The 288358-nt window shown below is 42.4% G+C and overlaps 9 protein-coding genes across 11 annotated transcripts; 4 read left to right on the forward strand and 5 right to left on the reverse strand.

Moving 5' to 3' along the window:
- Positions 1 to 4377: 4377 nt before the first annotated feature.
- KLF15 (Kruppel like factor 15) lies at positions 4378 to 18476 on the reverse strand. Of its 2 annotated transcripts, none has more exons than XM_029996143.2 (3): positions 18163 to 18476; positions 12622 to 13729; positions 4378 to 6448 (listed from the first exon to the last, which is right to left on the reverse strand). In XM_029996143.2, the coding sequence occupies exons 2-3, from the start codon at positions 13662 to 13664 to the stop codon at positions 6280 to 6282; spliced, it is 1212 nt and encodes a 403-aa protein (XP_029852003.1). In that variant the 5' UTR covers positions 13665 to 13729; positions 18163 to 18476; the 3' UTR covers positions 4378 to 6279. The 2 variants fall into 2 exon arrangements, with proteins under 2 accessions (XP_029852003.1, XP_029852002.1); XM_029996142.2 differs by lacking the exon at positions 18163 to 18476 and adding an exon at positions 14857 to 15315.
- Positions 18477 to 40907: 22431 nt separating this feature from the next.
- CFAP100 (cilia and flagella associated protein 100) lies at positions 40908 to 54913 on the forward strand. 2 transcript variants are annotated; one of them, XM_029996034.2, is made up of 14 exons: positions 40908 to 42372; positions 42738 to 42844; positions 44249 to 44441; positions 45091 to 45158; positions 45819 to 45982; positions 46588 to 46668; positions 47284 to 47465; positions 47544 to 47706; positions 49252 to 49300; positions 49878 to 50029; positions 50850 to 50985; positions 51458 to 51660; positions 53232 to 53322; positions 54298 to 54913. In XM_029996034.2, the coding sequence occupies exons 1-14, from the start codon at positions 42267 to 42269 to the stop codon at positions 54409 to 54411; spliced, it is 1809 nt and encodes a 602-aa protein (XP_029851894.1). In that variant the 5' UTR covers positions 40908 to 42266; the 3' UTR covers positions 54412 to 54913. The 2 variants fall into 2 exon arrangements, with proteins under 2 accessions (XP_029851894.1, XP_040974701.1); XM_041118767.1 differs by lacking the exon at positions 54298 to 54913 and having other exon boundaries at positions 53232 to 53490.
- A 64-nt stretch (positions 54914 to 54977) lies between these two features.
- ZXDC (ZXD family zinc finger C) lies at positions 54978 to 68026 on the reverse strand. Its single transcript, XM_029996033.2, has 10 exons — positions 66857 to 68026; positions 66175 to 66327; positions 65132 to 65210; positions 64888 to 65018; positions 63752 to 63922; positions 62494 to 63179; positions 61687 to 61771; positions 59664 to 59836; positions 58266 to 58367; positions 54978 to 57198 (listed from the first exon to the last, which is right to left on the reverse strand). The coding sequence occupies exons 1-10, from the start codon at positions 67971 to 67973 to the stop codon at positions 57112 to 57114; spliced, it is 2784 nt and encodes a 927-aa protein (XP_029851893.1). The 5' UTR covers positions 67974 to 68026; the 3' UTR covers positions 54978 to 57111.
- Positions 68027 to 72432: 4406 nt separating this feature from the next.
- Positions 72433 to 116304, reverse strand: UROC1 (urocanate hydratase 1). The gene is made up of 20 exons (XM_030043895.2): positions 116023 to 116304; positions 109097 to 109227; positions 106267 to 106360; positions 105119 to 105178; positions 101827 to 101955; positions 101093 to 101154; positions 100031 to 100097; positions 99331 to 99474; positions 95513 to 95601; positions 94970 to 95032; positions 94069 to 94248; positions 92486 to 92583; positions 92174 to 92246; positions 90661 to 90782; positions 85983 to 86053; positions 84923 to 85021; positions 83087 to 83186; positions 80134 to 80215; positions 74782 to 74881; positions 72433 to 72675 (listed from the first exon to the last, which is right to left on the reverse strand). The coding sequence occupies exons 1-20, from the start codon at positions 116146 to 116148 to the stop codon at positions 72535 to 72537; spliced, it is 2031 nt and encodes a 676-aa protein (XP_029899755.1). The 5' UTR covers positions 116149 to 116304; the 3' UTR covers positions 72433 to 72534.
- Positions 116305 to 118579: 2275 nt separating this feature from the next.
- Positions 118580 to 174995, forward strand: LOC115333279 (netrin-4-like). Its single transcript, XM_029996015.1, has 10 exons — positions 118580 to 119884; positions 126779 to 127320; positions 139910 to 140173; positions 156153 to 156279; positions 156800 to 156988; positions 164729 to 164942; positions 165725 to 165861; positions 166867 to 166935; positions 168087 to 168257; positions 170757 to 174995. Exons 1-10 carry the CDS (start codon positions 119818 to 119820, stop codon positions 170891 to 170893), a joined length of 1917 nt encoding a protein of 638 aa, XP_029851875.1. The 5' UTR covers positions 118580 to 119817; the 3' UTR covers positions 170894 to 174995.
- Positions 174996 to 181945: 6950 nt separating this feature from the next.
- On the reverse strand, positions 181946 to 192292 carry CHCHD4 (coiled-coil-helix-coiled-coil-helix domain containing 4). The gene is made up of 3 exons (XM_030043396.2): positions 192104 to 192292; positions 189915 to 190013; positions 181946 to 183102 (listed from the first exon to the last, which is right to left on the reverse strand). The coding sequence occupies exons 1-3, from the start codon at positions 192123 to 192125 to the stop codon at positions 182807 to 182809; spliced, it is 417 nt and encodes a 138-aa protein (XP_029899256.1). The 5' UTR covers positions 192126 to 192292; the 3' UTR covers positions 181946 to 182806.
- A 159-nt stretch (positions 192293 to 192451) lies between these two features.
- On the forward strand, positions 192452 to 207485 carry TMEM43 (transmembrane protein 43). The gene is made up of 12 exons (XM_030043395.2): positions 192452 to 192602; positions 193365 to 193514; positions 194576 to 194710; positions 195436 to 195530; positions 197461 to 197510; positions 199811 to 199880; positions 201710 to 201780; positions 201946 to 202067; positions 202689 to 202763; positions 202845 to 202946; positions 204476 to 204593; positions 205567 to 207485. Exons 1-12 carry the CDS (start codon positions 192591 to 192593, stop codon positions 205767 to 205769), a joined length of 1203 nt encoding a protein of 400 aa, XP_029899255.1. The 5' UTR covers positions 192452 to 192590; the 3' UTR covers positions 205770 to 207485.
- A 1328-nt stretch (positions 207486 to 208813) lies between these two features.
- On the reverse strand, positions 208814 to 221964 carry XPC (XPC complex subunit, DNA damage recognition and repair factor). The gene is given in 17 exon segments (XM_030043394.2): positions 208814 to 210108; positions 210110 to 210154; positions 210814 to 210903; positions 211456 to 211549; positions 211746 to 211915; positions 212421 to 212555; positions 213005 to 213086; positions 213341 to 213501; positions 213978 to 214913; positions 215320 to 215409; positions 216805 to 216925; positions 217137 to 217294; positions 217794 to 217878; positions 218835 to 218958; positions 219782 to 219909; positions 220829 to 221027; positions 221789 to 221964. Coding segments are annotated over 17 exon segments (2883 nt in total). The 5' UTR covers positions 221886 to 221964; the 3' UTR covers positions 208814 to 209940.
- Positions 221965 to 221969: 5 nt separating this feature from the next.
- Positions 221970 to 225178, forward strand: LSM3 (LSM3 homolog, U6 small nuclear RNA and mRNA degradation associated). Its single transcript, XM_030043398.2, has 4 exons — positions 221970 to 222050; positions 223070 to 223180; positions 224356 to 224451; positions 224780 to 225178. Exons 1-4 carry the CDS (start codon positions 222030 to 222032, stop codon positions 224858 to 224860), a joined length of 309 nt encoding a protein of 102 aa, XP_029899258.1. The 5' UTR covers positions 221970 to 222029; the 3' UTR covers positions 224861 to 225178.
- The last annotated feature ends 63180 nt before the right edge of the window (positions 225179 to 288358 follow it).

Raw genomic sequence — 288358 nt, forward strand, 5'->3', positions numbered from 1 at the left:
GGCACAACCCTCTGACTGTCATTCACTAACCCCCCTGCCATAAAGCTGCTGTTGCCCCAGAGCACTGTACCCCAGCTGCTCTGACGCTGGCTGCTAGGTCAGTCCACCCTCCTCCTGCGCAACAAGCAGAGCCCTTTCTGCAAAAAGAGCCTGTCACTCTATTTGTGCTAGAAAAGATAGAACAGTGACTGTTACGCCATAACTTGCTTCAGTTTCTGTTTTCCTTCCTCTGCTCCCTTCCAGAAAACTATAGGCCACATTCACCTCAATTTTCTGTCCCTTTCAGGATGGTTATGAACCCAACGTGAGCAGGGGAAGAGTTACCAGACATGCACCAGTGCGAGCAAGAGGAGAGCTGGCTTTCCCAACAGTTACTTATCACTCATGTATTTCACTCTCATTTTACCTAATGCCTCGGCTTGCTGCACTCGGCAGAGATGCAAACACTGCCCTTTGCTCATGATGGCCAGAGCCTTGTCAGATGTTGCTTTAAACTGCAGGACACTTGAATAGCGAGCTGGGGCTCAGTGAGTTACTGGCCAAGGCATACACACTTGGTAGGGCACGACGGGTGAGCTGATGAAAGCTCTCTGCAACAGACTTCTCCAAGGCCTAAGAGGTTCATCTAGCCTTACCTCTGTAGGAGATCGAGTACTTACATGGGCTTTGAGTCAGCCTAACTACAAAACCATTAGAAAAGTGATACTTGAGTAGGGAACGCAGCAAGAGATGAAGAATGTGCTCCAGCTCCAGCTGGGGGAAGACCTGCACTGAGCTGGCAGAGCAGATCAAGGTTCGGACCTATAAAATGCTGAGCACTGAGGAGCTACAAACCTCACGATATAGGATCATTTGACCAGAAGATTCGTTAAGTAAGTCCCATCCCTCTAGCTGTATGCAGACACACACTAGATGTTAAGGCTAGAAGATTCTTCACAATATCTATTTTTCACACACCACACACCTTCAATGTGCCCCCCCCCCCCAAAAAAAAAGCCAGAAGAAAACTAAAACCTGTGGGGTAAGAGATTAAAAGCCACAAAACCACAGATGTCCCAGAAGAAACAAGCAAGGGAAGCCAAGGACCCGCCAGGATCTGCAGTCCTTGCCTTAGCTGGGAAATATTTTCCCCCAAATAAGCCATGGCGGTCACTGTCCTTGGCTTGTGCTAAAGTCAGTGGGAGCTTAGCACAACTCATTCTTTAGAAGCGGTGTCTCTGAATAACAAGCAAGCAAAGCATGGCAATCGCTGAACTGAGTGAATAACGGGTTTCATAGGTGCTGTCAAAAGGGGAGAAGGAAAATCCCAGCTGGCTCCAAACAGCTTTCTATGTGTGTTGGCAGGTCCTTGGTATTTCTCCCAGATGGGGAGGGCAGGTCCAAGCCAAGAGCCCATGGTACAGCACATCGAGGCTTACATAACCCAAGGGGGCCGGGGTAATCATTAACACTGGATATTGCCACTGCATTTGTGCTGGAGTCACCTGGTTGTTTGGATTAAATGTATAGTGGCCATTTAGACAAGGAGAAGGCTCCCGGCACAAGGATTTAAGTGGACCACCCCCCCCCCCCCCCCCCCGCCAGGGAGGGCGGGAAGCAGGGGACTGTTGCAAACATCACAGGGTCTAAATGCAAGCACTCCTCCAGAGAGCCAGATTTGCCACCTTTCATCACACCACCGTGCTCGATGGGCTGGTTTGCTTTCCATAGGGCTGCAGCGCCCTGAGCTCCCCCCGAAACTGCCAGGGGAAAAAGCCCCCACATAACACATGTCAGGGGAGCAGGACCCTTCTTAGGGAGTTTTACCTTGGTGACTCCCAAGTGCAACACACCAGCAAGCTCTCTTTCCCCTCTCCTTGGCATCCTTTCCAAAAGTAGACGTTATCAGTGCAGACTGACTTTAGCTCATGCCCCGTCTTTACCTTTCTTTGTTTGTCTGATGTCTCACTTATGTGTCCTATTACTCTTTCCCTTCTATAGCCCGCTGTGTGTTATTGACGTGGTCTCTGCCACTCTCTGGGGCAAAGGAGATTTGGGACTTCTTGGTTCTGCTCCCATTTCCCCTTTGCGTTGCTCTGTGGTCTTGGACACATCACTACTGCTCTGTTTAGCTCTGTGTTTAGCCATGAGTCACACAAGTCAGGTCACTTCACTCTTATTCCTCATGCTTAGCCCTTACCTTAAGTACAACATTCCCAGTTGACGGTTCTTCACCTCTCATAACACTATTTCTTCACCACTAGCTCTGATGAAGAGACTATAAACAGCCAGAAATTGCCAGTAAAACCTTTTAGAAACATACAGAGATCTCGCAAGAGTTAGGAACCAGATCACGACCATCATGTGAAGGCTCTAACACTGCACATGTGTCCATTCACACCTCATAAACCCAATTATAGATGTTTTAAGTCAATGAGACTTAGGCATATGTGTAACGATACCATGCTGTGCTTTGCCGTGCAGAGTTGCTGAAGCAGGGACATAATAAACTTATCTACAGTTGTGGCATCAAAGCACTTAAATATATATTTATCTTCAGGTGGATATTGAGTAATCGGGCTTAATGCAAGGCAACATTTTTCTCATTAATCAGCAAGGCCCAGGCAGGCCAGTAATTCTATATAAAACAAACATCAAAATCTCTTTTGGAAATTTCTACTTTTTTGTGACAAACCTCCAAAAATGTCATTAATTTTAATGCAGAATGAACTCTCCTTTCACAGCAAACATGGCCCTACTCTTTTGAGCAAAATATTGCACCTTTTACTTAAGCTTAAATTTCCTTACAGGTATTAGCCAGAAAAACCCACACAATCCACACTCAGAAACCATACTTAAAACAGAAAAGAAAAAAGAAAAGAAAAAGAAAGAGAGTGTTTCATGGAAAATATTCCAGGCTAAACATAGCTTAGATCTTAGATTTCTGCACTGCTGTGCTCCAACAGCAGGTATGTTGCATTACTCCACTTCAGCTTTAAGTATTGCCTTTTGCAGCAAAATAACAACTTCTGCCCTGAGTGTCTTGCAGGGTGAATTGCCCAACGCTACAGCAATATCAGACCTCCAGATGAGATGGGGAGGAGACCGAGACGCTGGTTAAAATCAAGCAGCTGGTTTAATGCATGATGTCGATAGGGTGAGAACAGAAGGGAATCGGAGATCCTCTTGGTGCAGGCTTGCTAATTAAAGCATGTACGCAACTAGCGTTTTTAAAACAGCTGTCCTTAGGACTCTGGTCTTCAGGCTACATCTCAGGAGGTAACAACAACCTGGAATGAACAGAAGTTAAGACTGCCTCATCCCTCAGTCCTCTTGCCAGACTCATAGGGGTTCTCTGGGAAAAATAACCGGGGGTCTGGAGAGCCCTGGCTCATCAGCTGGCGTTTTGTGGTGGCTTTTCTTCAGGGAAAGACTTTAATCCTGAAGTGCCCATTAGTCTCAGAGTGATTCTTGCTGGGAGAAGATCTGGACCCACTGCACCATTGCTCCCATGGAGACTCGGAAGTGATTTTAACACCAGTAACGTTGCTGGTTTCTTCTTCCAGTGGAGGCCAAGCAATCAAAAGCACAGTGCAAGAGATGTCCCAGCTTGCAGATCACAAGAGCATCACGTTCATGCCCCTGTTGTTACGAATGGGAAGCAATGGTTGTTGCAGAACAGGGCATCTCCTCCTCAGGCCTGAGGCATGCTTCGTACCACAGATCCTTCACATCACTCTTTCAGACGTGGGATTTACAGAAGAGCCAACTGAAGCGCCTTGGCACCAAGACCTCCGCCGTGCCGAGCCTTTCTTTCACAATCTAATCTTGTGACTACCAGTCTTAATGCTTGCTCCTTCCATCCAAGGATCACATAAACATAAATTAAGTCCCACAGTATCACTATGATGCATTATTATCCCCACTTTACAAGAAAGGGAACTGCGGCACATGGCAATTGAGTCCTTTGTCCTGGGTCACACAGTGAGTCACTGTCACAGCCTCAGGCAGACTCTGAAGCCCTTCCTCCTTCACACTAACCACTAGAGCTTGAATTTCCTCAAAACCTCCTTGCTCTAATTTATTAACCACCGTTTTACTGCAGCTGCAAACCTGTTCCACAGCGGTCAGAAACCACAGAAGGCATTCGGGTCCCAGTGCGGCTGCCAGGCAAGGCGTGAGGGCTCTGGCGAAGGGAGAACTGAAGTATCTCGCGCCTCCCAAGAACTTTCTGAGATGAGAAAAACTTCTGAAGACAATTTCAGATCTGTTCCATCATCTCCCTGTTACCCAGCACCTGAAAAGTTACATCCAGGTGAATCAAAATTTCAAGCGCTATTGTCCTGATTACAGAGCTGGCTACAAAGGAAATTAATGAATAATAATTTCAAGAAGGGATTTAAAATTTTCATTTTCATTTTATTGTCAAAGTAAATATATTTTTATGAAGAACAAAAGAAAATATACAGAATTGTAACTTATGTACACTGGCTTTATAGGTATTTTTGTTTCCAATTTACACAAATTTTGATACGTTATTAAAAGATATTTTATATAGATATGCATCTATGTACAGTTTTATTTACATACATTCATAGGATGTGATATAAACCAGTCAACAGATGATAGTTCATTTATATTAATTTCTAGAGGACAAAAGGAATGCATTCGCTTTATCTAGACCTGTTGTTCTTGCACAGCGTGGGCTCCTGCTCTGCCTAGCGCTAGAATCGCAGTTTCCCATTTCCCATTTTGCCAACAAAAAGACAAACAGATGCCGTCTGCGAATGGAAAGGAAATGCAACATCCATTATAAAATCGTTCCTAATTACTGAATTCTATTTTCTTCTAAAGCTTCTTACAATTGCCAGAGTTCAAAAGGAAAAACAAAACGAGAAGAAACACAAACAAAATCACTTGCCTGCGACCATCTGATTATTTGTTTAAATTCCCTTCTTAGCCAGCTACCACACAAATTTGTTTCTTTTGGCTACTGTTCTCACCCATTCGCCCACCCCAGCTGCACGGAGCTCTGACACAGCTGTCAGTAAGGAGAGGATCAGCACTGAAGATCACCCTTGGACAGAAGATCTCACAGTGCTGTCCCACCAGGCCACGACGCCTCCCACCCTCCCCTGGGTACAGCTACAACCCACAAGACGCTGCCGGCCGGTGGACGAACGGAGGAGACTCGGCTCCAACCAGCGAGGCGTTGACTCGCAGTGGATGCTCGGGATGCCCGGCGCTCACCAGGACCACCGGGCATCTCCTGGGCTGGCGCTCGGGTTTCTCCCCCAAGATCACACAAGAGGACAGGAGCAGAGACAGGAACAGAGCTCGGCCGTTCTCACAAACGGCTTCCTGCTGCTTTACGTGCCGGACAACAGCTCTTCTGCTACCGACGGTGGATGCTGCAAACCAGAGTCAAAGGAAAGCAGCGTTTCCTTCGACGCGTGGGCACCCTTTCACCCCCACGGCAGCACAGGACAGGAGAAGCATGCACAGAAGTACGCGCTCAGCCGCACCAAAAGGCTCCACTCCAAGCCACTTCATCCAGCCCGAGCTTCCGGGTTTGCTTGGGGTACGCCTTTGCTTAAATATATATTTATATGTATGTATGAATATATATACATAAATATTTATATATAGCCCTAGCCAAGGAAAAGGTAAATGTGAGCCGGAGAAATCAGAGGTGCGGAGGCGCATTCCAGCGCTCTCCATGCCTTGCCTCCCCCTGTCCCTGACTCCCACTGTTCCTCCTCCTATGGCCACCCCTACAAACCCTTGGCTCAGGCGACCCAAAAACAAAGGAGTTGTTTTCATTTCAAAAGGAATTTGCTGTTTCCAAACTGGACAAATAGAGCAGCTTAATAAAAACTCACAATGAATGGCCTGTACATGAGCAAAGCCCTCAGGAATGCCAGGGCTATAATTAACTAGCAGCAAGCAACTCTTACATTTTCCTGTGCAGCAGAAAACAGCTAAAAATAAAACACTGTAATTTCCAAAAGCAGCAGCAGCAAAGGAGGGAAAGATAGAAGGAAAGGAAAATAACATACTTAAAAAAAAAAAAAAAAAAAAAAAAAAAAAAAAGGAAGAAGCATCCCCCTCCCTTGACCCAAAAAGAACTTCATTCTCAAATCATCTTTAAAGGACATGGGATACTCAGACATGGTGGTATCAGGTAACAGCATTGACTGTTCTGTGGAGACAAATAAATTATCACTAGAAATATAGTGAGCAAAGTGCTGTCATCGGCTGTTGTAGGATGGCTGGGCGGGAAGGGGAAAGTGGGACCAATCAGTTCACGGAGCGGACGGAGCGGTTGCTTCGTGGGAACCGATGCACCTTGACATGTTTGGACAAGTGGTCACTTCGAGCAAACTTCTTCTCGCAGACAGGACACTGATAGGGTTTCACCCCTGAGTGGGAGCGCCTGTGCCGGGACAGCTCATCTGACCTGGAGAACCTGCAAGAGAAGGGAAGCCTTTTCAGATAAATGGGTTTTTACGTTGCTAAGTCTCTCACAGTGGAAAAAAACGTCCCCTCAGACAACTGGGAGACTCCACTGGTGGCAAAGCCCAAATGTGCAAACTGAAAGGGACACACAACAGGGCCGGTCTGGTCCCAACCGGCAGTCAGCAGCAGTGATGGAAACACACAGTAATCAACCTCATCCCACGTCAACTCCGGACTCAGAGCAATGCATGGAGGCAACATTTGTACGAGCCTGGCCCTAAACCCAATAACATGGGTACAACTCAACTAAAACAGCTCTTGATCCCTCTGCCAGTCCCCTTCAAAGCCTGTCCCACAACCTCTCTCCTGCAAATCCAAGCACGGACCATTCTCAAGCAGAGATAACAACCAACGTCCCGCAGGTGAGGTCTGCTCCAACCTCCCACTGACACGAGCACAACGGACATCCAGTAACTGCGCCTAGTTTGAGATGGACCCCAGGTAACAGCCAGACATAGCTACCCAGAAACTACTTGGCTTACCAAATCCAGCTGAAAAATTGGCTTTTGTACATGCTCCTGCAGGCTAAATAAAGACTCATTAGCATCTCAGTACCAGAGATGCTCAACATGGTAACAGCTGAAATGCAGGTGGGCCCCAATGGCCATTAGCATAGTTACTTCATGGGTAAATTGAAATCAAGATTAAGCCTTTAATTACCAAAATTGTCTCCCAGAGTGATTTCAATTTTAGATATTTCCCACCTTCCATCTCCACAGAAAAATCCCCAAACAGCCACTGTGAATCCCCCAGGCTTTATTGAACTCAAATCAGCTAATCCTTTGGTCTTAACAGCGGGGCTGGCTCTATTTCCAGCTTGGACCTGACTGGGAGCCACAGGGTTAATTAATAATGTCACACTAAAACAGCCCTGTCCAGATGGGTACAAAAAATTTGCTGCCTGACAAAGGGCAATTAAGTGTTTTATTGCCAGAGCAGTAACAAAGAGCGGCACAGAAAGAGAGCTTGCAAGAAATGGTATCAGCTGTTTATTTACAATAAATAAATGAAGTCATGGGCGCTAGCTGAATAAATCGGGGAAAAAACATGTAGAAAAATGTGCCCTTCTGGAGCAAAATATCACATCACCAACAGAGTGAATACGCTATTTTTATGAAAGGGGGAAAACAGGACCGCTGGGCTCCTATGAAAAAGTCCTTCACGGAAGAAAAATAATTTTCCACATAAAGGTTTTAATTAGCTCTGATCTCCCGCCACCAGTTGAGGAACAGGGTCTAGGCACTGGGAAAGCTGGGAATGGTTTCCTCAGTTCCTGCAGCTCTTCAGTCTGGTGATGCTACCCACTGAGCGTTCTGCAGCCAGCGCAAAGCAGATGCCGGTGCAGATACTCGCCATAGCTAAGATATGGAGTGGACGCGTCTCTCCCAGGGGCGGTTCCTTCACGCGTTCTCTTGCTTTTCTGCCTTGTCCTTGCTTTGGTATCCCCGCGGTGAAAGACTCAAATTCACCATTAAGAGCAATAGGCAGATGCCCTAATGGAGCCATCAATCTGTTCCTCACCTGGGACGCGTCTTCTCCATAAAGGCTACAACAGGGGTTTCTCTTTGGCCCTAGTACCTGCACTTTTGCTTTCTCCAGCAACCCTGCTCCTTCCAAAACCACAGTCTGGACCTGGGAGCAGCAGGGCCAGGGATTTCTCCCGAGTCCTTAGCAGTAAGCTAGTCCCAGTGCCACATCCCTGGAAGGATGCTCTACAGATGAGTGGGACTAAGCATCTTTCTGGAGAGGGCGGGATGTTGCCTGTGCAGACTGCCTCAGTGGGCCTCAACGCTGGACAAGGAATGGACCTGTTGCCAGCGGTGGCAACCACGTCCAGGGAAAAGAGGTAGCAGAGAGGGAAAAGCGCATTTGCAAAGAGCCATGCTCTTACATACAGGCTTGCCACTCAGAGAAGGAGTAAAACGAGATGTGGCCAGGTTGCCTTGTCCCATGACCTTGGCCATTAAGGTCACCATCTGCACCAGAAGTGCAGTAGCACACAGCTAATCCTGCACAAGAGCTCCGCAAGTGCATTTCGATAGGGAGTGCATGGATGGTGGGGGAGAAAGAGGTGCATATCAGGAATGAGCAGCTCTACTCATACCCTGGGAGCTCGGATGAGTTCATCTGATAAAAATACACTCTGCCTCATAACGATGTCCTTAGCTGAAGAGGCAGGAATGTTGCAATACTGTTCCCCAGCAGTCACGGAAAGATCAGCTTACAGGGCCCACAGAAATAAACCTCGAGCTGTCAGTGTGTTTACAAAAAAACAACGCAAAGGCTGGGACAAGGAATCCGGGAGGATCTGGTGGCCTGGCTCTGCAGTGAACCGATATTTGCAGCACGTTCTGGCACTGAGATCACCCCAAGAAAACTGCAAATAATCCCCAGTGGAATGCCAAATTCAAACAAAAACAAGGTACCCCCAAGGAACACCTCACTATCCAAAGTCACTGCCATTTCCAGAAGGATTCCTCCTTCAACAGAAAGGTGGAGGGATCTGGGCAATCCCACAGCAACTAGAAGAGTCTCCTTCATCATTCTGTCTGGTGGGACCCCAAAGGACTTGTAACTGCATCTCCCTTGGAGGCAAATCCTAGAGCTCCCTGATCTGTAGGATGTCCCGTGTCTCCCGGCCAAATGAGGACATCGCTACGTGGCTCACAGGGCAAGGAAGGTCAACAGCTTCAGCCTAGTACTCCATGGTCCCTACCACGGCCACCAGCCATTGAGACTGACCCAGGCTGTACCTCTCCTCCGCAATGGAGGAGAGGCTCTGGATTCATCCTGCCCATCCCCAAACACGGCTACAGTAAACCAGCGCTCCTCCTGCGCACCTGCAAACCCCTTTGCACAGCACCAGCAAAAAAGGCCACCGTGAGACGCCTGCCCTGACCTGTCCCACGCGTGGTCCTCCCCACGCTCACCTGGTCCCATACACGCTCCCGGCCACGCGCATTACGAGCCTTTAAATTCTTCCTACCAAACCGGGCAGAGCTTGCATTGCGCGGCGTCACCCGCAGAGCTGGCTGCGGGGAAGCGCCTCCAGCCCAACGACGCGGCAGGGCACTTAAACGCGATTGCCTAATCCCCCGGGCCTTACAACTGCAGCTTCGTACGCTGCTGCGCCAAGGGAGGGAAAGCAAGAGCTTCTCTTGCTCCATGCCACAACACGGCTGCTGGGGACAGGCCCACGCCGCAGCTCCGCTTTTTGGTCGGGGCTGTCTCAGGAGCAGCGCTAACCAGAGGCTGCCGTGCGCCAAAGGCATAAGCTGGCATGACACGGATCAGCGCGCTGACCGGTACAGCGGGGTATCGAACGCAACGGGTCACCGGCCACTTATGAACACCTCTCTGCAGCCTGCCGAAAACAGCCCTTGCCCCGTGCCAAGGAAGGGTGCAAGCAAGCAGGGTTCAGTCTCCTCTAGGGAGGTGCTCGGGGCTCTCCAGCTGTCCTAGGGCTTAGCAAAAGGGTTTGCTGTGTGCACACCCCTACCTAGGTGCATTTAAAGCATGCAACTTCACCATAGCAGGGCTGCCCAGAAAGCTGGGGAAGCTTTAATGCCCCACAGCTCAGCCACTTTGTGCTAGGCAACACTTTGTTTTGTTTGTGAAATTACTATCTTCAGTGAGGTCAGATCTTAAGCGTCTTCGGTGAAAAAATAAACATGCAAGCTCAAGAACGCAGCAAAAGGAGGGGGAAAACAGACCCCAGCAATGTTTTAGTGCTTAAATTCATTTGAGATCATATAAAACTCGGAGCAAACAGAGAGTCCAGATGCATTTGACTTAAGTCACGTGAGATCACAGCTCTCACTGGAAAAGGTAAACATGCTTTATTGATGAAAGGAGACTGAGTAATTCAGTGCTCAATTGGGTATGGTCATTGATGTGGGAGCAGTGCATAGGGGATGTGCAGGAATCTCAGGCCAGTGCTAAGGATTGCTGTGAGCGCAGGAAGCAGCTCCCCAAGCACTGCCTCTCCTGCTGGCTATAAGCCTCCCCCCCAGAGCAGAGCCCTTCCAAAGTTTGGGGGTGTTGGGGATTGGGGAACCAGCCTGGGCTGTGAAATGCAACAAGACAAACAGCAACAGAGAGTTTGAAAAGCGCTTCCAGAAGCTCTTTGTGGACAAGACACGTGTTCCTCGTAGCTAAGGTGATTAATTTCTCATCCCTGTTGGGTTCCTCATCTTTAAAAAGTTGTGGCTGGCTGAGAGTGAAAGTTCAGGGTGCTCCTGGTTGTGGGACCTGCACTTCTCTTGGCCCACCTTACACCTGCATCCTGCTTTTGATCCACACCGTTCACTGCAACTCTGGGAGAAGGCAGGCACCCCGGTGTAAATTCAATGTCCATCCCTTACCACTCAATATTTTTCCTAAATGTTTCCCTTGGTTTTGCAGCGCGGGAAACACCAGCTCCGTAATAAGCCAGAGCTGGAGAAGGTCACCCACAGGCAACACTTCAGGCTCCTGATCTTGAGCCACAAAAGTCACTGGGAGCGTTGGTATAAATCTCAGCATGGATCAGACAAACCCTCACGTGCCACAAGCATTTGTCACAAAAATGAGTTTTGCTCACATCCCAGCGCAAGGAAAGCCAACATGACACCCACAGCCACGTTCACAGGCAACAGGCACATCTGCTGCCTGTGCGCACGTACTCTGGCAACCAAACAAAAAGGAGCGAGTGCCTCTCCTGCAGGTCAGGAGCAAACCAGCCTGCGGCTTATGGGACCGATCAGCTAAATAACACGGCTTTAATTTCAGTGCATCCTGAGCAGCAAGCCACTGAGCCCAGCTCATGAAAAGTGCCACCAGGACAAAAGGGAAGAAAATCACCACCAGTTTGTAGAGCCACCATAAACTGAAACCAGAAAGAAAATCACCAAAGAAATTAGTTACATTGATCTCCTCAGTCCTTCCGAGAGGCAAGCTTCAAACTGGTCCAGTTGGGGAGCAGAGGATTCAGCCCCATTCTGACCTTTTCCCTCAAGCCAATCCAGCCATCTCTAACTGCTGCATGTCTCACATACTTGCATTTTTACACAACCCTCTCCTGTTACTTTTTACCTCATCTGTTCCCCATGATCACAACCCATTTCCTCATTAGACATTGCTCGCTGAAGCTCTGCAAGATATCCTTTGAAAGAAATACAGTTTAATTTAATACAAGGGAGTGAAGACTTTGGTTTCTCCCATCATAATTTGTGGTGCTGTATATTAACACCTGCCAGCAGGCAGGCTAGTAATACAGCTAATTGGAAAGAGGGAGGAAGGCTTCCGTCAAAGTTTCCTTAAAAGAAGAAGTTGATTTTTTTAAACAAAGTTTTAATTTTTCAACTAGTATTAAAAAAACCAAACAACTAAAAAAAAAAAACCGTGAGAGAGATCCTCTGCAAAATGTTTTGTTCAGTCAAACCTGCAATCTTTCATTCAAGCAATGCTTAACTCCACCTCAGCCTTCTGGTTATGTTGTTACATCTGACAGCCTTTTGCAACTCTGAGTGGCACCCACACATTTTTCTGAATCAACGCAGAGAATAAAACCCAGAGCATGCCGGAGCGTCACTGCCAGCATTTCCAGAAGGAGTGGGATGGAGTGCATTTTCTATGAAACTGCACAGCATACTGCTGCTCTTAACCACACTCGCTTATCACAGCCCTTCAGTGATCATGTTTAGCCCCCTGCAGTTGGAGCCACATGCAGCCACACACAGTGATTCTGCCCTAAACCATCCAGTTCACTCACAGCCCTCAGCTGGTACCAGCCAAGCATCTGCTGCAGCTGGTGTGTTGCAACCAGACCGATGTATTGCCTGCAGTAACAAGCTTAATCTGACCCTCTTGGAATGAAATACAAATAACAACAGACAACTTTTATTTTTTTTTTTTTTAAGACACTTAAACAGCTGGTGCCAGCAGGTGATGCTGTGCTATTTAATTATCAAAGCCCCTGGATTACCTAACAGGAAGAAAAGTCTTAATTCTCAAACCAACCAAACAAGTTTCGGGAACAGAAACAGTTTATAAATCAGAGTGCAAACCTACCTGCTTGGCAAGCTAGGTCAAGTGAGCAAAAAGGGGAAGGGGGATTGGACAGTGCTGCACCCCAATACTAACCTCCATCCACAACCCGGCCACGTGCATGCAAAAGGCTTTTCTCCCGTATGCCTCCTCAGGTGGGCTTTCAAATGGCTGCTTTTCGTGTACATCTTGGTACAACCAGGAAAAGAACATTTGTGCATTTTAATGAGTTCTGCTGCAGGGTTCTTTTGAAATTTCTGACCCATGATGATTCCTGTCTGACCCTGGATCATGCCTCCTGGCCCAATTGGCTTGGCAGCGATGGGGACGGGAGCAATGCGGACAAATTTAGAGGACAAGTTCAAATTGGACGACTGAACTATCTGAGGCACAAGGGCAAATGTCTGTCCTTGGATGTTGACGAGGAGCTGTGCAATTTTAATGTTCTCTTGTGCAGGTCCTTGGGAACTGGGGCTCGTGTTGGACTCCTGTTTGATCTGTACAGGCTGAATTTGGAGCATAACCGGTATCCCATTCTCCAGGGACATTCCTCCATTTGAAGCTTGGCCACCTTCTGCTGAGCTGCTCAACTGTTCATTTTTACTCTCTTTTAAACTAGCGCTGGGTAACATATGGTCTTTTTGCTGTAGCGAAGCAACAGAAACTTGGCTGCAAGCTCTCAAGTCCTTGGTCTCGCTTTTAGGTCTTTCTTTGAGCTCCAACTCCATGTTCTCCTCCAGAAATTCCTCAATTTCCTCAAGCGTGGGCTGAAATGGTCCTGAGTCTTCCATATCCACGGCAAATTCAGGCAACCTAAAGTACTCCTCTTTCACTATTGGCTGAAGTCTCCTTTTGTCCCACCATGACGCAGCAGTGTTCCCCAAAGATGCCTGGGACAATAAGTAGTCTAAGATACTGTCCTGACTTTCCGCACTGGACGTGCTTCCATAGCTGGAGCTGAGAACCTGGGAGTCAGGGCTGGAACAAGAACAAAAGCTGGACGAGTCGCTGTCATCTTCCGACAGGGGAGAGGGCAGCATTTGGTAGGACCTCACCCCTGCTGTCATGTCCCCAAAGTATCCAAGAGAAGATCTTGTAGATGAAAAGGATTCATCAGTAGGCAGCAAGTGATCCACCATTCCTGGGCGATCTCTTATGGATATCCCAACAGCATATACCAGGCGGTGAAAGTTCAGGTGAGAGCCTGAGTGTAGGAAAACAAAACAGCAACAGTCAGAAGTTGGTTTAATCATTTATCTCCATGAACTTAAAGCTCGTAAAGCCCTCTCGCTCACAGGAAAGTCCAAAGCATCCACTCTCACTGAGTACACATGCTGCTACACGCTTTGATATGTCTGTACCACCCCCTAAGGTCTGTCAGGGCCAAAGCATTTTGCAGGATTGCACCACGTATTTGCAAAAGAATTCTTTCAGAAATCATTTCCCAACTGTGCGCGCTCTAGATTTACAGCTCCCTTCCAGAATATTACTGGCAAGAGAAAATAAATTATGGGCTTTCACCTAACAGTGAAACCTAGAGCCAAAGAAGGGAATGGGGAGAAAAAATAAAGTGTTGAAATTTTTACCATCCCGAAAAACAAATAAAAAAAGAAGTTTATTGCTGGTGGCCATAAAATGCAAATCCTTTCCTTATCTTGTAGCTTTCCACCAACCTTATTTTTAACTTCCTCCGTTCCACAAATATAGGCTAATCAGCATAATGCAAGGATCAATCTGTCAGGAGCCAAAAATATTTACTGTGCTTCAGCATTTACTAGGCGGATTTTCCCCTCCAGATGTAATGAATCAGTGTGCCAACGTCATCATCACCTGCACTGCCCTTAATAAGGCTGGCACTGCATTGAGCTAATTACCATGTCCTGGCAAGCCAGCTGGTGGCTGGTTTCACCTCATCACTCCATACTCCTCTCTCTCCGGGAGGTCGAGGTGATCTGAACCTCATGCCAGTTGCTAAACTGGGAGGGCTCGTACAGACCCCCGGCATCTCAATCCGCCGTGACCCATGGCGGGCAGCTGCGCTCCCAGTCTCCCCCCCGGTGTTAAGGCAGCGAGTGGGCAGCATCCCGCAAGCTCCTACTCACATGAGCCATAGTCCCGCTGCAACCCCACAGAGGCACGAGGGCAAAATCCATCCTTCCTAGCGCAGCCCACCGCAATGCTCACCGACAGCGGTGACCGGCCTGCGCCTTGCCAGTTAAGCCAAGCAAACTTCCTAGAAAGGTTTCTGGGGAGGGGAAGGCAGGAGGGGCATCTATGTATTTGGTTTCCTTTTTTTTCCCTCCCCAGAGGAAAAAAAAATAAATTGCTTACGGATGGAGACTATGCCTCTGAGAGAGCAAACGCAGAGACCTCCGGACGGAGCAAACACTGGCCCTCAGTCATTCGCTCAAGGTGACTGATTGAAAACAGAGCTGTGTATGTGCATAATAAAACAACTCTTTCTGTGGAAGGTATGTGGACTGCAGAGATAGAAGTCATTTGATCAGCCTATGAGGTTTTGTGTGTGTGTGAATTAGGAGGCATGTGACCCAGCGCGAAGGAAATGCCAGTCAATCTTGTTACACGCTGTCATTTTCCACAGGCTCTGCTGCTGCGCTTCGGACGCTTTGCCATGAATAGTCAATAGCTCCCAGTTTTGTGCAGGGAACGGAACGGTTGTTACTGCTATTGCAGAGCATCCTTGCTGCCCAATCTCCAAAATTTGCCCTGTCTTTGCCTTCTCTGGAGAAAAATAAAAAGGCGTCTATGTGCTCAGTGCTGCAGTGAATGCAGAGTGAGATATTTTACACAACACCCTTAAAAAGCTCCATCCCATTGGCAGCAGCTATTAATATTTCACAGGAAATGGGGAAAAAAAATGTATTTCTTAAAGATACAGCTTCCTCCTCCATACGCACATGGAGGAAGTAGGGGAGGTTGAAAGAAAGACTTAAAAGTAAGATTGCACATTTTCCTGGTATGCACTGCCTGTCAGTCAGCTATGCCTCCGAACCGATAATGAAATACCCACATGTGCCGAACACGAGGAAGTTCAAACAGAGGTTAGTGGCTCTGTTTTGTGACCTTAGCCTATAATCATTTCTTATAGTAAAAGCGAAGAGGCAGAAGAGCTGAACTATTTCTAACACACAGGACTTTTTTTTTTTTTTTTTTTTTAAATCTCTGCATTGATGGAAAGTTCCTCTAGCAGAAGTCCCAGAGCTGAGCTATTCCCCGTTTTGAAACAGAAAACACAATCTGCTTCTGAGAAGTTTGTATTGGCTTCCAGTAAGAATTCACCCAAATAGCTTGTTTCTATCTTGCACCAAAACCCAGTGACTGCCTTGTGATATGTGGGGCAGAAAGAAGGACTTGCCCCCAGATGGTTTCTGATCCTCCCTCCCATGTCTGCATTGTTCCAGCTTGAACTTCTGAAGAACGGTGCTGTGAGTGAAATCTGGACTGCAACATGGTTTTTTTTTCTAAGAAAAACTGGCGTGCTCCACATGCGGGGAAAGACCAAAAGTGGCTGGTGAAGTTCTTTTTTTTCAAAAAAAAAAAAAAAAAAAAAAAAAAAAAAAAAAAAAAAAAGTTCAAGTTTTCTTTAAATGCCTGCGAGAACTAGGAAGCCACATATCACAATATCCATATATTTCACTGGGAATAGAACTAAATCCTAACTTGAATAAGAGCTTAAAGGAGGGGGGGAAAAAACCCAACAAACCCCTAGCAGCTGCTGTGAGAAACGTACCTCAGCAGAAAACAGCCAGCACGCTTATTTCCCCATCTCTTTTGACAAGGAGCAATGTCACTCGGTGTAACGAGAGTCATTTTAAGAAGAGAGGGGACTGACTGTCAGAGGCAAATAGATCCAGGCACATTATGGGCCAGATCTGCTTTCTGTGCACTCTCAAAACTTGCAGAACAGCCAAGAAGATTTTGGGGAATGCCTGGAATGCAGGATCGGGCCCAGGCCATATTTTATCCTAAAGGACAGACTAACAACCAAAAGGCTTTCATCCCTACTTTGCCTGAAGACACAGCCAAAACCAGAAGATTAAAAAACAAAACCAAAAAAAAGCCACGGCTGCACAAGCTATGAAAACTAATGATGCTGTTTACATAAAGCACTTTCATCTCTAGGAGCCTTGAAAACACATTAGAAATGTAAGCACTTATAGAGGGACCTCAGTGCCCGAGCCACTGAAAACCAGCCACTTCTGGAGTGAAATACAGCAGCTGTTCAATAGCACACGGCAGCATGACCAACTCCAACTTTTAAGAGTTCCCTGGATTGTTATGATGTCCTTTCTGCCAGAAACATGTTGTTCTGTTTAAAACCTGTCCATCTAATCACCAGCTTAAAAAAAAAAAAAATGAAAAAAAACCCCAAAAAACAGAGAAGGCATATTCCGACTCAGAGTAACATTAAAACATTAAGTCCTGGGAACTTGCTGGAACATGGGGACATATTTCCCAGCCTGTCATTTCTGGACGGTCAGTCCAGCACAACTGATCACACAGCAGTATATAGGTTCAGATACACTGACAGATATTTCCTATGTATATACTGCTACAGCTTTTTCTAGTTTAGGACTAATCTCTTTAGGGTTTTCTCTTGTTCCCTAGAAGATTTTAAATCTGTTCAGGCTGACTCCTGCTCCACAGACAGAGCCATAAACCAGGCAGTGAACCAGACCCAGCATTTCCAAGAAATTAACCTAGAAATGCGGGGGGGGGGGGGCGCGGGGGGAGAACACCTAAAAAAAAATATAATAATAAAAAAAAAGGAGCCAAAAGGAAACCCATTTGCTCTCATCCCTTCTGCAAGGTGGCTGCACTACTCCCCGGACCCGGGGGGGGAAGGAGGGGGGCTGTTTAGCGTCTCCCCGTTTGTTTTTTTGTTTCCAAGCCCACCACCTCCGGGAAGCTGCAGAAACATTCCCAAAGCCTTATTTTCTGGAAACAGCCCCCCCCTCCATCCCCAAACTTTGGCTTCCACAAGAGGAAGCACTTTATCTGCAGCTGGTGCTGGCGGCGCCCCCCCCCCCGCCTCCCGCACCCCCCGGGCTGACGGAAATAACGCGCGGCATGAGCCGCCCGGGCAGGGAAAGCGGGCCGGGGGGGGGGACACGACACAATTCCCCCCCCAGCACAAACACACCGGGGTTTCCAGGGCTGCAAAGCTTTTGCTTGTTTGGTTTTTGGTTTGGGGGGGGGGTGTTTTGGTTTTTTAAATTATTATTTATTTTGATTGTCTTCTTGCTTCCTTCATCCCTTTTCAGCAGGCTTTGGGGGCCCGAGCTCACATACCCCCCCCCCCCCCCCCACCGCGGCGTGATCGCGATGACCAGGAGTAACCCACCCCCCCCCCCCCCCCCCGCCTGTCACACCATGGCACGACACACAGCTCCAGCCTGAAAACAGCCCCCCCACCCCTGCCCGCAGCCCGGCACCCCTCTGCTGCACCGCTCGGGGGGGGGGGATTTAACCTTCCCCCCCCCCGCCCCGCGACCGCGCAGCGGCGGCACAAACAACCCCCCCCCCCCCCCCCGCCCGGGTCCCGGTGCTGCGGCAGGGGCACCGCTGCCGGGACGCGCCCCCGCGCAAACCTCCGCGCCCCGCGCACACCCTTACCTGAACTCCTCTGCAAGCCGGGGACGGGGGGGTGCGTGTGTGTGGGGGGGGACGGGGGGGGGGGGGGGAAATGCCAAGAACGCTCAGAAGAACGCGCAAACAACAGGGAAAATAAAATAAAAAAAAAAAAAACCGCCCCAATCGCACAAAAATAAGAACAAAAAGCCCAAACGTAAAAAGCCAACCCACAGGGAATAAAAACGCAAAATAAACCACCACCACGCGGAAGACACCCCCCCCCCTCCTTCCCGAGAACCAGCGGGAGCCCCGGCGGCGAAGCCGGGCAGCGCGGAGCGGCGGCAGAGCGGGCGCAGCTCCCCCGGGAGGCGGGTGCGCGGCTGCGGAGCGCGGCCCCGCTCCCGTAGTACTATATCCCCCTCACATGACGGGCGCCCGGCGGCGGCGGGGGAGGCCCGGGAGAGGCTCGACCGCGTCCGTCCTCCCCATTGGCCCCGCCGCGGCGGGGGCCGGCCCGGGACCGGCCTCAATGGGAGCCGCGGCACCGCCCGGCCCGGCCCCCGGGGCGGGAACCCGGCAGGGTCGGGACGTGGGCGAACCCCACGGGGGCCTGCGGCAGCGCCGGGGCCGGCGGGCGAGCCCCCGGAAGGCCGGGGGCTCCTGGAAGTTAAACGTGCGAGCCCCTGGGCGCCGAGGGGCTCCCGGCGGCGAGCGGGTCGCTGGGGGGGGGGCACGGGCCAGGCCCTTTCCCTGCGGCACGCACCCCCTCACGCACGCCTGCCCCTTTCCCGCCCGCTGGAGAGCGGGGGGGTGATTTCCAGCGTGCGAGAAAGCACTGGGCTTGGGGGTCCCCCCCAGTGTTATTACAGCCATTTCTAGATTTTTCACGTGAATACATATACTGGTTTTTTTACGCGTATACACACACGCGCGCTCTAGTTAGCCAACGTTCGGCACGGAGCAGGATCCGTGTTTAACCCCTGCGGAGGTGAAGCCCGGCCGAGGAAGCTCGCAGGCTGCCGGCGGCAGCAGCAGTGAGTTTTTCCGCTCAACCGGTGGTTCTTCGAATTTTTCACATCCTTGGGAAGGTGCAGTCTGGGGTACCGGAATGTAGTCGTGGGACAGCAGGTCCGTGCACCTTTTCGAGGGCTGCGTGGGATGGAGCACCATCCCTACTCTCCCGCTGCAGGACTGTGGGCCCCGCTGTCCTGCAGGAAAAATGAAGCGTTATCCTCGTTTTGTGACTTTACGGGGAAACTGAGGCACAGAGGCTTGAACCAAACATCTGTGGCAGAGCCAAGCCGCAGTATCTTCTCTTCAACTCCAGCTCAATGCCTTAAACCGGCAAAAATCTCCTCCGCCTGCATTGCTTCAGAATTGCCAGTAACACGTTTCACAGTTTGGCAAACGTAAACCGGTCTCTTCCCAAGAGGACGTTCAGCCTCGACAAGTCACGGCAGCTGTGGCCCAGCCAGCAGCAGCGCAGAGGTGACCCCACGGGTGCTGCCTCACCCCGGTGGGTATCACCAAAGGACCCGGGGGTGCTCCGGGCTCTGCTCTCATGCACAGACCTCGCTCTTCCTCTCCACGTTATCTCAATGAATAATGCATAAATACACGCTCATCAGACTCCTAGATACTATATTTATATAAATACATCAGGGCCAAATTCTGCATTAGTGTAACTTCACTGATGTAAAAAGCATTACATTGGTAAAAATGCTGGTCTTAAGTATTTTTGCCCAAAATAGATTTTTGGCAAACCTTGCTTTACTGTTTTCTCTCAGTTAAAAACCCTTTGTTCCCCAAGTAGGTGAAGTTTAGCTTGATGCAATGCAAAGCACATGAGATTTAGATACAGCTAAAATCCCAAGCCCTCAAGACTGGGCTTAAATGGAATTTGAATCGTCGGCTGTACAAATATGAAATTCCCTTATGATGTTTATTACCGTGAAAACAACCAAAACTTAGCATCTTAATTTTATTATTATAACCTATGTATGCATTGGGACGCATTAGACGTTTCTCTAAATTTTGTTTTTCCATGTGCAAAAGGCAATTTCTTTATATTTTAGTTACAGTAGTTCCCAGCTTTGTCTAAATTGCCGGAGAGGTAGTGAAATACCATATTTACCTTACGTGGAAATAAAATGGTGGGTGTCCCAGTTCCGCCTCTCAAGTTTCATCCATTTTACTAGGCCCACAACCTTTCCGCTCCCCTAAAAGTACCACTCACAGCTGGGTGCGTTGCCCACTACACAGCTAAAGAACTGCGCCATTAGCTGTTGCTGAAGCTAGCGATACGAAGGTGAGATGTTTTCAGTGGGCTCAAGCAGATCCAAACACATGCTGCTGCCGGAGGAGATGCCCAGCCGTTTTCCCTTGTGCCGGCGCCAGCCCTTGTGCAGCTGCGTGCTGCGATGGAGCAGGGATCTGATGCTTTCTCGCATCTGAAGAACCTTACAGAGCATCTTACCAATATAAGGCAACAGTGCTCACTGGGAGGTCAAATGCAATGGAAATAATCAGGCAAGTGTAACTAAGGCTTCTGTATTTCTCCCTGAGATTTCCCTGGAAAAAAATATTAAAAATGCAGGCAGGCAGCGCACAGTGCCTGGGAAGCGAGTGCAGAGCATCCGGGAATAACCCCTGACCTGAGCTCACTCACGCACTATGTGACAAGTTCTGGGTGCATCAAGCTTTTTGCATATGTCCAGATCCCCTTTGCCGTGCACATAGGATCAGCTGCACTCGGAAACTTCAGCAAAGCCCTTCTGCATATGTTCAGTGACTGCACCTGAGGCATTTCTGGGTGTCCAGCACTCTTGTAGAAATTACTGCCCTGACCAGGCTATTGGACATCAGGACACCCTGGACAAATATCCAAAGTCCTCTTTTTCTGCCCAGACAAAACTTCTAGACAGAGACAAAGGACACATTAAAACCAAACAAACAGGATATACGATAGCACAAGTTCTGATCTCTCATTTCAGCACAAACCCGTCATTGTACAACAGAGAATAACGAGAAAAAGCGCTTAAGTCGCTGTCACTTGGAGCCCCGATCTGGGGCTGTCCTTGGTGAAACGTGTTCACAGCTTCATCCTCTACGGCACCTTTTCTGAGCAGAGATTTTATCTGAGAAATTTTCTTTCCCAGGATGATCACATTGTTTTACCCATGAGGTTGCTGGGAGGGCCTCGGGTTTTGGGGTCCACAGGCGCACTTTGGGGCTTAAACCCAAAATTGAGAATTACAAGCTACAGTGGCAGGTGCCAGCCTCTGGGCTGACTCGGCCACTTCTCCATCCCTCTGTGATATCTGAATGCACTTCTCAAGCTGTGAACTGATTTACTGCTTAATTCTTCAGAGCTCTGTGACAGTGAAAGCAAATTGACACACATCTAAGTTGCGCTCAAGGTTTTGGAAACAGTAGGAACCTTTGTTAACAGCAGGAGAAATGCACAGATCTAGACAAATATAACGATTTCCGATCACTTTTGGCTGCCAACTTTTCATGAGAACCAGGAATGACTGTTGGGCTGGGACAGGCTTTTGGGGATGAGTTTTTGTGCTGTCGTGACCAATGTCTTATATCAGCATCCTTCATTTGGTACTGCAGCAAAACTGAGCCCCTGCTCCCTGCTATGAAATACATTCGTCTTTTCCCCTGCCCCATCCTTTTTTGTGCATTGCTAAGAGATTTCCTTCCTTCTGTTCATCTCTTCACAAAGTCCTTTTAAAATCTATTATTACCTCTGTCCCTTGATCTTGCTTGGGGATTTTCCATTCTCTCTTTTGCCACCTTTCGGGGGGGAACTTCAGTCAAACTGGTTCCCCTGCTCAGAAAATCTTTCTAGCATTCCTACAGCCCAGTCAAACACCAGGGCTAATGTAAAGTTAAGGTCCTTTTCATTGGCTTTTGTCTGGCAGCTGTGTGTTAAAGATCCAGTCAGGAAAGGCAAATAAACCTCGGCACTCAAGCCTTTTAAAATTTCCCTGGAGATAATAATAGCACTGCTCTAGGGCACTGGAAGGGAAAGTGTTTGAACTTCATGGATGGGCAAAAAGACGGATTGTGCTGCACAGGGTAAGTGCTTTGCTGTCTTTAGAGGTCACCTGTGGTATTTCTGCTCCAGCCCCTGCTATTCCCCATTTACTGCAGCAGCAAACTATTAGTAATCTGATGAGCCAACCGGCCACTTGGCAAAACAAGGGTTAGTCAGGCTGAATTGATTACTTGCACATTTCCATGTGATTTACGAATCAAGGCTGCTCTTTTCTAATGAAAGAAGCAAAAGTAATTAGGCAAAGAAAAAAATGAAAGGAAGTTCAAATTCTATTTTGGGATTTATTTTTTTTTAATTAGCCTCCTTCTGTGTGCCACAAAGCTGATGGCCGTGTCCGGCCAAGCTCCGCTGGGCTGCAGCTTTCAGCACCAGAACAGTTACATGGTCACAGAGGGAATAAAAAAGCCTGTCAGACTCTCCAATAATGTTATGATCACTTTAACTTTGCAGTCCTTGACACTCACAGATAAGGACTGCAAGTTCTCTCGGTACTACAGAAATATTGACACAAAGAATATGTTTATCCCTGACTGTGGTTCCGCAGGACAAGGTGGAAACGGCAACAACAATCTCAGGACTTAATTTCTTTGGCCTTGCAAGGGCATCTGTGCTGCAGGGCCAACAGTTTATTGATTTATTTATTTTTCTTTCCTTCACTAGTTTGGAAATGATGTTGTCTTTTCAAGTCAGAGTCACAGGTCTAGGGGGTTATAAGTTTGAAGAAACTAATTTTAGGATTTTTTATGTTAATACCCTTTGGACTATTAGAGACAGTGGGGAGCCGGAGGGAGTTTCTGATTTTCTCCCAAGCTTTCAGTTCATTAAGATACTCAGAGAGAAAATGTCAGCTGACTTTCTGGGTGGTATTTCTCTAGGCCATCTTTAACCAGGTCCAGCTCCAACCTCGGGTTTCCATGCACAACCCCTGCATTTTAATCTACTGGCAAAACCAGCCACAAGCAGAGCTACATGTCAACGTTATGAACGTCTGGGGGAATCAGACCACCTTCTGCAGGGATATGGGTGTGCTGAGTGTGTGACAGACAGGCTGTCCCATCACTGCCTCCCCTGGCTTGATGGTGAGATGAAGCAGAAGAGCTGGAGCTCAGCTCTTTAAACCCTGGTCCTGAAGCTGCACAGAAGCCGATGCCTTCCATGTGACACATAAGGCTCCTTGCGAGAGGTTCAAGAGCAAGGGGAACAGCCTAGTCCAAGCTATCTCTCCTGAAGATGACTCAGGGACAGGCAGGTCTGTGAATGTGACAAAACCCACTGACTCACTTCGAGGAGACTGAGCATCTACCTCTGCTCATCCAAATTTAGGAAAGCAAAATAGGCTGGAAGACGTACAGGAAGATCCGGGACATGACGAATGTTGGCACCAGTTCAGGAGTGGATCTGCAATAAACTGTATTCCCCTGCCCTCTCCTGGAAGGAATACGCCAGAGCTGGGTGTGTTTGTGCAGGATCCTTGTGCTGAGCGCTCCAGGGAAGTAGCTCAAGGTGGTGAGAGGACATGGTGATTTTGAAGACAATGTTTACACGAATGAACAACTATGACCGTGTTGCGTTCATCGTGCGTTGCCGACACCACGTCTGCCAGAAACTGGCACACCTCTCAAGAGAATATGAATGTTTTCAAGGAAGCGCTGCCTGCCTGTCTGGCCTTTGCATTGAATTGGGAAACAGAGAAGATGACCCAACTGATGGAATCCAGAGCCTCTCCCTCACCCTAAATAACAAACACAGAGCCTACATGAAAACACCAGTAACCTTCGCTCAGGTCACAGCGGAGCATCACCAGGTCAGAAATGCAACACTGCGGCACCAACAGACAGTGCTCCTGGGGGTACTGGTGCAGAACGGCCAAGCGGGACCCCATCACTTGGCCAACAATATGGTGAGAGCCCAGCAGGGAGGTTGACTCAATCTCTTTGGAGGTTATAGAGTAGAGACAGCACCAAAGTACAAAGTCCTCAAAATTGGCAAGATCCAGGTCTGGGGGTCTGGTCTTGAACCTTCAGCTGTGATGTTACTGTTAACCCTCCAGATACACAGTTCAGTGAATATGACCCATTTACATAGATTCGCACCTGAATATATTAGATGTTTTTGCGAAACTTCCTTCTTCTCCAGGATCATGTGAATTACTTTCTTCTTTTTTCTAAACGCCAAACATCCAAAGCAATACTAATCCTGTTCTACAAAGAGGACTGGTTAGCAAATTGCTGCTGTTAAGGTAATAATGGGAGCAATGAACCACAAAACCCAAGTGTAGAAACTCTACAAATAAGTCTATAGTTCAATAGTTACAGCATAGGAGCTATGAATCAGGAGCTCTGGAAGGGCAGGACGAACCACATGTGCACTATATAACCTCAAAAGTGTCTCACATGCTTCGAATTTTCTTTACAGTTGTATTTCATCAAGTCTTTGTAAACCCAGCAAAGAGGTATGCCAAGGTCCTTCAACATGTTGGGTAGGTGAATCACCTCCTTGCAGCTGGGGTGCTGCTCAGCACAGGGGAAAACGAGACTGTGAGTTGTAACCAGGCTGTGAGCAAATGTTGGGGGGGCATTATCTTTTCAACCTTGGCTAATTGGTCTGTCTTCATGATGGGGGAGTCGCTGAAGACCATAACAAACACTACATAATATCTCAACCAGTTCCACAGCTGGTTTCTTTCCCTACTCCACCCAAGTATAAGTCCTGTTTGCTGGGTTTGCAGTATGTTCAGTGCATTTCTTTACCCTCTCCTTCACCCTCTTATCAAAGAGATGAACTTCAATAAAGCAGTTCCAGCTGCCTTAAAAAGAGAGAGGGTTGCTATTTCCTGCTTCGGTACAGGGGTTAAGAACAACGTATCTGTTCATCACAGAAATAAACATTAAATGAAAGTTGAGTTATATCCCTCCTGTGACTAATGTTCTAGCTTGTTTTCTAAAGTTAATTCTTCATACACTTTTTTCCCCTCTTGTTCTGTCTTACATTTGTCCAGACTCCCGTGTTCCTGAGGGACTAATTACCCACTCAGCAGTTACTCTGAAGTCCAATTGTAATAGTTGGCAAAACTCTGTTCTTCCATGCAAGCTTTCAAAATAATTCCTCAATTTATTTCAAATAGCACCACTCTCTGGAGCTTCTTCCCAATTTGCATTGCCCTGGACTGAGATTTATTTCACTGCTGTTGAGAGCTGACTGCTTTGCTTGTCACAGGGCAGATACTCTCAGCAGAATAATTAAAAACAAATACACAAACAAACAAAAAAAACCTCAAACAAATTGATTGCCCATTTTAAAAAATTATCCATTGTGATGTAATCTTCTATTTTCTCATCTAATGAATCCTTAGTAGCGATGTAAGCAATGAAGAAAACACTGATTCAGACCTGGATTATTCTTCCTCAAAATACATATGTGATCATAGCAAGTGCTTTCATTCACACCAACCTTGGACTTGTCAAAAAGTTTGGGGGAAATTTAGTCATATATCCTGTGATCTAAAGATACACATTTTCTTATTCTGTAGGTGTTTGGGAGCAAAATATTCACCCCTACTGGTGTCACAAGAGAAAACGGAGAGCTAAATTCAGATTACTGGCATATATTTTTTTCCCACAAACACTGCTTGAGAGGAAACCATGTCCTTTCCCAATTCTGCCACTATTTAATTGTCTATAGGGCCAGAAGTGACTCACCTCATCTCCTTCTTCTTCACTTTCTCCACCTGTTCCCTAAGTATAATAATCTTGACATTGTACAATACCGAACAAACTGATGTTCATAAAATGCACTTCAATTGTCTGGTGAACAATATATAGAAAAAAGATGACGACAAAGCCTTTTTTTCAGGGTGCCTGAATTGTGCCAATGGCACAGGGAATACGGCAGCGCCTATGAGAAGAACCTGTCATCACTGAATGGGAGAGAACATCACATCTTATTTAATGATTTCATTCTTCCATAACCTCTACTTAATGACATGCTAATTCATTTTTTCCTAGAGAAAAGATACCTCTAAACCTCTGCACATCACCCAGTATTTGACCAAGTGGACTTGGGATCTGTCTGCTGCAGAGGCATGGTGCAGCAACTGCCCTCAGCTCTAAAGCTGATTTACCCCAATGCTTGGGCAACATTTAGATCTGGACTTTTTTTTTTTTTTCCTCTTTTTTTTTTTTCATTAAGCTTGCATTTAATTGTGATCATCCTGTGAACTAATGCAGGCAGTAGGGCTTCTCTAGATAGCACTACGGCTCCTGTCAATCAACAAGTGTCAACTGTCTTATTGCAGTTAAGCATTGATCATGCAAACTTGTCAGTTAGCTGTAAGTTCACTATTGTAAGTCTCTTTGGAATTCTTGTCTAAGTATCACAGCTGCTAAGGTAAATGCTGGCTAATTTCTGCTCTGCAAAGACCAAAGTATTGTTAATGCCAGCCCTTCTTCTCACAACCTCACTAGCACGACCAGTCAAGAAAACTGATTTTGCTTTTACACCCAGAAATAAGATAGCTATCACTATCAGAGAAGACAAAAAGGATGTTGGTTCTGGGGTGTCAAGTTTTTCACTTTTAGCATGCAAAATTAATTATTATCACAAGTATAAGTTAGTTGCTGATGGGACGCACAGCAACACCAGTACTACCCAGGAATTTCACTGGTAGGCTCAGCAGAGGCTAAAGAAATCAATTGCAAACTCTGGGTCTTTATCAAAATTGATCCGGTAATTAAATATTTACTTTCAAGACTTGTCTCAGTCCTATTTCCAGCTCAAAATTACAAATTTTTTAAGATACCTTACCTCTGCTCCTACATGTTAAAAAACAGTCTCTCCCATTTTGTAAACCTAGTGATTTTTTTTTAATACAGTTTTCTACATCTTAGTTTCTTCACTTAATGAGCCATCAAAAATGTTCCTGCTAACATTACAGATCATCTTTTTTTACATTCCCAGGGCATTCACCACGTGCGGCAGCGCCCAGGGAGTAGCTACCACTGCACAGCGCTGAGCTGCCTAAAGGAGAGGACGCTGCGCACAGCCACAGGCATGCTGGAATTCTTCCTGCTGGATTTACAGCTTGGAAAATCCCAGTATTTCCAAAATCAAAACTTGGGAGCCGTTCTTATTCTGTCAGCACCTTTTTAAGAAGAACCTAAGAACTGCCTGAGCATTCATATGAAAATCGAATCAGTCAAACATGCCTTCCATCCCCCCGACCTATGTGCAGAGCTGTCAAAATGGACTGTACCTTGGGCCAGCGCACAGCCGACCGAATCAGAAACATCATTTCACTGATCTAGGGCTGGAATCGGCCCACTTCAAACTGGGTCTGGCAGATGTGAAATGTCAGCAGCCGCCTTACCAGCGGGTAGGTCCGGCGAAGGGCTGGTGAGGCGCAGGCAATGCTTGTAATGATGCCAAGAGGTCTCCATGAATCACGTCCTGCTGAGCATTTCACAACCCTCCTGCCCTGCCGTAGCCTCTGGGGTGTGCGGCAGGCCGGGGTGCCTCGGGGCACGGGGAAGCGGGTCTGCGCTGCCCCAAGGATCTGCCAGTCTCTTCCTTCCCTGCGGCACTGGGAAACCTTCCCTACTGCGAACAGTCAGGTGTAGCAGTGTATCTGTCACCCTTACTTCACCGCGGCTGGTTGGGTGCGAGCTGAGGCTGCTGCTTTAACTGTCGCTGTTGCCTTCAGCAGACCTCAGCAGCGAGTGTTCAAAATAGCTGCTTATAGATAATATACTCTTATTTTCTTAATCAGTGCCACGGAGATGAACGCCAAACCACAGCCAGTGATTTACTGGCACCCTCTATTGTGCTGCCTGCTGCAGCTCCGTGATAAGTGGCGTTTGCTTGTGCCAGCCTGAGTCCCAAGCACGGTAAAGGCTGTGAGTTTGCTGGAGTTTTATCTGCTCACAGGTCAACGTCAGAGGATGCTCCTTTTAAAAGCAACTTCCATTTGCTTTCAGTCAGAGGTTTCTGGAGCAGCAGGAATTTGCAGGGAAGAGCCAGGTCCATAAGCACATCTCCACCGTGCAAAGCAACACGGGCCGCCTGTGTTGCCATTTGGTAAGCTATTAATTGCGCTGTGCGGGTCGAACCGGCAGCAGCCACGCAGTTTCCAGCCCAGCTGCAGCCGCTGCAGCAGCACATCTCCAGACTAGGCTCTGCCAGCGCCAGGAAGAGGTACAATGTTGCAGCCTTTGACGTCATTCCAGCGGGATCAAGCTCAGATGTCTCTCCCGATCACAGATTGCACATGAACCCCCCTGGAGAACGGACGCGTTGTGCAATGCCGAAACAGACTTTACTGAGGAATTGGGCATAGCCATGCCTCGCACCAAATTGGCTCAGCACCACCAGGATCAGGCCTTCAATGTGTAAAAATGGCGAGAGTTTGACAATGAAATCGGTGCAAGCGTACTCAAAAAGTTTTTTAATAATTTGCTTTCAGGCGAAAACATTTTAAAATAGAGGGGACACCACTGCGCAGCAGCAAAATGACGGACAAAAGACCTGTCTGCCCTCACAAGCGGGGCTGTTTGCATGGGGTGGAGGAGACAGTCTGAACAATCCTTGGATTTTTTCATTTTGTTTGGGCACTGCCTAGTACAAATGGGCTTGGGCAAGAGGAATAAAGGCTACCAAAATCCCAGGGGCCTATTGGTCAGCATGAGCACATGGAGATGCTCAGGTCTTCTCTGGGGTAAAAGAGAATCGAGGAGAGCCAAAAGACAGTGATGTTTTGGGGGGGTGATGGGAGGGAGAGAAATCAGAGCACACAATGCAGAGAGGCTCTGAGGCAGCCAAAGGAGCTGGACACAGGCAGGAACAGAGAAAGCCTCGAGGGTTCCCAGGCACGTTGGCTGGCTGCTTGGGGCAAACGGTTCAGCGCTGGACTCAGGTGTGGGAAGAACACTGCGGGCTAGCATTTCTGTTGAAACAATAGAAGATGAGCAACGGAGGGGCCCCTGGGCTCAAAGATGGACCAAAGAATCGAGAGAGACGGAGACTTTGCAGAAAGGGAATGAGAGTCTGCAAAAGTTTTCCCAGAAAGGGCTGAGTTCAGCTGCCTGTGGAGCTGCAGCCTGCCAGGGCAGAGCCGGACCGTGTCCGGGTGTCCCGGGTAAGGCTCAGCTGTAGCACGGCTTTTATGGAAACAGGGGATGGGAAGGTGGCCCAGCTATCAGAGCCCAATGGGTGAGATGAGTCCTCATAAAAATAAAAGCCAGCAGAAAAGCTTCAGCAACCCAGAACAAGAGGTGCAGAAAGGAATAAAAATGCTGAAAAAAATCACCTTGAGCAGAGGCTCCTGAGCCACACTGGAAGACAGCCTCTGTGTGGGACAGGGCCAGCCCAAGGACTTGGCACTTCTCAACCCTCTTTTGGAGCCCACCGAGACCCACACAGGAGACAAAAAAAACTTTGTCAGCTCAATTGCTGCAACCTCCTCCTCCTCCGTCATCCCCACTTTTGAGACACAAATGTGCCAGGAGCCGCCTTTGGCTGCCTTTAAGTCCATGTGCCTGCTGAGGAGCCACACGGGCTGCTTCAAGGGGCGGGATGGAGTTGCAGGATTTACCATCTGAAAAGAGATCAAGCTGTGAGCCAGGATGAGCATAGCACAAAGTCCTGGGTTTAACACCATGTACAGGGAGTGGAAGGTAAATCAGGCAAACTGCTGGAGGTTTCATTGGGCTTATCCCAAAGCAATGCTATATATTCAAACAGGGAAACTTAGAACAACGTAAGAGACCTTCAGTTAGGAACTGGGCTCCGGTACTTCTGCTGTAACAAAACATACATATATTGTAGTGGTAAAACTCCTTGTTTCACCATTTAACAGTGCCAAAGGCAGATGATTTACAAGATGCTAGAAAAAATATCAAGAAAATAAACTAGAGTCTTTTAACTAGTTTATTTAGTTTAACTAGTTTAACTAGTGAGAATTGTTTTGCCATAGGCCAGCCTCAGAAAGCACTGAAAGGTCTACAGGAAACTAAATATGATGATAACAGAACTCTAAACACTCCTATTTTACAAGACCCTTTCCCACAGCCACCTCTGATCTGAACAGCCTTAACAAGATCCATTAGATTTTGTCTGGGAAGCTTAAAAAGTGGGAACTGGCAAAAGGGGCTGTACCCCTTCAGGGTACAGTCTAGGGAAATTGGGAGCAGTAAATTTTCGTCCATATAACACACACGTGTGGCAGGCCATTGGAGAGGGTACAGCACAGCAAGAATTTTCAGCCTGTTTTCCATACCTGGATGGTGTCCTGCTGCTATATCAAAAAGGTTCACAGTAAGACAGAGGCTGCCAATCTGAGCTCAAACCAAAGCTGTTCCAAAAAGAGGTAATTTACCTTGGACATGCTCTTGCTGACAGGGGAAAAAGCCATGGGCAGGCAACGAGCAGAGTCCCTGCTGAGCCAGCCAGCACCTGGGGCCCCAAGGAGCTGGCTGTCGGTGCTGGGATGGCTGGTCCTCAGACACTGGGCTGACGAGCGGGTTTGCCAACATTGCACAACCCCTGGGGAGATGGGGTAAGAAGGGAACCATTGCAGTGGGCACCTGAATGCAACCGAGCCTTTCAGCAGCAGAAATGGCTCATCCCTATGCCTGACTCAGCCTCCCAGTGTTGCAAAATCCCTGCTCATATCATATGCAGGTGGTAGGGTTTCTAATTTAGAAGCTGCATTGGAACAAGAACAGAGAAGGCATTCAAGGGTGGTGGCTTAACCTGGCACAAGTCTGCATTCAGCAGAGTGAGATTGCTGCCATACCCGAAAGAAACTCCCACCAGAGGCTCTGAGCACTGCTGCTCCCTTTTTCCGCAGGCTTTCCCCTTTTGGCTGGGGTCAGGATATACCTTACACCTCTGGGGCGTACAGGTAGAGTGAGCAACTACAAAGAACAACTCAAGAAGCAATCATAAAACCTGCCCCCAGCCCAAATGCAGCAACGCTGATGCTCTCTCCAGACAGCTCAGCTACAAACACCCCTCTCGGAGACCGCAAGGGAACGGCTGCCCCAGGGGAGCACCGTACCCAGGACGGAGGGAGCTGCCCTGCAGAGGTGGGGACGGGCTGCAGGCAGCAGAAGCTGTAGTATTTCATCTCCTGTTGCAAGAAAATGGGCACAGTCTGAACCAGAACCTGGCAGAGAGGGAAAAGAGGGCAGACAGCAAAGCACCACAGACACTTTGAGGGCGGTGAAACTGGAGTGGTTGCTGGTAAGGGGAGATGCTGGCAGAACACAGGAGATAAACATGAGGAGACAAATTTCCATGAATGTCATCTCCTAACCTCTAAATGTCCAAAAATCAGACATCTGTCAGTGTGTGAGCCATTGACCTGTGGCTGTCAGTAGTCAACAAGACGCATCCAGAAGAAAGACAGGCAATGAGAGCCAGCGCAACGAGAACTGAGTCAGAAGGAGTGACTTACCTAAGCCACCAGCCTCAGGAGACACCTGCCTGCAGCTGAGCTCGGGGAAAGAAGTGTTTTCCTATAGGCTGAAAGGACCCGTGGGAAATGGATGTCATTTAAGTAACGACAGCATGCACACCTAGAAAAAGAAAGCAGCCAAAAAACCGCAAAATTGCGTTAAGACTAGTATTGGTAGCAGTGCTAAGAGAGAAAGCCCAGAGGAGGGAGAGAGCTTTTTTGGACAGGGTCCCGGCTGCCCAAAAGGGGCTGAGGACTGTGAGCGTTTCAAGCACAATGAACTCAGCATCACAGGAAAGGTAACTTTGCCCTGCCTTGGGAAAGAGGGTCGCCTCTCAGAAATACCTGCCTCCTCAACTGTCGGCAGCTCTCAGGAGCTAATTCCACCTGCGAGCGGTGATGGGGTAAGTGATCTGCAGGTTGTTTTCAGGTGAGAGGCCTTTGAGTTAACAGCAGGTATAGGCAGCTGCCCGCTGTGTTAAGTGAACTTTATTCCATTTGCAAAACAACATGAGCTCCACACGCTGCCGCTCAGCTGCCTGCTGGCCACATCCATCAGGTCAAACTGTGTCAGAGGAATCTGACTCACTTCTTGCATCAGATCTGCAAGAAAATGAGTCAGGGATAATCTTAAATATCCCAATCAGCGCCCTAAGCCTCCATAGATCTCCTGCCTAAATTAATTTCTCTCTGACAGTCTCTTTGGGAGCTGAATTTGAGGCTCATTCAGTGCAAGTGGGGGGTGAGAAATGACAATAGTTATCACTCAAGGAGGTTGGCAAAAGAAAAAGGGGTTAAGGGATATATATCGAGGAAGAGGGGAGGAGTTTGCACTGGGGGGATTGCTGTCTTTGCTGCTCTTGGTGCACTGGAAGCCAGAGTCTGTTGCGTTTAGATGGGAGCACTGGTCCTCAGGAAAGCATCACAGGACAAATCTCAGCAAGGATTGCTAAACTCGTGATGGACTTGGTGAGCCCACTGAGGAAACAGGATCTGGCCCTGATGGAGAGGGAGGAAACTGAGGGTGCGGGAATGAAGGGAGTAAGGGGAGCCTGTGGGCGGTGTGTGAGAGAAGCGGTAGGAAAGGACCCGGGCTTGTAGCTGTGCCGAGGGGACCTCTGCCTGTGACGGGGGACTGGAGCGGGGAGGGCAGGGAACAGTGGAAGAGCCTCATTACTTGAACAACGCTTTTGCCTCATCTCTTAGGGAGGAATCGGAGACTAGGACAAGACTGAGGAACTGCCAATCTGGAACAGACCAGTGGTGCCTGCAGTCAAGTACCCGGCTTCCAGCAGAGGCCAAACTTGGATGTTTTAGAGGAAAATCTTCGATAGCATCCCAGTTCCAGGAACAGCGCAATACGTCAAGTGTTTGCTCATGTTGGGATAGCTACAGAACCGTAGCAGGGCAGACGGGCTATTTATAAGCATATCAGATGTCAGCTGAGCTCTTTGCACTTTCTATAGATCATACATCAAGTCTAATGAGAAGGCACGCAGGCTGAAGGGAACAAATGAGCACAGGTTAAAGAAGAGGTGTCCTTTTAATACAATACATACGGGGAAGAACAGCAGCTGGCCCTGTGCCCAGCGCTCCTTACAAGGCTTCTGAAAGCCGAGCAAGATCACTTTACTAACAACACCATGAGAAGGAAGGACTGAGAATGCTGGTTGTGATGATGGTTCTGCATTATTAGACAGAGAATTGTTTGCTCCTGAAAAAAAAGGATCCAAACCTAGTCATAGATGTTTCATTATGTTATCTTCTAAGGTCACTCTGTGCCTAAAAAAATAAAAAGCCAGCTAAAGGGTTAACTCTTCCTCCAAAAGTACTACGAGAGAGCTAGAATACAGATTTAAGCACAGACAAAAGATGGTAGTTGTTCCAATTAATGTTCCAGCTAGCATCTGCTCTTTTTAATTAGTTGAAGTCTGGTTTTGTCTGGAGGCAGAACTGCTGAGCAGAAGTGTGCTGGCTTCTTTTCTGCTTAGCCGGCTATTCTGATCTCTCTTGGTCTTTGGAAACGTCTTCTCCGCTTCACAGAGGCCAGAGCCTATTGTGCATTGATACTTGGTACATGCCCACAGACTGTGTATACGTTTCACTGCGAGGAGCTTCAAATCTGTGTTTCCCACTGGAGGGAAAACTGACACAGGAAGATATTTTACAGATGTCCTCTCCGTCCTACAGACACATATCTGTACATTGCTTCACTTACTGGCAACTCAACTTCCTTCCGCAAACAGGCATTATCGTAGAGCAGATGCAGGTGGATGGAGAAGGGTTCCCCAGGACCTGTTAACCTTCCTGTTTTGCTTGAAGCTCGCTGATCCTTCACCTCACTCTTTGTAACAAGACCTTTGAGGATCTGTGTGTTTCAATTACACACAGATGAATAATTTACAAGTCATGCCTGTTGTAATAAACAAGTCCTTCTGCTCTGCCCAAGCACTCGACAGCTTGTCTTAAATTTCCCTCACTTTGCTAAAACCTCCATGACTTAAGCAGTATTTAAAAACTTTTAAAGGAGAAGCTGATGGGGGAAGAAGAGCAGGGTGGCATATCACAGCAGCAAACAGCACTCACAGCAAGTATTCCTCTTATCTCCGAGCAGGGCATTGACCTGTTGTACAAACTCCAGGTAGGAAAGCCACTGGCAAAGCAACCCCACATGTAATATTTACCTAAGAGGAGATATTTCAGTGGAAAACAAGCTACAGGATCTGCTGACATCCTGGTGGGGAGAACAGCGGGCATTCACACAGGTGCAGGCAAAGGAATAGGAATGGGATGTGGAAACTTTCTAGCATTTCCAAGTAATAAAGCTGCTTTTGCGTGAGGAGCGTGTTTGTGCTGTCCGTGATTCCAGCTAAACAGATATAAGAATGTGAATTTGGGGCTTGTCCCACCAAAGACCCACTGCACAGTATCGGCAGAGTCACTTTGCTTCACTGTGCCCCAGTACTCCATACCTAAAATAGAAATGCAAATAGGCGGATCCTGCAAGAAAACAGCCAGGCTGGCACCGAATGTTCCTGAACCATTGCAGCTGGTACCCAGTGATGCCTCATTCTCTGGCAAGGGGAAGTGGATCCCATGAGCTACCCTGGGGATATGAGCCACAGTTTTGGATCACAGATAATAGTTCCTGTACAAGCTTCTCTGGAGAAGAAGATAGACAGGACTGAAACAGCTCAGGAGCAAAGTGAATAACAGGGTTGTTTTTATCTTTAATACATTCCACATGACCAGAAAGAGTTTGGAGCCATGAAGCATGTGCTTCCTTTTGCAGCTCTTAGAAATCAGCATGACCCATAACTTTATGAATCCTTTTTGGTCTGCTCCATACAACCCTGTTGAAGGAAATTGTGTGCAGGGCTTGCAGGATCAGCCTGTTTTACCACCATGAAGCTGCAGTTTCATTACCTCCCTAAGATGATCAAAGCACAGGCTGTCACCGAAAGGGGCAATTCCATCTTCCCCCAGCCCATGTGTCCCTCTTCCTCAAGCCATCACGGTGATCATAATAAAAAGGATCTTTTCCTCAGGCAGGGTATTTTTCAGTTGGATCAGTTCCTGTGCAGTCACAGCAGCTGTAGTTTTGCCACAAAGCAAGGGCCAGGAAAAAGGCTGGAACTGTGCCTTAAGAGCTTAATGCAAAATCATGAAGTTGCAACCTCAGGTTCCTGGTCATTTGTCCCTGCAAATAGCCTGGATTTATAGCCCTGGTTAGGAAAGTCTCCTTGGCTGTAGCTTTGTGGCTCTCTTTACAACGGGCCAAATGCAAACTCCTATGTTCCAAATGTACCGAGCTCTGAAGGAAGTCTGGAACTAGTTACAGTTTTCAGTTTGGGATCAGGTCTAAATGGTTATTTAAAACTGGCCTTGAAATTGCAACCATATAATTTATTTATATCCCTACCAGAGCAAACCATGGGGGCCACCCCACTGAGCCCAAGCTCAGCCTCCCAGATCTCACCCTCCATTGGTTGGAGAGTTTGTGAAATCTCCATCCTCAGAGGTTTTCAAAACAGCTGGGCAAGGCCTTGAGCAGCCTGGTAGGACTTTGAAGTTAGCCCTGCTTTGAGCAGGAGGTTGGACTGGAGACCTCCAGAGGTCCCTCCCAAATGGTATTATTCTGTGATTCTGCCATCCTCCACTGCATTTGCATCAGACTCTGCTACACCACCACCACTCAACTGATCAACAAGCAGCCACCACATTGACTGATCCAGAAGTCAGGGAGCCTGAGTCAACCGAATCTTCATGGTGTTGGCTGCGTTAGCTCAGGAGCTAGAGCAAAGCACAGAGCTTATCTGCGTGCAGTTGTCTGAGGAGAGCACTGCTGACAGTCACTACAAGAAAGACTCCTTGCCACCAAGCACACACTAAAATAAGCTTTGCATTGCAAAAGAAACTGGCTCGGATCTGGCAAGGATCCCAAGATGAAGATTGCAGAACATTTTTCTCTTCTTCTCAGCAGGAAGGAGTCTGCATTCTCAGCAACAACGAGTGTGAAATACAAATCACTGAGCACTTGCTGCTTTTTGTCCAAGTCATTACACAGCACCCATGCGTACCCACAGTAAAAGGACAGGTAACAGCGGCTGGCTTGTCATTTCCACATGGCCCTTCAGAGATTTTAGCAGCTTTCATCCATTAGACTGAGATCAGATCAGTTGAAAGAATGCCACAAATTCATTTGGGATGAGACAGCCCAGAACACGCTGGGGGCTGGCGATCAGTGGTAGGACACAAAGACCTCGGTGAGCCCTGCTCCATCAGCCTGTTTGCAAAGATAAGAGTTGAGCTCACAGGTCTTCTTGCAGACTCCCCCTCCGGAGACACTTCTCCTTCAACCCAGAGAATAAGCCAGGGTTTCTTGGTGCTTGTCAAGCCTGGAGACCTCATCTATAAGGTAAAAGGGGCATAGAGAAACAAGAGTGGGAAATGTGGGTCACTGAGCCAAATCCCCAGCCCCGGCAATACAAGGCTGCTGCCATCTCGTGGCTGGTTCCGGCCATGCAAAGGTTACCGGACATATTTTTCCAGCTGGAAAATTTCGCAGTGAGATAAAATCTTTCCTGGAAGTAAGCTTCAGCTGAGGGGAGCAGGGGGTGAAGAGCAGTGCCAGTGGTTAGACCCCATAGGGCCATGGCACTTGGGTATCACAACTTTGCTGTTGACAGGAGGTGTCCTGCTTACCTTCTGCGCTAGCTCCTTGCCCCTGTTTGGGATGGTTCCACCCCAAGCCATAGTAACCCTTTTTCTGTCAGGCCATCACTTTCTTGTGCCCTATAACCTAAGGAGACAGGAGACATCCCTGTTGCTGTCGAGACGCCCTGGATTTGCTGCGCGCATGCAGCAGTCAATGCGTGTGGCCGTTCAGCCTGGCCTGCACGACGGTCTGGTGCTGGGAAGGGAGAAGATCTGCAGGGAAACAGAGACATACTGGGATCAGACAGGATGGATATGGTCGCCAGTACTGTTTCTTTTGGCATCTTTCATTGAGCTGTGGTGCTGAGGCAGGGATTTGTACTGTGAATAAAGTACAATGGAGGAGAACCACATGGTCACTGTTTCTCCCCCTTTCAGCCTCTCCAAAGAGCTCAGCAGCGTGCACAGACCTTGCAAGAAAGTGTGTGAGCAGACATATATTCCCCACGGGATGTCCATAACCATCTTGAAGCTGCTTCCCCCCAAGGCAGGAGAACAGGGTCCCAAAGAGACCCACTGGCAGAAAAACTTCTCCTGACAGCTCACCAGAGACCACATGGAGGCAGAGAGCCGGCTGCACTGCCTTCAGCAGAGCTCTTACAGGCTGTGTCTTGTGGGTACTCGCTTGAGGAGCCCTCCTCCTTCCTTGTGTCTAACCTTGGGAATAGGGTCCGACTTCCCCTTCTCCCTCCTGGGATGCTCTGGGTTCTGCAGCCACACAATTCACCAGGAAACAGAGGAACAAGGGCTCCAGAAAAAGAAAAAACCTGCCAATCCATTAGTATTTCTGTGGTGTTTGCTCATTACTGCCAGACTTCTCTCTTTGGTGGTATGTATTGTGGCTCACACCGCAGAAACTGAAGCGAAATACTTAAATAAATGAGTCCCCCTTGAGAAGACTCCAGGCAATGGGGACACGACTGCTCAGTGACCTGGGCAGTATCCTGGCTACACAGGGAGTTTTCCCTAATGATAAGACTACAAAGGAAGATTTATTTATCTAGATACTTATTCAGCTTTCATCGTTGGCAGTGTTTCTCAATCAGCCGTTTCAAAGTGTTTTGCCAACACTAATTAACCCTCGCGACACCTCTGTGGTAGGGATCAGCATCCCCATGTCACAAACGGGGTAACTGAATGGAGGAGACAGCTAACCTCTTCACACCACAAACTGGGGGACCAAGGAGTGGAGAAGACAAGTAACCCCTTCAAGAAAGAAATTAAGGGAGCAAAGAAATAACGATATCCTGAAATCCCAGTCCCAAGTCCTAACAAAACCACCCCCTAAAGCCCCCGAAACCGCAGATCCTGTTGGAAACGTAAGCAGCAACCTGCCATTCTTCCCATGCAAACTGCCTGTCTTTCTCAGCTGTGCACCAAGGAAGCACTGTCCAGACATTTAATAAGCCCCCAAAATGTGGTGCCCTGAAGCGACGTTACACAGCCCAGAAATCTCTAACGGGCTGCAGCACTGGTCAACTGCACAGCCTATGCCACCAGGCAGATTTTCCCATGATGTTGCACATGCTATTTATTCCATTCATTAACCGAGTTAATGGTGGCTAAGAATAGACCCCAGATGTCCTTCTGGCCTTAATTTCTTTGCCCTCAAGGAAGTGCAAAGCCTAAGTGGCTTACAGCATGTGTGGGACATGAACAATGAACCAAAGCTATGAAGAGCTTGCACATTTCCAAGAATTCACAAAATACATCTCTGCTTTTAAATAATCTCTGTTCCAGTTTGGGGAAATAAGTGTTTAGCAAGGATAGCACAGAACAGAGCAATGGATATATAGATGTATCATTCATTAATATAGAGATTATGCCAGACAGAGCCATAGCTGTTCAAATGTCTTAGTTTTCTGTTATCTATTTCTGTGATGTTACCACTGCAGCAAATTCGCAATTCTGTAATAAACTGGTATTTCTGAACAAAGACCATTTGATATTATGCCTTTAGAAAAATGCATCTTAAGTACAATTTATTCTTTTTTTTTTTTTTTTTTTTTAGTAATGGAAATTACTCTATAGTCTCATTTTTTATACATACTCCCCAATACATTTGGGAAATTTCCCAAAATATACTAAAGATAGCGCTATGGTTTTCTGCATCACTGCTAAAAATCAAAGCATTCATGTGCAGAATAAAGAGAAATTTCTTTCTGTATAAGCATTTTCCTTCTGTTGCCTGAATCCAATCTCTTGATAATCAGCAATTACAGAAAAGAACTATAACAATCAAATGGGAGTTTGCACTTACAGAAAATCATGCTATTTATCGCATGAGTTATTCAGATGGAGAAAGCTGTTTGGAAACCTATTGGTAAATGAAAGAAACTGCTATTTCAGAAAGCTGAAATCATATTAATAGAGAGTCTAAAGAGTCTAGAGAAGAACACGATCCTTCTGGAACTGATTTGGTCTTCTCAGAAAGAGGAAAGAGTAAATATGGGGATTAAAGGACCTTTTCCTCCATTAAAATGTATTACTTTTTTCAACTGATATTTTATCAAATCATCTTTAGAATTATATGATATTTTGGAAGGTGCTATTTGGGTTTCTACAGCAGTATTGACTTGGGGAACCTCCGGTAAATGAAAGTTCATTCACCCATACCACACACAGTGTCCAAACTGTGACTGTTCAGACTTTACAAACGGGAAGACCAAGGCAGAGGCTATGAAATGATAAATTACAGTCATTTCCACAATCAGGGGCTCCAGCTCCCATTTCCTCAACCCACCACTTTGCTTGCAGAGATGGGGTTAAACACCTGATTCCCAGGCCACGTGGACTGAAATAATGAATAAAAACCCCAGCAAGCCAGAGAGACCTCTTACACCACAGAAGTTTTCTTCCTTTTCCATCCAGACATCTGCTTTGAACCTCAGTGAGCTGCCCGCTCGGGAGACCTACCGATGCGCCTACGTTGCAGCCAGGCGGGTGATTTTTGCGAAGCCTCCCGCGGTGGCCGGGCTCCGGGAGGACCCACCTGGCTCCACCGGGATAGGGACGCTTGTCCCGGCCGCAGGAGACCCAGGCCTGGCGCCAGAAGGGAGGGATGGATGGATCCCTCCCGTGCGTGCCGGCAACGGGAGCGCAGGTTTCCATGGCAGTGCAAACAAGAGCTGAGCTGAGCTGAGCTGAGCTGCACCGCCTCCGAACCCAGAACCCACGACCACGTCCACAGCTGACCACGGCCCCCCCGCGGAGAGGAGCCGGGAGGAGCTCTGCTTTGGGTGAGAAACCGAAAAATAAAGGGGTGAGGGTGACCACAGCGATTTCTTTTCTGTTTTCGACAGTGTCTCGCTCAGACGAGCGGAGGTGCTGGTGCGTGTCACCAGGAAAGCACACGCACTGCCCACCTCCTCCTCTGTGGGCGAGCGGGGGGGTATGTATCGGGAAATGGGACGCGTCCGTCCCTGGAAGAGTTGCTCGGTAGCTCAAAACTTGGAGTGGTTTCCCAGCGAGCGTAACGAGCTTTCTCTGCAAGCAATGGTATCATTTAAATCATTTGAGTGTATAAAACATAGGCTTATCCAGTGCACTGGGAACACGGTGGATGGATTCTATTGTATGACTTTTTAGAAATGTTTGCATGTTTACTTTGGCATATTTTTTTTCTGCGCAGCAGCTTGATGCTAGGGAAAAGCACTGAACAAATGTTTCAGTAAATTAAAACCATGAATGCCTTATCTATTGATTCACATACTACTGGCCATTGGTATGCAGCTACTGAAACAAAAATGTCAGAGGCAGTGAAATATATGCCAAATGATTCTATCAACAAAGCAATTTTTTATTTGCATTATTGAGCTTAATAATTATAATTAGCACAACTAGTGCTTCTGTAGCTTTTGGCATTATTTCCAAAGTGATGTGCAAACAATCTATTAAAAGAAACTAACAACCTCCAAGAAAAAATACCTTGATAAAATGAATATTTATAAGTTAATCATAGAAACAGATTCCTATACTTTGCTAAAATTATATTATAAAGTACTTCTTATCTCAGAGGGTTGCACTGACAATTATTTTCTAAATGCCAGTATCCTCTGTCTAGTCCTGCTTTTCAGTCCTATTCCCTGTAGCAGGAATTTAAATCAACCACATGAACAAGAAGATTTTTATGAGAAGGGTTTTAGATTACAGAACTCAAGGTGAGCACTAAAAGGGCTGAACATCCAGGCGTTTGCTGCAACTGCTCTGCATATTTCACAAAGTGTATTCTCCAAAGTGTATTTCTCCAAAACTCACATCATCATCAGGGGTTATGTTGTTCCAGGATGTAGGTGAGGGACCCCTAGAGAAAAATATCCCATTAAGTTATGCAAAGTTCAGAGACGTGAAATCTAAGCAACCAGTCAAGGAGGCTTTTGGAAAAGGTACTTCAAGAACTGAAAAGGAGAGAGAAAACATTTGGGATGTATTCAAACAGCCTAAGTTCTACCTCAGCCTCTGTGCCTCATCAACAGCGAAAGTTTGACACCTCCAAAGAATAAGATACTAATTGGGCAGCTGCAGAAACACAGCCAGTAGGAAACACGACGCACCAAGGACGTGCATGGAAATTAGGCCAGATGAGTTTAGCTCAAAAGACATAAAAACTGGAGGCTGTTCAGAGAAAAAAATGATGCTCTAAAATAGCCTTAAAACTAGCGCAAGCGGAAGAGGATATTTTCTGCTGTGTCTTATACCAGTGCAGATCAGGAATGGTCCCAGCAGCAGAATTGCATCAATTGAACTAATACCTCACTGGACCCAGCTTGCTGCCTTTGTTGATTAAAGGATAACTTTAACAATGGTCTACCTGTTCTTTGTAAGTGAGATCATTACAATTATGCCTTTTCCCCTAGGACCCATAGCAAAGACTACAAAAAGAGACTGGATTCAGAGAAACAAAAAACTAACCTTCAACAGTTTGCCAGCCTAAAATTAAACACGACAGAGCTCCCTGCAGCATGTCTGTGCTGTCCAACAATCATTCAGCCTTATCGCAAGAAACCCACAGTGTTGAAGCAATTACTGGTAAGAGCTTTAGGGAGTAAAAATGTTGCTTGTGAACCAGCGATAGGAGGATGAAAAAGCATGGGTGTGGATCAGAACTGGAGATGTGGGGAACAAGAGGCAAGGGACTTGAGTTGCTTATCTCCAAATTGCTTTGTCTTTGCTTTCCCATCAGTGTGCGTGTAAGGAAGACTGTGTTTTACACAGCTTTCACATAAGCCAGGGACGAACATCTCCTTTTTGGGGTCAGAACACAAATATTTTCCAGTTTATGGAAGCTTTTTGTTAATTCCTACAGGCACAAAAGGCTCAGTGGTTAAGATCCAGAAAGCCCCTAGGCCCATCACTGCTGTAAAACCTACTGCACCAGTTACTGGCAGGTCCCAACTGATTGATTTATTTATGGTTTTCCTTGGGCCAGGGTCAAAGATGCCATCTCTACATACAGAGTCAACATCTGAAAGTCTCTCTCCCAAACCTGGAATGGAAACCCAGCTTGTGCTGTCAGGTAAGGTCACGATGCTCTGGCAGCTTTTCATTGTTAGGTCAAAGGAGAGGCCCGTATTCAGACTCTTCTGCCCACAATCAGATGAGATGGTTAAAATAGCTCCAGACTTACAAAAATCCCTGGCTGAAACACTGAGTTGATCAGCAGATATGGTCAAGTGACATAAACAGTACAAAAATCTCAGTAATACCACTGGCTTCTTATAAGCTCTATCCAGCTCCCTGCTCTTGATTCAGCATTTAGACATCTGCAGCTGTGAGCACAGCTGCCCACCCTTCAGGCATGATGCAGCAGATCGGAGTCTCTTTGCACTGGGTCCTAATACTCTGCCTCACGTCTTCTACATCTTCATCCAATTTTTGCAGAAAGCCCAGAAGAGGATGAAGAAAACCCAATGAAAAATCCATTTACAATTCCTCCAGATATTGATATTTTTTCAATAAGGGACAAGGAAAGAAAAAAGGCTAAGGCGGTATGTATACATGCTTTAGGCCAATGTATATACAAACAGTTCACTAGGGCAGGGAACCAACCAATATAATATCAAAGTTTAGCGTATGAGAGAAATAATAGCTGCCAAATTCAGCTGGGATTCCCCCAGACCAGCTTCAAGTCCACTGAAGTCCATGATGAGAGATTAACTTTACCAAGAGCAGATCTGAGCACAGGCTTGCTGGTTGCTAGCGCAAAATCTGGATATTGTCACTTTGTTTACTTACTTCAAGGTAGATTTACCATTCATTCCTGTTCCTGGAGAAGATACTTGCCAGTGCTGTTAGCATTGATTCCTACATAAAGCTTTGGTGCAAGATCTCTTGCTTTCCACTTCAACAGGCTTGGCTTTCTGCTTGGGAACCTGTATTCCAACGTTTGGTGTGACCTTCTTCTGAACTGCCAACAAAATGAATGCCTAGGAAGAAGGATGACATGGGTTTCATGCCTTAGGTTTCTCTCCTTAAGATAGGGAATTGCAAACCACCAGACCAGAGCTGGGTCTCAGGAATGTCTTTTTCTTTCTTATTTCTGCAACAGCCTTTCCTTAGGGCATGCAGTCCAAAGGGGGTGGGAAGCCACAGAGATGTTGTCGCATCTCTGAGAGGTCTGATTGTTGCATGTGGTTGCCAAAGCCAGGCTGTAGTGTGGAAGCAAGAGGTCTTTGTTTCTAAATCACAAAGGGAGGGCTCCAAACAAGGTTAAGCAAGCCTCCCCACCTCACACTGATGACTGATATAGTCTGGTTTTTGCTTGGATTGAAGGTTAATATATAAGTATGAGGAAGGGCTTAGGAAGAAGTGCACTAAGGATGTCTGCTGACTGATGTCCTCAGCTTAACCCATGCCCAAGCTGTGCAGACAGCAATGAATTACACTTCAGGCCACATGCAAGCACTGAGCATTAACAACCTTTTACACTCCAGAAAACTCTGGAGTGGGTTTGAACAGATCCTCTCAATCTGAACTTGAAGGTTTACACGCCTTTGTGCAAGTTGGACTGAGTTGGTATTGAACATTGGGCTGTCCTGTTGTTCCCTTTCACTAGGGACTTGAAGGATGAATCTCTGAATATTTCCATTCTCTCCCAGGAATAATCCAGGAAGGAAAAATAAGGACACTGTATAGGTACAAACTGGCACAGCTGGTGGCTGGATGCAGAATACAAATCAAGAAACCAGTGAGAACAAATGCTAAGACATGAAATGTTTTGGTTGCCTCAAGAGAGAATATCATTGGGATTAGTCAGATAAACCAGGCAAACATGCATCAGCAGGGTATCAGTAGCCTGCAAATTTCTAGACTGTGAATAACCACTCATGTCTTTAAAAACCACAGCAAACAAAACATGCAATCAAACTGTCCACATAACTGACTTCTTATAGGAACGTGAAAGGATGAAGACCATGAATATCCATGAGAAAATGACTTACTCCACTAAAATGAAAGCAAAGCAAAAAGGGTTCAGGAAAGCTCTGCAAAAGGAGGAAGAAGAGGAGGCCAGAAAACAGGCAACAAATGAAGAGAGACTGAAAACTCTTCAGGAGAGTCTTTCATGGAAGATAGCCATTAAAAAAGGTGGGGAACAGTCACTATCTTTGTAGTGGTGCTGCTCAGATAGGTAACAGCCTAAAGCAAAAATCAAAGAGGGGATGGGAGTGGCAGTTAGCTCTAGCTGACTTTGGTGAGCTCTTGTGGACACAATAGTTATATGGTGCATCTTGCCAACCTCTGTGTGGCTGGGACATCTCCATCTCATGCATTTACATATGGAGCATGTATCACCTCCACTGCAGGAGCCTGGGTTCCACCGTCCGCTGTGGCCTTCACAGTAGCTGGGAGCTCTTGGAATCAGCTGGGAGTCAGCTGAAAGGTTGCAGAAAAAAAATGTCATGGAGACATTTCTACTAAGCTGACCTAAAGTTGGATTTTAGTGGACGTGGGCCTGGATTTTCTGCCTCTGACGTGAGGAGTAGCTTTGCCATTGATGTCTAGAGGACATTGACATTTGTAAGGATCAGATGCTCCATTCCATTCTACCTGGTTTTTCTCCACGAAAGCCCATATGAAACTGATCCTAAACAAGGTCAAAACTATGTTAAAATAACCAGTATTGCTGGCTCCAATGTCAACCACATCCATGCTCACAGTAGCCTACATATTCACTGTGTTCTACCTTGGCCATATTTCCCCCTCTAGTCTGATCAACTTTATATCCTAATTTCAGATTACCCATTAGAAAAGGAGACCTTCCGTGACTACATAAATGACAGAAGAGAGATATTTTTACTTGAGGTACTTGGCTTTAAGAATGTTACTTTCTGTTAATTTAATTTTTCTTCCCTGTGTTGCTTTGTTATGTTTTTTTCCCTCTGAGATGCATTGCCTAGAGATCATACCAAGGAGGCACATCAGACCTCATGAACTGATTGTCCAAGTCCTGTGTTAAAGATATTCGTAGTCTAGAGCCCAGCAATCCCCAACCAAGAAAGAAAGGAACATAGGTCATTTGCACCATCCAGTAGCAGCCATGCAACCATTTCATTTGTGAGATGCACAGACATACTGATCTTTTGGTTTCTGCTGCCCTATACATAAATTATAGCTGGGAGCCATTCTGAACTCAAAATAAAGGAGCTGTGCTGGAATATCCTCCTTATTCACCTCTATTATTGTGCTGTAACACAACCGAATCGATCTTTGTCAGCCAGGAGTTAATGCAGTGCTGGGACTTCTGGATTCCATCTGTAATTTCACTGCTTATTTGCTATGTTACTTCTGAAATATCTCCTGGCCTCTATGTACCTAGTTTGCATTAAGACACATTGGTTTGAAATTCTTACCCTCGCCACCAACAACTATCGGGTAATAAGGTAACCAAGAACAAAGCTAAACCAACATACCTTTAAAATCAACCAACCGATGTGACTGTGTTGCCTTTTGGGTTCATTTCAGTATGCCATGGCAGTAAAGCGAGACGAGATTCAAAGGATGGAGAACGTAGCAAAGAATGAGGAAAGAAAACTGGAAAAGGCTGAATACTACCTGGAGAAGGATGCTGCCATGTTTGATGAGTTCCTGAAGGAGAACCATAAAAACTCTGTTCAAGCCCTGAAAATGTAATGGAAGTTGAGGGAACCACCCATGTGCTCTTTTGCGCTGACATGAGTCTTTTGCTTGACCTCCCTGCAGGGCTTTTGCTAGCAAATAGTCCGTGTCTGAGTTTGCCCAGAGTTACAGTGCCGATGGCACTTCCTCCCCACGCAGTCGATGAAAAAGAGGAAGGACAACAGCTGGGGAATCCCATCATTGCAAATTGCCCTTGGTTTGGCTGCAGCAAGGAACCTGCTGTTGACCCCACCACTTCCATTCTTCTCACAACACCCTTATGAGAGGGAGATGCTTCTGCCCAACCCCTCAGAGCAGGAGCGGTCCCCTAAGTGAAGCAAGTTGAGCTCTTTGGCCCATTACAGGTATCACAAGGGCAAAGCGGCAATTGAAGCTCAGCAGCAGCCAAATTAGGGAGTGTTCCTGGGACCCCATACTCTCTTTGCCAAGACAAGCAGGGACTTCAGGCAGGAGCCAAGCATCACCTGGGATATATCTATAAGAGAGATTTCTAGTGCTCCCCCCACATCTTTTTCTCTGTTTTATATGCACCTCAGTTCACTACCCACTTACTGCTAAATTGTTTTATGGCTCACGTTTATGCATTCTTCCCTAGTGCCGAAAAAGAAACTGCAGCAAAGACAAAGAAAATAACAGAGATCCAGGCGATCACTTCCCAAATAGAGGACCTCCAAAGGTAATGGTTGCACACTATGCCTGCCTAGCCTTTAACAGCCCCTACAGCGCTTTACCCTTACAGCCCTTGGGAAAAAAAGGGAATCAGGGAAAAAGATTTCTAAAAATGTTCAATTTTAAGACTCAAAATGTTTCAGCTTTTGTTTTCCAGATGCTGGCTTTGTTTCTAAAACAACTCAACTAGTTTTTAAATGGTGTTTTTTAAAAGTATAAATATTCCAACCCCAAAATTAAACCCCTAGTCTCAGATTAAAAACCAAACAAAACTAAGTAATGCATTTTAATGGTGACCTGGGGAAAGAAAGAAAAAAAAATTATAATTCCCAGTATGAGTTGAGCTGGCAAGATTTCTCACTAATTTTCAAGTAAAAATTCCCAAATTAGCACTCCCAGTTCCTTAGCAAGGGTCCAGCCAGAGATGTGACCAGACAGCTTCCACATGAGGAACTACAGAGAGCGCACAGGGCAGGTTCCCATTTGTCTTTGCACGTCCATGAAGACATGTGCCCTCTTGTCCCTTCTGTGGGTGAAGCTGAATATCAAGAGTTAGAAAGAACCTGTTCAAACAGGGGCTTTCCTCCCTGCTAACAAACTTTGCCCACTTTTCTCAACCCAGCGATATAACCAGATTCAAGAATACTCTGCAGGAGTACAAGATGTACAGGGACTTCCTCTACCAACTATCTCCAAAAGAGTGGCAGGAAGAACATGGAAAAAAGCACACAAAGGAAAAGGATTTGAAAAGAGCATCCAAAGCTAATGCAGAAAGTGCCTTGCCTCCCACCACTGCAGAGCAGGGTGAGTGCCAGGGAAGAGCTGCCCACTCCTCCCTGGGACAGCCCCCTGCTCTAAGCGTACATCTCTTCTTGTCTCCAGGCCAGGGTCTGACAGCCAGGACAAACGCCGCCAGTCCCTATGGTACCAGTCATATAGATGTGCCAAGTTCCCTGCTGTCTTCAAAAAGTTTGGATTTCAGGTCATTACATGGGATCAGGCCACAGCTCAAAAACTTTCTGAAGCCTCTATCAACAAGAAAACTGTAAGTACAAGACAATGCAAACAACTGACTTCAGTACTGTAGAGAACACTCAGCTGACGGGGGGGTCTGTGTAGAGGAAACCTACTCCTCACCTTTGCTGTGGGCATACTGAGATCTGAGTCTTATTGGAACAAATCAAAACACCAGTAGAAAGCCATCAGGTGTGCAAGTCAGTACCTATGTACCCACTCCAACAGAACCCCATCCTCAAATCCTCTGCTGAGAGCCCTGCCCAAAGAATTTGGGTCTTGAGGTAACCCCAGGAGGAATCAGAGACCTTGGGCATTTGTCCTGCAGCAGAGCTTCTCTGTGGCCTATTTGTGGCTGAGATACTGGTTCCCACTGTCGGTCACAGCTGCCATGCAAATAGCCGCCTATCGTTTTGCCATTAATGAAGGTCCAGGGTCACTGTAGACCCACATTGCATTGACTGGCCACTTTCAGTAAGAGCCTTCAGACAGTACGTGCCGGGATGCAGGCAGAGTAACACTGCTGTAACGTAGGCAGGGCCAGCAGAGGAGAGGCAGGTGGGGTATGAGACAGCTATGACCAGCTCCAGCTTCTTGAGGCAAAGAAAGCAATTGCCTGGAAAAGCAAAGCGTGAGTGGCTGGTGAGTCTCCTAAGGCCAAAAACCCTGGCCATCAATAGAGTTTGAAGTCACTGCTTGCAGGGCCATTTCCTCCACCTCCACTCAGAGCGTTGCAGGTGCCAGGTTCTCCCAAGCGGGCTGCTGCGTGCCACCCCTCGTGAAGTCACCGCAACTACTGGGCTGCTGCCACATGGCAGGAACGATGCAGACACAAGTGGGGCTGGCACTAAGATGATGCAAATGGAGGTTTTTCACCCCTCCATGGCACAGGGTGACAGATGCAAGTGAAGGTGATGGGCAGGCTCTGCTGCCAACATCAGTCAGGCACCTCTTGCCCTGCTCTTCCAGCTCTTGCGCTAGCTTGTCCCCGGGGATGAGCAGGGAAGAAAGAGGCCGCGCTGCTGGTTAATGGTAATAGGCTGTGCAGAGGAAGAAGCACTCAACAACCTTCTCCCAGGCCAGGTAAAAACTGCAGACTCCTATGGTGGCTACACCATGTTGTTTAGGAGCAGTACCATATCCCACACGGAGCACAAGGCTTTCTCTACACTTGCTGTGCTGCTGCCTAAGACTTTTTAATAAGGCTCTTACCTCTGCCTTCGCATTGCCCAAGAGCCAAAGCCTCCCATCGAGTTTAAAGGCGTTTGGATCAACACTCCCCGTTCAGGCTCATGCGTCATGTCCTGACCCTGCTGGGCAGCAGAGCCCGGAGCAGATCAAAAGGCAGCTTGCTTGTGGACAGACGTAGCTCCCATGCTGCATGTTTGTGTGACCCCTCGCTCCTACCGACCCCCAAATAGCCCACAGCCACAGGGGGCCAAACATGTGAATGTACAAAGGACCGTTCAGGAGCAAAGAGCAACAGCAAACAACAACAGTGTTCCTAATTCACTAACAAGGTCTCCTTTGAGCTATCATTTCTCTAAGGGCCTGACACACAAAAATGCTTTTTCAGAAGTTCATTGGAGGATGCAGAAAGCGAAACCTGCTCGGATGAAGATGAGGTCAGAAGTCTCATGTTGAACTATTTACACTTTCTGTTTGTCCTCTGTCATTTATTGATGTTACTAATTTCTCACACCTTCTAACCATTCATTATGGTATTGAGGAGTTACCGTAGCCACTAATTATAAATGTATGTTTATACATTCAGAAACGTTCATGTTTTAGCAACACCTGTTATAAATACCTTAGTCTAACTCTCCTCCTCCACTTTCCAAAAACCTACTATCATCTCAAAGCTTGCCATCCCCCAACGAGATATGATATCATATAATGGGAGATTTTGAAACTAGTGAAGTTACCGTTTTATGTCTGAAATGGAAGTTTTCCCACTCACAGATGTTTGCACCACGTTTTACTCCCCAAAATGCAACTTGTTTTGGGTGTGAGCTACTGAGGCAGCGTGAAGCTACTCACATGGCAGGAAGGTGGGAGACATTTCTAAGTGGACAGTCACAGACCTCTCTGCATAGGAGAGCATTTGAACAGCCAGGGCTGGTGCAGACCAATCTCCATGTAGTTCAATGGAAAAGACGTTAGAGGAGGACAAAACCTCATCACGTGTGTTTTCCACTTCAGGAGCCTGAATTGTATTTTACTGATCCTCAACAACTGCTGTCTATTTTCATGGAGATGGAGGAAGAGAACTTGTCCTTCATCCAGAATTCCCAGGAGATCGAGGAAAGTTTGGACAAGGTCCAACATACTTTCATCACTACACATGAAAGCACGTAAGTGTGATCCTACAAGTGGTGGGAAGGGGTCCCTGTGCCCCAGCTTTCAAACATAAGCGACCCCCCTCTTCCCCCCACTAGCACCTCACCATCAGGCCGCATGCTGCAGAGCACACATCGTGCTGTTCACGCAACACACAACAGAGTCTCTTTCTCATACCTTAGAGCCCAGCTGCAGCCCATCCAACTCACCATCTTGTGAGCTCCTAGGAAAGTGTCCCATCTGTGTAATTTAGGAGAGGACTTGAGCTTGGCACTAGTTCCTTAGTCCTCAAGGCACAGGCTGGGGAACTGATGCATTTAGCATCCTGGAGTGGACATAAGCCAGAAGTGTGGTGTAATTCTCATAAAGAAAGATCAAAGGAAGAAACAAGGCATGTCCTGGAGTGATCCAGACCAGCACCTATTCCAACTCAATGCAAACCCTTCCTAGAGGAAGCCAGCAGGGAACCCCAGTCTAATTGCGATATAGTATTTCAATGGCCCGTAGACACACCTATTCCCATTTGAAGTGTAGCTTATCCACTTGTGAAAGTTTTTAAAGGTAATCTACTTTCCCCATTGACTTATTAAAAAATCCTGAATGTTTAGCTATGCTATTTATCCCTCCCCCACACCAGCACAGTAACTGTTATTCCAGAAAAATCACAAGTTCCCTCTGCTCTCAGAGCTGTGGGTGCAAGTGTCCCAGAAATGGCATGAAGTGTTACCTCCATCTGCTGGCAGCAGGAGGGACGGTCCCAGGCTGGAAAGCAGCAGCGGAGTCGTGTGTTTCGAAGATGCCCTTTCGAAATATCTCCTTTCTCTTCTGGCCTAGGGAGAAGGAGTTAGCAGAGCTGAAACAGCAGGTAGACACCCTCAAATCCTCCATCGCCAAGGAAGAAGAGAGAGTAGCAGATCTGAAACTCAAAGTTCACCTCTTTTCCTCTGGAGAATGCAAAGCTGATGACCAGGTACATCCTGAGATCAAGGCAAGGGGGGTTAACGTGCGTGTAAATGGTTCCTCTCTGCCAGCCGTACCCATTCCGGGGAAAAAAAGCAGCGGGTCGCACTGGGGAGGGATCAGCACTGTTTCTCAGCAATGGAGCTACAGCAAGAACTGGTTTGGGGCAGTGCTGAGGCAGCAAACTGCGGCAAATGTGTCTGCTCCATGCAGCTGCTACGAGGTGGGAGTAGGGCTCGCAGGGGCAACCGGGCAGCTGCAACCTGTCCCAGGCCACAGCAAAGCTGGGAAGATGAGACCAACAGAAGAATGGGTCAGTACAGCCATCTGTCCCAGGCACCGGTGCTAAGCAAACTGGGAAACAAGCAACTGAGTCTTGTTGAGGGAATTAAATTGTACTGATTTCCTTCGCATTCGGAAGGATGTTGTGGTTCTACTGGGCAGAACCCAGCCGTGCCTCTCACATCTCCTCTCATCCCTAGGACAAAATGCTCACAAGCCTGAACAAGAAGGTGCTGGAAGTCTATTGCGACTGCACTGGAGAAAATGAGGCAAACCTGCAGACAGTGCAGATGCTAATGGTGATAGAAAAACAGCTCAATGATTTACTGGACAACCTGGAAAAAATCCCACCAGCAAAGATAGAACAGGCTGAGAAAGCCAAAAAAAAGGAACGGAGGATAAGGTAAGACAAGACCCTCTTCTGGAAATGGGGTGTCTATTTTTAAATGTTGACAGCCAAAAGCAAAGCCACTGAGTCACATTTGTCAGATCAACCCAGGAAAGTGTAACAGCAATCTGAAAGGCCATGTGACCAATCCATCCCATTTTACTTCTGTAAGGGTTTCACATTTATAGTACTTGCATCTCCCAATCAGTGAGCAGCAGCCCACTGCCACATTATAAAAGACCTGCAAGCTACATTAGAAAAGGGCAAAATCTGGAAGAATGAAAGAAAAACAACAACAAAAAACCCCAAACAAAACCAGATTCAATTATGAGAATCATCATTTTAAGACAATTTGCAGTCACAATATTTAAACTGATTAAATAGAAACTTACCCCTCTGTAGTTATTTAACACACTGAAAGTCTGACATGCCCTGATACTTTGTCAGGCTTCAATAGGTACATGAGGGCATTTGTCCCCAATGCCAGCTTTCAAATGTTTCTTCTACAAAACTCTTAAGTTTAACTTGTACCGTTAAATTAAATAGAAGCCAGTTAACACATAAAATTTAGGTTCTGAAATGAGACACACTGCTTTTGGCTCAGTTACACACATGAAATTTCCCCTCATAAGTAGCAAAGATGCAACTGGACAGTTGATTGTATCTGGCCATCCTCAGGTGAGTCTGATCCAGCAGAGAAAAAAACCCCAAAAATAGTGTGAGGATTTAAAGCCAGAACAGTGATATTTCCCTCTTACTTACTCTCTTTACCTTTGTAGTAGAAAGGGTTTGATGCTTCTTCCTGATGTTCTGTGAACAGTTTTGCACTCTTAACTTACAAAAGAAATAAGACACACATTTATTCTACTCTGGGGACGGAGAATTCAGGAAAGAATCTGACACACCCCCCACATGCCCCCCAAATAAAAAGCAAAACCAACCAAACAAAAAAAACCTTCAAAGAGCATTTAAAATTTTCCTGAAGATCACAAGATTAAGAATTCACTTAGTCTCCACCACAGCGTTCCATAGCTTCAGCCCATTTCTGCTCCAGTGCTTCATTTCCACAGAGAATTGGAGCCAGTTACCAGTATCAGCCTCCACTGTGCCCATTTAGGCCAAGCATAGCTCCATGGATGTAAAACCCTCCTACTCACATCTGTACGTTACAGACTTGGTTGCACTGGTGAGAACTTAAGACACAACAAGCATCATTCACCCACAAAACTGGTAAGCATCCTGATCAACCGTAGAGCATAAGTCACCTGCTGAAGGTGGTACAGAGCATGTCTGTAACCGAGAACAACCGTCTGACATCTCCATTTGCAAAGCTTGACATGCTTCTTCCAGCCCTCACTCCAGAAAGAGTAGGACCAACTGCAGCAAGTGTTTCCCTCTTACCACCTTCACAGTAACAAACTCCAGCGTCAGCTATACCCAAACCCCTGGGCTCCAGTGGTCTTACACTGGTAGATGTAAGATGTAAAGTAAGACGTAATGTGAGTTGTTGATGCTGTGTGTCAAAAGCATATTTGGTGTAGCTGTACACCGCATTTAACCCATCCTTTATTTGCTCCCTTCAAAAGGCTCAGAGAGGAAAAGCTGAGACAGCAGAAGCAGCAGCAGGAGGAAAGGTTGCAAAGGGCCCTGGAAAGATCGCAGGCACCTGTAAAAAAAGTAAGTACAGCAATCCATAGGAATACCTTGCCTCAACAGCCCACTTCAGAGAAGCTGGGGATACTTGAACATCAAGTGTTTAAGGGAAGAGTGTTACTAGGGGCCTCCGTAGCTGGGTGGGGATGGCACCCATACTCGGGTGTAGCCCAATTTACAGGACTGATGTAACTTAAGCAACTGCTGGGAAGTCAGTTACGCTGCGAGTTATTCCAGCTCAGTGTCCTTCCATCATCCTTCTCCTATCCTTCCGTCTTGACCACATGGCCCCTTCCATTACTTGCCAATTTTCTCAGTAAGCTCATTTCAACTTGCTAACTTGGCGGTATTAAAAAAAAGCATGAAAATCAGCAAATGAGGAACTGGGCAGCAGCAAGACACTCCCGACAACGGCAGCAAGGCCCTAGATCAGCTCAGCCCATACCATCAAACCATACCATTTTTGGCATGTTCCGCATTACACCAAACTGAGCTTTGGCTGCTTCAGAGGCACAGTGCAGAGCTTCAGGCCACGGCTCCTGCTGCACATTTCACAGGTCAACACGACAGCGAGGACATCCCAGTGCTCAGTCACACACCAAGCCGGTGACGGCACGGGCCACTGCCAACGGGCACCGTCAGTCCCTGCCCCTTTACCCGAGGTAAAATAAGAGGGTTCTGCAACCTTCCTCAGGTATTTCTTTGGACTTGCAACTTCCCTTCCTTTTGAGACAGTACAAATAAGGCTTTAGTCAGAAACCAGTCGCAGGTGCAACAGTACATTGTAGAAGCTGAGGCATGAGCACACGCACACCCTTCAGGTGCTTGATACTCGTTTTCTAACAGAAAAAACACTGAAACCTGCCTAGAAAACAGACAGCAAGGTGCCACGGCCCCATGCAGCAGGAGAGCCTGGCAGCACGAAGCAGCTTTAGCTGCGTGGTTCAAACATGCTATTCCAACGCAGCACTGATGCACATACCTCTTCTTCCTCTGCAGAGCAGCAGGAGGCTGATGTTTCGTTCCAGCCCACCTGCCAGGAAGGAGAAGAAAAAGCACAGCCAAGAACAGATGGATAAGGAGAAGGAAGAACAACTCTATTATTTCACTTGACAGCACAGTCTTAACCACAGCATGCAGGGCTGATGCTGCTCCAGAAAGTTTTTCATAGATCTACATTCTGTTAGTCTTTGCCCAGTTGATGAACTTCACGGTCCCATGAAACTCTCTTCTTCTCCTACCCTAAGATCTTCTCCTACCTGAAGATCCCAGGGAAAGTTGCTGTGGCAGGCAACCCCTTCCCCCCCCCTATTGATCTTTTGCCTAAGAAAATAAATTAAAATCTCTCATTTTGCTTTTCTCATTCAGTTTTTGATGCAAATAGCGTTATTGCTACAAACCTGACTAGTGAGATCTATTGCAGACCTGGGTAACAATCTTTGCCAAGGCACAACTAAGCCAAGCACCTGCCAGACATTTGTTATGATCACAAATCTGTTGAAGGACTATAGAAATGAAGGCTGTGCTTTAATCCAAAGGATGGGTTTCATTATAGACTCCACCCCACTACTGTGGAGAAGACACAGGCAAAGGAAAAACACAAGCTCTGCAGAAATCAAGCTAACAGTTAGCTTCGTGTCAGGCGCAGCCATACAAAGAACAATACCCAGTGACAAATGGACGATAAAAAAAAAGCTTTATTAACCCTTTTGCACCAGCAGTTCTTCAGGTATCCATTGCCAGCAATGGAGTTCAAGCCAAGTGATCCCATTTTCGGCCCCAAGAGGTTAGCACTTTACATTCACTTACAAAGCTGAGTGAGTGAGGTACATTTTCAGAAGTAGAAAGATTTGGTTGCAAGTCCCATAAAAAGATGGAGTGTTCCTTGGCCATTTTAATAGATTAAGAACTGGTATGGTCCTTGAGAACAGAATAATGCAGGCATTTGGAGCTCAAAGTGTCTCAGCTTCCAGGGAGAGCATGGTGACCACTAGAGCAAGACCCAGTAGTCCCTTCGGCATGATGCCTCCTCAACCTTTCTACCTCTCAGGAGTGGATTCCATGCTGCAGTCACAGCCATCAGGTAGAAGATCTCATCTACCAATTAGTTTGGTTTGAAAACCCAACCTGAGAGGGTTAAGAGATTCCCTGGACATAAGCTGTAAACTCAGGATGAGAGGAACAGAAAGACCTCAATGCTCAGTTCAGCTAAAGATAGAAAAATAAAACTGGTTCAACCAGAGGATATAATACTGCCTACAAATCAGGATCTGAAGTTGAATGTAACCTGTATGCTTTTTTTCTCCCCAAGTCTTCAACCAAAAAAAGCATTTATCTGGACACATACATAGTTCAAAAGGCACAGGAAGTAAAAGCATTTCTGAATGACCTCGTGTGAATTCAACATCAGTATAACTGTAAAATAAATAAATATGTGCAAGATTAGAAAGATCACAACGTTCTCCTGCATGACATATCTTATTTCGTAAAAAAAATACACATACGTGCATACACACACACCTCATTGAGAATAAAAAACAGTACATACACCCTTTTATCAAACTCCTATACATAATTTTACAGGCATTCAGTACATCACCATAAGAAACATTTAAATTACTACCGTAAAATGTAACCAAAGCATGTTTGTTTTTTTTTTTCCTATACAACCCTATACTTATTTAGGTGTCTGCAATCCAGATAAGTACAGTACGTATAACCTCTCCTCCCGCCCCCAAGAGAAACTGCCGTTTTTCAGTGGGGCAAATCTTCCTAGGTAACAATTCTTCTTCCCTCATAAAATACTCTGACAACTGCTTATTCTGTAAACCAGCTGGAAGCTCCACGTGCATGTGATACTCTAGGATATCAATAAAGAACAAGTGTTAACAGTGTTCAATTGAAAAAAAACAAAACAACCCAAAATAAAAAGGTAGTGGCCAGTTTACAGGTAACTTGGCAGCAGTTTATAGATGAGATAAAATCAAGGTGCTTAAATTTACGTGACAGTCAACATTCCTCCCAAAAAAGGGAACACAAACATAAAACAAACCTCTCTCAGATGCTGTTGGACTCTTAGCTAATCACTTACAGTGAGTACAGATCTATTGCAGTTTTCTTCTTCAAGTTTTGCTGGAAGAATTCAGCAAAGTATTTGGGACACAGGAGCAAGGAAAGGGAGAAACTCAACATGAGCTACAAACTGATTCACAGCTAAGTTAACATTTAGAGTCTAGCTTTCTAAAAAAAGATTTTAGAGCATCTCATTTTCATGGCATAGGACATTAATTTTGTTACGTATTACATTCCAGTTTTCTGCCAAAACACAGGGGCCGAAAAATTATTTTTTTGTGTGTGTGGAAAACACTTCCAAATTTTAGCTCTTAATTCCTCAATGTCACTGGCTCCAGCAGGAGACCAATGGAAGGAAAGTTTTAACTGTCATAGGCAGAATTGTAAATTTGTACTTGTTAGCTGTAGAATACTTGCTTTCCTGTGAAAACAGTAAATATTACCTCAGTTTGAAGTTTAATACAGTACTTCTCCCTGAAACAACACTGTACAGCAGTCTGCCTCAGTCTCTCCAACACCAGGCAGACAGGGTATCTTACACAGGCACATCAAGTGGGATTTACATTTTTTTTTTAAGAAAATCTTTCAGCTGCAACTGTCCTTAGCAAATTGCAAAGAGTGCAACCATAATCCAGTACTCCTAGTTTTCCTGTTTTCCTTGGAGAAAGACCCACACAGTTATCTCACTCTGTCAAGACATGATTGCCCAATTTGTTTTCAAGTAACTGTTCTTAATAATGGTCATTCCAGATCCTGTAAGTTTATTGTGCTTCCAGTGAACTGAGAGTTATCAGAACCTGCATCATCTTCAGTGGAATTGTGTGGTTCCTGTTAAAGCAAACAGACAGCATGAAGAGTTCAGTGCTTTCACCTCTAGATGCTTGTAGCGCTTATCAGTAAGATTACCTTGACACTTTTTCAACACCAGAGAAATGCTCTGCATGGCTTAGAGGAAACGCAAAGCTTTCCTACTTTGGGGACACACTCAAACAGTACCACTACGGTTTTTCTTTGGAACACTTCAGATGAGCATTACTAATGGAGACAAATTTAAAATCACTGACTATTTGCTTTTCCTCTATTAACTCTCTACCGTGGCCAATGATCCTAATACTCTTCTTGTATTTCCAGGTTTATCACGGTAAGGTGCTCCTCTTAAATACAAAAGCTTTATTTTCTATCCAGGACAAGCACACATAGTAAGAATAACTGCATTGCAGAGTTTATCAAAACCAAAGCCCCACATGGTCAAGTAGAAAACATGATTTATGTACATGCTAATCATTCATTGCTGCTCAGTGCTCAGCTGCTCCTACTCACTAACATGCAGTTTACTGGAACAGCAGATAACAAAACATTTACGCAAGAAGCTATATGAAGCTTTCTGCGTTCAAACAACACTGACACCCAGTAGTTACCAAGGGCAAGTAGTGAAACCAGACACTGTAGCAGCAAGCAGGCTTTTTAATCTAACTGCCATTCCCATATAGACACTGCTCTGAAATCTAGGCTCAGGATTTTATTTCCCACTTCCCACCCCTCCTGTAGCCTGTGACATAATCAATTCTGATCCTCTTTCTTGAGCCACTTAGTATCTGCAGGATGGGATCAGGAAAACAGGGATGGGGCACTTCAGTAATAAATGAGTTACATTTAGTTATTCATTACTCTGTAACAGAGGAAGAAAAACAACGACCTATGACGTGTCAAAGGTTGGTAACATACACAAGATAAATCTTGCAGTGCAGCTTTCTGCTTACTACTTCTTGTAAGCGAAATTAAACTCCCAATGGAAAACAAGGCATTTTCATTAGGCAGAACACCAGAGTGTTCACAGTAAACTGTCTTCACTTTCAAGCTAGGCAATAAAACCCATCAGCTCTGACATGCTGTACCTGAAGTATGTGAACAGGTAAATCCACTGTAAGCTGAGAATGTGATGAGGAGGACTGAGAGCTCAGTTGAAAGGGCAAATCTCCCTCTCCCGGGGAATCATCCTGTGAATGCAGAAACATGATGCAATTACAAGACCCCCAAGCATCTCAGCACAATATGCCTAATTTCACTCAGCCTCACAATCTTAAAAAAATCTGATAAAGCTACTGCACTGTACTAGTAAGGGCTAGACCCACAAAGATATGTGGAAAGCTAACTACCACTTAAATCTGAGCCTAGCTCAGTGTATGACCTATTATCCTATTATAATCAACGAGGAAAATTGGCAAGATCTGAAAAGGAAGGAATGGTTCATCTTCCAACAAACGTCCACTCAGAAATATGCAACAAGTTTCATCATGTTGTGTGAAGCTGATACTTAACATAAAAGCTACAAATGTTTACACCCATCAGAAAACTAGATGGAGAACTCTGTCCATAGCTTCCACCATACCATACATTGTTAGGAATAAAGTGGAAGAAACTTACCCTCTCTCTGGATACTATACAGATATACACTTGGCCAAAAGCATATTACCCACCATGCTCCACTAATCAGCCCACATCGATTACCAGGTATTTTTAGAAAAAAATCTTAAGCTTTATTTCAACAGTTTAGAGAAGTAACAGTTTAGGCTGAAACTTCATTTTGCAGGAATCTTTTCATGTCAGTCTCACTTACCTTCTATGTGAGAGAGAGGTGGACTAATGTAAGAATTTGGGAGGGTGTCAATAAAGAAGACGACTGGAGGAAAGAGTCATACTCCCATGGACCCCCTAAGTTAATGCATGCTAGTAATCCCTTCCTTTTGCAAGAAAAATTACCCCGTACTTTGGGACAGGATTGTAGCATCTGTTTTGCTGCTCTCATAACTGCCTGTCCAAACTCGGAAATTCCCAAGTCCTTGAAGGATCACAACTCTCACATGCAAAATGGAAGTCTGCTAAAACCCTGAGTTCCACCACAGTGTTTCCCGCATCAAGTATATCCAGCCTAAGAAGGATATTCCCTACAGTTACAGTGCCCATATGTTCCAGGCCAGACTGAATATTAGTACTAAACCAAATAAAAACATCTTACCCATTTCCACAGTGCATCTGTTTGGGCCCCCAGCAGTTGTATGATTGAACCAGCTCTGTTTTCAGGCATTTCTAGATCTCTCTAAAGCCTGTTTCATATAAACTTCCCAGGAAAATGCTTCTTGCAGGCAAATGCCCTAATGCAGTATGGTACATACTGCAGATCTCAAGATCCCACCTAGGGGCAGTAGTACCTGAGTTCACAGATAGATTCTTCCATAAATGTGCCAGTCTGGGTAACGGAGAAGATTAGCATGTTTTTCCTCTGCAGCTCTTACCTGAAGAAGCTGAATTTGCACATACTGGGCTCCAGTGGCAGGGTCCCTTATTGTCAGCCCTCCATTTGGCAAAACTATGTTGCCACCCAGCCGACTGCCAGGAGTGGATGATGAGAAGTTGGTAGGGCTTACTTTACCACCCTTGGTTTTCCTCTGACCAGAGCCAGATGCCCCTAAAAGACAGGAATTTTAACACTGAGATGGTCAGAAGCAATTTGCCGAAGTTTCCTGCTAGTATTTTTCAATTTTATGCAGTTATTGACACTACACAGCTAACGTTTGGAAGAATGCAATATAATTAAGCACCATCTGACAACTGCTAAAAGGCCAGACAGTAATCAGCTGATGAACTCCAACTGCTGACTGAGCATCTTTTTACATGAATGCCATTAAAACCACATCACAAACTGCTAAGCTTAGGGCTCACCCCTGTGGTAGCACAGAAATATAAGCATATTTGTGGAATTATAGGAAGGAATTAGGAAGTAGAACTGCATTTTCTATTTTTAATTGTGCAACTCATTTCCTGAGAAATCATGTATATCATTTTTCCAAACTGTAAAAAGAGCATAGTGAAGCTCATCTATTTCCAGACAGATTTCAAGGACTGTTAGGTAGAACGGGCTACAGAAGTACAACTCTCCCAACCTTAAGCATTTTTCAGTTTAAAACAAGACAAACCAGCTGCTTGTATCACAAGCTGAAAACCAAAAACCTAATCTAAATAAAAGTAAGGATACAATCCTGTCAGCTGTTTCAGGGATGGGTTTTTTTGTTTTTTAAATGTGTAGTAAATAAAAGGCTTGGATAACTTCTTTTTAAACACTGAACTTCCCTCTACAGTGTTCGTGCAACCTAGTTAAACCAATTAGAAATACAAGACTCTTTAGACCACTTTGAGAACCACATAGAACCATTAAGACAACAGTTGGTGAAAAGTGGACTACTGGGAGTCTTGAGTAGGAACAGAAAAAGGAATTTTCTGTGGTCATTTTAAGAGACATGCAGATTAAGTGCAATCATCTTTTTAAACTAATGTCCAAAAGACAAGTTTGATGATATATGCACATTTGATAATACAAGCACACTTAGAACTAGCTTCATACAGCAGTTATCCTTCAGTGTGATGATTCACTGAACTAGACAGAATGTATGCAAGTATGCCTTTTATAAATACAGACACATGACAGTGCTCAACTCAGAACTAGTCTCTTAACTCACCTTAAAAATTATCACCTTGATTTTCAGAGGTGGAAGGTCTAAGAGACAGCAAGGAAGAACTAAACTATACATATATATATATAGTTTATGAGCAGTATTATGAATGATATGTAAGCCCCAAGGGTAGACACAACTCAAACACCTGAGCTTGTGCAAGTCTAGTGAGCCATGGACCACATTTGATCTGACAAAGTAACGGTGTATAATTCACATCAGACAGCTTTGGAGTCAAACTACAGTTTAAGAGAAAGAGGACGCATCTGGAATCACGACCTAAACGTTACCTTGCACAAGAACTCTCTACAAGGCTAAAACCTAAAAGAGATGTTTAGAGTATTTCTAGACAACGAAGAAATAAATTCCTTAATGCTGCATACACGCCGTTACTAAGTGAAACACAGAAGCAAAACAAATCCAGCCAATGTTTTCATTGTCTGTACTGAGTAGAAGAGAAGTCACTAGGTAAAACCAAAAGCACAAACAACACAAAGCAAAGTGACCTTAAATTTTTTTTTGTTTTAATAAGAAAATAAAAAGCAGATGAAGAGATGGAGGGATAGCGTCTTGTTAACAATCATGAAACATATGGTGCAGATTTCTTTGTAAACTTACTGTGAATTTGATATTCCACAGAACGTGATTATCCCGAGTAACAGATGGTATACCACATGCATAATTATTTTAACTAGCAATAAACCAGATGGGATATTTAAGAATGTATTCAGATACCTGCTCCCATTTCACTGCCAAAACCCCTAAATAATTGTATTTAGTAAATTTAACAAAATCTATGGCTTCTCACCTGTGCTGCTCCCATTCCCTTTTTGTTTTCTTTTCTTGGCTAGCTGAATGGCTCTGTAGTCTGTTCTTGCAGACCCACTGCTCTCCTAGTAAAAAAAAAGCCAAGAGATGCAAAGTTTTTTGAATGCAAGAACAACCCAATACAATGAATACAGACTAATGAGTTCTCAGTTGCAGTTATCTTTTATACCGCAAACACTGAATTCTAGTTTCCCATGCTCTTCTGATTAGTTTCAATAAATTCCCCGTATATACTTAATATCCAGAGTTCAACACAAAAAGAAGTTAGCTCCACATTTGTAAGTGTTCAGATTTTAACAGTGTAAACATTTACTTTGTCATGTAAATAGAAAGTTAAGTCTGCAGTAACATAGTAAAGCAGAAAGGGAAGTGTACTTAAAACGGGGATAAGGAATGAGATGAAAATGTCTCAGTTACTCTCCCAGCACAAATCTTTCCCTGGAATGAAATGCACAAGACATACCACGTATTCTTGGGTATTCCTGTAAATTCCACTTCATCCTCAGACAGATGGCCGCTTATTTTTCAATCCCTTATTTTGAAAGGTTCTCCCTTAACTCTCCCCACCAGAATTCTAGTATTTCTTAAGAGAACTTATCACCACACTGAATCTACTTCTGACAACACATTATTCAACGTTCTACATCCCTCATCAAAAAAAGTCAAAATGCATGATCTGCAGAATCTGAGAGAAAGGTCTCCCTATAAGGTATAAGTAGCAATGGATATCCCCAAAGTCAGGGTGTCTCAGTCATCTAGGGGAAAAATTAATACAGTTACTGCATACCAAAAATGAGCTGCCAGTCACTGTGCCAAGATCCATTTCTTTCTGTGCACTGTAGCTCCCTGGAGGGTTGGAGAAGACGAACTGCGTCACTACTTTGCTGCCCTCTTGTTGACTAACAACGTCCGAGCTAGGAAGCAAATTACGTTCAACTTTAGTTGGCGTTAGTAACTCAGGCACATTGGTACCGCCGAGGCTACTAGAAGGAGTCAAAGTGGCTGTGTCGATTGTTAAATTATTGCTGGACGTCAAACCGTGCACATCTTGACCGGAATTCCTCACCGACAGGGATGCTAGCGAACCCAAGGCTTCTGCATTGACAGTCTGTACGTCATCCAAATTTAAAGTGCTTTGCTGTAGAACTGTTGCACTGGTTCCCAGCAAGAGAGAACTGTCCAAACTTTGCGGCATATCGCTGCTAGCCACCAGTATCAAGGGATCGACTGCCTGGCTTAAAGAATTGTTACTGACAGGTAGGTTTCCTCCAAGCGTTGAGCCCACCGAAGCAACATCAATCGTGACAATTCCAGAGTTCACTAGCGCCATGTCTGTTGCAATTCCAGAATTGTTACTAGACACGTTGGAGAAGAGGGATACAAGGTCTATGTTGCTGAGATCGCTCTGTCCCGGACTAGTGAGTTCACTGCTGGGTGTGAGCGAGCTGGTTGCTTCAAGCTGAGTTAGGAGATCTGGAAGAGAAGGGTTTGGTTATAAGACAGACCTTTCATCAGACAATGAGGAGGAAAAATATGAATGCTCAAAGGAGGAAGCTTTGAACTCTAGATTCTCAGCCTACTAAAACACTTCCCAAATTCCCTGAAAGCACATTTAAGGAAAAGAAGCTTACTGAAATGAGTTCACTCCTTTATTGAGAAATTTCAGTTACAAAAGCACTTGCCAAAAGGCAGGCAGTCCAGACTAAGTTAGGTTGTAAAGGAGTGGAAAAAGGAGTGCAAAAAAGTGCTTTTAGTCCTTGCTCATATTTTACAGATGGCATGGAGGAGGACAAGCTCTACTTCATTCAAAAAAGCTGCAACTTCTCGCAATTTCACGCAGGTCAAGCTCAAGTCTCGCCTTCTGATACTCAGTTACAGGTCCCACCAAAAATTTTAGCGGGGGGAAAACCAACTGCAGTCTTGGTGATGATTCTGCCATTCATATCAATGGGGCTCAGATTTCAACATCAGTAAATACACATTTTCCCTAACAAAACATTTAGTTTTTCCATTGCACCCTCTACAGTTTGAAACAAATACTTTACCTGGGCTGAAGTTATGCTGTTTGACCATGTGTGTCTTCATACTGTGTTTGGAAGTGAACAATTTATTACAGCTGGATACAGGGCAACGAGTCTTTAATGAGTCCACATCCTGAAGATGCTTTTTGGAGTGAATATACAGGCTACTTCGTGCTGAAAATTTTGCACAACAGCCTGCAAGAAGATATACAAGACTTTAAAGTTTCACCTAATTTCAATCTGATGTTCGTATTTACTGTCTTAACAAAACAAATCGGAGTAGCTCTGCAGAACTCTATTTGCAATTTTGCAGCACCTGTGCATACTTTCAGAGGAGTCAGAAGAAAGCCAAATATGTCTTTTCCTCGTTTTACATCAAGGACATCTCAGTGGGTAGGATAGTTCAACAACCTGCTTCTGACAACCTGTTTCTGACATTACATTCAGTGTAATGCACAACCTTTCCCCACTATGGCATGTCAAATGTAAACTCTTCATGACAACTGCTGGCAAAACCATTAAAAGGAGAAACAATCACCAAGTAGAGCTCCTTTACTTTATGAAGCAAAATATTCCAGATTAGATCCAAAATCTTTGCTCCTGGAGTCCTACTGAAGTGATGGAGGTAGTGCCAAGAAACCCTCAGAGCATCAGCGAGCCTTCCGTACGACCACAACAGATACCAGTCACACTGCCATCCACCATCTCAGCAGCAGAGACTACCACAGCACAACCACTGAATGCTTGAGATGCCATGTCACAACAGTAAAAACGTGGCCTTGAAGCCGTTGGACAAGACCACTTTTCACTACTTCTGATTAATCAAGTGAAAAAGCTGAGCTACAGAAGCTGAGTATCAGAAATATAATTTTCCAGAATAAAGTAGTCCTGTTCATCATAAAGGAAAAAAAAAAAAGGAAAAAAAAAATCAAGCTAGAGCATGAACCAATGTTTTCTCTGCAATCCATCCATAAATTTCAGAACGATCACTCATTCAGTTACAATGTCTTCTGCTTAGTTGTACCTCTTCAAACTCCGTTAGAAGACTCATCTAAATTGTTCCAATCCTGTAATGAGCTTGCATTTGGGGAAAACGCACACAATCTTTAGGCAATATACACACTGATTACCAGTTAACACATACAAGAGTGGAACAATACCTTCTACTGGACACTCGAATGGTTTTGTACCAAGGTGAGTTATACTGTGGCCTTTCAAGTGTTCTGCTCTTGTGAAGGACTTCCCACAGCCTTCTACTGGGCACATAAATCTCCTGTCATCTTCGTGTTTCCTACAAGGGAAGGAAATTGCCATTGGCATGATTTAATCCAGTGCTGCTTAAGTACTGGAAGAAAAACAAACAAACAGCAAGTGACTTAGGACAGTATAATCAGAAAAGGCTACCTTTTATGTCTCAGCAGCTTGGACATACTGGTGAAAGACCAGCCACAACCTTCAAAGTCACAGATGAAAGGCCTTTCACCTTAAACAAAGAAAGGTTACATTAATAATCTAATACGGAAATACACGCTGCTACTAGAAAATCTCTAAAGCTGCTTAAATTGAATTAATTTAAGACAAGACGACTCAACCACCCTCTCCTGCAATTCACTGCAGGGTGCTGTGATGCCCCTTCCCTCTCGTGCAATCCGCGCCTTCTTTAACTCAAGGCCATTGCATCTTTCCCTATGCATCAGGGAGCGTAGATAATTATCAATCTATCTCATATTAATCCGAGCTATCTTCAAGGTGCTTCAATAACCAATAACAGCATTATTCAAAACAGAAACGCAACTGAAATTTTTTTTCCTGTTTTCATGACCTGTGACTATATGTTGATTACAATACAGTGAACTACATGGTTGGTTTCCATCACATCTATGAACTTAACAAAAATGACACCTAAAAAAAAAAAAAAAACCACACCAAAACCTACGCTGTAAAGCCACGAAACCAGGAAAACAGAGGACAGTAGAGACTAGACACAATTGTCTTTAAAACATTAAAAGGCTGGATGTCAGCTTAGCAGTGGTCCTTGCAAGTCAGGAGTGCCCGAGTTGAAAATTATCTTCTTGCTGTGCCAAACCTTGGTACATACATTCCACATCTTCTGAGAGTTTTTTAGCTGTTTGTTCTGACCAAGATCAGAATTTACACAGTTTTGAATGTCTACGAACTTGGGAATATAGCTGGGATAATTTTTCTGAACAGAGTTCAGGCACCTAAAGCCACAGCTTTGCATGTTCGTAGCCACGTTACCTTTGGCAAGTTCATTCAGCGGACTCCTACCCCCCAGAAGGCCAAGAACCAAATGTTTTCACTGACCCCAAATAACTCCTGTCACCCTTTCTCCCTTCACGACTTTCAGTTTTTCCAGCAAACTAAGTCCGCTCCCCACATATTATCTTGCACGTACTTCCCCAGGTACAAGTCACCCTCACGAATACCTGTGTGACTCCTCATGTGGATTTTCAGTCGGCAGGCTTTGTCATACTGCTTGTTACAGCCAGGGAACGAACAGGAGAACTGCTCTTGCTCTCTGTAGTGGGCTCGATTATGGGAGAATAACGCACTCACTGTAATAAACGTTCTTTCACAGCCTGGGGAGAGAAGGGAAACAGCGCGTCAGCTCGATACAAAACCCAGTCGGGAGAACTGCATTCTTCTCACCCTCCCAACTTTTAGCGGGGGACCTTCGTGATCCTGTCTCCAGCGTATTACGTCCCGGTACGTGGAAAAACCGAACAGCGCAACCCCGAACTACGTTACTCCCAGGCATTACGATTATCTAGCCGAGCTGGGCAACCAAAACGCGCGCAGCCCGGTTTAAGGCAGACGGCCGCGGCAGTCCGAAGCAGGCGTTTCACCACACCAGCGCAAGGCCGACCAGCGAAGGCGCAGCGTCCAACAGCCCCCAAACCTGCCCCGTCGGTCACGGCGGCGGCGTGGAGCGGGGGCCTTCCTCGACGCTCGGGGGGCGTCCCGAAGGGCGAGGAGGGGCAGACGGCGAGGAAAAGCGAGCCGAGCCGCTGCAGAGAACTCCGGGCTGGGGACCCGCCCCCCCCTTCCCCTCACCCGGGCGAGCTGTTCCGTTTGGAAGGGCAGGGAAGAGGCCCGGCGGCGGCTTACCGGGGAAGTCGCAGCGGTAGGGCCGCTCGGGCTCCTGGTGGCTGCGGCGGCGGTGGGCGGCGAGGCGGGCGGCGCTGGGGAAGCGCTGCCCGCACGCCTCGCACTTGTGCGCCGCCTCCTGCTCGTGGGCGCGGCTGTGGGCCCGCAGGTTGTAGACGGTGGTGAAGCGCTTGGCGCAGCCCGGCGCGGCGCAGGCGAAGGGCCGCAGCTTGTCGTGCGAGTGCAGGTGCCGCCGCAGCTTGTAGGCCGTGGCGAAGGACCAGGCGCAGCCCGGCACCGGGCAGCCGAAGGGCCGCGCCGCCGCCGCCGCTCCCCGGCCGTCCTCCCCGCCGCCGCCGCCGCCGTGCGCCGAGAGGCGGTGCAGCCGCAGCTGCTGCTTGCGGGGGAAGGCCTCACCGCAGCGCGGCTCCGGGCAGGGGAAGGCCGGCGGAGAGCGCGGCCGCGGCCCGCCCGGCGGCTCGGCGGGGCTGGCGGCGGCGGCGGGCGGCGGCGGCGGCGGCGGGGCGGGCGGCGGCGGCGCGGCGCCCGCGGCCTGCTCGGCGCCGGGCCCCAGCGTCAGGACGCCGTTCTCGATGCGCACCACCAGGCTCTGGTTGTTGATGGTGATGGTCCCCGAGAAGGAGCCGTCCTCCGCCCCGCCGCCATCGCCATCGCCGCCGGCGGGGGGCAGCGGCGGCGGCGGCGGGGGAGGAGGCGGCGGCGGCGGCGCCGCCGAGCCGGGGGCCTCCTCCGGCGGCTCGGCGGGCGGCGGGCCGGGCTGGGCGCGCCCCGCTTCGCCGGCGCCCGGGCCGGCCTCGGCCGCGCCGCGCACCACGTTGAAGACGAGCAGGAGCCCGTCGCTGTCGGGCGCGGGCCCCGCCGGCGGCGCGCAGGGGCTGGGCGCCGGGCTGGCGCCGGGCTCCGGCTTCTCCTCCACCAGCAGCACCGGGAAGCTCACGTAGAGGCCCGACGCGGCGGTGCTGGCGGCGGAGGAGGAGGAGGCGGCGGCGGCCGCCGGCTCCCAGTCGGGCGGCGGCGGCGGGCGGCGCGGGGCGGCGGGCGGCGCGGCGGGGCCGCCATGTTGGGCGCCGGGCCGGGCCCGGGCCGCCTCCGCGGCGGGCAGCCCCTGCGTTTCCATCTTGGGGGTCCCTGTAGCAGCGGCTGAAACCGGAGCCGCGGGGCGGGGCCGGCGCGGGCCAGCGGGGAAACCCGGAGCGCGGCGCAGCGGAGCGGGCGCGGCGCGGGAGGCGCCGGGGAAACCCGGAGCGCGGAGTCGCGGACGGGGCGGAGCGGGGCCCGGCCGCCGGCGGGGCGGGCGGGGGCTGCCCCGGGGCCGCTCGGCCTCCCCCCTCGTCGGGCAGGCTCGGTGGCGAGCTGCCGCTCAGCTACTCGATAGCCAGGACGGCACGGTTGGAATTACTTCGGCGTCTGGGGGCTATTCCGGCATCGATTCCTGTTACCCTGTGCCAGAGCAGAGCAGTTCTACGCTTGCAGCTAAACGTGGGCAAACCCTTCAGCAAAACGTCCTGTGCGCCTTCGGTGGAAGTACGAAAATAGCATTATGAACCAGCCTGGAGCGATGCAGATGGCCTGCGGACCCGAGCGCAGGAGGGCGGTGAGGAGTGCTGCGGTGCTGTGCGGGGAGCACCCTGCAAAGGAGCGAGGGAAAAGGGACAAACGCTGACAAAGATTGAGGGTGAGAAGGAGGCTGTCAGATGACATGCTGATGCTGAAGTCAGTTGAACCCAGGCAAAACCACCCTGCAAATTCAGCTAATGCATAAAACAGTTGCTTTTTTTTTTTTTTTTTTTTCATTCTCGGGCAAAGCTGTCTTTGGGAGAATGTTTAGCAGGCTTCTGGCACTCCAGTACTTAAGGAAAAGGGAAAATTATCCTGTATTTGCCATGGAAACGACACGAGCTCCCTCCTGCAGTCCCAGCAGGTGGTGCTGTGATCCTTCCACCGGGCAAATTATTTCCCCTTTCCGCTGAGCAATTTAGCATCAAATCTCCAACAGCAAGGATGGGAGACTGCTGGCCAGGCACATTCAGCTCCAGGGAAGCTGGTACTTCTTGCCATAGAGCTGTAGGTACACCCAGAGCTCCACCGTGCACCTTCACAGCCATCTGTGCAGAGTCTGAAGTCCCTGGGTGCTTGAGCTTGGCCTCCTCTGAAATCCCCTTACCCCACTGCTGTCACTGGGTGTGGGGTCATTCCTGTCCTTGGCTGCCCCTAGCCAGCCTCATCTCCCTATGGAGGTCTTTGCAGTACTTTCCTTCATGATCCTAGGAAAAGAAAGGTTTGCTCAGTTTATTGCTTAACACGTAGGTGCATCCCTAGTTGAAGGATATCAAACCTGAAGAAGGGAAGGGGAAAAAAAAAAAAAAAATCAAGCCACAAATCCCTTAATGTTTGCCACAGCCTGGAGAGATCCAGCAAGACCCTAACTAGAAGAGCTAAGAGCTGTCCTGTCACAAGCTTTATACCTTTAAAAACCACTGTAGTTACAGACACATGAGCATACTGCATGAATTATCCCTCATCACCAAGCTCTTGCCTCTACCTGCAACCAGGCACGAGCTTTTCAGGACAAGTGTCTGTGTTTTGAGGAAAACATTAAGGTACTAAGATTCATGGGAAGGATGCTTCAGCCTGTGGCAAGCTTGAGACTTCAGTAATTCACAGCCTCTGCATTCCCTGTCTGGATCTGATCTGATGCAATGCCTATGGACAGATGGATAGCTTGAAGACTGCTCTGCCTGTGTTGGGTTTGTCCAGCAGCGAGGTCAGCTACCTAAAAATGACATCAGCATGCCCACAGAACAATAGCCTATTCACAGCCCCAGCTTCTCTGCAAACGAGAACAGATAAAAATGAGGCTCAGCAGAGCTCAGAAGAGGAGTCTTCACACTGGGCTTGTTTATGGTTTCTGTATGCTGGAAACCACCTGCTATTTCATCCCAGGCTGTAACAGGTTACTGTTTCCCTGTGCCTTCCCAAAGGTATCGTAAACCTCAGTTCAGATTTGTTAAATGCTTGAGATTATGTGCAGTTAAAAGACCGAAGTAGCTTTAAATGTATACATGTAACTATTTACTACATAATTAAAATAATCAGCAGTGAATAGTCATAAATATGACCAACTGCTCATCAGTTCACTGCCTTTCTGTAACCCATTTTGCCTTACCCATGCTATCTCATTAATAGAGACTTTATAATCTGAATTTCAACCAGTAGCTCGTGTGTAGCCTTCATACGTTCAGGTTCTATGTCTCCCTACAGGTAGGCCACAGTTATAAACTCCCAGGGACTTGAGTGGCACGAAACACAGGTTGCAAGGCTATGTCCTCTGGTCAATAGAGCTATAAGGATGAAAATTAGGTTACGTTTTTGTCTGGGATGTGAAGGTGAGCATGCTGGTAGGTACCCCAGTATTAAGCAATACAAAGGTAAAGAATTCGTAATAAACATTTCTTCAACATTTTGTCTTTGGTGGGTTTTCAATTCAGAATTGAGATGAACCTATGGAGCAGCTCAACATTCCTTAGTACAGAAAAGCCAGTGTATTTTCTTGTTGTTCCTCTTGACAAAACAGTACCCTAGTGCTTTTGGGCTATGAAGACTAGAGTGGTTTTGTACAATACCAAGACACTAACTTTGGACCCAGTCCAGCGTGGTTATTAATAATAGGTAATGCATAACATATGTCAAAGCAAAGGCTGTCAAATCTGGCTGACAACTACTCACATCTCAATCGTATAACTTGGCAATGTGGGCGTTTTTTTCCATAATATAAAGCAATCCTGATCAACTGCAGATTGCACTTCACAGAAGGTTCAGTTACAAGCAGATGCCAGACTCTCACTATTCATCTGGAGACATACACAGTATGTGAACAGAGTAAAGAACTGATTTATGATTCAAAATAAATGTTTTCCTTTACTTGGCACCAGAGGCAATACAGAGTTGCAGAGTACGCTCACCTGGCAAGTACCACAAGGGTCTAACAGTTGTATAGTTTCTTGAGACCCCATAGTCCTGAGGACTGCAGCTCATCACACCTCATCTGCAGCAGCCAATGCAGGTTTTCCTGTGTAACCCCTTTCCGTTCCAAGGGGTAACGCATACAGTGCCAAGGAGATGGAGTGACAGGCCAGATCAAGTCCAGTACCCTGTGCACGCTGCGGCACGGACTGCTGATGCTCTGTGTTCATGTCTGAATGAGGCCCATACGCAAGGGCCATCCTTAGCATGAGACATGACAGCTAAGAATTATTTTTGTATACACACACACACATATAGAGATGTGTATGTAAAATATATTTCTGTAAAAATATATATGTATATATCTGTCAATATGTATGCATATAGGGGCTTCAAAGTAAGCCTCAATTTTTGATTCAGCATCACAGCTGATTAGAACAAAAGACTTCAGTGAGTTACTGTTAACACAAATGTAATAGTAGGTTCAGGTGCAAAATATGCATTCTTTCATTTGCATCTAGGCACACTGGGTTCTCTGCCTTCCTAAACTCTTTCTGGGAAGAAGAGAGACCAAGAAGACCTTTCTATCTCTATTTTACTTTATAATCAACTTCTGTGCAAAGGAAGCCCACACTCTCTTGTGATTGGTGCTTTAGTTTGTTTCACATCAGTTGTGTTTTATTTCAGGAGGAAAGTCTGCATGATCATTTTGTTACAGTGCGTTACTAATTGCACCACTCACATCCAAATGGCTGAGTAGCCCATGTTTTTTCACTAAAAAGCAGCAACCAGCAGTAAGGATCTAGATTTTCTGGAGGTTTCCATCCATTTAGAAGCTGCTCAAGTGCAATGGGCTTCTACAGAAGAACAAACTCATCATTGTGAGGCAGCAAAGCGCACACACCATCAGATTCAGCAGAATGGCACCATCTCAGACTGATGCAGAATTTGGCTCACACTAATTTATTATGAGTTGTTCCATATTTTCCTAGCCTTGCTGCTGTAAGACGTTTGGAAATGGTCTAGTACTTACTGCTCTCAGGCTTTTCCACCCACTTACCTGGCACTGTGTTCTGTTCCTGCTTGTGGTGAAAATCTTGGGTGAAAATTTCAGGGAAAAACACATGCAGGGTAGCTGCGCTTAACCAGTTACAGTTTATCTGGTGCTTCTGTTGCAGTCACTACATGCTTTTATAGCAATATAGGAAAGCTTGAGTCTAGCACATGTGATATCAGTACATCCTCCACCAGCTGAAGAATAAGTTTGTTTACACACCCACGTTTGGCTACTGGATTTCATGGCTTTTTGCTGATAGCAGCAGACTCTGAATTAGAATGAAGAGTTCCAATTTCCATTCCACATTTAATCTACCAGACCTAAGAGTCTCCTTAATTTATGAATTATCAGGAATAAGTGGATTCTTTTTTCTTCATTTAATTTTCAGGGACAAAATTCCAGTTCCTTTCCTTACAATGCATAGTTTCTTATTGCAAACATTGTTCCAAGTATGTTAGTGAAAAGACTGTTCCTGACGTCAGTGGACCTGTCACAGATAGTTACAGGTTTGCCCCATTAACAAGTTAAAGGGGTAAAAAAGAACTCACATGGAAGAGACATTTGTAAGGCTTTTATCATTTGGCCAGAGAGCAAAATAGGATATCAAGGAAGCAACTTCAAATGTATCTGCAAGGACAACACTGCGCTTGGAATACTACTAATGTTTCACGGCTTGCTCCAAGATGTTCTCGTCTACCACCTTGTGAGGGAGAGTCACCTTCAATGCGGCATTCTCTTTCATTGTTTGGCAGATCATTTCATAAGCATAGTCATTACCCGACCAGCAGCGTCTGGCAACCTGTCAGACCGGAAAATCAATGGGTGTAAAAATCTTACATTTCTCTTGCCACATCCATCTTACACAATATTTGCTCAAACACGGGCACTCAATTTCATGACAAGAATATCTTTCAACCCTCTGCCAGTTTCTAGTTTCCTTACTGATTTTGGAAGTAATTTTTGTAATACCTACTTCATTTTTATGAGTAGTATTTGGATAGACTTGGTACATTTTCATGCAGAAACATAACATTGGACAGATAACATTGGTACAGCCAGGTACACTATAAACTTTACAAAATTCTCTCACTAAAAATAATTGTGCACTCCATCCCCACTCTGTAAAACTAGGACTTGCTTTAGAGAACAGTATCATTTAAGCAATCGATGCTTTTGTATTGGGATAAATATTTAAAAAGGAAAATGTCATTCAATGCATTTTCAAACTATGAAATCAAGGAGCCAAATTCTCTGCCAGCATGTAAGGATGAAACTCTACGGACAGCCAGGGAACTGGTAAACCCCTCTTCCACTCTGTGTTTTGATCTGTGTACAAGCAAGATTCCCCAGATGAAAAAAAAATCAAGATTTGGCAAAAAGGAAATAAGTTCTTCCTTCTATTCAATGCCTTACAAATCTCTATTACAAATTGCAAATCAGTGTCTGAAATATTTAGACTCAAAAGTGTTCAAGAAAGAAAATACTTAGGTTCCAATTTAGCAAAATATTTAAGCATATGATTAATATAAGGCTAATAAGTTCCCAGGATCATACCAATAACAGCTAGAAATGACCTGTCAAGTCAACAACTCAATTTCCCTGCCACTCACCTATGATTATTCCTGGCAGTATATTTTCAAGGGTACATTCCAGTTTCTTTCCAGTCTTGTATATAATATGGGTAGCATTCTCAGATTGTCCTTTTTCAACATGTGTGTGGAGGAGTGGGGCTTTTGCTTGCAATAAATCAGAGCAGCAAAAGATTTATTGGGTTTTTAATAGGCTGTCTCTGATACACAGTTCTTGTTAAGGGTTTGTCTTCATTACTCTTAATATACAAATTAATATAATTGTCCTCCTCCTTCTTCCTTAATCGTTTACTATTGTGTTATTTCAGACCTGGGACGGGGAAAATTGTTCCTTGTCCTCTTCTACCCCTAGTCATGCCAGGTCTTATGGGGAGGAAAAAAAACCAAAAAACATTTAGGTGTAAGGCAAGAAGGAATTCTGCAATTCTCTTGAGAAGTAAAACAGAACAGACCATGTGAGCATTGGCAAGGAACTCCCTCAATGTGTCAGGTCCTTGTGAGGTTACGTGACTGAAACACAACAGGTCTTGTCCTTTAATTGGACTGTGCATCACTATGTCCTGTTGATTTGGTTCCCTGCAAGTATTGAATCAAAACCTCTCTGCCACTTCAGAGATGGGATCCTAGTCTTAAACCCAGACAGTTTAGGATCTAGGATAGGATAGACAGGATCTATCTGGACACTAATGGAATTCAAAAACTCTAATGGCAGCAAGGGCTGGACGAGCTGGCACTTAAATGACAAGCCTTTCAAGACACCTAGATCTAGAAGTTAGGAATAGACAAGACTAAAGTTCATATAGTTCTCAATTGTATTATGTAGGCAAATAACACCACCAACATGTCTAACAAAATTATAGTAAGCATGCTTCCCTTTCTGCTTAAAAAATAACAAAACACACACTGAGATATGTGGAAATGATTGGGCTGCTATATGTTGTAAAGTCAGAAGGGGTGGTCCTGACACTTTACAGTAAGTTCCTTACCCAAGAATTATTCAGCCTCTTCTACTGACTTAAAGTCCTTTAAAGTTGATCGGAGAAAAAAAACCCAACGAAGCAAAACAACTCATCGACTCTAGTGGAATCAGGCTCATAGACACCCGTGTTAGAAGCAGTGAATAGAATGAGTCACTAGGCCCATTAGGACTATTTCTGGGTTACAAAAAGGCAGACTCGAAAAACTCTTGCCTGAGTGCTAATAGTCCCCATTCAGTTAAAAAAAAATAGGAGCACTGGAACCCAAATACCTAAGTAAACATAGTCCTGGAGGCAGAAAAATATTAAAGTGAACATATATAATGAGTTTTTTCTTACTCCATTGGAAACATCCCAGCTGAGCATCATCTTAGCCCGTTCTTCAGCCTCCTTGGACCCATCCAAAACCAGGCCAAATCCCCCATTGATCACTTCACCCCTAAAAATATAAATGTAAGAGAATTAAATCAAAATAATTCAAAGCAATCCCACAAAATTCACAGGAGTTAATTTGTTCAGTTGCACTGCAGGAAGAAGGATGAAAACATAGAAATGGTGCTGAATAGGAGACACTATCAGTGACCTTTATACTTGCATTAAAAAAAAAAAAAAAAAAAAAAAAGGAATTTAGCAGGGCAAAGGCCTAATTTCTTGACCTGCAGCAAACCTGTTCCATCTTTCTTGTAATGCCCAGCTAGCAGTTAATATCTCCTCCAAGCAGGAGTGCCAAAAACTAAGCTTGTGGTGCATCTCCTGAAGGCTGCAGTCTGTACTGACTCTAGAAACAAATAAAGAAAGGTTAGCCCTTCTGACTGTCTGAAGAGTTACCGATCTCTGGGTATTTTTAAAGGTTAGGCTGTTTGTCTTTGCTACACTGGAGCCTGCCGTATAGATAGGATTATGAGGAGGACTGTGTACTTATTGAAGCAGATGAATCTATTTATATTCTCTTGGGACAAATGAGAGAGCATAAGTATTTTATTAAAAAAGCGTTAACCACCACTTAATGCACATCTGCCTCAATCATTTCAAAACCAGTCATTCATTTTGCATGAGATACATAGATGTTTAAAGACATCAGTGCCAACTTTTCAGGAAGCAGACTTATTGGCAGAAGAAGAACAGAAATATGCTAAAACTAACAGATTATACTTGGGAGAAATACCAGTCTGCTTTTAAAAGGACAGGGAAAACACGTAGAGCAAAACATCGTCTGACTTCAGAGTCTGGCCTGCTCAAGTTCCTGTTTTGTTGCATACGGTGAATAGTGGTGAATGCAGTTGAATAATTATCCATTGCTGTAAATCTATGAGAGTTCTGGCATTATAACTCAGCATCAGCAATACCTGAGAGATGGGGCATATCATACAACAACACATGGTATGAGAGACTACTAATGGAGACCCCAGAGGCAGGATTTTGTCCTCTGTGTTTTATAGTTAATATAATGAATAAATTCACAAAATGTATGTATAATAACATCAGACATATCCATGAATCAAGCAGGAGTTAGGTGTCTTCCAGTCCAGGAAGGAATAATTTCTTACTGTGTATTTTCCAGCAGTAACTTAAGCTTCTCAGGAAATGGTGAAATGAGGCTACATTGGAGCCTCACAGACCTGAGATCTACTTCCTGAAACTAGAATTCACATCTTTTCATTTTCAATATAAAGTTGGTACTTATGTGATGTTAATTCCCTTTCACTAGTTATATACACTACCTGTGTGCTAAGTAGGACTCTATCACATAGCTGAGCGAGGAACTTAGAGCGCTAGATCTCACCATCATGGTACCCTTCTGTTAATACTCTCCACTTTACCATTATTAGATATATCATTATTTCAAATACATTTTCTGTTGAAAGGCACAGTTTTCTTGAGACTGACAGTTCTCACAGCAGAATGTCAGTGAATGCATCAGTTTCTCATCTTCAGCAGGAAAAATTGAAACAAAGTCATGTTTCAATTGAGATGTTTGAATATTGTAAGCTGACTCTTCAAAATAAAATGTTTATTTTTGATTGACACTGTCAACACTTTTCAGCCTGGAATTTAATTCCCAGGATCTTTTTACTGCATGAAATCTTTAATTAGTTCTGCTCTTAGTCTCATATTGGGATGAAAACAAACATCCAAACATCTGCATTTCTTGCAAATTCTACTTTTTGAATAGCTCATGTTGTTACCGTCTTCTCCAAAAGAGGGCACCAGACTGGATGACATCATTACAAGTGTTATTGTATCAAGACCAGGGCCAGTTATTTCACCATACTCTGCTTGCTTCTGTGTATGGAGACCAAATTAGCACTGTTCTCTACTGTCAAAGTACCAAGCTAGAGTACACTTACGAACATCAATGATGCCATTGCCATGTAATTGGGATCACAGTATAAGCACACCTCAAGACAGCCTATTGGCAATATCAGACAATAAGAAAATCAGACCTCTGGACCAGTGCTTTATAAAGATATTCTATGCAGGAAGATGATGTCCTTTCAGTGGCAAAGATCCCCTCTGTGCCCAGCATCCCAAAGAGCATCCTTTGAAGCTTAGGCATGAACAGTAAGCATCTGATCTCACTTGCACTCCACAAATTTAGAGCCTCTCCATCGATTTCCCTGGAGTTACTCCAGTGTAAATCAGAATCACTCATCAGAATCTGTCCTACTGTCTAAAAATCACTCATAAATTAAATACCAATGTTTGTTAGGATGGATTTTCTAGCAAAACCTCTCACTTTTAAAGAGGAGCTCTCTGCCTTCATTAGCATTGGGTCACATTTTCAGGTAATTAAAGAAACATGTGGCATTTTGACCTAAGCTACCTCCTATAATTTCCAGATGTCTCCTTCTAAGGTGATCAAAGAAAACAAGGCCTCTCTCACAATCAAGATGTCACACTGTCAACAGTGCAGTTTGATTCTTAAATTGCTTCTGCCTTTTTGTTACTACAGGTTACTCAGGCTCCATACTAATATACATTGTTCTGCAAATAAAAAGGCAGAAAGAAATGAATAACATTCATTTGCTGTAATTATAGTCAAGAGTATGTTAATCTTAAGTCTCTCAAACAGCACATGTGATGCAGATTCCAGCTAAATAAATATTAATCCTGCTTTTTCTGTTTGTCCCACAAGGCTATAGCACAGAAAAATCAAAGCAGGAAAAAAGCACTTCTCTAATCTCGTAGGGAAGACAGGGCAGATCTGTCAGCAGTTCCAGGCGAGCCCAGCCTCTGCAGGGAGTACTGGTAGCTGAACACAGTGCAATTGCCATTTCTGAACCCCCTGAACAGAAACTTGCCAATGACAACTTGATTTTTCTCTAATCACGTGCATATTTGTTTATATATAAGCTTCCACGTGCACTTTCACATTCCCAAATCAGCTGATGACAAGAAGATTTTATCAGGCACATGGAGATTTCTTTACAGCAAAGTCAGCTGAATTTTTAGCTCTCTAGAGAAATAGAAAAACAGGGCCCTAAAACCTAAAGGCATCTATCTCTTCCAGGCAAAGAAAGTAGTTTGTTATGGTTGGGGGTTTGTTTTGCTTCTTTTACCACCTTTAAATTATTCCTCTCTTTCTCCTTAGAAGGCAAAAGAGTGCAGCACTTGAACTCGTCAGGGTGGTGCCACGATTAGTTAAGCCGAGCAGAACCACCTGTCGTGCCGTGGCTTTCGGGGGCTCTCCAGACCACCGCATCTAATGACACGACATTGTTACCACATCCGAGTCTCAGCATGGTGGCTTATTAAGGCTTGTGCAGAGACAGGCCTAATTTTCAGGCTTCTCATTCTTCACTGAAGCACAGTAATTTAATCACAGAGGGCTATATGACTGCTCCCGAGAACAAGGTAAGCAGATACTGTTCCACAATGACAAGCCACTAAGCAGCCATAGGAAATGTCAAAAAGGATAACCAAACCCTGTTCTTCCATTGATATTTTGATTTCAGTGAATAGCCACATGCTAATTTTCTGATGCATTACAGAATTGACAGCACCTCTGCTCTGCCTTGGGGAAGAGCTTCTTTCTAATGATGTAACTCCACTTAAACAACCAAAACAATATAATTGAAATTGCAGCGTGGTCAGTGCTGGTTTTCCAGAAGTAAGGGCAGTCTCACCATTCAGCCAATCTCTCTTTGAATTGCTCAGAGGGGTAGAAACATGCAGGAGGGATTGACCTTACAGAGACCAGAGAGATAGTGAATATGATCATTTGCATCCTTTGTATTAAGCATCATCAATACACAGAACATTTGTAGTGTAAGCAATTCTAATAATTATAATAATCATAAAAAATGTTCCAAATATTTTGCACAACATGTAGTGGAAAGTGATTTTCTTTGCTTATATTTCATAAGCAGATATTTTAAAAGGTTAAACTCATCTAAGGCAATTCAGACAGAAGTAGTCTGCTGCTATCTCTGGAGTCTGAGATGGCCAGAGTAAGAAGATATTCTGGTACATATTTTGCATTCAGAGCTATGGAAGCTGTGAATAAAATCCTGGCCATAGTGGTTGTTATCAGTGAAATCAGTAAAGGCAAATTTTTGCTCCATGTGTCTAACCCCTCAGAATGCTTTCTTATCCCATTGTTCAGTTTTGCTCTCAAGTACCTTCTATTCAGTAGTTAATTCACTGAAATCAAAGGAATTGGAGTATAGAAGAGGGAATTCTCCATCTGACTTGAAGGGCTATTTTCTAGATTCAGCTCATCCGGATGAGTAACAATTAAGTATCATCAAATATTCTCTGAGGATAACATCTGCTACAAGTTCTTTGGCTTGCTGTTGTTGGCATATTTCAGAGCTGGATGGAACAGGGAAGCGGGAGGGTTCACTGCAGTATTTAATAGAGGGTTGTGCCCCTTTTGTCTGGTAACACCACCAAATGAAGACATGACTGTAAATGGGAGCGGCTTTGCTGGACTATGCTGGAAACAACAAACAAGAACTTAAGGCTCTGCAGCATGGCCAGGCTCTCATTTTCCCTACACCTCTGCCAACCCGGAGTAACCTTTTAGTGGTATATGAAGGAGATCAGTTTCCCTCTCCATATATATTTCTTTCATTCTGCTTCTCAGTTTAGGCATTTCTTTTAGTTCTGCATCATATGTGAAGGAGGTGTCTAATCCAGTCCTTTTATCCTACCAGGCATGAGCAAGGGGAGAAAGACTGGGGGGTTTGCTGGCACCTGAGCTGTTTTGTATCAATAACCCCTCGTTGCACTTTAGCACGTGAGCATTTATATTGGGGTCCTAAGGTCACAGATTTAAATACAGCTTAAGGGGAAACCTAAACATAATCCATCCACTGACACTCTGGCTGTGCATGTGTGAAGACAACTTTGGAAGCAGGATCTGTTCAAAAAGACCATGGCAGACTGTCCTTGTTTGGCAAATTAAGTTCTTCAAACTGTGCTGTGGCCAAGGTCCAAAACACTTTTTCTAGACATATGGGCATTAATTAAAAAAAAAAAACTCATACAACACCACACTTTACCACACAATATGTCCTTTCAGCCCTTGTTTCCAAACCCATCCTTCCCATGATCATGACGTTGTACTACTCCAGTAATACACACATCTTTTCTGCAATTCCCCTTGTGTCCCTCCTCCCCACACGCATACACAGCGGTGGTATTGGGATTCAGAGCCCAGCTTTAGAAACATAAATAAGTTCTTACCAGCCAACTCCACCACCATTGTGCAATGCAACCCAGGTCGCTCCTCTAAATGCATCTCCTACAAAGTTTTGTACTGCCATGTCTAGGAGGAGAGGAAAGGTGTTATGGATCTGACATGCTGCATTCATTTTTTTCTGTCGTGCTGCTCACTCATTCCACTGGCACCTTGATTATGGCTGTGTGAAGGCAGTGCTGGAGGCAGGGTTTGCTCACAGCTTCTCTCACAGATATACACTGAACATCTCATTCTTGAGAGGAACAGGCAAGAGATTTTCCTCCCACTCTTTGCCCCTACACTGGAGGAAGCAAATGCCAATTTCACACTGTAGTTTGTGAGGACTCTTGTGCTTTCTGCATTTGTGATCCAATTCAAGCAGTTGAAGAACCTATCACTCCTCAGCTGGAAGATACCTTCTCAGGGTGGAGAGAAATATAATCCTCCCCTTTGGGATGCCTCAGTCGTGGAAGAACAGGCTGGACACATCCATATGGAGGGTTTCAAAATGGGGGGGACACCCGGAAAACTACACACCTTGCAGTTCTCAGAAGCCTGAAGTATTTTCAGATCAGACTGCAGAGTTAATTCAGCCCTGTGCGGAAAGCTGGTCTAAAGCTGAGGAGTTGTGTTTTGGGAACAAAGTTGGGATGAAAGTGATACTGGCCCCGATTCTCTGGACATGGGGGAATTTTACCCTGAACATAACTGCTGAAATCACATAGGAGGTTTATTTTTTTTTTTTAAAAAAAAGGAAAATAATTTAGCAGACAAATGTAATTTGACTAATGTCAAATGCATGATTTCCACTGAAATGTTCACTAGAATTTTGTATATTCACTACAATTTGTGCTAACGCATATACCCAGAGAGGTGGAAAGAAGTACACACAGAGGATAACAGGGTAAAATTTACTGAAAATGTTTGTCCAGATTTAATTCAGGACAGATTTAATAGGTCATTTGCTGTGCTTTTAACAGCAAAAAATAAGAGACAAACAGCAATATCCCCACCAGCCACATTTGCAGGCCCACAGTTGTTACATGTCTGATGGAAAAATGAGTTTACTTGAACACTAATCTATGTTAAACCCTGTCAAAAGCCCCATTATTGCATCTTTTATCTGGCATTATGTCACTTTAATAACCCAATTATCATAATTACAGTGCTGTCAAGAGCGAATGGGAGAGATCAAAATCCCCATATTCTAAAATGTACAGATTTCGTCCTCAGCCACTAGCATGATAAGAGTGGAGGCTGGACAAAGAGCATGGCAAGTGGACTAACAATGTAATAATATGCTGCTCCTTGGCTTCGATAAAGGTCACTAACTGTGCAAATGTCTGTGCTGAAATACACTTTGCAGAGCCACAATGACCCATGTTTGCCAAGGATCAGGCTGAAGTACTTGTAAAGCAAAATGAGACAGGCAAACACTCTGGAAAATTCCTGTGTGCTGGAGAGGAGCCAGCTTCACCTGAACTAGCTCAAATGTTAAAACAACAGGAAAGAAGGGAGAGAGGAAGACCTAATATGTTCTTTTATCACCTCCAGAGGCTCATCTGGTAAAACAGATTTAGGCCTGGCTTCAAAGACCAGTGAAATCAGTGGTCAACAGGCTTTAGATAAGCCCTTGGAGAAGGCAAATGGTTCATGTAAATCATAAAATGCAAAGAAAAACACAGCATGATGAGCAATGGGGTTTAGCAAGCCTTGTTTCTATTGCCCTCTTCTGAGGGCATTGCCTGAGGTTTACTTATGTTGCTAAGCCCTGTGGTGGAGACGTTACTTTGGATTGCTGTTCTCTCTGCAGCTGCACCATTTTCTCACAGCTTGTCAGAACCAAACATTATGCAAGACATCTATCCATCTGGCCTATTAGAACTAGCCAACATACTCAAAAAGTGTTGAAGTGGGGCTGATAGACACAGCTAAAAGCCTCATTTCATCAGGAAATCGAGTTAAGATAGCAGGGAACTTTTCTCCTATAAATTGAGCCATAATTTGGTTCTATTATGAATTCCCATAATGGAAGTAATTCAATATGCTCAGCTACCTCTATCATAATTTTTCCTCCTACAGCAGCTTGTAGCCTCCAATCTCACAACACTTCATGACTGTCAGTTCATGACATGTGGAAGCACTACTGGGCTAAAGCTATTATCATAATTTCCACTTTATGGATGGAAAATTGAGGAAGATTTAGGTTAAAAATTGCTTAGTGCTTCACTCGTTTTTTCACATCTCCAATCTGATATTTCTTGGGTTTATTTCTCTAAAGCATCATTTCACAAACTTAAAAGCAGAGTCTGGTTAGCCCAGGTCAGGTGTGCAGAATTAAAGGCTCCTTTTGTATAGCAAACCTACACGATTTGCCCACAGTCACACTGTAAGTGAGCAACAAGGCTTGGAGTCTAATCCAGAACACCTGACTTCCATTCTTAAGCTTTTACTATCAGAGTATGTTCCCTTATGAATAGAAAAGTTTCTTTCAGAAACTCCAGACTGTTTTCTTGAGTCTTCAGGCAATGAAATGATCACAGCTGTGAATCTTTTTGCTTTAAGCAAAATACTATTATAGACCTGATTTTGATCTTGTGGATCCCAAGGAAATACAGCTGTAATTCTGCTCAAATGACCTCTTTGAAACAGTGAGGTGCAAAATGAAAATCGAACAGGAGATACAGTCCTCTGAGACAGACTGCTCTCCATTTACATTCAGGTAAATCTGGTGCATCTTCATTGAATTTTCAGCGTTGTTCTGGACCTCTCCTATTTAACTAGCTCCACATTCATGCCTGTATCACTTAAATCCCACCAAGCTTCTCAGGAAATCTGATTAATTGGGATTAAAGGGTTAAACAAAAACATTTTTAACATGTTGCATAAAAACCAGTTTCTCTTTTAAAGCAATTTCCTTGTTTGCCCAGACAGACAAGCCTCAGCTGCTCTGCTGACCTGCACAAAAGGCTGATCCATCATAAATGTTTGACGTTTCTCTGTAAGGACTGTCGGTCCCACTCACATCATGGTGATCTCGGCTGAGGACTACTGGAGCCTGCAAAAAGCCAAGGACAAGAAAATGGAATCCTTCATGGACTGTCAATGCTACTGAGAATCATCATTTGCTGAATTCAATTCTGTCTTAAGTAATTTAAAACCTCAGCTTTGCCGCCTCTCCTAAACACCCTGAAACACCTTCTCTGCCTGTTACTCTTTATAAAACAGTTGTTCACATACTGTTCATGAAAGCCACCATCCTTTCATAACTAAGAACAAGAGCTTGTTTTTATGCCAATAGCATCCTCAAAGGAAAGCAGGGAGAAGAGAGGAAGCAGTAAGGTTATTTCATCTGAACATTTCTTTGCTGAAATTTCAAAGACATTTGAGTATGGAAAAATCTTCTTTCAAAAATAGTTCTTGTTTGCTGTTGAAAATGAAAACTAACAGTAAGAAGTTTTATACTTTTTCATTCTTTTGGAAGATGTCAAAACTAAAAATAAGTTAGCAGTGAATATCAGTGATTTCATACAGCTCAAACAAATGCATCTGGAATTTAACTGACACTATGAATCTAGACCAGCTTGCAGGTCTTCGTTATAATTTGCCATGCACAGGGTTTATATAAGAATAATTCACTCTTGGCATGGTGTGGTCTGGAATAGCTGGCTCTGTTTTATGCTGGCAGTGAATTAGAAAATCATTGGAAATAGACATGAGCATCCAGCTTGCAAGAGGAGGAATGGAGATTTGCAGAAACAAAAAAAGGACGCAACAAAATCCAAAGGGCCTGGGAGTCTGACCTTGTCAGTCATAGCTCCAAGCAAGTGCTCTGTCTGGTCAGGTTTATTTTTTGAGTCTAGCTTGCAGTGACTTTCATTTTGAATCCTGAGAAGGTCAACAGCATTTGAAATATTTTAAAAAACATATTCTGAGTAACAAAATCCAGACTGTTCCTAGCTGGAATCCATTCTAAGTTTTACTTCAGTTTGCCCCTTTAAAAAGGGTAATTGTAATTCAGCTATAAAAGAGATGGAGATGAATGAATGACAATGCCTTGGTCTGATGCTGCTGTACACACAGCAAATAATGGGTGTAATTACTGAGTGGTGCCTTCAGGATTTTGGTCCCCCCAGGATGTCACATTGTACTTCTACCTACAATACTCATGAAGAACTTAGAAAATCCCTATCCAATCTTGCCCATAGTATGTACTTTTATGACCACCACATATGGTCAGTGGGATTTTACCCAGACAACTAAGATATGACTCATTATGCACTAGAGGTGCAGCGTCAAGCCTAATGATTTTCTTCATTCACATATGCAATGCAAATGAAAATTGACTGCAGAGCTGGCTGTAGCCATAATATGGCTGAAAGTGAGGGATAGAGGGTAAGAAGCACTGGGGAGTGGTATAGTCTCTTGTTACTTTTAATGTTTGGGGCACTGCTAAGGAGTTACAGTCCCTGCCTTGTGTTTTCAATAAATCTCAGCATGATATGTTGTGCTTGTAGATGCCCAAATAGAAAATAAGGCAGATTCCCAACATGAAATAAAAGGTCGCATATTTCAGAAAGTTTCTAAACTCATCTCTCTTCTATTATGTAGTGCAATTAGTGGTGACAGGCGGAGGAGGACTGAGCTCTAATACATGCTAACAGAATACTGGTCCCATGTAAACAGCAGGCACTTCTGCTCTTACTGGTTGAAGCTTTCTTCTTTCCCACCTGCCACCCCTGTCTCAGATATTAAACACAATTACCAGACCATATCAAGACAAAAAAGACAAACCTTAATCCTTCCTTCGGAAATTGCTCGATTAATAGCCACGGCTATAGACACACGACCCCTCTGATCAGAATACAAGATTCTAGCTTGAGAGCCAACAACCTGGAAACAAAAATGCCAGAGTGATAAGGTTCTCTGTGCAACTGGCTTATCTTCGGGCTCCAGATAAATGGAGTCACAGGAGTGACCCCTTCCCTTCTGTAGGAGAAAGTGCAGATTATTTCTTTGTCAACATCCAGCTTCCAGAAAAAAAGAAATTAAAATCCCTCTTTGAACTGAGTTTTATCTCCACTCACTCAATCAGTGAGATGTATTTCTGTATTCAGCTGCTACTGTCCAATAAATCCCACTTTTTAAATCAACCTGATTGCTAGGCTGTAATCCCCCTATCAACAAATCCCTTATCAACAGCTGAGAAGCAGAGGTTTGGAAGTGGCAATGGTGGGCTGGAAGGGAAGAGAAATATGGAGACAAATAATGGCAAAGAACATCTGTCCTGTGCAGCTATGCTCTTCTCCAGCTTTTACCCCACAGACCAATCTGGCTTCCAGATAAGAGCACATATGAGCCCTACAGTGTTACCGGTTAGTTTCACAGGGAGATCCTGCCCTAAAAGTAAAACAAAGGATGCTTCACTGGCATTCTGCTTCCCACAACACAAAAGGATGGCAGTTCTTTGGCCTCATCTGTTTTGAACAGGGTACTGGGAACTGCAGTCCTGAAAAGGTTGGGCCAAAGCAATGACAAGAGGAACAATTTGAATAGCGCTCTGAAAGAAAGGTAGTTACAAATGAGGTGGAGGATGAATCATTGACATGTTTCACTCCGCATATAAGACTAGATATTGCTGGATTATTTGAACATTTCCAGATGAGGAAGTGAAGGGACAGAACTGTTTCAGCTCACCCTAAAACCCTGCTGCGGAGAGAGGTTTAAGTTATCAGCCCTGGGAATTATGGCCAGTGTTTTCATTCATGCCTATTCCTGCTTTTCACTCCGGCATTCAAAAACTGCATTCTGGACCAGGAGAGGTCACATGTGCTGAAGGAGGTTGTGCACTTACCAAGCTGTGCCTGCCAGCTTCCCGAATCCAGCGGATGTTGTCATGGTACTGCTGCTTCACAGATGTGCTCACTTGCAAGAGAAAGCAAGCAAGAAAAGAGGTTTTGAAAATGAATGCAATATGCTCTGAATTTAATTTAATTCATCTGACAGCACTAGGAAGTCAAATTCTACTCTCAGATACAAGCACGCATATAGGAAATGCTATATAGAATCCTCTGTGCAGCTGATGCAGTAACTGGTACCATATATTTAGAGGAAGGTATGAGATGTCGCCCAGGAGACAGCTGGAACAATAACTCCCATTCAGATCTTTAGCAAATTAAATTAAACCTTGAAATATGCGTTACATGTACTGTTCATTTTTGGTCACCTGGCTTGCTGCCTACTAAATGCCAATCCCTTTCCAAGCCTTTGCTAAATTAGTAGCTTTAGCAAACTCCATGACATTGGGTACTACAGTCCAGTCTTGCATCAGGTAGTAAATAACTCCTTTGAGTCAGCCAGCAGAAATTCTCAGAAGCAGCTGGCAATACATACTTGAGGATAAGTTACACCAATGCTGGGATATAGATTTATAGCACAGCAGTTGCTCTACTAAATGGCCCACGTGAATGTTTTTATCCCAAGATAAACCTGAGGTCTGTCATCCTACAAACTCAGGTATGTTGCCTTGCATTAATATGGAGCACAGACTGCTTGGAAAAAACTTATTATGGAGTAGCTACTTTATGCGCAAATCCACCCTACACCTTGTTTAGATTTCTATGTTGTTATCTAAGAAGATAATTTTATCTAAGAAGATAATTTCATATAATGGTTTTATATTCTCCAGCTTCTCCTTTCATATCTGTACCATTCCAACTCCATCAGCCAAACCAAAGAGGAGTAAGAATAAAGATACTTGAAGTGAAAGACAGTGAAATATACATGTATCACTCAGATACATGGTGACCTCAGTACAATCAGCTGCCTCCTAAGGCATGGCACCATCTGTAGCAAGTAACAAAAGGGAGATAGGGTATGGAATGGAACAGAAGCATTGTCTTACTGTTAATTTTGGGGGCTTTTAGGGTTATGCCTTTCCACACAGGCTGAGTGTGAGCTCAGATGAGGTTACAGTGGCTGAAGAAGTTACTGCCTGTAGGCTCTTTCTCTATGGGCTAAGCTACATCACATTACTTCGTCCTGAGAGACATGGTCAGCTACCAGCCTTAGCTGGCATGTGCCAACAGGTTAAGCCACAGTGACTGGCTCATGCGTTGGAACTTCAAGTTATAATCACTTCTGCAGATGCCAAGATAGCATGTTCCCTATCGCTTTCCAGCTCTCACCCATTTTCAAGTCAAATTATAATGTACATATAACTTATGTTTGAAAGTCAGTCAAACTGGAAAAATTGCATACTGCTAACTTGAAATTGTCCCTGGTAACTGAGAAGAATGTTTAGACTACTCTTTCCACCAGTGAATATGTCAGCAGATACACACAGTAAAACTAGAAAAAGGAAAGAGGAAAAGGCAAGATACTCACATTTAAACCAGGTTAAACACATTGTTAAAGGGAAATGTCAAATATGCTCATTCCTGCACAGGCAGGCCTTCCATACAGAGAGCTTTAATGATCCTAAAAAGACCTGTCAGTGCTTTAGGGGTTGGCTCCAAGTGATAGCTTCTAAACTCTGCAATGAGGATCAACATGCCACCTCTTAGCTTCACAGGGAGCAAAAGATGAAATGTCTGCTAGTGCTGTCATAGTAGGATTGTGCTGCCATTCATAAGCTTTAAGGAAGCATCTTCTAGACAGTAATGGGTAGTATTCACTTAGGTTATTATAGATATTTAATGAGAGTTTACAGGAGTTACTCCAGAAAACTGAAGAGTGAATGAGTTCCTATCACTTCTATAAGGTATCTCAGAGAGTACTTACCACAGTTTATACTTCACAGTGCACAGACTTATAGAAAAGATCTTACTGACTGTTAATTCTATAAAACATATCCAGAAGAGACGCCAGATGAGAATACTGGCTACAAGGACATCTCAATACAGTACATCCGTCCCTCCCAGCCAGCTCCAATAAAGTCATATTCTCTGTCCTAAACTGTGGTGTGTCCAAAGTTGGATTTCTTCTGTTATCCCTCGGGAAGTGAAGAATCCTCCCTTTTATTTAGTCTTACTTCCTGCAATTGAAAAAATCTTACAGCTCTCTCCATGTGTCTTATTTACTAAACTGCTGCCTCCACCTCCCCACCCCAACAGGAATATGTTTTAAGTCAGGCAAGCTACTGTGTCGCTTCTGGTATTTCATAGGCCCTTGTACTTATTTAGGGTTTAAAAGATACTAGAAAGCATTGAGGACTATTCCTCTGAGTACACATCAACACAGAGATTGGCTCCCTTTGCTCTTGGGAGATTTGTATTGTTGTTATGCATCAACTCAGCCTTCAAACTACCACAGAGGACGTAAATCCAAGTTACACTCCAATCATCAGTGCTGCGTCTCTTGTGCAAAGGCTAACTTAAAAGCTCAGGTAGCCTAGGAATGGAAGCATATAATAAAACCACATAGGACTTTTGCACAGTTTGTGACGTTTAAGTGCAAAAATTCATCTCCACAAAAGAAGAAGAATGGTTAACATTGGACTCAAGGCCAGGTTGAAAGTTTAGACTTGGAATGCAACAGACTTTAGTTCTGCAGAGTTTTCACTCAGCCTTCATAACAGATTCTTTTATAAAATTCAAAGGTAGGTTCAGATGTTAGATGTATATGTGCGTGAGGAAATCCAGACTCTGGAATTTGGTCCAAGCCCAGGTCCCATAGGAAGTGGACAGCAAGTGGAATACTCAAGAACATGAATCCATGAATGGCTGTTTATTTTCTGGCCAAACTCTGTTTTCATTTCTCTTTGAAATCCTATTCCCATTGTCCTGCCAAATTCAACAGCAAATCCAATAATAGCCTTGCCCTTAAGCCTGTTTTCACCTGTTGGGATTTTTGTAATGTCATTTTTCATTTAAATTAAGAATATACATGCAAGAGTTCAGTGCTTTTTGTCTGTGGAAGAGACTTCTCTCCCCAGCTTTACATTACCAACCATATAAACACCCACATACTGTTGTTCACACAGTAACTGATTCATTTCCAAGTTTTGCAATGCAAATCCAAAGGTCATGCTTCAGTTCAATCTTGAGAGAAGAATACTGGAGATTGCAGTACATGGCAGAAAAATTACTGCAAATTTTTGAAGGTAGATCCAGCACTATCATATTGTATTTCACCCTCCCTTCAATTAAGTCCAGGGATCAGGTTTAAAAACATGAAAGTTTCAATATCCATAGAACAGAGTAGGCACTTCTGGGTCACTGCATTAAAAATGCCTCACGCTTCAGTGCTATTTCTTGAAGATGACTCCTAAGGAAAGTTTAAGAGAATAGACAGAACTAAGGACCTTGCAGGGTAAGACCCACTCTATCAATAATTCACCTCTCAGGAGGAAGAGGAGGCTGGACACCAGCCTTATGTTATAGGAGGACAACAGTAGTTTTGTTTCAAATGAGACATATCTGAATGTGGTATATCCTTTTCAGAAATACCACCCTAGATCCTTGCAATGCTAACTGTTCCAGAACAAATAGGAGAGCATTCAAAATTTTCACACTTCTGTTCATATTTCAATGATGTCTTCATGAAAGATGCAACAAATATTTCAATATTGCCAGATAAAAAATATTATGCTCTCCTCCTCACAAAATATGCTTTGGATTTGTGATCCATTTCCCTCTGATTCCTTCCTTGATTCTGATAAGCACAAAGATCCACTCTTTCTGGAAACAGAAGAGCTGAGGACTTCAGTGCTAGGGGACAATGACACTTAAGTCTTTGAGTCTGCTGTCTACTGTATAAATAGACAAAGAAAGGGAAAGGAGTAGGGCCTTCCACTGCAACCTGGCAGATTAGGATTCGTATTTGCTGACATAAAATTAGCTTTGTCTCAGTTCCCATTCATAAGCAGCGGATAACAGTAATAGCCCACTTTCAGGGATATGGAACAAGTGAAAGACAGTGTAATTCCTAGATACTAGAGTAGCACGCAGAGCCATGCAGATATTCCAGATTGGTTCCACCAGTGAGTAGAAACAGCTGTCAATTTATTAACGAATGACAAAAAAGGAAGACTCAAAATTGTAATCACAAATAAATGACACTGAATGGAGCACCACACCCATGAAACCTGGGTTTCCTGCCACTGATCTGCTTGCTAGCCTCTTAAAAACCTCCCTAGATTCCCATGCCTCATTCACCTGTGAGACAGGGGCAAAGCAATTTGACTCCTTTAAAAAACTCTTGGAGACCTGTTGATGAAAGATACTGTTTGCCTTAAAGTTTCAAGGTGACAAAGTACAGGAAAATCTGTAACAAATGAAAAGAAAGGCTCTTAGCCAAAATTGCAACAATAGCTTTGGGATCAATAACCCCTCTACATGGTGTTTTCACATTTTACCTACTGGTTACACTCCTTACAGGAGCTTGGAGAACAGCAAAATTTCCTGCCCACATGGAACAGGCAAGAGACTGCTTTCTATGGTTTCAGCCAAAAGCTGACACACATTTCACAACTCTCTTTCCTTTTCTCCCCAAAAGCACCCCAGTGATGGGGGCGTGAGTTGGTGTCTTACCTCCCTGACGTATAGAGTCTTCCAGCACAGACATGGCAATCGAGTCAGTGGTAGCAAGATCCTGTGGGTCACCTGAGGTACAAACCCAGCGGAATGGCCCAAATCCCAGGGAAAAAATGTCCCTGGGAAGAGAACATGTTTCATTAAGAGATAGTTGAAATTCTTTCCTTATTTATCCTGGCTGCTAGCAGTGCTTTTCTTTCATTAGCTGGAGATGGAAGAATTTGAAACATTTTCAATGAACTATTCTAAACAGAAGCATCAGGGACCATTAATTGAAAAATTAAACAGTGCTGTTTCACACAGCCATCAACTGGTGTATAAAAATATGGTCAGGCCAGAATTTTGATAGAAGTGTTGGGCAGTTCTACCAAACAAATGCATTGTCAAATGAATTGCAATTTTACTTTTGAGTCATCAAATATACTCTCCCTGCTGCCTGGTCTTTTCATCCTTAACCCAGGCTAACTCTGAGTGCATCTACACTATCACACAAGTGTAGGTTCTGAACACATGCCTGAGTCCAGACTCATTTGCTGTCCACATTGTTTACACACAATAGTAAGACACTCTTCAGTTGAGTTCCAGAAGACATCTAATCTGGTTGGTGCCTTACTCTGTTCAAGCTCTTATTCACATGGCATAGGCAAGTTAAGCATGAGTCAGAGGCAAAAGGTGTTATAGAACCCGTCCCTCAACAGATCTCCTGATATCAGTTTTTTTACAAGCTGTATGCACAGCTTGGCTAAGAAGTACAGTCAGCAACACAGGCTAGAAGAGTGTCCTATTTCAGACATGCTTTTAACTTCAGTGTAGACATAGACTTTGCAGCTCCGCTGCTCTGAAGAGACAAGCTCTCCATTTTTAGCACCTAGAAGTAAAGTTGCATATAGTTACAGTTTGAGGCTGCAATTTGGCTATTCTCTTGAGTAGAGCTGCTTAAGGAAAATTGATCCAACAAAAGAGAAAATGCAGCTATTCATGTAAAGGAGTGAAGAGTTTTGATCTGGCAATGTTTTAGCTTACTGCTCACACATCTGATGTCTGCTTTCATAAGACGTTTTAATTCTAAAAAGGATAAAGCTTTACACCAAATTATCAAGACATGCCATGCCTTTCAGGACAAAATATTAGCAAAACCTCTGCTGTCAGATTTTACTCGTGTTAATCACATAAAACATGTCCCTCCATGTCTGGGTCTTCTTTTCCTTTGTACACAGGAAAATGCAAGGAGTAACTCTACGGAAGCCAGTAGAAAACATGAGCATGATGCTTACAGCCAACAGGACATCTTCCTAAACACCACTGGGCATTACTCCAGAGTGGAGAAAAATAAGACTAACTTTGGCATAACACCTGTGAGATCAATTTTCCTACTTCTACTATTGGCTCCTTTTCATCATTTATAGTACACTGCAAGATTTGCATTAAGTGGAATCTGTAGTACTCTCCCCCTAAACAGAGGTAGTCACAAGGCACTTGAATGCTTTATTCCAAACTCTCCCCAACATACCCCATGATATGCTGAACGTAGGAAGGATAGCGGAATTCTGTTTTATTGGCTCCTCTTTTCTGAACATCAGCGCCTATAAAAGAATTTTAGCAGTCAGTGACTTGATGAAGAAATACTATAAAATGTAAAACCTGGGTTCCCATGGAGGCTCTACCTCAGCCACAGAGAAGGTATGGGGTCTCTGAGAATGAGAGAGAGAGACTAAAGAGTTAGCATAACACATGGCCAACCCTATTTTACCAAAACACACAACTGGGAAGATGCATTCAGGATTGTCCTTGTTTCCATCTAACAACTCCAGGATGTACTCACCAGCCCTTTGAGCTTCCAAGAGAAAAGCATTGCCATAATCCCAAAAAAACATGCCCTTATCAGCTAGTCTGTTAATAGCAGCCACATGTCTCTTCAGACTGAAATAAAGAAGGAAACAGTTATTCTTGAGACTGACAAAATATCAAAAAGAATAATATCATGAACTCACTAAAGGCATGGGAGTAAGGAGAGACAGATGGAACTGAAAGACCTTAGAGAAATTCAAACATAAACCCATAAGATATCAATTGAGATGCTTTCAGTCTCTGTAGCACCTGTTGTCCCCAAATCTTGACAAGATTTACAGCTATGAAGGGAATTTCATTAATTAGCAGAAAGGGGACACATCTTTCAGCAAAGAAATGCATCCAGCTGTGAGGATGGAAGGTAATAACAAAAACCAGCCTACACAAAACTGCAAAACAGTTTAAGAAGTTCACAGAAAAAGTGAGCAGAGATAGAACTGAAAATGGCTACACATCACCGTTCTGGCCTCTCCCTTGGCCAAAACAGCCCAATTTTTCCTTTGTTTCCAACAGTGGATCATACCCCAGGACTGCTTTCTTAATGTCCACTTAACATTATCTAGTTCTAATTTCAATGCATAGTTGCATACGGAGTTGTATGTGCATAGGTGTAACCTCTTGGAACTCTAGAGAGGTAAATCCATGCCTAACAAGTGAAATTGGATTTTTTTTTAGTTCATGCCTAGCTTGTTAGAAATTAGTCCCTCCCAGAAATTTACCTTTCTGTTACCTTTGTCTTACAGTAGTATGATACAGAATTGGGAAACTGGAAAGGTCCTTGTAGTCCCTCATCCGAAGTCAAATAGTTATATACCCATATTCTACCTTCTACTGGAAAAAGGTCTCCAGCAGGAATGTTCAAGGTGAACAAAACCAGAGTAGAAGCCATAAAGTCTCAAAAGTACCAGTTGAGAACAACAGTACAGCCTGCTGCCTCCATTCCACAGTTCCTTATATATAAATTATGCCAAATTGCTCCCTTTATAATGTCCAATTCCAATTTCACTTGCAAAGCTGTAAATCAGGAGTAGCTTCCCAAAATCAAGATGCTAAACAGAACTTACAGTTGCAGCAAGCTGAGAGGAGTGACAGGGAGATTGTCACCTCCTTATATATCCTTCCCTAAAAAAACATTCCTGGCCACAGCTGGAAGCACAGCAGGCTAGATAGACTTCCTGGCTTATCCATTGGGTTTTTATGCTACATTCAGTGAACCTAAACCAACTGGTAGAATAAGTGGAATTGTACTTATTGTCCCAGATTTTTAAAATCTAATGCAATTTAGGAATTTATAGAAGTGAAATAAATCATTAGTGTTCAGACCTCTGATCTTCTACACTAGTGACTACTCCTAAAATGGTGGGAAAGTGCTGTCTGCTAGATTCCGAGTGATAGCTGTGTAAGTACAAAGTTGGGCGTTATTAGTACTGTAGCTCTACCCCAAATTTCTACTGAAATATCAAAGAACAGAAACTTCTTGCAAGACAGACAAAAATCTGATCACTTGCAGAGCAACTAAGCTTAAAGTTTAAAAACATGTATCGCCAAAACTTTTACCTCTCTTGTACCAGGGTCCGGAACTTCCCCGGATTGGTGGAAAGGAGCTGCTTTGCTTCCTCAAAGCCAAGCTGTACTGGATAGTATCCCCCGCTGAATGGGTTATGACATGAAGTTTGGTCAGACCCCAGATCAACTAGCAGCTCTCCTGTTGTGTCCAACTCATATACTAGCCTCTCCCTGGGGAAGACAATGAATAAATGAGTGTTTGAACAGAAGATGTCATTTCACATTCTAGCTCCTCTTTCAGGTGAACTTCTGCCATCCCCAGAGGTTGTTTATAAAGGTATGCCCTTGGCAGGCTAAGTCTTTGTTTTAGCAGTCAGGAGGTGGGAAATGATAGTGATGAAGATTTAGGTGCAACTTTTATACTTCACATTTACATGTGCAGGAATGCTGATAGATGAGTCAGATACCAGTATGACATACCAGTCTTATTGGTCAGTCTCAATCCCTGGTATATGGTGTGACAGCAAGATGTACCATTGGATAAAGCCTCAAGAGTGCCAGAATTTCTATCCATCATCTGATTATTTTTATTCAATCAATGCCTCATACTTCTATTCTTATGAAGTGAAAAAAAATTTCTTGCTATCCAATTAGCAAAAGGTTAGAAGGAAAGTGATACATTCTTTCTTCATCCAAGGAAGACTCTTAGGGATTTCTTTCCCTAAGAAATTCATTGTTCCATAAGGAAAGGAGAAGGTGCATGGGAAACAACTGGGAACTGGCACACAAGGATGAGGACCCCTCTTTTGACAATACAGTTTTTCATGAGCATCTGGAGTAAGGAACTCAGCACTAGGTTTAATGTCTCTTCTCTTCCAAGTTTGGGAAATAATTCCAGGTTGACTAACAAGCAAGAGCATTAATATATCCATTATCCACATATACTACTTACCATAGATCTACCACATTCCCATGGTAACCCAAACTAAGGGCAATTTTATTCTTTCTTGCATCTCTAGAATAGATTAAAAAGATTGGTTGAAGAAAATGCACCTCATGTAGTTCCATCTTGCAATGTACAAATGACAGAGTCAATCCCAGCAAAAAAGTCTATGTGGGGTTTCCAACACTCATCTAGGCAACAGATCTTTCAACCTTTATGTAACTGCTAATCACTGATTCCAGAAAGCTTGAGTGATGCTTCAAGTGTAACAGTATTTGTAGTTGCTCTATGCAAATTCATGAAACTGAATGAAGACACATTTAACATATATAAATTATATGAAACATTGGTAGTGGCTTGCATAAGCATTGATAGTCACTAATAATGACTGCTGCTGTTTGGAAGGATGGATTCAAATTCAAAAGCAGACCTAGAATAAGAGGTGTCCCTCAACCCCTTCTATATGTACACTAAAATGGCACAGTGCAGAAAGATGTAAAGTGATGATTAGGAAGCAGAGAGAAACTCACTGAATTATGTTACAAGTCATACCTAAGGCGAGCAATGCAATGGTCCAGGTTGTTAGAGATTTCCATCAGCCATCCCTGTTTGTGACGTTTCAAAAGTGCTGCTTCATCAACCTAAGAGAAGTAGTAGGTATCTTAAAACTCCTGTTTCCCCTATCCAGTCATTTTTACCTTTAGTTTTTCAATTAGCCTGCAAGAAAGAGTAGCAAATAGGTAAAGGGAATAGCCTTGCCTTGGCCTTAAGAACACGGAGTGATTGTTCAAATACTTATTTTTCACCTCTGATTTTTTTAAACTTTCTGTTCTCTTTTACTCCAGGCTCAAAGCAAGAAAAAAAGACTTTTTGGTACATCACTCCCCAAAATATTTTACAAACCAAAAATTATCATTAAAATTGTACAAGAGGTAATATTTTCCCACCAATTTTAATTATTCTTATTGTTTCTTTTCATGATTATATTGAAAAAATGAAAGCCAAAATGTATTTTTAAAATCTGGCTATTTTCTGTGAAAATAAAATTTCTATTTAATTAAGGAAATATTTTCTTTGATCAGCTCAGAGATAGACATTCCTGCCAGACTGCTCAGGATGAAGCAATTGTTTGGTGAATAAAACTGACCCTCACTTTTGTTCTTTGACTGCTGGTTGAAAATCTCAACCAAATATGGAAAAGAAAAGAGGAAAGCATTTTCTTGTCCCAGCTGGCTAATGCTTCTGAAAAATGGAATGGATCAAAACAAAACCACGTCTTTAATTCCCTCTTGTTTGAGCTTTGAAGGTCCAAACAAGATCAATCCCAAATTTGTACTCTCTTCTGGGCTTAGCTTCTGTGTGTGTCAGTGTGTATATGCATGAGACAGCTGGATAAAAATATAAATGGATAGACAAACTGTGGAGGCTTTGGCACAGATTCTGTATTAATGGTTCAATGTACAAACCTGCACATCATTAATACTTTTATAATGAGCTATCAGTGGCATAAAGCAAGTGGCAAAACTAATTCAAGCTAATTTTTGGTGGTAGCAACGGATTTAAAACACCCACAGTGGTGAGTATGCATAAGAACACATGACATGAGTATCTTCTAGTATTTCATTAAAGCATTTTTACTTCTCTATAATCCACCCCCATCATTTTTATTCTATTATTTCTCATTAACAAAGTATTTATATGTAAATTAAATAAGGTCTGTGTTCAGGTGTCACTTGAACACCAGGAAACCTTTTCTTTTCTAATTATTCTTAGCATGAGAAACCTTTTATCATTTCCCACATCAGTAATAAAGACTATCCTTCCAAAACCCCAGAGTATGACAATATCAGTGTCACTGCCAATGGAATTATTCAATAAAGTCAGGTGCCATGGGGGACAGCTTCTTTGGGAGTTATCTAAATCAGCACAGGAGGAAAGATACTAAATGATCTGTATGAATTACAGAAACCAAGTTCATTTAAACCTCAGCATAACACAGATCAGATCTATTTAAATCTGTTACCACATCCTACATATTTTACTTCAACCCTCTCTGACAGTCTTAGTCTTTCACAGACTTGCTAGCGTACTCAAGAAAACTAGCTTCCTTTGAACCACACTTTCAAAAATATGGTCAGTTTTTTGATCAGCATCTCAGTAGTTTAAAAAAATTCCAAACATGATGAGCTAATGTCACCTCCAGTGTAACCCTAGAGAGCTTAGTGCAGCTCACAGGAGATGGTCTGGCCCTTCACATAACTATTTCATAAAATTACAATCTGCTTCGTGTCAAACAGAAGAGGTAAAAGACTTGCACCATTAATCCCTTCTGTCTGAGCTTCGGAAGCCCTGGCTGACAAAATGACATCTCTTGCACTATTCATCAATGTAATTTGCATAAATAGTTCCTTAAATAAAAAATATGTACATATATATAGCTATCCACATGTGCTCCTGAGACTCATTTCCGACAAGGATCATCTCACAGGAGATAAAAACCAGGCGATATTCAGTCTCCTGAACAAAATCATCTGCAGCCGTAGAGATGAAAAGGACAAAGGATTGCTGTGAATAGCATTCAGTGGAATCTTTCCTTTGTGTTCTAGCATTTGAAAGATCATGATGACAGGGTAGAAGTCTGAATAAATATAATTTATTCAATAATAAATTGAATAAGTTTATTTCATCTGCAGGGAGTACCTGATGAGATCTCAAGTACATGCAAAACTCATGTGCTAACAAAACCACTTTTGCACCATCATTGCAAAACTGATGAAACCCCAACCTTCTATGAATAAGACCAGAGCAGGTCAGATTTACTGCATGCCACATGGGCAGTCTGACCCATTATGTTTTGAAGTTTAATTATAATTACCATCGGTCAGATTGCAATATTCTTACCCTTTTCATTGTAGCAAGTGACATGCCCATAGCAGAGGTCTGCCAGCTAATTCTCTCTATACATTACTTTGACTGAGAAGGCTAAACTCCCACTCCAGTCAGCTGCAACTGGAGTTTAGTTCTCAAAAATCTCTCTTCCTCTGGAGCAGTAATGAGCTTATCACCTGCAGACAGTCAAAAGACCTCAATGCACTTTGGTCAGTCCTATATCTGCTCCACCAAGAATGTTTCCCCAGTGGATTGAATTCAAAGGTAATCATGAGGAAAGAAATGCATGGAAATGTTTATTGTTTCTCAATAGTCAATATCATTAAAGATATTTACTACCATTTTCACAGACTTGCAGAGCAACATTTTCTGTTAAAAATTGTTGCAGTGTTTCTGTAGTCCATCCTTCCATCTGATTTGTTAGAACAGAACCCTATGATAAGCATAATAGCTGAAAAGTGCAGGTATTAGGAGAACCTAATGTTACTTTTTCATACCAAAATGTATTTCACTCAAAACTTACAGGCATCTATACTTACCAAAATTATGATGTTGGTGTTCTGCATTATATATGATACTTAAGGATATCTGTGGAACCAGTGGATCCTATCATACACTATTCTGATTGCTTGGACACTAGCTGTCTTTGAATCACAGATCATTATTAGATTCTCTTTGTTTATGGGAGGAAATAGCTGGGCTATTTTAATGTATTTGGAAGAGAGAAACATTACATCAGGAAGAAAGACTCTACAAAGAATATATCCTGTGGCTGAGCTTCAGGAACAGGGAAAATGGTACTACAGAACTTCTCCCCCATCAGCGTTTTCCCTTAGCAGAACTTATCTTCATTGTCTACAAACTGGGATTCTCATAATTGCTTGTAATTAGCCTCACCATTTTCATATTGAAGCCAACTTTAAATTTGCCAGTTTTACAAAATCCCATTGTCTTCAAAGAATCACAACACCAAATAACTTTGTTAGTCCCAACCTTGATGAGTGAATCATACCAACATTTTTAACGGATACTTTCTATTGCACCTGATAAGGGTGCCAGAAGAACTAAAGATTAATTGTAACATAACTAACACCTTTTAACATAGACTTTTTGGCATAAGAGAGTGCAGTTCCCATGGGAATTGCCTGTGGAAGTTACACCCTTTCACACATGAAATGAGGGTACCTCAAGCACTGAGAATGGCTAATCTGACAGCATCATTCTGCATTATTTGTGAAGCAATCATAAGAAGTTACAGTCCATATCTTTACAGTCTGATCCAATGAGTGAACAAATAAGAGAGTGGAATAGCAGTGAAAAATGCTCAGCAATGAAAAGGACAGACAGATCTTAGAAAAGAGTATCTTTTTTTGAGTTTTGCTTGTCAGGGTTACTTGAGGAACATGTCAGATGAGGAGAATGAGGATTCTGATTCAGCACATGAAGGAGAGAAGACAGAATGAAAGAAGCATTGCTCTCACCTCTGCAATGATCCCCACACACCCAGCAATGACTGCAGCCTTTGCTTGAGCCCCACTCATCCCTCCAAGACCAGAAGTAACAAACACCTTTCCAGAGAGGTCTTCTGCCTTCAAGTAGCGACGGCCTGCATTGAGCACTGTGAGCTGCACACAAAACAATATAGCAATCATCAGGAGCTATTTTTCTTAGAGTCTCTGAAATTTAAAGATCTCCTGTCCCTTTTGCAAACAGAATTGAAAGTCAGGGGTCATTGGGACCCTGAAACTGTTTTAATCTTTTAAGAAGGAAACAAGTTACAAAGTGATGCTTTGAAACTATCTGTCCTGATTATGTTTATTTCTCTCACCATGAAATAGAATAGAATAATCAGGATGGCTGCAAAAGACAGCTAAGGAAAACAGCTGTAAGAAAATGTTTTTATCTAATCTAACACATTTGGTCAATTCATACTTCACTTATTGTAGCTAGATATGAGCTCAGACTGAGACCTTGATTGCAGATTCCTTCAGGTCTTTGTTCTGAATAAGATGCCAGGGACTGAGTGGAAGGACACTAATTTTTTAAGGACCAGGCAATGAGAATTTCTTTGGTAGCCAGAACATCCTCTAACAGCAATCCAATCCACTTCAGTCACCAGCCACGTGAGAGACACCCTCCTCCAAAAGGTATTGCCAAATAGACCTTTCCCCAGTTTCTTACCACAGTCCCATGGACTATTCCCTGAGGCCCAATGTAGCAGTAGCTTCCTGCAGTCATCTGACCATACCTAGCAAGAGCAATGAACACAATGATACCATATGTTACTCAGCCTGGAATGAATTCTGTACATGTCTACATACGTTTCCAGTATAACAAAAAGATCTCTGTGCTTCAATTTGTTAAGATCTGCTATTATCAAATTCACAACTTAATTTTGAGTTTCTTCATTAGCAATGCACCAACATGTTTCCAGAGGAGCTTTTAGATCGTTAAATTGAGTTTAAAAATGCATGGATCAAAAAACTGAGTGTAAACTTGTCTTGGCATTTAGCATAGTGACTAGGACACAAGGACACTAATTTTCACCTTCTTGGTCTCTTTATGCCATTGGTTTTCAGTGGCACTTGTGCTTCTAAGTCACATAGTGGCTTTTGAAGTTTTTAGCCCAAAATGGTTGTCCACATTCCTATGAAATTCCCAGGAAAGTGCCAATGGATATTCTCTATTCATGCCCTTTCATTTCTTCCAGCTTCCTGATCTGTACAAACCCATCTCTCCAGTGGTTTTAATTTATTCTCTCCATGGTACACAACAGAATAATAACCCTGTGCTCATCAACTAGATCAGCAGTAAAAAAGTAGGTGAAAAATAATAATAATAAAAAAGATAACTTTCTGTTTCAAAGCTTTCTCTTAGTGTGAAGGAATGTTTCATAAATTGTGTTTTCTGTAGATTGTAAAACAGCCACTGCAAAGTGGAATTAGCCAGTGCTATAAGTAGGTTATGATTAAGGCTTCAGGCTGTGATTCAATGAAGTCCCACACATAAACCTAATACTAATTCCTAGCAGACCTCAATTACATCCCTATATATGTGGCTGAACATAACTCAAACTCCTAAGTAATTCCACTTAAGCGTGCATTAATGCTTTGCAGCATCAGGACTTTATGCAGCATGGTTGAAACCCATCTGCATTAGAAATTTTAACCAGCCACTGGTTGATGTCTGAATTACATTTTAGTTAAGTATTTGATGTATTTTAATAGTGAGGTATCTTCTTACATTGTTACTCCCAAAGCAAACATCTTCTCATATTCATCTCTGGTGGAATAGTTGGGAATAACCTAAGAAAACAATCAAAAGAAAACCCACATAAGCAAATTAGAGATTTAAGCAGATCTTTTTAACAGCCTACATTTCTCTAACTATGGTCACACATATAGAAAAACAGTGAAAAACAGGAGGAGCAATTCAGGTGGTTTATTCCATGCATTCTAGTACAAGAAAAAAAGATGTCTGGGCTTTCTGGCAGTGTGACTGTCATGCAAGTTTTAAGGAAAGCAATTCTCTAGTCACAAAACTAGCTTGCAGGGAGATAGATATTGAATGGCTCAAAAGATTGGCAATGAACCAGTATGTTCACTTGTCCAGCTTGCCTTCCAAGCAAAGCAGTCCAGATATCTAAACATCTGATTAATAATTATTTGTTTGCCTATTGAGGGCTTTTAAATCTTCCAAACTGAGCCTAGCTGAACTGTTTTGGTCAAGAGCATGTACAGCTCAGGCTCAGTCAGAACAGAAGTCGTCTGAGGAGAGGATTGTTCCCTCCATCACTGCAGATCAGCACACCTGAGATAAGAGTGACTGTACTGGAATAAATGCTGCAGAATTTGGACCCCAGATTCTCCTGTGTGCTGTCGTAAGTTCAGGTAGTATAAATAATATTTTAATTCAGCAGACACTTGTAAACTAAACAGAAGAGGAAGAAAAAGAGAAAACAAGATGCTAATACCTACCATGCCATTAGTAATGATTAATCGAGGAGCGTAGTGATGGCTAGGAAAGAGTCCCAGAGGATGTCCACTGTACATTACTAATGTTTGCTCTTCAGTCATCTCTGACAAATAGTGCATTACCAACCAGAACTGAAAGGAAAAGCAAGGAAAGTAAGTGAGCAAATCTGTTTCCATCTTACATTTTTGTTTCTTTGTGAAGCTGCTAAACTTTGAGTATAAAGGCAGCTATAGAGATAATGAGGTGTATTCACATATGGAATAACAGCCAGAGCTCCCAACACATTCTTGCTTTTAATAAAGTCCATTAAGAGAAATCACTCAGCAGGAAACATAAATCACCAACTAGCAAAAGTCTGAATAAGTTCCAGAATAATTTCTCCAGTACAAACCCCAGAAATGCTTCATTTTTAAAGCTGTTCTAATTTTATCTTGAGGCTAACCATTTGAATCTGGCACTTTTCTGGCAATCTTTCCAAAGCCAAACTGCAAGATTTTTCCCTATAAAGGTGATTAAAATACCCATGCATATTGTTGATCCTAACCTGAAATGGGTAATTCAGCATCTTCTGGTGCTTGTCATCTTTTCAACAAACGGATATTACAATGTGAACTTAAAAATGAAATAACTTTTCTTCCCAAAGAAAAAATTCAGCTTTCACTGGGGACAATGAAAAGAGTCCTTGAGGCACCCAGAGGTATACAAATAAATGCATGTCAGTGTCATCTGCATAATTCAATAGTTAACTCTTCATCTATGCCAAAAAGTAGGCTATGGCAATCTAAGCTGCCTATAGATTCGACTCGCATGCATCATTGTCTAACACAAAGCTCATTATATTCCACAGAACTTTTAGTATGTGATAACTAGGCCTGAGAGGAGCTTTTGCATGCAATATTGGAATTCAACAATAGATTGAAACTAGAGTTTCTATAGGTGTACAGAGACAAAGTTTTGAGAAAATATGGAACTGCTGATCAAAGAGACAGCAGTATCAGTTGTCATGGGCACTTAACCTCTCTGTGTCTTTGATCTGAATTAAAAATGGTACAGATTTGAAGCCAGTCCCTTCTAACCCAGCTAATTTCCAAGCTGCAAGTTAAGTTGAGCAGGAAAGAGTCACTAGAATTGCCATCTTGCTTTTTACATTTTTGTTTTTGTTTCATGAAAAATGTTGATCAAATTCTGCTCCTAGGACAGAACAGGTAACTAGCTGAACTCTCAACTCTTTAGCAGGCTGGGAAAAACATTGTATTAAAACTAGAAGCTGTAAGATAGTTAGATCTTTTTGCATTGAAAGGCACAACTAGTAAGGAGGAGGCAAAAGCCTTTCCTAGCTTAAAGAACAGTTCTGTTGTCTGCAGGCTTGTAAAGTTAGCTCTGGACATGGTTCATTTTTTAAAAATTATTCAGAAGAAAGCACAGGTCTGCATGGATAATATAAACCAAACTGAACCTTTTCACAAGAAATTTTGCAATGATAGATTTCCAAAAAGCATGTTGTTTTCAAGCCACAAACGGAACAAAATGTTCTGTCATAACTGAATCATTCATGTGGATTGCTACTCTAAGTAAGCAAAAACGAAAAGGTTTTGTTTGTTCTGCTGTGAAACAACTGCAGGTCATAGCTCTGGTTTGGATGATAACAAGAGAAAAGAGAATATTTCTGACTTTGGCAGCACTTCTACTTCACCTTGCAGCACAGCATCTACCTAAGGGATGTCAGTCCAATAAAGGCTACTATAGAAACTGCTGGCACTGCTCACATCAGAAGTGCTGCAAAACACGTATTGTTAACAGGCATTTGTCAACTGGCATTTACTAATTAATACACAGAATAAAGAAATGGTGTGAACTGCCGTGGTACCTTTCTTTTTAAAGTCAGAACAGTTTTCCCTCAAAAGCTGCCTAAGACTTCTATTTAACTCCCATTTACCAGATTAGGAAACTGAAGCATGAGTTTTCTCTCAGCCACAAACAGAAAAATCACAGTCAAACTGGGAAGAAAACCCAGGTCTCTCGGTTCCATGCTACAGTGAGGAATCCATTCCTCTCCCCTAACTAGGAACTTCATTTACATGTTAGTTTTGCTTGGATTTTTTAATAAGCAAGAGGCCAGACTCGGGTAAAGCCACAACATTGTGCATATATGATCCTTTATGACAGAAGTTGGCCCCTTAAGTCAGCTTTTGCTTATGTAAGCTACAGAATCAGAAATCAATATCTTCCCAGCCTTTGGGAGTGATGCTACCCTTGAGGGTGATGTAGATTTCTACCTGTGCTTTCTCTGTTCTGCACTGCAAAACTCAACGCCACATGTCCACCTGTCCCTAGTCCGTGGCCTTGGGGCATACCAGAGGCTGCAGGGATGATGTGGTTTTGGCATTCACAATAACCACATTTGTGCCTATCCACAGACACTCAGGGTGGTTGTTCATTAAATGTTCCTTCTGCCACCACACACCTGCAGAGCATTCAGACCCACAGCATTTGTGGGTTTTCTTGAGAGAATAAATTAGGCTCATACAAAACACAAGTCTAGAGTATGTTGCTGATGCCAAAGATCTCCTCTCCTGAAAATGTTTCCTACATGTATTTTGCAGTACTTGGATTAAGGCATGTGTATTTATTGCCATTTTTTGATAGAGAAGAACAGAGATTATACAACCTTAAACATCCCAGCTCCAATTTTAGACAGGCTTTTACCCACCTGCCATTATTCTCAGAAGATCAGGGATAATGTTGCTAGGCCTGACAGTAAAGTGCGCTATGATCTGGCCAGCTAGCATGCAAATATTTACAGCTAATCTGATTTGCTTGGAAAACGACCCAGGATTGCACTTTAATTAAAGCCTTTTTTTTTTTTTTTTTTTTAATTCCACTACTTGTTGTGAAAAATGTTGCAAAAGTAGCAGAAACAAGCAAGCAAAAGATACAGTTTTTTGTTTCCTAGAATTCATTTTGACTCTAAAATTATCTGTGCAAAATACACAGGCACATACAAATGCATCACAGAAAGACAAAGAACTGGTCTTTACATCATCATACACAGCTTGCTATGTTTATGGTATTATGTTTAGTGTTTCTACTGGGCTGTCTTTGCTCTCTCTACTAAATAAAGTTCTCCCCATCTATGCAGTTCATAACTGAGCATTCCTCCATCCAGACAGGATGTTTTGGAGTATTTTGAGACACCAACTGCCAAGAATTATCACAAACTGCCTAAGCAGAATGTGCATGGGGGAGGGTGAAACTGATTTTGTGAAGCAAGTTGCAAAACCAGCAATGTCCTACCTGTGCCCAGTTGCTGAAGACCTGCCCATTTCCTCCATAAGTGACAAGCTCCTGGGGAAACTGAAAAAGGCAATTTAACAATAATAAGGCAAGCACTTTTCTGAAACGTTTCACTGTATCTCCGAGCTATTTTTTTTAATCTCAGTAATAAATCTTTTCTAGAGCTTATTGCATCAATGCTCTCTAGACTCTTGAAATCAGAAAATACCATCATAAAAGTGATAACTTAAGAAAAAAATTAATTTTTCTCTTTCAAAGTGAGGTGTTTGTTATTGTTATAATGGTATTTTGGATGCAGAATGCTACAAAGTGATTACTTGATTGCACTTTCTGTATAAGACAGACATCCCAGTAAACTCCCTAAAAGAGGGACTGAGTAAGCTTATAGTTTGGTTGCCACTGGCATTTACAGCTGGAAGAGTCTATGACCAGCAGGGCATAGTTGCATGGCCTCTCCCCTGCCATTTGCAAACAGATGCATTACACTGGGTAGTGCTGGTAAGGATGGACTTTGGTCCTGTAACCCTGTAGTCAGTCTGTCCTTGAGGGACGAGCTTTCAAAGATACAGGAAGCATCAGCACTAATTTTTCAACATAAGCAGAAGCAATTGTAGAAGCAATGTACTAAGTGACCAAGTATGTAGTGGGAGCTGGAGTGAGCCTTGTTGGTGTTGCAGGAGGCCTCAGAGGTCTGCGTTAGGACCAGGACCCACTGTGCAGGATTAAGAACTGCACACAGCAGGAAACTACAGAACTTAATACAAAAGACCCCAAACCCCAGGAATCAAAACGTAACCACAAGAAAAGTACAGAATCACCTTTAGTCCCTTGCAGGCTTATCCTCACAGAAATGGACATTCTAGCACATCACCCCATAAGCAGACTGCCTCGGCACTACTGAAGTTGGCCTGCTTAGCAAACACACACTGCAGCCACCAATACATGTACCTTGGGGCACAGAACCAGCAAAAGGCCTATGAACAACTAAAATCCTATTCAATCCATGGAAGGAGGATCATCTGCACAAGGATTAATTTCACCTATATGCCTAAAGTGTACAGTTTTTATGTGAGAGCACATACAGAAAGTAACTCGCAGGTTTGCTGCTGCCCTATGAAACAAGCTTCCTTACTTTCACTTTACCTTACCTGAGCCACAGAGGGATCCAGATTATTCATGATCATCAACATAATGGCAGCAGCTGATTTGGTCTTGCAAGGGTATTCTCCTATGGGGTATGCTCTGAAACGGTAGTCACAAAAATTTCGGAGGGACACTCTGACTCAAAGGCAACCACAACAATATACCCCACAGAAATATCCCTGCATGCCAACGTATTTGTTTAAGTTGCAAGCCTCTATTCATGAGGGAAGGAAAAAAAAAAAAGGAGAAGGTGCAGATTGGAAATGACATATATACCTTAAGAGACAAATCAGGTTTTAACTGTTATCAGAACTAAGCAAAGAAAAAAAATTGTTATTCAGCTTATCATTTGCTGAATCAGTTAATCACAATTGGTTACAAATGTAGCGGCCAAGAGCTCTCATTGCTTTTTAACTGGATTATTTTGGGGATGCTGGAACTGGCCTCTGCAACACAGTTGCCAGGCCAAGCAGCTAAGCCCTGCAACGCCAAGGAAAACAGCATCAGTGGAAGTTGCCTTCAGGCTCATCAGCCCTTGCTATTTCAGATCCTAAGAAAAAACACCCAGCTTGAATTTCAGTCCCAAAGAAGCTCTCAAAAACTGAATTAGTTAGGAGAAATATGGGCCTTTTTACTGAATAAGATGCATTTCATTCAGAAACTTAAGGTGAGGTATGGGAAACCCTCACAAAGGTATTCTGCGTCAGGTTTCCTAAGACTGATGAGCTTCAATGTCAACTACTGCGATCATCTCACTGTTATCTTCTCCACCATCTGTTTGTTATATCAAATTGCTCTAAAACTTCTAGTCCTAGATTTATACCGTAGCTCTTCAGGGCAGGGACAGTTCCTTTGCTGTGTTTGCACAGGTCTTAGTACAGTTGTGCTGAGGCCTCTAAGGTATGATTCCAAAAGGAAGTATAACCATTGATCAAGAGTTTTGCTCTTTCCCTTTCTGTGAGCAGCACCACCATTGCAGATGCTGGAAATTCCTAAAGGTAGATAGGATCATTTGCCATGGTTTCTAAACAATCTTCCTTTTATTGGACCACAGATCTTCAATTCCCGGACACTTGCTTCGTACAGGGAAGACAGTTACACTGAAAAGGTTAGGCTAAAGAGTGCCAACTACAAAAAAAAAAAAAAAAAAAAAAAAATTGGACATCCGCTGACCAGCTCATGAGCCAAGATCTGGAATGTATATTCCACAGATTTAGCAAATGGGCTCCTCCCATGATCATATGCACTTTATCCTATCTTTTTACATCGGGATACTAAAACAAATGCCTTGTAGTCATTGCCAAACCAGGAGGGAAAGCATTTCAGTTTTTCCACAATACTTTTTTAATTAGTGTTTTCTGCTTTTCTAAGCCTGATGTGGTAAAATAACAGGATTTCTGTGGAATGATAACAATTCATCAAGAGGAGATATTTCTGCATAATATTGCTCAGAACATAAGAACCCCAAAGTTCAGATATCAGCTGAGTGTGCTGGTATGGGAACATGGCTGTTAAATGGAACAGAACCAAGTTGGACTGTGCTCCCTGGGACACACAGAACAAAAATCAAATATGACCAGACTACAGAGAACAAAAGTAATTTTCTTAATCTGAGACTGTAAGAATCTATTACAGTGATCAGTGAAATGGCCGCAAAGAAAAAAATATTTGAAGCTATCAAAGAGTCACTGATGCCAGTGATGGAAACAAGCTGGTGGACTGTCTCATCCAAGCCTACTTGGAAGGTGCCCTCATCTGTAGTTCAGGACTAGTGTCCTCTGAAGTCCAGCTCTGTAATATCTTTCAGACTGCCTTCCAGTTGTCCTCCCCTTAGCTGAATTCTGCAAGAGCTGACCCCAGACTAGTATGGACAGCACAGAAATATGGATGTCTGTGGAAATCAGAGTGCTTTCTCGTTGCTTGCTTTATTCAGATTTCTGTGTAGACATTAACCAGAGCCCTGCTGGATGCAAAAAGGAATCAATCAGTCTAAAAAAAGCAGCTAGCCCCTGGCAGCCCTCTCTAAAACTGTTCTGCTTCACAAACATTAGCCCCATCAGCCCTAGAATGAAGTGATGCTCCAAGATCAACAGGCACAGCATATTACAAACCAGGGTCAGATACAGGTTCCAATGATGGAAAAATGTACTGTCTTTCTTTTAAGCCCAGAAGGCCTTCTCTGGGGGACTGGGAAACAACCAGCCCCTCACAGCAGGTCTCAAGCCATCCAGTCATCTGATCTTACCTCTTGGTTCAGTTGAGACTTGACTTGCAGCAGCTCAGGACTATTGCAAGTTTTCTGTCCAGGTTGCAATCAGCGGTCTCTGAGTAATGACTGGCCTCTAGAAACTGAGACTTGCCATGGGGCAGAGCATTTGGGATCTCTGTGTATGGTAAAGCTGGCATCACCAAGCACAGAACCTTGCACAATCCTTTCCCTGTGCTGAGTGGTGCTGAGCCTTCCAGCAGCAACACTGTCCTGGCCCTGCCACAGCCTATCCAGAAGGGTGCACACAGTCTCTCTACTAGTCCCATGGGACTCTCATGAGGACAGAGAACAGGATGAAAGCTGGAGGATGAAGGATCACTGTTACACAGCTTTACAGAAGAGCATCCCAAAACATGCAGTGTGCCCCACTGAAAACGAAACCACTGCTATCTAACGATACACAGAACATCCAATTTATTCAGATGATGCACTTCATTAATATGTTATATGACTTCTACAAGAGGTAAATTAGGACACAGCAATACCACTATTTAAAGGTCAATCCCACCGGTGAAAGCTGGTAAGCAAATGGCAGCCAAATACAATGTGAACCATCCAGTCCTTACCTCATCTCAATATCTGGAAAGAATCGGTACATATAGATATGGCCGTACAGCCTGAGCTCTTCAGCAAATTCCAGTGCCAGCTTCTTTTGTATTTCAGGTGGGAAATAACGCAAGGCATTGCGCAAAGCCAGCTGCCAAAAAAACCCAAAAGAGACAAAAATCGAGGTAAAAGAGAAATGGAGATAGGTGGGTGGCCCTGAACTTTAATCAGACTCAGCTAGAAGCCTGCCTAAGCTATCACAAGGATGATATAATTTAGAAGGCCAAGCTCACACCAGGAGTGCTCCATTCCTTCTTTCCTGCTGAAGTGTTTCTACCTGCATCTTTCCTTGTAGATTCAATTGCTGTACACATATAACCTTCCCCTTCCCACCCCCCCCCAAATCTGCATGGAGAGACTGTGGAGATTTGTTAAGGTAGCGCTCAATCCTATCAATATGAGACATGGACGAATTCCCTCTCACAATGCTAGGGGGCACTGAACTACCAAGGAAAACATTGTTCAGAAATCCTTAGACTGAGACCCTGAACTCCTAGAGACACTGAAGACCCTACTGTACTTTCCATTAAAAAAAAAAAAAGGATCTTAGTCCTGAGTTATGTGACATACTCCCAGATGAAGATGTTCTTGGGCTAAGTTTTATTAAAGATTCACTACATTTAGCATCCTAATGTATTGCAGAGGGTGGTGGTTTACATTATTTTATTGATGCTACATGTATCACTTCCAAATTAGCTAAAGTGATTACTAGGCACTGAATTAAATTCTGCAAATGATACTGATGTGGCTTATACTCCCTATTGCCTTCAAGGACATTACCCATGGTTTGCAAAGTACACTATGTCCTTTTGGATGAAAGAAACCATAAATAAATCACTATCTTTAGTAACAGTCTGTTAAGTCATGTCTCTGTATTCCACATTCCATTTCATTAAAACCATAATGAGAACAAAGATTTTGTAATCTTTAAAAAGCCAATTTCATACAAAGATGTTAAAAGATCTTGTAAGTTCCCTGACAAGTGGTGAAGCTATCCAAATGACTTTTAGTTGAGGAGATTCACAAGTCATATGGAATTTCACATCTTCATTAGGCTGATTTTTAATGGCTGTGGAAAGGATAGAAAGGGATCAAGCTTGCTTCCAAATCTGAAAAGAGTCTACAAAACAACCAGGAAAGCCCAGTTTTGGAGAGGGATGAGTATAGCAAGGATACCCCACGTTTGTGATGTCTGCCATTGGCACTTCAAAGGCATATGGAAGTGACTATTTTCTGGAGGAATTGAAGGGGTGGGCTGTAGTACAGGTATCTAGAACAAAGGCATCTAGAACCATCCAGTCTAGGTATCATCACCATCCACCCTGGTAAGATGTCCTGAAGATCTCCATAAAGCCCTCAGCTCAGTATCAAACCTTCTCATTCAACATGACTATGGTCTGACTCTTACAGCTAGAGCTCCCCAGTCCCTTCATTTGAGTATGTTGGTCTCGCATACCTTAGAGCACACTGAAAGCACATATCTCTCAATCTAAAAATGCCCATACTAAGAGAGGTTTTTGTTGGCTTACTTGCTACTGAACAGGCATATGGCTCAGACCTTTCAGATCAGTGAAGCTATACTGATTTACACCATCTGAGGATCAGACCAGTAAACCCTACAAATTTGCCATTCCACACAGAGAATGACAAGGGGGAAAATCTATTTACCAGATGAGAAAATGCAAATTCCATCTTCAAATACCACCTTATTCTTCTCCAGTTAGATAAACAGTCATTTTTCAAGGGCACATTTATTAATGAACACAAAAATCCCAGCTATATCCACACCATGACCAAATATGTGGGGATTTTCAAAGTCAATCTCAGAAGCAAACAGCCATCACAGTGGGTTCTAGATCTGAGAAATTTCTAAAGAAAGAATAAAATCACCTACACCCCTTACAACAGCAAAATCAAGAGGAAAACATTGCCACATTTGGCTTTTGGCTGCCTATGAGAACTACAGAGAACTATCAGGATGAGTGTTTTGCTTCCAGTCTGGCAAGGATCACCCAGTCTTTGATCAATATATTATTTGTATTATAATGAAACTGATGGGCAAATATTTTTCCTTGCCCTAAAAATACAAGCAAGCAAAATCTGTTTGGATTTTCAAATAAATTCACTTACACTGAGCCTCTATCCTATTAATGTTACACAGTAGCAGAGCCTGAATTTTGATGATGCAAACATTAATGAAACATGAACTTGGATGTTACATGAAGGGTGGGAAGGGCGCCTTGGTTGCACAGACAATAGAGATCTTATAAAAGAGGACTAAGACTGTGGCTTGTTTAGCTTAACTGAACAAAGGTGACATTTGATTGCTGTCTCACTGCAGGATAAATGTCAAAGCAGGAAGGAGCTTCAGGAAAATGCTGGAAAAGGAATAAATAGCTGTGAATTAGCCATAAAAATGTAGTCTTGAAATTAGAACAATTTAAATATAAGAGATTCTGAAACAGTCTGTCAATAGGAGAGCTGGGGCACTTAAAATTGCTTAGATGGAACCTGACTGCTTTATGAAAGGGCAATTGACATGTGCATCAGGAAGAATTTTGCATATTCATTATTGAGTCATAAACTGAATAACCTGAGAAAGGCACATAAGGAGAAAATTCAAATAGGCTGATCATCATGCTTTTGTGAAAAGGCAATACAAGGTCATTACTCCTTACATTTCATTAAAGCACCACATAAAACATTGTTCTAACCTTTAAGTAGGATTGATTTACCTATAGCTGACACATTGCATTCTGAATATTAGACATTATGCTTTTGATATTTAGTTGTTCTTCCTGTTCATAACTTCCACTGACAGAAGCTTAAGCTGCACATGCTTAGCACCTCTGAAAAACCAGGTCCAGAGTTCAGTGGTGTCTTAAAAAAAATAATCAATTGCACTTACACTCCTGAGCCTGAGAGGTTGTTTAAAAAAAAACTTGCCCTGAATTTGCTGAGTTACTGATTCGGTTCAGCTCAGTGCAATGCAAGCATCAGGCGCAAAGTCTTCCTCTTAGATCTGCCAGCTGGATCTAATATTTGATTCTTGTGTTTAAGCTCTAGTCACTATTAGGGTGTCTTTTTTTTTTTGTATTCACTGGCATTTATATCCGGTATATCCTGCTGCTATTTAATCAAGATTCAGACCTCTCACTGTCAACAAAATGTAGTCAAAGGAAGCCACGAAATCCTGCTCCAATCAATCAACTGTAAATATCTTCGTTGGGGGATTCTCTTGAGAAATCAAGTATACCAGCCTCTTTGTTAATTGGTGTTTGTTGAAGAGCCAGTGTCTCTTCAGAAGGAATGTTATTCATTTTCATTTTCCAACAAGATCATCAAGACTTCCAATTTAAGGATCTTGAGACACTCAAACACTAAGATTTGCAGTCTGCCTGTTTACTGATGGAAATGGAAGCATGAGGAGAGGAAGTGACTAGCTTAATTCTACAACAGTTTCATTCTTAGTTCTGCCCTTTTTCCAGTGGAGCTGTTGCTTGCCTCCCACTTGTCATCCTCTGCCTGATGATATCCAGAATCTTGGGTGACACTATTCTCTAAACAGCAACTGTAAAAGCAAGATTATTGTTGTTTCATGTATTATTCTTCCTGATAGGTCCCAGTTTAGATCAGCTTGGCTGGGAAGTAAATATGGCAATTTCTGTCTGGCCATTGCTATAAACGCCCTGGGGGCTGTCAAAGTTTAACCAAGTTCTTTATCATCCAGACGTTCCAAAACAGGAGCCAACAAGTTCACCTTCCCAATCCACACAAACTTTTAAAAGCAGCCTCATTTCTAGATGTGCAAAGCAACCATTAAGGTCAAATGTTCTGCTTCTTCTCTAGAAAGCTAAACAAGAACTTGAGGTGCTATGTGACTCACAGGCTCTGGTTTTCAGCTCTTTGTACTAGGATGTCATGAAGCAGCAAGGCCCAGCTGCTCCCTAAGGGTTAGGGAGCCAAGCAGAATAACACAGGCAGCAGTTCAGGCACCTCACCAGCCAGGGTCCAGCCTCATAGTACCTGAGGAAGGTGAGCAGGGCGGCCCAGTGAGGGCAGCCAGGTTACACCAGGAGTCCAGGTCATCAGGCGAGATCATGGTGACGTGCAGGTCTGGGGCCAAGCTAGGAGTGCAAGTCAAGATCAGGTCTGGTGATGGTTACCACAGAGAGACAGGGCCCAGGGATCGCCAAGAAGGTTCATAGTGGCAAGTCAACCCAAGGGTTGGAGATCAGATCCATGAGGTCCACAGCCAGGTACAGGGATACCCTGTGACAGAACTAGAGACAGACACACCTCCAACATAACTGAGAGTAAAGTCCCAGGCCTGAGCTTAAATGGAGCCCCTAAGCCTATGGGCAGAGGGCATGGGTGGAGATCTCAGGTGAGGCTCATCAAGGTCATCAAAGCCCATTACTGACTTCAGGGCCCTATGACTGCAACACAAATGATACTGCAGTTAGGTAACAGATGATCATGCTGGAGTAGCAGGAAGACTGTAACATGACTTGGCTCTAGGATACGTAAGGGAACGGTGGCATGGATGAAGACATACTATTTTTTTCTGATTTTGAGCAACACTGAGAAGCGCACATTCTTCCCAAGTTGCTCCAGCTTTACTGGAATGTCAGTGAGTATTGAGCATGCAACATTCTTGTTCTACAAAGGACAAACCACACATAAGATTTTAGGGGTAGTTTCTTTGTAGCATATTTACATTAAGATACAGATGCTGAGAAACAGAAAGCTGGGATTTCCTGAGCTGTGGAGGGAAAGAGAGAGGATGTGGCTGTTTCAGGCCTCAAGCAAAGAATGTTGAAGGAAGAGAACTCAGGAAACACATAAACAGAGTCAGTTCTGAGAAATGGCTTCATTTATCCAAGAAGATTAAAGTTGGTATGATAGGAAGAATTATATACCTCTTCAGCAAGCCCCAAAACACACAGAACTTTATAAATCTTACTTACAGGATTTCTATTATAACCACAAAAGGAGGCCCAAGAAAATAAAATATTGGCAGTGCTAAGGTTTATTATTGTAGAAAAGGGCTAAAACTGGAATGAAGGCATATGAAGAGAAGGACAAATCCTGAGGAAATCAGCAGAGCATTATTAACTTCACTTCTGTCAAAGCTCCCCCTGAGTACTTCAATTAGAAAATGAACACAGTGTCATACATAAAGACAAGCCTCGCAATATGCTCAGCATTACACCCTGTCAACAAAATCTGGAAGCCTGTCTTGAGACTTAAAAACCAACTTGTAGACAGACAAACCTTTCTGTCTACATGCTTTTCTAAGCACGGAACACCTCTTAAAAAAAAAGAGATTTGACCTTTCAGATATAAAATAAATACCAGCTGAGCCTCTAACTCTGTGAAGAGTTTAAGGCAGAGGATTAAGAGTAAAATGAATCAGAAATTAAGCTTTTAAATCTTTAACAGTCTAATAAAAAACCCAACTAGTGTGACCTCTTATCACATGTGGTAGGTAAGGAGAGATGAGGGTAGGGTGTTAGAAAGTAGGCTGGAGCCAGAAAATCAGTCTACTGCCATCTCCCTGCAACTTTTAAAGGAGTCAGGAAACTCCTCCAATTTCTATCTAGGAAGTGAGGACTTTGTCATTACCTTTCTCTCCCCAGGTAAACAGTAAAGTTTGGCAATCTTTTGAGAGATACCATCTCCTCTCCTGCAACATGGACTCCTTCATGCTATAGCAGACTTCTCCTGGGGAAAAGTGACTTAGCAAGGGCAAGGAATAAAATGGACATGATTGGCAATGTTCTGACACGCAGTGAAGCTCACTCCCCACTCCTTTATCTTCACAGCCGTCACCACATACCACAGTCCCCTTCTGCACACTTAGTAGCCACACTTCCACGTGTCTGAGCTGTCCCAGGCACAGACAGGATGCCTCAGCCATGAATGCTCCTGACATTGAAGTAAATCCTCTTTGGATATCGGACAGCTGTTCCTCTTTCTACCCTTTGACTCCCCTCTCCTCTCCTTGTGGAAGTAGACTTTGAAAGAATTTGGCTGCTGATGCCAGTGGGGAACTCCCACGAAGGCAATGAAGTTGCATGCAACTTGTTAGTGGGGAAGGAACTTCTGTGTTCTGACCAGAATGTCACATTGTAAGTGATGTTACATGTGATGAAGCACAGACTTACAAACTAAGGAACCCACCTTACTCTCTCCCACACAAATTCCTAAGGATCTCCACCCATTGACCATTATTTTCTGCTGCTGATTTTTTTTAAACCTCTAACATGAAATAATGCAATGATTACTTTAGTGTGTACATAGACTGTTCAAACAAAAATAGACAGGAAAAGAATTACACAACTAAAGACAAATAATTAACTCAACTCCCTACAAACTTGCCTAAATTCCAAGATGCTTCAGGCTACTGGTTAAAACAAATTATCTCTGGATCTTTTATGCAAATATACAAATGTGTAGCTTGTACAATGATACTGATTCACCACATTTGATTTTTATTGTATTTGAGAGGTTAGCTTTCACTCCCATACATATGCAGTGTTTTTGCAACAGCATTCATAATTTCATCTCCAAGGAACAATGCTGGATTGACAGCATTGAAGTCTAATGCCTCTTGTTTAGCCATTTAAAGTCACGGAAGCTGTTGTACGGCACATCTCCTTCATATCAACCTGCTTAACTCTGGGGGAGGAAGAAAGCAAGCAAGCAAAAGAGTTTCCAGTATTTTGTCCCATTACCCACTGAAATTATAACATCAAGGAAATACATTTGCCACAAAGTTAGGTGCACACTCAGAAAAGCACCTGAGGCAATCAAGTCTGCTGCTGCGAGCTGCATTTATCTGAAAGGAAGAGAATTGAGGCCCTGTGAAACCCCAGGTTACCTTTTTCTCCTGAGCAGTGAGATTAGGGGTTCTCACGGGTGCATGGGGTATTCCTTTCCTCCGACCTCTGTTTTCAGGCAAAGGGTATAGAGGAAGGCCACGACAGATTTCCTTCAGGCTGGTCATAGCTGCTGAGGAAATACGAGGAGGAAAGGCAAGGGAAACTGGAGAGGTACAAGGAATGGGGAACGAAGGGTACAGGTAAGCAAGATGCTAAGCAACTCAGATATACCACCACTCTGGGGTGATCTCAAAGAGGACAGCCTGTCCTCTGGCTTTTGCAAACAGGCCTGTCAAGCAGAGAGGGCAGGCGACACAGGTGACACACCTCCCCCCTCTGTGCCATGCCATTGGCTCTTCCCTCCTCCCCCAAAATGAATGATTCACAGTTTTGCTGTTTATTCTCTGGGTGCTTTGTCAGCTCATGCTGTGCTAAGCCACTAGAGCAAACTCAGTCACTTTCCAAATCATCTGATTCCCCCAATGTCCTAGTGAGAGTCATGGTCTGGAGCATGAACCTTGCCTGAGACCTCAAGGATTGTGCATTTACATTTCTATAGTTTAGGAACTAACTAAAAATTATTATTATTCACATCACTGTTCATACACACTGTTCAGCTAAGATGGGCATTCTCTGTTTGGCACCTCTAGGTATGGGCTGTTCCTCAGATCTCATCAATTTGTCTTCTAGACAACAGCGGTTGCCAATGATAACAGCAAAATTTCCCCCTTAGGTGTTATCTCCTCTTAGCTCACAGGCATGAATGGATTTTAGTAGTATTAACCTGGAAATGTTAATGTCATTAGCACTGGTAATGGTTTTCTCAAGACAGGCAATAATTGGGAGGAAGAATTTAGGCTTTCAGTTCTAAGTCACTTTTATACCCTACAGTCATCAACAACTAGAAAGTCTTATGGTACTGCCATCCAGACATCACAAGTAAATGAACATACTTAACTTTGATTTTCCACTCACAGTGCAACATAAACTTTGCTCTCCATTTTGAATTGTTGTTTAAATTTTACAGGAGTTTCTTGACCTTTATTACATCCATAGAACTACAACTCGTGACCAGGGAATTTTTCCAAATGCCACAGTTTAAGCCTGGTGAAATTAACTGGGAGAAACATTTCAGGTAGGAATGAGCCTAAAACCTGGGAATAAAAAAATACCACATTTTCCCACAAAGGCAGCCATCAACAAACGTTGACAACAAAGCACAGTTATTAAATGACAGCATCTCATTAATGTCACATTGGCTTTAGCTCTAGGACATACTGCACGTCCCCAGCTCCCACAGAATATGCTTGAGTTGAAAGAACTCAGAACGTCCCAGGGGAGCTGAGTGCACAGCAGACTCAAACCCTCTGAAGGATACTAACTGTCATTTATGGCAGGAGAATTTTGTTTTGCAATTTTACAGTATTTTAGCTGTTTTCAAACAAAAGGCAAAGACAAAAAGGAGAGGAGAAAGCCGCCTTCATATTTTAAAATTTTCTATTGTGTTTTCTTATTAAAAACACTTTAAAAAGGAAGAGAAGGGTAAAGTCAGAAAATTCTACCTCAAAAACTAGCTGAGTAACCCTGCCTTACTCAAAGGGTTCCCCGAAGGGAAATAAATCTTTCCTTATTCTTCTTTGTATGACCCACATTCTGCAAATCCCTCTAAGGTCTGATCCTGCGCGCACACCGGCACAAGAGTAACCTCGTCTACATTTGGACTCGCGTCGGACCTGCTTCCCTCTGTGACATCAAGCAGAAGTTAATGGTGTTACATTGCTGTGAAAGCTGAAGAGAGAATGAAGCTGGGGGGGGGGGAACTGACTCCCTGAGTTAAAACGATTTCGAGGCCCGAGCACTTTCACCCCCTGATCGCTACATGCTGGAGCCTCTCTTGTGTCCCTGGGAGCTTTGTCTTGGAGTCACCTGAGCAAACCCGACTTCAGGGCCATGCCCAGTGCTGGCTGGGGCAGGCAGGGGTGCCAGAGCCGACAGCCCAGCTGCTCCGGGAAGTCACAAGTCCCCTCGCTGCCCGCCTTGTCCCAGCTCACGTCTGTGATTACGGAAAGAGACCCGACGCCCGTCCCCGTTCGTACGCCGTGTGAGCCATCCCTAAACCAAAGCCCAAAGCCACCCCGCTCTCCCCGCGCCCTGGGGGTGCCCGGGGCCGGGCTGTGTCCCCGGGGGGCCGGGCAGTGCCCCGCTGCGGGGCGGCTGTCGTGTACCGGGCCGCCTGGCAGAGGGTGCTGCAGGGACGGCAGGCACCGGCCGGGCGGGCTGCGCGGGGACACGCACACGCGCACACACGGACACGCACGGACACGGACACGCACACAGACGGACACGCACACACACACACACACACACACACACACACACGAACACGCCCGCACCGGCTCCTGGAGGAGATGATGCGGCTGGAAAACAACGCCTGCATCTGAGCGCAACTAGGACCAGCCCAGCCGACGAGGAGGTGCGGAACCGACCCATTCTCCTCCTCCTCCTCCCCCCCCCCCCCCCCCCCCCCAAAAAAAACCAAACCAAAACCAACAACAACAAAAAACCACCACCAAAAAAAAAAAGCACGTATAAAGAACAGGAAGAAGATCACATGTTATAATAATCCCCTTTGCAGCCAGACAGGACCAGAGAGGAGAACAGTTAGGACCGAGAGATGTGCTAGAGGCTGAAAGGGAGGCAGAGACAAAACTTGAAGACAACTAACCAGCCCTCGGGGGGGGGGGAGGAACCCCCCAGCCCTAAGCCTAGCTGGAAGGATCCTCCAGCCTCCCCCCCTCCCGCTTTTCCCCCTCTCGCCTGGGCGCTGGGCATTGCACCTCCGCCCCGGGAGAGCAGCCCCCTGCCCGAGCCTGCCCTCCTGCCCCTCCCCGTGAACCGCAGCCCCTAAATCGCAGCCAGAAGCTGCGGTCCAGCAGCAGAGGCGGCAAGGGATTTCCCAGGCACCGGCACCGGCGAGCTGGCGTTGGGTTTGTTTTTGACTCTTATCCCCCGGCGCTCGCTATGTGAAGCAAATCCCTCGGAGGTGGGGGAGAAGTGGCTTCCGTGACAGCGGAGGGAGGAGGGAAATACAAGCAAATAAACCAAACCAAAATAAAAAGAGAGAAGAGCCAAGAAAGCACTTGCTTCTCATCATCTCTCGGGGAGAAAAGCCAACTCTGTTCTTCTTATGACCCTCTGCTGCAGGGAGCAAAGGGAAAGAAGGTACTGGGGTAGACCTCCTAACAAAGCAGGGTTCACGCTGCCCGCACCCCATCGCCACCCCAGTTAGCAGCAGGCTGCGGGAGGTGCGGGGGGCTAGGGAAGGTTGCCGGGGGAACCCAGGCAAAGCCAAACCGAAGCCGCACCAAAAGCAAGGAGCAGAAATGAAAGTTTCGAAATAGCATCCAAACAACCGCGAAGGACCGGACCGAACAGAGCTCTCCGCGTCGCATCAGCCCTCGATGGTGCATTCGAGGGGCTGCATCAGGGATGTGAAGGTCCCCAGCCCGCTGCATGGAGAGGGGTAAAGACACAGAAAAGCCTTGTTATTTATTTATTTATTGGAAGCAATGTATGGGTGACACCCAGAAGGCATCCGAGCCCTGAAAAAAAACCAAACACCTCTGCACCCGAACGAGAACAAGAAGAATGAGACAGCAGCCTTGACCCCTACACTGAGAGGAAGGTGAGCAGAAAGAAAGAAAGAAAACACAGAAAAGCCATGCAAGCACCAAACCTGTAGATTACTGCAGCTCTTTTTTGCTTCACTGAGGACAGATATTTTACTGACAGCCATGCAGCATAAAGGCATCATGCTGATTGTGTTCTTGGAATATCTTATTTCTGGCCATGGGGAAGCAGGTAAGCAAAATAAATCAATATTGCCATTCCAAAACAATTTGTCCTAAGTTTAGCAAGGGGAAAGGAAATAGAAATGAGATCTGTTTGTTAAAAAAATTTATGTCAACATCTTTATTTTAGATTGGATTTTTACAAAGAATCTGGGTTAGTCAATATATACAAATGCTTCTTATTCCCTGCAATACACAGCTTTATAGCTCAGTCTTCTCCCAAAGACTTATAACAGGATGTACAGTTTCATACATCCTTAAAAGAAAAAAAGTGTATTATTTTTATGAACGAAGGAAAAGTAAGAAAGAAAGAGGTAGATGGATTGAGATATGCTGGATATTTGTTTTGAGGATGAAACACTGCCTTCCTAGGCAGGACAAGAGTGAAATGACAACATCCTTGGACAGCATCACTGTAGGAATCTGAATTATTCTCTCTTAACTTAATTTTGCATTGTTAAAAGTCAGAGACACTGTTTAGGAATTACTATTTATCCAAGACAGTCCATTGTTAACATGCAGTGGACAAGATTAAAATAGCGTTAGAGAAAAAATGGATTAGGACAGAAAGAGAAGTTGATTAGTTGTGTGTGTGTATGTGGGTGTACAAATATGCATATATACGAATGATACAGCTGTAATGGTATTTACATAGGGTCCTAAAAATACCTGGATTATGATGCAGACAAATTCCTTAAGGGAAAAGAAGGAAAGCATTAGATTTTTTTCTTCCTGCTCTGGTTTAATATATCTTTAGGTTTAAAAGGGACGAATTACAAAGATCAAGTTATTTTATTAGAAAAATAAAAATAATTATTGATAAAACAACAATACATCCTTGGTGACTTTTCCATTGAGATACTGGCTTGGGATCTCTCTTTCTGTACAGGAAAGCATATCAGTGGTTTAAATGTCACCTGTGTGCTCAGAGTATTAGGACAGGAACAACACTCTTCATGCAGTGATTTGAAAGCGATTGAAGTGTTCAGCTACCCTGCAAGCTCCAGTAAAGTCAAAGGCAGATCAGGTGGCTTCAGCTCAGATTATTCCCTAGCTAGAACCCTTTTGATAACGTAGACATCAGATTTCCATAACTGCAAGAGATATTTTCTTAAATACTGAAAACAGCTCATAAATTTACAATCCTGTCATATTATCCAGGGACTCATTTGGGAAAAAGGCTGTCTATCACAACATGACAGGGAATGAGTGGAGGAAGGACATGTACCTTAGTCCTCTTAGTGTCTTATCTTGGGCATTCACTAGTTTCACAGGCTAGGACGCTCCCTAAGGATATATATGTTGACACAGAGCACAGAAAGGTTACAGAGATATCTTGTAAAGTTGCTGATACTGTTGCAGAAAGCAGCCCGTTATAAACTAGCCTAAATTTGCTCTGCATCCAATTCACAAAGTCAAAATGAATCTTCAAGGAAATGCAGCCCACAGCTGACTGCTTGGAAAGTGAATTTGCCGGGAGGGAGTGTGTTCTGTGTGGAGCTAAACACACTCAGGATAATGGTGTAGGACGCAGTGAATAACAGCAAAATAATTGGATATTGAAGGTGATGACGCTAAGGATTCAATGTCACTTTAAATAAATCTACGCTGCTTGGTCAAAAGGTTGCACAAACCATCAGTGTGTGGAAGGACAAGGGTTACCTGTTCATTTCTTTTTCTTTTTTTTTTTTTTTTTAAGCAATACAAAAATCTTGAATTAACATTGAATCTTCATGGGTCCTGTTACAGGCAGGGTCAGTACTGCTCAGACTAAGGTTAGTTCGGACAATGCTTAGCCCATCTGTGTAAAATGATTTGGAAGTCTCAGCCTTTTCCTGAGCAGAGAGGTGTACAGGGAAGTATGTTTTTGACATGCTTTATTACCCTATACAGTAAACTCCCTTATCAGCCCTATTGAGCCCTCCTGGTCAGAAGTGAAACAAATTGATGGGGCAATTGTGTGGGGAGTACATGAAGTACAATATTTGCAGGGAGTACAATATTTGCCTTCTGCCATCTCTGTGTAGAGAAGACGGTCTGGGTTGTCAAGATTGGCTCCTTAGATCTTTAAATATAATGCCAGGGGAAAAGAAAAACCCACCTTAGTGGTCAGGCTGGAGGAGCCACCTAGGTTTTATACTGAGATGTGACACTTGGGTGATCCTTCCCCTAGTCTTATGCAGGTGGAGGGCGTTATTCCCCTCAAATAAACTCTGCATTGGTCCGAAAACTCCTGCAGATTGGGACAGTTGACGGGACTGACAACAGCTTGGGCTCTTGCTTCAGCCCCAGCCAGCCCCGGAGCTCCCCCGGGGAGCAGTGCCCGGGCCAGCTCTCCTCCCGATGGCAGCCCTCCAAAAGGGGGCGTGATGTGGTCAAAAATGGCCATTTCTAGCACCAAGCTTAAAATCAATTGCAGGACCTGATTATTAGCAGGGTTTGGTTTCCTCTGGTCTGGGGTTATTCAGCTCATCTGCAAAGGAAGCTGTAGGCGTTGGAGCTCACCGTTGCTCCCAAAGGGACGCGGGCAGGCGGACTGCAACTGGCCACAATGGAAGAGAGCCCAGACCTGGGATCTTATTCTTCTGTCTGTGCCTCAGGTCATGGAGGCAGCTTGATTTCGTAGCATATTCAGAACTTCATCTTTGGGGTATTTATGAAGGCTGGCTCATTAGCTCCAGTTATCAGGGCTATTTTAGTGCAGAAATACATCAGGCTACTCATAAATGAATGAAAACTTGCCAAACTTATTTGCATGTTGGCCCCAGACAAACCAAACGGTTGTATAGCACTTCTGTTGTAACCAGCATTAAGGGGTGAAGTTCTAGGTCTGATTAATAAAAACTTGAGCAACTCATGTCCCCAGGGTGGTTAGCTTTAAAAGAACATTTACAAGTTTTTGGTTATTAAGAAAAAAGTTAAATAGATACAGAACAAGTAAAATCCAGGTTGGATATACATGCTGAAACAGCTCCATCAAAAACATAGCAGAAGGTGCCCAAGGGTTTTAGTGTTTACATGTTGCTCAGAACTGTGAAATTTGCTCTCCTGTCTCACTGTAGGAGACTTGAAGATGCAAAATCATAGATTTGCATATGGAAAAGAAAAAAAATTCCAATTCAAATCGCTCAGAAAATATTAGGCATCTTTCCAGTCACATCAGCAGGCTTTGACGGAGTTGCCATATGACTTTTCTTCTGTTGGGTATCCAAAGGAGAGTGAAAAAAAAACCTAAAAAAAATTGAACCTGTTTTTAGTTAATGTCTACAATGTTCTGTTGCATTACAAGGCTCTGAGGTAAAAGATCTCTGTTTGAAATGGTGTCCCAGGAATATTGATAATATGACCTCCCTTGAACTGTGTGCTTCCCTAATCACCAGATAACACCATTGTTATAACATGTGCCGGGCATGTGTCATTGACCTGCCACTTTGTGCCACAGGTCTGAGGGACCAGAAAACAAACAAATAAATTAATCATACCATTTATGGATCCAATCCCTCCTCCATGGAGTAAAAGCTAATCAACTTCATAATAACATGCAGTGCTCATGCGCAATCAAACTGTTTATTTCTTTATGAATTATTCAATGAGTCCTCCTGGCAGTTGGGCTAAGTTGTTTGTTCGCCTGGCTGCTGTTTCTCTTCTGCAGCATTCCCCCCTCACTGTCCAGATTCAACGTTTCACGTTGTTTCCACAGAATCAGTGAGTGACAGACAGGCTGCACTATCCTTGTGGCCAAGCAATGTTCTGCCAATTGATTTCTTTAAATGCAAAGCTTTTAATCGACTGCAGATTTTGTTTTCCAATCTCTCTCCTTCTCTCAAACTCCCTTCTGCTAATTTGCACTTTGTTCTTCTCCCATTTTCCTAATGACACAGCAGTTCAGACAGGAACTGTTTATTGATGTTGCTGCATTAGCAGGCAGAGCAGATAAACCTTCTTGTGACTGTTGTTTGGGAGAACAACCATGTTTTACTTCCTTTTCCAGGTTCAGATAAAACCTGCTGAAAAACTCAATACAAGACTAATAGCCCATTTATCGGAAATACAAAAAGCAGCCATTCCCTTTAAAAAATGTTTCCTTTTTTACTTTCTCACATTCTTGTCTGCAAAGCTTCCCGTACATAAGTCCTTAAATTTAGAACTCCAGCATCCCATTTACTCTGTGAAAGCTTCAGTGCTGTGATCCATCAATAGAGATGGACTTTCTTTTAATTTACATGGTATATTTATCCATAATCCAATAGCATTTGTGACATGGACTCATTCTTACTCAAAACTAAGTAACTTGACTCTTAGTCAGAGCTAATGCTTGTTCAAAGCTCAGTTGTAAGACCAGTCCCACTTAAATTCTCTGGAGGCAAAGATGACACCTTTCTGCAGCACTGAGCAAAACCAGTTAATATCCAATCTACTTTCAACACAGAAATTGCTGTGCTTTCCTTATTTCCAGTAATTTGTACCAAAGAGCTTGGACACTAACATGAACCTATATGCCACTTGCAAAGACATTCTTGAGGAATGTAATTGTAGCTCGTTATATTTTTGCTGACCTGCAAGGATAGATTTATCTTTATTTCAAGAATTCTGTGTGACTCAATGAAAGTCACCCTCCTGAGCACACAAAAATTTGGAATTTCAGATGCTCTGCAAAAAGGAGGAAGCTCTAAACAACTTTTGTGGAAACCCAAGTCCTTTCTCAGGACGAAAAGACTCAGAGAAATTGCAAGGAATCTCCCAGATAAAATCTCTGCAGCTCCTGTAACTGTACCAGGCTCAGATGGAGTAAAAAGTTCATAACCAGAAAGAAAATAGATTGAAATCATCATCAAGCAGTCAGGATGATGTGAAAGCTTGGTGAAGGATCTCCAGTAGTGCTAAGAATCACCTGCTCAGTTGAAGTTGGGGAGCAATGAACAGAACTGATAGAGCCAAACATCCCCATCTTCTCTCTTTTCCTCTCCAGCTGACTTCTGCAACTCCTCCTCTCTCATGAAAACTCATCTCTGTGCTGGCACAGGGAGTGGTGGTGGGACTGAGGAGTCGCAGCTTTCATTCCTTTGACCCAGCGACCATTAGGTGCACATGTAATTCAGGCACTGCTGCCCTCTAAGCTCTGCCAGTCTCCTAGGACTTCACTGGGATACTAAAAAAAATCTTGGCCAGCCCATTCCAGCCGGTGGTGGAAGACAACCTCCACCAGGAGGAAACCTACTGTATCTCCAGACACCCCCTCTTTCCTTGAAGCTGCTGCTACAATGTCTGTAAGGCAAACACACAGTAAGTCCAAGTTCCTTTGAAGGTGGCTTCCACCTGTTTCTAAGAGTAGTCAAGAGCATTTTTGGAGGCTCTGCTTCCTTGCTATCTGAAGTTTAAGACTACCTTATGCTGTATGTAAGTTAAAATGGCACACACCATTGGTCAATAGGATTCAGTGGACACACACAGCAACTTCGTTTTGTGTCCTAATCCTGGGAAGCAAAAGGCAGGAGGTGTTTTCCAAAACAATGTCCATCTCTGACCTTTCTCTTCTGGCCTGTGCAGAAATGTTCACTAAGGAACTAAGGACAGAAGCAACTAGGAGGCAAAACTGTGCATGCCGGACACATTTCTTCACCTTAAACATTCCTTTTGGAATGAGGGACATCAGTTTCATCCAACTACATTACGATTTGGGTATTTTTATAAGGCTGACTTAGAGAGTCTTTTCTTTGACCTAATGTGATTTTAAAACTAGTTTTGCCTGAGGAAAGGCTGAATATAAGCCAAGTAGGGATTTAAAATTTGACCTAGAATGTTGAACTAATAGCTGACCTTTGAACTGCTCCTAGATTACCCAGGGTTTACGGTCATCCTATGTTTCATTGGAAGGGTCATTTCCTGTAGGACTTACATCTAGTGACTTTCATTGGAAGGGTCATTTCCTGTAGGACTTACATCTAGTCATCTGACTTGTGACCTCTTCGATTAGATTTATGACCTTGCAAGGTCAGTCTTTAACTCCTGGACTGTTAAGTTGCAAAGAGGACATTGTAAGTCATTAGAAAAGCAGTTTTCTCCAGTATGGTAACAAGGTTTTGGAATGACCTTTAATTCCAGTGTCACAAGACAATACTGATTTCCAAACAATATTAAGACTTTGTAGTTATCCCTACCTTTTCTTAATTTAGAAATAAGTAGATATATACACTGAAGATTTCAAAAATGTGCCAGTATTTGCAAACTTAGCAAACAGAATATAGTCACCTACCTCCATGTCAAGGTATTTAAACAAAAGAGAGACTTGATTTTCAGCTCTGTTAAGTACTAACAACTCCAGCTGATCTCAACAGGAGCAGTAGAAACTCAACAACCCTCAGAATTATGCCAGTAATGCATAACTATAGAAAGACATGCTTTCTTTATGTGTTTGTACGTGTAATTATTGTCTGTAATTTGTTGGGCAGGAATCATCTCTTTTCTTAACATATCTACAGTGTATTGTACAGTTTGACTTTGATTTCTGATAACAATGAAAATAAATGCATTGAATAGATTCAGTCCTCAGATACAGAGCTTTACTAGACTGAAAGTAAGAAAACACAAGATTTCTGTGGTGAAACACAAAATTCAATAGGCCAACGCAACTGCATTTTCAATAGAAATCAAAGTTAAGCACCATAAGCATGAGTTTTCTAAAGACCTCAGTTTCTGAGTTAGGCACCAAAACCAAGGACAAGATTTATTGAGAAACTCCCTCCAAACTTTGTGTGAAAAGATGAAGTAGCTCTCCATAGAAGGAGTCCTCTTGGATGTCAGTCCCCAGATGAGGACTCCAAACATTTGCATCGTCACCTGTGTTACAGCCTGAGAACTATTTGAGAAATTCTACTTAGTTGTGTTTCTTTTGCTTGTCTTTCAGATCCCATGAGGCTACAAGCCTTCCGCTGTAATGGCCGTTCTTGCAACCCTCCGGTGGGAAACCTTGCAACAGGGAGGACACCAGTCACTCTCACCACGTGTGGCCAGAACAGTACAGAATTGTACTGCTTCTACCCAGACCAGAATCTCCTCCATCAGGTCTCCCATGGCTGTGGGCAGCCTCGCTGCACCAAATGCAATGCCAACCAGCCTGATAACTCCCATCTCCCTGCTGACATGACAGACGATTTTTTTGCAAACCCCATCTCCTGGTGGCAGTCTGCCCAAGGAGTACACAGGGAAGAAATCAGACTGGACTTTGAAACAGAATTCTACCTGACTCATGTCATTGCTGTGTTCAAGTCACCTCGCCCAGCTGCGATGGTGTTGGAAAGATCCCAGGACTATGGGCAGACTTGGAGGCCCTACAAGTATTTCTCTGTCAACTGTACAGCAACTTTTGGGCTCCAGGATGATATTATTGAGGAAGGCTCCATGTGCACTTCCAGGTATTCTGATGCAGTGCCCTGCACCAGAGGAGAGGTAAGCAATAACTGAGGTTTGGAATAAGTATAATGTCAAACAGCTGAAGACTGGCTGAAAATCAGAGAGTATGTGCTCAAAGAGATACTGTGCATATAAATAAGAAGGGCAGCCCATCCCCAAAGGTTTCGTGTTAATAAAGGGGAAGAAGAACAGAAATTATATATCAATGAAAATGAATGAAAATGCTTTAACAAATTTCTTTCAGTAGAGTGGCACAGGATAGGATTAACATTGCCTAATTTTACATTGCAGATGCCAATAACTGAACTAGAATTCCAACAAAATAGACGTAGGGAAATACGCATTTGTAGACTCTGATTTATCCAAACTGTTTTCCTACTTTAGGATGACATGAAGTGCATGGTCTTTCTTTTTCTTCTCCATATAAAAAGTCCTAGCTGATTGGATGACTTTTAAATACATCCTTCCCCTAAGTTTAATGTAACTTTTCTTGCTGGGGGTGACAGTGCTGATTGTATCAAGCCATAGGCTCCAGAAATTAAACCATTTAGAAACAGGAAGTGGAAGTGAGCAGCCAGGTTTCAATAGTCAACACTGGGAAAAGGCCCTCCCTTGGTATGAATATTCTGATGTGCTATTAAATATATGCAGAAGGCTTTCCTTTAAAATAAATGTACAATTGCTCAGATAAATTCCTCTGACAAGAACATTAACAACTGCTTAGTGATCGGGTACTTAGTTTAGTTATAACCCTTTTCATTCATCAATCTTGAAACAGTTTAGATGGGAAAGATGGTAAGTATCATTGGTATCATTCTGTAGAGGAGACATAAAGGCACAAAGGGAGATTATGAGACATGCTATAGTCACAACAGAGGCTGGAGTCCTTTCGCTTCCTTCTCTCTTCCATAGAGAAGTCACAATCATCTTGGTTTCCCTGTCTGGAAGTGATCAGACAGGTTTGGCAGTAATACTTTGCTGCAAATTAAGCTCAGGTGTGAGGTGAATGGTCCAGATAGGTCCAGATAGGCTTAAAAAAACACAGTGGTTTCAGCAGTGCACTTCAAAATGCACTTGAGAAGAAAGAAACTAGTGTACTATACCTGAGACAGGGAAACAGCAGTAAGGAGAGAATGAGTTCATCTTTGTGCAACAGGCTGGGAAATATCTCTGCATGTTAGAAATATGGAGCAGATCATCTGACTACTAAACTGTCTTGTTCCTGAAGTAGTAATTCTGCCAGTCAGTTATCATGATACACTTAAGTCAAATACATCCAAATGTCTTCTGTAGGGATATTACAATTTGCCACGTCAATACAGAATCTAGGCAACTAATATAATTTTCCACTCTTGTGTGTGCCTTCCAATCAAAAATCTGGAAGTACTTTGCAAAATCCATTTAATGATCTTCAGTACACATATAAGGGTCCTGTTGCCGTTTCACAGATGGGAAAAGAGCAGCACAGAAAGGTGAAGTGTTTTGTGGTAAAACAGGACAATTCTGGTTGTGTAAGGAACAGAATACAGGATCTGAGGCAGATGCCTTGGCCTTAAATGCAAAACAACTCTTCCTTCTCTAGTACAGTATCCCCTGTTGCCCTGCACTATGTTGGCTTTTGTGCTTACTTAACCTTGGGGAATATCATTAAGACCATGTGTTGCTGCTACAACAAATCTGAGAAGTGGATGGCAGAAAATCAAATAATAAAACACTCATCCAACACAAGCCTTTGTGATTACAAGTGTCAAAATGATTCTGTCAACTTGGGCAGCAACTACACTGAAATGAATATGTGTATGCTTAATCAATCTACACTGTGGTAGTAGATGTTAGAAAACAATAGTAATAGTAAGAACAGTCATATATTTACAGGTCATACCCTTGCAGATCCCAAATACTTTCATGAACTGTTACATGAATTGAATACATACAGAGGTCACTTCCTCCGCAGGATGGAGAGCTGAAGCTTTAAAGCAGCACACAGGAATCTTTATGGCAACTTAACAGAGAACAAGACAAATACTGTTTCACAGCACATTAACCCAAAAGGATTCTGAAGTTCTGGACAGACTTTACAGAGACCTCTTAATCAATCCATGAAATGCCACTATGGCAAGGGTGCAAAAGCATCAGGCTTTTCAGGTCAGCAACATGACACAGCAGATTCTTTTGTGAATGAAAATAAAGGAAGGCAGAGTGTAGTTATTTAAAGTGATACCTGATCACATTTGCCTGAGTGACACTGCTACTCTTACTACAAGTCTCACAGGAGCTTTGCCTATGCATCTCAGAACTGCAATTTTACACTTTATTTTAAAGATGTCACAAATGTCACCAGGGCATCCCCTCAACCACTGACTCACAACTGACTTGGAAGGAAGCTGATTGAATCCCCACCACTACTTTCTGCTGATTGAATCCCCACCACTACTTTCTGCAGTGTTCTCTGCTTCTTTTTCACCTCCACTCTGACCTATCCAATTACTGATTCTGGCTAAGCCTTGGATTGCTGAGGAGCTCACATCACAAGCTGACATTTCTGAAATGATCAAAACCATTCCAACTTAAATGCTAATTAATGCTCTGAGATAAATGCCAGTTTTCTCTACTGAGGGGGTTGAAGTCATTTCCACTGCATGACACTCAGGATTTTCTCAGGCGTTGTCCTATTCACTTGAAGAAGAGATACAAATTCCTTTTTAACAGGGCACAAAAGGAATTAAAAAAAAGAGATGGCTTACTAGGAACACTTAGGCTTAAAACCCATGTGGGACACATCATGAAACAAGATTTCAGGTCAACTGGCTTCCAGAATTGAGAATGTAGGTGTGAAAGGAGAAGGTGGTAGAGCTGCAGTAATTTATATGCATCTATAAACTGAGATACATCTCCCTGAGTCAGCACACTGGTGGTCCTCTAAGACCACTGAAAGAGGTTTTACCTGGGAGCATGACAGGAAACTTGGCAGAAGAGAAACTTCTAGGAGACTAGAATGGAAGCAAAAGACATTTGGCTGAGTGATGTGACAATGTCACAACAGAACATAATGTATCATTAAGTTAAGATGTATCCCTTGTCTCTTGTAGATTATCCCTTATCTTTCACCTCTGACAGGGTCACACATCTCCATTCCGTCTCAGATAAGGTACAGCTGAGACAGAAGGTGTCACGCATTGGGGAACAAGTCCTGTAAAAATACAAGATTACTTCCTAATATCTCTCTTGCAGTTTTCTTTTACTCCAGCATTTACTAAATCCCTTACTCCTGTTCAGATCCAGAGTGCTTCTGCAGCTAGAATCTATCTATCAGAGATCCTAGGTCTCCCTGTCTTAATTCTTCTGGCAGTAAACTTGCTCTATTGATGATTTCTGGTCTAGGAGGCAGAGCAATTTATTCACTGCCAATTGCCTACACATCATTTGCGTCATGTGAAGCACCACGAAATCAACACCTAACTTTCTATGCTTATAAACACTTCTCAGTGAAAATCCTCCACTAGCATGTCTTAAGTCCTGACTGGCCTGTTAAGTACCCTGTGTTTTGGCTATTGACTTCTATCACTATAAGAAATTATTTATTAAATAGGAAACAAGTGCTTCTAATCTATATCCTATTCTTAGGGGAGAACATTCTTAACTATTCTTCAGGGAGAATAGTTACTGCTTATCTGCTTATAATCTTCAGTACGCCAACCTCCAACACAACATCATGAACTAAAAACAGACCCAGCCTTTTAAGGTCTGTTTATCTACTGTAAGTGCATCTACAGGCAATGCTTGCACGGAGTCTTATGCATCAACTGAGACCTTTTTTACCTACTTGTCTATCCATCTGTTTTTCTAATTTAAAAACACTGTACTATATAGTCATGGAGCCTAAAATGAGCCTTCAGGTCAGCTAATGTAAATCAAAAGTCTGGCCCAAATAAAAGGAGAAATTACCACAACGTTGCATGAGACATTAGTGTGACTTACAGTTCAAACATCATATGGGGGAAACAGGGACTGAAATGTTTCAACCTGCATCCTGACAGCACGTGCATTCAAGGATCTGAGAGATTAAGAGCACGTTTTTAATAAACTGGAATATCGGGAAATGAAAACAAATGTTCTCCTCCATCGAAGATGATGTTTGCATGAAAGGAAAACATTAGCATGCAAAGCGGGGTAGAACACTGACCTGCTTATAACCACGAGACCCAAAAGGAGACCCTTCCCCTATTGGGTCTAGCTAGTGGAAGGGAGTTTTGAATCAAAGGCTGGTTAATTTATGTGAGTGTCTGTGTGACAGATGACACCAATGAAGTGTGTTATAATAAACCCATTACTGGAATTCACTGGGGGCTGGAAGAATTGTGTATGCCTGAATTAAGTAACTGGTTTCTATGGCAACATGTTAAGTGTGCCTTGCACAGAAGACCTGTTCATTCTCCGTTTTGTATCCTGTGGTGACCTCTTTAGGGACAGAAGTCCCCAGCAGTGCCTTTTGTCAAAGATGAGTGGACTCGCTTTGTAGCTAAAAGACTTTTAATCACTCTTCTAAACACACTCCGTGAATGCCAGATCAAGACCTGTTGTGATGGGCTGCAGTTCTGTCTGCTTCAAAAGCCACCAGGTTGTTCAGACAGAAGCCACAGTCAACCTTACGGAAGGCCTTTTCTTCTGCACTGACACTGAAGACCTCTGCTGCCTTTCTCCATCTACAGGGACTCCCTGAGCAACAGTTATGGCAGAGGGGGACCACTTGCACACAGACACCAAACCAGGCCAGGGACGGGGCTCTGTGTGGAACGTATGTGATTCTGTTCCAAGGACCTACATTTTTTGCTGTTTTTTCTTAGGCTTTTCTCTTACTGTATTCATGCCAAACCTTTTGATAAACAAAGGAGGATCCCCTGCACACACACACCCCTCATTAAGTGGCAATATCAATAATTCAAGAGGTCACCACTAAGGCTTCAGTGACTTCTTAAAGGTCTGATCTCGTATGGCACTGGGGTCACTGAAAAGAAACATGCTCGGCACATCACAAGGTTGAATTCCTAGTAGCTAAGATGCAAGGGCAGGGTCTTGCACTGCAGCGAATTGTCCAACAGTCATCAGGACTGGCCTCTCAAAGTTGCTTGATGGTCAGGTTATTCCGACTTCTATCCGGAAAGGATTCCAGGAGGGATTAGTCACTAGTGAATGTAAGTGCCCAAATATTATGACTAGGGCCGTCTGTTCAGCGTTTCGTTTAACTTGAACTGTAGAGGAGATAGAATGCAGAGGCAATTTGAGAGGAAGCAGTTAACACCAGCAGTGTAAACAAGCAGATAGCACTGCCAGGCCCTGCTTCCCTGGAGGAAGAATTAGGGGGCTCAAGGATTTGTCTCTGAATGGAATTTGAACTGATGAGACCAGTCCAGCATTCCTGTCCCTGGCAAGTGAACTTCAGGAGGGCACCAAGTGTCCTACTCTAACCCGGTTTGTAATGAGCCCTTTCAGAGACATCTGAAACCTTATAAACCAGCCAGAAAGACACAGTAGATTTTTTTTGAGCATTGCTTCTGCATTTCCTGAACATACAAGGCAGCAGGTATCAAATGAATTTTTCTGCTCACCCTGTTTTATAAAACTTCAGTGGAGTTGCAGCCATAACTTTTTTTTCCAAGTCTCAACAGTGAAAAAATTCTTGTCTAAAATGCTATGAATCTTAGAGATTAATGTTTGTAATTTTCAAACTCCAGGCAAAAGAACACTTAACTGTTTGCTCCACAGTTGTCCACACATCGCCGTCAAGGTGAGACTACACACTTAGCTAAGTCTGTTCAAGTATAAGATTTCAGCCGAGACCTAGAGATATAAGTGGCTTCACTTATAAAAGAAGTGGAATGGATGCTCTCCCATGAGAATACAGCTTGGTTGACATTGGTTGGCACTGACGGTGATGGGTTGGTTTAACTTTCCCTGACAATTCAGCAGAGTGAAATGAGTCTCCTCATTCTCAAACCAGTTCCCAGTCAGGCTGTCTGCATCACAGAACATCTCGTGCCGCCCTTTGCCATTTCAGAGCAAGTATCATTCCTCATAACGAAAAAAGACGCTGCACTTTGTGGCAGCATGGAAGTGTTCTCACATCCCCACGTAAGGTGGTGCTATGTAGAATGGAAGGACTTTTGTCCATTCCCTGTATACAGACTGCAAGCTGAAGGGTTTTGTGCCTGATAGTCTAGATTTTGTACTCCAACTACATTACCTGGCTTGGTAGAAGATGCTGCTTCTCCCTGCAAACCTTGCCTTTCTACACAGACGTAGAGATTCACACCTGCGGATAACCTGAACCTACAGAATACATTTTGTTTGAGGAAGAGAAAAAGTCTGCATGGCTCTTCATATTTGTCTGCCTCTAACTTGAATTGTGCAGCCTTTCCCCATCATCATATTGGCAGCAATGCCTAAATATTAATATTAATGCCACACTGACTGGATTACTGGAATAACCTCAAAGCAAATGCAAATTGAAGTGACATTGACCCTTTCTGTTTTGAAAAACACAGAATGAATTCAAGATGCCACTGTCTTGGTAGTAGCTGAATTTACCCAGATCAGAGAAATTTAAAAAATCAAATGTACAATTATTTCTTTAACAAACTGTCATAACCTATAATGGCATCTAAGTTTTATTCTCTGGAAAGACAGAAAAGCAGTGGATCTTGACTAAAAAACACTATTCCATGAATCGTCAGAATGGGCCTTCTAATAGCTAAGAGAATAGTTAGACTTTCTTGTACACTGAACAGTATTTCAAAACAGGAAAAAGACTACTTCTTAGTAAAGATTACCACAAGACGGAAGAATTATAGTCAAGGGGCTCCATCAAATAATTCAGAGGATATTTGCCACTGGGTAGGAAAAATTCTGAGACAATTGTTTACTATTCCTTTAAGAACAAAATCAACTCACATGAAAATCTCTTAATGAAGAGGACTTAGGACTGATGAGAGTTTTTACTGCAGCTTCCTTCTGATGGGCCTAGTATAAGCACACAGACATTTCTGATCTCATTAACCTGATTGTGTGCAACATGATCAACATAGCTTAAGGATGATTTGTAATACCAAATTCTTGTTCTGCACAAGGATCTTCTTTTGTAGGAGGCCATGCATTGGCACTGCCCTCCATTTATGACTCATATTCCTTGACCTTAGGCTATGAGCTTGCAAGGGGGAACCTTTGTTGTGTCCACATCTTTTCTGACTAATCCTGGCTGGAAGATCAGGTTAAGAAAACAGAATTATCTGCATCAAGAATGGAGAAGTAAAACATATGGCAAGAAATCAAAAATCTGAGACACTGTCTCTGGAATGAAGATGATCTCTTGACTGGCGATAAAACATCACCCCCTGTGAAGCTGTGCCAACTTGTGCATAGGAAAACCAATCCTCTAACAGTGGCTACCTTTTTTAGCTAGGCACACTTACAGCATTCTCCAAATTTCCTTGCTCTTAGAAAGGTCAGGAGAGGACAGGGTAGTGACCATCTTTTTGAGGCGCAGCTGACTGACTTTTGAAAATGAGAATGACAAATATGCGCTTGATAGCAGATATGCAGATAAGCATGAATGTCCTACTCAGCATTCAGCTCCAGTGTCAGCTTCTGATTATAAGGGAAACTCAGGATCTAGGATGTATTTCCACCAAGGGTTGAGACTACAGAGGTGCTGAATACCCTCAACTTCCATCCAATTCAATGGAAGCGGAAAGATTTCTAGGGTGTCCCTTAGCAGACTTAATCACCATCAGATTTTCTTTTGCAGCTGTGCATAAGCTACTTTTATGAAAGCTGCACACTGATGTTTAGAGAAACGACTGGGAGATTTCAGAGCAGTCTGTTACAGCAAAAAAAAGAACGGAGCTTCCATGGAGCTTAATACCAGATAGACATTTAATTAGATGAGAAATAGCTTTACAGTAAACATCATGGGAAGCTCTTTTCAGAGCTTGCATCTTAATTATAAGAACACACTTCTTTTTCCTTACACTCTCTTCATGTCTTTTACATTAATATAATGGAAAACTGCAAATTTGCACAGCATCTCTGGGAAATGAAAAATGAACCATATTTCTGCCTTTCTGCAAAAGGCAGAAGTCAAATGTCTACCTGTATAGAAGGAATCTGCTGCATAGGCTTCAGAAACACAAAACTTGTGAACTAAAAAAAAAGGAACAAGTAACACAGTGAAAAGATGGAGTGTCTCTTCCCACAGCTCATGACTCTGGGAGTTCACTAATACTTAGATCCATTTCTAACCTGATCTTTAAAACATTTATGCAGAAATGGTTAAGACAGCCAAACTCTTTTCTTTTACCTATTATTATTAAAATTGCATGTATTGAACATCCATCTCTAGGGATTCTCAGAGAATTTTACAGATATAAATTTATTAATCTTCCTCCCATTCCATGAAGTACTTGAATACCTGTATCCTATTCTTAAAAAAATGTAAGCAGGACATACAACAGACTTCTCCTGTTCCTACTGAATTCACTGGCAATCCAGAACAGCATAAAGCTTAAGTTACTTGCTGAACATTATACTAAACTGCACTGGGGCTTTGAACAAATAGTCACATTCCCAGCTCTGTATTTTGGTCAGTGACATCTCTTACTTTTTTACAGAAATAAAATTCTTCCCTGTACCGAATAAAATTATCAACCCATATATACAACTCCCACCAATCCGTCTCCTAATTTAGGATTCATTTTTTTCTTAGGGAACCATAAACCCAAATACATTCATTTAAAACATAATCATGTATTTTTAGTACAGAAAAAAGTTTAGTGGTTTGGGTTTGGTGGTTTTTTTAGGTAAATCATGCATTTATGGAAAAATAATGCATGTAAGGCATGTAAGGTGAGATACCAGATCTGTTTTAAAAATTCATCCCACTCTACAATTATTTGAATCAATACACATAGTAGACTAATAAGTGTAACTTCTGGATTGTAACATATTGCTCTTGACAGTAGGGCAACACGTATGTTAAGGAAGTCTAATGACTGGCACTTTAATGTGAGAAGAAACACCCAATCAAATATTAAAAATTAGCAAAGAGATGGTGATTACATTATACTCTTCCTTGTGCTCAAGGGTTTTAACCACCAATATTTCAAGGAGAATGGGTCCTCCAGAAGGGAAGAGAGAGGAAAATTCCATTTTCCACTTTTATGCAAATATGAACTAATGCTGTTAAACTGATTTAAATACGAAATAAAACTGTGCTACCTCTGTGCAAAATGCAGCTCACCTGAACCTACTTATATTGGCACAACACATCAGCTTTGACTCTGCTGATACAAAATGTCTTTGTTTAAGTATGTCTTCAATATCTTCGTTTTTTATAAAGTTAAGGAAGGAAATTCCTTAGTGGTTGTTGACTCCAAGAAGAACATATAAATGCCACTCCCAAAAGACTTCACTAGTGTTATGTCACCTAAATCAGATCTTTAACACTTAACAAGTCTTGCCTTTGGAGAGATAAGGACAAACAGATCCAGTCTCACCACTGAGCTTATTCCAGACAGAAATGTGTCATGAATTAATCATACAAGCAAACTCTTGTACCTCAACTGGAATGGAATACTGTGTTTTCTTAAAAGGATGCCACAATCCCTATGGGACATCCAAGCTATTAACATGTCTACTCACAAATGATGTTCAGAGTTCTAAGGGGATATGGAAAATGCCAAAGAAACTCCCCTCAAGAGATGCAAGGCCAGAAATGAAAATATTTGCAAAACAATAAACCTACAGGGAACCCAACCTTTTTCCAAGCTGTCAAGCAAAGAAACAAAAAACAATACAGCTTTGTGAAAGCAAATGGTCCTATGCTGAGAGAAGAGCACCCAACAGCTGTTCTTTTGCCTAAAGAACTCAGTGCTATCTGGATGCCAATTAAGACATGGGGAGGATGGATAATTGACTGGAGATCCCAAAACATGATTCCATCTTTTTAAATTTATCATACTGTATACAAAATAGGTTTCTAGTAGTGCAATACAATACACAAGATTTCCCTCACAGTTAACACAGCACAATGCAAGACTGTTGTCATCAAGCAGAAGCATAATGCTAGAGACATACAATAAAAAGAAACACTTTGACCATTATCTAGTCATTTCTTTCAGAGAGGCCCAGTAAAAACTCTTGTTCTTCACCTCTTTCACCCTTCCTCTCTCTCCTGTGAGAACATCCATAGCTGTTCACAACTGGGATCTCTGGGGCACAGAGACATTAAGCCTCTTGCACAGCCTTGTATAAGGAGGTCACTGGCAGGACCAGAGATCTTGCAGAAGCTAATGACATATTGATTACCTTTTTTCAGATGTCTAGTCCTGGAGCAAAATACCTCTGGCATTTATGTTCTCAAGCCAGTGATCTGTTAGGTATCCTCTGGAGAGCTATCCTGAAAGGAGATAACCATTTTTACTAAGCATATTTATCAGAGAGCCATAGACAAGAAAGCTAAGTATAAGAATAGAGCTTATAAAAACCAGTAACTGAACAGACTGCTTTACCCTTGGTTCCTCTGTTCTATGCCAATTTAAAACAGTTTCACAAGGAATTTTAACCATTAATATCCCAGTAGTTAGTTTTTAACCCTACTATGAGATCTTTGAGTTTAGCAGGCTCTGCAGAACAATTCCATCCAGTTCACTGCCTTGGTCTTAGACTAATTGACCATGTGGGAGGAAGATGTGTGTGTCTGTACACAATCAGAGGCTCAGGTCTCTGAGAAACCACTCCACCTCTGTGTGGTCCACAGGGGACTGGGAAGAAGGAGAAAGAGTCCATAAAACTGGTTTCCACTAAAAAGATCAGACCATCCTGGATTGGGGGAACTGGACAGAGGAGATTTGGTCTTTGTCCTGTGAATCCATCAGTAAGGGGAATGCTGGGCACCTGGACAAAACAGAATAGGCCATTTGCTTATGGTTCCATTGACCAGGGGAATGTGGACATTGGGGTGGAAAGGCCTGGGCTATTTTGTCATGGCTTCATTGGTCAGGGGAATGTAGGCACCTGCATTGCACAGCCTGGGCAATCTGCCCATAGCTCTATCAAACAAGGAAATACGGGCACCTCTGATCACACCAAACAGGGCTCTTTGCAGCTTTGTAAGTAGCTGACAGTATAAGAGAAGGGAATGAAAAGAAAAAAGAACAGAGCTAGCCAACCAGAAAATGCTGCGGACAGGTGGGAAATGTACCACTGCCTTTGCTGTGGTACTGCCAGCTGTAGCTCTGTGCGAAGCCTGGTAGTTGATTTTGTTAGTTTAAGGGGGTTTATCTCCTCATGTGCCATCAACATGCAACGAATTATCTTCCAGGCATGTACCACAAGCTCTTTTCTGGCTCCTGCAAGCAAAAAGGAGCAAAAGCATTTTACATGCTGCAAGTATTTAAATTGGTCGGTTCACTAGAAAGAAAGAAAAACACAGAGAGCAGGGGAAAGAGGGAATCCCTATGGAAACAAAGCTTTCACTCCACTAATGGAGTTAGTCAGACAGACACTGTCACCACTTGTAAAGCACAGATAAAGAACCCTGAGGGCAAGTCCCTCTGCTATGATGGAAAAACTCAACCAGAGGAGAAAATAGCTCTCAAATTGGAGCTAGCATATCCATAGAGGACATTTAAGCCTGGGAACGAATGCAACCAGCTTTTTAGTTCACTGGCATGGACTGTGGTGCAGCCATCCATTGTCAACCTCTCCCCAAAAGCAACAGAAGCAAACACACCCTGAGAGATACAGAAGGGTAAAGTGGTGCATGAGCTAAAATACAACATGTCTTTTCAGTCACCGTTAAACATCAAATTAGAACTGTGATACCAAACCCAAACTGTTGCTGCTCTGGAGAACTATCAAACAGCATAAAAGTTGTGACAAAAGAGTAACAACCCACAGACAGGCAGTAAGCACATTTGGTCCTGCGAGCTCACTGCAGTGTAGCTACTTCTCTTCTCCTAATGAGTAAACCAGTTGGCTTTGTTTGAAGACAGGGTTTTCTCAACGCTTACTCACCCTAAGCCAAGCTGTGTTTTCCAGCACATAGTTCAAGTGACCAAGCCAAAAGTCTGATCACAGTTTCCTCTTCCCTTTAGTGCCTCAGTTTATCTGACTCTAGAACTCATGCTAAAGCCATGTTCCTAAAATGCTTTGAGAAATTTGCATGGCATTAATACTGCATTTATGCCAATAAACCTTGGATTTCTCTGAGTGACACTGTTGTCACTTGGCTCAGAAACACAAAGAAGTAACCAGCGCTTGACAAGTTACCACATATTGGCTGAACTGCAATTGACTGGGGTCAGTAACCCCAAGGAAAGATGTTTAAGCTAAGGCATTTCCTATCTCACACCAGAGACGGGATGAAAGCAGGTACACAGTCACTTGCTGTGGCTTGGCCAGCTGGTGGTAACTCAGCTGTGATGTTCTGGGATCAGTCACAGCCCCACAACTGCTTATGCAGAGTCTTCTAAATAGGAACTATTACTTTTTCCTGAACATCACCTTGGGATGTTTGCTGTGTATGCAGAGTCCTGTATCTATTCTTGGATGTGTATCTTCTGTCTTTCAGGTGATTTATCGTGCCTTAAGTCCGGCTAACAAGATCGAAGACCCCTATAGTCCTGAGGCTCAAGATCTCCTGAAACTCACCAACCTCCGCCTCCTTTTGTTAAAAAGACAGGAATGTCCATGCCATGGTTCAGGATTGGTGGAGAAACCTCAGAGATTTGCCCACTATGCTATTTATGACCTGATCATCCGGGGAAGCTGCTTTTGTAATGGGCATGCAGAGGAATGCGAGCTTGCCAACAGGACGGGAGTCATGGAGAACATGGTCAGTTCTAGACATTCACTAACTTACTAGACTTGTTACCTGCTTGTGCCTTCTCAGCCTAACTGTACATTTTGGGTGTGATCCTGTCCAAGCCTCCCTAAGCCTATCTAAAAAAGGGCAGTGCTGTCGATCCACATTAGTGAAACCTAAACCACTCTGGGAAAAGATTTCTTATAAGTCTTGGTGCAGTTCCATGTGTATTAATTGCATTGCTAGAGATGGGTCCTTCTAAAAACTCTGAACCTCAAAATACCTATAAATTGTGAAGGGGCTCTGTAGTTGGAACAGAGATCCAACCCCAAATATAGTGAATGAAACCTCCTACCTATAAGCCTGCACAGAACCGAACTAATCTCTTTGATGCAAAGACTGCCCTGACCAGAATTTCAGCATCAGATCTCAAATCTCAGATTTTCTGAGTTTGTGAGACATGAGCAGTTCTGTCATACTTAGGGTTTCAGCCTTTACTTTTAGGTTTTCAGCCTTCTGTATTTTATTACTTTCACTACATAGACAGCAGTGTTCAGGATGTGAAAATAATCTCCACCACCCCCCTCCCTTTTACCCATTCAGCTTAAAATAAGTTAGAATTCTTTTTTTTTTTAAACAAAACGTTGTAGGAAGATTATTTTATAGTACTATGACTAGCCCCTCCCTGTTCAGTCTTTTATCTGAGTTAGACCCTGGACGTGCAGAAGATACAAGTTGTGTTTGTAGCATACTCAGAAGTTGCAATTCAGGGGGAATGACTGCTGTCTCCTTTTTGATTTAGCTGCTAGTATTATATAGAAGAACTGTAATAACAGTCACAGGGAAATCATGCTAACCAAAAATCCAGGTACATCTAAACACATACATCACAGACAGAATTCAAGCCACTTTAACTTAGTCAATGGCTCCACTGGTCCCAGAAGGCTGTCTGTCTCTGTAATTGGTTTTGAAACCCAAAATATCCCTTAGAACTTTAGTCCCTGGTGCACTCTGACATAATAGACTCAAGAAATACATCCTTGGCTAATTTCTGTCCCTTTAGATATATGGTATACTTGACATTTTGGTTTATTTTCTTCTGGAATGTGTATTCATTGTCTTCCTTTCAACTTTTCTAGGTTCAGATGTAGATATTGTAAGAAAGTTAGGACTGTATGAGTTTCACAATATTTGCAAAATCATTTCTGAATCAGTTCCATCTGTGGTATAAATCTAAGATTCAGCTACAGTATTCTAGCAATGGGTGATACTATCAGATTCAGTTACCTATAAATATAGACTCACTTAATACATAACTGTGTGGAGAAAAGCTGTTTAAAGATTGCATCCTCCCTATTGCAAACTGTTAAATATATATGTAGTGAAACCAAATAGATGAATAACATGCTAAATGAATACAGCTGGTAGAAGAATAAACACTGCCCATCAGAAAAGGAAAACACAATATTGTTATATTACTGGCATAACTGTTGTAAACTATGACTGGATTTTTTTTCCCACTAGTCACACAGGAATAGAATCTTTTTGTGCCATCAATGACTTCAGGGGGCAGAAGGTGAAATAGTTTTGATGAAATGCATTTCATGAGTGACTCATGACCCAGGAGACACGAGGGTGGATGCATCACATTATTAGCACAGGCACAGATATTAGCAAGTTTTTGCCTAAGCAGGGATTCAAATGCAGCAGTGAAAAAAGTGAGAAAAGCCTTTCAGAAAAGCCTTTAAATACCTCTAGAATCCTAGATAAGGGCTGGAAAAGACCATAAGTGAGCTGGTCTGAGTCCTCCGATAAAAGTATGATCAAGCATACCTAAGCCATTCACTAGTGAATGCTTGTTGAACTAGTTTTTGAAAATCTCTGAAGAAGGAGATTCAATAGCAACCCTCAGTAGTTGTTCCCATTTTGACATTTTGAAAGCTCTTCTTTAGTGCCTGCCTAAATAATCTCTGCTGCAAATTAAGGTGATTCCTTATTGTCTCCTCTCCCCCAATGATTGTGGAGAGCAGTTGATCCTCATTCTGCAGATATGATGGAAGGTTTCCGTATCCTTCCTTAGTTTTGGGGGCTTTTGTACTAACCAGAGAAGTGTGAATCCTTAGGTGGTCAAAATTTAAAACTCTACTCCCAGGTCATACAAGTCTGGACTAAAGATGATCATGCTATTTTGCTCCTCTTTTCTGTGCTTTAGTCATTACACCCTAGCTCTTTCTCAAATACACAATTGAAAATCCACTCCTGGAAGAGCCAGGTTCCTGGATCCTTTTACATTTTATCTAACGATGATATTGGAGTGGTGAAGGGAGAGTTCACATAGCTACAGATTTCAGGATTTCATTTACATAGCTAGCATGAGGGAGTTGATATAAGTGTATAACTTTGCATCTTACAATATGGTAATCTCCTTGCGTACATGCAGAAGGAAAAGGCCTTTGTTGTTGAGCGGTGAACACCAATGATACATTTCATATCAGCCAAACTACATTGCAACAAAAATATTTGTCATCTTGCAATTTCTTGGCAGAGACAGGGAAGGTGCTCTACTTACAGTCACATGGTGATTGAAACAGGATGGGGAAAAGAGTTGTTAGAAACAAACATTGCATGTACAGAAATAATCTGAATCACTCCACTGGCCGCATCTAATATTTAATGAACACATGGGCAGAGCAAGTCTCAAGACACAGAGTTTTTAATGTGGCTAGTGTGGGTGATATCACAGCATGAAGGCAGAGCAGCTTCATGTTTCCTGGGCTGCTGTCAAGTAGTTCAATAAAATGCTGGAAAAATACAGAGCTCCACAGAAAGGCTTAAGTAATAGGAGTTTCAGTCTCTTAAGAGTTCAGATTCCTCCTACAATGTATTTATTTTCTGTAGTTAACAAAAACAAAAGCAAGTCCGTGTAGAAAACAACTGTAATTGTTTGCCATGGGGTAGGCCCAAAAACTGAGATCATTCTGCACTTAGATCTTGGAAGAGTCATAATTATGCTAACTTGTAAGTCTGCTCTTCTTACTCTTGAAAGAAAACTGCACCATTTGTAATACTTCTAACACTGCTAGACTGATACTATATGGAGGCTAAATAATGGAGAAAACTAAAGCAAATTTCTTGACACTTTTGAACCAACGCTTTTCAACACCATTTTGGAGGGACTAGAAGATCTATGACTACTAGATGGTCTGTCACTGATCAATTTATCTGTGGATCTGTCAGTTCAGTCATGACAACCCATTCAGCTTCTGGCTTCTCCACTGAGCCTGCCAATAGGAAACACAGCTCTATGGGAAGTAAAGTTACAGATGCCACAGTGTCGTAGAAATGAATGGATACAAGAACACTGCAAATTGTAAGACCAACCTCCAAGTGGTACATCATTCCTCATAGCTTGAAATCCTAGATAGTTTCATGCATATTCTCTCCGGTCATAAGTCATTTGTGAAAATACTGAGTACAGCAAGGTTGAAAATAGACTTCCATAGGATCCAATGGAAATGTCCTTTGACTTCTTATTTTGGCAGCAAACCAGTAATAATTACTCTTTCAATGTGCCTTTTTTTTTGAACAAGCCATGCACCCACCCCAACACAATTTATCTAGATCACACTTCCCTTATTAACTACTGAGAATATCATGTCAGACAGGAGAAAAACTTTGAGAAATGAAGATGGGAGCTGTAAACAATAGGCAAGAAACTTCTGGACAAACATATCTTGAATTTGGGGTTTGTTGCTATTGACAATGATGTTTTCTTGTTTTCTATTTCCTTTCCTCAGACCAAAAAAAAGAGACACAGAGATGTCATACCCAACTTAAATAGCTTCTTATGATAGTTAAGGACAAAATTCTCCTTTCTGAATTTCACGGCCTGTAATATTCAAACTCTTACAAGTAGCTCCTTTGTCAGTGAGGGAAATCATTGAGATTGCATTTTGCTGCAGAAACTACAGACGAGCAGTTTCTTTTAAATGGAGGGCATCTATTTGACATTATAAGGGAAACAACTGCCAGGTCTTGGCCACCTGAATACACCTAGTCTTCTTCTACCATTGGATGCAATGGAATGTAATCCTGTATTGCTGTTGCAGGATGTACAAAGTTATGTGTTGCTCTACAGTAAATTATTTCTTTATTAAGCTCCAACAAAGTTAGTAAGAGCTGTCAGGTTTGGGATCTGCTTTGACAACACATTTTAGCTGAGTCCAGGGGTGCTTCCAGAACAAAGTTTACAAAGCAGAAAGCACACATGGACAGAACACAGAACCTAGACCAAAGTCCTTTCTGTTTGCCAAACATTTCCCAGTTCTCTTTCTAGTCCATGAGAAGTAAGTATGGACAGAGGAAATTAAAATGTTTTTGTATAAAGCATTAGGGTTTTTTACTTGTTAATTATTGGTACCTACACTGCCAGGAAATTCTTACAAGTTGCCTCGGATGTTTCTTTTGCTTCTTTATCCTGTTTACAGAGACGAACTAGACTCCCTGTAGGTCTGATCCTCCACAATGAAGCAAATGGAAAGTTTTCCACTTACTTCAAAGGGAGCAGGATCTGGTCCTAAGTAAGATTCCTTGTTTGGCATAATGGAGGTTACATAAGGTAAAACTTGTTTTTCTACAGCAATTTTCTAGGTGACTTGGCTGTCTTATCCCTTGCAAATATTACCTCCTCTTCAAATATCTTGTGCAGTTCTACTGATAATCCCCAGCTAAATTTTCACATTATCTGATCCAAGCTGTGCCAGTCTGTATGATGTCCAGCACTCAAGAGAGGCAGGAGGTGCTCTCTGTTGTAGTTGGCAACTCAGAGTAGGTTTTGTTTAAGAAAAAGTTACTCTGTGTACATCAACTATGTGAGCAGAGTCAGGAATGTTAAAAAAAAAAGATTACAAGACCTTCTAGATCATGTCAGAATAAATTCTAGAAATAGATCACTGTGCTGAGTTTTTTCCAAAAATTAAAATGTAATATGGACTTCAAGCTCTGCCCATAATGATCTGAAAACATAGAAGAAGATCCTATAAATTACAGAGCAAAAAGTATTACATGAACCACATGAAAAGAAAGTGGTGTTGCTGTCACCTTTGCTACCCACAGTGGACCAAAGCATTTCACAGGAATCCTTGTGGGAACATGCAGGTGGATGAGAAAGTTTCAGATATTTGCGTTCAGAGATGACAAAGAAGCTGACAGGGGAGCATCATGGAAAGGTTCTCTTTAATTTTAGTGGATAGTTTTAGTGAGTTCCTAGTTTCCTAGGGCAAGATGTGCTTCAAAACTGTGACTTTAAATGACAGTTAAGTTTTCAAACAATTACTTAGATAAAAGTTGGAAAATGATATTCAGACTTGTCTTGTAGGTCACATCCAGAAGATCCTATTTTATCACATTTTCACAAAAGTCACCAGAAACCTTAACTGAAGAATACCTAAATAAATCTAAAAAAGAGCTTTCTTATACATCCCATGCTTCCCTTTCTGTTTCACAATGACTGTGAGGCAGACTGGCACATTAAACTAATGACTCCATTACTGCCAGGAGTTGGTTCTTGGCCAACACCAAAATCAACACCCCTGTCCTTCTGAGTTGTTAAAAAATTGAATCCAAGGCAAAATATGGTACATATTCCCCCTTTATTTTAGATATGTTCTATCCTTCAAATTCAAGCACACCTCTGGGGTGGTGTCTGGGGTGTTCCCTTTCAAAAAATCTATTCATTCTGATTAGGTTTCTTATAGTTTCAACTCAGATGCTACATCAGGTATCTCCTAGAATTGCACAAAACCTGTAGTAGTAGTCCTGATGAAAAGATCTTAAAGGTTTCAGTCCTGTTCAGTACAGATTTGGACTCTAATCTGGGTTCCTCTCCACAGTTTTTGTGAACGTTTCTGGTTTTGCTGGCTCTTTGACACTAGACAGACTTTAACAAGATTGTCCTCCCCTCCCAACAGAATCAGCACTACTTTGCATTACAGCCATTTCAGCTGGAATAGCAGGGACACATGTAAGCAGTAGTTCACCTAGTTCTGAACTGACATTCAGGTAAGGTTCAGGTAATGTTAGGTCTAAAATGGTTCCAGGGACCATTCCTAGATGGTTTAGTGTTCTGCCCACCCCCTGCCTTTCCACTTAGCACTGCCCACTGTAGTGCAGGCAAGAGCAGGAGAACTTTTGTGCTGCTGTGCAGACTCATCCACCTGCAGTGGCCAACATGCTCCCTTTTAGAGGGGACATACCCTGCCTTCTGTTGAGCTCTGAAATTAAATTAGTCTGTGAGTGCTATTTCATCTCACAAAAGATGGCTAATGTGGCTACTTTGGTGTACCCTGACAATATACCATGGCATACTGCATCTTTAATTTGCTTGTTGCGCATAGGGTGTGTGGGCTGTGCTTCTACCCTCTTATGGTCATAACCAGTGTGTTTAACTTGATATCCATGCAGGTTCTCCATGAGCTCTACTGAGAACCTGTGGTTTGCAGCCAGAGTATCTGGCATCCACACCATCAGCATGATGTTTTGAGTATCTATGGTTTAGAGAATAACCACAATTTTAATGGTGTGACCCAAATAGTGGTTCAGTCAGCAGGAATTCTGCAATTATGAAGTCAACAAGTTTTTCCTACATTTGATTATTGTTGTGGAAATGTCTTTTACTACTACTGAAGTCCAAATCAGAAAAACATGCCTATTCAGGAATCCTGTTTAAACACATGCCTAAATGCTTTCCTGAATCAAGGCTTAGTGTAGATCCACCCATGCAGACACTCATCTTACTTGTAGGAAACCGCCTCTTGTTTTGTGGGATGGGGTAGCAAACAATTTCCTATCTGACATTATTAGCCTTTAAACACAGCTTTTCTTAAAAGCAAGTTATGGGTGACCTATTTAAACATACTTTAATTTTATTGATTAATTGCTGTCATTAATAGTGGTTTTTGTTGTTTTAATCACTTAAGTGATGTTCTCTGCTACTTTCATCTCTGTGAAAGAATGATAATAACCCTGCTAGTAGAAACATTTGATTGGAAACACTTGTAAATATATTTTACGGCTGGTAAAATAAGCCTTATAGTTCTTTTAAGGATTGCTTTTCACATTAAAGCTACAAAAGTCTGTGTGTGTCTGTCTAAGAGAAAGAAATAATTGCTTCATCTCACAGCTATCAGCCACAACTTGCTACCAATACCTCTCTGATGTCACATAGTACAGCATATTCTGAGGTTCTTTTGTTTAAGCTCCATGCAATATATACTGTTCTAAGTTGAATTTGACACAGCCACCAACACTAGGAAGTTGCTGTGATGTGACAATCATAGGAGCTGCTGTGTTTCGCCTCATATTTTAAGTCCTTGTGTTTTTAAGCTCCCTTGAGACTGAATAGACTGCTATGTTGTTTCTGACCTCAGCTCACCTACGTGTTACTAGAACAAAAGTTTTCAGTCTTTTACCAAGGGTTTTCAAGGCCTTTCAGCCAGTTCACTCATCCCCAATAAATCTCCCAGTAACTTAAGCAAATCTTTCTAGAGTTGTACCTTGTGGGTGCATGGAGTTTGCATTTTAACTATTTGGCAGCAGGTGCACACAACATATGGAGAAATTTTGCACAGGATTATAAACAAATTCTATATTACTCAGTGCAAAAGTTTTAAAATCCTACATATATTTCCTTGCCTTGGTTCACTCACTGTGCTGGAATTCCTGGGGATTAGCTTTGCACCCTTTAGGCATTTAGAATCCTTTCCTTGCTGTGCACAATTTTTCTGCTAAATCATGGACTTTCTCACCCTTTTTCTCCATTCTTAGATTCCATATAAATTTGGTTAGTCCTGCACCTTTTTCAGCCCTGCCCTTCCCCCACTCTCCAAACTGCAGCCATCTGCAGAGAAGTTGCAGAAAACTATTTTTCTCTTGGCTTCATCTATTCCATTACTCAACATAATTTCACTTGAATGGGAGCTATGCATGCTGCCAACTTCACTCCATACAAAGGTAAAAATTCAGAGAAGAGCTCACAGGCCCACTTTGGGAGTGGATTTTCAATCACACATCCCTAAAGCCACTGTGGATTAACCAGTAGAAACCCACCTAAGTCAAGACAGTTGCTGGAGTTAGCCAGACTTATTACAAAGTAAATGACAGAATTATTTTGCCTGTTGAATGAACAGGTCATGTCCAAACTTCTCTGAACTGTCCACAGTGTGCTAACCCATTACGCCTGACCTGTAAATCCACAAATTGTCATCCAGATATCAGAATCTAGAGCTTCTCCCATTTCTTCCTCCCCTGAAAACTAATTCTAGGTCTTTCTACAGCAAAGGCTGGCAGTCAGGCCAGACTGTTCAGTGGCATCAGAAACAAAGCCTTGAACAAGACCAAACTCACTAGTGCCATTCACTTTCAGGAGATTTGAACGGTGGTATTTACTCATTACGCTGTGATTCAGGCATTCACCTATTAAAATACTGAGCCTTGCTCCTGCTTCCTCCGTTCTTAAGACACTCACCAAGAGCTGGTGACCTGCTGTAACTCAGGGGCTGCATTTCAGCATGACAGCTGCTACTTGTATGCAGTTTGTTACAGGTTGATCATGGAGTTGTTGGCACTGTACGTAAAAATAAGAGGACAGCTTAGCCCAAAAATGAATAAAAATCAAGCTAGCATTCAGAAAGAAAACAATAAGAAAGCAAAGCGAAATGTGGGCTAAGGCACAGCCAGGCATGTGTGTAAAGACTGATGGAGGTGAATTCAGGCAGAGGAAGGAGATGTGTCTTGAACCTGTCACAGGTTCAGTTTTATTCCCTCACGTGAAGCATGAATTTTGTACCTCTTCCAGTCTATTTATCCTGTTCTTTTGTTACTGTTCAAAAAGGTCCTAGTGATGCCAGTCTGAATATTCAACTAAACACTATCACTGATTTTTCTTCACCATTACCTATTCAGTGAATTTGGAACCAGTGGCAGCTCATTCACTCACTGCTGTGGAGACCAAAAGCTGTATGGGCTCAGGTGGCCCTGCCACAAGTGTCCCAGTTCTACTTATCCTTGCCAAGTTCCCTCAGACTTAATTTACCAAAGTGACCAAGTATGAGCCAGAAATTCAGTTCCCTCAGAAAACACCCATATGTGTACTGGTTTTTAGACACATACACTTATTAGACCTTTTCCCAGAAATGAGCAAGTGACATAGGAAAATAATGGCTTTTCTCACTCCTGATTAGAGCAAGAATTTGAACTGTCAATCTAACCACAGCAGACACTGTAACCTGGGACTTACTCCCAAGCCACCCATTCGTTTAGGTCTTTGCTAATTTGAAAAAGTTGAAGGAAATTTTTAATTTGGACTCTTAAAAGTCCTATGTGCTCTCCTCAGGACCTGATATTGAAGGATTTATTATAAATCTGCATGGATACATCTCTTCATTTGGACAGACAACAGAGCCCATCTGAACTGTAAGAGAAACAAAGCAGAATAGCAGACACTGTTTTGTACTTAACCACTCAAAATGACCCAGAAAGAGTCATTTTACTAAAAGCAGGTAAGGGACTAGCCTCTGATGTCATTGCAAACTGCTGTATCCAAAATTTCTCTGGCGACATTACAAAGTGAATACAGAGCCCAAAGACAAACATTTTCTCTGAATCAGCAACAGTTGCTCTGTTCTGGAAGGCTTCCAAATTTAACCTTCATTCAGTAGGAAAAAAGCCCCAAAATAGATGGAGAATAGCCCAGGAGAAAGAGCAACAACCACAACATTTACTGAAAGGACAAAAGATAAAAGAAACTAAATGCGCAGAGAGAAAGCAAGAGCTTCAGGTATTATACATAGCTGAACAAAGTTTAAAAAATCAAAAAATTGTGGGACAAACAGATGGAAAATTTCCACTTGCTTTCTCAGCTGTGGATCAGAATTCAGGTGAAGCAACTTGTGCAGTCAAAGGTGAATAAGTATCATGTAATTTCTTGGAACGATTGTATGAAAGCAGGATATAGTTCTACACTATTTGCTACAAATCAGCCAGAAGTTACTGAGCTCCATGAAAGAACTACTGGATGAAATTCATGGCTTAGTATAGCAGGTCAAGCTAAATGATTGGAACTGATCATCCTGGCATTAAAATCCATGAAGCTATAACCTCCTCTGTGTCCTCATTCAAAGCTGCTCAGGTGGTAGATGTACAAATCAAAGCCTTTGGCAGCAATACCAGGCTTGTAACAGCATGACTGTACTGTGAGGCAGATGAGGGAATTAATCCAGATTAAAAATACTAGTGCCAAGGAAAAAAAAATGGGTTTAACTTTTTTTTTAACATGGTTTAGTTTCACAGCCCAATTTACACATGGCTCAGGGCATGATGCAGAAGGTGATAACATAGAAAGAAGTAGTAAGGAAAGCAGAAATGTCTCAAATCAAGATTGCCCTCAAAGACTTTACATCATGAAACCACAGCCTGAAAACATAGCTGCTATACCAAAACACAAAAGCAGAGTTTGCTTTCAAGTGGCTATTAAAGCCAATATGATGGTGATTGAGAGTATAGCATAACATTTTTGTTCTTTCCCTGGACTAATAATATCCTCTAACTGCAAGTATGTCAGCCTATAAACTTCTACCCTTTGCAAAAGCTGATTAGAAAACTGGAAGATTGATGCAGCCAGAATATCAGTATTTAAAGCAACAGTTTTCATCTTTCAAAGCTCATAGCATGCATTAGTGACATGAGTAACTCTGGCTGAACGCACTTGGAAAGCAGGACTGCAAGAATACAAACTATTACAGGTTGTGCACATAGTACTTCAGACTGGTTTTATGAAATAGGGAGGTTTATATGATGACACAGTTGCCTGCCTGCCAGTGCATCTATTTCTCTGATCCATTCCCCACAATAACTTTGAAAGGTACCATCCACTTTCAAAAAAACTTGTCAGAGCAACTGAACTCTCAATACAATGATGCTCCAATGAATGGGAAAGATCCTTGGAGACAACTAGAGTTATCACAGTAATGAGGAGAAGCAGATGAAGGGAGGTGTCATAAAAGTAAATCCCATAATATTTCTGAAGTACTCAACTATTGCAGCAATGAGCACTGTGGAAAAGCCCATAGAGGCCTAGATACTTTTGTATCTAAGGATCAGTATATGTCGAGTGATGCAGCATCACATATTGAACATTGGGGATAAAATTAAATACGAGAGATGTGAGACAGGAATCTCCTGGATCTCAAACTTTCTCCTGCTGTACCAATACATTTATATATATTCATATAAATCTGTGTCATCAACTAATTGGGCTTTAGCTGAAAACTGGCTAGATTTCCTAACTGATGGCATGAATCTCATGTAAGCCTCTGTTTCTTACACCTTGCTTTCAAGATCCCTCCACCTGGATTGCTACCTCCAAATCTAGAAAGCTGAAGCATTTTTTTTCTCAGATGCCACCTAGTAGTCAGATATCCTAAAGCTTCCAATGACATTAATCCAGTGGCAATCAAAGTACTATTATCAAGGTCCTGAAGGCGCTAAAAGGACTTTAACAGCCCTGACCAGCCCCACCTGGGACTCGTCCCCACACTCTCTGTCCATTGGCCTGGGGGCTCCATTTAAGCTCAGCCCTGGACTATCAGTCCCTGCTTGAGCTGTGCTGTAGATGTGCCTCTCTGTATCCCTACCTCCTGGATGGACCTTGGGCCTATGCTGTAGGTAGCCTCCCTCCTGGTGCATCCCCTCACATGTGTTGTAGCTTGTCTCTCATTCCCCTTCCTGCATGGACTTTGAACCCATCTTGTGAGCTCGTTTCTGGGCCCATCTCTTGCTGCTCCTGAATTGCCCCTGGTCCATCCCCTTGCTGTGTCTGGGGCTGTCAATGGACTGTGGTACTAGCTCCCTGCTCCACCCACTGTGCTCAGGATGCTGCCCCCTCAATAAGGGCACAGCCTGTGACGTAGTAACCCTCAGCTTATAGCTCTTCAACCCTTAAAGAGCAACTGGTCCTTGCTGCTCCCTGACAATCATCTCCTTAAACACCATTATCTTGTTGTAACTCTGACTCTGCTTTCTAGGGCATAGAAAAACATCAGTGTAGTCCCCCTGAATCTGTACTTCTCTGACTGTTTTCTCTACCTTGGCATGATCGTCTTTGTGTTGCAGTGAGATCCAGTGCATCCTGAGGTCTTGCATTTAGTAGAGAGCACAACCTTCTAGTTTTTTTGGACTCACTTTTGTGAGAGAGATGTGGACTTACTTCAGCAGTGAATAACAAGTCAGGGACATGCCTGCTCTTTTCATGTTGGTGTTGAGTGTGACTCTCACATTCTCCCTTCCCTAAGCAGATATCCCATTTCCTATTTTATCTGACAGCTTCCTGTATTTCATTCTTGTTCCTTCCTGGACTTTGGTCTCTGGCTACCTCTCTTATCTCTTCCTCTCTAACAGAACAAATTGTTTGTCTCGTTACTTGCAGCCACCTCACCTACCCTTATTTTACATCATACTTAAGTATAACAGGTCTCTTCCACAACACGGTTTCTCCTGCATTAACCAGTCTTTCTGCAATGGCCACTTACATCCATGAATCACCTTTCTTGCGTGTGTTCCACTTGAGCTGTTTGTCTGCTCTCTTCTACCCAACTCCTTTCTATACTTGTCACCTTATGTTGCACTCTCTTCCTTAGCTGGTTTCACCTATGAATCCTGTCTATGAGATTACTCCCCATCGAAAAAAATAATCTTCCATGAGATACCCATCCACAGATAACACACATGGCAGACTTGTGTTCTCTTCTATTATCCTTTACCTCTGCCCTAATACCCATCAATTCTCTTTCCCTTGTTCTTAAAGCTATACAAAAAAGGTTAGTCCTCAGATCCAACACTTTCTAAAAAAAGTTCCATGCCAGCTCTGCTGTTTACTTCTGCCTGCTCAGTGGCTCCCGTGGCTGTTTGGCTTTTCAACCCTTTTGTCCAAGCCAGTCATCCTTCCACACATATTTGGTAAACTGTTCAATAGCAGGGATCACAGGCAGGAAGCTTCCTTTATGCCTCTGTCCTACTCACAACATGCCATTCCTAGATAACCTCCACAAACTACAGTTTGCAACAAACCAATGGGCAATGAGCAAACTAACATCTACTTACCTCCAAAGAACAACCAGACTCTTCCTTTCTCACTGAATTTTCCTGTTTACTTTCTGAATAATTGTTCATGAGTGTTCACACCATCTGTGCTGTGCACTGTATGCACAGGGTCCCATGGAATAATGAATATTTGATCATGTCATTCAAGGCTAAAACAAGATTGCATGGTTTAATTCTGCCATTTCCCAACTGTACAATCTCAGCATTTCTTTCATGTAATTTTTTTTCTATACTGAATGCACAGTTTGTGTATGTATCTCTAAAAAACCCAATGGGCCAACTTACAAATTTTGCATTGAAATACACTGGCATTTTCCTAAGAAGTGACTGGATCCAAAATTTTGGTTCTGATCCATTTTGGAATGAGCTGTAAAGTTCAGATAGGGTCTGAAGTTTGGGGATGTTAAAATCTATGGTTCTGGGTCAGGCTCATTTTATCTTTTCTCACTCCTGGTCCTTTTCTGTGTTCTATTGCTTCTGAAAAGCAGTCACTGTGTCTGCAGAGGGGAACTTATAAGCCTGAAGAGCCAAACCCAAACAGGGAGAAGCCCGACAGCGTTGCTTATTAGTATTTTTGTCTTTGTCTCTGTAATTTGTCATCCTATTTAGTACTTTGAACATGGATGACTTTCTTGTACAAAGGTCTGGAGAGGCATCACATAATGTGCTATATGCTGTATCCTCCTGAGGTTTACTGGTGCTGAGCTCTGACAGAAATGCATACCCTGAAGTCTGTGCTCAGTCTTCCGTGAGGAGGCAGCCAACCGCTCTGTGCAGCAGCAAATCTGCCAGCTGGCCATAGAGGGGCGATGGCATCAGCTGCAGCCTATCCCCTTTGCTAGCTACATGACATATCTGGTCTGGGAGGATTAGAAATCAGGGGAGCGGAGAGCAAATTGCTGCAGGGACGTGAGTTGGGGGGCAGGGGAGCGCGTTCACGTAACTGCTCTTTTGAACATTTCTCTCTTGATCCCAAGCTACCTGCTACGTGAGATGGGGGAAGGGGGGACTGCAAAGGGAGAGTCTGACTTTCAGGAAAGACTATGGAGAAACATAACTCACATTAGTAGTGAGATTAAAGGATTAGATTCAATTCACACCCCAGTCAAACTGAAATTTCAGCCTCTGCTTTTTGTGTAACGTGCAGTGGGCCAGAACTGTGACTGTGGTTACAGAGCTTAGCATCCTCAACAGCGCATGGCAGGAGAAGGATCCAGTCCCTGATTTCTGTGCCTTTCCTGCTCTAGTGCAAGTGTCTCCTTGCATGAGAAATACATACCACTAATTAGCAGCTTCTTTTGTGATGAGTGTAGAACATGAACTATGGTACCACCTTTCCCTTTCTTCCACTCTCTATGCTGGATATTTCCTCAAATAATTTCTCCAGGAAACCCTTCCTCTGAGACATTGCAAACAGATATTGGAATCCTATTGCTTAATTAAAAAAAAACCACAACATAAAAACCCTCCTGTAAAGTACTACTTGGATGTGGCTTGATATTACGGAATCTTGTGCACCAAATCAGTCTATAGTGGAACTGGCTATTATATTCCTGGTGTGTGAAATGACTTGAGAACAGACCCAGTTTCAATAGTAACTTTATGTTTGAAGGCTGGACTAGCTTAGTTTCCAAGGTCAGGCTTCTGGTGTGAATACTTGATTCCAAAACTGACATATATTAGACTATTTCCATAGTTAAAAATCATTATTGTGTTCCAATGAAGGCAAAAATACAGAGGAAGCAAGTTCTTTTTTCAAGTAATTTTTCAAGCAAATAGTCACAGAGAGGACTCTACTATTCAGCCAGTTTTAGTCATGACTTTTTCCACTTCTTTCTTTATTTGCCCCTTGAATGTTTTGTAAACTGTTATGTCCTAGCTCAGGTGGGTTTATGCTTAGTGCTTGAAGATCAGCCCCATTCTTCAACCATGCCAGCTTTTGCTCATTTTTGTTGAACATCTTCCAATTTCTCATTTATCTGGTAATAAGATGTTCAAAACTGAACACAGCATTGCAGGTACAATTCCCTATGCACCTGGAGTTACAGTGCTCTTAGTTACACAGCCCAAAATTTTACTGGGCCTTTTCTGCTAACCTATTTCACATATATATATATATATTTATTTATATTTACGTTGGTAGGTTGGGGCCTGCTGTACCCAAGTCTCTTCAAACATCAATGCCTTCCTCTCACAGAATGTGTGGATTGGATTGTTTTTCTGTGGGTATACTGGCTGGTATTTTTCCAGGTTTAATATTTTTCCTACATTTTTAACTGTGCTAGGAGGTCCAGGATTACTTGCTCATTCTTTCTAACAATTTATAATTTAATAATTCATGGTGATTTCATTGCCCTATATTTACTCTCTCTTCCAGACCACTGTTAATGTCAGGTAAGACAGGGTCCAGCATCCTCGGTTAGATTGTGCTTTCCTGTGACTCAACTCTGCTAGCCAAGAGTGTATTTGACACTGCCTGGAGGTGATTGCCTGCTTAGGCTCTTTGCAAGCTCTTACCCTGAACCTGTAAATCAAAATAAGCTGTGTCAGCTTACCCAATTTAAATAGTCTAGAAGCTGTTCATCAATTTAGTAGTGAAATAGCCAACTGGAGAGTTAAAAAGAAGTTGTTGCCACATGCCTTTAAACTGGAAGACAGAGAAAAGTCTACATCATTAGTGACTGCGTGAAGAGATAAAGCTACACATTTAAGCTCCAGGCTCTGTGAGTTTCCTCAGGGAGCCAGCCAGCTGTGTGGGAGTTGTGCAGAAGTCCCACCTCCTCATGAGCCTGTTGGGCACTCCACCATGTTCTTGCTTGTAGCTATTTGAATGTATTCTCTTTCCCCCTGACAGGTCCATGGGAAGTGTGTGTGTAGACACAACACAGCAGGGGACCACTGTGAGAAATGTGCACCGCTATACAATGATCAGCCTTGGAAGCCAGGAGATGGAAAAACAGGGGCACCAAATGAATGCAGAAGTAAGTGGGAGGGAGTTTACTGATACAGGCTTTCAGGATGAGCACTTGCTGTGCCAGCAGGCAAAGTTCCCCAACAAAGACTTCTGTCAGTTTACACTAATGGTGCCATTACAGCAACTGGGGATAAGTTGCTGGTCATGCATGTTGTTTTACTGTAGCTGACCCATCTGGGCTATTGGGAAGCGGAATTTACAAGGCAGAAATCTGTTCTTCATGCAGCTCCGTCCCATGTTTTAGCATTCCAGGGTTTTGTGTGGGGCTTATGATACCATCAGATTGGTTTGACTTACTGTAAGAATACCACACAGCTCACAACCACCCAAGCTTCTCAGACCCTGCTGGGGACTCTCACTCTGTGTTGCAAATTCTAGTTTTTATAAAAATCAAGGATTGCACGCAGATGAAATGTGTTACATTCAGATATTTCCTCCATGATTCACAGTAGGAAAATAATAACATTTGAATAGTATTGTTGTGTCTATTATATAAGCCTGAAATATATTCTCCTGTTTCCCACCAGAGTGTCGCTGTCACAACCACGCTGACAGCTGCCATTTTGATCTGAGTGTTTGGCTGGCATCAGGAAAGCTCAGTGGTGGAGTCTGCGACAACTGCAAGCATAACACAGAGGGACATCGGTGTCAAAGGTGCAAACCAGGATATTACCGAGATAGAGGGAAACCCATGTCTTCTGCAGAGGTCTGCAAACGTGAGTGACTACTGTAACGTGCAGTGAAGACAAATGAATGGTGGAAGAATCATTAAAAGAATGATTAAAAGAAAGAAATCAATAACTCCTACAGAAGTAACTCATGAGTATTACTACCCTTCCTTTGTATTCTTTTCCTAAACTACAGTTTTCTGATCAAAGGACATCCTCCTGATTTTCTGTGTCTATTTCTCCCCCTGGTATCACACATTTTTTTTGTGATAACCGCTACAGTTCTCCAAATGCATTGCATTCTGGGGAAAGGTACCTTCTTCTTGTGCTTGCATTTAAAATACTATGGTTCCTTTTTTCTTGAGGCACATTTTATTTAGCTGGTTTTTTTCTGCATCTCTCAAGACTGTGTGTGCCTATGTGTAAGCTATTGTTAAATTCCATTTGATTGTGCAACATCTGTGCACATAAATATATATAATAATGGTTGTAGGAGGTGTAGGAAGCATGAGACCACACATATCCACTTGGGAACAAATAGATCAGAGCTCACTCAGACTTATCTCTGGATTCTACAGCTGTATTATGGGGTGCTCTGCCAAAATTAATTGCCTCATTAACACTTCAGCAGGATGTGTTAGGAAGTAACTCGGGCATAGAGGCACTAATGGTTGTACACAAGAGGGTGTACAACCTCTGGATCAAGGTAGTTTGCACCCAGCCAATCTGGAACATAGCCCAGATCTCCCTTACTTAGTGTAAACATTTCCTGAGTATCCTGCCAGGCTTCGCACATCTGATTCCATCTGGCATCTATTTGGGAGGTTGCTATTTCCAACAATATACATAATTTCATTTCTTCCTTTGGATAGTTTTCCTTCCCCATAGCTCAGACATCAGTTGCCAGCACAGAGAATTTCGTCCTCTGTCATCTATACTCATGCCCACTGGCATCATGTGCTTTTGAAGTTTTTCTGACACTTTGATGTTCTTCATCAAGATTCCTCTTAAACTCTCAGGTTACAAACACTCCTCTCCCTAGGACTGTATGGCCTGCGATATTGCTTAAACTTTCTGCGCGCAACACATCCTGCCAGCACAGACTGGTTCCGCAGACCCCTTCTTTTCGATTTCACAACGTTCATCACAGAACACTGATCAGCAGACAGGGAGGGGGCTGAGCTTATCTAACTCGCCCTGTATTCCATAGTGTTCTATGGTGGCCTCTTTCTAGTCCTGTTTCTACTCCGAGTAGATTTGCTACAGGGAAATATTGTAATTAGAATAAATTGTTGTGCCAGAAGATTAGTTTTCAATCTCATAGTACCTGAAAGAATCTGTGTATGAACTCTTGTATTTAACAGCAGGGTGATGGTGTAGTAACCAACATCACGTGTAATATTAGATAACTGCTAAAGTCAAGGAGCACTGGAGAGCAGTGGAGAGGAAAAAACATTGTTTGAAAATACAGCCTATCTGTGTGGAAACCCTGGAACAGTCTGCCTGGATGAAATCAGACCTTGACTCTACTTCTGCCTCTTTTGTCTGGGCTGGTTACAGGCCTCTCAGTACCTCCTGCCAATACTCTGCATAGCAAAAGAAAAACTGTTCAGAAATTTACCTTGTTAAAAGAGCTTTATTCCTATCATGCCAGTCAAGCACAATAATGTTCCTTTTCAACTGGGAACATGCTGTTGCCAGCAGAAGGCTTCCAAATGCAATTGTTTCCACTCTGACTTGCACACTCAGGCCTAGATTAGCTACCATCCTGCTTTAGCCACCTGAAAGTTATATGTCTTTTCTGGGCTCCCTGTACAGTCAGTGGAGAAACAGTGAGACCTCTAGGGAATGATTTATTAAGTCTAATGTAAATGCCTGAGGTAGATGAGCTGAATTGCCCTCTAGAGGATATCCATTTCTCTTCCTTGACTTACGAGGTATTCTGGATCACTAGCCTGCACTGGTTTTTCTGTTGGTTGAGATGAATCTAATTGGTTTGATACAGCATTATTGCAAATAGGTAAGCATGACCCTATCTGTACATGATTCAAGACAATGGGACCTTTCACAGGCATGCGTGAATGCTTGCCATATCAAGATACAAGGAAAGGGTATTGCAGCTCACTCTACAGAGCCTCAGCTTTTACAGCAGACTGATGTGTGCACGATGCTTGTGTGGAAATAGAAGGGACACTGCAGGTATAACTACAGAGTTAAGAGAAACCTGGGAGAAGGGTGGTTAGTCTGTGCCTTTTCTCTTTTTATCGAGGGTGAGGAGGAGAATTCCCACAATGACATTTGACAAATTACCTTAATAGGGTAGTGTTTCGTATGATGGAAGAACTGATCCCCAAACACTTCCCTGTGTGGTTTGCAGGCAGTGTATAGTGTGCACTTCATGTTATGCTGTACCTCTGCAGAGAATTTTCAGGGAACATTTCACTACTTCGGTTATATCAGTGACAGCAAAACCAGAAACACCAGTGCAGTCAGGCAAAGTTGTTTTGGTTAGAACAGACTCAGTTTGATAGAGGGAAGATTACGCCTCCAGGGCCATCATGAGCTCCTTACACCTAGAGCTGATATGAAACTGAAAGGCCTCATGCAGGATGTAAGATAGAGGCCCTCTTGTCCATCCTTCAGGTTGCAAACCTTGCATTGCTATTAATCTGGTGTGGTCTGAGTAAATTGTTCAGGTTATGTGACCCTACACCCAACTCTGGTTACTCAGTTAAAAACAGTGTTTTGAGCATTGCTAAATATGTAAGAAATCAGACAATTAGTCCACCAGGTACATTTCTGTCATACTGCAGCCTGCTGATCATAAATTGAAGAGCTGCCACTTCTGGATTAGCATGTTTGTGAGGATTTAAATGTACCAATTCCAAGGCATCCTCTCACTTTGAGAAAACCACACAAACAGTGCCAGCCTAACAACACTAAATGAAAAACCCACCCACTGGGCAAGTGCTGAAAAGCAGTAATAAACTGCAAACAGCAGACTGAATGGATGGTTTTGGTGAGAGCAACCTGGTCCTCAGCTTCCCATTTTGAACTCAGAGGGGAAAAAAAAAACACAACCCTCAATGGGAGATCAAAACTTGACCCTTGTGTACAGTAGATACTGAGCTGGGAAAGGAAATCTGATGAAAAAGCTGAATGAAATGCTGTGCTAATCCCTTTGAGAAAGCACGCTTGAAGAGTGCTCTGCCATCCAGAGCAAAGTCTAGGTTCAGCTGTGACATCCCCCTCAGGCTCCCAGAAAGTTAACAGGACACTGCCCAGGCCCAGAAAGAGTCTTTAAGCATTAGTCATAATAATGAACAGCATTCTCTCTTAATCACTGCTAGGAAAAAAAAGTTGTATAACAATTGGATGTCCTGGCACTATCCAAACCACCCTTTGCTGACCTTCCAATGTGAGACTGCAAAGACATTCCCTTGGAAAAAAAAAAAAAAAAAATCTGTTGAAATTTGACATGTAAGTGTGAATCTGCTATTCCTTTTTGTCTGCAGAGGTAGCCTGCCTCTGATCCCTTTGCTTCTCCTGTTCCTAGCAGCTGGGGATGAATGAGAGCCAGGTTGTGTGCAGAGCCTTGTTTTGACACTGCTTAGATCTATATTAAAAAAAAAAAAGGAAGGCATGAAAAAAGCCCCAGAGCAAGGCACACACCTGCCTGTTATTGGGGGTGACAACACAGGATTAAGCAGTTTGGATATAGACTTGTATGGGAGCTTTGACTCGGAAGCCTAATCGTTTCCTAACCAATGGTTAGAAAAGCTGCTGTATCCTTGGCTCTTTCCTGTGGCTTATTTGGAGGCTTAAGGGATCCTTCTGAAATGGCACCATCTTTTGTACTCACCCTTTGCTTAGCTTAAAAAATAATGCAGGCATGTAGACCCATTAAAAAGGGTCTCCAGGAAAACAAGCTTTTTTACTCTAAGCACAAGGGTTGAAAATGAAAATGTGCCCAGATGCACATGCACACACACACACACTCTGAAAAGCTCTGCTTCTCATCCTTTTACTTCTGAGCAGAGGGAGTGAACTTTTAATTGTAGTATCACAAAGGCCTGATCACATCTTGGTTCAAAGTCTGTCTTAATCAGCCCTGACCACACACACAGCTGTCTATCTTATTTCCTCCACTTAAGAAACATCATTGGCTGAGTCAATCCCCACATGTGACATGCTTTAAAAATTGCCCTGATTTGGTCATATGCTCCAAAGATGCATATGTATGTATTTCAGATTCAAAAGGCTTTGTTTGATTTTTTCATTTTGCCTGTTTTTCATCAAATACCCACAGTCTGCTCATAGCTATATCTTATGCAGTATTATTAGACTGAAGTTTAAGGCAAGATACCTCAAAGTCCACTGAATTACTTGGAGCACTTGCTATTTTCCTGTAAGTTGGGACCATATTGTTACAACCAATATTATATTTTACATCTGTGTCTAATTACATGGGAAAGACAGCTGTGCTGAGGGCAGACAGATTTACCGAGGACTTGAGTGGAGACTGCTGTATGAATTATTCATTTTTCATTATTCCTTGTCTCCTCCTTTTTACAGTAGTTTCTGACAAAACAAACTTAGTATAGGAGTGAGACTAAAAGGCAAGAGGATGCTTTGTGACACTTCGTGACTGATAGCCAATTCTAAAGTACAATGATGAAATTTTTCATTACACTCTGTCAAGGGGAGAACCCAAATAAACCAGCCTTCTCTGAACCAGAACTGTCTGCACACCGTCCCTAACATAATTGATGATGCCTTTGACAAACAAAGCCATTGTCATGTCGGCTGGTGTTTTGTTAGACAGGGAGGTGGATGGAGAGAAAAATAGATTTTGCCAAGAGAAAAGAAGCAAAAATCAGCAGGGAAAGATGCTGTGTTGTCAAATATTGGGAAATATAAAAGGGTGAGGTTTTGGAAACTTGCCTTTATGTTTCTTTAATTGTGAGGTTTATCTGCAAATCTGTGGTTCTATTAAAGAGATAAAACCCAGTCATCAACAGCTGCCCCTTCAGCATGTGACATGTGGGCTCTTATTTTGGGAGTTACCTTAGATGCACAACTGGGATTTTGGCCGTAATACTCTGGAAGCCAGACAATGTACACACCCAAGCTGAAATGCTAAATAAACACAGACTGAGTAAAGCGTTCACAAGCCACTTGTATAACTCATCTGAAAGTGTTGTACATTTATTGATTCAGCTTGCTTTCTGATCCACCAGAAGCTGGCCCAGTTTCTAATTGGGGAATATGCCCCACAGTTCATTTGGTAACATTAGTTTTCCTGAACCGCAGCCCCAAAATGAGAAAAACAAAACAAAACACTTTTTTCCTACCTCCTCATCAGCTTCTGCCAATGCTGTCCATCACTATACTGTAATACTTTCCCTTAGGGATAGGATGGAAGAAGGTCTCATCTTCCTGAATCAGGATCTAGTCTCAGTTGGTGATAGGGAGTCTAATGATGCTAATGATTTACCCATCTGTTATGTGACCCTAACTGATGAAACCTGAAAACAAGATGGGAATAAAGATGGACCTAGAAGTTGCAGAAATGTAAGAAATCTAAGGTCAAAACTCCACAGGTAGATCCTACATACAGAGATATTACAGTGAAATCAGAAACCTGGATTCAAGCCAACCTAGATGTTGGCAACCTCTTACTTCTTGTGGCTCAGACCTGTCTGCGGTAAAGGAAGCATGTGTTTCCTCTCCTTATCCTCAAACCTATGACACCCATTTTTTTCAGTGACAGACGGAACTAAGTGTCTCCTCTTTTAGGGTGATGTAGTCAGCCCTGCAAAAATCTGGGCAAAAATAATTCAAGTTGAGCAGCAACAAATCAGAACTTGCCTTTGAAACTGTCAGTGTTAATGAGCACTTCATTGTTACACCTGCTCTCCAAAACTGACAGCAAAATCCCTGGGTTTGCTCCCGAAGTCAAGACTGCTTTGTGGCAAACAGGCAAGCCTGCTGCCATGCGCCAACCAGCTCATTGTGTTGAGTACACTGCCCATGACAGCACGCTTATTTTCTGTCCTTAGGCTATTGTGCTAGTGTCCCTTGAAAACAACGGACTGAGATCTGTCTACAGCAGAGTGTAATAATATTATTAAAAATATTGGCATAAAGAACACAGGGCATGGTAAAAAAAAAATAACTATGTAGTAAGCAGATCATAACAGAAATGCCCTTTAAACAAAATTGCTCACTCTTTTTCTCGTACTATTTTCAAAAGATATTTTCTTTTTTTGAGCATCAAATATGAGGTTGCAGATGAAAGTGAATCTGTCCCTGCTACACTTAACACCCTTTATACTTGCCCCTTCCCCTTGGAAAATGATGTGTGGAATCAGAGTGTTCATCTGGTCTCTTATCTGTGAGGTCATGAAGAAAAGTAGTTTGATTAGAAGCAATGATGGGCAAACTTCAAAAGCTTTGGAGATCATGTTTGGTTCAGATAAGCATCCAAAAGGCTGGCCCCTGATCCAAGCTATCTAAACACCTTGGGTGTCCAACATTTAACTGAAAATCTCTGTTAAAGCTGGTCTTAACCACAAGATTTTTATTTCTGCCCTCTTCCAGATGGATGAAGTAGTGATGCATTTCCTTGTCAGTCTCTGCTACAAGCAAAAGCCAGGGCATGCTGCTTTGTTAATACAAAAAAGAACTGAAATATGAAGGCCTAGAGTTCACTTCAGCTCTCATTTTAATCAAACTTGTTTGAATATCAGAAAAAAGTGGGTATGTTTGTTGCCTGTATTTTACCTCTGCAGAGCTGTTGGCACAAGGCTTGACCATCTCAGCTAGCCTCTGCCCTGATGGAGAGGAGTCAACTGTGTTGGCTTTGCACCACTATATGTATATCACTTTCCACCTCACTCCCTGATGCTGTCACATTGGGAATGTACTGGTGGTGTGGGATTATGACAATTTATTGTCTGTGAAGGCAGAGTTGCCCACAGGAGCTGTACTATCTGTTTTACTGCCAAGTTGCCTTGAGTTGGCAGGCTGGTGTCAAACTGGCAATAGCATTAGAAAGATCTGGGTTTTTTTCCTCCTATTTGCTCATCTCCAGCTACATGTAAAATATGTCTAGTGAGTTTAGAGATCTTTCATTCTGTCTGCCTGCCTTAGAACAAATCTGCTCATGTATTCATACAAAAAATTTCATCAGCTTCCTTACACACATACCATACTGCATGGTGAGATGTGTCCCTTAGAACTTGCACTGAAGGAAATTTGTGGACTCTTTAGAGGTAGAAATTGAAAAAATGTTTCAGGTCATCTGAACCACCCGCATAAGCTGCATCTAGCCCCAGAGGAAACAGTAGTTTTGTGATCTCTGTGTTCACAAGAAAGACAACGTAGGTAATAGCTATAATTTTTTACCTTGTCCATGCTAGTGAATCTTTTTGCAAAACACTTTAAAAGCGAATCATCTGTAAGCCCCTTTAAAAATAAACACACAGTAGAGGCTTCCTGCCACCGCTTCAAAACCCTGTATGGTCAAGATTTATGTAGTAGAGAAGAACTGACTTTCACACATAAATAAGTCCCAGTTGTATTTGTTTTGCTGTGCTTAATGAGTTAAAAGGAAACAAAAATAATATTGCAAATGTAGGCTGACAATGCAATGTTTACCAGTTCTGACTTAAAACTACTGAGCATAAAGAGGAGGGCACGAGTTTATCAGCCTTGCAAAAATGTCACTTAACCAGATGACCCCTGGGCACATAATCTCAGTCACCTCTTGCCCTATCTCCGTAGCTTGCGCCTGCCAGCCAATGGGTTCAGCCAACGCAACTTTCAGCAGAAGCTGGCGATGCCACCCCAAGACGGGATTCTGCTACTGCAAGCCAGGTGTGGCGGGCCCCAACTGCGATAGATGTCTCATGGGCTACTGGGGCTTTGGAGAAAATGGCTGTCGCCCTTGTGACTGTGCCAGAGACTGCGACCAGCATACTGGAAACTGTTTCAATGGGTAAAGAAGCCCTCCTTTGGGTTGACTTTGAGATGGGATTCTGTGAAATGAAACAAAGATTAACTGAAATACTTCAGCAATGACAGTAACTGGAGGATGCTGGAGGGTGCACAATCATTTGAAAAGGTGGCTGTAAATCATAAAAGGTTTCTTGGATTCCATTTGGTGGCTGGCACACTTTTAAGTAAGTCCATTGTATTATCCAAGGCAATCTTGAAATTATGACTTTTTGCAGTAATAATAGGCAACTCCACAACCCCATGGAAATACGTACAGCATCTTTAAATACACCTGTTTGCCTTGGAAATAGATGGAAGAATCTGGAGAGCTTGCCTCTCATCTGTGCCCAGGGTAAAAAGGAATTACGACGTCTCCCTCTTGTTTCTAGAGGGCAGGCATCTGTACTCCAAACATGCATTAATCAGTATAGAAATCCTGTGATTTGCTGAATGTCTGCAGTTTTATGGGTCCTGCAGGTGTCCTCAGTTCCTAGTGACATCAACAAGCGGTCACTAACTTTGAGTTACTTAATTCAGTAAAAACAAATAAAAGCAAAAAAGGCCCAATACATAGTTACTTTAAAAATGCTAAGTCAGCAGTGGTAAGGCCTAAATAAAAGCCTAGATCTTGTGATGTCTATATAGCATGAAGTCTTGCTTTTATTTGCACTCCCAACCTGAAGAAAGCAAGCTCATCTGTCTGGATAGAGCCACATGCTACAAATACCTGCTTCCCACCCAACTCATGCCCTAACAAAGTCTTCTGTTTTATGTGTCCCTCAGCTATGACAATGAGCCATTCTTTAACATCCCCATTGGGGGACGAATCCCTGACCTTGTGCAAACACCAACCAACGAGAGCGAAGAGGAGTGGAAATGGAATGACCATGAGCAGGGATTTTCTGCACTGAGGCATCCAGGTACAGCCCAGAGTCTGGGAATATTTAGTAACTTCACTCAGTGCCAATTCTTTCTTCTCTCCACCCTGACTTAAATTCTCCCACTCATCTCTAGCTTGTTTGTCCCCCATCTGCTGGCAATATCTGCTAATCTGAACTATATAGATTATCATTACACTTACATTGTTATTTTCTAAACCAACTGTACTATCCAACTTTGGTTTTGGAAATTGGTAAGTCATGAATATGATTGTGTGGAAAAAATACTCTCCTTTTGTTGTCATAATTATAGTCATAATGCTTATGATTTATACAACTCCTCAAGCATTCAGTTGCTGTTCAGAACTTCAAATGCTATTTGTAAAAAGATCGTGTCAGCCATTGCTGAAATGCACTACCTCTGGGGTGGAATGCAAGTTTAAGAGTTAAGATACTCCTCAGGGTACAACAGCTCAGGAAAGTAAAGTATACTGTATCCAGCTAAAGTTACAAAATAAGTAAGCTTATAGAATGAGGTGGAGCCTTTAATACTTAATTAGTTCTCAGTTTTGCTTGCCATGTATGAAGGTCAGCACTTAGGAGCATCAATGGCTTTGTAAGACCCAGAGGTAATAGTGCCACCTATTGCATACCTTGATTTTTCTGAGCAGGATATTACCTTAATACGAGCAAGGATCAGCATTTCTTAGCTTATGGGATCAAACAAGGGTATTATTACTTACATGATTTACACCTGGATCTGATTCTTATAAATCTCTTTATTAGTATCAGTTTATTAACTGTACAATAGACCCCACGAGGGCTGCATTTTACTTGACAGTACTGATCAGATATCAGAACAATTATTGTGTCATCTAACAAGAAACAGATTTCCAAATAACTGAGCTCACTCTCAAACTTACTCTTGAGGTCTATCCAGATTATGGGGGCTATATACATATAACTTTATAACCAAGTACCATTTGCTTTTCTCTCTCATGTCCTGGCTCTTCTCCAACCCTTTGTGTTATGTGGTTCCCCTGCTAGAGAAGTGTGTGTGCAAAGAAAAGGTGCTTGGAAGCGTCACTGACTTCTGCCAAATGAAATATGCTTATGGTAAGTGGGTAACATGCCCTCAAGGTATGGTAATTTCACAATGTTCTCTCTATGCATGTTATTAGCTGATTGCTATGAAAAATGACAGGACTGCCTAAGTCATGAAATAAGAGGTGGATTTCTTCTGCCTTTTTTGTGTAGTGACATGTCCCAACTTCTGATCAGAACTGAATAGCATTTTTTATGCAAGGCTCCGTGGTGTATCCTTGCCACCCAGTTAGCTTCCCTCTACAGCAGCAGGAGTGAAAGAATTGTAACTCAGTGGAATGGTTGGCCTCTGCATCAAGAATAAATGATAAAAACCTTGCATCTAAACTGCCATTGGCTTTGGACTTATTACGCAGGTTCAAATGGCCATGCTTGTTTACCAAGAATGTATTTAATACTGTTGTTTATGAACACCTGGTTCACACCATCACATGAAGCAAGAAAGGAAAGCTCTGGGATCCAAAGGTTTGATGTGCTTGTGTCATGACACAACAAAGCAGGCTTGTGGGGCTGATCTAGATGAGACTACCCTGCCAAAAAGTTATGGGATCCTATTAAATTAAAGGAGCAGAAATTTATCATGGCAACCAGATGTTGGGCCACAAAACAAAAATGCTTTTTCTGCTTTGTTGTGCAATCATGGAATTTTAGCCATGTGATATGCCTGCAGTCTGATGGGAAACGTCCCGAGTTCCTTCCTGTAGAGCAGGCAGTCCCTTCCCACAGGACAAAATTTTTGAGAGGCCAGCATTAAAGCTCAACACAAGTTTTCAAACTGCAAAATATAAAGCCTAGTATCAGTGCACTTAAAATCAGACTATTAGCTGCTGATCTGTTTTTTCCACCTTTCCTATGTATACATTCAAGTGCTTTCCCATGATTTCCAAGCATTTGACATCAGCCCATTAAAAAGTAGTTGCTAAATAACATGGTAAAAGGATCAGTTAACTACTTTTATAGAAAAAAAATCTATTTTTTCTTCCCCATATTTATTTAGAAGAACCATGACTGAAGTGGACAAGCATTGGAATACACTTTCTGTACAACTGCAGTATTTTCTCATGTCTTCTTTCAAGGTGTTAAAATTCTACATTTTAGCGGCATAAACCAAAATTCATTTAGAAATTCATTGCTGGTCTCTATCTTGATATGTTTTCTGGCAGTGATAAAAGCAAGAATCCTATCAGCTCATGACAAAGGGACCCATGCAGAAGTTGTTGTGAAAGTGAAGAAGGTCCTGAAATCAGGCAAAGTGAAAATTGCTCGGAGCAACAGAAGCATTTACCCAGAATCCTGGACCAACAGGGGATGTACATGTCCCATTCTCAATCCTGGTAAGGATAAAATGCTTACCAGGTATTTTCCTTCCTCTGTAAACAGTGGTGACAATTCATTATGAACATTAGCTATGGCTACTCAATACTTCCCACCAGACTTTCTGGGGCAGAGTCCTTTGATTCATCCACACCAGTGAGGGAGTCACTACACAGCTGCAGTAAAAAGCATTTTCTTATCAGAGAACAAAGTTTTACCAAAAAGCCCAAACCTCCCGGAAATGTTTTACTTTTAGTGACTTTATTTGATCTTCCAGAATATTTATGACTAGAAGAGTATTTGTGAGAAAAAAAAAAAAAAAATCCCTGTATTTTTATGTCCAAAGAGTTTTTTCTCACATCATGCTTTACTTCTTTTTGGATAAACTAAAAATTATTATGAAAATTTTGGAAAGTGGAGGAAACTTAACTTCCTCTATGCCTTTGTAATGTTTTCAAATAATGAAAAGTAAGTCTTCCTTTTTCCTTCTACTGTAAATTCTAGTGCATTCAATGGTTTGTTCTATTAAAGCCTAAAGCTGACAACCTGCAGCACATTGGAAACCATTCACGGGTAGAGAGCATAAAACCAAATTCATTTAATTTCAAACCAAGACAGACATGAAAATCTTTAACAATTAGAAAAATCATTTTTTAAGTAAATAAAGCCCCTCTTTTTATAACCAGTTTAGGATAGGTCTCTAGGTTTGCTCCCTAATCACATTCTATCAGAATGATTGATGTTTCTTCACTTTTAATTATGGGAATCTCCCTGCAGCAGTGGAGTGGAGAAGTAGGGTAGTGGAAAGCATCAACTTTCTCCTCAGCTCTGCTGCAGGCAGAAACATCACACCATAGACTGCAAAGCTCCATACTAGTGCTGAGTAATGTTATCAGTGGCTGCACAGATACATTGCTCAATTCAGCCTTCCCTATTGCTGCCTCTCCTGCAATACAAATTAGTGGACCACAGAGAAAAGTATGTTTACTTGAACAACAGCTAAAAACTGTAGGTAAATCTCAGAATCCTGCAAATTTGAGCCTAGACTCTATTTTTTCAAACAGAATTATAGAATCATTTAAGTTGGAAAAGACCTTTAACATCAAGTCCAGCTGTAAACCTAACCCTGCCAAGTCCACCACTAAACCACATCCCTAAGTGCCCAAGTAGATGCTAGGTGTCTAAATCTGACAGATCTTGATTACTTGCAGCTTTTCTTCGTATCACTGGAAGTTTCGAGTCTTTGGGACCATGACCTGGGATCAAGTCCCAATAAGACAAAGACTTTGGCTGTCATCAGGGTGACCGGTAGCGTATGCCAGCAATCATGTTTCATTATGCAACTGTTCACCACAGAAAATGGTGACTTGTCATAATTCTAAAAGCAGCACCTGATAGAAAAATTACCCCGTTTTTTTTCCTCTGAGTACATTAGAAACATATCCACTGAGTGAAAGGAATTCCTTATGCTTCACTTAAAGGTTAGATTAAACCTTACACTTTAAGACAAGTCCTCAGTTGAAATTAGCCACATACAAGAGACAGCTGTTTTAGGAAAGGCTGTGTCAAATCAAACTTGGTATGAATTTTTCCTGTTATGACAAAATGACCTGTACTGTCTCAGAAACAAATTTTGTCTTCCATTATCTGTATCAAGTGGAACCCTGCATCTGAATTTGCATTGAAGTATAATATGGACCCTGAGCTCCTTTTTTGGGGATAGTTCTTGAATTCACATATAAATTTTTTGGCTTAATGTAGTCCAAATGAATAAGGTGTTTCCCTTTACTTAAACTCCAGTGGCACAGTTGTGCATAATTAATTATTTACCAGTGCTCCCTGTGAAACTGTGGGAGCCCTTAATCAGACATGAATAAAACATATTGCTTAAATACAATGAGAGTACATCTGATCCCCATACAGATATTTGAATAAGGAAAATATCACAGGACGTTCAGATGCTAGAGATGCAGATGTTACACCATTGCCTCTTGATATAAATTAAAGCTACGGACAGGTTCCAATCACTGTAGTTCTGCAGATTTCAACATACTGCTTGATGGAACCCCTGCCCCAAGATCACAGTATGCCCTGACTCATGGTGGAAACCTTACTTTTTCTCTCTTCTTGGGGCTTTTACACCCACCTTTACCCTCCTTTCTATATAAGCATGAGCAGTTGCTTCCCAGCAACAGCTCAGACTCAAACCTGGTCATCGGTACATGGAGGTGTTAAATTTGTACTCCAGTGGTATGGTCACTGGAACTAACTCAATTTGTAGTTTTAATTCCTGAGCATGATCATATTGAACCTGTGTGCCCAGGAGTCAACACTAACAATATGCACATGAAAATATGTATACATATAAGATGGCACGTGCATAAACTGTATGAAGCTAGCTAAGATGCTACATGCCAGATCCTTATGAAATAGAGAAATTCTACATTTAGTTTTTTTCTTCTATTTACTGACTGAAGTTCCCCCCCCCCCTTTTTTTTTTTTTTTTTTTTAAAAACTAGGTACGGACTATCTTATAGCAGGCCAGGAAGACTCCAGGTCCAGCAAACTCCTTGTGAACATGAACAGCCTGGTGAAGCCCTGGAAAGCATATTTGGGAAAACAAGTATCAGATATTCTTCGAACTGGGTGCAAATAATTTCTGCTTCGGAAGTTGCTGAACTTTGCTTTTAGTAACACTGCAGTGAAAGGTGTTGTTAGTTTATCCATTTCCATTCAACATGCTCCTAGCTAAAGTGATGAAAGCAGATTTACCATCCTTTTTCCTTTCACGTGCTTAGACAGGAAACTTGGGACAAGACTACTTTTTTCAAAAATGCACAGCCTTATCATACAAAATTGTCTAGTGCATCATACATAGGTTACAAATTTCTTAATTTGAGCCTGATTCCACACACCCAGAGAATCATTTTACAAGGCAAAACTAAAGATATGGATTAGCATTTCCATACTTCAGGTCAGAGCCTGATATTAATATCCATAAGCTGCTTACATAATGCATTCATTACTTGGGTGTAGTTTTCTTGGTAAGTGACCACTAACAGGCAGCAATTTCTTTCAGCTTTGTAAGTGGCATAATACTAAACAAGCATGTCAAATAATACTTATTTAAAAGAGCTCAGATTGATTTAACATCAGACTGCAATTATTCCAATATAACAGGTTGCTTTCTAGAAGGCAGTATTATCCCATTGCTGAACAGAAACAAACTAATATGTGACTTATCTTGGGACAAGGTCCTTTATAGATGTACATGGCTATCATCAATGCTTAGCGCTGAGGTCTGCTGCAGAAACCACCTTGGCTCAAACTTGATTCCAAATCCAACCCTTGCTCTTTAAGGTCATTTTGCTCTTTGCTGTAGTACGTTAGTCTGTAACACCACAAAGGTTTCACAGTGATTACCAGTGAAAAGCCTTAATGCTAGGAAAGAGCCAAAACATGTGAGGAACCAGCAGCTGCTCTAGTGTTGAAATTTTAACACTACAAAAGCTATAAGGCAGAAGCAGGAGGAGGTAAATGGATTGACTGGACTGTGTATTAAATGAGGTAGCTATAGCTCCTGTGAGAGTAACCTGGCTATTCAAACTGTGCTCAAGACCACTGGCATTTGATTGCACTTAGCGCTTTCATTCTGCTTTATTTCTCTTGGTCACACTTCAGGTTAAGATATTGAAGTTAGGCTTCCTTCCCATTGTGCCTGAGGATTATTTTTCCCTCCACAGAAGTATAGGAGTGGTAACATCTGCACTCTAGGTAAAAACAGTTCTGTTCTGCAAATGCATTCTTTCTCAATCAATTTTACCCTACCCTGTAGTAATTAAGAGGTAGCTGTTTAAATCATTCCCTAACACAGTATTTTCAGGAAATTGTAGTTTAAGACCTGCATCCCCTGTTTAAGGGCTCACAATCAAATGAAGCTGGTTGGAACACATTCCCTTTTCAAGTAAAGCAGAAATTGTAATGAGTCAGTCTAGTCTTTCAGGGGGTTACAGAGAAAAACGCATGCACACATGCTACTTTTGCATAGTTCTATTCCATGTCTATAATTTTTTAATGTGCTCAGGAAAGAGGAGATGTCTTCATTTAGCACTGTGACTGGCACATGGAGTATCTAGAAAAACCTAATAATAATGCAGAATGATGGAAGTCCCAGTCTACAACTTAGGCCATCAGTTTGTTCTCTTTATCATGGGGAACCTGAAAAACCAGCTCCTTTCATTCCATTTGTTGCTGTTTTCCTTTTAACTTCATATTGTTGAATAGCAGAAAAATCCTCAGCTCATTTGGAAATGGATGACAGGCAGGTATTTTCAAAATAAAAGCCCCACTTTTTTTCCCCACAGCACATAAACATTTCTTCCTCCCCCCATTTCAGGAAGTCTCCCCTCCTCCATTGCCATTGCTTTCCCTCTTTCACTTCATTATTTATTTGTTGTTACCTAAAGCGGTATCCAACAACGTGGCATCTCTAACAAGCCATTTAATTAATGCAATAAAACACTTTTTAACCAAGGAATTTGGCTTAATTTGAAATGTCAGCTTACAGAAATTAAGAGCATAGCAACTGCTTTCTTTAATGTCTCCAGAAATTGTCTCACAACAAAAAGATTGACTAGTTCTCTTTCAAATATCACTAAAAATAAAGATGTGTACGTGAATTTACAGTCTGTTCTCAGAGGGCCTCTCAGAATAAATGAAAAATCAAGTGTAGGTTTAGAACTAAGCTAAGGAACATGCTTTTCAACAGAGGACATTTTACCTGCAGGGAATCTTATTTAATTACGTTCGTATTCCATTTTGGTTTGTAGTCACTACCATATTAAAACAAACTCCCATATTCCACTTTTTGAGCCAGATGGGTGATTTTTGTGGGGAGGGTAAACATCTGCATAGTTCCTTTCTGTGGATGAAAGTTATTTTTTAACATGGTCATTTACAAGCATTTCTAGCTACTGCTGGTAGAAATACTATTTGTAATAAGAAGATTGATACCCTGGTGTGTTCTCTTGGGGCCTACTATAATACAGTGATTAATGACTACCAAATGCAAACAGTGTTGTATGCAAACAAGATAGTCATCAATATATCACACATTTCAGGTATCTCAGAAGTAGGTGATATATACACACACTTTAGAGAAACGTGTAAAGCAAGTGGAGTGGGGGAACCCAAAAATATTCAGCTGATTTCTTCTCTCCCTTCTAATTTCCCATTCTTTTTGAATCTCTAATTTACTGGCTGGTACCTGTATAGCTAAGTCTACTTCATTCCCTTCATTAGTTAGAAACATTGCACATTTTGTCCCAACTACTAGCTTGTGTTTAATGGTTTTACTCTACAGAGTAGCAGGTATCCCGTAAGTCTGGAATTTGATTTGAAAGTGAAAAATAAAAGCACATTAGTGTGAGTCAACACTGCAAGTTGACTTTTTATTGTTATCACTACTTCTGCTAAACAGGTATCTCTTGAGTTCACAGAGAAGAAAAATAAAAGAATAAAGTTCCAACTCACACAGAGCTACCATGTGCAATCTCTTTGTTCTGCAATGCTACAATCCAGGCAGCCCATCTGAAAATAAGTATCTAAATACAAATGAACTGCACAGATTAAGTTACAACAGCTATTGATTAAAGAAGAGATGAGAAAGTTTAAATTGATCACCAGGAGACTTTCGAAAGGAACAGTTATTTTCTTGTGTACTGGTACCTGAAATGAAGACAGCATGAGACAGTGCAAGATGACAGCTGTCTTCCTAATAGAAGCTGTTGCATATTCCTCAGAACAAGCAAACAAGGTCATATATAGTAGACTAAAAGAACTAACATAGAAGGTATGGTATTCCATATTTGTACGGTATACAAAAAATAATTGTTTTATAGGCCTGTGTACAATATCACATACCTTGTGATCCTCTTGTGACTGGGTGTCTTAGGTGGCACAGTAGTACAAAGAATACTAACACGGAAAAAAGGATTCATTTGCCCAATGTGACTGGACAGTGTCTGTTAGTACATCTAAACCAGGACCTGTCTTTAAAATGGCCACGTGAACAACCCAGCAGCACCCAAACAGACATGTTGTCTCACAAGCAGTAGCAACCTCATACCAAATGGTAGCAATAATGTACCACTTGGAAATCCTGCATAAGGATGAAATAAAAGCTTTGCCCACAAGAAAAGAAGACTGGAAAGCTGTGGGAAATTTATAATAGGGCAGGTGATAGTTTGAAGCAGATGCACATATAACTTTCCACAGATAGCAACAAACTCAGGATTGCTGGAGGTCAAAGTAGCTCTCTGTAACAGCTGTGCAGCACGTGTATCCATGAACACATGATCATTCTGGCAATGGGGACCCTTAAACCATCAAAGTAGTTCATTAAATGGCCATTGTGAGTGCTAAGCCCTAACTCCAATGTACCGACGTATTGCTACAAATGGTTCTCCAGCTTCTGCTCTTGGCAATCAGCTAAGAAGGAAAATGTACCTATGCACAACTTTTGTGCACTGCTCTTCCGAGAGTGGCTTACTGCTATAAAGAGTAAGTTTTCTCTGTAGCATTTACCATGTCTCATAATTTTTCCATGCTGCTTAGTGTAAGCTGTCTTTGAGTTGACATAATTCACATGATGTGCTCCCTCAAGTCCCCCAGACCTCAAAAAGTTAGTGTGTTGTTATGTGTTGTAGCACTTCCTTTTTTTTGTACTAAAACTTCAATTAAAAATACTTAGACACTTATATTGATGTGAGGTTTGGGATCTATTTTTAACATTTTAAACCATGCAATCCTCAAACCACATGCACATTAATTCTTAAGTTAATAAACCACAAACATTCCAAACATCAGGTTCTTGCTTCGATAGTGTTAGCACAGTCACGCAAATGGAGAAAACCATTTAGCTAATAAGGCAACCATGATACATGCTATTTTTCTACTGAGCAATTCACCAAAAAAGTACATTTGGTATGACAACATGTACAGATTAGAAACACAAACTGAGTACAGTTAATTTATGTAAATGGCATGTTAATTCAATAACTGATTAAAACCCACTCCTGCAAAATCTTACATGTAGGTACTTGCAGGTGCTTAATTCCCATAATATATACATGAAGTTTTACTGGTTTGAGATCTAATAAAGTCTAAAAAAAAAATACTTAACAGGTCCTAAACCTGCTCCTTTACACAGAGTTGATTTGTGGGATGCAAGGTATGAAAATAGAAATGCATGACAGGTAGGTGGAAGATGCCATACCTATAAATGCTCAGAACTTAGATAGAAGTCAGCTTGTGTCGGTCTTCATACTTAAAATCAAGCCAGTGTGTTACAGAGACTTACCCTTGCAACTCTACATTATAGTTGCACTTACTCTTCGGGGTCCTGTGCAAGTTCTTACCTTACCTGTGTACTTCTATTCAGGAAACTGTACCTCTAAGACCCAGTCTTCATTCTTCACACGTTAATGACATGATAAATATTGCCATCGTTCTTTTGTCTTGCAGCTTAGTGATGCGAAATATTATGATGTACCACTTTCAAATGCACAGGTCTGAGTCTTAAAAGAGAATTTTGATCCAGGAAACCGTCCCTGTATATTAGTACTAGACAGTAGCTTTATGTCAGGTGTAGTGCTTTCATGACAAGTAACGTAGGCCAATATGGGACAATGTACAGTACAAGTTCTGTAGCCTAGATCCTCAGGCCCTTGGCTCTTCTGCATTTGAAAAATTGTGAGTCTAGCTCTGAAAATATTAACTCCAATTCATTTGTAATATGGCCTTTATGAGAAAAATCACAAGCACTGAGGATATTTCAATCATTAACTGTGCAGGTAACACCCATTAATAACATCTGTACACACTCTCAATATAAAACCATAATGGTTATCAACTGGACTAATTCTAAATCAGCAGCTTTACAGACATGCTAAATGTAATGCTAACAAGCATAGCATCCAACTATCAAAGCCTGCCAACCTTTGCTTGTTCCATGCAGGGCCAAATTGGAAGAAATCAGCTGGATCCAACCTAGTTCATTAGTTTAGATTCTTTATGTTGCAAGGAGAAAGAAGAAACAGCCCCTTGGGCCAGGTAAGGGAACAGAGCCAATACCTGTAAGGAAAAATGTGACTGGCTGTAGGGGAAAAGGAAGCAATACTAGTATTTGGGGGCGTATGAGAAGGGGACAAAATACAAAACAAAAGGAACAGGGTGGAGGCAGCAACACTCTTGTAACAGTAAGAAAAAGGTCAGAAACCACAGATGTAGAAATGAAACACCCCTCTCCCATATAGCACTCTATGAAGGGAACAAGTGCATTATGAGGGGATGCTTTCACCTTCTTAGGAGACATAAGGAACTGTCACATTTGGAAACAAACAAATCAACTGTCACATTTGGAAACAAACAAATCAACCAGACCTGTCATCAGATCTGGTACAACAAATCCTATGTTCACTTACCCTTCACATCACTGTTGCGGCATCTGGGTTAATCTGCAATGTGCAGTCACTACAAATCTTCCTGTGCTCTTTGTTTTGGCTATAACAGGGCCTTCATGAGCTGTCTGCTCACAGATGTATCAATACCAATTTGTAATAAGCTATTTGTCAAAGAACACAAACCAAGCCAAACCAAAAACACCAACAGCAAAAACATTTCTTCTTGTTTTAGAGATTGCCCCTCCATTCAGGTTATGGCTGCTGACAATACTTTGTGCTAAGAACATGGAATTCACTGGAGGAAGCACACACACACAAAAGAAGAAATAAAGGAAAAGTCCAAGGATTCTTGAGGAAAGTAAAGTCAGTAACAGACAGGAGAAAAATCACAGCCCTACATTAGGCAGCCATGGCCATACATTCCACTTCTGACACCACTGGGTGAAACTTGCTACCTCAAGTTTATTTTCCTTGAATTATAAAAAAAGCTTTTTTTGTATATCAAGCAGCAAACACTGCACTCTCCACAAGCAGGACAAAATATTTAATAATTTCAATTAAATTAGCAAATGGCAGAAAATTAAGCAATATTCCAGGCATTTCAGTGTGTTGTACAGGGCTACTTCCAGTGGATCTAAATGCATGAAAAGACTGTTCCACCTTGAACCACTGGATAAATGTACAGGGTACTTTAATCATAAACCCTTGTGCTTCTGGCAGCGATGGGTGCAAAGCCCATTGTGGGCTTTTACTCCTGCTATTAACATGTTAATAGCAGCAATCTGAACTGCTCAGGGTGTCTTAGTAGAAACAGTTATGCACTGCATTTACTAATATTTCAGTATTTTAGCAGTCTTTGACCTATTTCTTGGCCTTCATAGTATCAAGATACATCAATATTTGAGAGAGAGATAAGCTGCTGCTTCTTCCATGCTCAGCTACAAATCTGTAAGTCTTGAACTAGAATTCTAGTCATCTTACCCTAATGCAGTCAGAACTAGCCTACAATGAAGAACGCTAAAAAACCCCAACCTAACATCTTGATGTTTCAGGTCTTGAGAACCTCATGCTCTAGCTATGAATTCACCACCAAATTACCTAGTTTGGCATTTTAAATAACTTCACACTGATCCATGAACCATATTAGGTACCATCTTGCATTAGTGGGAAAGAACTATAACATTGATATCATAATCATTGCTGCACTTCTCCACTCTTACTCTATTGGGTGAGTTTTCTCTCAAGTTCTCAGCATCACTAACAAAACAGCTCCAGAGGGGTTAAAAGCAGTTGAAAAACAACTGCAGACAGGCTGGTACTGTTCAACAAAATTAAGTCATGTCCAATGAATAGAGCTGATTAAGAATAAATGACAAACTGCTGGTAGCTTCTCTACACTGTCCCACACTAACACTGCTAGAATTTTAATGAGAAGTAAAACAAGAGTCTAAGAAGCACATCATATCCTTTTTTCCTTCCCTAGGAATAAGAAAGTAGGTTCTACCTATTTAGGTAACAACTTTGCTCAAAGAGATTCATTGACGTGTGATCAGATAAGTGCCTTAGATGAACAGGAGACATCACTGGAAGGTTTAACAAGGACATTCTCAGTAAGAACTGCATAGGATATAGATCTTGTTTCCAACACTGCCCTGCCAGATCCCCAGATCCAATGATCCTTAGAATAAACTGCAAGATAAAAATCTCCCTCTAGACATACATCATTCCTGTCTGGGTGAGGGGAGAGGTCATTATCAAATCTGAAGCAAGGTCATATCTCTAGGAAAGTTACTGAACACCAGTTAGTTAGGTCTTTGAAATGCAGGCAGGCTGTACTGCAGAGAAAAGCAGAAAAAATTGAGTCAACTTTTAAACACATTCTGAAAATGCAATTTGATCTAACTTTAACCACTTTTCAGTAGTTAACTATATTTTATGTTAAACAATCACCTATAAGAGACAAGTTTTATAGGGAACCTTAAGTTGATTGCAGGAACAACCCCAGCCTAACAAGCAAGTTATCACAAGTTATATATGAATTTGTGGCCTGCATCATGCAGGGGTTCCAGCCACTTGATAACAGTCCTACCCAGCCTTCAAAACTATGGCTTGTTTCACTACTGCATTAACTGCAAAATTACAAGGGTATGCAATAACTGAAGAGGAATGATTAAAACTGGAAAATGGAAGTATTACATAGTAATATTGTACAAGGCAGTATTTTAGGAGCAATGATAAAAGTCTGTAGGACGAATACAATTAAAACAACCTCTTTTTATTCTAAAAACTAAATTGATAAAATCCAGCTGGGATCATATCTGCCCGTAATTGTTCGGGCTAAGTAATTTGCATTAAAAACATATTCTATTACATCTAGAAGTGCTTCATGCTTTGTTAACAGTTCCTTTTAGCTAAACTCTAATAAATATTTAATCACACTCAACATATCAGTTTTTATAGGACAGAGATCAACTAAGAGGCATAGAATTAAATAAAGAACAATTATTTCATAATGAAAGCTTTCCTGTTCCCCACCAATTACTACTTTTGACTTGACATACAAAAGCACCTGATCATTACAAAACTACTCCATGCAAGTGATTTCTCAAAAACATTTGAAACTACTAGTCCCCCCGCAAGAACCAATAGCTTAGGGATGGCAGATAGAGAATCAAGACATTATTTATGCAGAAAATAAGAAACATTAGAACGAGACAGCTATATGCAGCTCTAGGTTTTGTATCCAGACAATAAAAATGCAACTTATCTGCTTATTTCACAAGCTTGCCACATATTGCCAGGGATCATTTTATCATCTTTATTATATACTAAAATAACTGCTGATTGATTTTGGATTTAAAATGGAAGCATGCAACTATAAGAGAAAAATCATGTAAACAAAGCAATGCTGGGAAACATAATAGAAACAAGGAGTTATATGTATAGATATGTATAGATAATGTAACTGCATTAGTTTACATAGCAAAAAAAGAAATCCCAGACAATTTATTTTTCCCTATTCATCTAGAATTTAAAACAAGTCTACTACTAGAGATGGAAAAGAAATCTCCACGTAAATGCAGTAATACTTTCAAGGGATATATAATGGTCAAGAAAGACAACTTGACCCTAAAATTACATCATCAGAATCAGCTGCAGAGTCCACACTAAATAGCTTCCCTTTCTTTACTTTCAGGGGTCCAAGGAAGTGACAGTATGCATTTACTGTTGATCTACCTTCTAATTCCTCATCCTTCACTGAAGTGAAAGCTATACTACATAGTTGTCATGAACTTAAAATCCAGAAGTCAGTCTGACTACATTTTACTTCTCTTAATGTAGCAAAATACAAACTCCATGGCAGAAAATGTGCTCTAAAACTAAACTAGAAAACAGGAGGGACTGGACTCAGTGTCTCAACATATAGCCCTAATTCCTTGTCAAACAAGTCTTTATTACTATTTTAAGTTTTTAATGGCAACACCCCCCCCCCCCCCCCCCCCGCAAACCCTCACAGGCTGGCACTCACAGCAGGAGCAGAAGCGGGGGGGGGGGGGGGGGGGGGCAGGGGGGGCAGGTAAGGAGGATGAGAGAGACTTGATTTTTTTTTTTTTTTTTAGTCCAAGTTACATCACTTCCACTTTTAAGGGATTATCCAGAATGCAAATGAAGTGATGACAGTTATGCTAGTTTCTAATTTGACAAGGATAGGAGGAAAAGAAACTGATAATTTCCACAAAGACAAGGATTAGAGCTATGACTTTCTTTCTCAAAACACCTCAAACACATTACATGGTGTTTTTCAGTTTCTGAGGTAAGGCCATTACACATATTCCATATTTGTACTGGATCTAACACAACAGGTTACCAAGTCACAGCAGAGTCAGAAGAAGCAACTCCATCCTAAACACACCTTCAAATATGTTAGATTACATGCTGCAAGTTCCCTCTGTCAGTATTAGGTTCAGGTCCCTAGCTACTGTAGGACCAGGATTCTTGCATTTTGTTTTGTACACAGATGCTACAAATACTGTTACAGAGGATAAATCCAAAACCTGTACAGCATTCAGGCAACATGGGAAAGAATAGCACAGCAGAAAAAAATAGGAGGCAAACCGTTCTTAGAACAGAGCACCCCTTCACAAGTGGCTTTTGCTTCTTCACAAATTAATGCATTGGATTTCCATTTGAACAACCAAAAGCTTGGAAGCATGTGTTTGTTTTTTTTTTTTTAATTTGGTGCCCAGTGTTTATCTGATTGCCTAAGACTTCATTTTCATGATCCAATTGCCTAAGTGCCAAGGTTTATCACTGCTGCTTTTGTGCCCATTTACTCAGGTTAACTTGGCATTTGTCTTCCCACACCTGAAAGAGTCACACTGAGAAGCTCTGTCACACTTATATCTTTTAAAAGCAAAGAGATGCTGAGAGTACCTGCTACCCATGCCCTCAGAACTGAGTAGCTGTCAGCCTCTTAATTGCCTACAATTTTTTTTGAGGATCCAACAGCTGTACTGAAATATAAACAGCTCAAACACACTGTAAAATTTAACAGAAATTCCCCTCAAACATTCAGAAGCATCATCACTAACACTGAAATAACTTACGCAAACAAGATACCAAAACATTATATGGAAGCAATGTTGCTGAGCACTTAAGACTGCTGCCCACAGAGACAGGTAAGTGTTTAAATATTACTAGATTTACCGGGCTGCACTATTGCCACTACAACTTCTTATGCTTTGGTTAAGTTAACCAACACATAAGGAGAGGGGGGAAAAAAAAAACAAAACAACAAACCACCAAAAAACCCACCAACCCTGCAATGAACAGTTACTGAAGCCACACGTACAATTTGTTTTGTAATACAGTTCTCACAGCCTACATTTTGCTAGGAAAGAAAAACAATGCAGCGTTCCCTTATCCACAGGTATTAAACTATAGTGAATTACTATGAAATTATTTGCACCTCTAAAGTAATTCTCAAATAGTTTCATAGCTGTTCAGGTCCTCTGTAGTGCTGGTTCATGATTCAGTCTACTATAGCTACTGAAAATGCTTTACATTTTTCATGCCTTCTTGCATGGGGCTGGGGAGAAATGAATGGGACAAGAATAAAAATCTGATAAGCTGGAGCAACTGATCTTCACAACCCACAAAGTGATTCAAAGTCTGCTTACAACACAGAAGAGTTATTTCAAATGCAAGCAGTGTTAACAAAAAACACACCACAAAGACACAGGAGCTTTCAAAGAAGGTAAAAAGTATTTGTTTTTTAATATGCACTTAAGTCACAGTATCTGTTTGGAGATCATTACACCAGGTAATGTTTTCATTGTATTCTCAAAGTATTTTACAAGAGCAGCAGGAGCAGGTACTAACTAAAGGAACCCAAACCCCATGGTTTCAGAGCAAAAATAAAGCCAGTGACCAACATTGTTTCCATTCATCTTTATCAATGGTTGCACAACACATCATTTTTAAAAATGCAAAAGCCATCACAATAAGTAAATGAAATCAAAGGAGATACGCATTTCAACATTTTTCTGGCAGTCTTTACCTGATGCCAGTAGTAAAATGCAACCATAATCCAGTAAGACCATTTGAAATTATTTTACAAATTCTAGATTTAGGCCATTTTCAGTGTCCTGTATCACTCTGGCAAAAAAATCGTTAAGGAAAAACAATCATTAAATGCAATTTCTATTACGAGAACAGAATACATTGAAAAAGAGCAGCTATAGATCAGAACATACTGAAATGAAGACAGACCTGGTGTGCTACTGGAATTTTAGTTGAAAGCTATATATTTAAACGTGTTATTCAAGTCAAAACTCAAGGAGAACTTGAGGGTAAAAAACAGCTGTTAAAGTATTAACTGTGTCTGATAGCACGTTACACAGTACACACACATACTCGCTCTTTTTGCGGTATTTATTTGCAAGGCTGTAGCACTGAGACTTCTCCTTTGGCAATAAATTATTTACTATGATACAGTGTATAGAACAATGGTGAAACATTTCTTGACAACTTGAGAGACAGACGTACTGCAAAAGTCCATGTCTCTGAAAACGAGAAATGGAGACAACAGCCTCCTTACATCTTCATTAGCTAGATCCCTTCTCCTCTTTGGCAGCAGAAGCCTCCATAGGAGTAGCTTCCAAATCTTTGCTTGACTTCTCTTTTTCTTCATTTTCATCCTCTTGAGGGTAAAGATCAGGGTATTTTTGCATGCATTCCTGCATGGCACGGAATTGGTCCACACAGTCTGACCCCTTTATTTCTTCTGTGCTATAGTGGAAACAAGAAAAGGCTGACTTGAACTGTTCCCCACAGGGACCACTAGCCATTCCACCCAGACATGGGCAATTCCAATTGATATCTCCATTGGGCAATATCAATCCTGAACAAACAAGAGAGAAGAAAAGTTAAGCGCTCCTTGCAAAAATTGATTTCATTCAGTGAAAGCTGCTAGGCTGCAGGTGTAAGTTGAAGTATTAACAATGCCATGTTAGTTCTGTAGCTTCAAGGGTGCTAAACACCTTTCACTTTCTGGCCAGTCTGTTTCTATCTCTGATCTGTATGATCCTTTACTGGGCACAAGCGAGGTTAGTTCTATACCCATACCTGAAATAAGTCATTCTCCCTGGACTACAGACCACTGAGAATATTCTAAGGAAACTGCAAAACAGATCTAGGTCAAGTCAATCCACTTGCTAAACTCTGTCAGGGGAACAAGCAAGCCTTAAAATCATGTCATATAAGTCATAAGAATTTAATTCCAGTATTAAGACTAGAATTCTTTTAAATCAAGTTGGATGGATGCATTTTTCTTCTTTCTTTAAATGAACTCTGGAATACTAATCCACAACTTTCCCCTTAAAATTTGAACTGGAAAACCAGAATTACAAAAAATGAAAATCAGTTTAATTGTAAGACACAGATTAAGTCACATGCCACAGAACACAAGGAATAGTGGGAGCATGCCAGCCTGTCTGGTTCCCAGAAATCAAATTGCGCTTTAGATCACAACTGAAAGTGAGCTGGGTCTCATTTTAGACTCTAAACTGAACAGCTGTAAATTTCTGCTCTGGAACATTTAAAGTCATCACAGAAATAATTCAGTGATCGAATAGCAAGGTGAAGATTTAAATGGGCATGTATTCTTTGAGACATCAACTGATTTGCACAATGAAGTTCAAGCATCAAGCCAGAGAACTCATTTCCTCTGTAAGTTTTAGAAAACCTTTTAAACAGTCAGGTGTAGAAACGTAATAGAATGGACTTGGTTGTATGGGCTCCTAGAGCCTCTAATATATTGCTTTAAAGCAATACATCTCCATTCCCTTTCTCTACTTTGCACAAACATACATGTAGTTATGTTCATCTACCAAGAACAAGAGAAATACTGTGCTGTGACCCAAGCTGGTTTCTTCTCCACTTTAACAGTTTGCTCTCCTCCTCTCTAGTAGACTTCTCTAACTTAATCTCCAGGTTGAGTTTCTCCAGAAGCTAACAACATGTGCATAAACCTGAAGTTTAAGTACTTCCCCTTCAGAGGCAGGTATGAAAATACCATTGTCAAAGAATAAAGTTGCATTGATTCTGATCCGAATGTGAAATTATAATTAGGGCCTGATGTAACTTGACGTTAACTAAAATACTCCCACAGAATTCAATAAGCCTTCTTATTTTCTTTGTCCTGTGGTATCATGAAGTTCCGGACATACGTCTCACTCCCACCAGCAACCTCTTGGACACTAGGCCACAATATCATGAATCTTGTGTACTAGTACAGCAAAAGCAGCTCAATCATATTTATTGCTATATTAAAAGGAATGAATGGAAAATTTTACTCTGATTTGCAATTCATCAATGATATGTTCTAACTCAGTCAATGCAGTTTGGCAGAAAATTACACTGAGTCAGTCAAATCCCTGTGTTGATCAGTCTTTTCATTACAGAAAGTAACAGCCTCCTTAGCGTGATTTAGTCCACTACAGTAATACTGTCATTTTTCATAGATCATGCTTTATTCAGCAAGATAGTTTTGTAAAATATCTGTAATAATCATTGTACTGAGAAGTTATACCTAGTACAGCACATCATGGCATCTCTAGCTGCCTGGAAGAAAAGCAGAACTTCTGAGACAAGGAAATGGATGGCTGGTGCTAGATTCCTTATTGCCCAGGATGACAAAGCAGAAAGATGTTGATTGTACAGTGTAGAAGAAATAAGGCTTGCTTTATAAACTAGATTTTGAAGTCCTATGTTTCTAACATCAACCATTGATTTTAAACAGTCATTTTTCTAACACTTCAAAAAGAAAAAATACATGAAGAGTTTTGAAATGTTCCTGAAGATACCACAGCAATAAAATTACTTGTAAAATAATTCTTTTAAAATAAATTGTTCCTTTTAGAACCAGAACTGCCTTGTAAACATGGAAATTTTAACAACAATGTAAGAGTTATCCCATAGACAATACATTCTTGTATATCACATGAGCATTGATTTGCAACTATCTGATCACTGAAATAGCATCAGTTTCAGATGTTATATGCACAGAAACCATGCTTTAAAAAAACAAAACAAAAATACAGATAAGGCAAGCATTTCCTCACTGATAATTACAGCAGAATGCACACTTCAATGACTAAGTGTATCAGCTAGCTGAGAACACAATTAAAATGGAAACAGATTTCATCCCTCACTCTCCCTGAATCACAAGTCTGCAATAGACAGGATTACAAATTTTAATTAAAATTGAATTAAAGCTTCTTGCAAATGCAGCCTGAACGTCACTGATCCAGTGGGTCATAATCTACTTGAGCCTGTGCTTGGGGAAGAAAAAACAACCCTGTTTTCATCATAGCAGATCAAGGCTTGCGCTAGCAATTAACTGCTAACATCACACAACCTAATCTCTCTTAGCTCATGGGATCTGTTAGTATCATGGATGAAGGCAGGCCCATCTGCATTTATGTCAACGCTTGTGTTTGTACTTGCTGTAATGAAGTCCCACTGTTCTGAGAAAAGTTTCCTCCCTGATACACGACAAACATTCCAATAACAAGTTTATCTGCCAATGATTCACAATGTAAGATGACAGACACATAGGAAGCAGGATTGAGAGGGACATCATCAGTCATAAGAACAGTCCAGTACATCTGATCATTCATCAAGTTCTTTCTTAAAAGAATTAGGGTTTTTGCTTCATCAGTGCTCTGTGGAAACCATTTCAAAACTGTCGCTAAAATAAGATGACAACAGTCTGGAAAAACAGAGAAGGGAGAGGACAGCAACAACCCGTGTTTGAGGTGCAATTCCATAAGCACTTTTAGCCAACTCTCCTAATCACAGCTGTAATGCTAATAAAAATTACTTTTCATGCATAAAACTCACCAGTGCCTTCTTCATATAAGCCTAATAAAATAAGAAATTATTCTGACGGGAGCAAAGATCTCAATGAAGACTAGAGATCTTTCACATTTAAATGCTTCCATCTGCAACACATAAGACCAGAAATAAGCTTTACAGTGAGAATACTATTTCAAAACTGCTGCAGATGAATTCTTAATTTGCTTCCATCAGCCACAGCTGTTAAAAGGCACATACAGTAAACTTTGAGATATGCTGCAATATGAAATGCTAGCTTGAACCTACCCTGGTTTTTCTGCCTTCCCGTTTCACTTCATTTCTTTCAATGTTTTTGGCTTAAAGTGAGCCATTAACATTTTGCCTACCAAAATCTCATAACTGATAGAAATAAAAAAAGAATACTATACAACTTTATTTTCACCCAAAGGAAACTGAGCACAAGTTTTCCTGAGTGATCTACTGACTAAAGTAGACTACTCAAAGACTAATGTCCATTAATGCCTGAAGCAAAATAAGAACTATCCAAAAATACCAAACTACTTGTTTATCTTAAGTATGAAAAAGGCCCCTACAAAAAAACAAAACCTCAAATAAAAGTTTCAGCTGTATTAGAAAACAATACAGATTATGGTATATCTATATAATAAATCTATTCTTTCCCAGATATGACTGTTCTGTGTATAGCACAGCAGAAAAGATGAAAAGAGTCATTATAGTTAATTACGCCACAGAAGTTGAACACTGGAAACCAAGTCTTCTATTCAAAGTAGAAGCTAAATTAGAAAAGCCTGCATGTTACCTTATGTACAGCAAAGCCCTTTCTAATTTTCTTTTAAATAAAAACCACATGAGCCAGAGCTTCTGCACTTCAACATATTTCAAAACATTTTGCCCATATGTCCTTCCTGCCCACAAATTTCAGTCCCATTAGATGCAGCTACATTCTGTGATATGTCAATTGTTTCTGTTTTGATCCGATGCGCTGTAGCCTGAGATCATTCAAGTGAGAAGTTTTCAGAGAACCCTTAAAACATGGCAGTAACTTACCACATGCTAAGAAAAAAACCCAAACAAACCACAAAAAACCAAAACCCAACCCAAACTTATTAACTGTATTTAAACAAAGGTTACAGTCTCTCATTTTGAATCACACAGACATGTATTTTCACTGTAAGGTGTCCCTGACATAACAAGCTTCTGGCTTTCTCTGTTTTCTTCCCTGCTCCATAGTTCAGGGAGCAAGTGATCTAACATGCTGTAAATACAGGACTGCTAGGGAAAAAAAACCCACCACCTCTCCTCACCATGGCCTTTCCATATCTAGCAAAATACACATAAGAGGAATCAATGAATATGGCATTTAAACAAGGAGGAAGTGGCTCTTAATTTTGGCTAGTTTATTACCCAAATACATGGCACAAGAATATATATTTGTGGTGTATGTACAAACAGAAAAAGAGTAATTTGGGTGGAGGAGTGGGGCATGAGACAAAAGGACGAGAATCCCCTCTTTAGAGGTACCAAGAGAATTGTTTTCTATGTTCGCATTCCAATACTTTGTAGTATGTCTGTCTATTATGCTAGATCTGAGATGGGCACCCTCCACTTTCCTCTTAAAAGCCGGTGTCAAAAATAGATGCTTAGTTATAGAACCAACATGCATCCACATGCTGTTGCTAGATAGACATCTTTTACTAACAGAATATTTAATTATCACCAAAGACCATGAATGATTATAAGGGGGAAGATAGGTGAACTTTAAACAACCACATGTAACAATACAGACTGCATACATGAATTTACTTAGCTAAACAGCAAGCCACTTTGTTTAGCTTTACACCACACAAGGTGACCTAACAGTTCAGTGAATGATAAAATCCCCAAGGGTTTGTATGTTCTCCAGATGCAATATCTAGAAAAAGTATCTTTCTTAGCTTTATTTTGCAAGCAGTTTCCAGTTTTTCAGAGGAAACAGAAAGCCACAGGACACAGAAAAGGAATGGGGAACTTAATTCCACTATCTGATCATTAGAGGCTGTTAACTCTTCACTTAACAGACTAATAATGGATTTTAAATTTGCTTGAGACAGGAGTTAAAAAACTCTATAACTTTGTTTCACTTCCACGTAGCATACTGAGCAAATAGTCTTAAAACTGAGCTCTCCACAGACACTGTTTTCCACCTAAGGATGAACTACCTTACATGAATCATTTGTAGGTTCCATCTTCCATCCTGGTCAAGGCAGTAACAGTTATTAGTGCCACACAGATTTTATTGCCTGTAGGGGTCTGTATTTGAAATCTTTAGGGGCTGAAACACCATTCCCATTGTGAAGGTGATGACAAATCCAAAAGCACAGACTGTTTCCACTAAACAGGCAGTTTGAGTTTTGGGTCTTAGCCAGTGAAACAACCTATCTGAAAATACGAGGTAGAAGAATTCCTGACAGATACTAAACTTCAGCTTTTAAACATCTTTCTGAAATTGGAATTCTCTCATTGTTCTCGTTTGGGCCATTATAAAACTGAACAGACTCATCACTGCTGACAAGCGAAACTTTTAGATATAGCTACTGACTCCATACAGTTGTAATGAAGCCAAGATAGGCAGCTAAATGCAAAATCATTTCAACACAAATCTGTGTATGAAAAGTTATTTTAATGACATAGGCAGATACGGTTCAAATTAAACTACATACATCAGCTAACAAAGCAACCCTGTGTGCTCCAGTGTCTAAACTGTGCTTAAATACTGCCCTCTAAAGGTCACAGAGCCACTTGCATAACTTACTTCCTAACAAAATTTCAAAAAGGGTAAAAGATTTACTTCAATCTCAGCTGAGTTGAAAGCAATGAGATCGCTTCACACAAAGTGAAGAGGCTGAAAGACCTGTAAGCATAAAGGCAATTAGTAAAAAAATTAACCCAAATTCACAGATGTTCATGACAACCATGAACCATGTTCATGGGCAAAATTGATTTAATCATCATGATAGGAAGATATTTCATCTACTCATTAGAAACAACCCAAAATATGCTCTGTGCAATCAGAATATTACAAGTCTTGGTCTCAGAAATATTCTGTTCTCTTAAATCTCCATTTGCAGGTTAGATCTACTTCATGTAAGAACTGTCATCTTCACTGAAAACTAACTTACATCTTTTCAAGGGAAGTTGGTTACAGTTGAAAACTGAGTAATTTGAACTTACATGTAATGTGCCATTGAAAGATACTACTACTAGTTATTGATTATATTGCCACTAGTATAGCACAGGATTAGTCAGGTATAATTTATATTAAATCGGATATTCAGAGATCCCCATGTTAGGCAATTTTAGCTGCATACAGGCAGGTGAGCAACTCACATCAATAACAGTCATATGTAACTCACTTCAGCTTCTCTGAAAATTGCACTTTGTCATTTAAAACAGTGAAAAAACAACCATAGTTTTCACTGGGTAAGCTCTAACTTTTTTAATAAAAGAAAGGAAGGAAAAGCTTTTTCTGGGTATCTCTGGCTACTAACTAAAACTATAAGCCATCAACTGATGTATTTGAACAGGCCATTTTGAAAGATCATTAAAAGCATAGGAAAAAAAACCCACTGTAATGAAAGCATGTCATTTGTGATAACCTAATTTGGAAGTTAAAACTGCTAAGAGTTTGGGTGTTTATGTACTTAATAATCAGCTGCTGTCAGTCTTCAAAAGTAAATGAATAATTTGTTTCTACTTCATACGAGGTTTGTTTTCTGTTGTTCTTGCTTTTTAATTTTGTTAGAATATGATACATGTGATGTATCACTCCTTCCTTCTGTTCTGCTTACTACTGACCTTGTTCTTCGTAAGGGTCATCTGGGTCATCTGCAACCAGCTCAGCACTGCTTGGTGTCTCATGGTCCTCCTTGGTCGCAAATATAATTCTGTCTTTTCCTACCATATAGGAGACAACAAGCAAAAGTTCAGAGAAAGCTGAGGCAGGAGGAGTCATTTACAAAGCTGCTGAACACCACAAGGTAATGAGATATTCAACACGATGCATTAATGTTAACAGTGAATGAATTCTGTTGTACTTATCAATCACCTTCAATTAGAACAGTTGTTGGTTCAGAGGAACACATATATAACTGAAATTCTATTCTTCTAAAGTTCCAATTTTCACAGCAAATACTGTAATGGCTGCAGATCACAGTACAGTTCATTGAACTGTGAAGTTAAAAGGCTGTTTCAAAACAAGCTCAAACTACTCCATTATCAGGACTAACCCAGATGAAGGGGTTCAACAAAAAAAGGAAGAGTGAAAGAAAAACCATACTAAATTACAGTAAAGTGTTCAATAGGATACTTATTAATGAACAGTACTCTTCATTAAAGACGAGTGTAATATTTTACAATAATTATCTGAATTAAATACTGAAAAGCACCTTGCTTGTTTAGCGGTGTAGAACCAACTATACTGAAAGGTGCTGCGAACATTAACAAGCATAGAAAGACAACAAACACAGTGTACTTCCTGCTCTTGTGCCACTCTTGATTTAACAAAGAAGTTCTGTAGCAGAATGGGGGGCAGGCTTGACTAGAAAGCTGAGTAGAGCTTTCTAACAACTCTGTAATCTGAGGCAGACACAAGCAGGAAACAACAGCCAGCTGAAACTCTTCTGAACACACAACTCAGTATTCATTGAGTAGGAAAAAAAAAATGGTAAGTTCCCCAAGAACTTCCTTTCATTCTCCGAATTCATAAAGGCCACTACAGTGACTCGGCATATTAGAAATTAGTATGTTCTTGCCCCTCAACATGACCTCAACCAGCAGATGTTCAGTTAAGTTCCTTTATTTTGCTCAGTAACCAATAAGCATTTAAACATGTCTAAAAAACAGATAAATCTAAATTCTTTTCAAAAGGGAAACAGTTTTCTGTCAACTCTGCATTGTACTCCAGCAAACTTCACAATGTAGAATGTCCAGACATTTCTCATATAAAAGGAACTAGAAACATATGAACTCTAACCCATCACTGTAATTTTGTAGGATGCCATAAGACAACTTGCAAATCTTGCAAAGATCCAAGATGCTTGTTAAAACAAATAAATTAAAAACATAAAGCAAAGAGGTCCATGGGTTATGACTATCTCACCACAGTTTATAACCAGCATTCAGCGTGCCAAAGTTTGTAACTTCAAAATGGTATTTAGAACGAAAGAATGGCTTTTTTCCAGTTTGAAACCTTACATTTAGTCACTTTACATTACTTAAAGGGCAGGGGGTAATATATCCCCCAGATATCAAGTGGTCAAGCCTCCTAAATACCACAAGCCGTACAACGTAATGCCTCGGACGGATACAGAAACACAAAGCTCGCGCTCTACCCATCCTGTCCATCTACCGTGTTTTCCTTAAAAAGGTAAAAAGAAAAAAAAACCCACCACCTCTGGCCACTTAAGCTAAGGCTGGTAGAAATTTAACCCCTTCGGGAGGGTACCATTCCGCGCCGCGACAGGGAGCACGCCCGCACGCCTCAGCCGCTCCACAGCAAAGCCTGGCGAGCTAAAAGAAGAGCCCCGAGGCGCACACACGCTGAGCTCCGGCCGTTTCGCGGGGATGCTTCAACAACCAGCTGCAGGGCGGCACTTCCTCACCGCGCCCGCAGCTACCTGCTGCCGGGACGCGCGTCCCGCACACCGCCTCGCCCCGGGGCGCCGCCGCAGCCAGGCGGCTGTGGGCACCCGCCAGTCCGCAGCCCTCTCCCGCCTCACGGCCAACCGCTCCGCCGCGGCTTCCCGCCTACCGCGAGGAGAAAGGTCGGAGGAGGGAGGCGAGGCAGCCCTCCCCCCCCCGCCCCCGCCGCCACACACGGCCCGCGGGCGGCTTTCGCGCCTCTTCTCCCCTCAGGCAGCACCCTCCCTTCACGGGCTGAGGTGAGCGGGCAGCCGCCCCGCGTCGCTCCCGCCCCCGGCCGCCTCAGGGCGAGCCCGCCCGGCCTGTCCCGGCGGCGTGACATTGGGGAGGACGCCCGGGCGCACCTTCTTGCCTGCAGTAGGACATGGCGGAGCCGTCCGGTGCCTTCCCCCGCAGCGCGCGCGCAGACTTAGCCCCGCCGGCGGCCCGCCGCCCCCTCCGCTCCTCCTCTACCACCGCCGCAGCAACGGGCAGCGGCGCGCCGCTCCACGCTATGACCTCCCGCCTCCGGAAGCACCTTCCCCGCCCGCCCGGCGGCCGCTGACGCACCTCCTGCCGACCGCGACCAGAGAGCCGCCGGCTCCGTCGGGCCCGGCCTCGGCGCTGGACTACAGCTCCCAGGCTGCCCCGCGGCCGGCGGGGAGGGCCTCAGTGCCCAGGCGGGAACTACGCGTCCCGGCATGCATTGCGGCAGCGCCTCAGGCGGGGAGCGGCTCGGAGGCGGGAGGGCCGGGTGAGCCCGGAGGAGGAGGGCGCGGCTGCGGGCGGCTGTCGGTGCGCGGCTCTTGCGGCCTCTCCGGGGTGGTACCTGGCGAGGGCGAGAGGCTCAAGATGTCGAGGAACGTAAGTGCTGTTCGGGCCGGTCCTGCCTTTGCTCTGCGCTGCGTGTGGCGGTTCCCCGGGTCGGCTCGTTCCCGCTCCGGCCGCTCCCCCGGGGTGGCCTGTCTGAGGCGAGGGGCCCTGTGCAGCGGAGGGTCCGCTGTCACATCCCGCCTGGCATCTGGGGACGAGCAAAAGAGAAGCCTCGCCTCCTCTCTTGGCGACGTGTGCTAAAGCTGATTCTTCGTTGTTCCCCGCAGCTAGTGTACATACAGATAAACCCCTGGGCTTTTATGCATAAATGTGGCGCTGGCTAGGACAGCCATAGCAATTTTGTTTTAAGCTATCTCTTTTTGTTGCCCAAGATGCAGTTATTTTACAGTATGCGGGCACTTTTCCACTGGTGAGGTAAAACGTAACTTGTTATTTATAGCTATGTTTTAGCTGGCTTGGAATTCAGGAGTATTACTCAATTTGTCATGGCCTGAATGCGGGGTGTGGACACCAAATAGGGAACCTAGAGACAGACTGAAGAAAGCTTGAAGGAACATGTTGAACCACTGTCATAGAAATTGTTTTTTCCATCAGGCTTGAGTTTTACTTATTGACCATATTTCTGGTATCAAAAGTGTGATGAGGCATTTAATAAGTGTGGGAAAGTTTTGGTCAAAGGCAAGAGGTGCTACTCTGTGAAGCAGCAGTATTAACAAAGCTAAAAGACTGATTTTGAAACAGAATGCCTTCCCCTTTCACACAAATATTGCATTTTTGGTTTATCTCCAACAGTTCTCTGACACTGGCAGCAGAAAAGAACATGTTAAAATCACAAGTGAGTCCAAACCAGGGTTCCTGGAGAGGCTCAGTGAGACTTCTGGAGGCATGTTGATGGGACTCGTGACATTTCTTCTGTCTTTCTACCTTCTTTTTACCAATGAAGTAAGTGAAATACTGTCAGTGTTCACACACAGCTTTAAAATGTCACAGCTGAGGTGACATTCAACTAGTTTTGCATTTATAGGCTTAGTCAAATGGTCGTGTTAAAGCTTTATTACTTCATCCATGAGAAGAGGACGTTATGTCTGGAGAGCCTAGTGCTTATGCTTGGGATATAACAGAAGAGTGAAATCACAGGGCCACAGATAGTATTTCTGTAGAACTGAGTGTAATAGAGACAGTGGCAGTGTGCGATGAGAGATAAGATTCAAAACTTGTGAGCTGATGCAGAAACAGGCTTTAGTATTATTGAAAGAGGGTTGTGTAACCCAGCCATGTTCCAGTCTTCTCTCTTTCTTGGGATAATATAGGGTCCTCACTTCTAGTGTTGTTATAATTGCATTAAAGGAATTCATACTCCATGTTGCAAAATTGAGGGCGTTAATTATTCTCAGCGTTATTTTATGTCTTGGGTTTAGATTGAAAAAATAATTAAAGTAAGCAGGGAATCCTAACACCCTGCCGTTGCAAACATACATGCTTTTGGCAGTTTTGGAGTGGGGGAGCAGAATTCTGTGAATTTTCACCTAAGACTACCTTTTATACCTCTACAAGAGGAAAGAGAACTACTCCCAGTTTTGGTGACTTTGCAGGAAAAAACACACTGTAACATGATGATAAGGTAGGGAAAGCTTCTGCCAAGTAGTTGTATGGGTCTGTGGAAAAAGGACCATAACTGGCACAATTTTTTCAGTTATTCATGAACAACGAACAAGGTAAGAGATGAAGAGCAATAATTTTAGACCCTTGTAGGAATAATCTATGTGTGTTTGAGGAGCTTATTCAATGTTAATGGTCATGCTGCATGAATAAGAAGTACTGCCCCAAACTCAGTCAGACAGAGAAAGAGCGTAGAAGTACAAGCGTGTTTCAAGAATATGACTTGAGGCTGAATATACAAGCATTCCTTGTGGTCTTCAGAACACTTGTCTGCTAACATTTTTCACAAAATACTGCTGTACTATTGATTCTCCACAACTTGATTTTGCTTTTCTTGATTGCAGGGACGAGCTTTAAGGACAGCTAAATCTCTTGATGAGGGACTTTCTCTTGTGATCCCTCTTGATAGCATCCACAGTGTGTCTCAGCAGAATGAAGGGAGATTGGTGCACTTAGCTGGCGCTCTGACTACATCTAAGGTAAATAAAATAGTATCTTGAAGATACGAGTATTTTGAGCTTGGAGGGAAGGAAAAGTCTTTGCCAGTTAAAATTATGTTTGATATCCAGGGAGAAGACATACAGCTTCTTTCCTACTCTGTAAGCATTGCCGGCTACCACCCAAGCTTTGGTTCTTGGCCCAGAATCGGGGAGATGCTGTACAGCCTTGGTCTCCCTACTCCCAAGCAACACGCTACCTCTAGCTGTGTTTACCTTCCCACTGCCTTTGGTGGATAATTTCAATTCCCCTTTGTATAGGGAACCTGTTGTGTATTCATGATATTGTAAAGTCTTTAGGCTTTTGCAGTACAGAGGCTCTGCAAGTTCTGACTTTTCAGTAGCGATGTCGTTTTCCATGGTCAGTCTGCACTGCAGAAGGTAACACAGCACAGTAGCTTCCAGTAAAATAAAACCTCCCCCTGGTTTAAACACTTCAGCCTGCATACCATTAGCCAGCATTTCTGGTTTTATTCTTCACTATGGCAATAATTTTTGGTGATGATTCCTCAGGTCAGATTTATCAGTAAAGAGATGTAAAGAGATGCTCCTTTTTGTCTTTCATAACATTTGTTCTATATTCAACTGTGTGTGACATAGTACTATGTACAGTGAGGTATGTAAATGGGTTTGGTAATAAAAGTACAGTGTTTGAGTTTGTGAGTTAACGGCTTTTATACTGACTTGTATTTTCTTTTTTTAAATAGCCTTTGTTTGATCCCAGCTATGGGCTCTCCATCCAGGCTGTCAAACTTAAGCGTAATGTGGAAATGTACCAATGGGTTGAATATGAAGAGTCAACGTAAGTAAAAGAAATCTTTAAAGGTTGTTCATAAAGCTGTTGTATTAACAAGATCCCATCACATATTTTTTTCTCTCCCCACCCCCAAAGAAAAAAAAACCGAGAAGTCTTTACAGCAGGAGAATTCTAGAGCTCTTGGGGTTTTTTTAGGGCATCACTTTCATTTCCTTGGAGATGTCAGGTCTTGTAGATGCTGCAGAATTTGCATCTGATAAAATTTGGGTAACATCCAAGGCCTTTTATCAAAAGTTTCCACTTCCTGATTTTGTATAACTTCATAGGGGGTTTCTTGGCCTCCATGCTACAGCTGTCGTTTTTTGTTTTCATTATTGTTGTCTGATGCTGGGCCACCTCAGAGCCTATTGATCTATTTTCTGTCATATGTGTTGTCAACAGAATTCAAAGATCTTTACCAGTTTATGAAAAAGAAGAAAAAAAATAGAAGACACTCATCTTTTCCCCAAAGACTTAGTTGATTTCTATCCTTTCTAATATTCCTAAAGCTTCTTTTTTTTATTGATGTACTTTCTGCCCATCAGGATTTCTGTAACTCCACCCCCATAATACTCCCTGCCTGCTAGTTGATTGGCAGAATCAAAATCACTGTCTCAAAATACTTGGTTCTGAATTTTTTCAAATAAAACTTCATAATCCTCTTTTTCCCTGCGTATGCTAAGCCTTTCCTGCTGCCATTCTCTAAAACTTAATCATGGACCCTCAAGCCAATTTTTTTCCCTGTCCTCAAAAAGGAAATACAAAAAGATTGTTGCTGAATCCGGAAACTTCATCATATTTTCCCTTGGCTATCTTCCTTTCTTCCACAATGACAATGATTTACTTGTTGGGTTTTTTTGGTTGGTTGGCCGTTTTTTTTAAAATCTCCCAAAGGGGTCTTAACTTTTGTTAGAAAAGTAAGTGAACCCAACAATTTCAATTATGAGACCCAGAATAAACTCTGATAAACCCATTGACCCAAAAACTGCCTGGTTGATACCTCCAGCCTAACATACACTAGAGTATTTCAAAGCAATTAAAAAACCCTATTGTATCCAATTGAATCTAGAAGTCAGATTCTTTTCTCAGACTTGTGGACACTTGACACTTTTTGGCTCTTGACTATGGGGAAAATCTCTTCATTTCTTTGGTACTTTATGCATGTGCAAATTGAAGTGCTCAATTAAACCAAGACATGATTTCTCGATTATTAGAAGACTCTGCTACCCCTTATCCTAAATAATTAAAAGCCATCATTAATTTCTAGCTGTGAAAGTAAACTGCAAATTTTATTTGCTTGAGAGACACTCAGATTAGTTTATAGTAGACAATATTGCAATCTAGGTACCTTTTCAAGGGGATTTACAACACTGTAATGAAATGTTAGCTACTCTGCTAATAGTTACAAGGAGAAGGGGAAAAACATTTCTGTTATTAATAATTCCGCTGACAGTAGTATAAAAGTTATTAGCTACTCTGTAGGTCTGACTCCACAGAACTCGCGTTCCAAATGTCTTCTGTGTCATACAAAAAAAAAAAAAATGTCAGAGGTAGTGAAGGTGTGAAAAATAACTTCTCAGTTTTAACATGCTTATGGTGCAACATCTGTAAACGGGTTGTTGATTTAGGTCAGCTTGTCTTACTGTCTTTAATACTAGTTGTTCCACATCGATGTAGTCAACACCTCCTTGTTGGCAACATGGGAATGAAAGGGTTGTGGCTGTTCAGCGTTTGTGTGTAGTTTTCTCCTTGTACAGAGAATCTATGTGTTCAGAATAGGTAGTTCGGAGAAGAGTTACTTATCTTTACAAGTTTGTGCTGCCAGTGAGCTGTCTGTGCATTTCATTTGTAAAGTGAATTCTGAAAGTGTATTCTGCCCTGAGCCAGGGGTGTGTGTGCACTGTTTTGGTTCTCATTCCACTCCTTTTCTCTGCAGTGAATATGAAGAGAATGGTGAGATTAAGAAAGAGACAAAGTATTCATACAGTAAGTTGATCTACAGAAAGTCCCTTTTCTTTTATGTATGTAACTTTGGACTTTTATGTGTGTGTATTTTGATATTTGTTGTAAACGCTGTATTTTCTTGTTGGGAAAGAAAGGGATGTGAAGAAATAAGCAAAAATTCTGTTTCCTAAACAAATGGCAGGACCTCCCTTCCTTGAGGTAACTGAGGTGAAAGGAGGTGTGCTGTTAGCAAGCAACTACTAACAGAAAGTCTTGTCTTGGAACTCCTAGAGGTTCAGAGCAGCATCTAGGGATAGGATGCTCTGGAGATAGGGCCCATAATTTCCTCGGTGACAGCAGATGGGCAGAAATGGGAGTGTGTTCAAAGCTATGCCTGAAATTACTCTTCAGAAGTGGAGAAATAGGGCATATGTCAGGCATGAGCAGAAGAGAATAGGCAGGGAAAAACAGTGTAGCTCCAGCCCGTAAGACAGCCTGTTGAGAATCTGTTTAGGTGTTGATACCAGCTAATGAAAACCACCAGCACCTTCTGATGTGCACTGTGGCTCTTGCCAAATGCTTTTTTGGCAGGAGCGGAACTGAGAGCATTATTCTGATCTACCCAGTGGCAGAAAAATACTCTGAGTCATCGTATATCTGGAGGTTGGTCTCTGCACTTCATTTATCTCTGATTAAAGCACATGGATGTGTAACGTGGGTGTGCAGCAGTTTCTGGGTGTGATCATAAAAATACCCCAGGTCAGTGAAGCATGGGACACTGCAGCATGGAGATACATAAGGAGCAAAGCTAGTGGTTGTGAGCTGTGAAAAACAGCCTTACAGTGGCAGGGAACAAAAAGAAATGCCATTAAATAAAACAGCTGCCCTCTCAAGATTGATGGATTCTGTCCAGTAAAAGTCTCTGTATTATTAGGTGTGGTGGGTTAGCCTTGGCTGGCAGCCAAGGGCCCACACAGCTGCTTGCTTACTCTCCTCCTCAGTGGGACTGGTGAAGAGAGTGGGAAGAACAGGAATGAGAGAGCTTGTGGGTTGAAATAAAGATAGGGAGATTCTTAGCAACTACCATTGTGGCTAAAACAGACTCAATTTAAGCAAAATTAACTTAATTTATTGTCAACTAAAATACATATTTAATTACTGATTAGGGTGTTGGCAAAATGCATTTGCTCTCACCCTTTCCCAGGCTCAACTTCACTCCAGACTACTCTGCCCTTGCCCCCCACCCCTGTTATCACCACAGGTTACACTCACTCCCCTTAGTGGGGAAGCAAGCAGTGCAGGGGGTGGGGGTAGGTTTACAGTCAGTATGTAGTGGTTTCACTCTGCCACTTTCCTTTTCACACTTTTCCCCTGCTCCAGCATGGACTCTTCCCATGCTGCAGTGAATATCTGCTCTGCTGTGGAGCACCTCCTCCTCCTCCTCCTCCTCTGTTTTTTGGTGTTCTCTCTGTTGTTTCTTACTTCTTTTTGTTTCCTCCCTTCCCCATTTGGTGTTTTCTGCCCTTTCTTAAAAATCTTTTCACAGAAGTGCCCCAGACTTCACTGATGGGCTCAGCTGTGGCCTGCAGTGGGTTCAATATGGAGCCAGCAGCGTCCAACACAGGGCAGTCTCTGATCTCTTGCCACAGAGGCCACCCCTGCAGCACCGCACCACTACTACCAGAATCTTGCCATGTTCCCAATACACCAGAATATCCCTTTCAATGGTACCTACTCCACTGTTTAACCGAACTCCCTTTCCTTCTTCTCTACACCTTCATGGAAGTAGAGCAAGCTATATTTAATATGGAAGCTGCTCAAAAAAAGGACTCTAGTTTTGTAGGAGTTATAAGGAGCCTACTGGGGTCTGTTCTCGGGATGTGGGAAGGCTGCTGTGGCCCGAACAAAGGCAGCATTATGCATTTTTGCCAGTGGCACATACAGGTAACACCTCTATCTGTTGCTTGACTACACTGAAATCTGCTAGTTCCAGCAGAGCTCGCAGCCTTTCCTCACAAAATCAGATTATTCCCAAAGAGTGGAGCCAGGAATCAAAGCCTGATCATGGAAGATGCCAACAGCAAAGCTCCCCCTGTGCAAAGTTGAGTTACAATTTTATCCCTGAAATCCTTTTTTTTCCTAATCCTGCCATTCCTTGTTAATATGCTAGGAGGATGGATTTAAGTATCAGTACAGACTATGACATACATACCTTGACGTAAACAGTATTACTAGAAGTGTAACTTAGAACTGATTAATTGATTGAGAGGTATCTTCAGTAACTAAGATCTGAGTGGCAATTATTCCTGTCTTTTCCTCAACCTTCATATCGTTTTCTTTAGATACTGAGTGGAAATCGGAAGTTGTGAACAGCAGAAACTTTGATCGAGAAATTGGACACAAAAACCCTAGGTAATTTACCACCTGGCACAGTCCCTCTAGATTCTGTCACTTTATCTGATCAAAGATCAGAGCTAAATGACTGATCTTCATGACACAGTGAAGTGGGTGGAAGCTGTTGGTCTTTTGGTAGTTGGGAGAACTAAGGCATAGAGGAATTAGAGAGCAGTTCAAAGCTGCCTGGTGGAACCAGAATTAAGCTATCCATTAGTAATGGCTGGACATCAGGCCATTATTATATTACCTCTGGACCATGTGGTCTCCATGTAGGAGAACTTGAATGGGTTCCTTTCTGACTTTTACTGTCTGTTAGTGCAGTCTATTACTAATTCCTTCTCCTATTATAAGTACAAGGTTAGAATAGCAGACATCCCATGAGCTTTTCATACCACTTGCGTGCTGCTTTTTCTAAGCTAGCATGCATGAGCTCACAGGCTTATTTGTGGCAATTGCCCATATGTAATTCATATATATATCTCATCTGCAGCATTTTAGTTACACTACAATGTGCCATTTTTAATGCTAAGTTTTAGCTTGCTTGTCATTCTTACAGCACCTGCTTGGTTCCTTAGGATGCAGGATGCCATCTGGCAAAAAACATTATGTGTGAGTGAAAATTATGGCTGGAGAGATAGTAGGACCAGGATTTCAATAAAAGTTTGAACTTTGCAAAATATCCAGAACTTTGTTTTGGTTCTGTGGGCTCATGCAAATACACTGCCCTTTATTGGGAAGTACTACTTAAGGAAGGAAAGCAAAGATCTATGTGTTTTTGATTGTAAGTCCCAACTAGCAGACTTGTTTAGATGAGAGACAATAGAAAAAAGCACGCACAGATAACATACCTGCTTTGTCTCTTCTCCCCATGCACCCTTTTTTGTTAATGAAAATTCTCCAAGCCTTCTCCAATAAATGCAAATCTCCAACTGAGATTAAGAAACATTTTTGATTTAGTGCTATTGCAGTACATAATTTAAAAAGTCCTGCAGCTAAGAACATTTCATCTAAGTGTATTGGTACAAACCAAGGAGACTGAACATAACTGTGGTGGATCCTTGTGTGAGACAGCACAGTGTATGCAGACATGCTGAACTTTAGAATTGATGCCTAGCATTAATGAGACTCTATTTTAAGTGTATACTATGTGTTGTCTTCTTTCTGTCCATCCATCTTTATCTTTTATGTGACTTAGACATTTGTGAGAATAAAATCTGTTGTTTACTGCCAAGGAGATTTTAGTAGTACTACTTATGAGAATGAAGTCAAGTCTGTAAGTAAAGGATTCCTGAGTTTGGAATTTAATTAACTTGGCCATGATGTAGAAGTACCTTTATATGGAGAAGGTTTATGATCTAGGTTTCTTAATTTAGCAGGTAAGACCTAGCAGTTGACCGCAGAAGCTAGATACATTCAGGCTAGAAATAAAGTGCATTTATGAGTGTAGTTAAATGTTGCAGGAATTCATCTAGGAATGTGATTAATTCATTGTCACTCAAAACCTCTATATCAGCGCTGAACAGCTTCCTAACAGCTGAACTCCATTTCAGCCCATTATAGGTTCAGTACAGAAAAAACTAGTGAAATCCTATGGTGTGCATGGAAGGTCAGGCCAGGGGGTGAGACAGTCGTATCTTGTCTTAATTTATTTTAGTGGCTCCAACATTATGAAGTCTGGACACGGTTTCTTGATGGATTTTTTTTCACATCGTGACAGCCATTTAGCTCTTTGAGTTTCTCCTGACGTTTGACGTGGTACCTTTTATGTGCTGTATATTACATACTGCAAATCAACAGTTTGATCATAATTTTGGGACTAATCAGGGACTCTCTCTGTTCCTCAGTGCCATGGCTGTGGAGTCTTTCACTGCTGTTTCTCCTAACGTCCAGGTTGGCAGCTTTGTTCTTTCCAAGGGTAAGGATTGCTTTGTACTGGCTTTGTGTCTGCTGTTGCATCAGCAGTGGACTTTGGTTCTTTCCACAGTGGTGGTCATTTCAAGTGATAATCAGGAAGCTAGCCAGCAAATTGGCTGTTCCAAGTTAGACACTGGACCTGAGCTTGATTCTTTATTCTGCTTAGGTCTTGTGGATAAAATTGATGACTTCAAGCAGTTGAGCTTGTCAAACCTTGAGGATCCACATGCTGATGTTACCCGAGGAGGAGATTACTTTTACCACAGCGAGAACCCCAGGCGTCCAGAAGTAAGATGAGAAAGATAAACCAAAGCAGTGATTACTATTATGTGAGAAAGAAAGTTAGGGCATGTCCCATTTCTATTTAAATATGTAGAAACGGGAGTGCAGACCATCATGTAGGATGACACCCTTAGTACAGTCCTTCAGCATGAGTGCTTCTGTTGCAGGAAGCTTCTGATCCTGCTTCTTTGTCTTCTGTTTTCTTGAGTCTGCCATGCTTTTAAATGGAAACACACGGGATGGTGCTGGGAGGTGGGTTCTACCTCTGCCTTGCTGTACTGAATGGAGTGCGATGAAATAGCTTGTTGTCAGCTTGTGCTGCCTGCCCCCCTCTGCCAAAAGATGAAATGACAAAGGATGAACATAGGTTCTCATTGGTGTTAATGTGCTCCTGCAGCTACATCAGAGGGGGTATTGCAGAACAGCATTTGAGCTATCCTGTTTCGGCTATCAAGTAGGCCTGAAAAAAGTACAGCTTGGAAATCATTCTGGATGTCCTCTGGCTTGACACAAACATTCAGAAAAAGTGTTGATACATAAAAGGTGTTCCCATGCAGAGTTGTCTTTCCTGTGATTCTCCTTTGTAAAGAAATCTTTCTTGACTTCCAATATTCTCTTGTTTCATAGGTAGGAGACCTTCGTGTCTCATTCTTCTATGCAGGTCTGAGTGGAGATGACCCCTATTTGGGCTCTGCTGATAAGGTGAGCCTTCAGCTGTTTCTGTATTTTGAAAACTCTGTTCCCAACTCAGTAACCACTAAATATTTTTCCCGTTCTTCCAAGGTGACTGTGATTGCTCGCCAGCGAGGCGATCAACTGGTTCCATATCATACCAAGTCTGGAGATGTCCTGCAGATTCTGTACCCTGGGGAACTCTCTGTGGAGGTGAGATACCACACTGTACTAGTGAAGGGGTAAAACTGCAGAAACAGCAGGGGAGTAAGCACATTCTTCTTCAGACCTGCTGTAGAGGAGAAGATACTTGGTGTAAACATTGGCTTTTCTCTCTCCTTTTTCTAGGACAATGCGTTATAGCCTGTGTTTGCCTTCCAGGTTTCTGCACGTTCTTTGCGTTGCAACAAAATGCCATGCTTCACCCACTAGCAGTGGGCTATAATTTGGCTATAGTTATTCCTGATGTTTTTTTTTTTAATTTTAAAAAGGAACTGTGGCTAAAGTAGCTATATATTTATCTTTTTAAAATCCCCTTCTGTTGCTGCTGAACATCCTTTGCTTCAAAGGCTGTTTCTGTGCCTTCTCATTTTGCTTTTATTTGCTCTTTGGTAGTTTGCCACTTACGCATGCAAGTACATGCTTTTGAAAAGGTCGTATGTAAAAACAGTAAAAATCAGGCTTTAATTAAACAAACCGTAGGAGCTATCCTCTCTTCAGCCTCTAATAACAGGAGTTTAGGCTTGTTTGAAATGTTTATTGCTATTCTGGCTGAGAAAGAACCTTCAGGCAGAGCATTATGCTCCAATAAATCCTGCATGCTCCAGCAATTTGGTGATTCATTTACTCCTTTTAGTAGGTTTGTTTCCATTAATGATTGTTTCATGCCCTGCTGCAAAAATCCCAGATGTCAACAATTTATAGGAGCTCCCAAAAGTACTTAAAAAGGCCTTTGTTTTGAGTAGAAAGAGAGTGCAGTAGAGTCAGCTCTCTGCTGTGAGCTCTGAATCTTCATTAGGTACAATTTTAGTTCATTGGAAATTAACTCACTACAAATGAATAATTCATAGAGTACTTGTATGTACAAGTAATCAATCAGTCATACACGTCTTTTCACATTAAGTGCTTTATTATGTCTTAGCCATCTTCATGTGTATGTTTTATAGAGCCGGAGGGGCACACAACCCATTTTGAAAAGATCTTATTCAGAATTCTTGCAAATTCTTGCAAATAGATGCTTTGCTTTGCCTGATGAAATACAGACGTACCTTTTATCTTTTCTTCCCTTCATACTGCTTGCTTTCTCTCATATACCTTTCCCTCAGCCTTTAGTGGATATTGTTGCCTTTTCTCTCTTCCTCCAAACATAGTGAACTCAGATTGTTCCTTCTTTATTACATTTACTTATTAGTATTTTATTTTCCACAGTAATGTTGAATGTATCCATTTGCAGCAAAAACTGTGTGGTTTCTGCCTGTGGTTATAGTGGGTTGAACGGTTCTTGTTTAGCTGTCTTAATTTAGAAAAATGCTGGTTTCCCTTGTGCTGCACTTTGAAATCTATTGTAGTGGGCTGTGATACTGTGCAAAAAGACCCTGCAGAATGAGCTGCAATGCATCTTCTACAAGAGAATTTGTACTCCTAAAATGCTGTTGGCTGTGATTTGCTTATAATACATTGGAATCAAGAGGATCTTGAAAGAAACTGAGAAACAGGCTGCATGTAATGGTGTTTGCTTTCAGGAAGTGTTTCAGAAAGAGCATGAGAGTAACACCATGAAGACCTGGGCCCTCCGTGCAGCAGGTTGGCTGACAATGTTTGTAGGCATCAGCCTAATGACCCGAATCTTTTACACTTTGGGTAAGTTTTTTACAGAAATGTAAAATGATTTAGAAATAGGATCATAATCCCTAGAGAGTCCTCTCTTGCTCACATATGCAATTCATTAATTTGGAGGTCAGGAGGAATCTGGTTTGAACTCAGATTGGATTTGATCTGAAAGTTACTGTAGGCAATTGCAGGTAAACAGGATCCCAGAACCAGATGGCTGCTTTGTGAACATTAAAAGAAATTATGCAAATATCTATTGCCGGTCTCAGAAGATCCCAGCCCAGTGCTTACCAAAACCAGAAGCCGAAGCACATGTTGGGCTGGTTCTTTCAAGTCTAACTCAAGGTGCTGCAATCCAATTACTCTCTACACCCATACACAAGTGGTCCCCCCTAACAGGTCTTAATTACTAGTTTTATAGTAATGTATCTTTGTTATCTGGTTATTCTACACTACTGTGAACAGACAGCAAAGAAAGTTTTTGTTTATCCTTTTAACATAGAAAAATGTCGGAATAAAAACTTACAGAAAAGCAGGACGGTGCCTCAAACTTGTATAAACTCCAGACATCAAAGCTATTGTTTGCTTTGTAGCTGTGATCTCTTCTTTTTTCTTATTTATTTATCCATATACATGCTACTGCAAGATTTATTGTTGACAGACATTAATTTTTATGCTAGCATATTGTATCAGTTGCCCTAGACTTGTTCCATAGCTGCAAGGCTATCAGTCTGCTCTGCCTCTCAAGCCTTGGACAAGACTTCAGACTTAATTTTGGATTACTTCCTCTCTGAAGAGATGAGGATAGCATTGTCTTAGATGTTTAGCTGTTCCTTAATTATGAAATGCCTTGAGGATACTCTGCTGAAATGCCTTATCCAGTGCTCTTGATAAATAATTTGAGTCTGTCTTTTGATTGCAATGATTAGTGTGCAAATCCTAGGAGTGAATAAGACTTCCTTTTAAACCATCATCTTGATCCCTTGTTTAATTCTTTCTGCAGTGGACTGGTTTCCTGTTGTGAGAGATCTGGTTAACATTGGATTAAAAGCATTTGCCTTCTGCGTAGCCAGTTCACTGTCACTCCTGACCATCTCCGTTGGCTGGCTCTTCTACCGCCCGCTCTGGGCTTTGCTGATCGGGTTGCTCTCTGTAGTTCCCATCGTGGTTGCGAAATCTCGTGTTCCACCAAAGAAGCAGCAGTGAGAAGGAGGTGGTTGGGGTTTGCACTGAATGCTGGTTAGAAACTTCTCAAGTGCATTTCTGTCCCGGTTACTGCAGAATGCTTACAGCATATCACAGTTCAGCAGGGTGCACCAAGAGTTGGGGAGGGGGCTTGAATGTGGTAGTTGATACATGTTATCCATGAAAAATATGACTATAGCATGCTGTTTGTAGGAAGTCAATGACATCGACTTTGGGGAAAAAGCATTTTGGAGTGTCTGTACTGATGATAAGTTAGTGAACAAGCAGATTTGTACCTCTGACCACTTACTAATTCCCCCTGATGTGAGAACTGGCAAGTGCTCGCTGGCAGGTGGGGCATCTTGTGTATTATAGAGAAAGTGCCGGCTTCATCACATGGACTGTGATTAGATATCCTTAGGAAATACGTGTATGTACCTGCCTCTGACAAACCCTCCCTCTGCTGCCTTTTCTTATATACACAGTCACGCACCCTTCTTTGGCTGATGCATTTGGAAGTGTATGTGTTCAAAGGAAAAACTCAACTTAGTCAAATTTCACACAATACTTAGGTAAAGTGTATGCTTTTGGACTGAGTTTCAAAGTAACTTGAAATAAGAGTGGCCAGGTTAGCAGTGCTCTGAGGTAGGGCAGATTTGTAAGAAAGCATTGATTTCCCCCAACTTTTAAAAAATCTCTGAACTTGTTCTTGGTTAAGCATCCAAAATGGTAGCGTGGACTATACCATTGCATTAACTATTTCAAAAATTTAACTTCAAATTGCACTTACTTAAGGGGATACTCAGAGGTCACTAACCTTTAAAAATAAAACCTGCTGCCTTGAAACAAAACTAATTTTTATAATTGAATGTATATTCTTTATTTGGGTTTTTTTTGCTGTGTATACTGTTTCTTTCTTGAATTTCACTTAGTAAGGACAATGAACGTACTCTGTGAAATTAAATAATGAAAACATTTTTGCCTGATTATAGTTCATAGACTTTAGTAGCCTAAATTTTCAGCTTTATATTGTTAGAGGAATGCCTTCTTTTAGTGTTGTGATGGCTCACGTTTACGTATTTCTGCTGTAAGCAGTACTTGAGATTAGAGACTATCTCGTACTGTTTTTAAGTCTCTCTCCATCTAGCTAAAGTCTGGCTTCCAGATGTGCCCTCCCTACACAGTGTGGGTTTTTTTCTGTAAGTATACACAATTCAGTACAAAAATAATGTCTTCATTTATGAAATCCAGCTATGACCATCAGGGGTGTTCCCCGTACCAAAGGAACTTAACTTGAACATAGATAGAAGCAAATGTTTGCTACAAGTGGTACTGAAAGAGAGATCTGAGTTAAATTTTTTGAGAAGTAGTAATTACTTTATTAGCCTTAATTCTTTTCATTCTTCTGGTATTTGAATGCTGTCAATTCAGTCTCATGGCTTGGTTTTGCTGGTAAAAGAAGTAGTAGTGAGTGAAAGATTATAGGAAGAGCAAGTGGTCTCATGCGTGCAGCTGACATGCGTTAGCAATACTGCGCAGTCTTCCTGCTGCTCAGTAACACCAACTTTTGCTCCATGAATAAAGAATTGCACTCCACTGGGGAGAAAAACAGGTGTTGGACTGCTGTTTTACCAATGATGCAGGAAACTAACCAGCATTACGGTATTAGAGATGAAGATACAATTTTCTACAGAAGTGCTGAGCTTTTGTATATTTAATAAAACACAATTTTCAAAAGGTTGGTCTGTAGGCTTCTTTTTTTATTACATTTAAGTATTGCACGTTTCATGTCCAGGTACATGAGGGATTAGTTTGTAGGTTTCACATGAACTAGCTTTCTGTTGTTGGTTGAGATAAATGCACAGCTGGGTTTTGTTTATCCTGCAAATATTTCTACATTTTGGGAAGCAAGATCCTAGTAGCAGAACAGCTGCGATCTATCTGGTCTATATACTTCTGTGTGATGAAAGGCTGATTCCAGCCTACAGGGGTTTTACTCCCCATTACTGACTACTGAAGTAATAGTAACTTCCTTGCCTCCATTAAGATTATTTGAAAAATATGATGGTTCAACCTTACTGGATAAAGCCTTTTGTATTTTTAAAGAGACTGGGGGTTTACCTATGCATTTGACAGCTGAAAATACTTTTGTCTTACACGCTGGTGTGTGCACAGGATTGACACAAAATAAAGTAAGACTCCTTTCACAGACAGGAACTTCATTGTTTCCCAGGCCAGGTGTGGTGGTGGAGCCAAGGCTCGCTTTCATTGCACGTACACAACATTTCTATAGAAACAACTGAAGCAGTATTTCTCTTGCTTCTTTACCAAAATCTGACAGAACATGTACCTCATCTGTCAATCATCTTCCCTTTCTGCTTCGGTCTCCCTTACAGTAAGTGTATTTACTCTTTCATCTGTTGCATGCTTAGGTTAGGAGAGCTGGCTGCCTATGGAGCTGAGGGGTAGGATCCTGCCACCTGAAGATGTTATTGTCTCTTTCCCCGCTGACTATAAATAGTCATTACACTCGTAACGTCATGCATCTGTGCCCAGCGTCCCAAGTTAGGAAGTGCAGAGTCGCTTTGGTACAGCTGCTACCAGCTCCCATTTTAAGCTGATGAAAAATTACCAGTATCAGCAGGAGCTGGACGTGTGCCCACGCATTCAAAGCGCTTGTCTCTGGGTGTATCCTGCCTATGAGCACTTTGACGAACACAGAAGGAACTACGTCCTCTGTGCCCTCTGCAGTTTTACCAGTTCATGCAAGATTCAGAATTTTTCTTGAAGCCTTATTTATATACAGGTTATATCTACTCCCCAAGCCTCCAACTGAGGTTGATACTTATTCAGAATGTGGTAGCAAAACCTAAAAACTCAGAAAGAAGATCCTTAACGTTAAAACAATTCAGAAGCAGCCAGCTCTGGGATATCCTGGGACCTGATTTGCAACTTCTGGAAATACTACAGTGTGTTCTTATCCTTGTGTGAAAGTCCCTCCAGGGAAACTGAGCTGCTTACATAAGAATGAGCTGGCTGGAGGGGAAGCATAACAGACAACATACTGTTTTTCCGTACTTTATTTTGTTCTACAAATACAGTATAAAAATAGAGTTTTTTCTGAACATAATTAAATGTCAGCCATTTTCTTGCATTTCAGTCTTTCCTCTGTGACAATGTCCAGCAACGACTAGACTAGTATTCCCATCTATTTTTGAAGAGACAGTGTCAGTTATAAAAATATTGCAGAAGACAGATCAGCATTTCTATTACAAAACTGCAGGAAAAGCTTGTGTAGATTTAACATTCCTCTCTCAACTGTTTTTAAATGCTTAGGTACTAGATAACATTTACAAGAGCTCTCTGGTTTCAGTGGATTTCATTTCTGACCATGATACTCAGCCAGTTTTACATGTTTTGCTCCACAACACATCCACATGGTCTTGATAAAACAAAACTGAAACAAGTATGTATATGTTCAAATTACTTAAGAAGGCATATTTAACCTTAAGTTTGAAATGAGGACAGGGCTTCTCCCTTCTAATGCACAAGATTTCTGAAAGTAAAGGAAGATTGTAGGCTGAAAAGCCAAAACTGAGTTTTCACAAAGGGCAGGTATTCTTTAGAAAGTAAATTTTCAGATTCCTCCAAATCGTGATTGCATGTTTCTTTACACGTTAGAGGAAGTATTTCCCCTTCTGTGATAATAAGACAGTAAGACCAGAACTCTACCTCACCACTGATTTGGATAAGCTATGAATCAAAGAGGGTGTTAGTAGTCCTTTGGCCAGCTCACCACAGACTGTTAAATAGCAGCTGCATGCTTTAGTTCTGAGCAAGCAGGAAAAATGGAAAGGAGAAAAATGGGAAAAGACAGTGCTAATGAAAGGAGTTGCTCAGAAAACAGAATTACTGGTGCTGAGTGACAGAAAAGAGATCAAAAAACCTAAAGAGCACAAACCGATCTTCTCAGAAGGTACAACTGCACATTTGCTGCTCGTAAATCCAAGGATAAAAGGATGAATCTAACTGCCTGTGATAGCAAAAGAAACTCTTGATACTGAATTAGGTTGGTCCCTGATAGCTCAGAAACACAAGTGCACAGGAAGACTAAGTCCTTAACTGGTAAAGGATGCTTTTGTTGTGACTATTGTTCTTGCATCTGGAAATGGCAAAGAAAAGCTTGTTCTGATCACAGTTTCTCAAAAGGGAACAACTGTGCTGCTTCTCCTTTCCTTTCTTGCTTGCTCTTTCTGGTTGTCTTCTCTTCTTTTTTTTTCTCTAACTGGCGATTTTGGGGCCATGAAATGGCTGCATTCCCTACTGCAGTCTCTGCACTTGGACCTCCTTCTTCATCAGAAAGAGAATCCTGCTCCTTTCTCTGACATGGGTGCTGACGGCTCAGTCTGGAAAAAACAGGCGTGAAAATTGAAAAGTTGCTCTAGATATCACTTGTAACTACCCCTTTCTATAAGGGCTTGTCTGCTGTCACGGTGACACTTAATGACATTACAAAAGTTGGTTGCTCTGGTTTGGGCTTCTCACCCAAAGCAGTGTGTTTCTGTTCCTGGATGTCAAGCATTCTTTCAACACAAGCAAAATACTTTTGATGACAGAATAAAAATAAACCTGCTTTAAAAAAGATAATGCTTCACCTTTCTCAGTGGGGAAAAGATTAAGAACTAAAATGTCTGACTGCCTAACAAAAAGCAGCCCACTCTCATCCTGTTAGCTACATGCTTAGCTTGGAGGAATAAATCTAGGAAGCGGGTATGTCAAAACAGAAAATCATACCAAAAAAATGATGCTTTAGGAAACACTAATCTCTTGTTAAACAATAATGAATCTTTCTTGGGCACGACCACATCAAATTTCTGGTGTAGTTTTTTTTTACTACTTGCTAGTCACATGCTAACAACAGGAAAGAAGATTTTTGAGCAACTACACTCTGGAAGTTCTACACTCTACAGCTGGAAATGTAACACATCGGAAAGACTGGAAAAAAAATCTCTTGGTAGAAAAATATCATCCCGAGAAAGAAATCACTGATAGAAATGCAGAATACCTTGATGGAGTAGCGTTGCTTCAGTCTCTCTCTGATGAGAAGTCCTTTTGTCAGCAGCTTCCAATTCCCCAGAGCTCTTTTCTCACGCTTCTGTGTGGGATTGTTATTGAAAAGAGAAAAATTTACTATTTTAAGTTTCAATGTATTTATGCCCACAGAAAACAGAAGTTTGAAGATTTTAAACTGCCATTAAAAAAAACCATGCCAACTTAAATGTGTCACATTAAAAGATTATAGGCCAGTAGGATTCTTAAGAGTAAAATGTACTGGTGTCCAATTATATGCCTAATACATGAATCACTGTCACTTTCTGATGTGCACCCTGACTGTGTAAATTACACCAGAACCACCTCCAAAACTTTAATCTCCTATGTGTATCCCTCATTTTTGTTTCCCAGCAGCCATGGAAAACTATTCCAGAGTATACATTATTTCAAATATTGCTACACACTTGTATTGCATCCCACTCTAGTCCAGACAGCAAGCCCCAAATGGGACACTTGGGGGATGCAACTAGCCCCTCACGGTCACAGAGCTCTGTGTCTGTTGCTTACACAGCCCACCCTTCTTTGATTGTCCACAGTTTCAATGAAATTTACTTAATAAATGTAACAATACGGAAGCCGCAAAAATAATTCTCACCTCCTTCTCCTTCTTTTCTATTTCTGCTTGTTCATTCTCCCAGGCAGCAATGAGGACCTCTTTATACTCCTCACAGACAACGTAGCCATCGGTACTAGGAAGGAGAACACAATCCTGTGTCAGCTACTAGAAGAAAAAAGAAAGGGAGCAAATGCCTGCTGACCCAGCCAAACCAAAAGCTATTGAATGTTGACAGAACTGTAACTCATCACATGCACTCCTTAACACAGTGTATACAACTTCTGCAGGACGTCAAAATCTGTCAGCTGCAACAAAGCAGCTTTACGTACACTGGGTGTGAGTAGCCACCATGAAAATCAAATCCAGTGATGGCTTGAGCACAGTCAATGTCCAACTTCCGTGCCAATCTGTTCAGATTTGGGAGTCTCAGCTGCACACAGCCAATGGGTAACATGGATGGCAGGAAGAGATAGACGTTTCCATATTCATTCCGAGGAACCTGTTATTGCAAAATTAAAGAGAAATGGTAACGCCCCTGCTCTCTGGAGAGAGGTGAAAATCCCTGCTGCAACTCAAGGACTCTCCCTTCCTTCTGACCTGCTACATTCCACTCCAGCATTCAATTAATATTCACATGACAAGGCACAAGCCTAAATTTTAGCTGCATGGTTATCTCCTAGCTATGTTCTCTGCCCAGGCCTTGTTACTCAAGCTGTAATGCAGAGAATTAGCGAAACAAACATGGGCTAGGAAAACTAGATCAACGAAATTACAAAATTAGCAGTCTGCGCTGCTAGCACTCATTACTTGTACTCAGGAAAGAAAAGGCCTCAGTGAAGTTTTGATCATTTCTTCCTGGGTATGGTTACCTCTGAACTCTTAATCGTGCATCCAGATGTTATTGACTGATCTCACCTCTGAAACATGCAACTTCTGGAAAAATAAACCCCACAGTTCCACACAAAACACTTCCTTTAACATCAGCCCTCTGCCTTCCTAGCTACCTTTCCATCCACTGCTATAGGCGGCTGATACTCCTCTGTCTGCCAGAGACCAAACAGTGCCAGGTCCTCTTTGTCCCGGTTTGCAGGCTCTGCAAGGCGCGCCTTCCTCGCCTGGTTGGAAAATCCTTTCACCATCTGTGCAAATACAATGACCAACCCTGTAACACCACAACAACAAGCTGCCAGCGATTTCAGACTTTCCTAGGACATCAAAGGAGAAGGCTCTGGGAGAGAAGAAATGCCTATTTCCTAGCTTCAGTATCCACTGCTTATAAATGATAACCCATGGCACCTGTAGGCAACAAGGAGCCATATTCTACAGTTCATATAAAACACTTGGATGCCTTTGAAGAAGATGAAAAGGGTGCAGTTCTGCTAGATACCCTTGGGGTGGGAAGAAGAGATAGCTGGGCTTTGGGTAGTATATAGGAACTATAGGCACAGTAGGTGGACAGATTCACAATGCAGCTACCACATGCCATGCAAGCAAGTGAGAAATCGAGAAATCTACATCTGCTGACAGAGAGAAGGTAAAAAAAATAGAATTGAGTTTGAACGCACAGGAGGAAGTCAAACCCTCTTACCTTGTAAGGCACTTCTCCAATCCTCACCACTCGAGCTTGCTTCAGCCAAGTGTCCTTGGAGTGCAGCGTGTGTACGCAGTCTCTAAAAAGGCCAGACGGAAGCAACCGTAAGAGTTTTAAGTCCCTCCATAAGAGAATTCCAAACTGTTATTCACATTAGGAATGGTAAAAAAGCTCTAAGTGATATGCAAATGCTATCTGAGCAGCTAAATGCCTCACCCTGTCTATGCAGCCTGAGACTACTGCTGATACCATGACAGTCTTCATGCAAATTAGCTCTTAAATTTGTTACAAAGATCACAGTCACAAGATCAGTCACACATGTGCACAACTCACCTGGAGTAGACAGCCTCTCCCCTGCAGTACCCTAGGATAGCAGCTGACTCAGGATAGATTGCCTGATATTTCAAGAGGTGCCTCTTCAGTGCATAGAGAGGGTGGTTTTTGTACTCTCCAATTGCTGTTGGCAGAGGCTGATCTTGAAGCTTAACTTGAAACTGTAGGAATTATACAAAGAAGAGTGGTTTCAGAACTCTCTTGCAATACTGTTTGTAAGAAAATAAGAATGTTATAGTATGGATCAAAGGAAAAAACACCAGAAACTTAAATCAGATGAGCCAACAGACCAAAGCATTCTTGTTGCAAACAGGCATTTAGATGTGTACCCAGATCTACATATTTTAAAGACTCTCTGAGAAGGGTAATGCTAAACTGTACAGAAACCATCTTAGTAAGTTTCCAGCATGGGCTGTCCAGTACTTTTGCTACGCAAATTTCTCTTGAGCAGCCTCCATTTGATATTATTTCAATCTATCATTGTATATTCCCTTTAAAACATGCTCAATCTGAACATTTCAAGCTCAAATACAAACTTCCTTCCTCATGGAAAGATTCCTAATGATTTTTGCCTGAATGAGAATCCAAGGACTGGACTTCTGGCACTAAAGGTCCTGAATAACCTATTGCCATTTACCTCATTTTCCTCCTTCTTGTCTCTTTCAAGATAGGGACTTTTATATGGTTGCAGCGTGTCTTCCCACCACTCAGGGTCCACACGACTCTTCCTTGTTGCGGTCATCCACACTGGGTCATATCTTTGCGTCACATCCCTGACACTCCCATCATTGTCAAATCCCACAATGTAGGAAAGCGGCTTTGTGGCATATGTGAAGCACAGCTGGGGCTGGCCAACGTTGCCATGAACACAGTCTACACATACCCATTTGTCCTCACGTTCAAGGAAAACCTCCAGCCACTGGTCTGTGCCCATCACTTTCCTTACCTCCTGCTGTCCGTCATCCTCATCACTAGAAATTATTTTGTTTCTCTTTCTCTGTCCATGAGGCAAGGCTGGAGCTGTACTTTTTGCTGGCCTAGGCTCAGCTTCACATGAATTTTTGGATAGCCTTGATTCTGAAGTCTCAGGTTTGGGGCTTTTTATAGCCGTTACCTTTGACTTCTGGGAGCCCTGTGAACTCCTCCACCTTTTAGAGACAGTTCCAAAATCCTCATCAGAGAGATCACTCTCCTCCTCTGAAACCTCAAAGTCTGAAACACTGCCCTCATCACTTCCACTCTCTTCTTTGTAACACACTTTGGAGGCCACTCGTCTCCGGCGATCATTCTTGGGCCTGACTGGCACATCTTTTTCCGCTAAACTGCTCTCCTCATTACCAGATTCTTTCTGTTCCTGGCTGCCTCTAGTCAGCTTTGACTTGCATGTCCTCTTGGTCTGAGCAGTTTTGGGTTTCTTTGACTCCTTTTTGTCTTCTTGGCTCTCTGAGGATTTCTCATCCTGCTTGGCTTTTTTGCAGGGGCATTTTTTTGCCACAGCTTTTGGTGTTGTGGAAGAGCTCTCCTGCCCCTCAGAGGTACTGCTGAGAGACTGCCTCTTGGATGAGCTTTTTCCCTGCAAAGAAACAGGCTAGGTCACTTTTATCACCATGGCTAACAAAATGTTAAAAAAAAAAAGACTGAAGTCAGCACGAGGTGCATGCAGACCAAAGGTTGGCAGGCAAATGGCTGAAGAGAGGTGTATTCAAGCAGCAAGTGTTTGCTCTCAAAGTTTCAAGGAAATTTAAAACCACTGAAGCATAAGAAGTCTTTGCTGAAACACAAAAAAATGGGTGGTTGTTTTAAAGGAGAAACCTAAAAATTAAGGGTTTGCATCTTCTGCACTATAGACAGAACATTGTCATCACCATGGTTCATGCAGTAAGTGATTTCCTGCAAGCTGCACCAGCCAGAAAGTTTTTTCAATCCTACTCTCTAAACCAGTGACCTATTCCTTATTGCACACACCCAACAAAAAGTACCTTTGCTCTTGTCTCCTTGAGAGGAACAGGCTGAAAAGACAGCACGAGGCGACACAGCAGCTGTAATGCTCGCAGAATAATTAAAAATATCTGCAAGAGAAAAAATAAAGCATGTTTAACGTTTTTTCAAGGTATTTAAAAAAACCTCTTGAAACTCTTCTACAATCTGGGTTCTGTCAGAAATCATTTTCATTCCTACCTTTTATCCAGTGCTGTATACACTGACACAGATGTGTAGGTAGCCCAGTTGCTCTAGTATTAAAGCACCGCAGAGTCTTCTCTGGCTCTTATTTATGTTACTACTGTAGCAGGGGTACTGCTTTTAACTTACAGATGAGGAACCAATTCCTAAAAAGGCTAAATGACCCATCCTGCTGGAGCAGACATGCTAAGTCACTCAAATCCCATCCACCCCATCAGTCTCTCTTTCTTGAGGAAAACTGAGTAAGATGACTCTAAATCCTGCCTCCCAAAGGCGGCCAAAGTCAACCGCATACCATCAGCTGAACCCAGCAGAAACACCAGCCATTCAGAGAATGACATTACAGTCACAACTGAGTGGCTAACAGCTGTGACCTGGCAACTGCCTTCCTGCATGGGACTCAACTGAAGCCACCTAAGCAAGGCTTGCTTTGTCTTTTCCTCCTGTCCCAGGAAGTGACACCTCTGCATTTCCACAGCAAGGTTGCAAAGCCACCAAAACTGCATCCTGCTTTGCAGCAGAGAAGCTGCAACATCCCACTTTATCAGCAACAGAGCAGAGCTGCAAGCCATGCACCTGCAAAGCAGCAGCTTGTTTCTGCTCTTTCAAATGTCCCCTGCCAATTTGATCTCCTGCGCTTCCCCTCCCTTGGTTGTTTTACTAAAATCTCTGTGTCACTTGAAACAATTTACTCCAGTTCTTCCCTTAATCCAATTCCACCACAAAACGACTGTAGAGTTGAAGTCCTTTTGAAGACTTGGCCTCGGGCTGCTCTAAATCAAAGTTCAATTCCTCTGGCCTTCAGCGGTGACTCATAGCAACAAACTACCAACCTTCAACTCAAAGATCTGTGAAGAGTTTCTCTGGCTGCAAGTAAGTCCCGAGAATTTCCTCACTCCAATTAGTGTTTCAGACGAAACCTATTAAGCTGGTTTGCTTTGATCTACACTACTAAAGCAATATAAAGAAGCCAAAACATACTTAGGAACAAGTAGCTCTATACACCATACATAAAGCCATCCACAGCAGAACACAGAGTGCACAGTGACACCAACCAGAATTAGAGGCTCCCATTAGGCACAGTTCAAACTGAATACTGTATTCACAGAAGGACTCCAGGTAAAAACACAACAAAAAGAAAAAGCCACAGAATCACCTAAGTAACTGATCTGTTTTCTCCAAATCCATCCCTCAAACACCACTTTGTGTATGACCTCACAGCACTACAGCACTGATCTAGCATCCAAGCTCAGCAAGCATCCCTGCACTTCCCAGTCACTTACATGAACCAACTCCTCATCATCTCGTGCAGCATAGATGGCAAAGCGCCTCTCCAAGGTCGACTGAAGGGGCTCTCCTTTTTCAGTGGAAAGCTCATCATTGACAGTGAAGGTTCCAACAAACCTGAAATATAAGACACCTACTTATTGTCTAGTGTTTGTGGCTGTATTCTTAAACTTCATAGTTCATCTTTTCCTTCTGTAAAAAGGACAGATTTCACCCCTGTATTTAAAATCAGAAAAATCACCAAAAATAGGTAATTGTATTTACTCCTCTCCTTGAACCCTGGCTCATACATTCTATGTGACAGCATGATTAGGAAAGAGAATTTTACCATTTCACCAAGTTGGAAAGGTAGAGAAGGTCCACTTGGCCTGCAGGCGCTTTTGTGAAGTGGGTGGGGATGATGGATAGACCAATGGCATGAAGATCTGGCTGGCTGCAGATCCTGTTTCTATAGAAACCATTTGCTAATAAACACAAGAGATGAACCTGAGAGAAAAAAGTTTCTATAGTGAGTTCACAAGAAATTTTCCTTGCGGGAACTACTGTCCATGGTATATTTACTGCTCCTTTTAACAAAGACAGGCAACAATGAAGCCTCCCAAGCATACACAGGCTGGACACAGGGCTGTCTTCAGATCACCATCAGAAAACAGTAAAGCCTTGAAGTTCCTGTCAGTGTCTCCTGCTCTACATGACTGACACTTTAACCCAGACAGAAGGAGCAGATACACACTCAATGGAGAAATATACACCCTGGTCACATCTATTTTGATTTAGAATTTTACTAATGCAGCCATTGATGTTTCTAACTTACAGTTTAGGAGAAGTCTACTGAGCATTTGTCAGGACTACAGCCTTTTTATTTTTTCACTTCTAGCCACGGCCCCAAATTATTTGATCAAAATTAGTTTCTTCTTCATTATGAATCAGTTCAGACATCTTTATGCTCAGTTTTTATTCTGCCAGGTTTCTCTGTGACCAATACCTTATGCGTGTCCTCACGAACCTCCTTGCTGAAACGTTTCATCATTCTCCGAAGATACGTCTCGAACTCGGCTTTCCTTTTTTCTCTGCATAAGATTAAAAAAGAAATGGATGTTTTGGGTTTTCTATGGACCTGCCTTTCTAGATTCCTGAACTGGATCAGTTCACAAAGAGACTCTATCCCGGAGAATCTTCTGTGCCCACTTAACAGAAGTTTAGTTACTGGCTATGTGAATAGGCATGCAGGATGCATACAACTAATAAACTGTGAAGTCCACGTACCTGACTACTGAGAGCTTGGGTATATTCAGATGGCCTAAATTCTACCTAACTTTATGTGCCTACAGTTTCCTACAAGACAGTTTTGGACAGCTCTGTACTAAACTTACAATTCACTGTCTGAATTGTTTGACTTTCAGATTACTGCTAGCATTCCATTCAGATTCCTGGAAAAATGGTCTTCTCTTCATTGATGAAGTCTTTTAATTTAGAAGCAACAGATACTCTGGTTGCTTTGTTATGAAGGGCTGGCCTGGGACAGTGCCTACCCTGTAACAGCATGAGATATCATCAGGCCTCCAGCCACCACACAAAGCAAGCCTTCCTTGGTATAATGCTCCCAGATGCTGAGGGCATTCATTTGACTCACCTATTCACACCTCAGGTATGGGCACACAGAGGCTTCCACCTGAGCTGTTAAGATATTTACAGTACAACAATGCCATTCACCCACAGCTCTCCTTGAAGAGATCTACTACTGTCCCTGGTTTGGAAATGTAGATATTAAAGCACAATGAAGTTACATGCTTGATTTTCAAGGAAGCTGAAAAACCTCTATTCCCACCAACTTCCACTGAAGACTTTTGGTAAAATTGTCAGTGTGCAAACTGTTCTCCATCCCATGACCTCGCACCATTCCAACTCAACAGGCTGCACAAACTGGGGATTTCCAACCAGAAGACAGCAAGTCAGTGACAGTCAAGACTTAGCATATTTTTAACTTCATCCTTTAACGGCCCTCCACTGCCTTCCCTGTTCTTACCTTCTCTCTCTTTTCTTCACCTGCTCTGGGGTTTCAATCTCTATCTCGACAGGATTGCTTGGCAGCACTGCTGCCGGAAGAACAGCAGCTTCTTCTAACTTATCTGTGGCAGGTTCCTGGAGTTCTGGAAAAATAAAATATTACTAAATGATAAATAAACATGGAACAGATGCTGACAATGGGCTGAGAACCTACCTATTCCTTCTCAAGTGTTTAAACAACCTACAAAAAGAACATCCTCAGTAATTACCAGCTCCTGGATCTTCCATAATACTGCGTGTACTCATTTATTTCAAGTAACTGTGGGATGCCAGTCACCTGGTGTTGAGGAATCAGCTCAGCACAGTCTAATGGCACGTGACTACCACAGGCAAACTCAATCAGGAGAAAGGTGAATGAAGCAGATGTAACTTGAAGGGTACTTGTAGGGTAGCAAAGAAAAAAACCTGACAACAGTTCACTTTAGAAGGCGTAAATCTGTAGCAGCAAAATATGAAGATTATGATCATCATGATTCTTATCACAGTTTGTTGATGGCCACCTAATCAAACAGCTCAGTTGGTTTCATCTCCACTCTCCTTTACTAGGAAGTGACCGTTTTGACTCATTCTTAGCTGCTCAATATTAGACAACACAAACAGCTGAGAAAGTGCTTTGTGCATGGTAGCATAATTTTAACATAAGCCAACAAATAGTCAAATTCAAGGCACTACCATCAGGTCACTAGTTGTCTGTTTTTTTTTTTTTTACTTTGGAACTATTCTAAAAGCGTTGTGAGATATGAGCTTTTAGATACAGATATGCACATGGAGCATACTTTAGGTATACAGAGTGTATACACTTATCTGAATCCGAATAAAAAATGGTTCAAAAAAATCAAATTACAAAAAACCAAATTGTGTATAAGAATATTTACTCCTTAAAATGAATAAACGTGCAATTGTTACCTTCCACGTCCTCCCATTCATCTTCACTTTCAGCACCATCATCGTCAGTATTGTCTTCATCCATCTCTTTTTTAACAGGAGATTCTCTCTTCAACTTTATCTCCTTCTGAGGGGGCTTCAGCGAGTCACTGTTACAATGATCAAAATGGCTTTAGCATCAGGAGGTGCAGGTGCTTGTTTATTTAAGAAAAATAGAGGAAGAACACACTAAAAATAGCGAAATAAATGAAGCATGACCTCTGCATCAGTAACAACAGATTGAGTACTTGACAATTAAGACACAGATACCTTCTCTGTAAAGCAAACCATCTTTGCCATAAATAACCATGGGCTCAGTAGAGCAACACTTTTTCAGTGCAAACTTAGGTTCTGATTCTGCAAGGCCATTTAGGAAGGAAGATGCCTGAAGCTACAAAAGGCCTCATCCTTCAGAACAGCTTGTACAAATGAGTCCTTGGAGAAAGGGTTCACTGAATCATTTGTTTTTACTGAATTTTCAAAGTGTACTGAAATTGGAACTGTTTCTGTTTCACTACACTAATACTCAAGGCTCTGGCTGGCCACTGAAACAAGACCAATCAGTTTAATTTCTTTTTATGAATTCATTTGCTATAGCAATCTCCATGGGCAGACCCTGCTGATATTATATTTGGATTCCAAAAAACACCATAGAATGATATGTTTAAAGATTTCTGCTCATCATTTTAAACCCAAATCTCAGGCCAACATTTCTATTCATGCTGGATTCCATAAAGCCTCCCTAGTCCCATGTAAAAACTGTAACAAATGAAATAAAATTTTATATTTAAACCATTGAATTTGAAAAGGCTCATGCATTTGCTTCCCATATAGACTATCTTCCTCAGGACTGACTCTGCAACGAATAAGACGGTACTTCTGTTCAGCTGCATGACATAAATGTACTAAATTGGACTGATAGCCTAAAATAAACTGCTCACATGCATATATGCAGCACTAGGCCCTAAACAAATAACATGTAACCATGAAGAGAGAGCTCCCATAGACTTGACTGATAAGTAAACTTACCTGCACATTTCCTCTTTGTTATGATTCCCCTTACTTCTAGTGATTTTTTTGTTTTCTTTTATTAGTGATTTTGCCCCTTTTTGTTTTGTAGGCTTATTTGCTGAGTTAGAAACTCCAGTATCACACTCTTCTTCCTTCTTCCTAGCAAGAGCTTTTGAGTCATTCTTCTTTACACTGGGCTTTTTCTCTTCAAAATCATCTGCATGGCACAGAAGAAAGGAAGATATGTTAAAGGATGAAGTTTCATCTCCATGGCAATCAGAAACAATACCTCCACAGATTTCATTAGAGCCAGCTACAGAAGAAAGTGAGCACTCACAATAATGTGCATGTCGTTGTTTCTGAACAAATAGGTAAGAATTGAACAATGAGACCTGCTTAAGGAAAAAATTCATAATAATGTAATGCACAAGAAGCACCTAAAGATTCCTATAGTCCTACCAATGGGGTCAGTTGAAAAACAAGCATCGTACATGCCACCCAAAAGAAACTGCTATTTTGTGAAGCTGCTCTGGAGAACTTTTTTCAGGGCACCTCCTGGGACGCGGACCCGCGTGTCACGGCCGACCCCGGCCGCCGCGGGGGGGTGGCTGTCCGCAGCCCCGCCGGCTGAGGTGAGACAAACCCTCACCGGGTCGCTCAGTGCCTTACTAACAGCCTTCGTCAGTGCTTCCAGACAGCGCGTGGGGCCCACTTCACGCAGGGATTTAAACCCCCGACCTCTGCGTGCCCATCGTCCCGCCCTCTGGCGCTGTGGAGAACACAGTTATCCACGCCTCCAGCCTGAGGTAACGGCCCTTTCCCTCACAGGGGCTGTCGCGGCCCAGCGCCGCGCTAAGAGCCAGCCGACACCCGCTGCTCCCCGACCCCTCCGAAACACCAGAGGCCTGGAGCGGCCCCAAGCCCCGGCGATGGCGCAGCGCCCGGCCCGGCCCGGCCCGGCCTCCCTCCCGCACTCACCCTCCTCCTCCGCGTCGCCCCGCCGCGTCCCCAGCCCCACGGAGCGCCTCTTGCTTTCAGCCGCTGGCCGGGGCGACGCTTTGCGCTTCCTGGCCATGGCGGTGCCCCGGCGGCGGGCGGCCCCCGGCCCGCGTCCCGCGTCCCGCTGCGGTCCCCGCCGAGCCCCCGGCCCCGCCCCCGGCGGAGGGGAAGGGGCTGGGCCATAAAGTCTCGCGGGAGAGCGCGGGAGGCGGTTTGAAAGATGGCGGATGAGGTGGATCAGGTAAGCGGCTGCCCGCTTCCCCCAGGGCGGGAGGCGGCGGACGGGCCCTTCCTCGTTGCCAGCGGGCCCGCGCTCCCGGCGCCTCCCGCCTTCCCTCCGCGGGCCTGGGGAAGCCTCCGCGGCTGGCGGGGCGTAAGATGGAGGCGGGCTTTCGGCTGCCTGGCTGGGGCCGGGCGTACCTCCCGGCAAAGCCCCCGGCTTGGGCAGCCTTCCTGAGGCGCAGCCCTCCGGGGAGAGCGCTTTCTGCGGGAAATGACATTACCACGCGGCCTCGGTCCTTGTGCCGCCGCCGGGGGTGTCAGGAGCGCGGGCAAGGCTCGCTTCAGGCCCGTTTCCCCAGGAACTGCCAGAGGAGGGAAATGGAGGGAAGCTACTGAGGAAAATACCCTTGGCTCTGCCTCACGGAGAAGGAAATTGGTAGCGTGCTGCAGGATATTCACAAAGATGTTCATACATTTTAGCTGTGATCCTGAAAGTACACCTTTATTACAAAAAAGAGACCTCAGCCCGGTGTGCGTTCAGGCTTCTAACCTGCTTTGAGGCCTGGCATGAATGCTGTGTTGCTGAGCTAGGCCTTAAGGAGAGGTGTGTGTTTGGGGAAGTGTGTCACCCAGTTAACCGATGCGAGCTGGCAAAAATGTCAGCGTGTGTTTGGTTTTTCTAACCTGTGCCATGTGTTGGCACAGGTGTGGTGCTGGTTCATGCAGAGTAGGCTTTCTGCTGCTGCAGTATGGACAACGGTTGCTAGTAAGGAATATAGTTTATGCAACAGTATGTGTGATGCATCATTTGCTGCAAACTAAACTGAAGTCTTTTAACTCATTTTGCTCAAGCTGGTGAACATCTGTAGGGTGGTAATACCAGCTGCACTCGGGTTCAATAGGATGTGAAGGAATGATTTGGAGTATTTGCATCTATATTCTTAACTGTTTGTTTTCTGCGTCTCACAAACGCTGAGGAATGGAAAAGTTCACAGGCTTCTTCTGTAAAATTAACTTTTTTAATTTTATTTTTTTTAGCAACAAACAACAAATACTGTAGAGGAGCCACTTGATCTCATCAGGCTCAGTCTAGATGAGCGAATCTATGTCAAAATGAGGAATGACAGAGAGCTTAGAGGCAGACTACATGTAAGTAAAACTTTCAGAACGCTACCATGCTTATTCAGCTAAGCACTGGGCATCCTTTTTTTTCATGTACAACAGTCTGTTACACAAGCTTACCTGTAATATTCCATTGATTGTTTCAAAAATCACTGTAAAAACACAAGTAACTGTATCTCATGGTTAAAAGTGCAGAAGTGGTTATAGAAGGTAGGTTAAAGATCGTCTTAGTAACAAGGGCTGAACTGTTTCTCTTATTAAAAGTGTACTGTGATTGGTGGAAAAATCTAATTTGTTCAGTACTCTGTCTGCTATTAACTGCTTCTGTAGGGAGTCAAGAGATGTATTTTGTTTTTCTTGTCTCCTGAATGATACCAAGCAATTCATTCCACAAGCAATAATGCTGCAGGCCTCTTCTTGTAAAGTACCCTGAGGTCTTAAGACTGAATTAAGACTGAGATTATCATAATCAAACAAGTATTGCTTAAGGCATACCCTATGAGGGTATGATGGGCATATGTACTCAGCTGGATTCTCTGCAAATCTCATTTGTCGAAGTGTTTTCCTCTGAGAGTGATATGTCTCTCGATGAGACAGATTTTTGCTTTCTACTAAGTCAGTCATCCTTCCTGAGTACTGTACTGTGTTGGGGAAGAGAACCAGTTGCACCATGTGTTAGGTGGGCCTCAAGTCCTTTGGCAACACACAGATGAGGAGAGATCCATAAGGCACACGTGTAGTTTGCATCGTGCTTCTGTAGGGTTTTTGGAATATGTGCTTATTTTAAATTTTTGTAGCATTATATGAATTAGAGGTTTCGCATCCTTTAAGATGGCCCCATGCAATCAATTCCAGGAGGCTGGACTGGCAGCAGAGAATGTGTAGCTGGTTTAATGTTAATAAAGTGTGTCTGTCTCCGAGTTCTTGTATGTTTTCTCACTGAATGCTTCAGAGCTATTTCCTGAAAAAGTATTTCAGTAAATATAAATGTCTTCTGTTATTTTTATGTGGCAGAGTACTGGTTTGTTGACATTTGTTTGGTATTACAACTATAACTGATACTACTTTGTTTTGACATAGTCGTGTATTTTGGTCAAAATCAGGCTAAACTAATTATGTCTGAAATTCTTGATAAAATTCTCATTTTAATAAGCTCATGTTTGAATTTTGGAAGAAATAATAAACTAACTTCATTCCTACAGGCATATGATCAGCACTTAAATATGATTTTGGGTGATGTGGAAGAAACTGTAACTACAATAGAGATTGATGAAGAAACCTACGAGGAGATTTATAAAGTAAGGACTTAGTGTATTTATCCCCATAGAAAACTTTTTTTAAAACTAAACTATGTTATATTCTTAAAGTAGTTTATTGCTGACTACTTTTTGAACCAAGATCTAACAGAAGTTTTGGGCAAATTGTTACGAAACTACAGAGGATATCCAAAGACTTGGTGTTAGTTGTATTGATCTCTTTGGCATGCCAGAATGTTGTATGTTTGAGCTTATATTTGTTGGATTTGTTTCTGGTGTTTTGTTATGATTGAATTTGGTCATATGCTTAGCAGATATGTTTTGTAAACTATGCTTTTGTAAATGTAAATTTTTCTTTCCTTCTTCATAGTCTACCAAAAGGAATATTCCGATGCTCTTTGTCAGAGGTGACGGCGTTGTGCTTGTAGCTCCCCCGTTGAGGGTTGGCTGAAGCAACAAAGGATTTAACCTTGTTGGAAAGTTTCAGACTTTTGGACAATGGTTCGTGTTTCAATTGTGTCTCAAAATTTTGTATGTGTTTTTTATAGGATGTTTTTGTCTGCCCTTTTGGGAAGGGGAACCAGTTTGTTTTGCAAAAGGTACATGTCAATTGAAGCAGTGTAAACCCAACCTGATTTTCTCAGAATTAATCTAACTGCTGTAAATTGACTGTCTTGTCACATTGGTAAAAGAATCCTGCATTTTTTCAATCTTGGCAATAGCACTGTCTTAATTTTCTGTTTTAAATAAATTCGGTTTGTCTTTCAGATTTCACTTGTCATGTTTTTATGTTGAAGATGTTATTCTTATGTTTTTTCTATAAAGCTAATGCTATATTAAGTTGTAGTATGTAGCCTCACTTTCTGAGAAAAGAGTAACTTTTGTGTGTGTTGTTAATTTCTGTCCTTGCTAATACCTGTGTCTTGCAGATTGATGTTTGGGAGGGCAATACTACATGAATCTACAGTACTATAATTTATGGCTTTTCTGCGTTCAAATTTTTGATGCATATCCTTGTAGCAGGCAAATAGTGTGTATATATATGCATCTTCCACTTAAGATATGTAAAGAAGATGGGCTTTTTCACAATGTTTTCAGATGTTTTTATTGTGGCTTTAACAGCGCTATGCTTTGCAAGGCCATAAGTAGAGACTGAGGTTGTTGCCTCTCATGCTGTTGAGTTGCCTGCTGCATGCATTCATTTCCCACTGTCGGTAGCCTGTTTCAGTTCTTGAATACACTAAACTCTGCTGAATGCTTAAGATGCTCATTGGTTATCTGCATTGAAGGTGCACTAGAACTCTGAATAAAGCTCTTTTTTAATATATACTTTCTCAGGCCCACCCTGTTTGCCATTTATTCACCTTCTTGTATGAAAAAAAAGGCACTTATGCTATGAAATGTTTTAATAAGTATGTTTGAAAGGCACATGAGAGATGTAGGTCTACACTGGGACATTTCCTGCAGAGCTTGACTTGTGACTTGATAAACCTAATTTATCTAGGTTATTAGGCATGCTCTGTAGGGTTAGCAAAAGCAGCTTGCCCTGGCACTTTCTCCTACAAGTAAAATCTTCATAACTTATGTCCATAGCTTGTGACAGTGGTGAGGAATGCAAGGTCTGCCTTGGTAAGCTCCAAGCCAGATTTTTCTTAAAGGAATACTAACTTTTTTGGCAGTAAAATATATACACTCAGAAGATGAATGTATACTTCATGCTCTTTGAAATAAGGAAAGCAGGAACTGATACAAAATCTGCTTTGGCTTCTAGGTGGCATCCATACTATGTAGTTCTCAAGCAATGTCCTCTAGCGTGAGGAAAATAGGAGTGATAGCTGAAGCTGAAATAGTGAAGCAATTGCTGAGAATTAGTGTGTTAGTAGCAATTACAGTCTTACGTTTTAATCACGTGGAGACTTGCTACCATATTCCTTGCGCTTCGTTCTAGAAAGGACAAATAGCTCTACTTGTACGCACACGCAAGAATGTTATCTTAAACCTGTGCACAATGCTGTTTTCATATATAGGTCCCTTGTATGCAAGTGAAAGAAGTCATCTGTACAACTTACTACTATAAGATTATTTGAATGAAGTACAGGTATGCAGTGGCTTTGTAGCAGACTTCCCTCACTCTGCCATCCTTGCTTGAAGTTGGTCTGGGCTAGGACGAAAAAAATTTTCCGTGATTCCTATCTCTTCCATTCCTAGCATGCTGTCTCTGCAAGAGTTAGCTCAGCAAGCATCAACTCCTGTTCCATGCATACACAGCCCTTGATGTTGGAAGAACACTGGTGATGCTGCAACTCTTCCCCTTCTGGAAGAGGGACAAGGATGACTGCACTGAGATCCTCTTTAGTCTATCTTATCTCCTACCACTCTAGGAGGCCAAAATAAATGCTTGGGGAAGAGAGTAGAAATAGGTGAACACAGTGATAGTCCTACAGTTCCCAGGGATCTGCACATCTGCGAAAGGAGAGAGTATGTTTCACAGAACCTGAGGGATTTCTCTTCCATTAATTAGTCTACATCCCTTTAGGAGACTAGTAAAGCCCTTGCTATGTATTGTTATGGTATGTCACAGGCTGAGTGTGTGTTCTCTGAACAAATGCTTCTGGTTTTGGCTTTGTCTGGTTTGGGCTTGGTTTTGAACTTGCTGCCTGTCACTTTCATGTGTGTGACAGACAATGTTGGCTTGGAGGTATTCAGAGATAGCAGAGTACATACATTTACTTTTCCATCTTTTCTACTCCTAATTGTCCTTCAGTTTTCTCTTTTCCAGGTTGCAAAAAGATTTTCTATTTAATCATTTTTGATGAAAGCTGCTCCATTCCTTTTTGAACTATATGATTTTTGTATTGGAGGACTGACATGATGAACAAAATGTTGGTACATCAGGAACTTCTGCCTTGATAAATTTTAGTGAATATCTATTAATAACACTTGTTAGGTTCTCTGAGAATAAGAGCCATATTTGCCAGCATAACACATCTACCTGTTTGTCCAGTATTTCTATATTACAGAGTATCAGACACAGCTGAAAGAGGTCAGCTCACCTGAATCGCTGTAGAACTCTTAAAAATTGTCTCATTTGTTAACTTGTGTTTCTTTTGAAGGTTTAAGTGAGAGATTATGCATGGTGGTTGCTAGCTCAATTTTTGTGTAATTGGTTTCTGGGGTATTTACTGTCTGATTATAAAGATCTATTATTGTTTATGTTGCTGAAATGTCCAGCAGCATCTTTTTACTGACCCTCCAATTTGAAATGAGCTCTCCAGAGTGGGAGCTAGTCTAAGCTCCTCTATGATGAATGTGGATTAAAAACCCCATACATTTAAAAAACTATTCTGCAGTCTTGTCTCTTTCTTACTGTTCTTTCTATTCTTTGATCATCTGTTGGCTGTACTAACCCTTTTTCAAGATTCTTACTCCTGATGTGTTTGCAAAAGAATTTATTGTTAATTTTCCTCAAATAATTTCTCAAGATTTCTCAATTGCCTTTTCATATTGTCTTCTGGTTTTAGCCTGCCAGAATTTTTAATATTACTCAGCTTCTTGAAGCTTGCCTCTTTATTTCTAGTAGTTTTTTGTAGACTCTAGTAGCCTTCTGGTAGTTTTTAGCCTTTGGACTGCATCTTTTTGATAGGTGGCAGAGGAATTTCTCAATGTATTGCCTTTAAAGAATTTCTGTTCTGCCTGCAAACATTTGACTCTCAGCAGCTTTTTTTAAACAAGATTTTTATTACGTAATTCCCTTTTTCAGAAGTGCTGTTATAGTTGGACCTCTGGTGTCTTACTGCTTTTGTGACAGTGTCAGCTGCCTGTGAAATTTCTGTGTGGACTTGTAAAAGTAACTTTTTAATCTCTAACTTGCATAGGACGCTAGATGGTGCTGCATTTCCTCAAATTCAAGCTTGGTTAGCTTTGCCTGACTGCTGTATGTAGCCTGTGTCAACAGGCTCTGTAGTTGTACAATTAGTCATTTGGTTTTAATTAGGATGGCACTTGTTGACAGTTTTAAATTAACTCTGCTGCTCACCCATAAGTAAAGATCAAAATATGTTTTTATGTTTATGTAGGCACAGACCAAGCCCCCAAAAGAGTTAAAGTAGAACAGTATGTGTGCCTTGCATTGTCAGATTTTAAAATGCACAAACTCCAGACTAGCAGCTTTGCTAGTAGCATTAGCTGAAGAATTAAGCCATATAGAATAAATTGTGGTTAACCACTTTGCTGCTAAACACTGCTTGGAGAAGAACAGCACATTGTTGTGTGTGGTATACAAGGCTGCTTCTGCACCCACTGATTCAAGTGCTAGTTGTATGGTTGTCCAATAATTTCACTGGAGAACTTCATTGCAGTTAAAATTCAGCAGGGGGAACAGCCTGCACTTGTGAATGTATGTACATTAACTCCTGAAGTGACAAATATTTTAGTTTATTTCAAGTCACCAACACTGCTGCCTTTTTTGAACTCACAGAAATAGATTTTGATCCAGTCTACATATTTGAACAAGATAGAATTTTGTTCTAGGTCATGTAAGGCTTGGGGGGGATGTTTTTTTTCAAGTTGAACAGAGATTACGTTATGTGTCTCATTCCTATTCCCCAACACAGGACAACCCCGGGGTTTGGATAATAGGTTATAGTAAGACTTGAGCAGTGTGAGCAATGGCAGACTGCTGCGGAGACTCAGGGTTGGAAAAGCAGAACAGTATTGATCATGTGGGGAGCTCTGCAACAACACTGTCTCCTCTTGGTGCTTCTGTTCTTGTTCTGTACACACTGGAAATCTATAATTTGAAATATTTAAGAGAAGGAAGCTTGTAAGCACTTAGAATTCTTATTAGACCTGTAGCACTGGGAAGGGAGCTGCTTCAGTGCAAGATGACAAACGTTGTGCATTGTTTTTTGGACTGATGATGACATGTACAGAAAATCCCATCAGGCTTATTAAGGTTTAAGGCATTCATGCCAAGATCATTGATGGGCTGAATACATCATTACTGAGGGTGTAGGACTCCCATGTTTCTAAACAGGAAGCTGCTTTCATATACTAAACAAAGAATGGGAAAGAAAAATAGAAAGTTCTACAGAAAATTGAAGCACAGTGTCCAAGCCAGCCTTTTTTGGGGGGGGAAGAATGGGGGGAAGGAAGAGAATAGATGATGTGGGTTGGAGCGGAAAACAAGAACCACTGACGGAAAAAGATGTAGTCAGAAACCCTGTCTGAGTGAATTTTTTCATTGTTACCCAAATTAGTTTGAATGGAAGAGTGGCCCACTCCCAAATTTTGGAAACCTAGGCCAAAAAGCCTATTTAGTTTTACAATGGCATTTGATTGGTTTACGATGTGACTGCGTGCAACAACAAGGGACTAGGCTTGCTGACTGTCTGTGTGGGTGGACAAACTATTGCAGAAAACACTGCACAAACCTTAGGAAGAGTTGGGTAATGACTGGTCATGAAGGGCGGTTTTAGCAAGGTTTTCCTCTGTATGGTACATGGTAAACATGGAGATTTACTCAAGGTGCATATGGAAACTTTGGAAGAGATCAGAATATTCCAATGTAAGCACATTTTGTGAATTAGAAGGATGTTATTTGATTGAGAGTATGTACAGTGTTCCTTAGCCTTAGACATTTTTGTATTCTGAAAGTATGGGATAGCATAAACCTTAAATGGAAAAGATACAATTTTCTTATTTGTGAAAATAATAAAGTATTCATGTAGCAAAATAGTTCTTGAAAACTGCTATAGTTACAGAAATTCCAGTAAGCCTAAACTGTGTTATATATTTAGATCATAAAGTATCTTTAATACCTCAGGTAATTGATGCATTTCCAGTTTCTCTTTGGTTTTTTTTTCCGCTAGGTTTTTAGAACCATTTTTTTAATTGTCTGATAGAGACCTATGCTTCATGCATCTGTGCTGGCTAAACATGATGCTCTTTGATCACAGTCTGTTGGTTCTTGTCACACAAAGCCCACGTCAGTACATAGTTGCTCTCTTCAGTGGGTGATCTAGTGTTCTAGCCTGTTTCTAGATGATTTGAGCAAGGAACTCCACCAATGTCTTTAAACTGTTTGACAAGCAGAAGCCTCAATTCCATAAACTCTGTTGTGGTAATGGATCAATTTTAGCCTCTAAAGGAGACCTTAGTGCTGCAGGCACCTTAGTCCTGTTCCTTTTTCACAGCACTCAGCTGTTGCACAGAAATGTTATAATCTTTGTTGGTAAGGAGGCTGGCAAAACCTTTGCTAGGAACGGCACAGTTTATTAAGTGATTCATAGTCTGATCACTACCTAATAGAGCTCACAGCTGTGGCACTTCTGCTACAGTAAATTTTCATTTGCTCTTCTCGAATCTGCTAAACTGTTGGGCAGTAAAACCTCTAGTTCTATGTAAATCATTGCATCAAATACGTATGTCACTTAACGCTAATCAGGGTGAAATGTTGCATAAAATTTTGACTGAGGAAGTCACATACTCCCTTCCCCAATCCGTTCTATGGAAATCCCAAAGAGCTTTGATTTTTTCCTTTTAAAAAGAAGAAAGTATGTTGCTCTAAATTGAAGTTAAAGTTTGTAAAATATTAAGCATAAAGCCTATGGTTGGCATAATTGAATGCATTACTGAATTCTTCCAGAGCCTTCAAACTTCAGTGGCAGGGAAAAAATTTGAAACAAGTAAACAGTGCTCCAAATCTTGATTTCTTTAAATAACCTCTGCAACAGATGACTGTAGCTTTGTCATTCATCCTTAGCATATAATTGCTCTGATTAAGTTGGCTTTTTTATGCTGTAAAGGTGACACAGGCTAGGGAGACCTAATTACCTTTTTTGCAGCAGGTAACTGTTACTAGTTCATCTTGTGCTGTAGGTGGTGTGGTAAAGCAGCGTGTTGTAATTTGTTCCGTAGCACCTATATTTAGTACTTTTTAGTGAAACAGTTGCTTCCCTCAACTGCCCAGATGTTGCATTCCAGTGGTTAGCAGAAGTCTAAGGAAGAAATGAGATATCAACAGATAACATCTGAGAGCTAATTTGATTTGTTCTACATTTGTAATGCATTCCTCAGAGCTAAATTCTTGTTGACTGAAGTGCTGCTTATAAAAGGCAAGAGATCCAAAGCTCTACTGCAACCCAGGAGAATACACTATAGTTAAATAGAACACAACTCTTAACAATTTTTTTTTATACCAAACCTTCTGATTGTTATTGCTGCCTGTTGCTGTAATTCAAATATTGAGTTGTTTCTGTACTAATGCAGTCCTACCCATGAAGCACAGGCTCTAATCTTAGTACCAGCTAATGGAGAGTTTCCTTGTGATTAAATGTTAAGTCTTTACAACTTTTGTCCTGCAGTCATTCACTGAAAACCAACCTAAATCCAGCAATGCTATATGCATGCAGCTTCCAGATAAACAACATTCTGTGGGTAATGCAAGAGATCTGTCCACTGTACTCAATCCTAGTGCCAGCTGTCATAGCTATTTTTTCTTTCTTGAGGCAGTGTGATGCCTATACAATGATTTTTTTTTTTTCCCCCTCTCATGTGCAGTCTCATGAGTTAAGGAGAAATATTTTACATGTTGTGTTTCAGGTGTTGAATATGAAGTTTACTGTGTAATTTTCCATTCCTTCTGTTTTCCTCTGATTTTCTTTTAGTAATGTTGTCCCACAGAAAGGTTACAAGGTTTCATTCTTGTGAAGGGCTTTGACATCTCTGGGATGAAACTTCCCAGACAGGCATTTCTCCGTCTTACTCTTATCTTTCTGGTACCAGTCTTGATACACAGCTCTGAAAAGAGTGTGAGCACTGTTCTTTGACTGGCACAGCTGCACAGAAAAGACAGTCACACAGAAATAGTGGTATCATCACACAACAGAGATCTGCTGGTTCTTGATCCAGTGTCTTTTCTACTGCCTGGATTCTTTCAGTAGAGTTTTGTCTCTTATAATCTTTATTTCTTTTTTGAAAAGGGTGCAAGCTATACATCTGATTCAAGTGACTCATTTGATCACAAAAAAGTACATTTTAAGGATATAAACAAAAACACTGACCAAATCTCCCTTGCATTTTCCTTCTTTTGTAGCCTATAGCTAGTTAAGTTGTCATCTTCAAGAATATACTCTATGTTCTTTACTGACTGATAGGGTTTTTTCATTTCTCTTCTGTTCTCCTCTAACTAGTATTTAGGGGGTTTTGTAAACAAAAAAGCAATCTTAAACATCAGTGAACACTTAAACATCTACATGTTGATGAAGCTTCTGTAGACACTGTTGATCTCATAGAAGACATATCAGTAAAGTTGGCGATGGTGGACATCTTCTGCCACATCAAGCAACTCTCTGAAACTTTTTAAACTACAGTCACAAACTGCAGTTGAAGTTTTGATCTTGTGATAATCTCAACACACTAGTAGGAGAAATGTCAGGTATGTGACTTCTTTTTCAAAAATGCCTATTCTTATCAGCTATTTCATAAAGAAGTGCAGCCATATAAGGAAGCATTTAACTTTTGGCCTGTGCATCCTTTGAACTAATTGTCCACTCATTTTTTTGTTTAATGTAAACCTTGCCTGTGGCATTAGCAGTTGCATTGTGCTAAAGTTAGTCATTAATCCCTAGGATTTTTATTTCTGATTAAATGATGGCTGAATATCTAAAGCCACAGAGTTCTGCTTTCAAAAAGTACATCAAAATGTTTGAAAAGTTTTTTTTGAGTCTGGCTCCAAAATTTTCAATGTCCAGAGATGTAACATATATGTGGTCTTTGTAGTATTTTCTTCTTCTAGCTGGAGATGAACCCCCTTCCTGCACTGCTCTGCTCAGGGATATTCTAGTCTTGGAGGAAACCTCATTTTGTGTTTCCACTCTTGAAACCTGCTGTTACAGCACTGCTTGAATTCTCTTCTCCTGCATGCCTAGCTGATAGGTGCAAGTCTGTGTGATGGATGAGAGAGAATTTCCAGGAATTAAGTTTTTCAGTGCTTGCTTATAAAAGTGCTTGCAGGCCCTAAGTAGGAATTGTTTGCAGTGTCTGAGCAGCTTGGGGAACTGACACAGCTAGAACATGTGTAGCTTTGACCTGAATCAATTCTCCAGTCAGTTCAGGGAACAGCAGCTGCTTAAGCCAGCACTGCAATTGGGGAAAAGTGTTCATTAAGCTACTGCTTAAAGTAACATCAGAGTCCCCTTAGTGAAGAGTGGAGGTTTCAGAGTCCCCTCTTTAGCTTGTTAGTACTGGTATGAAGCAGGAATATGTACAAGAGAGTTTAGAAGAACTGAACATGGTGGGAATTGTGGTCTCAAAAAATAATTCTGAGGGGGTATATGGAAGGTATCTCTACTCATCATACTTAGCCTGTTAAAGGTTTAGACTTCTAAAAAAAAAAACCAAACAAAAAACCCCTCAGCTCAACATGTGACATTTAAAAGACTATGTTCAATTGAAATTTGAGATGAATGTTCAATAAGTTCTTTGGTTTTTTCCTTCACCAGAAGATACTCACCCATGTCTTATACAGCATAATTGTGAGATTCCTATACAGAGAGGTTGTAAACAGAGCATGAAAATATATGATGCAAGTAGCCAATTTGCCTTGAGCAGTTTTTTCTCTTCTGCAGGGCCCTGTTGCATAACTGTTCCCTTCAGTCTGGCTGTAGTGTTTTATGGGCTGGATGGTTACGTGAGAAACTAATCAGAACATTTTCTACTTCTAAGGACTAGGAATTTCTGGAGAAATCTGGAAGTTCTGCATGCAGTAATAGCATCCAGAGAAGCAAGGGTTAATTTCTGTAGGATTCCTTCCCAGAGTTTTTTCCAAATAAATATTCTTTATAAGTTAGGAATAAACTTAGTAACTTAGTATTTTGTGTCCTTTGAGCAGTAAGTTTGGGACAAGAGGCTTTGTCTTATCTGTTTTGTTTGTTTGTGGGTTTTTTTTTTACTGTTCTGCTGTTCTAGGGAGTTGTGTAGGGTGACTGCTAATCCTTGGTGTGTGTCTGAGTAGCAGAAGCAATTACTGCAGGTCATGCTGACCTCGGGCTAGGTTCCTTTTGTTTTTACGTTACTTATTAGTTACCTTTCTAACCCAACATCCTTTGTTTCAGACAGAAAGCCATTGCAAGAATGCAGTAGCAAGGGAAGGAGGAATGCTTCATTCATAAATCTGAGAGCATTTGCAAAGGAGGCTATAAATTATTATCTAATTTCTTTCATCTGAAGAAAAGAAAGCAGAATATTGCAATTAAACATTTTGTTCAAGATTGCATGCTAAGACCGTGGCAGAACTGCAAATAGGGTACATTGCTGTTCTCTGTAAAGGGTCTTTTAAATCCTAGGGCTCAGTAATGCAGGCTGGACCATGAGTACATGGAGCATTGTTTCCACTATTATACTGGTAACATGGAGGAAGCTGGTACCTCCAATACTGAAGGTACTGGAGGAGGAACTAAACCAAACCTACAGGCTAAAATTTAGTTTCCTTCCACACATAATGCAAATAAAAGTGAGTAATGTTAGCAGAAAATAAGTTTCAGTTTTAAGATTTCTATGTGGGTTTAATGCTAAAGATGAAAAGATGAAAATATATTTTTAAGTGTGAATCTTAAAAAAAAAAAAAAAAAAAAAAAAAAAAAAATCTATCCTGAATAACTCAATCTCTTTTTCTACAGAAAGCTGATAGTGGTTGATCATACTGCTGTAAAGTTCAAGTCAACAAAAGGTAACTCAAAAGGTAGAATAGAATGCTAGGCTAAGAAATGAGATGTGATCCTCAGATTTGGTCCAAGATTTGGAAATGAGAAATTACAAATTTATTCTAGTCCTTTCTTATTCTGTTGCCACAGCTAAGTAACTTGGGTGTCATTAGCACAACTGATACTTGTATGAGGACTTTTGTACTGGTGGCTCTGGATCTACACTAGGCAGTAAACTGACTTGATTGAAACTCTTGGCATGTAAACTCTTTGTTGCTGCATTTCAGTCAGTTCTTAGCTATTTCACAGATATATTGAGAACTTAACTGTAACATTTTTTAATAGTAAGATACTATATCTGTATTACTTATTACTTTCCACTGGCAATCTGGGGAGGTTGATTATGCTACCGGATCTCTTCCTTAGGGTTATGCCGTGAAGTCCTGTAAAGGTATTACAGAGATACAGTTGCAACTGCGTTTATTCAAGATTCATTTTTCTAACACTCCTTGTTAATTTAACACTGGGTCATATGATATAAATTACCTACTATGAAAATTCCCTTGTTTATGTGAAACTTTGCATGACCTGATTCCTTGCTGTCTTTTCAGACATCTTGACAACCAAGCATATACTCAATTTCTAAATGATTTTTGTTGTGTATCATTGAATTTGGTGAGGTAGGAGGGAAATGCACTTCATTTGTATTTAGTGACTTGTAAGTATTAGCATAGGACATACATGAGAAGGAACTTCATCAAGAATCAGTGAATATGTACACTGTCAATTACTAACTTGTGAACAAGAAGCAGCCCTGTGGGAACTGTGCCGGTTATGTAAGTTGCACCTAGGTCTCATCTTCTTGAAATCCAAACTCAGCCCCCCATCGCCCAAGTACTTAAAGGTACAACAAGCTGGGAGCTTCCTCAATTGTGGCATGACAGTCTGGCTCATGGAAGGTACAGGCCCTAGCATGTGATATGTGTAAGGTTGGAGCAAGATGGAGTGCTGCATGTTGAGATCCTATAGTCTCTGTGGGCTGTACCTCAGGGTGCTGAAGATGAAAGCTTCAACAGTGTGAAGCTCTGCGTGGGCTGTGTTTGGCCCACAGGCTATGTTCACCATCCCTCATGTTCACTGGAATGTAGAACTTTTCAGCCTAATACAGATTGTGTTTGTTTTTTTAACTGTTAAATAAAATAGAACTTGTAATTATCTGACCCTAAGTGGGAGTCACTTAAAATGCATTAGTTGAGGCCAAAGGAATTTCCATTTCGCCCATGGCTCATGCTAACCCTCATTCTAAGTTCTATGTTGAGAAACCGCCAAGTCAACTGCAGATGAACCATCTTTACTGGCATGATGTTGCTCAGATTGACGCCAGGCATTCTCACTTTAGACTCAGGCTTTTACACAGTAACCCTGCATATCCCTTGGGTACACTTTTACTCAAGTTTGAACTTCCCACTTAGCTCTGTGCCACATTTGAATCTTGAGGCTGAATTGATAAACTGCAGTACCCCAGTTTATCCTCCATGGCTTCACCAAGAAGACTTAAATTCTGAATGAGTTTTACTTTTTAGAGAAATGAGGCAAGCAGTTGAGAAGAGCCTTGAAGCTTGACAAGACAACCCCTCTAAAATAAACCAGAATTCACTGGTTATCTGGATTACAGAGTGCAATGTCAAATAATTTTCAACAAGGGTTCAGACCATGAAATTTGTCTCTGGTAGATTCCAGCTTCTTCAGCATACTGTGACAGTAGCTTCATGCTTCCCTCCTGCACTCTGTAAAGAGTGTCTCTCCATATATGTTAAGAAGTCCCTTTGAAGGTGGATGGGAATTCACTTTTAAAAGTTGGTGTTTGATACTCAAAATTTCTACTGGTTTTGGCAAAATATTCTGTCTCAGATGTAATGTTCCATTCAAATCTGTAGGTGACAATGTACAGTTTGGGTTTAGATGAATGCAAGCATCTGCCCATCTCATCTTCCAGACCAAGGAAATACAAGGAGGCCTTGTCTTTTCCTTGTGCTTACAGAAAGCATCTACAAAGGTGATGAGGCATAAAGAGCAATAATAATAAAAAATATTCTTAATATGGGATTATGTGAATGACCAGATGCAATGGAGGAAGGAAAACTGTATGTGTGCAGCAGTTCTGCCCTGGCTAGCCTTGTGGCCTTAATGGCTTGATGATCGGGGCAGGGGGTGTAGTATTTTTCCTGTTTTTCTCCTGGAACTTCTCTGATCAATAGACTTTCCAATAGTTACACGATGGAATGACAAAAATGGTCCTGTTTCCTAAGAACTGTCTCTGGTGGCAAAGTTTTTAAAGGTCTAGGAGTTTCCCTATTGTATTTAATAGGGCCTTTGGCTCATAAACACATTAAACAAAGAAACAATAGATCCCTAGGGGAATTTTAAAAGCTGAAGTGTAGGAACTTCAATAATATTATGAGGACCTAATATGTCTGATGTGGGAACTTAAATCTGAGGCAAGAATTATGAAAAGAATGTTCGAAGTGAAGATTTAATTACATGATTTATTGTTAATTGTTTATTATTATATATACAGTGCCAGGGGCACTCCTGGTGCTTTACAGATGATTACAGAATAGCAATTCCCAGATCAAAGATCTTGATCATGCAATCTTTATTCGTGTAAATATTCCCCATGGTGCCTGATCTTGTTCCATGTTAAAACATTCAGTAATTCCCCCCCCCCCCCCCCCAACACAGCCCATCATAGACAATTAAAAGAAATTCAGCAAGAGAACTCTGATTAATTATCCTCCCCAGAACACTGAATATTTTGGTGCCATATATTGTATGGATAAAAGATATCTATTGTGTTTCAGCAAACCTCACATTTTTTTGCAGCTTTAATTCTTAATTACAGTGTCAGCAAACATTAAGATTATTTCCATGATAGAAGCAGCTTATTTCTGGAAGAAAAAAGTCCACTGGCTTGTCCCCATATGTTTCAGACCCTGTTGATTTAATGGAGTCAATTTACTTGCATGTAATTGTTCCCTCAGTGACCAGCATAGAAAGTTTCACCTTCAAAGACAGATGCTGAGCGTGAAATACTCCTGCGAGCTACGCAGATGCTGAAATCTCTATTTGCAGAAGGTTCTGCTTTTCTTTGTTTTGTCCTGTGACACTTTGCACTCCACTGGAAATGCCACCAATGAGCAATACACTTAGATGGTTTTCTTATTCTTCAGCTGAAATGGCTGTTGTTTATCCACTGGGTTGCTGTAGGCAGCCACAGAAGTGAACACAGCTTGTGCAGCCATCTTTTGGCTTATGTCTTTGAGGCATAACAGCTCTGGTGGGGAGAGATTGAGGCGATTGTGCGCAGAAGGCAAAGGAGGCTTTTTTTTAAATCCATCTGTTACAGGATTTTAATACAGCTTTTTGCAATATACCGTCCCATTCTCTAAAAGCAGTGGCATTTAACACAGAGAAAGGTATTCTGGCTAGTGATGTGTGTTGATCTACATGCCTAAGATTCTAGTGTAGTGATCAGGATTCAGATTCCTATCTGAATATCGTTGGTCTAGGCAGTGGGTAGGGGGTATTGCTAGAGGAGGCAGTTTGGATGATACCCAACATTGCTTGCTCTTAAACACTTTTTTTTTTCCTTTCAAGGTTGTGTTTAGTCATTAAGATTTAAACAGTCTAAGGTGTCATATAATTACCCAGGATGTTAATGAAGTCTAGTACTTAGTGCAGGAATGAGCACTGCTCTGGCCAGTAGCTGGATGGCACTGACCAATTTTGTGTTTACAACTAATAATAGGGAAGCACTTTTTCATGCAACTTCTAATTACATTTAGAAACTTACTGCCATGAGATGGTGTGGAGGTCAGAGGTCTATGTAGGTTAAAAATGGGACTAGGGTACTTTATGGAGTGTAGGTCCATTTGTGACTGTTAAGCACAATAGTTCTGGTGTGATCTCTCAGTCCTAAACCGTTGATTGCTGGAGAGTAGGAGGATGTCCCTGGGGAAGAATTGCTCTACATACACACCCTGTTTCTTATACTCTTTGCCTTACTGTTGAAAACAATGCAGTGGGCTAAAGGGAGCTGTCACCTGGCTCAGGGTGATTGTTCTTACATTCTCACGTGTTCCAGGTTCTTGGAAGCTTCTGATTTCAGCCTCTAATAGTGTGGCTCATAGCATTATTAATCCTCCTTGTATTGTATTCATAGCCACACAAGCTTTCCTAAACTCCCTAACTCCTGTCTCAGCATGCCTAGGGCTGAATTCTCCAGAAGGGCTGGTCTGTAGTTGCTACCAATTCTACATGTAAAATTCTGACTCCCCTGAATCAATGACAAACCTTCAGAGGGTCTGGAGATTCGCTGCAGTCATGGATCCCTCCGAGATTGCTCAGATTCAGCAGCAAATGAATGCTGACTAACTAACCTTCACGGCTCCCTTCTAGCTCTCTTTTAAATGCTTTGGCAATAAGCAGTTTTGATATGCAAAGTTGAAGTATGGCTATGAAGTGATTTACTTAAGGTACAAGTGAAGGAATTGTGAATAAGAATTAGGATTATCAAGACACAGAATGTCAAGTTTCTGGCCAAATAATATAACAGCACTTTTGAAGGGCTTCTAAACCATGTAATATTACATTAAGGTTCAACTTTACAGTCACAGGCAGGTTTGGCTGTCAGCAGAAGACTTATCCCCTGCCTTTCCCTCCGTATTCCCCCTTTTCTTTTCTTGAGCGATCACGGTTCCCAGTCTAACATATTAGCAAAGACTGCAGCTAATTTTAGTTTATGTGAATAAAACAAGCTATATTGCATGGTAACTGAACAGGACTATGTATACCATTCAGTCCTCCTCGTTGTCAGACCAGTGAACTCTGGCATAAAAATGGTGTAAACAGATGGGAACGATAACTGCTTCAGCTCCCACAGCTACATCCACCTCTGATCGTAAGCCAGAGACCTTATGGTGCAAAATCATTTGGGAGTGGGACAGACACATCCCATAGGTCGGATACAGCCTGTAGGCTGTCACTTTCTCTGATCTAGACAGCCGTGGTATTCGGGTCTAGTCAGAAGGCCCCTAAACATGCTAATTTTTGTTAATTATTCTTGTGCATATTCCGGTAGCGCTTGAAAGCCCAAACTGAGATTGGGATTCCATTGTGTTAGGTGCTGTGCTAATGCACACATCACGTTTCTGTATTCAGTCTGTCCTGAGTTCAGCAAGGAGCATCGAAACGAAAATGGAAATTCAAGGTAAGGGACTACTGATATGAATTGTCACAGCTCCACTGAAAGCAGTGGACATTCTCAGGTTCAGCTTTTTCCCAAAGATACGTTTTCCTGGAGACTGAAAACATTCTCTTCACTTTTGGAAACAACCTTAGACAGTTTTTTTCATCTGTAATGCCTTATCGTGGTATAAAGCCTCACAATAGAGCCTGAAACAAGACAAGTGATCCTGACATGATTGCAACCAATCTTCAACAGTGAGTAGAAGGAGAATTGAGATTCACTTTATCCAGAGCTATATGTTTCCTAAGTTTACTGTAAATGGATGTTTAAGAAACAAGTGACCTCCTGAAGACCTCAGGATTCAAAGAATAACTCAGAAGTGTCCATACAGGTTAGTGTGACCCACAAAATATCCATTACTCATTCCTCTTTAACTCTGATGTGTCTCTCTCTTTCTCTTTTTCTCTAACTTGAAGGCAATAACAGGACCTGTGGCTTTGCTCCGTACATGTCACTGCCTGCCAAGAACAGCAGGCAAATGAGTAATAGTATTCCTCCTTTGAAATTCTTTCCTTGAAGTGAAATTAATGAAAATCTTTACCATGAAAGAGAAGAATCCGGTTTTGTGGAGGGGCAAAGGAAGGATTTAGACTTAGATTGGTTTACCCCATTTTTGATTGTTTTTACAATAGTGGTAGTGGAAATAGCTAGAAAAACAATGAGAAAAGGAAAAGAATGATTTAAGTATCCAAAAAAATCCTTATCTCCTGGCAACTGGCTAATTAGAAACTAGTAAAGCGAACTTAGGGCAGCATTGTGATCAAAATGGGAAATCCAGTCATAAAAATACCTCTCCAGTCTCTGATGCTGGAATAGTCATTGTTAACCTATTTTTGCACCAAGAACCAGGAGCTTCAGGACGGGACTTTGTAAAGGCCATCAGTTGAAAGAACAAAAATCTGCTCACCACCAAGTAAGCTGCTATGCTGAATTTTCAAGGCCCGGAGGTAAACATATAAACAGTCTCTAGAGTAGCAGAGCAGAGTGGTAAAAGGACTTGCTTTTTCTTGTGTTTAAACAGAGTGTTCACCAGTTTTTGGTGGTGTTATCATCAGACAAGTATTCTCTTGTAAAATTGATACCTCCCAGTCTACTTCTTATTAGTAATGTAATAGCTGTGTTGAAGTCATGGTGGTCTAAGGATAGAATGGAAGCTAGGCATTCAGAGAGAGATGATATCTTTTATTAGATATTTGTATGTACATTCTGCCTTCCCTGAGAGACTTTAAAAGAATCTAATAGGCAGATTTACAACATAAGCTGATGAATAAAAAGGATGCTTTCTCACCCTTAAACTTGTTCTCTCTGGGCATGGTGCAAGAACGATAGCAGGGTAATGTAAAGAAGCAGCTTCCACTATTGTTGTCTGTGCTGTTTGCTGTGTGAATAAACAAAGGACTTCAATTTCCAGCACTGTTTTTGCTATGATGAATGCTTGTAAATGCTGATGGATGGATCAGGGGAGGATAGAAAGATAAAAGTCTGACACATCTTGCCAGTACTGAATTCATATATGGATCGAAAGTGAAGTGTAATTACCACCCAGATCAAATTCTTTCAAGAGCGAGAGCTGTCTAGACCAACAGCAGATATTTATTTTTAGGGTTGATCTTTGTGGGTTTTATTAGCAATGCTGCCTTCCCTGGGGTAAAAGCAGGGGAGGGAAGAGCACAAAATCCTCCTAGGCTTCCATTGTTAAAACAGACTATGTAAAGCTTACAGGAGAAACCTTAATTCTGAGAGCAAGCTGTATTTTTGTGATGTTCCTTCTGAGATATTCTCTGCTTTAAATCGGCTTGAGGAGTCAGTGTAATAAAACTGGCCATTTGAAAACTAAATGATGTATTTAGAGAAAAAGTAACATTGTAACTCAGATAAAGGGTATGATAGTGAAGTTTTTTCTTCAACTGAGACAATACTGGGCAGTTAATTTTACCAGTAGGCATGATGCGTAGATAATGAGGTTTGCAGGTTAGCACAAACCTAGATGTGGGTCTGTTCACTATAGCTACACAGAAGGAAGGAAGGAGCTGAAGCCATTCTGCTAATAGTACCCCTTTTTTTAGCAAATTGGTTAGCCATTGCTAGGCTCTGACACGCATTGCTTCTGTGTTTCGGTTTGCCCCCACGAAATGCCCACACACAAACCAATCAGGAGCTTTCAAATGTAGCAAGCACTGACTTCTTAGTTATGTTCAACTGGGTTGTGGGAAATGAGCAATCTGGAGGTGTGCTATGAAATTTTTCCAGGGCTACTCAAATCAGAAAGCTGAAGAGATGAACTTGGATGTGGTGTTAAACAGCAAATCTTCTAAAGAACCTGGAGTGGGATCCTAGGAACATGATTTCACCACCTGCAAGTGTGTGCTAATATTGTTCTTTGCTACCTGGGCAGAAGACAGACCTACTTAAGACTTCCAAAATGTCTGAGTCTCACATTGAACATCTCTATACAAAATCAGGTTTTATTTCTGCAGCATTTTGTCCGAGCAGGACTGTTCTGCCCAGCAAAGCTTGGTAAGTGCCTATTCATAATGTACTAACATCCCAGCATGGGAAAGTATTTGTGCTTAAACAAGTTGAATCACACACCTCTAGCAGTTGCTCTGAAGAACCTTCCAGTTAAGGCAGAAGTAAACACGTTTCTTTCTAGTACCCTTTTCAAAATGGGTTTATGGGGAGGATGAGAATGAAAAAGAATGAACAGCACTGAATTCCTGTTTGATATTCACGTCAGTTTGTAAGTGAGAAGCAGCAAGCTGATATTTAGTTAGAGGTGGGTGGCTACTTTTCAGCCCTCCTACCAGGTACTTGGTACTGTGGCTCCATGGCGTTGTAAGAGCAGAGCTGGTTCCCTGCTCGCCGGGCTGGCTTCCACTAGATGACGGTGTTGTACCAAGTTAGCTGGAGAAGGCCTGTGCCCGATCCCTTGGCAGCCCTGGGCGCTTGGCTCGGGGCATTGGGAGCTAAAGCAGGACTTCTGTGTTAAATAGGTGCTTTGTCTAATGGATTTGCTGTATAACTGCATAGGGAGATGCTGAGAATGAAAAGACACTCTGAGAAGTGCTGCAAATGTGTCAGCTGGTTGATCTGGGATTACAGACAGGATTCAGGATTCCCACGTCAATGGAAATGTCTATGTGAAGAGGACAGAGTTTCAACTTTGCTGTGATGCCTGCAGGAGCAATTCAGGGTGCATGGCTGTGTAACAGCCAAGTTCTTTACATTCCTGTGCGCATATATAATGCAATTATTGCTTACAGGTGGCTCAAAGACTAGCATGAGTTGTCTGTAGTTTTGAAAACAGAAATTTTCCTCCTGGGAGCAGGAATTAGGTCTTAAGCAGATGTGGCATCCCAGGCATTAGGAAGGAGTATTGCCCATGTTCTCATATGGGAAATGGGATTCAGTGGCCAGAATTAGAATATTGAACTTTCCGGCTGCCAATCCAGTGGGGAGAAGAATAGATTAGAATCGATTTTGCTTTTTTCCCAGTTATGTCGATATTCTTTTCCTCTGACATGCTGCTTTTATCATTTCTGAACAGATAGTGAAGTTTTTATTTAATAGTGAATAAAACAAGACAAGTGGATCAGGAGCTTCTAACCTCTATCTCAGGACTTAAGGACAAGCATCCATATAATTTCCTGACAGTTGACAAGTTCATACTGGATAAAAGGAAATGCTTTCAGCCATCATAAAACCAAGTTCCTTATTATACAGTGTGGAAAATGTTGCAGTTGATCTTTCTTGTTGCCAGACTCTTTTCAAGACATTTGGGATAAATTACTATATAAAAGAAAATATTACAGTTGCTTTACACTTTGTTTAAATTTTTAAGAGTAAACACTTTGTAAAAGCAGTCCTTCAGCAGCATGCATGTGTGGAATGGTGTGATTCTGTGTCTGAACTTTCTTACTGCTGTGATAACTCCCAGTGCACAGCAACCTGCATGCATGTTCTGTTGTTTGTGTACTTGGATGTTTAAAAGCGTACAGCCTGGAGGACAACACAAATATAAATGCTTTGTTATGTGAAATGGGACATGGTCTCTTGATTGTCTGTGGCTTCACATGGTACAGCTGAAGCAAATGTCAAGGTGATGCTGCAGGCGGTAATAGCAGGTGCAGCTGTATGATTTGTCTGCCTGGGAAACAGGACCTTCTACCTGCATCCTCCAGTTTTCCACTTCTTTGAGTCTCTGCTTTTCCCATATTCCCTGTGGGCAGTTGGATGGCAGTTTATGCCACCTAGCTTCTTGATGTGTTGTTCAAGACTCAAAATACACTTTTCTTATGATACTCCTATACCTTTCTCTGTGGTGCAGCCATTGCCTTTGCTTTTTGTTGGGTTTCCTCTTGTCCACTGTTGTGGTGTGGCTGAAGAGCTCTAGGAGGTGTGACGTGAGAATGCCTGCAAGGCTTCAGAGATTTCCTGTTCCAACAGGGCTGCATCCATTCCTACTCCATCCTGACCCTGTTAGGATGCTCGTTACTCCTGATGTAGAATCTCCTCTGTCATATTCTTTGACTACAGTCTCACAGTGAAAAATACGTGTTCCGTCCTGTACTACCAAAGTTGGTTAGGAAGACCTATACCTATCTCACACTTTTTTAATGATGTTGCTAAACAAGACCCTCTATACTTAGCAAGAATAAGTAGAATTTAATGGCAGGATTAGTATTGCAACATTTATGAAGGTCAAGATAATGAAGTCCATAGAAACACTCTCCCAACTTAGGGAGAACAAATCACAGTAGAGAGGGTGCCAAAGCAGAACCAAGTCTTGATTAGCCTTGAAATTTGAGGACATCTGGATCCAGATAAAAAGCTGTGGTAAGCTTTCTTTTCTAATATGAACTAAATCCAGACACCCTTGGACTTTGTGTTGAGCCAGTTCTGGAACCCATCCCCCTCTCTAATCTTCATTGATCTATGTCCCTTTTTGTGTGGAGCTAAATTAAGAGAATTTGGCATTCTCACAAAGTGGCCAAGCCAAACACTCAGAACTTGGGAAATGCAAGAATTTAAGTTGTTGCTACAAATTCACTATAGCCTTTGTTCCATATGCATTATGGTATTGTCTTTAATCACAGGCTCACATAGTATTAAATCTCTGCTCTGTTTAAAGTACAGGATGGATATTGCTCACTTAATGAGCAGCTATTTAATATTTTCTTTTATCTTCATTGTTCAGTGTGTACCCCATGGCTTATTTACTGCACACTATTCAAAGCCTGTTCTGAATACAGAATTATTAATTTCCTTGGGAGCTTTCCTTCAGCAGTCATCGTTATTGTATCTGGGTACTTCACAGACATGAAATAATCTATTTTCACGACGCCTCAATGAAGTGAGGGGATACTGCACCCCTACTTGGACAGATGGCAGACAGAGATATGAAGATGAAGAGAAAACATTGCCAAAGGTTTTTGATTGTCTTGGACTTGATTTTTTTTTTTTTCCTGAGTTCATGGCACTGCAAAATATTTTATATGTTCAAAGCATAGATCCTACCAATTTCACCTCTAGCTGTGAATGCTCAACAGTTTTGCAGATCAGACTGTAGGGTCTCTGTTGGATCCCTAAGAGGATGACTGACAAGCTGTAAAAATGTGGATTAACTGATTTGCTTAGCAAAACATACAAACACGGTGGTGGAGGGCAGAGTGGAGTCTAGTTCTGCAGGAACAGCATTCATACATCTTTAGGAGAGACCTGGACTGATAAGCAGAGGGAGAAGAGACTCAGATCCCCTACTGCCAGATGAATTCCCAAACCCCTTTCTCCAGCTGAACCCTGGCAATGAATCATCTCTTGCCTTTGCCTTTGTCACAGCTTCTCTTTCACAGAGTCTAACTTCACCTTCTGGAGGCTCATTCCCTGGTGAAGTTTCTCCAGAAGGCAATTCAAATTAGGAGCTTAGTTTGGTCGCTGTTACCAGCAATCCAGTGGGGCAAGTGCTTTCCCCACTGACTGTAGAGCGACCCGAAGGACATCATTCTCACTAGGCCGAAGTTACTCCGTGTAAATGACCTACATTTCCATCTCTGCTAGCTGCTCTTAAGCCCCACTCAGTGCATTTCTAGGCTCCCAGTCCCAATAGCTGTTTTGTTGTCTTCCTCATCCCTCCATCCCCAGTTCTTTCATCCTAAACAGCCCTGCGCTCAGTTTTTGCCCATCTTCTAGTCCCTGCCTCACCAAAGTGTTTCAACAAGTTTTTTTCCCTTCCTACTAGTCTTGTACTTTTTACCTTCTGTGTCAAGACAGTTTCGCCATCAGTACTACTGGCTTGGCAGCAAGATGGTCATTAAAAGCACAGGGGAGTTGTGGACCTTCCCCTGCCTTTTAATGCCGGGATGTGTCTCAAACAGGTGAGAATGAGTATATGCAGGGGAAAAAAAAAAAACAACAAAACAGCTCCAACAACATAGTCCTGAATGCTGCATGCTCAGTTCAGAGGTATAAGTGGGCTGGCACACACATGCACACCTTTGCCATGTAGGTGCTGCTGGGAAACGGAGATCTATAGTGAAAATGGATATTTTTTTTACAAACTTTTACCTAGTATTGCAGATATTTTCCCCTTCAAGAAATACTGATTAAAGTGTTTGAAACAGTTTCTGAGTTTCACAGGAACAGCACGAGGTGCTTGAATGATAAAAACGCTTTCTTCTCCTTCAGGATCTTTTCTGAAGTATAGAGATTTCCAGATTTTTTTTTTTTAAACATGGCCAAAACACTGTATTTTTCTCCAGTTTCATTCTTGTAAAAGGCAGACTGTTTTGGCTAAAATTTCTCTTTAAATAAATAAATCAGCCTAAGAGAGACACTCAGCATGGAAAATTTCAGACTGGATAGCTGAAGGTTGGCAAAGTTTTCAGCAATTGAAAAGAGGATTTTATAATGAATGGGAAGTGTCAAGCAACCTTTGTAATAATTGATGCTACCAGCCCTTGCTTATAATAAGTACAATTATCAAATGTTTCAGTAAAGTCATCTCTGCCCCAGAAAGAAGTTCCATTGTAGTGCCAAATCCTTCAGGCTTAATACCTTTGTTACTAAATGAAGCCTCGATTGCCAACCTCTAAGTACTTAGAAAGGAATGTTCTACTTAATTCCCATTCATAGTTGTAATTCATGACTAGTCTGAACTTTGAGTGCACCTGTAAAGGCACTGTTTGTGTGTATTGTGTTGCTGGCAACAATGACTGTAGTAAAATGCATGGAATAGATGCCACAGTTAAAGCGTTTTCCTAAGATAATAGGAATATTAGTCAATTAGGGCAATCCAATCGAGATCAAAATCAACAGAGATGGTAGGAAGATGAGGTAACTGGCACTGTTGTTACCTGTGCAGTGTTTTCTAGAGAAACAGAAAATGTCACTCTCCAGTCTTAAGTAACACTAATCTGATGGTGGGAATATTAGCAGTGAAAATGAACACAGTGTATCTGTGGGTAAAGGTTATTGAAAGCTGAGCCTATCTTAATTTTGAGGGTGTGTGTGTATATGTGTAGGCGATGATGAGTTCTGAGATTGGTTTTCAGATATAATGCAGAGACCAACTGCAAGGAAACCAAAATTAGAGTCAGGAGCTGTATTCAGTTAAAATGCAGCTATGTCTTGTAAAGGGCATATGTCAGAATGGGATCTTCCCACCCAACTGATTTCTGGGCATAGTCAGAGTTACAGGCTCAGTAAAAGCAAACACATTTTTCTGCCTTTTGCCTTGTTCTTTCTTTAAGAGCCAAAGCAGTGTAGAGGGAATTGGACAGAATTTCTCCTTTAGGGATGCTACTTATTAAGTTATGATTGGTTCCACCGAGGTATCAATGGGGTTTATTTTCAAGACATTGGAATTGGATGACTGTTTTGAAAACCTTGTTTGGCCTGCGGAATCTTTACAGATGCTAAGAACAAAAGGGTCTAGTCAGAGTCCAAGAGCTGCACAGTCTGTTTGCAGAGTGAATTAAAAGGTTGGTTGTCCAGCATTTGCTTTTTAATCTTGTTTTTAGGAAAAAAGAAATAAAAACTGGTAAGGAACAACTTAAAAGAGAAACTCTGCCTACAGTACTTCATTCATAGGTGTGATCCAGACCACATATCTTGACACTTCATCAGATCTTTAACTTAATTTTGTTTCTCCATCTTGTGGCAACATGCTAGAGTGCTTATACCCCATCAGCTTCCAGCACTACTCTGAATATAGCATATATGTAGTAAAAGTCGGTTGATGAGGCTAAAGAAAGACAAAACAGGGACACAATACAGTCGAATAAAGTGGTAAATTAGGAAAAAAGGGTGGCAACAATCTAAGACCTGTTTTTTTTTCTATATAGTTTATTATTTTGATAGACTAGTGTCCCCTTCAGTTAATCTGATTTACTCAGGAACCAATTCTGCAGGCCACATGAGGCTTGCAGCATTAACAGCTCTGTTGGTACCCAGGAACTCCAGTTTTCAACACCTTTTCTCTTTGATCTGGATTTGCCTAAGAAAACAACTTAAAGTTCTGATGAAGGGATGGCTGCATTTTCCTAGAAGATACTCTCCTCAAAACAGAACTAACAAATTACCGATAACAACCTGAACAAATGTCCAAACCACTTTCTAATGATTCCCAAATACACCTCTGTTTCTGTGGATTTTCATCTGTCACCTTAAAATTTTATAACCACATGACAGTCCCTGTAGGCATGGAACTTTTAGTCTATATAAGGCTGATTATGTTCAGCTTAGTTTTATGTCTTCATGTAATAGTTTCTTCCATCAATAGTTTTAAAAAATGTACCTATTTATTTGTTTTAAATTACCAGGACACTTCTGTTTCTTTTTCTGAAAACAGAAATTGTAGATTTTTCCTTCAAGGTAGTTATAAGTAACTGTAGATTCAAGTAAACCTTTTCTTCAGGTTTAAGGAAAATTCATATTCCTTTTTGAACTCAGATCTGAAACTTAGGACTACCTTCAGTACATATTTGGAATCAAACAAACTTTTATCTGACCAGCTCAAAATTTGGCGAAATTTTAGGTATGGTATGCATATGAATCTAGGAATTAATTTTGTGACTCAGATTAATCTTTAGAGGGGAAAAAACCCTTCCTTCCAGCTCAATTTATGATTGATGTAAGATTTCAATAGTAATGACTAACCAAAGAATAGGGTAGAATGCCTCCTGTGAATAGCTGCGGCTTTTTTTTGCCTTTTTTTTTTTTTTTTTTTCCTTTCGATAGTAGCAGTGGACAACAAAGGCCTTGGGCAGCAGAATGATTTCAGGCACCAAGTGGAGTATTCTCCTAAATTACTGTGTGTTTTCAACACTGTTTGCCAGCAGTTGGCAGAAATATTTCATGTAAATATTGCTTTAAACTGCTTTAAACTCCAGGAATGGTGACTTTGTTATCTCTAATTACAAATTTCATGTGATCTTAACAAAATATTGACTTCAAACACAACCTTTGTCCCTGAGTTGTACTCCCCTGACGTTTTGTCCATGACTCCTGCATTATGAGTATACTGTCTCAAAGCATTGGATCCAGCTTCTTTTCATCGCATGGTAACAATGATAATGATTTAATTCTAGGGAAATACTAATTAAAAACAAAATCAGTGTAATTTTCAGTACTGCATAGGTTAAATAAGAGTCAAGAATGTCCCTCTGTAAGAGTGTTTAAAACATGCCACTTCAGACACGTAGTCATGTTCCTGTTCAAAAGAAGATTTCTCTTGTCCCACACAGATCATACCTGGAATGGCCACATTTCACTCACTGATCTTCAACCACTTCATAAAGGTGGGTAAGATGGAGGGGTTCCTGACCCTTCATTTAATGCCTTTTCCATTTGACTGTGCTGGCTGACACTTAGTTTGTCAATAAAAAAGTCCAAACGCTACATTTTGTGCTAGAGGAGATTACATTTCCTTTTCATTGGTGCAGAGCATTCAGGGCCAATTCTATTCTCACAGAGTACAATGGTAGCACTCCCAATGAGGGGCAATCAGTCCTGGGAATCATTTGCTTCACCAAGTATCTGTTCAAATTGCTCTCTGATGTCTCCAAATATATCCCTCATTTTCATCACACTGTTTCTTCTATTGCCTCAGTACACAGGCTTCTTCAGTATCCTTAAGATACTTGTAATCCTACTGCAGCCCTGTGTAAGCTGTGCTAACATTTTTTCCTCTTTAGGTAGGGGAGGTAGTATATGCTTTTACTATATATATTCTGTAGCCATATTCATCTATTTGTAAGATACCTCTGCCCTCTTATTTTATCTTCTTCACTTGACTGTGTTCTGAAGCATCCAAGTGTTCTTAAAGATATATTACATCTCCTACATTGCTCCATTTGATTGGCATAAGATACAACATTGCAGCTGTCAGGGAGCTGCTGGTGGGTAGGACCCCATTTGCAATCCAATTTTTGTATGCATTTGGTATCAGAAAAAATTGCTAGTATTTAAGCTAAACCATTCATCCACAAGCAGAGGAAGGACTTGGTCAATTAATAAACGTCTTTGTTCATTCATTTCTGTGTTTTCCAAAAAGTAATATTCTTGTTGTTAAAGAAGATCAGAAAATTGTTTATAAACTCTTAATAAGGAAGAAGAGAAAGCACCTAATGTTCTTCCCCTGTGGCTGATAGACTCAGCTCTTGAGTGGTAGGTGTTACAGATGCTACAGTTAAATACATTTAGGGGCAATCCAAGGTGTACATACTCTTATTTTAAAGACAGACAAACAGCATCTTTTCTTCTTCTAAGCTGATTCTTGAGTGCAACCCGTGTGACACTTTTAATGTTTAATTTTCTCCATGGCCATAAACAACCTTGAAACTGTGATTCATTCCCCACAGATTGCTTGTCACTCTGATGCTTCCTAATATCCTTCCAAAGCCATCAACTGCAGAATTTGGAGTTGGACACTGACACTGTGCAGTATTCTGTCATGTTCTGTCCATGACTGGTTTTATCCTAAACTGTATCCACAGTGTAATGTCACCTGGAAACATGCTGCTGGGAAGGGTTTGAGTGGGTATTTAGCTTCCATAACTAAGATTTTTTAAAAATTTTTTGTTTTAAATCTGCTCTGGATGGCTTTGGGGGGGTTGGTTTGTCTTATTTCAAGAACAAAAGAAGTACACATCTTTTTAGGGGAAAAGTGAAGATAGCAATATGGCCAATCTATAACCCATTTTAATAAGTGAGGAACGGGGTCTAAAACTGAAGTTTTCCAGGGAGCGCAAGTGTGAGAACTGAGTCTTGTAGCTAAGGCATACACGTGCATCATTTGCAGCTTACACTTGTATACTCAGCCTATCCACATTTGAGCTGTGTTTCCGCAGAAATAATAATCCTGATGACTTTCAGAGACTTATGGCTTTGAGATGCTTTCTGTAAACAAAAGAAAAACATAGCCAGTCTAGAATGGTCTAAGCTGGATGAAATAAAACAAAGACATCATCAACAGAACAGTACTTTAAAAAATAATTTTGAATAGACTAGAGTGTTATCCCAGATTTATGGTGATTGTGCCCCTTGAAGAACTTGCCAAGTTTATATGCAGTTTTTGTGTGGTATTTGAATGCTCGGCACAAAGTGACATTGAGAGGGTTTTTTTCACATGCTCTGCTTCTCCTGGTAACTCAAACTCCCTAGGGCTTCTCATAGAATAATTTCAGATACTGTTAGCTGATATGTTCATCTGCATAATACCATCTTTAAGATTTTGTCCCTATTAAGTGTGTGATCAGTATGAGGTTTTGGGGAGGTCATTATCTGAACTGTGATCTTAATGAAGGGGACTAGATATTCATGTGTACATCTTGAAGAGCTCTGCCACAGTGCTGTGATATTTAAGAACTGCCTAAGGTGCACTTTGTGCCAAGAAACAAATTGAATGACTGAAGGAAGAGAGGGCAAACCAAAGGGTCCAACTGATGCATACAATGCATAGGTCAGGATGAAACAAAAGGTTACCTAAAGCACATCTATTGGATTTGGAAAACTTTGACTGATGTCTTTGAATGACTGCAAGAGTGTTTCCCCCACCAGAGGTATTGCACTAATTACCTTGCTTTTAAAAATAAGACCTGGCTTAATTTGTCAAAATCCAAGCCTAAGCTGTGCGCTTGCTGTGGTGCCTGAGAGAAAACAACCAACTAATGATGCTAAGTTGAGCAGCATTTGGAGGTAAGATGACATTACTCAGAGCCAGTAACCTGGACAGTAGCTAACTTGTCCAGCTATGCAGGTTTATCATTAAGGAACTTGCAAGACTCTTTTATTCCAAAAACGCTGATTTGTCAAGAACCAGCTGGAGCGATGTGGAAGTCAGCTCTACCCCAACTTAGCTGGTAGTAAAAGTGCTACAGAGCTCACCTGCAACAGGACTTAGCTAGGATTCAGATCCAGCTCTGTCTACTTAGCACGAGGGACTTCAGCTTGGCTTTTTGCTGCCAGGCTGTAAATCAGTGGTCTCACATGTACGCATGTGCTCCTGCTAGTTTTGGCCCAATTTGTATTAAATTATTTATGCAAAATAGAAATTCCCAGATAGAAAGACTGGGTCAGAAACTGACGAAAAAAATAATAGTTGGGATATATAACTTGGATGACCCAGGGACAAGTCCTAGGCCTGACTCAGGCAGAGCAAGGGTTTGAATTTGTGTTTTCCCTGTTGTTCCTGAGCACACACAGCACTGAGCAGGTGGAGCTCTCTAGTCATTGGTGTTTTCCTTCTCCTCTTAGCCCCTAGCCTTGGCTTTTGCAGCTTGTTTTTGAACTCTTACAAAGAGTAGGCTCTTTGAGACAAAGGCTTTGCTTTACTCCCTCGTTGTAGAGCGCCAGGTACGGTGAGACCCTGCCCTGACCAGGACCTCTGGCTGAAAATGAAGGACATCGGCAAAGTGTATCATTGCCCTCTGGAATCACTTGCCAGCAAACAACAACCTGCTATCAGTTGAGGGACTTGCACCTATACTTTCAGTGCCAGAGATTTGATGGCATCTCATTCAAATCCAGAAAGGTTTGAGTACAGACCCAAACATCACCCTTAGAAATTTACGCAATAACGGGCTGACTGAAACCCTGTGTGAAATAGTTGTGCAGTTTCAGTGCTCACAGGACGTATGCTTGATACAGGATAACCCATAGTAGTAGCTGTACAGCTGCGTCAACAGGAGAATTTTCTGTCTGAATGTACTCTAAGGGACATTAGCCTTAAGGGCATGGTAACACACTAAATACATGTCAGATGATGCAGCCAAGGTTCACCTTTTGTTCACCTAGACAGAAATCTATTGATTCTAGGGAAGAAGAGCAGGTTTTGTCAGACTTCTCACCCCTTGGACATGTATTTCAGATTTCAAGCCTTAAACAAGCCCATTCTACTGCTTCTTGCTCTCCAGGAGTCTGAGGTTTTTTACTAGGACAGGATTATTAAGTCCAGGGTTTCATGGAATTGTAGACAAGAGGTAGCAATACTGGAGCCAGCCCAATACTTCATGTGCTTGCTGGGTATGAAACAGGTGGAAACTTTCTAACCATGCCAGTTATGGTCCCTGCATAGTCACTTGTCATGATGTCCTCCAGCTGCACTTTTCAAGGTATTTAATGTTCTTAAAGCTGCAGCCCCTTAAGTCATGTGATTTTTGACTTTCATAAAACTGGAAGTTTCTAGGCCCTAGTTTGCAGAGAAAAATCTAGGAATTAAATCTCCTCAATGGTTCAGATAACAGCAGATTGAAGGGGGGGGGGGGAAGAAACAAACACAAAGCATACAAACAAATCTGAGGGTTCCTGATTTTTAACTCATGTCATTAGTTTTGGCAGGTGGGAATTGATTGTACTGTAGGATAGGCTATTAATTTGAGCTTTCCTTTTGAAAGGCAAGAGGCCAAAGACGCAAATGAGAAGGCCGTCAGCAAGTGTCTTTAAAATTACATTCTAGTAGAGAAATGGAAAACAGTAGTGGGAGAAGGGGAGAAAGTACCAGTTGTATACACCACAGGAGAGAGAAGAATGAGGGATCAAAGACTTCATAGTGACGGAAAGGATTTCAGTAAGCTGAAAGAATAACAACGTAAAAAAGGGGGCAAATTCTAGCATGATAAAAATGAGATTATTTGGAGTTAACAGCCTGATATTACTATGCTATCGGTGAAGTTGTTGCAGCTCTACTGTGTAAGCTACATCCCATATCATTATGAACGTTGTTTTGTAAGGGTCAGTGTTTTGTCCATTTGGACTGGCACTCATAAATGGCACAAGCTTCTGAGTGGCAGTTTCTAGTCATAGAAGTGTAAATTGCCTGCAACATTACTGTAACACCAACAACTAAAACATCTCCTTTGCAATGTCATTAGAATGGGAAATGGATTGTAATGCCAGTCTGGAGGGAACTGAAATGATGCTGTTTGAATGTGAAATTTTAGGGGGGAACAACTTTGTGCTAGTCTAAGGTTATTGATTATGGCATTTAAAATGTGAAATTCCATGGAAAGCTATTCCAAAGAGGGTTGGTCTGTGGAGACCAACAGCACTATAGTATGTGAGATATAACAAGAAAATGTTTTCAATGCAAGTCTGCTGGGAGAAGCAACAATGTCACTTTACATGGAAAAATTATTTCAGTGCAAGTCCACAGAGACCTGTAACAATACTGTTTGGGTGTGAGATTCTATGGGAAATGAATTTCAGTACCACTCTGTTAGGCTGAATAAGGTCATTAGATTATGATGAGAAAATTGTTTGATGGAAAGAAGCCACAGAACAATAGCCACAGAACAGATCATCAATGTCAGTAAGCTTTTATTTGAGGCAGCAAAGATATCCAACCTTTCCTGTTCCTTAAGCAATGGAGGCTCAGCTTGGGCTCCCAAAGGAATAGAGCAGATTTTTAGCACTTGGTGATCTCACTGGGCCTCTGGGGTGGCTGAGAAGCAGGTAGTACTACTGGACATTGCCTTCTCCTTTTCCTCCCCTGGCCTGCCCGCTCCCCAGTCTCTGCCTCTGTGAAAGGGAGTGCATGGATCAGTTCAGAGAATTCACACCTACTGCTCTGAGACAGCTACCGATCTGTTTAGCTCTGCAAAGCTCAGCACAAAACAGTCCAAAATGGGGGCATGGGAATCAGCATCATGTCAGGGAAATTGTTTTCTCTTACTCATTTCCTCTAGGTACAGTTGTAGCAGGCCCAGTGGGACATGCTTGATCCAGATTTGTTTCAACAGCTCATGCTGTATTACACAAGTCTGTTACTCTCCCTGTGTCCAAACATAATCACAGTTTAGGGAAATTTGAGCTCAAGTCATCCTGGCTGTCTACAAACCTTGGGATTTCAACAACTTATAATGTAGGTGAAGTTTGCATTCAAATCTAAATTTCACAGTTCCAGCCAAACTATCTCAGCATAAGAGTGCACCAAAACAAGATTCCCATTTTAAGAAGAGAAGGACAATTTCCAGGCAAGTGATTCACCTTGAGTCCTGTAAGCACAAATTCTTGGAAGATAGCATGAAGTAACATCTTTAGCAGATGAGGTTATGGTGAGACAACCTGAACATTCTTATGCGTTTCCTATGTATCATGTATATAGAAATAGCTTTTAACTGCCAAGGTCATCAGCACCCAAGAAATACCATAGATAGGTGGGAACAGGAGGTGTGAATGAATGGACTGATTCAGTTATGTGTTTTGAGAATATGCGCTTAAAGCCACATTTGATGTATTTTACAAGCAATACTTCCCATAGTATGACCATAAGAAGCTGTTTGAAAATTTAGTGGTGCTTGTTGTATTAATATGAAGACAATAGCTACCAATAGGACAATAATCTAAAGCATTACTGACTTGCTAGTCAAAGTACAACCCTTTCTGAAACGACAGTTCTGTGTGGTCCCGCTGTATTCACCAAATCATGGTTGGTCTCTCTGACTAAAGCAATCTTCTTGATGGCAATCCATTTGTTCACCAGTTCTTTCCCCTGTCATTCCAGAGAGAGACCTAAACTACTTCTCATTTGTCATGAATTTCTGTATAAAATTAGCCATATTCTGGGCAGATGTAATGTCCCTCTTCTAAGTGTTTACAGCAAAAATAAAGAATCGTTGTGCAGAGAGTCCAGAAAGAGCTATTTGCCTGAAAGGAAGAAATCAACATCTCTGAGACAAATTCTCCCTCGCTTCAGGTCTGTGTCACAACCTGTCTCTCACATTTCTCTTGTGGCTTGGAAAGATGTGTGCTGCAAAGTACAAAGGCAGGTCCAACTTTGGAAGGATGTTCAGATGCAAAAATCAATTTGTGTCAATCTCTAGTTCTCAGTATAAGTTGATGTGAAATTTAAGGAAAGCACTGTGCATCGGTTTGTGGTTTTTTCTGTAACGAACTGCAGAAGCAGTAAATCATATCAAGAAGCATGTAGTCATGGCAAATGACTCAGTTCTTTCTACTAATAAAAGCAGAGGCTTCAGTTCCTGTCTTACAGGATAGCTGATTGATTTACAATATAACAGCTTCTCTTTCAGGCTTCCTAGTATTTGTGTGCAAATAGATTTGGAATGGGAACTGATGAAACCTGAAGATGGGGACCAGATTGTGATCTTAATTGCTTCTGAGAATGGATCTTTTCAGTTTTTCTAGATTGTAAAGGCAGAAAAGCCAATTTATAAAATCTTGTAACAATTCAGTGGAATTTTTTATCGTTGTTTGAATTAATCATCTGCCTATCATTAATCTTGATCCTTTGGAGAAAATGGACAGCCTGTGTCCCATTATCTTCCAGCAGAGCACCCTGGGCTTTCAAACTTTCTCTTAAAAGGGCAAAGGAAATCTTATCTGTTGCATGTCATCACAGCCACGTTGGCAAAGGATCTTGGGGATGTTCACAGCATGGCTGGAAGCAACATAAAAGCAGAACCCCTTATTATTATAGATGCCTTGGTTTTAGATGTATCCTCCCAAGGTCTTGGAGCAGCAGCAACTTATTCTTGCTTTGATCAGCTTTGAGCTGATTCTTGCTTCTTGTGTATGGGAAAGCAGCAGCAAATCTGCTTTCCCTGGGGATGTATTTGGTGGATACTGCATGTGAGAACCCTGGGAGATTTTTCTCCCATGTACTCTGAGCCACCGGGTCTCATTTATACAAAGGGTCATTCTACACAGAGAAACTACACAGACTTAACAAAATTATTTCCCAAATCCCTACTGTAGATTGGTACATCTCTGTTACATGGATGTACTTACACTTATTTAGCTTAATTGAGTAACAGACCAACTACAGTCAGTAGAAGCTTGCTGAAGGAACAAAGCCCCATAAAAAAAAAATCATCTCTGTATTTTTGTACAACAGCTGGGACTATAATTCAGACTCTCAGCCTGGCACATCTTCATCCCAAATCTCTTTGTAATTAATGGAGTCACTCTGAATTTGCATTCAAAGAAGGGCAGAAACAGAATTTAGTTCCTTCAGAATTCCTGATTCTCCGTTGCTTGATTTCCCAGTCTTTGCAGTACATTTATATTAATCTCTTATCTTAAACTGTTTATTGCTCTTTATTTTAATACCTAGTTAGCCCATCATGTTACAACACAGTATATTGGGAAACAGTTTATGCAACCTTCTATTACTAGTGAGAGAAGCAAATGAAGCATCAATTATATTTGTTAGTTAAAGAAAAGGGAATAGAAGTAAATCAACTTAGGGTGTACCAAGGTAATTTAAATATAAGGTAAACCTTTATGTAGAGTACTTTAGCTGTGGATCAAGATGCCATGGGGAGTTACAGAATCAGCATAACAGGAGATCCGGGATTGACGAGACACCTGCATCTCGGGAAATATTGGGAGATAAAGAACTCAGTTGTGCTGTGCATGATGAAGTGCTTCGAACTAGATGACAAGCTAATATTTCATTTCAGCTTAAATGACCTTATGTTCATTCCTCTGTAAAATAAAATATCCTTGGGTTCAAAAAAGGGCATGAATGTACACGAGAGAAATCAGGTGAACAGCAGAAATTACCAGATCCTCTCACTGTTGGAAATGTCTTATTTCTCTTTCCCCCCAAATACACAGATCAGAGCAATGAGAGATCTACACTTTGATGTTAATTCACATCTATACAGTCTAGAGCACACACACAAATCCAGTAATCCTTTGTGCTTCTGAAGCACAGATTCCTTCTCATTTCCCAGCGGTAGAACAAAGAATCTTGATGGATGTCAGAGACCCATCAGAACGGACCGTACAGATCAGACTTCTGCTGTTCACTGAATACCACACGCAGGCCGTCACACTGAGAGCACATGCAACCATTTCTTTCCTTTAAAAAAGCCAGCATTATTTTATTATTTCAGAGTCTTACATAACTGCGTGGTGAAAATGAGAACACAGATCTGGGCCACAAAACATTCCAGCAATTCTCATTGCAAAAGAAATATAAACTTCAGCATCCATCAAACAATTCTCCCTCCAAATGAACAGTGAACATACAAACCCACCATCTCAGCTTGAGTTCCTTTGCAAAAGAAAGCCCTCTGGAGTTATTAAAAATAATAATAAAGTAACCCAGGCTCCCAACAGACAGCATTTGAACATCATGTCAAGTTCCTATAAAGTAGCGCAGCAACACCTCCTTTGACTAATTTCCCTAAATCCCTAGTGGCTTCCCACTGCCACAAATTAAGCTTACATTCCTTTCTGTAAACCTAGCAAGAACTGTAGGCCCAGCGTCCCCTGTGCACAGCTCTTTGAGGTCGGATGCTTTGGGTTGTCTGGTTGTTACTCATGCCTCCCGCTGCGAGGCCCAATATTTCCCCTGCCCCATCATTTTCCTTCCACCCTCCAGCCTGTTACAAATGACTGTTCCTCTGCAGGGTGTCGTGGAGAATGACTTTGTCGGGACAATGCAGGGTCAGTGACAGCATCAGGCGCGTGTTGAGTGATCTCATAGGGAGGGAGCAGTGTTCCACTGAAGGCAGCAGTCTTCTGCCTTTCATTTTAATGGGATCTTCATTCTGACAGCTTGGCAAAGCCAGCCTGAGATCTGTGATGTGCCTAGTGCAGATGTGGCCATCTGTGTTCAGTTTCTCTTTGCATCTGTAGTTGTCTCTCCTTTTAACCCCAGTTTCACCTTCCCTCTGTGTTCAGAACTCCCTCTTTATTTTCTTGCTGCCCTCTTCTCTGCATATTGCTGATCAACTGCTTCCCGTTCCTTCCTTCATTGAAAAGCACCACACTGCTTGGCTTGGCTCAGCTCACAGAAACCCACCACATGGCTGCTCAACGTGTCAAAGGCAAGTCTCCATGTGCTGCTGAACCAAATCCAGAGAAAGCAGAGAAGCGTGGCTAAAACGCAGGGATACCTGTCATTCCTCACCTCTGAGAGCTACCAACTGCCAGATGGAATGGGAGCTTAGTCCTGGGAGCAGGTGGGTTCTTAGGTGGCTTTTGGGGAGCACAAAGCAGCTCCTTAGTGGGAAGGTCTTTCCTGTGGGATGCTAGGGAGGACTAAAGGTCAGTCAGCCTTTCAGTTGTCCTAATTAAGGAACTCATGGTCTTGGATTAGGCTAACAGATGCAGCCACAGTACTGTTTGTACTCTATTTCAGTGACAGTAAGAGGACAGTGGCAGCGTTGAGATTCTCTAAGAAAGCAGCACGCTTTGAGGTTAGGTCTGGGAGCATCCATTTTTTCATCAACTTGGGGAGTAACATGTAGTGGTTAGAGCCAGAGACTGGCAGTGTTTCCCACTGGGTTCTGCTCCACTGTCTCCGCCAATGTCTTCTGCAGAAGTGTTTCACCTTATTATACCTCACTTTTTCCACACTTGTCTTCATAAAAATAAAGATAAATAAATTTGTCCCCCCTTGTACAGCATTGTCATGGCATTGGGTGAAAGACACAATATTAGCATAAAGTGTTATGGTCATTACTATTCATTCACTGAGCACATTCAAGGGAAGTTTGTTTAAACTAATGCTGCTTTGCCTGATTAAACAGTCAGCCATGAATGAAGCTACTCAGAGATGGATCTTTGGCCTGGTGCCACGGTCACCAAAGGTCGGAGCAAGGGCAAGCAGGGCTCCTCTCTCCCCATGTAAGGTATGGCACAGCAGTAAATACTCGTCAAAAATTAGCATTCCACTCACAGGCAGGTGGCAAATGTATGTAAGAAACCCATCTTCCAGAACAGCATGGTTTTCAAAACCCTTGGTGACAGGAAAAATATTTAAAGTGGGAGGAAAAGAGATGAACAGAAAATGTTATGGACATTAGCACACTTAGAATTGGTGGTGACATAGTTGTAGCTGAAGCTGCAGGCACAGAGTAAGTTTGCTCATGTTTTCACATGAAAGCAATCTGCAAGTGAGAGGGACAGTATCTGTAGATGATTTCACTTTCCTTATCTTCTCAACAAGTATGTTTGCTTACCACTCTGTGGTTTTTTTCCCCTGAGATCTTCTGAAATGTCTGGGAGAGCAATGAGGGGTACAGTTCAGGTGAACCGTTGGTGAAATGGAGTCACGGTAGAGACAGAGCTGTGCAGACAAGCAGGGCCAAACTTTTCAGAAGCTGTTAGGAAAGCAGATCGATAACTCTACTTTGCTGAGAGGACTGGCCTGATGAGCTCTTTCTGTGCCGTGTGCCCGCCCATAATCCACGGAAGGACAATTTTGGAAAATACGCCCTGAGCCCAGGCTAGGTTAGAGAATGCATGGATGGCACCAGCATGGTGCCAGCAGCTGTTGAGTACTTTGGTGGGGCGAAGTAATTCAAGCCTTTCTCCCCTGCAGCTAGGACTTGCACTGGGGACTGTCACCAGGAGAGGCTTCTAGAGAAAGCGTGGTGCTTTCTGGGGTTGGGTGGCAGCAATAAACCTTTGCCATCCCTCTGACCATCACTGCTTAGAGCCCACGGACTCACTGTGCTCCCACCTCACAAAGCTCTTCTTTGTCAGCAAAACACTTCATCCTCTTGCTCCAAGCCTCTGGGGACTTAAACACAGTTATTCTACAATTGCATTAGCAGCGAAGGGAGTCTGTATGTCTCCTCCTCCCACCCCGTCTAGCCCTCTTGACACAGGGCAGGACATACTTTCATCCTATAGCCCCAAAGCTGATTTGCCATGTGAAGCGGCTCCAGTTAGATTTCTTTCTTGGACAGATTCCCTGGCCTGACTTAGGTGCCCAGAATGTGTGTCGTAGGCTCAGCAGATCCCACCCAGGCAGTGATTTAATCTGACAGTTATACTTATTCATGGTGACATCCTGGGCAGCCAGCAGCAGCACAGAATGTTCAAGCAGCGCAGGGAGGAGGAGGTGGGACGGACGGGTGCCACCACCACATGCCAGAGCCCGGCTGAACTCCCTGTCCCCGGCAAGTACCCTTCCTTTGCCTGCTCTTCTCAGAAAGGAGGTGGGCTGCCTTTCCATTCAGCATGTACCAGTCCAGCTGCTCCCAGAAGGAGCTTGTTACAGACAGATACACACTCAATAGGCTCCCTCAAGCAGAGTAAATTATGTGTTTGGAGAAAAAAGGGAGGAAAAAAAAAGAAGCGCAAAGCAGTCAGCATGATGGAGCTGTCGCCTGGCTGCTCTTTTTGGGGATCACAAGTGGCAATTAGCATGGAGAACTAGGACATTTTTCTTTGCCATAAGACACCCACTGCAAGTTCCTGTTGGGAACCTGGGCTTGTATCTTGTTTTCACACAAAAGTGGCTCCACGGCAAAGTGAATGGCTGCGGGATCAGGTAACCGAGTTGTGGTAGGGCTGCACTGGCTGAGCTGGGAGACCTGGGAATCCTGCACTCTTGAAAGTGCAAAAGAAGCATATGCGCACACATGCCTGAAAATGTGACTTTCGGTGTAGATGTGTGCAGCATCAACATGCCTGTTTTTCTTCAGGTCCACAGTGCAGGCCCTTGGCATTAACAAGAGTTCTGTGGTACTTAAAGGATACAGAAGAAGATGTTCTTTGTGATCCCTCAGGACTTTCTTTGAGCTATGCATTCATTTATGGAAATACCGTAACCTGGAAAATTTAATGGAAAATGGTGCTTTGGAAATGCTCTGGCACAGAAATAGGAATACTGAGCTGAAACAAAATGTCCAGTTTGGTCCTCAGGCGCACAGCTGCAGCTTCTGTTGGGGTCGGTAGTTACTCACAAATGTCCCAGGACAAAAGTAAGGGTGTTAGCATTTGCCCCCACTAATACTAGAGTAATTTTACATGAGGACTCCTCTCAGTCTTAGCTGTGTATTTTCAGCCTGTTTAACAGCACTCCCAGGAGCTCTGTGTTCCTCCAGGATCCCAGACCACTGGGTTGCACAAGTGTCCATGATGTGATGTGCAAGTTTGCTTTTGTCTATCCAAGCAGATCTGGAGAGATTTCTCTATTCTGTCTGTGGACTAAATTGTGAGAGGACAGGAGTGTTTTCTTCTTGATGCTGAACCACTTGCTAAAAGATCTGGCCATCAGAAACATGTTTTATGCTGCACGCTTGGTCTGCACATGTGATGTTAGGGTTGGCAGGCAATCCCAATAAATTGGGACAGTTTTGATTTCTACTGATTTGTCCCATGTTTCTGGTAAATCCTAAACACCTGAATTTGTTGAGTACTGCATCTGACAGCCTACACAGAGCACGGTTTTGCTTCAGGAGTCTGAAGCTGAGACCTGGTCTCAACAAGTCCAGTTTGAAATTTTTTTAAGTTCTTGCTGGGTTTTTAAAAGGGACTGTAGGCTAGTTTAAAAGCCAAAAGAAAAAAGAAAAAAAAAAAAAGTTCTTGTAAAGACAGTGTCCTGAAGCTGCATCCTGGTTTTTTGTACATGTCATCTGACAACCCTCTGCTTCCCCTCTGCTTCTCTTGCAGCAAAATCCAGCTACATTTAGGACTTTTCTCTGTTACCTGTGCATATGTGCAAAGAGATTGGATGCCAAACAAACTTCTAAAGTCAAAGGCTAAGGATGCTAGCAGCATTCTTCGTTCCAGCAAAGCATTTATGGGTTAGTCAAGACTGGAGCAGGATCCTGAAAGGGGGCCTATACTGTGAAAGAGTCAGATGTTTACTGACCTCTTAGACATGGAAAGGGGGAGTGAAAAGTTTCCCCCTAAAAAATGAGTAATATACAAGACAGCCAAGAAACACTTCAGGTTGGAAAGGTTTTGCAAAAATTATTGTGCATGCTTTTTTTAAAATGTTACTGATTTTTAGAGCTGGTGATCTTTGTGAGACATCTGACTAAGTGCAGCTTGTTGTGGATGTGCCTCTCTGGGGCCAGAGTCATGGCCAAATTCTTGTGAGGTTCTTTTTTCCAGGGAGATGGACACCTTCCCTAGTGATTCTACCTCCAATCCCATTCCCTCCCCCCCATCTTTATCTGAGTGTCATGATGTTTTGATGGTAGCCTCCTCCTTCTCCTAGCTATAAAGGGGACTGTCCTGAGTCCTCCCTCCTTACTATCAAGAAGATCACTCATGTGGTTGCTATTCGGATCGTGCAGTGACCCACTTAGCAGTTGGCATCAGTTGGTGGAAAGATATAATCACAGGCTGAGGATCAAACTTGATATGAAAGACAAGGGGTAGCTGCAGTGGTGATAGGGAGGGCTTTTGGCACAGCTATGGAGTGTGCACTCTCAGACAGCAGTAAGAAGGACACTTTTGCCCAAAGACTGCTCCCCCAGACCCCATCGTCTCACCAGAAAAGCAGTTCCTGCCTGTGCACAGTTACTCTTGAATTGAGAAATGAGATAATTTGAGATGGGTAAACCCAACTTGTTTCTCAATAAGTTGTTTGGGAATGAGCTTACTTCATTGACCCCAACTCCCAGCACTCACAGCATCATGCATAAGGCTCCAGAAGATCGTGAGATTTGCATTTACATTTTAAAAATAATAAAGAGTTTGTACTTATTTTTATTTATTGTCTGGTGTTCTAGCCTCCAGGGTTCATAACTTGAAGCTGCACTTTGCAATCAAGAGAGCTAAGATATTTTCTTCCTTTTTTACCAAAGCTGAAATTCTCAGTTTATCACATGAATTTAGAAGTTGGGGATTAGAAAAACTATCAGTTACTAAGGGGGCCATAGATAAAAGCCTGACATTTGGCAAGCTTGTATTCTGCAGCTGTAAACCACCATCACTTTAAGTAGTGGGAGAGATCAAGGAGATTATAGAAATTGTCTCACAGAGGCGATTTCCTAAGTTTGGGTGCTTTGGAACTCTTTCAAAGACTTGTGCAGAAATTTGCAGGTCACAAAATGAGAGGTTGCTTTTCCCAAATCATTCTAAATTCATAGAAATGGCATTGCTTTGCTAAGAACAATAAGAAGTTTGATAGAATACTTTTGGCTCAATAACAGACTGATTTGGCAATGAAAGTAGGTCAGTTCCAGGTTTCTTTTTCTATCCTTTCTCTTCTGGGAGTTGGAAAGAAAATGTATTTTTGATATTAAAAATACAAAATTATGAAATCTTGCGCTGGCATAGGTTGGTTGCTCTTGATATTTATTGAACAAGCAATCTAATTTCAGCTTCCAGAGTTTGTTATAAAACTGCCAGTTTAAACTTTGCTGTAAAGTGAGCAGTTCAAAACTGTGTATTTTATACTGGTGAAAATTACTATTACTGGTCTTTAGGAAAGGTGCGATCTCCAATATTATGTGGTAAGGCCTTATAAGGACTGGTTAGATAGATACCCTTGGAACTTTCCAAAAAGGACTTGTCATTACGAGAAAAAAAACCCACAAAACCAAACAGATGGTTAAGATGAGCTAAAATCGTATTGAAGAAGACAGAAAGATTTTTTCCTATTTGTTTGTTAGCAAGCCAAGTACAGGCGGTTGGAGACTGGGCTGTGTCATGACTTGTTGATAGGTGAGAATTTCAAACTGCCTTCTCATTAATATTTTTCCATGTGAGAGGACTACATATGCCTTTACAGAGGAGAGTGAGTGCACAATAAACAATACACACAGTATCTACATCTGCTGTAGACGTACAATATAGATGTTCAGAACAAAGTCTGGCCCTTCAGGAGCCATTGGGGAAAGAGCTGATTAAGTGGTCCTGAGTTAATGTGTTTATGGTAGACTGACGTGGTCCTCTGAATGTCACCAAACGTGACCATCATTCTTCTTTGGGCACAGTCCAGTTGAGCCCTGTGCCCTGATTTGTGATGGCAGAAGGTGTTTTCCTCTCTCCTGCTCAAGTACCTGGTGTCAGGGAATACTTTCAGAACCCATGTGTTGGATGTCTGGTGCTAGTCCTCAAACTAAGCTTGGCACCATGAGATCATTGCTCTCTCCCAGTGTCCAGCCTGGCCTGTAGCAGCTTTTTGTGGCTCTGTTTCAGCAGTGCAGTCCATGCTACCATTCTGCTTGTTCAGGAACCTCAGCTGTGTGTCCTTTAGAGCCAGACCTGCTCTTTGTTCCAGGATAAGTGTGTCTGAGATGAGAGACACCCAGGCTCGTGGTCCTCCTGCTCCCACTTGGCCGCTTAGTTTGGGTCATTCTGGCTCCCTTCTCCCAGAGTTGGCTGTACAGGCTTGTACACACTACCCAGAGACAGCCAGGGCACAACTCCTGAGCTGGCAGGCTCTCCAGCTCATGACTACAATGTGTGTGGACTCACCAGCTGAGGCTGGAAACAGGGGTTACGAGGGCAAGTGCTGCACCATGGGAATGAGATTGGGCTGCTACCAACCCTGAACTGAGGCAGTTCAGTTCATGGTGTTCCTCCATCATCCTGTTTTCCAGGCTACAGGCAGCAGTGTCCTGTTGAGTGAGGTGCCTTTGTGGTGAAGACATGCTGCAAGCACCGCATGAAGAGCTGTACCCAAAACTATTAGTCTGAATGATCCCATGCAAGTGTTTTCTAGGTAGTACTTCATTTTTCCTAGTGTGTTTTGGAGATGTCAGTCTACAAGTGCTAGCAAACCGCATCTTACGCTGCAGTTTTGTCACGTGTTGCTACATGTGTTGCTGCCCAAAGGCTTTGATATCCTGAGTGTCCACGTGAGCATTCCTGCTTGTCTGTGAGTGGAACCTGTGCCTGTGGATTTGGCTGGAGATCTAGAGTAAAGGACATGTTGCCCTTTCAGCTCCTAATTGCCACTTTGAAATAGGGAGGCATGTGTGGAGCCAACAGCTGTCCAGGGAGTAAAATATATCCCCTTTTTTGTTATAAGAACAGACTTTCTGGGCCAGGCTAAAAATCTGTGTTGCTCTGTATCCTGTCTTTAGTCCTAGCCAGTGGAGACAGATCAGGAGAGGTGCAGAGTGGTCCTTTGCCCAGTAGGTGCTCCAGTCTTCCAGCAGTCTGAGATTAGAGATCTCCTGAGTCAGAAGTGGGATTCCACCAGCAACCTGGGAAATGTTGGCCCTTTTTAACGTAGGGGTTTCAGGAAGGCAGTATCCTCTTATTGTGGTGGGTATTTTTTCTGAATAGGTTGCAAAAGCTTCTGAATATGCCAATGTGTAGGTAGAGAGGAAAGACCTACCATAGTGATGAAAATACCAAACTGCAGCATTGGCATAGTACTGCAGGTAAATTGCAGAGAGGATTTGCTTTGCCCCAGACAGAAAGTCCTAGCTGACATCTCCAACTACATGGCTCCAGACTCTGGATCCAAAGGAGGACTTTGAGGGATAGTGCACTTGGGCAACGTGTGGTTTCGTTGCATACGGTGGCAGTGATGACACATATCCCTGTTTGCCGGTCAGCAAACAAGCCCGCTCTTGACGAGAACCATCACCAGTAGCTGTACCAGTGTCTATAGGGCTGTGCAGGGAAGGCATGCCCAGAGCTCAGGATCTGGCCCTCAGAACCCAAAGGTTCAGAGGTTAAAACAGAAAACGATAAAGCAGATCTCCAGATATAGCATCGTGCGTCACCATCCCTTCTGCCCCAGCTGCTGAACTCACAGCTGCCCTCATGCCAGCTGGTCCAGGGGCATTAAGGCAGAGCTGCTGCCGGCAGCACACACATTTTGTGCCTTTAAGAGGTTTGGCTTATCCAGGCTCGGACTCAGTGTAACTGCGTGGGCTGACAAAGAGTGCTTGTCCCTTCCCCCATCCATGCTCTGCCAGAAAATGAATTTGTGAGACGTTAGCTTTTGCCTCCAATCTGCTGCCATGTGGGAGCCTGGCGCTCACAGGCACCGGCACACATGCACGCGTGCGCACACACACAAACAGGCACGCACGCAGAAGTGCTTGGAGGTGCAGTTACTCTGGCAACGTGCGATCTCACATGGAATGGGGCAAGCAGATTGGGTCTCCAGTCACTGCTGCCACAACAGGTCATGGACCATCCTGGCTGTGCTGAGTGTGCGATGGGGAGCTCCAGTCAGTGAGATGCTGCTTGTGTTTTAGCTTTGGGTGTCTCATGGGTAGGTCCCAGCCTGCAGAAACTCCTCAGAAAGATCAGCTGGGAACATTTTTCTTACGCTGAGAGCAATTGGGGATGTTAAGTCACCTGCAGGTGTAAGCAGCAGGGTTAAAGGAGGAGAGCCCAGCTCAGAAGGCAGGGTAGGGGAAGTGATCCTAGTAGCCCTGAGCATGAACATCTGTCAGCACAAGGACCACTGGAGCTCAGCACGGAGCTGCCTTCACTGTTACTTGGCGTGGGTGGTACTGGGAGGGCAGCAGCACGTTTCAGTTTCAATGGGAGGGGAATGGCACCATGCTTTGTTCCTCCCATCTTCTCAGCACCTGCTGACCGCTTGCAGTGGCTTAGGGCTTGGGGTTAGGATCTGAAAGTCCTGGGAGTCAGGAAATGTGGACTGTATACACTGCTATACACAGTCTAAGTGTTGGCAAGATTACAAGTCAAAGCACTTCCAGCTCCCAGACAAAATACGGTATGTTCCCCTGAAACTAAATTAGTGCAAATCAGCTGGAGCCAAATCTTGAAGACCTTCCTCTAGACTTCCGTAGTTGTTCTTGAGGTTGAAAAGTGATCAGCTTTCATCTGGAGCTTTGCTGATATTGTTGGTAAAGACCATAGGACAGGGCCCACTATTTAGTTTGACTCAGAGACAGGTACTCCCCCATCTACATGCTAAGCAATAGCACACAAATTCAGGAAGGGCTTTTGCTCAAGGTACACATTTCAGGTCAGATGATTTAAGACTATGTAAAATCAACTGCTACAGAAAGAGTTAATAGCAAGAGATGTGGAGGGGGAGGGTTTGGGGAAAGTCACAGTATCAGGTTTTCCTCTAAGGGGCTCTCAAATGATTCTCAGCCCTGCCAGAAGTCAAACATCTCCTCCCCAGTGAAGCTAAGGATGTCTGTCTTTTTGACTCAGCTGCCAGAGTCATGTTGCAGAATTTGATCCTTCTGCCTGTGTCCCTTCTCCCCTCTTCTGATCGGCCTCTGCCCACTACTCTTCTGAAGCCTGAAAGATTTCAAGACCATGAAAGTGCAAGTGATCTCATCTGGCCCTGTGGGCAGTGCAGCAGGTTCTGTCTTCACATACGATACAGTTTCAGCCTTCATGCTGTCCTCTGCTGTAATGCTAGATGGGCTGAACAGATGGGGAGGTTCGATGGCAGGGCTCAGGCTGACAGCTGCTTTGCAATTATAAGTCTGGAATGCGATTTGAGGGGTCTAAGATACTTAGTGCTGGGGCCTTAGTGCAGGAACGTCTATCAAGTAGGTCAGGCTCTGCACCAGAGGAAGAGCGCAGGGGGTAGCTGTTGTGTGACAGGCAGCGCCGGTCATCCTTAGTAGGTTTATGTTTTGACATCATTTTGATCACTGAGATTTTAACTCCCCATTGTTTGATCATTTATTTCTATGTTTTATTCCTAGGTTTAATTTAGTATAAAGACCAAATGCTTGTGGAATGGGACTGTGAATTTCTTACTGATTTTACAGCTTTTGGCAATTGGTCTCTCTTGGGAGTGTAAGAGGGTTTACCTACGTGGCCTCTCTCTGAAGAAAGAGAGCATTTATGCCCTCATTTCTTATATGGGAAAACAGAGGCTTGTGGAGATTAACAGGTTTGTCCAAACTTTGGCCTCACTGGAAATTCATGTGGAATTCAGCAAAGCATCCCTGTTCCCCAGCATCCTCGTCCTCCTTGTAAGCACCCAGGTTAGACTGACTTTAATTCATCTGAACCTGATTTTTTGCTACAAGAGACTCTTTTCTAAGGAGACTAATGGCATGTCTGGATAGCACCTGACTTAGCTCTACCCCTGCTAAACCATAGTGTGGACTTGGGCTGTCAGGTCTCAGCTAGCTGAGGGATCTCTGCACAGTTCTCCATAGCATGGCATAGATGCAGGGCATGGCCATTCTGCAGGTGGGTGCAGTTTGCACGTTGGGACCGTGGGAACAGGACAGGATGGTTTTTGACTGTGGGGAAAAAAAAAGAACTTTGAGTTCTCAAAGCCAAAAAGCTATACAAAACAGGCAAATTACCAACTCCCGCAAGTGAAAGCCATGCTAGAGAACATGATAGCCAAATACTTTTTTTTCTATTTTCATGCAGCAGCTGAGATAATTTACTGCTGCTCCCTTTTTATGGCTTTTCAGTTTTGGCACAATCATGTAATTTGGACCTGGTTTGTCTGTGGATGTTTTTGCTTTGTCAGTCTGTCTTGTTACTGAGGAGACATAATCAGGGACTTACATATCACAATGTGCTTTGCGCTTTTGACTTTTACAGGTAAAGTTCATTTATGCAAACCCAACTGTGTCTGTATTTAGCTGACATAAAGTTTTTAGCTTCCATCCTTTTGAGCTCAGAGTGTTACTGTAACTGATCTCTGACTCTGGGAACAAAGTTACCTAGTCTGAAAAATGGCAGTGAACAGTAACTGAAAAAAAAACCAGGACAAAGTCAGCAAAAGCAAGCCGTATTGGTAAAGTCACTGGTATAAGGCCTTTTCAGGGAAGGATCATGGCTCTGCCTTCTGATATTTTCTGACTTTGCAAAGCTCCTTTTACAACTTCAGTCCAATGAATTGGTATGACTGCCTTGGTTTCCAGCTTCCACAGGCAGCCATGAGGGATGGGGGACAATGCCCACTAAGGTACTCTGGTGTAGGTTCATGGTCAGAGATGCCTGGGAGAACGAAATTAGAAAACTCTGTAGTTTGGATGTTACCTGTTCACTCTCTGCCTTGTGCTATGACATGCTTCTATTTCCAAAAAGTATTGATAAAACAAAGGATTTTCATTGCCATTCTTAGACACAAAAGACTTGCAATGTCTAGAGCTACTGCCTATAGCATACAGCAGAATTATGTCTGTAAAAAACAGCGTGTGGAGCAGAAGCTCATTCTGGAAACTTTTGTGACTGTCATCCTGAAATATTCCTCTTCCAAGATCTCTGAAAAAATGGGCATATTTGGATCATCTGGAAGTGGAAATACTCATTCTTGGATGTTTCTATCAGACCTAGAAATAATCCCATTTTTACTGGTACAATATCCTTTTTCAAGCAGCTATTTACAAAGTATGATTCCAATATTAATATGACTGCCTAATTTCTGAACTTTCAACAAAGAGCAGCAAACTCAAATATTGAGAGTTTTTGCCTTTCCTTGTAAACATTTTAGCCCTTCAAATTATGGTAATCATGTAGAGCGGCAAGATTTCCTGAGTCAGTAGAGAGTCTCCGTTCTCTGAGTATAAATCTTCAAGGGGATTGTGTGGGAGACTAATGTGGTCTAACCTAAGGGGAGAAGTTGGCTTGTTGCCCTTATCCTGCATGAATAGATATTGCTGTCTTATAGTAATGGCATCTGTAGTATTACTAACCTCTAGTATTTAAATCTTATATGTTGGGCCTTCACAAATGTAATGAAGTGGACATAAAAATCACTGATTTGTTTTTAAGAGCACAATTTGTTACTAGTCTTACGACAACTCCATTTTAAGTTGCTTTTTCAAGCTTTGTTCCCAATCTTTTGAACTGGAAAATTGCTTTTTTAAAAAAAAAAAAAAGAAAATTGGGATTCATATCTTCCCAAGAACTGGAGCTAAGAAACTGGAAATGTTGGCAACATAGAAACCTAATTTCTGTATTGTCTTTGGTCATGTTTTGCCTCGTAGCAGTTCCAGCAGCAGGTGTGGAAAGTGCTCACCTTTGACCATCAGCCTGAACCTCATGTTCACGTGTAGGAGGGGATTTCTTTAAAATCTTGAACCTCAGGTCAGGCTTATGATAAAATGATGGGACAAATCCAAATTTTAGCATGTGATGAGATACTGAATCAGAGCATTGACCTCTTATTTTGAGGTGGGCAAAAGAATAACGTTTGTTTCGCAAGAAATAATGAGGCTTTTGAAACATGTGTCCAAAACTTGGCCTGGCTGACCGTGCATGACCCAGATCCAGCTTTGGAATGTTTAGCAGGGTCACCATGCTATTAGGCCACAATGTTTAGTCTGATCAGTTCTGCTTCTCAAAGTCAATCTTTGCTGCATCTTTGACATACACAACGGTCAATCTTGCAACGTGCCCCTGGAACGGTGGCTGCGGTCCTCCAAAATGGGTGCTGAGTCCTACCACTGTCCAGTGTCACTGCCAGGTGCCCCTTGCCCCCAGATCAAGACAAGAGCTTTTGCAGTGTAAACACCTAAACAGATCTGAAAGCTCTGCAGGATTTTTTGCCATAAGGAACAGCAGATGGTGCCAAACCTTGCTGCTCACAGGCTTCCCATCTCTTGCTTGGATGTTCAGGAGTCTCCACTCAGAAAATCTGCATCAGTTTTGCCACAGTGATAACACCTTCTTTGAGTACTGAATCTACCTGATCCAAAGGTTTCCCTTGGGTGGTCAGCAACAATCTAATTTGCATGGCTGGTGTCTTAGGAAATTTGAATATTAATTCATGAAGTTAAATAACTGTAGACTAAAGTGTTTGAGGTCCAGCAAGATTAACAGCATATCCCCTGCCAGTGTAAAAGACTGCGCTTTATAGGAGGATATTTGCAGTATCTCTGTGAACTGTTTGAAATAGTAGCTGCTTACTCAGCTTTGGACACAGGATGGTTTGCTTTCCAGTATCACAGGAGAAGTTAATCTCAAATTAGACTTCGTGCGTTAGCACAAGTGCAGGGTGACCAACCTCCAAGCCTTTGAGATACCCCTTCCCTGTAGTATACCATACTCTTCCTCCCCCAGTGCTAGCCTCCATCTCTCACTGCACACAAAGTGGTGTATGGCTGGGAGGGGACATTGACTGTGCCAGCCCAATTTTTGCTCTCTGGCCTAGAGAGCTGAGCTGCTGCAAGGTAACGAGGCAGATACGGGGCAATGGTTACTATTGCTGGAAGAGATCTCTCTGTTTCACGTCTTCCCTCCCACATTTCTTCCGTTTCCCTGGTCAGCAGCAGTCCAAGTCCTCGTAGTGTTGTGGCAGACGCTGAAGAAATTGTTCATCTATTCAGGTTCCTGTTCCATCAGGCATTCCCTTCCCCTCCAGGAAGAGGCCACAGGGAGGCAACCCGGGGACTTGCTACATGCTCCCTCATCCCTGTGAGACCCATCCTGCAAGCAGCAGCACAAACTGGTCCTTTCCACTTTCTGTTTGTAGACCCTTTGACTCCATTCTTCACCATCCCTTATTCTCACAGTAAAAGCATGAGTCTGGTCTTTGCTCAGTACAAGGAGGAAGCAGTACACGTGTTTGGGAACTCTAAGAGCTTCTACTGGTAATGGTCAGAAGCAGGTCTGAGAATGTCAGGTCATCCTAGGTAAAGTCAAGTTCTCAGATTTACTTTCTATACCTTTGTTGTAAGGTATCCTTCATGCTTCCCCCCCCGCCCCGTAATGATCAAAGAATTTTTTTCCCACTCTCAAGAGATCACCACCTTCTTATATAGAATCCAGAGGGACTGATTCTGCTCTGTATCCTCCCTCCCCCGTGGAAATCTGGAGTAGCTCCATTAATTTAAATTAATTTGCTGATCATTTGCATTGATGTAACTGAAGCAAACCTGGTCCAGCAATCTGAACTGCAGTTCCCATGGCAACAGGCAGCCCTTTCGGAAGCATAAACCACCAGGCAGAAGGTATGTTTAGTGTTGAAAGGGACTCCTGCATTCAGTTTTCAGCCATGGGATGAGAATGTAGGCTATATTTGGAGCGCGAGTCCAGGGCTCTATTTCTGACTCTACCAATGAACCCTTGGGAAAATTGCCTCCCACAGCCTTAGTTTTCCTTCCAGTAAAATGGGGATAGTATTACACAGGAGTGTTTTGAAAATTGATTCAGCCTCCTAAAATGCTTTGAGAGAGATCCTCAGATGAAAAGCACAGTAGATCACAAACTATTAATAATATACCACTTTGTGCCAGCATCAAAAAAAAGGGACTGCGTTGTCAGTGAGTAAGTTCTTACACAAATGCAGGCATTTCCACAGGACCACTGGGAATGTAGAACATTAAACGGGAAGCGGAACGGGGCTTTTGTTCAGGTGTGCCGACGTATCTTGGGTTATTTTGGTCTGACCCAATGGAAGGTTCTAACACAGTTTAGTCCCAGCTCAGGTTCAGAAGCAGCCAATAAGCGACCTAACTGACCTCCAAATCCTCCTCTTAAATTGGATAGAGCTGTGAGTATTAACTGGGTCCTCCGAATCCGTGTCTAACACCAGGAAGGAAGCAGTAGGTTTGCAGAAGTATTAACAGCTGATGACTTAAATTCATTATGAGAACAGTATAAAAACAGTTCACTGTGAGAGGCCGGTCAAGTTCAGGTCATGCCCAGGTGTGACCTTTGGTCTGAGTTGAAATAAAAAATGCCTCAGTCCAGGATCTTGATTTGTACATTCATGAGAAGCAAATAGAATTTGTGAACAGACTGCAAGAAAAAAACCCCCAACAAATCCACCTTGCCTTGCCCTGGGCATGCAAAACTCTGTTTCCATGGCTATAGGAAGGCACAGCTGAAGGATTTCAGAGCCTGTGCTTTTGCTGTGTTTTAGTTACAGCAAAGGTTTGTGGTAACAAAGGAGATCTAAGTAATTGCAAAAGAGAAAAAAAGTAGCAGTAGTTTCCAATGAATGGAGGCAGCTTTTGTAGATTACTAAGTTTTAATATCAGAGGGGACCGTTCTGACTTCCCACAGAGCTTTCACCAGAGAGCTTTGCTGCTACACTTCTTCCACCAGTGCTAGAAACATTATTTAAGCGTTTCCTACTATTGTTGAATCTAGCTCAGGTCTCTTTACCTGTGGTGTTGAAAGCTTCATGGAAACTTGAAAACTTGCTTGCACACTGTTGTCACAATGGGCTATATTATACTGACACTGGTCTGCATTACAAAGAGAAGGGATATAAACTAGAATAATTTTTTTAGAGACATCAGAAGGTTTATGATTTTTTCTATTTTGTTAGAAATTTTGAATTAAAAAAGAACTGCTTAATTTCATTCTGATGAAGAAAATCATACCCTCCTGGTCTTTTTTTGTTAACTTCCTCCCCCCAGTCAAGAGAAAGGCAGGTAATGGGGTACCTAATTTCTTTTACTCACCACCATAGGTTTTCCCAAAAAAAGCACAAACCCCCCAATATCTTCCTGATTAAAATATAACTGAAAATTGGATTATTTTTTTTTTTTATTTTAAAAATTCATTTGGAAATGCTTACTCAAAACAAGCATATTTAAAAAACACAAAACCACTTTTCAAACACATTTTTGACCAGCCGTAGTTAGATGACAAGTGCTGGTGCCAGACCATTTGCTCTAGGGTTCCCATTGTTAACACTGCTGGAACTGTACTGGTAACAATGGAGGAAAATATGTAGTAAATTTTACTAATGAGAAGGCGACATTCTCACACAGTCATTTTTTAACATTTAAAAGAACATTCAAAAGCACAATATATAAAGCAAATTCCAAAAAGATTTATCCTGGGAGAGAAGGCTGAAGCAGAGAAGAAAGCCTTTTCATTCCACCAATATTAATTCAGAGAAATGCATTTGGCACCAGGATTAAAAAGTTCTGAATGTTGAAGGAGTGCAACTTTTTTCCCCAAGAGAAAATACTGTCAGAGCAGCTAGGCTAATTAGCTTTCCTGTTTTAGAGGATGAATATAGTGTTCTTAAAAGCAAAAAGGATTCTTTTGAATTATGTCCCTAAATTTCCAAGGTATAAAGTGGGGTGAAATGCTCTTCTCCATCACCCTGGCCTGCATGTGCCTGTGGAGAACCCGGGGCTGCAGAGGTGACCGGTCCCTTGGATTGAGGGTAATTGATGTTCAGACAGAGTGCTGAAGGTGAAGCGTTATTTGATGGGAGCATCTTGCCTTGCACTATAGCAGCTAAATAAAGTAAGCTTAATGGAGCTAAGTATATGTGGCCTATCTCTACAAGATGATTAAAAGGTGACTTTAAAACAATCTACAAATGTTTGAAAGGAATCATCATCAGGAAAGGAAAGAGCTATTGATAAAAAGGAAAATAGAACTCAGGGCTTGATGCTGAGCAAAGGAAGACATACACTGGGCACTAATACCTTGTTTTCTGGACATAAAGCCAGTGTAATTAGGGAAAACCATAAATATTTATTATGGAAGTTTGAATGCAAGAGTCAGGTCAGTTAGTTCTTCCTCTGACACAGAGAGACCATGTAAAGAAGAGCCTGCAGCTGATAAAAGCAATACCATGGATGATCTTGAAGGCTTTTTCTCTCTGAAGCTCCAACAATTCATTCTGACACAAACATAAAGGAATGCATCAGCCCTAAAGATACATCTCTACGAATACAGTGAAGTTTGCAGGGTCTGATGGACCACAAGTCTTTACATTTCAGTCGCAGAGGCCATTGCACAGCGCGGGAGGCATCCTGGGAATGGCTCAGGCGCAGCATCTGGAATCTCCTGGCTTGGTATCAAAGAGATGAAGTGCACACTGGGGTACCTGAGCATCAATCAGACCTGATCAGGCAGGGCAGAGCCAGGGGCTGTATGGCCAAGGCTTCTGGGAGTGTTCGTACGTTTATACAGAACCATCTCCATTTTCTTCCTATTGTTTGCTTAATGTCAGAAATGCCCTTGGAAGCATACAGTTCCAAAAAAAAAAAAAAAAAAGTCCTGAAGTGTCGTATTAGTGTGACAGGCTGTTTCCTGCCCTTGCCTTGGTTGTGTTATCCTACAAGGAAGATTAAACAGAGACAGCGTAGTTCTCCCTAGCTGTCAAGTCCAATCATTTAATTCCACTTTCCTGTGGATTTGTAGATGAGGAACTGCTCTGGTAAGTCCTCCAGTGCTTTCAGCTGGAATCTTTCTGCACATCAGCTTTGCCCACAAAGCACAGGGTCCTGTTTTTCCTTGGCACAGCTCCTTGCAGTTTGTTTGGGAAGGTTCCTGTAGTGGCACTTGTGGAATGCAGAGCAAGGGTACCACAAGAAACAACAACGAAAAACCCTTTCAGCATCAGGCGCTCTGATGTGGCATGGACGTTCAAGCGTGGCTGCTTCAGCAAGTCATTTTATGACAGGTGTCGTTTATTTTTGGATTCTGAAAATGTTCCAGCACATTTGCTTTCAAATCCTGCCTCTGAATCCACAGGTGCAAAAAAGCCTACAGACGTGAGGGCACCAGTATGTAAGGGCAAGCAGCAAGGGCAAGGCAAGAGCACCTGCGGGGAGACCGCCAGCACCCCCTGAGGTGTGCTGCTGGAGGGGTGCTTGCTGCGATCGGCATTGGAAAATCAGTCACAGCATCTTTCCAGCATGTCCCTGCTGTGGACCGTGATGGTATCAGACAGAGAGCGGTACCCACCATCTGACGGCGAAAGGAGGCGCTCCTGGGACTGGAATTATTTCCCCTCTGCCTGTGGAGTTCCCTTGTGCCCAGAATAATTAGTAGGGCCAGTAGCATTTAAAAGCAAGCACACATGACCGTGGCTCTGATAATGACACTGGAAAAGTAACAGAATCTAATTATAATTAGAAAACAGCCCCAGCAACGTCCCAGCATCACAACGACCATCCTGACTTTGCCACAACAAATGTAAAAATATATGAGCATATTTATAGCTTGGCATCTCTGTCCATTTGCAGCCCGGTGACGGGCCCCCTCTTGCCCTATTCTGTGTACCCTGCTGTGCTTCACAAGCAGTAAATAACAGTGACTGATGTGACTGATGTTTATGTGGTGTCTACCACCCAAAGATCCTAATTTTATTTTTCAGATTACTCGATCTACCTATTAGTCTAATCTGCCTGATCTGAGAGACGTGTAAATTGATGTATATTATTAACAATCCCAAAGTCTTGTAGGACACAGCAGCAAGCCAGTCTGAGAGTGACAGCAGAAACCTGAAAGGTGCTTTGGGCTAAAACTTCCAGCTTTTTTAAGATTCCCTTATAACTGCTCACTTTTTTTAGTCAGGTAATTAATTCCTCCTTTCTTCATCCACTACGCAGAGACTTATAAAGGTAGTTTTTAGGATTAGCATCTCTGAGCTCAGTTTGCGCAAGGCATGGTTTTGGCCTGGCGATGGAAAGAGTTTGTGGTGAGAGGGGGATGTGAATTTGGTAGGCGAAAGTTCTGCCTGCAGGGCAGGAGGAGGGAGATGTTTTGCTGGAGTTCGTCTGAATGAGTTGCTACAGGAGCAGATATTCCATCCGAGATAATTTTCCTTTACTTTGTGTCTTAGCCTGCCCTGGCGTGTTGCCATAAGCATTCTAAGAGTTGCCATGCTCCCTTTTGGAGGTGGCTGTATTCTGCAGGGGGAAATCGATGATTTATAGAAACACAGATTTGCACATAGCCTGTGCAGGCTTTACTCCTGAGCAGAAGGCAGGTGCGGAGGCAATGCTTTCTCTGGGAGGTCTGCAGCCCAGTGGCCAGTTTCTAGATATTTGCTTATATAGGCCCCAGAGCATCCCCTGAACTCACAGGTAGTTTCTTGATACCTTACCTCCAGCTTTGGCTGTCCTTGTCTATGCTCTAACGCTCCCTTCAGCTGGCTCTTCAACATTCAAGGTATCTCTGCACTTTTAGTCTCCTGACTGGTGAAGTGTTTGGATTTCTCCCTGTTTGCATCAGCATCAGAAAAAGTTCATAAAACATTTCATTGCTTGTTATAGCAGATTAAACACAAACTCTAGCTAAAAAAAATAAATTACAAGCAACTCAAGACCTTCAATGCTTTCCCTCCTCTGAAACTTTCTTTCAAATCAAAAATTATTAAGCTAGTTACACAGAAATAAAGGGTCAGTCCTGTCCCTTTCTTGTGTGAGTGTCTCCCCTTGAATCATTGCTGAAGGTCTGATAATGCTTTTTTCCTCCAGTTCTTGGAAAAACTTCCTCTCAAGTCAGTGGTCAGATTCTTATCATGGTTACACTGGGTTAGATCAAAAGTTGGCTCGTGGAAGAAAACCGAATTATCCTGAACTTGTTAATGATATAATTGATATCTGAGTCTTCTCTAGTAAATATACCACATTTCAGGTGTTTTCTCTGACCTTGTAAAGGTTTGACTGCCTGTGAAGCAATTCCTGATAATTCCCAACCAATTGTCTCTATGAACACTGTTAGTTGGAAAAGACTGACTGACTCTTAACAAACTTAAACCAGGTTGGGGATGAGTTGCATTGCTTCAGAGTTAGGCATTTCTATTCAGAAATAGGAGTGACCACAGAGGGAATTAATCAGGAATAACTGTTCTGCTTTTAATCCATACTGCTTGAAACCAAATTAACCTCTCTGTGTGCACAAGCCTGAAGGATTTAGCTGAAATTGCTGAAAAGCCTCCAGATTTGCATGATAATTTCAAAGGGACTATTCCTCTGAGTGAATGCCCTGTAGAATTGAGCCACAATTCTTCCTTCATCCCCAAATTATCAGTTTCCCCTCTCGCACTTAATAGCTTTATGTTTGTTTTTGATGTTAAAGGCCATTACAGATCAAGTGCGTCCCTAAAATTTATTTTCTGCCTGTATAGCCTATGGGATGAGCTAGCAATTAGAACCAGTGCTTGTACCTGATGAAATAATACTAATGCAATTACAGCATGGGACTGGACACAGCTCTGGCAGATGGGGATGGAGGCAGCTTCCCCCGTCCCTCCTGCCTCAGGACCAGCTGCTGTGATGTGCGCTCCAGTGCCATCTGCTGAGGTCCCAGCTGTGCTGCCTGTCCCCTGCCCCCATGCCCCAGCCTGAACAGGGTAGGACTCGCTTCTGCCCGATTCCCAGTTTAGTTGCATTTCCCTGTTGCTTGAAGATTCAGGGTGACCAAAGGTGTAACGTGACTGCAGTGTTTGTGTTCATACTGTATTTAGGCAGCAGGAGGGCCTTTCTCCTCTGCCTCCTTCTACCTCCTGCGCGCCAGCTTCAATTGGAGCCGGGTTTGTGAGTGGACGCCAGTATGCTCAGGTTTAGGCTGTCATTCCCAAGTCACTTTGTGGAGCTGGCTCCAGACAATAAGCACTGAGCTCTCATTTCCTATCTGTTCTGCAGCAGAATGGAGCTATAATTTTGTGTTGTAGAACCATCTAGAGAGCAACACATAACCAATATTGGCAGCAAACAGCTTTCGAGCACTGTAAGCAGGAATAGCTGAAATATCAATCAATATGGGAAAAGCCTGAAACCCTTAAGCACACAATTTACCATCTTATGCAAGTAGAGGCAAATATGGGTAGACTTATATAGTGATTTACTTTCATAGAATCATAGAATCATAGAATGATTTGTGTCGGAAAGGACCTTAAAGATCATCTAGTCCCAACCCCCCTGCCATGGGCAGGGACACCTTCCACTAGAGCAGGTTGCTCAAAGCCCCGTCCAACCTGGCCTTGAACACTGCCAGGGATGGGGCATCCACAGCCTCTCTGGGCAACTGTTTTGGTGTCTCACCACCCTCACAATATAGAATTTCTTCCTAATAGCTAATCTAAATGTACCCTTTTCAGTTTAAAACCATTACCCCTCATCCTATCACTACATGTCCGTGTAAAAAGACCCTCTCCGGCTTTCTTGTAGGCCCCCTTTAGGGACTGCAAGACTGCTGTAAGGTCTCCCTGGAGCCTGCTCTTCTCCAGGCTAAACAAGCCCAACTCTCTCAGCCTGTCCTCATAGAGGAGTGCTCCAGTGCCCTGGTCATCTTTGTGGCCCTCCTCTGGGCCCGCTCGAGCAGGTCCATGTCTTTCTTATGTTGGGAACCCCAGAGCTGAACGCAGTACTCCAGGTGGGGTCTCACCAGAGCAGAGGGGGAAAATCACCTCCCTCGTCCCGCTGGCCACGCTTCTTTTGATGCGGCCCAGGATAGAGTTGGCTTTCTGGGCTGCAAGCACACATTGCTGCCTCATATTCATTTTTTCATCCACTAATACCCCCAAGTCCTTCTGCACAGGGCTGCTCTCAATCCAGTCATCGCCCAGCCTGTATTTGTGTTTGGGATTGCCCTGACCCACATGCAGGACCTTGCACTGGGCCTTGTTGAACTTCATGAGGTTCGCACAGGCCCACCTCTCAAGCCTGGCAAGGTCCCTCTGGATCGCATCCCTTCCCTCCAGCGCGTCAACCCCACCACACAGCTTGGTGTCGTCGGCAATCTTGCTGAGGGTGCGCTCAGTCCCACTGTCCATGTCGCTGACAAAGATGTTCAACAGTGCCGGTCCCAATACCGACCCCTGAGGAACGCCACTCGTCACTGGTCTTTACTTGGACGTCGAGCCGTTGACTGCAACTGAGTGTGACCATCCAGCCAATTCCTTATCCCCCAATTTAAAGACAAGGATGTCATGCGGGACAGTGTCAAACACTTTGCACAAGTCCAGGTAGATGATGTCCGTTGCTCTTCCCTTATCCACCAATGCTGTAATCCCATTGTAGAAGGCCACCAAATTTGTCAGGCACAATTTGCCCTTAGTGAAGCCTTGTTGGCTGTCACCAATCACCTCCTTATTTTCCATGTGTCCTAACATAGTTTCCAGGAGGATCCGCTCCATGATCGTGCTGGGCACAGAGGTGAGAATGACTGGCCTGTAGTTCCTGTAGTTCCCTTTGCTCAGTTCAGTCTCGTCCGACTTTCAGAATCGTTCCTACTAGCCAGAAGTCAGCTTGGAAACAGCCTTCAGACACTGCTGCCTGCATGGCCCTGGGCTGAGTTGCTGGAGAGGAGGAAGGAATATTGGTGTGAGGGAATGCAAAAGCCAGGAATGCTTGCAATTTTAGTGTGTTCTGTATTTTCCATGTAAGACATTCCCCAGATTTTGAGGGTAGAGGTTATGAAAAGCTCAGTAATAAAAGTTCTTCATCTAAGCAATCAGGAGCGATGCCAAACAGGAACAATTCTGGGAAATAACCGTTTTATCTTTGGTACCTAACTGTATTTAAAAAAATTTAAAAGCTTTTTATTATGATTAATTTCTTGTGCTCAGGAAGTTTATGCAGCTGTCCTTGATATGGGGTGCTTGTCCCTTGGTTTTTCAGGTCCTGTGAAGTCCAGCAGTTAAAGAAAAATGTTTTTCAAGCACAGCTTTATTTCTCCTCTGGGTACCCTAACTCAGTGGCAGAATTAACCGAAGGAACTTACTGTGAGAAATACAGAATCCTGTAAAAGGATTTAGAGGGATTTGGGAGATTTAAAGATTTTTCATCATCATGATTTGGAATGATCAATTTATTTTTTGTGCATACTTTCCCATGTTAAGCTCATGAGGAATACGAAAATCCTATTAAGAGGGTGAAGCAGATATTTCTGTTCTTAGAGGATGCAACAACCCACCTCCTATAAGAGGTGGGCTGTGAAGGCCATCTCATTTCTCTTGCTTCACCCCTTCCACTGGAGTCACTAGGCTCCAATTACATCAACCATCACATTTGTACCTATGTCCCACCAAGTGAACAGCACCCTGCTTAGTCCAGCTTTGAAACCTGTGATGAAGCTGTTGTAGCAGGGGAGAAAGTGGTATGGATTGAAAGTGTTCACCTGTGGATTGACCTCCTGTTTGTCCTCAAGCTATTCCTCCATGCCCACATTGCAGAAGGCGTTCCTTCTTTGTTTTAATCCCTTTTTATTTATTTTGTGTGAAACAATCCATTTTATTATCTACTATTTATTATTTACTATCTCCTACTATATTTAGTACATCTACTATTTATTATTTGCAATCTATTTTATTAATCTAAGTGCCACTCAACTGGAAGGCATAAGAAATCCTTCAAGTTGCCCACACAGGGCAGCTAAGTATGCCTCCAAGCAGTCTTGATTTGAAATGGAAATTGCCAGTACTGACTGTCTGCTTTCCCTGGGCAGAAGTCTAGAGCTGTAAGCTGAGTCTGCCTCAGTCTTGTTTCCTCGTATGTGGAAGGTCCAGGAGAAACAGTCTTAAATCCCAGGTGTAGGTTTTGGAATTGTCTCCACCCACTCCTGATGTTCTCCAGAGACAATCTCTGTTCTTTCTCATGGAGGAGAATATGGAAAACATATCATGAAATAATAAAATCCTCCCAGACTTGGCACTGGTTTTTCCCATCAAGGGACAGGTGGAGCAATGTGGAGCTATAGAAAGCTCATGAGCAGGGCCGGAGCAGAGTCCAGGAATTAGTCAGAGAAGTCAAAGCCAGAGTCAAAAGTAGCTGGCAAAGCAAGCATGAAACTCAGAAGCTAGAAGGAAGGAATGAGTGACTTTGGTCAAGGCAGCTGCTGATCTGAGGGACACAGGGAGAAATGACAGAGATGAAATTAAGGTAACAAGTGAATCAGGTAATGTGATGTGTTATAGACTGTACTTCTGTCCAAAAATGTCCCTGTGCTTGAGCCATTGAAAGACCTGTAAGGTAAAAGAGGGTTTATCTGTTTTTAAAAACCACAGACCTGGTGGTGATGAGCAGAAACAACCAAGCAACCTGCTTTTGAGAGGATCGGTCCCCAATCACCAGCAAGCGGTCCCCTTCAGATTCCAGCCATGTTCCTCTTCCAACAGTGAAAGGCTCCACAGGTTTTCTGGTTTTAGCATCTACAGATGCCACAGATTCTCTCTGTAACTTCAGGTCATGCAGATACTGTGTTGGGATATGGAGGTGAAAACACTTCCATGTGAGAGGCTCACACAGGTGAGTGCGGTGCTTTGAACTCCTTAAATGAAAGGTGTGACACAAATTGTCATTTAGATCATCCCAGAAGATCCTTTAAGAGAGGAATGCATGTATTGGGGTGACACAAAGGCAAAAATTGTTTGAGGGAACCTGTTTATTTGAAAAACGTGCCTTGCTGCTCCAGTCTGAATTGTTTGTCTTCCTTGGAATGAAAGAATGTAGGACATGGAGGGGAGGCTTGCCAGAAAAGCCTTTTGGAATTGCAATGAAATGGCCGTGTTTGTGCTCAGAAGGGTCTCAGGCTTGTTGTGTTCACATCTGCTTTAAGTTATCCTGATGTTGTTTTTTTTATTTTTTTTTAATTGAGTTTAACATACTGAGAAATGCACAAAGCTCTCTGGCCCCCAGGCACAAGAGGAAAAACCTCAACAACATCCACTGACCCTGCCACCATGTGCTTCCCAACAAACATTCCCAAACAAATGCTGGCGATGACAAATCGGCCTAGAAGCAACTTGATGGCGGGTGCTTAATTGCACACTACAGTGCTCGGCGCCTTGGAAAGACGAGGGTGGAGAGCAGATAATGAGGGTCGGATTTGCTAACAGTGGGCATCGGCCACAGTTGGCAGGTTTGGGGAGCACAGATCAAGACAATTATCGCATTTCGCTGCATGATGGATGTTCAGCTGAGTCAGCCAGCTGCTAACCAGGACCAGAGGGAAGCTGTTCTCAGGTCTTCAGTCCCACTTCTTAGCAAAGGTGGCTCTGAGCAACCTTTGAACTCCTCCCGTACGTAGAGTTTCTTCAGGCCTATATTATTTCTGGAATAAACTGCCCACAGGCTCCCTGTGGTACCCAGGCAGCTGAGGACGGCTGCAAAACAGCGTGGTGTGACCGTGCCTTTTCCTCCCTGCCTTCTGCATGCCCTGTTCCCAAGGGGCAAGCAGGGAACCAGCCATCAGGCATTCAGGCAGCTCTGCTCTGGCCTAAAAATACCAGAGGTTTTCACTGAGATGATTTCTACCCAGTTCAAAGAGGGAGAGCACAAAAGGGATTGGGCCCTGTGGGTGTTGGTTAACCTAGACAACAATTCAGTTGGCGTGGGCTTGGTCTGCAGACACCAGCTTTATCATGTGAGCCTAAAAGATGACAAGGGCAATCGTAGTGCCTGGCTGTCCTGGGGGAATCTCAAGATCTCCACCCTTTCCTTTTTCACATGAATGCCAGGGAATAGAGATTGAGGAGAGACCTGTGTGCTGGGCTGATGGACCAAGCACTGGTGCTTGTGGGTGCACTTACCCTGGAAGAGGGCAGGGCAAGGGAGGTAGGTCTGTTTTCATGTGCAAATATGTGGTTGTTTGCATGCAAGCATGTACAGTGAGAGGGCACCTACACGTGTGTATCACAGACCCCAGGGATCTGCTATAAAAGGGACTGTAGTTTTCACTGGAAGGCAGATATGGTGCCTTCCCCTTCCAGCTTTGGGAAGCTAGTCCAAAGCTGCTGAGTTTTAAGGAAAACTGGTTCTGGGTTTGTTTGCCTTAAAGCATCTGGTTGTAAACTGCAGAAGGATTTCCCTAGTAGTTCAGCTACAGGCACAGGGCAGAGAGCTGGAGGTGCCATGTAGTGTCACTAGCATGGTGTAAATCACCCCTGCCGGGCCAGCGCCATGGGGGTAGAGGGAGATGTGGGGGGTACCTGCCCCGCGGGCACTACGGGCGCGCGTATGCATCAAGGGCGGCTTTGTTGCTGCGTGCATGGCTGTGCTTGTGTGTCTGCTTGCAGGAAACATGGATAGTGCTTTAATTATGTCAGTCTGCGCAAAGCTGGGTACCTGGAGAGGCGTGGGCAGAGCTGCACGTGCACCCGTGTAACAGGACTTCTTGTGGTACGCGCGTATGTGAGCATCTCTGTGCAGTCTCCTCATTGTGTCCAGCATGCCCCTAAAGGTTCCTCCTGCCCCATTTTGCACATCGTTGGACTCACTGGTCTGTTCTCAGGTGCTCTGAGTGTTTGCCAATGAAAGAGACTGTCTAGACATGATGTCAAGCTAACCAGCTTCAAATCTCACTCAGCCCTGTGGGGGTAATCACAAGCCTAGGAGAGGCCTTATCAATAAAACATTTTCCCTGCAGGAGGGTAAAGAAAATATGTAGTGGGTGATTCAGGTTTGTGGGAGAGAGGGGGAGCTCTGTCCTTCTGTCCTGCCGGGCTAGCCCTAATTTTCTGTGTCAGCAAGGTGCCCATTGCTTGCTGTACCTTCTTTGCTGGATTATTTCTTGTTAATGATTGTTTATTTTTAGATTGCAAATCTCAATCTGTGATGGTGTTTTGTTTTTGCTTGTGGGTGAGGTTTGCTTTTCTTCTGGGGAGGGTTGCAATTTACCACTAAGCTCTTTTGGCATCCGAGGGACAAGTTCAGTTAAAAAAAAAAAAAAAAGCCCATTCAATCAGCAAATAAAGCAAGATGTTATGTAAGAGGAATAATGTTGACACGGGGCTCCCTGGCCTCGGTGCGTCTCCCCTTTTTTAGGTGATTAAAGGTTTCAGCACTCCCAGGGAGGGGCCTGGCATTGCATAAGAGCCTCTTTGCTTCGAAGCATTTTCCCCTCTTAAATCTAAGGGACCCAGTGGATTTATGACCAGCCTCGGCTTTTTAAGCAGATGGCTGGGTTTGTTATAATTTTATTTGAATGATAATGATAAGTCTGCAGGCTGAAAGGATTAATGCAAGAAATGGAAAGCACTAGCACTTTTTTTTCACTCGTGGTGTTTTCTCACACTTAAAGGGCAAAACATACAGCACCAAATCCTTGCCTCGTGTAAAGCAAGGAGTCTGCACTGACAAGTGCCACAGGGCTGGTGTGTATTTCTGTAGGATGGTGTTAAAGAAAAAAACAGTGTCCAGACTCTTTTTCTTCTTTAAGGAGTAAAAAGAAGCCAGAGTGGTTTTTTTATTTTTTTAAAGTTTTTTTTAAGTATATAGTAGCAGCTCATGCCCTGCCTACCTTATACTTCATGAAAGACTGAGGACAGCTAGAGAACCTGTAGGTAGAAAAAACCACGAGCCCAAGACACTTCCATGAGGAAGTGAGTTATATTCCGTTTATATTTTCTATTTGTATTAACACCTTCCTTCTTTGTTAAGCATCTTATAAACAGCTGAACAAAAGTCTTTGCTTATTATAGAATTCAGCAATCTGCCACTGTAAAAAGAAAGTGAGCTCTCACCGTCTCTGCTGCTGACTCTGTTTAAAACATTGAGAAACTGCCTGCCTTAACAGGGGAAGACCGAGTTCAAAATAATGAAATGGAAAACAAGTATTTCCATAAGCACAAGAACTAACAGAGCCTGGTGGATTTGCACCTGTGGTTGAGTATCAGTGTGGATTCTCTCATGTCGAATATGGTTTGAATCCTGCCACAGCTTCCCCTCAGAGAGAACTAACAGTGTCTCTATCCCTCACCCTTTGCTTATTTGCACAAACTGTGTGAGAAGTTCCTGTCTTTGAGACCTTTGCAAGCCCTGCTTCTTTAGACTAGCAGGCTCAGGACCTGGAGTTCTTTGTTTTTTCTTTTCTCTCATTTTTACTATTCAATTATTGCATCTTTTTTCTCCTACCATGCGGGAAGAAAGTAAAAGAAAGTGAAAATTTGTATATTTATCACAACAGTCTGGTTGCTGGAGCTGTATGAAAACCAGTAGATTTTAGAATCTTGTGACAAAATGGTGGCAGCTGCCAACACTTTTTGACTTTTGAGGTTTCTAGCCAATTTGCTATCTCAGAAAAGAGTAGACCAGCCATGCCAGTGTTCTTCTGGAGGGAGATAGAAGAGAAAATGATGTTTTGGGGCTTTGTAATAAATGCTGAAGAAGAAAAAGCAAGGGAATAAGCTAGAAAAGCTAAACCACAAGCAAATTTCAAAGCATGCCCCTTCTCCATGGGTGCTGTGTTCTCCAGTGCCACTGAACTGCAGCAAGGTCAGTGTGCCCTGAGGGGGCCTTCGCAGAGGCAAAAGCTATTAAAAAGCTTTGTGTGCAGAGGTGGGAGAGGGCATCAGAGCCGATTTTGAGTTTCACTGCTGAAATCTAGAAAGCAAATCATGGGTAGAGTTTGCTGGGAATTCTCTGACAAAATGTTTTCTTCATTGGAAAGCAATGATTAACTGAAAACAAACAACCTCTGTTTCATCTAAATGAATAAATTCCCACTGAAATACAGGCTAAATTCCCCTGGATCTGTGCCTGGTTGCTAGTATGACTGGCAGAAAGCCATGAAAGCACTGAGGGTCTGCAGCTCCCAAGTAGCTCTGCCATGCTGAACTGGGGCTCCCAGAGCTTCCACGCTCCCAGCTGCACATCCAGGACCCCAAGCAGATTTGGGAGTCCTTTGGCTAACAGCATGGTTTAGGGCTCCAACCTTCTTCCCTTCTGCAGGGAGGACAGTTCACTGATACCAAATCCTGTGGTGCCCAAAAAATAACTCGCAGTGTTTGATCAGTGTGAAAAGCTTGTAGTATCATGGGTGTTGGGTTATTCCTTGTTCACGCATTGTCCTCCAGCAGAGAGAAGTTGTGTGGTTGATTCGAACCATCACGCCTTGCCAGGAAAAAAGTCTTTCCTTCACCAGGATGTACTAGGCACAGGCACTTTGCAAACATGAACTTAATCCCATGGATGGCTCAGCTCCAGTTGCAGAACATCTTTGGAGAAGGAGTAGTACTGCTATTGGCATCACCTAGATAACCTATTGTCACAGGCAGCGCAAGTTCTTAGGAGGGCCACGAGGGTCCTGAGGCACTCCCATCACATTTTCTTTAGGGTAAGGAAAATCTGAAGAAGCCAAGGCTTCACTGCTTAAGGATTTTGAGGGCAGCTGAACTCAGAGCCAGATCACTACAGAGCAG

The sequence above is a fragment of the Aquila chrysaetos genome, chromosome 20 (genome assembly GCF_900496995.4).
Source record: "Aquila chrysaetos chrysaetos chromosome 20, bAquChr1.4, whole genome shotgun sequence".
Taxonomy (NCBI): domain Eukaryota; kingdom Metazoa; phylum Chordata; class Aves; order Accipitriformes; family Accipitridae; genus Aquila; species Aquila chrysaetos.

Excerpts from the sequence above, each read along its gene's own strand:
- KLF15 (XM_029996143.2), bottom strand. The coding sequence starts at position 13,664 with ATGGTGGATCACTTGCTGCCTACTGATGAATCCTTTTCATCTACAAGA. Across the intron at positions 6,449-12,621 it reads TGGCCGGGTTGTGGATGGAG|GTTCTCCAGGTCAGATGAGC; the intron begins GTTAGTATTGGG and ends CTTCTCTTGCAG.
- CFAP100 (XM_041118767.1), top strand. The coding sequence starts at position 42,267 with ATGGTTTTCCTTGGGCCAGGGTCAAAGATGCCATCTCTACATACAGAG. Across the intron at positions 45,159-45,818 it reads GAGAGATATTTTTACTTGAG|TATGCCATGGCAGTAAAGCG; the intron begins GTACTTGGCTTT and ends GGTTCATTTCAG. Across the intron at positions 50,030-50,849 it reads ATCACTACACATGAAAGCAC|GGAGAAGGAGTTAGCAGAGC; the intron begins GTAAGTGTGATC and ends CTTCTGGCCTAG.
- ZXDC (XM_029996033.2), bottom strand. The coding sequence starts at position 67,973 with ATGGAAACGCAGGGGCTGCCCGCCGCGGAGGCGGCCCGGGCCCGGCCC. Across the intron at positions 65,211-66,174 it reads CCACATGAGGAGTCACACAG|GTGAAAGGCCTTTCATCTGT; the intron begins GTATTCGTGAGG and ends TCTTTGTTTAAG. Across the intron at positions 65,019-65,131 it reads AAGCTGCTGAGACATAAAAG|GAAACACGAAGATGACAGGA; the intron begins GTAGCCTTTTCT and ends CTTCCCTTGTAG.
- UROC1 (XM_030043895.2), bottom strand. The coding sequence starts at position 116,148 with ATGACCAGCCTGAAGGAAATCTGTCGTGGCCTTCCTCTATACCCTTTG. Across the intron at positions 95,033-95,512 it reads CATTGCATTGCTCGCCTTAG|AGATGCAAGAAAGAATAAAA; the intron begins GTATGACTTGTA and ends AATCTATTCTAG. Across the intron at positions 92,584-94,068 it reads CGGACCCTGGTACAAGAGAG|TCTGAAGAGACATGTGGCTG; the intron begins GTAAAAGTTTTG and ends TCTTTATTTCAG.
- LOC115333279 (XM_029996015.1), top strand. The coding sequence starts at position 119,818 with ATGCAGCATAAAGGCATCATGCTGATTGTGTTCTTGGAATATCTTATT. Across the intron at positions 119,885-126,778 it reads TTCTGGCCATGGGGAAGCAG|ATCCCATGAGGCTACAAGCC; the intron begins GTAAGCAAAATA and ends CTTGTCTTTCAG. Across the intron at positions 166,936-168,086 it reads CCAAATGAAATATGCTTATG|TGATAAAAGCAAGAATCCTA; the intron begins GTAAGTGGGTAA and ends GTTTTCTGGCAG.
- CHCHD4 (XM_030043396.2), bottom strand. The coding sequence starts at position 192,125 with ATGTCCTACTGCAGGCAAGAAG. Across the intron at positions 190,014-192,103 it reads GTCCTACTGCAGGCAAGAAG|GAAAAGACAGAATTATATTT; the intron begins GTGCGCCCGGGC and ends CCTATATGGTAG. Across the intron at positions 183,103-189,914 it reads TGACCCTTACGAAGAACAAG|GATTGATATTGCCCAATGGA; the intron begins GTCAGTAGTAAG and ends TTGTTTGTTCAG.
- TMEM43 (XM_030043395.2), top strand. Across the intron at positions 202,947-204,475 it reads CTGGGGAACTCTCTGTGGAG|GAAGTGTTTCAGAAAGAGCA; the intron begins GTGAGATACCAC and ends GTTTGCTTTCAG. Across the intron at positions 204,594-205,566 it reads CCGAATCTTTTACACTTTGG|TGGACTGGTTTCCTGTTGTG; the intron begins GTAAGTTTTTTA and ends TTCTTTCTGCAG.
- LSM3 (XM_030043398.2), top strand. The coding sequence starts at position 222,030 with ATGGCGGATGAGGTGGATCAG. Across the intron at positions 223,181-224,355 it reads AGCTTAGAGGCAGACTACAT|GCATATGATCAGCACTTAAA; the intron begins GTAAGTAAAACT and ends TCATTCCTACAG. Across the intron at positions 224,452-224,779 it reads CCTACGAGGAGATTTATAAA|TCTACCAAAAGGAATATTCC; the intron begins GTAAGGACTTAG and ends CCTTCTTCATAG.